The sequence below is a fragment of the Pinus tabuliformis genome, chromosome 2_2 (assembly GCF_031772625.1).
Source record: "Pinus tabuliformis cultivar Carrire ecotype Pingquan chromosome 2_2, CPIR1, whole genome shotgun sequence".
Lineage (NCBI taxonomy): Eukaryota > Viridiplantae > Streptophyta > Pinopsida > Pinales > Pinaceae > Pinus > Pinus tabuliformis.
Window position 1 is genome coordinate 1233637495 of NC_142300.1, and position 288358 is coordinate 1233925852.

Below are 288358 nucleotides of genomic sequence, written 5' to 3' on the forward strand. Positions count from 1 at the left end.
GTCCCAATGGTGACACTGACATTTTTGGAGGTGAGTTGTTTGGTAAACTGTGATATTGGATTTACATGTCTAGGCACTACAAAGGGAACCATCATAACATGAAGTTGTTGTATTGGATCCCCTCTGAAGAACCCATTCTTTTAAACTATAAGGACTAGTATTGAAAAGTTACTACACCAAGTCAACAAATATTAACTCCATCTATCACGGGCGCTGGACTCTTCAAAATAGCTTTCCACTTGCTCTTTGTGTGGAGGTGATTTATTTACAAGCTCAATGATCTTAATATAATATATTTTCCATTTTATAAAACAACAAAACACTAAACACAACAATCAATAATACGGTAAATAATCTGTATCTCTGGATCTATATAGAAAATTTAATATTACATAAGTATTAGTAAAATATGTTCCCTAATTTATGTAGTAGATTATGTTTACTTAGTATAGTAAATTTATACAATCAAAAATAATTCAACATAATTATATAATTTTTATTATTATGTAAAATATATCATAAACAATTATTTTGACGCTTATTAATATTTATGAACCATGATATCTATATACATATATATACATATACATATACATATACATATACATATACATACAGATACATATGCATATGCATATGCATATGCATATGCATATGCATATGCATATCCATATACATATACATATACATATACATATACATATATATATATATATATATATATATATATATATATATATATGTTGAGATATACATTATTTATATTCAATAATATATATTTTAGTTTATAAAACATTTAATTGTAACATCTATCAGTAAACCTCATGTAAAACGACATAGGATTAGAAATTTTTTACAGAATTTACTAACATGTAACTTTCCAAATTACTTATTCGATATTGTCTCACTAACCATTAGATAAAATCATCATCATTACATAAAGTAACTTTAGAAAATGGAATAGTAAGTTACATAACATAACAACCATTGTTGTAGTATACTAACATAAATCTCCTTCTTGTAATATTGCATTATTATCATCGTTTCATTTAATTAGGCTAGTTAATCACATGTTTGATGAGGTAAATGTTAACGTCATGTAAGAAAGAAATATCATAAGAATGACATAATAGGAAAACACATCATTGGACACCAATATACCCTGGAAACCCCGTAGGGAAAAACTAACAAATGTTTTATTTTATTAAATGTTTCGTGAGGGTGTTCACCCCTCACTCAATGGTTATAAGGGTGTCCATTCCTTGACCATTGTTAAAAATATTACAAATAAATATCATCTTAATTACAACACAACTAGCTAGAAGCTATTATATTAATCATGATATCATTTACCCACAAATCCTCAAACATTATTTTTTTGTGGGTTGATTGTTTCCATTAGTGGGTTACCCTGCAATGACATTCCTTCAATCTGCATGTACCTTTGGTTCTTTTCCTACCATAATGTTAAATATAATCTGTCCTTCACATGAGTTACAATCCTTTCCTGCAATTACTACTGTCAGCAACTCTGACATCCAAATAATAAATCTTTTACTAGTTATGCTTCAAGCATCTTTTCATGGGCATAATTAAAATACATATAAAGTATTGAGACATGCCTCTCTTATAGACACTACACATGCATTAATTAAAAGTAGAGAAATATTAAAACATATATAATTATCTTTACACATTTGTACACATGTATTTACATCCATAACTCACATGCATAAGTAAAATATTCATAGACTTCCAAGGCATGCTCACTTATCCTTGCTTCACATGTATCATGAGAAAGGGAAATAGTTACATTCTATTTATACCCACAAGAACATAATAATATTGAAAAGAACTTCTATGGTTATGTAATACCCCTTGTTAAAAATCCATGTAAATATCAAAATATAAGACCACGGTTGTGGGACACGTATTCCAATATGAATGGTGGGAAAAACATCCTAGTGGGTGTTCATTCAGTTTATTATGGCTAAGGAAATTGGCAAAGGAAATGGCAAAGGCTTTGGAAAGGCATGAGGCATTTATTGGCATTTTTATTTATGAAAATAATGGAAATTAGGAGAAAAGGAAGGTGAAAGGTCACATATTGCATGTGAGGATGAAAATGAAGGAAAATAATGGAAATTGAATAAAATAGAGGCTTCATTGATAAAATGTCTTCTGAGCATCAGGGGGTAGCCTTCGTCAATTCAAACTTTTGTCAGTTTAGTTTTGGAGCTCTCTCTCTACTCTCCCTCTCATACTCTTGGACACTTAGAATATTCTTGTAGCACCCTTCGTCAATTCAAACTTTTGTCAGTTTAGTTTTGGAGCTCTCTCTCTACTCTCCCTCTCATACTCTTGGACACTTAGAATATTCTTGTAGCACTCTTGGAGGAGTGTGACATACTTGGTTTTGGAGCAAGAAGGAAAATGAAGAGCAGGAAAGCACAAGAGGACATTGATATCAACAACTACAATGGGTTTTTCTTACAGGTACCGAGTTGCATGTATGTTTTCCTCACTAGTTTTTGCATGCATGGCATATGCATGTGGTTTAATGGTCATGATCTGTCACTAGCATAGAGGATTGCCTGGATTGATAGTGGATTTTCCTAGCCTTTCCATTTCCTTGATAGCCATGGTGTTGTGGGTTGATTTCTTTGTTTTTTTGGTTGGTTCTCATATTGTTTCCTTTAGCTTGGGTTGAGTTACTAGTTCTTATAATCCTTGGTTGGAAAAATTCTTTGGAAGCCTTATAAAAGCTTGGGTTGAGTTACTAGTACTAGAAGCGTAGGTTGGAAAAACACTATGGAAGCCCTTGGTGGGTTGAGTTACTAATTCTGGAAGCCCTGGTTGGACAAACTCTTTAGAAGCTTAGTGACAACTGTAGGTTGAGTTACTAGTCCTAGGAGCCTTGGTTGGAACAAACGCTTTGGAGCTTTGGAAGGCTTGAGTAGAGACGAATCTGATGATGGTTTTGTGATGTCTGACCATGAGGTGGAACCATTGTTTGATGGGTTGAGGTGGTTGGCCTTTGAAAGCCTTGAATGGTTTTAGATTGATGTGTTTTATGATATCCCACATTCATGCTTGGAATATGGCATGGGGGTGACTGGATGAAGAGAGATTTGGCTCAGCCATGTCTACGGTTGGGTGGAACGTGGTAGTCCCATATCGAGTTGGATTTTGCATCATTAATATGAGGTTATTCCTCCTTGTTATTTCATGAGTATTATATTGATTTAAATGTGGATTCTATGGCTAATTTATCCTTGATATTTCTGTTGTTATTATGTTGGTTATAAGCATGTATTATGATAATGATGTGGTATGGATCTCCTCATGTTTTGATTTGTAAATGAATGAACAATGTATATATGGCCTGATGGATCAAACTACAACTAATGTGTTGAGGCATCATTGCCTCATAGTGAATCTCAGATAAGTATGAGACCCCTATACTTAGATCTGTTATTTAAACCTATAGATTACATATTTGTGACTTGTTTTACGAAATTCCTGTCATGGTTGGTAGGAGTCCAGTTAAGCCTTTTTTCAAGTAATTGCATTCGTATCATCATTACTGGTAGGAGTCCAGTATTGTAGGGTCTAGTCGTAGTGTATCGCTCTAGTTAACCTAAGATTTACATTAAATTGACTTTGAAAAACAAATATAGAATATACATTATTCTTTAAGGACATCAAAGTTTGATGATCTAATTATTATTTCATGTGATGATGATTAGTGATGTACTTATTTATATTTTAGTCTACACTATGTTCATGGTTATGATATATGGATTATTGATGCTTTCGATGACGTTTTATAATGTTTATGAATTTTGGTGATTATATTTGAGATCAAATGTTACTAACATTTGTTTCAGTGTGGCAAGAGACCACCTTAGCACACATGCACATGATGAGTCACCAAATTCTGGTTTGGGTCATTTGAGTACTGAGGTTGCTAGAATTTAAATTGCAAATAATATACTGTTATGATTATTGATGATATGTTAGTGTTTAAAGACGTTGGTCAAGTTCTTAGCCCAATGACTCACACATGGGTGATGGGGTTGTATAGATTAGATTAGATAGTCAAGGGAGGTGTGGGACAACATCCTTGGTTCCACCTACTAGCACTCCCAAATGACTTGGATTAGAAAGTGTGGGTGCCTTAATTTTGACTTCCATGATGTTTTGAGAGTGGATCACGCACTTGGTCACTCATGAAACTAATGTTCTTAATTTCCACGGATTCGCAGACGATTCGTCCTTAAAAATCGCCAACGTTATATAAAGGAATAAGGCACTGTTTTAAACTTCAAGACCATCCTTAAAATTTTCCTTGGTCACTCATGAAACCTTATGGAGAGGTGTGCATCAAAGGGGAATACTTGACCATCAACACCATTAATCTCACAACAAAATTTTGAAAATAATCGTATACCACAAACATAAAACATTTTTACATTTCCTCAAAAGAAAAATATAACGAAACTTTCCAATTAAAAATATTTCAAAATAAATAAAATTACAAATTAACCTTATTTTTCTATTAATTAAAATTATATAAAACCCTCATTGTTTAATATAAATAAAATTTATATAATTAATAAGGTAAAATAGAAAAATATATTAAATCTTCAAAATAAAAACATATATATTAATTCGAAATAATGTCATAATTGAAATATTACTAATGCGTTGGACATATCATTATGCATTATCTTAGTGAATTATATGTTAACCATAATATTAGTGATTCATGCACATATGCAGTGGACAAATCGTTTAACATTGTTATTGTGAAACATATGTTCTAGGTTTTTCTTATTTTAAGGATTAATATTAGTGGTTCATGCACTTATGCAATGGAAAAATCATTATGCATTATTTTTGTGAAACATATAGTGTTCTAATCGTTTTGCATTATTATTGTGAAACCTATGTTCTAGGTTTTTTATTATTTTAAGGTTTAATATTAGGGATTTATGTACTTATGTAGTCAAAACATTATTATGCATTATTCTCGTGAAACATATAGTTTTTTAGGAAGTTCTCTATCAACATGACACTCTAAAACTTGCTTTTCCTTTGATACATCACTAGAAGCCATTTCTACTTAGCAATAGAATGCTCCAAAATTGTCTTTGGTCATTGACAAACTCACCCATGATCAGTAATATTCTATGAATTTATTGCTAACCAAGATAACTTCTACACTTATATCAAATTATTGCTCCCCTTCTCTTTGGCATGTCTAAAGAATGATTGAGGGTGACATATTAAGGGGGATTTATAACCTTGAAATACATGCCAGTGACATCAAATCTCTATAAAGGGAACCATCTTGCTTCTATCACCATCATTGCTTCCCATTACTCTTCTATTATGTCAGTAAGCATCTAGTTGGAACCCTCATGCCACATTAGCACCAAGTGTCTCCAACTCAAAAAAACTCCAATTCCAGCTAAGATATGAAGTTTTGATGTTTTCCCCTAGATATTACTTCTCAATCTTATTTTTATTTTTATTTAGTTCTCATATGAATAAAAGTCTCTCTCCTCACCACATCTCCCCTATCCCCTTGCATTCTCATAAATAGAGCTAGGCTTCTAGCCTCAAGTTCACCTTTACCCTTTCTTCCTTTCTCCTCCCATTCTTGACCATAGAGGACACCATCGAAGGGCCTCATTTAGACCCACTCTATAGTTCCATAATATCACCTTGATTAGACACATCCCCTACAACTTAGTGGATATGATATCACCGTTGCCATAGGGCCCTAGCATTTCCCTTCATCCCCACAAATTCATCCATCTACCCTATTCATCATTTGTACCATTGATCCTCCAATATTTTCCTTTCTTCATGCTCATTGTATTTATGCCCTCCCCACTGCATCCACTAGCCCTAACTCACATCATTGCAGGGGTTTTTCTCCCTTAACACTCACATGGATCCCCTGATTTCTTCCTCATCATTGAAGATGAGCCTTTCCTTGACCTAGGTATCAGTTAATTGATTTACCTCATAGGAACATGAACACTTGAGTCAAACCCAATTAAATCCCTAAACTGCCCCTTTGTGTTGTGAGAAAGTTCCTTTGTCAAGAGATAAGGCACTTCCTACAACCAATTTTTATGCTTGGTTAGTGTTTTTAGTTATTATTAATTATATTAAATTTAATTAAATCCATGTTAATTTCCATTGCTTACATTTTGTTGTGGTATGTTAACGCAATGTAGGCTACTTGTATGAATTGTTTGATTGCATAAGGATTTGTTAATTTTCAATTGTACAATTAAATTTATAAGTTATATGATCAATTGAATTTGTGATTGTCTCATGGAAAACCTTTACATGATGAGGGTTTAAAAATGTTAAGAATCATGATTGTATTGAATTAAGTTGTAATTACTTTAGATTAGACTTTTCTTTAATGTTGAATTTTAATAAATTAAATTAGAAACCTGATTCTGCATATATTGTGCATTATACTTCACAACTTTACCAACTTATATTGATAATTTAAATGTAATAAAATTCTTAAAGAATTATTTGTTAATTTTTTTTGTGATTTAACCTCTCATAATTAAATCCTACTTCCACATATGAATGTAAGAAAGGAAAAATTCTCATCACTTTATTTCACTTATAAATTTCAACATGCCCTATTTGTTAATGATCTACTGCATTTCCCATAAGACTAATAAAAGTCACCATGACTTTTACATCACACAATATAAGTGTGTTAATATCACCACTTTAGCATTACATAATATAAGTGGTGCTAACTTATAGTGTTAAAGAATGAGTTTTCTTATTGTGTTCATGTTATAAGATCTTTATTTTTCTCTTAACTAATAAATTTTATTTTATATTTAAATACAATTTTACATTATTTTTTTCTAATAAATATTATTTCACTTTTAAATATAATTTAACAAAATCCTTGATATGTGAAAGATATTTTAATAATCCAAAAATTTTGAATCTCCTCATTGCGTTCATGGATTAAAATATTACAAGAAGTTATATGAAACATGACCTTATACCAATTGAAAAGAGAAGCAAATTTGAAATATGCCCTAACATGATTTTATATATATATATATATATATATAAAATACATTTAAAGTTAAATACATAAATATAATCAAATTTTCTTACTTTGTTTTTAAAAATTATATTTATATATAACAAAACATTATTTCAAAATTCCATATTTAATAAAAAAAAATTAATCTATAAAATCTGTAAAATATATTTTTTTAAAAAATATATATATATATATAACAAAATATTATTTCAAAATTATATATATATATTATAATTACATGATATTATATATTTTATTCTCTTCATAATGAAGCAAAATATCTACTATATACCAATTATTTTATTTTTATATTTATTAATATCTTCATATTATATATATATATATATATATATATATACATCTTATTTAACCTTATAATTAAAGATTATTTTCTCAACATATCAATCTCACTCCTAATCTTCCAAACAATGAATGATGTCTCAATTGACATTTTATTTCATTCTATAATATAGTAAAGGAAGGTGATTTGACTTTTGAGGATTAACACAGGGAGAAAGGGCACTTGGCCAAAATATTATTGAACTTATCCATCATTTTCATAATTTGAGATTCAATGAGCTCCTATTTTGATGAAATACGTTCAACACAAAATCTGGCTTCAACCCGATGCCCATTCCAACAACTGTCACAATTTATAACAACATTATTCGAGAAGTCATACCTTCTCATCACATTAGTCCATGGACAATGACTTGGCAACAATCTCCTCCACAAATTATTCGACATTTTTGTCCAAGGAACTACCTTCAACCATTGCCTCATTTGCTAATCTCTTCCACCATAATGATGGAAATGGAGGAGGGAAGCACAAAAATACACAAAAAAATGTGAGTTGCTACTCAATTACTATATTAATCATAAAACATGATTCACATTGCATCCACCAAGCTTCGACTCGTCTCTCTTCTTGCCTCTTCATTACAATGACTCAACCATAGGTATATAAACACCAAACTTACTAGACATAGAATCATGCAACTCTAACTATACTTAACTTTTCTCTCGCTATCTACTTCATGTAAACTCACACTAGACTTGACTTCTAATATTAGAATCGACTTGTTTTTCTTAACTTAACTTAGCTCTTCATGATTTCCAGAGTAATTAGTATTTCTAACAATCCCCCTTAATTATGACCATATGACTCAACCTTAACTTAATCATGACTCAACATAGCTTAAACATGCTTGCTGGTCTAAGCTTCAACTAGGCTTATAGTGACTCAAAAAAGTTTTACAATCCTAGATTTTCTTTTTCATTTCTTCAAGATTCTATACCCTTGAAACTACTTCATTTTCACTTGTACTTTCTTGTTGTGAGCTCCATGTTTCATCACTTGTTGATGTTGTAAATTTTTTTACTTCTCTTGTATTTATTATGAGCCAAGAAAAAAAATTGAAAGAAAGAGCCAGAGTATTTCGAAGAGCTCATAGAGGTTCTCGCCGTAGCCAAAGCTTCTAAAAGGTAAGTAGATGAAGTAGAACAATTCAAAAATGAATTGATCACGATGGATTTGGTAACACTTCCAAAAATTTTACTAGTAAATTTTTACAAGATCCATCTCGATCCATTCATCCTTGAATTGTTCTCCTTCATTTGCTTGTCTTTTAGATGCCTTAGTTGCGGCGAGAACTTCTATGACCTCTTTGAAATACTCTTGCTCTTCTTTTTGATTTATTTTCTTGATCTACTTTAGTCTTACGACCTATGATTAATGTATTTCTTCTGTCTTCTATCTTTTTTCCTTATTATGTTAGTCTTCTTTTCATATCACCTATGAAAAAAACTATGGTTTTCCATATACACGCTAACTTACAATCTTCACCATATTCACCTATCGTTATTATACATAGAGATTTATGCAAACCCAAACAGTGTAATGCTTGAAAAAACAATTTGTTTTTATGATCAACCACCTTTTTAAAACCCTAAATTTTCATTCAAAATACAAACCTGTTTTGTAAATTCTCTTTTAACGAAAAAAAATTTACTTTAATTTTTTTGAACAACAAAAAAACACCCAAGAAAATACATTTTTAAACTCTTTATAAACCTCCCCTTTTAATAAACCCTAAAACAAAACAACTTTGCTCAAAAGGGGCTCTTACAAATTAGAAAAAACACCCTCTCGATTAAAATTTTAAAGCCTTTAAACTCAATAACTAAGGCTTTGACTTCTCAATGGCGAAGTCTCTCAATTGAACAACAGGCCTTAAACAGACAACCACGTCTTGCTATAAGGAGGGCCTGCGAGAGGTGATTGCCCATGCGCCTTTTCTGAAATGCGTGTAATCCTTGGCTTGGGTGCGTTAGTGTCGTCACTTTATGTAGATTGGAGTTGCAGGTTCTGGTAGATCTCCTCGCTCTTTGAAACTGCCGGTGAGACTTTTGTTATTTTTATATCACAAAACTCCTACGCCTCTCGGTATTCTGAAAACTTTCTCTTAAACCCTAACTAAAACCCCTCACCAAAACCAGCTTTTCAATCGACGAACACAGAAAGCCAAACACAGGAATCTGAAACATACCACTCGAATGAAATGCACGCCACGAAAACCCTAGCGACGGCTGTCCGTCATTGCAAATGCCTCGGACGCAGTCGACAATGGCCGCAAATTCAAAATACCTCTTGCCTTGCAGACGACGCTGTAAATTTAACTGTAATTCGAGCTTTTCACAGTAGAAACCCATTGATAAGTTGGAGATGTGATAAAATCCATCTCATTCGTGGTTTCTCGAGTTCCTCTGGTGTCGAAGCAGACCCAGATGATAATGGCGACGAGTATGATGACCCTCACATCTCGGTCACGAGTTCGACTCATGGCGAGTCCGACAGCGACAAACCTAGCGAGCCCCGGTGGAACATGACCTACAGGGCCAAGGTCGACGAGGCCATCTTTGGTGTCAAACACGACCTCTCAAAAATGGAGCACAAGAAAGTTTCAGAGGATTCACACTCCAAGAAGGGTAAGGGTAAAGGAGCCGTACGGGTCAAGACGGACGAGGCTATGTTCGGTGTGAAACACGACCTCCCAAAAACGGAACACGAGAAAGTTTCAGAGGATCAGCATTCCAAGAAGCGTAAGGGTAAAGGAGGTTTACCCGTAAAACAGGAGGTGTCGGAAATAGAGCGTAAGAAAGTTTTGGAGGTTCCGCATTCTAAGAAGGGCAAGGGTAAACGGGGTTTACGTGTTGAGTCCCCTAAGCCTAAGGCCAAGAAGAAAATTGCCCCCGTCGAAGTGTTGGAGGAGGAGGAGGAGGACGACGAAGAAGAAGAAGAAGAGGAAGAGGAAGAGGAAGAGGACGATGACGATATGGGTTCTGAAATGCCGCCGACTGATAGTTCTATTGATGATTGGTTTCCTGGATTGAGTACCGAAGAGAAAGAGAGGAGGGCTTCAGAACTGGCCAAGGCTTTGCTGGAAGCGTCTCTGCAACAGCCAGACGACGAACTCGATGATGAAGAAGAAGAAGAGGTCAGGGAAGAGGACCAGAAGTCGTTGGCTGTCGGCATCGTTGGAGCTCCAAACGCCGGGAAATCGACATTGACGAATTATCTGGTCAGTATCCAATTTTCGACTCATGGTTTATGGATCATGTAATCTGACACGGAAAACGCTATCCTGGCTTTTGATCTGATTTTCAGTTAATGATTTATTTTCCAAAGATATATTTATGATTACCAGGAAGTCGATTTGCATTACGATCAAGAACAGCAATGGATCATACAATCTGATACGGAGGACGCAGTCCTGGCTTTTGATCTGTTTTTCATTTTATGGTTTATCTTCCAAAAATATGTTTACTATTACTGGCAAAGTGATGACCCTGAAAACTCTGGGCGCACTCCACTTGTATCTTAAGCATACAAGTCAATCCAATCCACTTCTTCAATGCCGAATACCAAAATAGAAATTCTGTTCTTTTCCCCAATGATATCTTTGCTTACAGCTAAATGAGTTTATAAGCACCAAGCTCTCCTTCTGAAGCAATGGCCAAATACTTGAATATTTGGATGACCAACCGGAAACCCCTAGTTTTAACATTGGCTTTTAAAAGTAAAAATGAGAAACAGCATACCAATTCAGGGCCGTAAACCCCACTGAAAATCTAGGAAATGGACGCATTTCGCCCATTCGCGGTTCGGGCCTAAAGAATATGTTAAAAAAAATCAATGCCGTGGACGAGAACAAGGAAAGATCAGCGCCAATATGGATATTTATGCTCGGAAATCGACAAACTGCCTGCAAAGCTCGGCTGCTGGTTTCACCCATTATTTAAAAACATTTCCGTCTATTTAATATTTGAAAACGCAGGTCCCTATTTTACATGACTATCTGAATAAAAGAATAACTAAAAAAAAAATGCTGGTTTAACACAGCTTCAGGCCTATAAAGACTTTGGTATGTAATCATAAAAAATCACACTATCGACCTCTGAGCCAATTCCAGACTATCACATACAATTACATAATGCGCCTTCTTCCAGCTCATTAATACAGGTTCGATGATTGACTGATATTCCGGTCCAACACAGCTATATTTGCCACAATCGGCGGTCAGAACAGCTATATAACACATATATATAACAATTTACCAGATTTCATGCGATATGAATCAAGATTGCCCACGAGGAGTTGGCATTGATACGCTCCAAGGTATTAACTGTCAGAGATCTTCAGTTTACAAATAATTGCCACCAGAATCGCCCTTACTTTAGCTTCTGTTATGATAATTACCGAATATGAGTGGCGGTAAGGATTTGTTCCAATGCTGTTGTGGATTCCATGGCCAGCTCTTCTGCGCAGAATGCCCTCGCTGGTTACAATTTGTCTACATATTTTCCACTAATTACTCTAATAGATAGATAAGGTAATCTTCCATAAATTTATTCCAACAGAAACATTTTGATGCGCCTAACAAATCAAATACTAAATGGAGAGATTTTACTTATTACAATAACAAACTAATTATGAAATCGACTCTCATAGTAATACTAAAATCAACAGCAAATGAAATCCAATTTGTCAAGCCACAACATGTGGGCAATTTCCCACATTGCTGGCCAGTTCCGATGCTCCTGCATCAGACTCCCGGGGAAGAAAACTGATCTTGTAGTTGTTTGGAGTTGATCCCCATTCTCTGTAGCTCCGCTCACGTCCTCTACTGGTTCCTCTTTCCACTTGGTCAAATACTGATAATGAGTCTGACTCTTGGTTCGCTTTAGCGCTTTCTTTTTCCTTTTTCCTGCTTTGGGCTTTCGTCTGTTATGGCGTCTCTTTGTGGTTCTTCTTCTGGCTTTTAGTATAGGTACCATTCTGCAATACATGACTAAATCACCTGTTTGGAATTCCTTTTTCCGCCTCCTCATATCTGCTCGCTGCTTGTCTTTGCTACTGCATTCCTGCCATCTGCTTTTGACATCTCCCTCAAATATGCTTCTAGGAGTTAGCCAATTCACATCTACTTGGATTTTAGGAGTTAGCCAATTCACATCTACTTGGATTTTCTTCGGATCCAATTTCAACTCTTCTTTAGAGACTGCATATTCCTTCAAATCTTCATTCTTCACCCTGATGGTGATTTTATATAAGGCTCGAGAATTTGAATTCATGCGCCATTCAACTTCTTTCTTCGGATTGAGTATTGTTTGCACAACACATGGATTAAGACTTCCATTGATTTGCCCTTTATCCATCAACTCTTCCATTTTTGTTCCAGTTTCGGCATTTTCCTGCATTACCCTGTAGGCTACTTTATTCGGCAAACTGACTCCAGGTATTAGATCATTATGGTGGCTAATACTCCTGATGGGTAACAACTCATCCACAACAATATCAGCAGAACCATTCAATAAATTCTGAATTTCTTCAGGTAAATCTTCTAAATTTGTAGAAGTTAAAATTACCTTGGGTTTTCCAACATTAGCAAAATGCATCTCCTTACCCTTCTCATCTTCCTGCAACAGGATCTTCTCATCTTCCTCCAAGTGCTTCTTTATCAGCTTCAGCTTTCAATGGCAGTAGTGTATGCTTATGCCCATCTTTCTCCAAAGTATAAGTATTTCTTCTGCCATCATGTATGGCATTTCGGTCAAACTGCCAGGGCCTCCCTAGCAATATGTGGCATACATCTATCGGCATTACATCACATAAAATGACATCCTTATAAGTACCAATATGAAATTCAACTTGACATTGTTCAGTTACAAAAATTTGATGGCCTTTCTGAAGCCACGATACTTTATAAGGAGTGGGGTGTACTGTTCTCTCCAACTTCAACTTGTCCACCATCTCTGTAGAAACAAGGTTGTCAGTACTACCGCTATCAATTATCAACTTGCAACACTTACCCTTGGACTTACATACAGTTCTGAATAAAGTCTTCCTTTGAACTGGTTCTTTGGCTTCCTTAGCTCCTTCCAGTAATACCCTCTTCAGTAATAGGGACTCTCCGTCTTCTGGTGGTTCCTCTTTAGCTTCAGGTTGAGGAATCTCTTCCTTGGCTTCTGCAACATTCACGTTGCGCTGGTTTGCTGATCTCTGATGAGGACAATCCCATTGTACATGTCCCCATTCACCACATGCAAAGCACCGAACATCTCTTCCTCGGCCCCTGCCTCTGGGCACAAACCTTCCACGGCCAAAATCCCCTCTTTGTGGTGCTCTATTGCTCGCACTCCCTGCCTCATTCTGAGAGTGTTGAACTTTTGATTCAAGTATCCTTCCTTCTTTTGCTGGATTCTTACCTCTGTTTCTCTGGTTTTGTTTGCGCAACAGTTTTTCCTCTGCCTTCAAGGTTGCTTGATAGGCATCCTCAACAGTTTTCAAACTTAACAGGCTAATCTCATCTTCGATCTCATACCTTAGCCCATTAATATACCTGGCTACTTTCTCCAAATCATCTTCTACATGCCCTGTTCTGATATTTAACCTGTAAAATTCTTCAGTGTATTCTTTAACAGACATTCCTTTCTGCTTCAGATTTTGCATCTGCTTAAAAAGATTCAAATGATAGTCTTTAGGCAAAAACATGGCTTTCAGTTTGCTTACCTTTTTATCCCATTGCTTGATCTTAGATTTCCCCTTTCTCGTTCTTGATGTCTGTAACTCGTCCCACCAGATGGCTGCATGGCCCTTCAGTCTAGTGACTGCAAACTTCACCCTCTTATTCTCCTCAATCTCTTCATAATCGAAATACTGATCTATGGATCTGATCCAATCCATGAGCTCCTCGGCATTTAAACTCCCTTCATACATAGGAATTTCTATCTTGGGTTTGCTTCCAACTTTTGCCAGCATCTTGAGGACTTTGGCAGTTTCATTTTCTTCTCCTGCTTCCACCTCTTCATCAGATTCTTCTGAAGAACTCTCAGTTCTCTCATCAGGTGCTCTTCTCTGGGCTATTTCCATTGTCTCCATTCCTTCACGCAGTCTCTGCACTTCTTCTATCAGGACTGCATGTGGTTCTGGTCTTCCTCGACCAATTCCTCGCCTTGGCGGCATCTTTGCTGCAAAACCTGTCACTGGCTCTGATACCAAAAATGATGACCCTGAAAACTCTGGGCGCACTCCACTTGTATCTTAAGCATACAAGTCAATCCAATCCACTTCTTCAATGCCGAATACCAAAATAGAAATTCTGTTCTTTTCCCCAATGATATCTTTGCTTACAGCTAAATGAGTTTATAAGCACCAAGCTCTCCTTCTGAAGCAATGGCCAAATACTTGAATATTTGGATGACCAACCGGAAACCCCTAGTTTTAACATTGGCTTTTAAAAGTAAAAATGAGAAACAACATACCAATTCAGGGCCGTAAACCCCACTGAAAATCTGGGAAATGGACGCATTTCGCCCATTCGCGGTTCGGGCCTAAAGAATATGTTAAAAAAAATCAATGCCGTGGACGAGAACAAGGAAAGATCAGCGCCAATATGGATATTTATGCTCGGAAATCGACAAACTGCCTGCAAAGCTCGGCTGCTGGTTTCACCCATTATTTAAAAACATTTCCGTCTATTTAATATTTGAAAACGCAGGTCCCTATTTTACATGACTATCTGAATAAAAGAATAACTAAAAAAAACGCTGGTTTAACACAGCTTCAGGCCTATAAAGACTTTGGTATGTAATCATAAAAAATCACACTATCGACCTCTGAGCCAATTCCAGACTATCACATACAATTACATAATGCGCCTTCTTCCAGCTCATTAATACAGGTTCGATGATTGACTGATATTCCGGTCCAACACAGCTATATTTGCCACAATCGGCGGTCAGAACAGCTATATAACACATATATATAACAATTTACCAGATTTCATGCGATCTGAATCAACATTGCCCACGAGGAGTTGGCGTTGATACGCTCCAAGGTATTAACTGTCAGAGATCTTCAGTTTACAAATAATTGCCACCAGAATCGCCCTTTCTTTAGCTTCTGTTATGATAATTACCGAATATGAGTGGCGGTAAGGATTTGTTCCGATGCTGTTGTGGATTCCATGGCTAGCTCTTCTGCGCAGAATCCCCTTGCTGGTTACAATTTGTCTACATATTTTCCACTAATTACTCTAACAGATAGATAAGGTAATCTTCCATAAATTTATTCCAACAGAAACATTTTGATGCGCCTAACAAATCAAATACTAAATGGAGAGATTTTACTTATTACAATAACAAACTAATTATGAAATCGACTCTCATAGTAATACTAAAATCAACAGCAAATGAAATCCAATTTGTCAAGCCACAACATGTGGGCAATTTTCCACATTGCTAGCCAGTTCCGATGCTCCTGCATCAGACTCCCGGGGAAGAAAACTGATCTTGTAGTTGTTTGGAGTTGATCCCCATTCTCTGTAGCTCCGTTGACGTCCTCTACTGGTTCCTCTTTCCACTTGGTCAAATACTGATAATGAGTCTGACTCCTGGTTCGCTTTAGCGCTTTCTTTTTCCTTTTTCCTGCTTTGGGCTTTCGTCTGTTATGGCGTCTCTTTGTGGTTCTTCTTCTGGCTTTTAGTATAGGTACCATTCTGCAATACATGACTAAATCACCTGTTTGGAATTCCTTTTTCCGCCTCCTCATATCTGCTCGCTGCTTGTCTTTGCTACTGCATTCCTGCCATCTGCTTTTGACATCTCCTTCAAATATGCTTCTAGGAGTTAGCCAATTCACATCTACTTGGATTTTAGGAGTTAGCTAATTCACATCTACTTGGATTTTCTTCGGATCCAATTTCAGCTCTTCTTTAGAGACTGCATATTCCTTCAAATCTTCATTCTTCACCCTGATGGTGATTTTATATAAGGCTCGAGAATTTGAATTCATGCGCCATTCAACTTCTTTCTTCGGATTGAGTATTGTTTGCACAACACATGGATTAAGACTTCCATTGATTTGCCCTTTATCCATCAACTCTTCCATTTTTGTTCCAGTTTTGGCATTTTCCTGCATTATCCTGTAGGCTACTTTATTCGGCAAACTGACTCCAGGTATTAAATCATTATGGTGGCTAATACTCCTGATGGGTAACAACTCATCCACAACAATATCAGCAGAACCATTCAATAAATTTTGAATTTCTTCAGGTAAATCTTCTAAATTTGTAGAAGTTAAAATTACCTTGGGTTTTCCAACATTAGCAAAATGCATCTCCTTACCCTTCTCATCTTCCTGCAACAGGATCTTCTCATCTTCCTCCAAGTGCTTCTTTATCAGCTTCAGCTTTCAATGGCAGTAGTGTATGCTTATGCCCATCTTTCTCCAAAGTATAAGTATTTCTTCTGCCATCATGTATGGCATTTCGGTCAAACTGCCAAGGCCTCCCTAGCAATATGTGGCATACATCTATCGGCATTACATCACATAAAATGACATCCTTATAAGTACCAATCTGAAATTCAACTTGACATTGTTCAGTTACAAAAATTTGATGGCCTTTCTGAAGCCACGATACTTTATAAGGAGTGGGGTGTACTGTTCTCTCCAACTTCAACTTGTCCACCATCTCTGTAGAAACAAGGTTGTCAGTACTACCGCTATCAATTATCAACTTGCAACACTTACCCTTGGACTTACATACAGTTCTGAATAAAGTCTTCCTTTGAACTGGTTCTTTGGCTTCCTTAGCTCCTTCCAGTAATACCCTCTTCAGTAATAGGGACTCTCCGTCTTCTGGTGGTTCCTCTTTAGCTTCAGGTTGAGGAATCTCTTCCTTGGCTTCTGCAACATTCACGTTGCGCTGGTTTGCTGATCTCTGATGAGGACAATCCCATTGTACATGTCCCCATTCACCACATGCAAAGCACCGGACATCTCTTCCTCGGCCCCTGCCTCTGGGCACAAACCTTCCACGGCCAAAATCCCCTCTTTGTTGTGCTCTATTGCTCGCACTCCCTGCCTCATTCTGAGAGTGTTGAACTTTGGATTCAAGTATCCTTCCTTCTTTTGCTGGATTCTTACCTCTGTCTCTCTGGTTTTGTTTGCGCAACAGTTTTTCCTCTGCCTTCAAGGCTGCTTGATAGGCATCCTCAACAGTTTTCAAACTTAACAGGCTAATCTCATCTTGGATCTCATATCTTAGCCCATTAATATACCTGGCTACTTTCTCCAAATCATCTTCTACATGCCCTGTTCTGATATTTAACCTGTAAAATTCTTCAGTGTATTCTTTAACAGACATTCCTTTCTGCTTCAGATTTTGCATCTGCTTAAAAAGATTCAAATGATAGTCTTTAGGCAAAAACTTGGCTTTCAGTTTGCTTACCATTTTATCCCATTGCTTGATCTTAGATTTCCCCTTTCTCGTTCTTGATGTCTGTAACTCGTCCCACCAGATGGCTGCATGGCCCTTCAGTCTAGTGACTGCAAACTTCACCCTCTTATTCTCCTCAATCTCTTCATAATCGAAATACTGATCTATGGATCTAATCCAATCCATGAGCTCCTCGGCATTTAAACTCCCTTCATACATAGGAATTTCTATCTTGGGTTTGCTTCCAACTTTTGCCAGCATCTTGAGGACTTTGGCAGTTTCATTTTCTTCTCCTGCTTCCACCTCTTCATCAGATTCTTCTGAAGAACTCTCAGTTCTCTCATTAGGTGCTCTTCTCTGGGCTGTTTCCACTGTCTCCATTCCTTCACGCAGTCTCCGCACTTCTTCTATCAGGACTACATGTGGTTCTGGTCTTCCTCGACCAATTCCTCGCCTTGGCGGCATCTTTGCTGCAACACTTGTCACTGGCTCTGATACCAAAAATGATGACCCTGAAAACTCTGGGCGCATTCCACTTGTATCTTAAGCATACAAGTCAATCCAATCCACTTCTTCAATGCCGAATACCAAAATAGAAATTCTGTTCTTTTCCCCAATGATATCTTTGCTTACAGCTAAATGAGTTTATAAGCACCAAGCTCTCCTTCTGAAGCAATGGCCAAATACTTGAATATTTGGATGACCAATCGGAAACCCCTAGTTTTAACATTGGCTTTTAAAAGTAAAAATGAGAAACAGCATACCAATTCAGGGCCGTAAACCCCACTGAAAATCTAGGAAATGGACGCATTTCGTCCATTCGCGGTTCGGGCCTAAAGAATATGTTAAAAAAAATCAATGCCGTGGACGAGAACAAGGAAAGATCAGCGCCAATATGGTTATTTATGCTCGGAAATCGACAAATTGCCTGCAAAGCTTGGCTGCTGGTTTCACCCATTATTTAAAAACATTTCCGTCTATTTAATATTTGAAAACGCAGGTCCCTATTTTACATGACTATCTAAATAAAAGAATAACTAAAAAAAAAACGCTGGTTTAACACAGCTTCAGGCCTATAAAGACTTTGGTATGTAATCATAAAAAATCACACTATCGACCTCTGAGCCAATTCCAGACTATCACATACAATTACATAATGCGCCTTCTTCCAGCTCATTAATACAGGTTCGATGATTGACTGATATTCCGGTCCAACACAGCTATATTTGCCACAATCGGCGGTCAGAACAGCTATATAACACATATATATAACAATTTACCAGATTTCATGCGATCTGAATCAAGATTGCCCACGAGGAGTTGGCATTGATACGCTCCAAGGTATTAACTGTCAGAGATCTTCAGTTTACAAATAATTGCCACCAGAATCGCCCTTTCTTTAGCTTCTGTTATGATAATTACCGAATATGAGTGGCGGTAAGGATTTGTTCTGATGCTATTGTGGATTCCATGGCCAGCTCTTCTGCGCAGAATCCCCTCGCTGGTTACAAATTGTCTACATATTTTCCACTAATTACTCTAACAGATAGATAAGGTAATCTTCCATAAATTTATTCCAACAGAAACATTTTGATGCGCCTAACAAATCAAATACTAAATGGAGAGATTTTACTTATTACAATAACAAACTAATTATGAAATCGACTCTCATAGTAATACTAAAATCAACAGCAAATGAAATCCAATTTGTCAAGCCACAACATGTGGGCAATTTCCCACATTGCTGGCCAGTTCCGATGCTCCTGCATCAGACTCCCGGGGAAGAAAACTGATCTTGTAGTTGTTTGGAGTTGATCCCCATTCTCTGTAGCTCCGCTGACGTCCTCTACTGGTTCCTCTTTCCACTTGGTCAAATACTGATAATGAGTCTGACTCCTGGTTCGCTTTAGCGCTTTCTTTTTCCTTTTTCCTGCTTTGGGCTTTCGTCTGTTATGGCGTCTCTTTGTGGTTCTTCTTCTGGCTTTTAGTATAGGTACCATTCTGCAATACATGACTAAATCACCTGTTTGGAATTCCTTTTTCCGCCTCCTCATATCTGCTCGCTGCTTGTCTTTGCTACTGCATTCCTGCCATCTGCTTTTGACATCTCCCTCAAATATGCTTCTAGGAGTTAGCCAATTCACATCTACTTGGATTTTAGGAGTTAGCCAATTCACATCTACTTGGATTTTCTTCGGATCCAATTTCAACTCTTCTTTAGAGACTGCATATTCCTTCAAATCTTCATTCTTCACCCTGATGGTGATTTTATATAAGGCTCGAGAATTTGAATTCATGCGCCATTCAACTTCTTTCTTCGGATTGAGTATTGTTTGCACAACACATGGATTAAGACTTCCATTGATTTGCCCTTTATCCATCAACTCTTCCATTTTTGTTCCAGTTTCGACATTTTCCTGCATTACCCTGTAGGCTACTTTATTCGGCAAACTGACTCCAGGTATTAGATCATTATGGTGGCTAATACTCCTGATGGGTAACAACTCATCCACAACAATATCAGCAGAACCATTCAATAAATTCTGAATTTCTTCAGGTAAATCTTCTAAATTTGTAGAAGTTAAAATTACCTTGGGTTTTCCAACATTAGCAAAATGCATCTCCTTACCCTTCTCATCTTCCTGCAACAGGGTCTTCTCATTTATCAACGTGACACTATCTCCAAGTGCTTCTTTATCAGCTTCAGCTTTCAATGGCAGTAGTGTATGCTTATGCCCATCTTTCTCCAAAGTATAAGTATTTCTTCTGCCATCATGTATGGCATTTCGGTCAAACTGCCAGGGCCTCCCTAGCAATATGTGGCATACATCTATCGGCATTACATCACATAAAATGACATCCTTATAAGTACCAATCTGAAATTCAACTTGACATTGTTCAGTTACAAAAATTTGATGGCCTTTTTGAAGCCACGATACTTTATAAGGAGTGGGGTGTACTGTTCTCTCCAACTTCAACTTGTCCACCATCTCTGTAGAAACAAGGTTGTCAGTACTACCGCTATCAATTATCAACTTGCAACACTTACCCTTGGACTTACATACAGTTCTGAATAAAGTCTTCCTTTGAACTGGTTCTTTGGCTTCCTTAGCTCCTTCCAGTAATACCCTCTTCAGTAATAGGGACTCTCCGTCTTCTGGTGGTTCCTCTTTAGCTTCAGGTTGAGGAATCTCTTCCTTGGCTTCTGCAACATTCACGTTGCGCTGGTTTGCTGATCTCTGATGAGGACAATCCCATTGTACATGTCCCCATTCACCACATGCAAAGCACCGAACATCTCTTCCTCGGCCCCTGCCTCTGGGCACAAACCTTCCACGACCAAAATCCCCTCTTTGTGGTGCTCTATTGCTCGCACTCCCTGCCTCATTCTGAGAGTGTTGAACTTTTGATTCAAGTATCCTTCCTTCTTTTGCTGGATTCTTACCTCTGTTTCTCTGGTTTTGTTTGCGCAACAGTTTTTCCTCTGCCTTCAAGGTTGCTTGATAGGCATCCTCAACAGTTTTCAAACTTAACAGGCTAATCTCATCTTGGATCTCATACCTTAGCCCATTAATATACCTGGCTACTTTCTCCAAATCATCTTCTACATGCCCTGTTCTGATATTTAACCTGTAAAATTCTTCAGTGTATTCTTTAACATACATTCCTTTCTGCTTCAGATTTTGCATCTGCTTAAAAAGATTCAAATGATAGTCTTTAGGCAAAAACATGGCTTTCAGTTTGCTTACCTTTTTATCCCATTGCTTGATCTTAGATTTCCCCTTTCTCGTTCTTGATGTCTGTAACTCGTCCCACCAGATGGCTGCATGGCTCTTCAGTCTAGTGACTGCAAACTTCACCCTCTTATTCTCCTCAATCTCTTCATAATCGAAATACTGATCTATGGATCTGATCCAATCCATGAGCTCCTCGGCATTTAAACTCCCTTCATACATAGGAATTTCTATCTTGGGTTTGCTTCCAACTTTTGCCAGCATCTTGAGGACTTTGGCAGTTTCATTTTCTTCTCCTGCTTCCACCTCTTCATCAGATTCTTCTGAAGAACTCTCAGTTCTCTCATCAAGTGCTCTTCTCTGGGCTATTTCCATTGTCTCCATTCCTTCACGCAGTCTCCGCACTTCTTCTATCAGGACTGCATGTGGTTCTGGTCTTCCTCGACCAGTTCCTCGCCTTGGCGGCATCTTTGCTGCAACACCTGTCACTGGCTCTGATACCAAAAACGATGACCCTGAAAACTCTGGGCGCACTCCACTTGTATCTTAAGCATACAAGTCAATCCAATCCACTTCTTCAATGCCGAATACCAAAATAGAAATTCTGTTCTTTTCCCCAATGATATCTTTGCTTACAGCTAAATGAGTTTATAAGCACCAAGCTCTCCTTCTGAAGCAATGGCCAAATACTTGAATATTTGGATGACCAACCGGAAACCCCTAGTTTTAACATTGGCTTTTAAAAGTAAAAATGAGAAACAACATACCAATTCAGGGCCGTAAACCCCACTGAAAATCTAGGAAATGGACGCATTTCGCCCATTCGCGGTTCGGGCCTAAAGAATATGTTAAAAAAAATCAATGCCGTGGACGAGAACAAGGAAAGATCAGCGCCAATATGGATATTTATGCTCGGAAATCGACAAACTGCCTGCAAAGCTCGGCTGCTGGTTTCACCCATTATTTAAAAACATTTCCGTCTATTTAATATTTGAAAACGCAGGTCCCTATTTTACATGACTATCTGAATAAAAGAATAACTAAAAAAAAAACGCTGGTTTAACACAGCTTCAGGCCTATAAAGACTTTGGTATGTAATCATAAAAAATCACACTATCGACCTCTGAGCCAATTCCAGACTATCACATACAATTACATAATGCGCCTTATTCCAGCTCATTAATACAGGTTCGATGATTGACTGATATTCCGGTCCAACACAGCTATATTTGCCACAATCGGCGGTCAGAACAACTATATAACACATATATATAACAATTTACCAGATTTCATGCGATCTGAATCAAGATTGCCCCCGAGGAGTTGGCGTTGATACGCTCCAAGGTATTAACTGTCAGAGATCTTCAGTTTACAAATAATTGCCACCAGAATCGCCCTTTCTTTAGCTTCTGTTATGATAATTACCGAATATGAGTGGCGGTAAGGATTTGTTCCGATGCTGTTGTGGATTCCATGGCCAGCTCTTCTGCGCAGAATCCCCTCGCTGGTTACAATTTGTCTACATATTTTCCACTAATTACTCTAACAGATAGATAAGGTAATCTTCCATAAATTTATTCCAACAGAAACATTTTGATGCGCCTAACAAATCAAATACTAAATGGAGAGATTTTCCTTATTACAATAACAAACTAATTATGAAATCGACTCTCATAGTAATACTAAAATCAACAGCAAATGAAATCCAATTTGTCAAGCCACAACATGTGGGCAATTTCCCACATTGCTGGCCAGTTCCGATGCTCCTGCATCAGACTCCCGGGGAAGAAAATTGATCTTGTAGTTGTTTGGAGTTGATCCCCATTCTCTGTAGTTCCGTTACGTCCTCTATTGGTTCCTCTTTCCACTTGGTCAAATACTGGTAATGAGTCTGACTCCTGGTTCGCTTTAGCGCTTTCTTTTTCCTTTTTCCTGCTTTGGGCTTTCGTCTGTTATGGCGTCTCTTTGTGGTTCTTCTTCTGGCTTTTAGTATAGGTACCATTCTGCAATACATGACTAAATCACCTGTTTGGAATTCCTTTTTCCGCCTCCTCATATCTGCTCGCTGCTTGTCTTTGCTACTGCATTCCTGCCATCTGCTTTTGACATTCCTTCAAATCTTCATTCTTCACCCTGATGGTGATTTTATATAAGGCTCGAGAATTTGAATTCATGCGCCATTCAACTTCTTTCTTCGGATTGAGTATTGTTTGCACAACACATGGATTAAGACTTCCATTGATTTGCCCTTTATCCATCAACTCTTCCATTTTTGTTCCAGTTTCGGCATTTTCCTGCATTATCCTGTAGGCTACTTTATTCGGCAAACTGACTCCAGGTATTAGATCATTATGGTGGCTAATACTCCTGATGGGTAACAACTCATCCACAACAATATCAGCAGAACCATTCAATAAATTCTGAATTTCTTCAGGTAAATCTTCTAAATTTGTAGAAGTTAAAATTACCTTGGGTTTTCCAACATTAGCAAAATGCATCTCCTTACCCTTCTCATCTTCCTGCAACAGGATCTTCTCATCTTCCTCCAAGTGCTTCTTTATCAGCTTCAGCTTTCAATGGCAGTAGTGTATGCTTATGCCCATCTTTCTCCAAAGTATAAGTATTTCTTCTGCCATCATGTATGGCATTTCGGTCAAACTGCCAGGGCCTCCCTAGCAATATGTGGCATGCGTCTATCGGCATTACATCACATAAAATGACATCCTTATAAGTACCAATCTGAAATTCAACTTGACATTGTTCAGTTACAAAAATTTGATGGCCTTTCTGAAGCCACGATACTTTATAAGGAGTGGGGTGTACTGTTCTCTCCAACTTCAACTTGTCCACCATCTCTGTAGAAACAAGGTTGTCAGTACTACCGCTATCAATTATCAACTTGCAACACTTACCCTTGGACTTACATACAGTTCTGAATAAAGTCTTCCTTTGAACTGGTTCTTTGGCTTCCTTAGCTCCTTCCAGTAATACCCTCTTCAGTAATAGGGACTCTCCGTCTTCTGGTGGTTCCTCTTTAGCTTCAGGTTGAGGAATCTCTTCCTTGGCTTCTGCAACATTCACGTTGCGCTGGTTTGCTGATCTCTGATGAGGACAATCCCATTGTACATGTCCCCATTCACCACATGCAAAGCACCGGACATCTCTTCCTCGGCCCCTGCCTCTGGGCACAAACCTTCCACGGCCAAAATCCCCTCTTTGTGGTGCTCTATTGCTCGCACTCCCTGCCTCATTCTGAGAGTGTTGACTAACTGACAGCTCCACATCTGCATGAGATAATTAGACTAGGAGTGACTAGCGCTTAGGTGCTAGCTCTTCGAGGGCATATACGAGGCATACTCATAGGTGAGATTTGAGATTGGAGACAAATTTTGAGTGCCAAATTTTATTAGCATATTTGATGAGATGTACTGATGGATGCACTTTTTATAGATTTGTGGATGGAATCTAATTATTAATTGTTCTGCACAAAATTATCGTTTTGTTGAGTTGCTGAGATTTGCCAGTCTCATAACTTTGCTTTTTAGTTGGCCAAGGCATTGCCAGTAGGATCTTTGGAACAACTGGATGAGGACTCTGAAAAAAGGGGATTTCACTGAAGAGGAATGAAAGTCACTCATGGTGGGAATTATTGGAGCTGCCAATGCTGGGAAATTGTCTTCGACAAATTATATGGCTAATTATAATATTTTGTTTTCATTTTATTAATTAGTTTATTAGTTGAAGAATCTGAATTTAAAGGGATGCTACCAGGGCTGAGAACCTGGAATAGCATATGAAGTGAAATTTTAAAAACTTGCTATGTTTTGGCTTTTTCCATGTAACGTACAGAAGAATGAAGATTAATTCACCAATGTCAGTTTCTTTTAATATTATAGTACACCTTTTACATCACACATTTATAGAGGAATCAGCAGAAACAGGAAAATGGACATCATGATGAAAATCCAGTTCACACAATTTTCCCTGCAAAACTAATGCAGAGATCATTCCATAAAGAACTTCAGAAAATTGAACAGGCGCTTATTGGATAATATGAGTTACTTTATATATAACAAGTAGCTAGTTATCCTGTGCTAAAGATTGCTACTCTCGGTAGCTAGTTGTACCATATGTAATATTACTACCGAGGTTGGTATCTTAGCCTACACCATTGAAGAAGTAAATACATTGGCTGTCCACTTGCAAACATTTTTTATTCAATTTTGATCACTTTAAGAGTATGGCCTTTTTGTGAAACCTGTTCTTCTTTAATATGTTCCTTAAGTCAGTGTACACAAAATTACAGCACAGGTTTCTTAATATATTTAATATATTTGATAGACACCATCCTGAATGATTCTTATTATTGGTAAATTGATGTGCCTACCTATATTTTTTAGCTGCTATAATCATCTATGTTATTCATGGCTCAGGTTGGAACGAAGGTTGCTGCAGTTTCACGAAAGACAAACACAACAATTCATGAGATTCTTGGAGTGATGACAAATGGGGACACACAAATTGTATGCTTACCAGATCTCCTTGTTGTTGAAGTTGAAACTTTATCTTTTGATCTTCTGATCTAATAGTTTGATTGTATTGTTCTTTTCTATCCTTTGAACAGGAAAGAATACCTAGTAGGAGTTAAATGTTTGAAAGAATATGAAGCCTTCTGTATTTGGCATTATTTCACTCTTAGAAGAGTATGAAGTACTTGTTAATTCTTCCATAGGTTCATCTATTGATTATGTTTTGGTGTATTTATAACAATAAAGCAGTGCTTCATCTGTACATGTCCCCTTGGATGTCAGACCTGTGCCTCACATTTCCTGCCAAATATGGGTAGATGACCATCTGTTTCCCATGTCCTTTGGTGTTTCTGGTATTAAAGTATGCACAAATATGCACAAAGTTGTGGAGAGGGAGAACAAGAGAATTTATGGGTTTGTTGAAATATAAAATGAGTTACAATCAACCTATGTTTCTTGATAGAGATGGCTCATAATAGAAATCAACTTTACATAATGATATAACTCACATGAATAAAATGCTCTTAACTTCTATGTTGCCTCATCTATTGCTAACTCAAAGGTACTCCCAAGGTTATGTTACTTTACCAACTCGTGTCAATTTTATTAAATTAAATTGAAGTACAAAATTATAATACTACATTAACATACTACCATTATACTAAGCCATATTTAAATCGCGTGAATAAAACACTCTTAACTTTGTTGAGAAATCAATGCTAGTAGAGTTAGGGTTAGATTTCTCTTTCTGGATAATTACTTGTGATTTATGTTGGCTTCTTTTACTTATTTGTTATATTATCTTTCAACAGGCAATTACCAAACTATGTGTGTATGAAGATCACAAGACGCAAGATGTAGGCACTCTGCCAGGGAAAAACCCCTATCTAGGGGAAAACCCAATCAAAATCTCGTCCTTCAATATGTTTCTTGAGACTCTTCAACCTAGAAATAGACCTCCTCCAACCACCAAGTCAACCTCCTCTTCTAGCAAATTCAACCCAGAATTTCGACCTTGAAGCAATTGCACTTCGACCCAGCAAATGGCAGCAGCAATAGCTTCGAATAGACAAGAAAAAATCTGATCTCCCAGAGGAATCCAAAGGAGAGAGAGAGAGAGAGAGATAGCCCAAAACTTCGATTTTCTCTTTTCCTTCCTCTTTCTCCAACTTCGCACTTCTTTTAACCTCCTTTCTTTCTTCGCACTTTTCCAACCCTTTCTTCTGGATATCGAACTTATGAGTGAGTGAGAGTGTGCTCCAAATGAATTCGATCTCCTTGTATATATAGGCTTGAGGTGAGGTCGAATTGCCCTGTTTGAGGCCGACTTGGTGTGGAGATGTCAAATACCTAATTTGACTCAATAATAAATCTTTTTACATGATTCAAAAGCCCAAGAAGGGTCTCATAAAATGTACAATGACTCTAATGAATCAATATAAATCCTAGGAGTCCTCAATGGGGACTTTGACTAATAAAAGATGACCCAAGCATGAAACCCATGCTTTAATAAGTCATTATGATAATAATGAATTTTTTCTTTTTCATTCTTTTGACAAGTACATTACATAATGACTCAAATACATTTATGAAGATTGAACCTAGATACATTTTTCAACACTCCCTCTTAACTAGGGAGGTATTCATCAATCTTACTTGCTAACCATCAACCCAGGGATCTAGGTGCGTATCCAAGGTCAGAGCTCTATGACCAACGCCACCCTTCCTACTTTGGGATCTAGACATCTACACATAATGTCGACCAAATGTCTTCCCAGGCAATGTGTCTCACACACAAAGCCTCAACACTCCTAATTATTCCAATCGGTAGCAAATCCTCCCCGATCAAATAGATCAGTAACAAATCTCTCTTGTGTAATCAACATGCTATCAAACCTGTAGAAACACAACCCCAATCAATAACAAACTTCAAATGTACATAAGTAAACACAAACCTCCAGGGTCTTTCAGACAACTAGATGTTGCTTCTCAATTTATCACAATAGGGCTTTCAAATGAATCTTGACAAAAGATTCCTCATACATCTTCCTTTCCTACTTCAAATGCAACAACAAATTCTACAAACAAATCCCGCTTTTCTTATCCCATTAACTCCTCAAAATTCATTCTCCAATTTCTTCTTTCAAGGTGTCCATCATGACTATGACATGCCGTCCTCCTCAACTAGGGAGATTCCTTTCATCCAAGCTCCCTCTTAACTTAGGAAGCTCAACTTCTTTTCTACAATATCGAAGAATCTTTCATGGCTTCCATCCTTTTATCAGAGTTATCATGACCACCATCTTTCATATAACTTTCTTCATCATGCTTATCATATCAACTTTACTTACAAACATCTTCACCATCTTGAAGATTATGTACCTGCACAACTTAGATAGCAAGTACAACCAAATCTATAGAAGCATGAAGTTCAACCATATCAGAATCATATAATAATGGAAGCATTCGACATTAGACATCAAATACCTAAACTTAGTTATGTTAACAAGAAACACATACTTTTATACTTCAACTACATGCTAGGGTTTTGTCATAAACCCTAGATTTCATCATCAAGACTTTGAGTACCTTAATCAAGATAACGACCTTCATTATATCTAAGGCTTCAATATTTCTTCCAGAGGTATGACATACCCTGCTACAAAATATTGCAAATCCTATAAGCAAATTCAAACCAGTGTTGATAATATCGGTATCGGAAAAATATTGACGAGGGTCCAGAAAACATATTGTCGGCAATATTGGCGAAAATATCGGCAAGCATAAAAAAACATTTTTTTTTGTTAATTAGATTGTTAAACATAGATGATATTTTCAAAATATGGCGATATTTTCAAAGTATCGCGATATATTCTTGCCGATATATCGTTTTATCGAAAATATCACGATATTTTCGAATATCACCGATATTATCAACAATGATTCAAACAAATATAGTTTTACAATGCATCTAACAACTTTAGAACTCATATGTTAGACTTCCACTAGGATTTAGTGCAAGATCCTAGATTTCATACATGAGCCATTAAGCTTCAACAATCAAACATCAATCATAGCTCAATTTCAGATTTCAACAATCTTTCACAAATCTCAGATTATCACACTTGTCATCACATATTAGAGAATTGAGCTTCTACTAAGGTTTAGTTACAAAACCCTAGATTCACGAACATTATCATCCTAGCGAATCAAACTTCGACTAGGGCTAAGTTCAAACCCTAAGACTCATGACCATTAACAATTAGGTCAACACATATATCTAGGATTCCATCATCATGCACAAGCATAACATGTGTTAGTCAAACCCAATGACACAAACATCAACATATTAAAGTTAGACATATAACGAACTTGATCAAACTAGGGTTTCGATCAAACAAACACACATACTTAGGATTTCATTTCTAGGACACTATAAGGGTTTTTCTTATACACCCTACCAAACCCTAATTATCTAGGGTTTCAATACATAACATATCAAACCCTAATACTTTAAAGGTTTGGGATTTCAGACATCACCATTCAACCCTAACAAGTTAGGGTTTTCATAACCATACAAAATCACCAAACATGACATCATCAAAGCATCAAACATTTTCTTTAGACTTCATCATTAACCCTAAGTAGGCTAATTGTTAGGGTTTTCATAACCATACAAAAACACCAAACATGACATCATCAAAGGATCAAACATTTTCTTTAGACTTCATCAATAACCCTAAGTAGGCTAGGGTTTCACACATTATCATCGACATACCCTTAAGTTAAGGTTTTACAAAGAAAATTTCTAGGGTTCCACAAGAATAATCAAAGATATGAGGAGGGTAGGTTTATCTAATGATGAATCACCCAATCAAGAATCTTTATGGTTCAAGAGAGCTAGACACAATAATGTTAGTAATGTAGAATAGTTTATCAAGAATAAATATACCTTTATGAAGAGAGCAAAACTTATAGTTTGAAGGCATACTTGTTGTTTCTTAACAAACCTTGTAACTCCAATGCTTTGGCTTTGTGAGGTCTTCACAATTCTTAAGCAGATCAGTAGGCTTTATAGGATATCAATTCCAATGCTTTGTCTTGTGAGGTATTCTTTATAACCCTTGAGCATTTAACAAGCCCTTTGGAAAATGACGAGGGCTCTCTTTCAATCCAATCTCGAGGGATGCCTATAGATTTACTAAAACAATTCAAAAAGTGTTTTTCCAAAGCATGTTAAACGAAGAAATCAAAATATAAAGGAAAACAATTCAAAACTTAGAGTAGAAGGATATGCAAGGGATAGAGTCCCTAAGAGTTCCTAGCAAATAGGTCTTTGACTTTAGGTCCTTCCATCTTGTTTTTCTTTGGTGAAATTTCTTTGGCAAAGTTTGCTTGATCCCTATGCCTCTTTTATTCCTAGGATTATTAGGACAATCACTTCTATAGTGACCCATCTTGTGACAATTGTAGCATTCTATTTTGAATAGGTCTACCTTCCTTCTTGGCCCGTTAGACTTTTTGACTTCTCTATAGACTTCTTCACTTTTCCTTTTACTAGATCCAAGACTTTATTCTTTTCTAAGATGAGATTTATCCTCTTCTTCCAAAAATTGTAATTGGATGCTCCTTCTAATTTGTTCTCTCCCTTTATTGTGTTAGACGTTGTCTTTGAAGATATTAAGCTTCTTTCCTTATAAGGTCTCCTTATATGATCCTTTGATCAACTTCTTAAGGTTCCTTAGATTCCTTTCAATAGATCCTTAAACTGCCTTTTTACTCCTCCTTGACCTTAGCTCCATTCTCCGGCGTTAATGATGTTGATCCTAGGCCTCTAATAGCATAGCTTTTGTTGTCTCCCAATTCCACTGTGTGAGAAGATGGTTTCTTTGATAGAGTGTGAAGTTGTTTACTCTTCCCTGTCATATGCCTAGATGCTCCATTGTCAATAATCCATGCATTATCATCATTAAGTGAACCTGTAAGTGCAACCAAGAACCCTTGATGTTTGACTTTGTTGAATAAGTAGTAGAAGATCTCCTTGATCCAACTTCATGCAGTATTGAATCCCATTCTTATCAGAGAGGGAGTAATCATTTCCTTCAAGCCAACGAAGTGATCTTCAATCTTCTTTGACCTTAGCTTCGCCCTGTTGAGAAATCAATGCTAGGAGAATTAGGGTTAGATTTCTCTTTCTTGATAATTAATGTTGGCTTCTTTTACTTATTTGTTATATTATCTTTCATCAAGCAATTACCAAATTGTTGATTTGGGGTAGCATCGGATGTGCTCTAGGCACGAAATTTGGTGGAGAGGTTGGGGCACATGAGATCTCCAATAGCCAGAAAGGGTTTGGGTAGACTCTAAACAAATCAGGAGATATTAAAATAATTAATATTTTTAATGGAGTCCCTAAGTTTGGGGCACATAAGATCTCCAATACCCAGAAAGGGTTTGGGTAGATTCTAAACAAATCAGGAGATATTAAAATAATTAATATTTTTAATGGAGTCCCTAAGTCTAAACTTAGGGAGAATAAAATATTAATGTGTATTAATATGAATCCGTGTTAGAATGGTCCAAAAGACATGGATCAAGCTAGATCTAATCTTAGTCGTTAATTAGGGACTTAATCTTGGCCGTTGAATCATTAACAGGGGAAGTATAAGAGGAGGCTTGAGGGTCACTTGGAGGGTCACTTGGAGATCACTTGGAGCCTCCTCTTCCAGCAACTTCGAACCAGAATTTTGACCTTGAAGCAGTAGCTCTTCAACCTAGCAAATGGCAACAACGACTTTGACTAGACAATAAAAACTTCGATCTCCCAGAGGAATCCAAATGTGAGAGAGAGAGAGAAAGAGAGCCCAAAACATTGATTTTCTCTTTTCCTTCCTCTTTGTCCAACTTCACACTTCTTTTAGCCTCCTTTCTTTCTTCGCACTTTTCCAGCTCTTTCTTTTGGATATCGAACTTATGAGTGAGTGAGAGTGTGCTCCAAATGAATTTGATCTCCTTGTATATATATGCTTGAAGTGAGGCCGACTTGCTCTCTTTGAGGCCGACTTGGTCTCTTTTAGGCTGACATGGTGTGGAGGTGTCAAATACCTAATTTGACTCAATAATAAATCTTTTTACATGATTCAAAAGCCCAAGAAGGGTCTCATAAAATGTACAATGACTCTAATGACTCAATATAAAATCCTAGGAGTCCTTAATGGGGACTTTGACTAATAAAAAATGACCCAAGCATGAAACGCATGCTTTAATAAGTCATTGTGATAACAATACAATTTTTCTTTTTCATTCTTTTGACAAGTACATTACATAATGACTCAAATACATTTATGAAGACCGAACCTAGTTACTTTTTTCAACAAACTTCTATGTTGCCTCGTTTATTGCTAACTCAAAATTTGTCTCAAACTTATGTTACTTTATCAAGTCATTGTTATTAAATTAAATTGAAGTTCAAAACTTTAATACCGCATTATCATATTACCATTATACTAAACTACCTTAACACCCTTCTTTAATGTTCATTTGGAAACAAACCAAAATTAAATGAAGTAATGTGACTTGAATAATGTTAAGTGATAACTAGTGTAATTTATATTTTAGCATAGAGTTGGTCGTATAGGATGTTGAACGAAGTCGTCATTGATGTCAAAGGTTGTGCAAATGAAAGAGAAAGGTACATATTCAAATAACATATTTCGATATATTGTCTTTGGATTTTTGATGCCCCATTTGGATACCCTATATTTGAATGCATTTTTGTTCCATTTAACTAGCACAAATGGAAGCATAACATATATGGTTGGGAAGCTTATTTGGATTTCAAACCTTTCCAAAGGTAGATTTCACTCTGTCTAACTCCTCATGGTTGAAGAGAAATGATTTTTTGAATATTCACTATGCCAGTTGCACAAGTTAGTCCAGCTAGTGGACAAGTCGGCTTAGTTTAGACCTCAAATGCACTATAAATAGGCGTGAGAAGGAGCATTTAATTTCATTTGCTCAAGCAAATTCAAATTTGTTCAAATAAGTGAAGAAAAGGAGTTATGAGGTTCATAGCTCATGAACTAGAAGTGAAGAGGAGTTGATTTGGAGAGAATTTCTTAGGAAGGATTTTTTGCTTATTTTGGAAGGATTTTGGCACACTTTTGAAGGTTTTTAGCCCTAGTTAGAAGGTTGGTTGTAGACCTATTTCTAAGGGCCGAATTATGCCGCCTTAAAAGGTTGAATTTCATATCTATGTAGAGGGCCACATTTTAGGCTTGTCCTAAGAGCAGTGACCTATCCTTGTTGAGGTCGAATTTTAGGGCTAAAGTTTTGGTACAAAGGAGGTCGAACTTAGGCTTATTTTGAGGGCTAAATCTTGGTGTGTTTGAAGGCGAGTTTTAGGTCTATTTTGAAGATCTAATGTTGTCCTTTGTTGAGGAGGACGAAACCTGTGGAGGAGGCAGAGTTCTAGAGGTCGAGTTCTATTGATAAGGAGGCTGAGTTCAAGGATCATTTGTTGAGGGAAGCTCTGTTGCTAAGAAGGTTGTGTTTAGTAAGTTGAGTGCCTGTGTGAAGGACAGAGGAGCAATTGCCAGGAGGGAAAACCTTCTTTGACTAATATTGACCCTTGTACAAGCTTTGGTGTTGATAAATCAAGGTGTTGGTGCTTCCTTTCAGTTGGTGCAGATAAGTTGGGATGTTGGTGCTGATAAACCAGGGAGTTGGTGCTTTCTTTCAATTGGTGTTGATAAACCAGGGAGTTGGTGTTGATAAATTTGAATGTAGTGTTTATATATATATATATATATATATATATATCTATATATATATATATCTATATATATATATATATATCTATATAGCTATATATATTAAGAAAAATTTTCGTGGTTTTCATGTAAAAATATCTGTGTTCTATATATTTATATGCTTTGATTTATACCCGTGGATGCATTTACAAGTTTTTGAAGTTAAAAATTGTTAATATTGCTTCACCCACACGCTTCTCAGTGTTGCTGAATATTCCAACATAGGACTTGTCTCTCTCATGAGACATTATATGTATTGACATTTGTAGGTATTAATAATATCAGGTAATTTATCTGTCTTGTTGTTATAGGAGTGGTCCTTAGTACTCCCACTTTGTTCTTTATCGATATACTAAGCGGTTTGGTTGGCATATTTGTGGTCATTTCTTGGACATTAATAAGCTTATCTTATCTCTTCAAGTATGTTACTATTATGACAATTAAATTAAATACAGTTTGTCACACTTCATGGTCATATGCGAAACTATCCCAAGCCTATCTCTAAATTTCATAAACTTATCTAGATTGATATGCTTGGGTAAAATCTCTGCACTGCTATTGAGTCACACAATATTGCAACTTAATCTCTCTACTCTTTAGAATTTGGAGAAGATAATGACAATGAACCTCCCATACAAATCACTACTCCTTTGTGCCATGAAAAGGTGTTTCCTTTGAAAGAGTTATGGTTGATATGATTTTTGTACTAGTGGTAGGAGGTAACAAAGATGGATATGCTAAGCTTTGCACTCATTGTCATACTACTTATTCACGGGACCAAAATCGAGCTTTGAGGAGAAACAGGGGAAACTAGTGGTGTGAGGGTGAGAGTTAAGGGTGCTTCTCCTATTGTTGAGGATAGACAATCATAGTTGGAATAGGTTGAATCGAGGGATTAGAAATTGGTAAAGGGGGGAGTAACGTGTTAAGTTGGGCAATGTAGACCTCCTAGTACTTGTCCTTGAAGAATATGATGGTTTGGTGGGGATGGGGAGGAGGATCAACATGAAGGGATAAGCAGAGGAAGACATGGTCCATTGTAGGTATCTAGGTAATAAAGAGTTGGTAGATATAATGAAGAATATCATTGTTGGCTAGGATGTAGTCTACAACATTAGCTTCCTTTGACACAAAGGGAACATGTGAAAATACTAGATTTAGGGAAGTAGGTGATATCATTCATTATCAACAAGTCACGAGATTTCTTGAGATGAATTAAGTGTCTATTGTACATTGAGAGGGGTCCATGGAATCACTAGATAACATGTGTAACCGAACTAAGGTTGGCTTGATCTCTTGGAGGTAGAAAACATTCTTTGACTTGTCATATAGGGGGATATGTTAGGTCTTAGTATGGGCATTGAAGGCCTCCAAAAGAATGACCTCTTCAAGTACAGAGTGGTATTGGATGATGTTGACATACCGATTTTGATAGGAGTCATCTTAGTGAATGGAAAAGTTTAAAGTCATAGGTTGTAAATAAGAAACCACAAAATAATTTTTTGGTATGCTGGGGGACATGACACACGTTGCTAATCCATACTAACATCAATCTAGGGAACTCATTTGAGATGACCACTATAACTTTGCCTCAAAGGAAATCCTGATAAAGATAAGCTCTTAGCTATGCCTCTCAATCCTTCAAACCCTCTTGATCTTCAGGTCTCCTATTTGTAGGTTGTTTAGCATTGACACTTTGAATCTTTGGGGATAGTATTGACACAACTAGCGTGGGTTTTGACCATGAAGATAACTTTTGAAGGTTTGAGTGCTTTTTAGGTAGGTTAAATTCCCTATTGCAATTCGAACATTTGATTTTAACCCTTGAAACCACTTATCTTTCCTCAAGGACCCATCTTTTAGGGAACCCCATGTACACCTACTTTGGGGGAGGGGAATGCCAAGTGACGATTGCCCACTTCCTTGGTTGTCATGCTATTGGTACGTGCTCCCTAGAGTGCTTAAGCTTCACGGCTTGGGACCATGTAAGATCCTCATCCAAGAAAATCATATGGGAAGTGAGTACAACTGTCACCTTGCCTGAAGGGGTCATACATGATCACTTGATGTGTTGAACCAAATAAAAAGTGCATAATCATAACTGAATCAAACTCTCTCTGAACTAATATTGGGCAAGTACAAAGTGTCTTGAAGGAAGGAGGTTCGTATGGGTTTAAGGTGTGGTGTTGAAGATAGAGGGAATCCCCTCATCTTCAAGCTCAACTCCCAAGCTCACCTCATGTGCTTGTCAATGCTCCTTTAGCTAATGTACTTGAAGCTTTTTTGCCGCTGTGTTGAAGGACTTGTGTCTAAGATTTTGAGTGTTAGTTTCCTATTTGGAGATTTCTTGTTGGGAGGTAATTTTGTCATGCTTGCTTGTGATGTCTAGTTTTTATATATGCAAAGAATCGCTAGGTGGATGGATTTTTTTATGTGCTTTGGCATTTTGTCCCAACTATTTAAGAATAAGTTTCCAGGATCAACTTCTGAAACCCGGTTCATAAGATTGTGAACTATACCATATAGTTGGTTCTCTCTCATCTTTAACTTCAAGATTTGAACTCGTACCTATTCAAATTTTCCGGTCAATTCCTAAAGCTAATCTGCCTAACCATCTTTGGAATTTGCTTTGTATCCATCTCTTCATTCTCTACCATTTTGGGTTGTTGTTGCTCTCTTACAGAAGCCATTATGAGGAATAGGGCATGCTGGGCTAGTGTAATGTTGGCGTGAAGAGTTGATCACAAGTTTGAGGGGCTTGTAGGTAATGGAAGAAGTGGCATGACAGGCAGAGTCCTAGAATGCACCAACCAATAGGATGGTGAGACCCGAGTTTCTCCTCAACCTCTCCCTCTAGGAGTCCACTTGATCTCATCAAGACTAGTTCGTAGGTGTTGGTTTGTACATTAGGGCACAACTTCTTATAGCATCAGAGATATCAATGCCATACTACTCCAGAATATAGCACCTCATGCCTGTCAGACTACCTCCCAGTTCGAGAGGAGCAAACAAAGATCCATTCAGATTTTACTTCTTTCGACTTTAGATGCGAGGAGTATTCCTTGCTTATACATCCCCCTCAAGATCATAGTCGAGTTCTTTGAGGGTTCTAGGTTACTTCGATAGCCATTTAGTGCCCACTTCACCCCCCACACCCTCAATCATAAGACTTAGGAGACTCAATGATTTGTTTCTTCATCCATTTGTCATGATTTTATACATACGTTTTGATGCTATTCTTATATAGGATTCCTTCTTTACATTATTTTCAAGATTTTCTAGGAGATGCGGTTGCACTCCGAAAGTTCATATGACAGGTTGCACGTATATCAGGCAAGCATGTATCTTTCCAAGAAGCAAATGAAGTATGAAACAAATTTCAATTACCTCAATATTGCAATGGGAAACAATATAATGAGCTGATTCAGGTGCTTTACCTTTCCTTGGATTTGGTGTTTTATCTTTGTCCTCTTTGTGTTCTTGCTTGATTCTTTCCCAAGGTATTTTGCATGTGGATGTATCATGTCCATCTCTATTTTAGCAAACACAGTGGAGATGGGACTTGTATCCAACTGCAACAGAATGCCAAACTTCGACTCTAAGAGACATTAGGTAGTACTCCATTCTGACCTTCCAGAAGGAGAAAATTGTTCCATCAAATTGGGGGGCCTTAGCATCCATATTGGCCATTGTGATTCAGAAATCCTCTTTCCAGCTATTAGGTTGATCTTGAAGAAGTTGGCTATGATTCCAATTGTTGGAAATACTGAGAGGAGTGGGGGGGGGGGTGAATCTAGATTTGGACAGGGACTGAGAAGTTGTCTTCCTCTTCCCAAAAGCTTTCTCCCATCCCGCAAACTTCTCCGCAAGAATACCAAAAATAATGTCCTTGAGTGGGCACTAGCTTGTAAGGATTCAAGATAGTGAGAGATGTAGGATAGACAGACTTGACAAAGGATGTGAGAGGAATGCCCATTTTAACTCCAGTGGATTCTATATCATGCATCATGGCTCTAATCTTCGAGGCCAGGGCCAAGGAGCCATTGTCCTTCAACTCCAGGTTGAAGAGATTAATCATAAACTTAATTACTTCCAATTTTGAGTGCGAGTCATATAAATATTTTAACTTCCTCAACACATCATAAGAATTTGTAATTGGAATAACATGATGACACACCTCTTCACTTATAGATGCAACAATTAAGGCATAGGCCTTGTTATCCTTATTCTCCCGAATAGTTAGCTGCTTATCTGTGTTGAAGTATGTGACTAGGTTCGATCTTCATAATTATCGTTTCATTATGTATACTTTGTCAAAGAAAGAAAAAGGAAAATATGTTTATCTTGGTCTCCATTAAGTCAAAGCATGTTCTTTGTGCTTGAAGATCCATTTAAGTCAAAAGAAAAATATATTTGAGTCATTGTCATGTATTGGAGTCAAAGTTCCATTAGGACATGTAATTGGATCAAGAAATGATTTTTATTTGAGTCAAAACAATAAAATTTCTAGTCAAATAGCCCACCTGATGCCAAGGAAAACCCACCTGACAAGTTGGCCCCAAATTGGCTCTTGGAAAACTATAAATAGAAGAAGACGAGTTCATTTCGGTTATATTGCACTTTCCTTTGAAAAGTTCGCATCTACTACAGTAACCTCGCACTTTCTGGGCTACTTCACAATTTTCTAGGTAGTTTTTGGATTTTGCACAATTTTTGGGTTTTTGGGATTTCACACTTATCCTGGGCTACTAGATTTTGGATTTCACACCTCTTCTGGATCTCCTTGTAGGTGATGGAAAGACAACACATTCAAGATTGATTTGGATTGGAAAGGATCTTCGTTGTGCTTATTGCTAGGCCTCCTATTAGACAGGATAGTTGATATTGTTTAGCCTAACTAAAAAGGCTTGTTATTGAGTTTCCTACTGAAGAGACTTGTTGAGCTTGGTGAAGCTTGTTGCTAGATCCTTTGTTAGAAGGACTTGATATAGAGCTAGTTTCTGAGACTATTGCTGGACCTGTTACTTGACACATTATTAGAAGATCAACTTGAAGGTGGGTTTATCTTGGCATCTTTTAAAGTCTTGAAAAGTCTTGATCGTGTCTTGAGAAGTCTTGAACCTTGGATATATCTTTAATCTGAATATATATAAGAAGGAAGGAAGATTTCTCGGGTTTTCCCCCTTGTGGGGTTTTTCCCTGGCTTGGAGCATATATCTGGTGTACATCGTTCTTTTATGTCCTTGTTGATTTATGTTTATGGTAATTGCTTGATGAAAAGAATATAAAGAAGATAATAGTAACCATAATAAGTCCTGTTGACCCTGTTGCCTACACCTACCTACAAGTTAGTGAGAAAAGCCTTCAACCCCACAAGGTGTGGTTGGTGGTAGGGAACTCAGAGAAGGGGCTGCCATACTAATCCCGACTCTCTCCGTTTGAGCTATCTCCTAGGTTAGCTAAGGGGGGTGGTCCCTAATGAAAAGTTAAGTTAAAAAAAGATGTGAGTTTCTAGGAGAATTGTTAGAGTTAAATAGATTATTTTTTTAAGATTATAAGCAAAACTGATATGAACAATAACCATAAATACATAAGATAAGCATGAAATACATAAACAACCAATGCTTTCAAAGTATTGCTCTTTAAGAAATGAAATTGTATTTGCTTAGAATGAAGTGAAATGATTTCAAATGGAAAGCCAAAATAACCCTGAAAAGTGAAACAATAAATTGTTAGCACAAGATATTATAAATGCTTTCAAGATGAATAAGTCTATAAATCAAAGCATGGAAACTATCTTGCTCAAAAGGATACAAAAATAACTCAAATGTTAGACCAAGACGACAACAAAGTATGTTACAAAAATAAGCTACAAGAGGCTAGGCCAAAGAGTATGAGCAAGCTCTCCTCCTTGACTAGCCATGACTTAGTTCTTTGAAATAACTAGATATTGATAAATGAAGTACAATATGTAAAAAATAAATTTTTCCAAGTTTGATATTTTGATGCAAGAAATAAAAGCTTTAAGAAACTTGAAAGAATCCCTGCAAGACACAAATAAGATATAGATGAGACTTTGGAATTCAAAACATGCGGGTTCTCCTTGAATATTTTTCAAGAATGGGTTGATTCCTCCGAGAATTTCCCCTCACGCTTGAAAAGCTTGACCAAATAATGATTCATCTACAAAACTTCACCAAAAATCATTAAATCAACGTGAAATTAAATAAGTGTAGTGGAAAGAATTCCTAGAGATACATTTATTATCAACTAGAAGATTTATTTTCCTAAAGCAAATAATTAATTCTTATGCTAATATGAGATAGCTGCATACTAACATAACTTGAAACAAGCATGAAAGAAATAATGACATGAGGAAATAAATAGAAGCATAACAACAAGTCAAGAATTTACCACACATGCAAGGAGAAGAACACCATCACGCTTTACCCCAAAGACTGTTGTATTATATTGCAAATAGTGTATACAATCCTGCAGAGTCTCCTGAAGCACAATAGCTCGTATTACACGATATAATGTGAGAGCCCATGGCTCTATTATATAGAGAGTTGGGAGCAAATCCCAATGAAGAATGACAATGACAAATGACATTGGAGCCAATCCCAATGTAGAGGTGATTAAACAAGTGACATGAGGTGACAATCCCAAAGAAAAATTCGAATTTGTTGAATGGAGCTCCAATGCCAAGTGTAAAAGTTGAATTCTGGCAAGTGGACATCATTTTCTTCTTCCCTTATGTGCCAAATTCGAATTTTATGATAGAATGACAAGTGTATATGGGTGGTAACCGATATGGGGACAATTTCCCACAAAAATCTCCACCAAATATTCTCCAAAACCTCCCAAATGTGCATTAACTTCACAAATTCGAATTTCCAAGTAAGCAACTTTCTCCTTTAATGCCAAAAATTCGATTTTATTTGAGCACATGTCCTTTCTTTGATCTTAGGAGTCCACATCACCTTGGGACATCAGTTTAACTCCCCCATAATTTTCCACTTCATTTCCACAACATTTAGTGAAGAAATTTCAACCCCCACTCCGGTTATCAGTTTTCCTTATCACTCCATGGATTTAGTTTTAAATATAAGCATGATAAAAATTCTAAAAGTCTGGAAATGATAATATTTTTCTGAAAACACAAATTTAGAGATTTCACAACTGCTGAAATTGTAGAAATAAAACACAGGAAAATTATGACAACCACACACAGTAAATAACACTGATTTTTGGTCAATGTGACCCTGGAAAAACCCCCTACAACTCTTGGGGAAAACTAGTTTGAGAGCTCTTCTCTATTTCTGAAAATGCTTTACAGAGAAATTGAAATACACAGTAAAAATACCAGCGACCACAAATTACAACTTATCTCAATTTCTGTGCTTGAACTCCACATCGAAAATCGTGCCACTGCCAATTAACAAATAGGGAAAACGAATTTTTTTCCAACAATAAAACAACATTAAACGCTGTATGACCTGCCTCGAAAAACATGCCCAAAACTCGCTATACGGATTGTACAGATTTCAGTAGTACGACTGCCTTATACCTTTAAATTTAGTCCATGAACTACCTTATGTGAAGTTTGAACATGATCAAACTTGTTTGAAGTTAATAACAAAATTTATAATATGAACAATGAACATTGAACCGTGAACATCATTGATGTAGTAAATTAATAAACTAGCTAGTAAATTACTAAATAGTAAATATTGTATACTAAATACTAAATAGATATCCTCATGATTCATATCTATATGGATCAAGAACTATTTTTCAGTTTATATATATATATATATATATATATATATATATAGATAACGTGTCCTATTTCTAGGGTCGCTGTGTCTCGTGTCGCGTACTCGTATTTACGTGTCATCTGTGTCTCGTGTCCTCGTGTCATGTGACTTAGGTGGCCATGAATCGAGTTCAAGTGGATTAACTTGTTTATTGTTTATTGTGAGTAAATCATACCAATGATTTTAAGGGTTTCAACTTGATACTAGAAATTGCTGCCTAGATATGAATTCTTAGGCGAGTACCCCCTAAATCTATGGGAGAACCAACAAAGATTAGAGCAACAATGATGAAGGAAAATTTAAAAAAAGGAGTTGAACAACTCATCAAAGTCTTAATAATGAAAACATGGTTTGTGAATGGTGTTTTGTTGAGTTGGTGAAAGTGGGGTAATGTCCTAGATAGGAATTCTTAGGCAAGTACCCCCTAAATCTATGGGAGAACCAACAAAGATTAGAGCAACAATGATGAAGGAAAATTAAAAAAAGGAGTTGAACAACTCATCAAAGTCTTAATAATGAAAACATTGTTTGTGAATGGTGTTTTGTTGAGTTGGTGAAAGTGGGGTAATGTTAAGGCTTTCGCTAGGGTTCAAGTCTTACTTAGGACACACTTTTGCTTGTGCTCGTGTTTTATGTAAATGAATAATGGCAACATTGGTTGGGGTTGGGTGCAAGTCCTTGACCAATTTGGTAGAACTATACCCCCTAGTGATGGTAGCTTAGCCAAAGCTTGTTTTCACAAGTGCACATCTGTGCTTGTGTCGAGTGGAAGCATTAATCATAAAAAAATGAAATCATGGTTGGGAAACTAACGATACAACAAGTTTAGAGGGGAAATGTAATCAAAGTAGTGTTATCGTGTTTGCTAGGGAAATTTAGAGGGAAGGGTGACTAAGTGCTTTCATGTAATTGCAATAGACAAATATCTCTATAGGTGTTATCTTGGGGAAAAATAGGTAAATGGGTAACAAAACTTCTTAGGCCTTATAGTTTATGCAGTGAAATAGGAAACTGAATTTGAAAATGAAATATCCACAATATTTGAGCAATTTCATAAGAATTTCTTTTTTCTCACCATTAAAGAGCATGAAACTCATTCCACTTTACTAGTAAATTGATAAAGCCACGAAGTAAGAGTGTGTACACTTGTAATCTCTAGCCATTAATACTGTTGTTGAATCCAATCAGCAAAATCAAATGTGGAGCTCCAATTGACCTTGCCAAGAACCAAAATTACTCATGTTGGATAACACCAAAATTGATGTTTTGGGTGACTTTGCAATAACTAGTCAATAGATGGAAGAAATGAGCCAAAGTAATCCACTATGTAGTGATGCTGCAAAAATGCAATTTCAGCTATAATATAGATGAACAAAACCTTCTTAGAAGTCTCCATTAAATGGAAAAGGAGGGCTAAAGGAGAAATTCCATGGGCCAACCCCACAACAATAATGAAACAATAGAACAGTGTAGTTCTCATGTATAAATAGTTTGTTGAAGTGTTCTCTTAAAATAGAAAATGGATTTAATTTGTATTGGCAATGATTAGTTACACATCATTACATAAGAGTCACACAAGCCCGTTGACAAGAGCTTTCTATAGCTTGAAACAAGTATAGAGTTACATTCTCTTGTGGAAATAATGATGTTGTGGGGCCAATTTCGAAATGAGGGTTGGTTTGACAAGGACCACAAGTTGAAGCCACCTCTTATGAATAAAATATATACAAAAACAATATAAATAAATTAAATAATAATTAATTAACCAATAATTAGTATTGATGAGAAATGTCTCTAAGAACATGACAATTAGTGAAGGGGTACCTGCCTAGGTATGTATACAAGACCCTCAGTTGTAATCAAATCATCATATTCTCATTCATGCATTATATATACATTTCTATCCTCAATGGAGATCTTCATATTCCAAGTCTTCTGGAGTATTAAGTTATGTACGAACTCTATTCGTTACATTGGTATCAGAGCTTAGTTGAACGTTGTTCCTTACCTTGGTATCAGAGCTATTTGATCCTCTGGCTGCTTAACTGCTGCACAAAGCTAGTTTGATCCGACCTTTGGCCATCAACTTTCCATCAACCTTGTTATCGTGCAATTGAAGCGTTTAGCTACACAAAGTTTGGAGGTTCTCCAATATATTATTAGGCCTTTGGCCATTAAAAAAAACTAATTAAAAAAAAGAGAAATAAAAAAGTAAAAAAAGGATCAAAATATATATACTTGACCAACCAACGAAGAACACAATCACAAAAGCACATAATACGTGCAAAGAAGACGAAGATGAGCTAAGCACATTGGACGAGCTTGCTCTAAAGTGAGCCTGCGAAGAAGGATCGTGCGAAGCTTAAGGAAGTCAATTCTATGTGGTTGTGGATGGGGACATCGCTACGGGTCCGTTTCTGTACGCTGACACTAGTTCCGCCTCTGCTGTAGCAAGGAATTCTATCATCACCACTGTGCAACTACCATTCGACCCATCCTAAGATACAATCGTTAACAAGTAACCCAACACTACCGTCTAGACCACCCCTGTTACTGGTCTTGGTGCACCAAATATTAATCGTACATCTTCAATGTAAGAGGCAACATTCCTTGCAAGATATGGCACAAGGAGTCACATCTAAAGAGACAGGGCATGACAAATTAGAAAAATAAAAATAAAACTTAATTGCCACGCTAACTTCTAATTGACGCTATATGTTAAAATTAAAGTGTGATATTGTTGGAGGTGGATTTAGTGGGATATTAAAGACATACATATTTAAGTTAGAGTTAAAAAAGGGTATAAAATAAATTGTCCATTTAAGGAAAAATGGGTACTATATAAGCTTTATATAGTGATATAAATATGGAAAGGGTAGTTTAATATAAAGAGAACACTTAAAAGATATATAAATGAGAGGAAATTATTAAAAAAGGGTGCTAGTATTATTAAAAATAAGGAGTTTTCTTTATAATTTATGAAAAAGTATTAAAAATACTTTTTATAAAAAGAGTACTATAAGGTGGAAGTGAAAAGGATTTTTATTTTAATAGTAAGGTATTAAATTAGAAGAAGAAGAAGAAGAAGTGACCAAGTGGATAAAGTGGTCAGGAATGAATTCTAATCCGGAAATGATGGAATGCAAAATCGAGACTAAGTTGGAAATGAAGGAAGGAAGATTTCCAAGAACTTCATTTAACTATGCTTCAATACTATTTAGAATTAAGGGAACTATGGCAGGAAAAGATGTTACTATTTCTATCTCCTCCACCGAAAATAAAAGTTATATAAACCCGAAAATTGCAAACCAATTTGTGAATCCTAAGTCAAATATAATAAAAAAATTAGACTTCTTGGAGAACAAACAATATGAAATAACTGATTTACAATTAAGAATTGGGGATTATACATTTATATCACAATTTGCTGTTCAATCCCTATGGAGTGATCAAGGTGACATTATTTTGGGTTCACCTTGGATGGAAACACTACAGTCCTTTATCCTAAATACCACATTTTCCTACAAAAAGAAAACAAAAACGCTACAGGATGTTACATTAAAACCAAATTTAGTAACGCTAGAAGACCAGAAGGCAATGCAAAATATGCAAAAAGAAGTTGAAAAGATTATTGCAGACAAAAACAAAGAAGTTACTCGCCTCAAGGACCAAAGTGAGAAATTATTGACACAAATTAAGAAACTTCAAAATGACACGAAATCATTGAAAAACAAATTAGGAGAACTCATCACGAAAGAGGTATCAAAGTCTTCAGATGTAATCATTCAAGTTGAAGAAAAAGGAACGAATACCGTTCCAGTCAATATCATAACTCAAGAAGATGACATACTAGTGGAAGGGAAAACATATTCATATGTTACAGTTCAAGCGATGAAAAATCCAACAACAATAGTACTTCAAGTAAATCAGAATGTTGCCACACGCATGATGAGGGAAAATCAAACCACAAGAACTCCTTATCGACATTTGAATTACAAGAACAGACAATGCAATCAGTCCTCATATCTGTATCACTTAGAATAGAAACAACGAACTTATGTTCTAAAGACTACTAATGTCAATGTAATTCAGTCTTGTGATAAAAATTCACACAAAGTATCCAGTAATCACAAGATTGATTTAGGATGGTTAGATCCCTTCTCAATTCAACAATTTTATTTATCACTCGAAGGATCCTATCATCTTGTATCATTGGAGATGACAAATCAAAGAATTCCGAAAGTTGCAAATAGATTACAAGATGAATAAAAAAAGTTGCCTTGTCAACAATAAGCTTTGATGACAAAGCTTTTTGAAGAGGAAGGCATTGTTATGAATAATATATATATATATATAAAAATAATATAAATAAAATAAACAAGAATAATTTTAAACAATAATTAATTAACTAATAATTAGTATTGAATATGACCATTCGTGAAGGGGTACTTGCCTAGGTATATATACGAGACCTTCAATTATAATCAAATCATCATATTCTCGTTCATACATTATATATAGACATTTCTATCCTCAATGGAGATCTTCATATTCCAAGTCTTTTGGAGTATTTAACTTAAGTACAGACTCTGTTTGTTATATTGGTGTCAGAGCATAACTAAACTTTGTTTGTTACATTGTACAAGGATACTTCTAAATGACAATCACCATTACATGTATTGTCAAAAGTTAACCACACTTTGTTCTATTTGAATTTAGGTTCTTGTGATGGAGAGGAGTTATGGTTGAAAGGATTCCTTGCGATGTTTAAAGACAATGCATTCAATTGATAATGAGAGTTTCAGTCTATCTTTGAGATAGGGAAGCATTAAGAAATGAACTTGAAAAGTTGTTACGTGAAGATAACGAGGATGTGGGTGTGATATACAACATGAAATAAGAGTGAGAAAAATGTTTGTCTCTATCATTTAAGACTAACTGCTCTCGTTGAGAATACATCCAAAAGTGGCAGATGGTTTGTTAAAAAGGTGGTTTTAGGAGGGGTTGTTGGCCAAATTTAAATACAATATGAAGGGAGACCCCACTAGATTGTATGTAGAAGTGGTTGATTGTTATTGAACTTAAGAAGTGAAGATTGTAGGAGGTTGCCAAATTCAAAGATATCCAAAGGTGTAAGGATAATGCTAATGGAGTTGAATGACATAAGGTGTGTTTTGTGAAATTGTTGAAGTTCATAGGATTGTGCAATTCTCTTTAGTGTTGCTTGTTAGATTGGATACTCAAGTTATGAAAATCAAGCAAGTAATATGCAAGCATGATTCACACTTAAAGATTAGATAGAATGATGGATTTTGCTATAGCTAAATATTCTTTCACTATATATTTCCAAAGTATATTAAAAGAAAATTAGTTGGAGAAATTGCTCAATAGCTTGGCCAAGAAGGAAAGAGGTACCAAAAGACTTATACATCATAATCATTCACTAAAGATTTATGTTGGGAATCACATGCTAGACATATCATTGAAGGATGAATTCACTTTCAAGAGCATTTTTAATGAGTTCAATACGACCTACATCATCGTTTTCCATTCTTAAGGCTTAATAGTTTTAGCCAATACTTTTATGCCTAAGAAAGTGTTCACATATAATGATAATGCTTGTAATTTTAGGCTTTATGAACTTTAAAAAATGCAAATGTTATTGTTAATAACTAAGATATTAGAATTGATAGATTCTCTTATAGGTTATGTTAAGACATCGAACATGACTTAATCTGACAAATCACTTAGATAGGTATTAGAGGGCATCATTTAGAGCCCTGGCAATTTTCTTAAATGAAATGCTAGGCATACTTTGGAAGTAAGGGACCCTGAGGTTATACTCTCAAACCAACTAAACTTTTCACTAAATTGGATATGAAATCCTCTTAAATTTGTCATACAAAATCTGGGCCGTTGGTTAGATCTTGACGGTGATGCATAGCCCCTTCCAAACATTGTTGTGATTACACAGTGAAGTTTTTTTTTGTGGAATTTAAACTTGAAAGTACTCTAGAGTCTATACAACATGATTGTGCTGAGAAATCTATAGGGCAATGATTAGAGTGATTTTTCTTTCCTTGATAACTGCTTGTGATGTATTTTAACTTTTTCTTACTTATTAACTTATTATTATGTTTTTATATCATCAAACAACCACCAAAGCAAGAAGACCAAGAACATAAAATATAGGCGACAAGCCAGGGCCAAAACCTCTCTAATTGAGAGAGAAATCCGCAAATCTCTTCTCTTCCTTATAGATTCGTCAATTGACGAATTTGAAGAACTCTAGACCAAGACCAATACCCTCCAAGACCAAGTCCAACCTCTCTGGATGATGTGCTTTCCTTGAACAAGTCAAACCCAATCAAATCTCTTCCAGTAGCACAACTTCAACCCCCAGTTGTAGAATTTCGGCCTCCACTGCGGACCTGAAATTTTTGGCCCTCCTGCAGTTGATGCTGCCACACGTGCAAGCTTCGTTTTAGCCTTCCAAGGCTTCCTTAAACCTTCGCTTGGCTTTCACTGACTTTTGGAGCTTGAGGATGGCTTCTTGTGACCTTCACTTGACCTTCTTGCCTTCCCTTCTTCAAGATCGAACTTGTAGAGGTTAAGCCTAGATTTGCTGCAAAATCCCTAGCCTTCCTTCGCACATGTGAGAGAGAAATAGCCCAAAACCAAGTCTTCTTTGTCCTCTTCCTTCTTTGCTGCCTTCTTCTTCCTCTTCCTTTGCTTGAATGAGTGAGAGATGAATTTGACTCAAGGAGGTTGAGTTTCCTCCTCTATATAGGTTCCTCAAGGTGGACGTGGCTTCTCATTTTAGGCCGACTTGCTAGCTGCTAGGCTGACTTGGTCTTGAAGGGTATTTTGATGCTTTTAAGGACAAAAATAAATTTCTTTACAAGTTACAATGTGCTTGAAGGGGTCTTCAACTTATGACAACGACTCTTTTGACTGTTTAACCTAGGACAAACTCTAGAAGCACTCAATGGGTGTTTGACCTATAAAATAAGACCTTGAGCATAAAAACCATGCTCCAATAATAATAATAATAATAATAATTTTTCTTTCATTTTGCAATTTACAAGAGTCAAAAAGTACATTTCATATTTATGAAGACCAAACCTAGTTACACATTTTTCAACACTCCCTCTTAACTAGGGAGGCATTCATAAATGGTACATGGACATTCTCAATCTGAACAGATCCCATAAGAAGAGTCAGATTGGTAGACCATCTATTTAGCATCATATCAACCAACATTGTCACATAGCAATGCCTTGATTAACAATTCTATCTGTCCACAAGATCATAGCACAATGCTGACGAGACCAATGATTTGTAGACACCATCATCATTGTCTCTCAAGGTACATACCCCACCCGGGTGTTCACAGAGTATGACCTTCTTTGGACTATTCTTATCGTGGATAGCTAGTCCTCAAAGAATATCTGTCCACGACAACTCTTAGCTTGGATTCCCTACGTCATCCTGAAAGAGTATCGGCTACCAGATGCTTAGCCAATCCTCCATTCTGTCTTCTCAAGTGAAGACAAGAATGATTTGCCTATCTCTCACTCTCAACTAGGGAGGATACATCAACCTCACCAAGCTTGTCTCTCAAATATACAAGCTTCTTATTAGGAAGAGATTCGTCAATATGTCAACTACCTGCTCATCGGTGGAGATATACTGTCGCTACAACACACCATCTTGTACTAGCTTCCGAATGTAGTGATACTTGTTGTTGATATTCTTTGTCTTTCCATGAGATACCGGGTTTTCTAACAATCGTATACAACTGGTGTTATCATAATGTATTATTGTAGGGTCCATTGGTCCTTCAAATAGGTCTGATAGCAACTTCATTAACAAGACAACTTCTCTACCTACTTCACAGGTTGCAATGTACTCAAAGCAACCGTATCTTGTTTTCTGCTTACCCATGAGATCATGGAGGATCCCAAACTAAAATATCCTCATGTGGTGCTTCTTCCATCCTATTCACTGCCTCCCCAGTCGGAATCTGTATATCTAATCAATGGGTGTTTGACCTATAAAATAAGACCTTGAGCATAAAAACCATGCTCCAAAAATAATAATAATAATAATTTTTATTTCATTTTACAATTTACAAGAGTCAAAAAGTACATTTCATATTTATGAAGACCAAACCTAGTTACACATTTTTCAACACTCCCTCTTAACTAGGGAGGTATTCATAAATGGTACATGGACATTCTCAATCTAAAGAGATCCCATAAGAAGAGCCAAATTGGCAGACCATCTATTTAGCATCATATCAACCAACATTGTCACGTAGCAATGCCTTGATTAACAACTCTATCTGTCCACGAGATCAGAGCACAATGCTGGCGAGACCAATGATTTATAGACACCATCATCATTGTCTCTCAAGGTACATACCCCACTTGGGTGTTCACAGAATATGACCTTCTTTGGACTATTCTTATCGTGGATAGCTAGTCCTCAAAGAATATCGGTCCATGACAACTCTTAGCTTGGATTTCCTACGTCATCCTGAAAGAGTATCAACTGCCAGATGCTTAGCCAATCCTCCATTTTGTCTTCCCAAGTGAAGACAAGAATGATTTGCCTATCTCTCACTCTCAACTAGGGAGGATACATCAACCTCACCAAGCTTGTCTCTCAAATATATGTAGGTTTTGACCTCGTACAAAAATTACCTGCATACGAATTCTAAAACACATAAAATAAACAATGCGAGAGCATAACACATAAAACACATATACACAGAGATTTTCCCCTGGATCCCAAAACGGGGACTACCAGCTTGATTTTTCATTATTATCCTTTCAATGTTACAATACATATTTATACAAGCCGAAGCATCCAATACCATGGACCGAAAACCATCGTGTCCAAAACCATAGACCGAAAACCATCGTGTCAAAATTTTCTGGGGCGCTGCCCCGGACCCCATAGAGTGGGGTTACCTGCACCCCTCAAACCCCCTCAAACCCCCTGTGACCCCCCCATTATGCAATCAGCGCAATGAAGGGGGGGATCCACCCCCCCGGTTAACTACGTGGGCTAGTCGTGGAAAGAATATAACACAACCCAACATTCTCCCACTTGTTGTTTTCTTTCCATAGGGGGCCACAAGAGAGATTAGTCATTTATCCAACCCTGCAACGCCCATTGTTTCTCTACACCAAGAGAACTTCTCAAAGCTCACAGATTTTTTCAATGCATCTGCAGTATTCTTCAAAGTGTCCACCTTTATCAACAACACCTTTTTGTCTTCTATCATATCCCTCACAAAGTGATACTGAACATCAATGTGCTTTGTTTTTGAATGATATGCAGGGTTCTTTGCCAAGGAAATTGCACTTTGGCTGTCACAATGTATCTTTATAGCTCCCTGTACTAACCCCATACTTGAACAAAATCTCTGCAACCAAACTGCTTCCTTGCTTGCATGAGTGGCTGCCATGTATTCTGCCTCTGTAGTTGATAGTGCCACTACAGATTGTTTCTTACTCATCCAATTGACTGCACCTCCAAATAGGTTAAACACATACCCACTTGTAGATCTTCTCTGATCTAGATCTCCAGCCTAGTCTGCATCAACAAAGCCACGAATATCCAACACTCTGTCCAATCCTAGTCTTCCATGGTAGCACAAACCATAATCACTAGTGTCACGCAAATACTTGAAAACCCACTTCACTGCTGTCTAATGCCCCTTTCCTGGTTTTGACATAAACCTGCTCAATACTCCCACTGCATGTGCAATGTTTGGGCTAGTACAGACAATTGCATACATCAGGCTACCGGCTGCACTTGCATATGGAACACGGGACATGTCCTCTTCTTCTTCTTGTGTCTTGGGACACTGTTCAACAGATAACTTTACACCTATAGGAATAGGAACCTTCACCGGTTTACTATCCTGCATATTAAATCTCTGCAATATTGTCTCGACATACTTCCTATGGTTTAACCAGAGCTTCCTCTTTGCCCGATCTCTTTTAATTTCCATGCCCAAAATATAGTTTGCAACACCAAGATCTTTCATGTCAAATTTGGAGGACAATTGGGTCTTCAAATCCTGGATAATTTCTTTGTCATTTCCAACCAGCAACGTAACATCCATGTACAAGACCAAATAAATAACACGGTCACCAATTAATTTAAAATACACACAGTGATCTGCTTTGCTTCTGGCGAAGCCAAGTCCCCGTATAAATGTTTCAAATTTTTGATACCACATCCTTAGTGACTGTTTTAACCCATACAAAGACTTCTTTAACTTGCATACCAGTTTTTTCTTACCCTTCATCGCAAAGCCTTCAGGTTGCTTCATGTAGATTTCCTCTTCCAAATCCCCGTGAAGAAATGCTGTCTTCACATCCATCTGTTCTACCTCAAAATCAAAAGCAGCAGCAACAGAGAAAAGTAATCTAATAGAAGTTACCTTGGCAACAGGAGAAAAAATATCACCAAAATCAATTCCCGACACTGGGAATAACCTTTTGCTACCAACTGAACTTTGTATTTCTCCACCTTTCTTTTTGCATTTGTCTTCTTCTTGAACACCCATTTGCTGCCAATGGGTTTCCTTTCAGCCGACAACTCCACTAGATCCGAAGCCTCATTTTTGTGCAAAGATGCCATTTCATCAACCATGGCCTCTTTCTAGAGTTTTCCATCCTCTGAATCTATTGCCTCCTTCATAGTTCTCGGATCATCATCAGTAATAGATAAAGCAAAATTTGAACAGAAAGCAGATGGACTATACCTTTCTGGCTGTCTTCTTCCTCGAACTGATCTTCTCACAATCGGAATTTGTGGCTCTTCATCTTCTGATTCCTCCTCTGCTATAGAGTCCGATTCTTCTTCCTTTAGCTCAAACTCTATCTTTTCAGATTCCTTTGGTTGGACTTCATGTTTAATAACATCTTTCACCTCTCTGAACACCACATTTCGGCTGTACACAACCTTCTTTGTTACTGGGTTCCAAAGCTTATAACCCTTTAAACCATCCTTATACCCAATAAAGATGCACTTTTCAGATTTTCTATCCAACTTGGTTCGTTTTTCCTTTGGAACATGTACATATGCATCACATCCAAATACCCTCATATGTGAAAGAGAGGGTTTCTTACCAGTCCATACCTTTTGTGGAGTTTTATCCTCCAACGCTGATGAAGGTGATCTATTGACTAGGTAACATGCTGTCTCTACCGTCTCTGCTCAGAATTCCTGTCCTAACCCGACACCACTGAACATGCTTCTTGCCCTTTCCATCAATATCTTGTTCATTCTTTCTACAACTCCATTTTGCTGAGGTGTATATGGAGTAGCCTTCTGCCGTGTTATACCACACTTCTTACCGAATTTTCAAATTCCTTACTGCAAAACTCTCCACTGTTATCTGTCCTCAGCGCTTTTATCTTCTTTTTTGCCTGGTTTTCCACTGGAGCCTTAAGTTCTTTAAACCTGTCAAAGACTTCAGATTTCTTCTTAAGGAAATATATCCATGTATTCCTTGAGAAGTCACCTATAAATGATACATAGTACACAGACTTACCCAGTGATGGAACCTTCACAGGTCCAAACACATCACTGTGCATAAGCTCTAATATCTGTTTTGCCCTCTTACCACCAGAGGGGAAACTCACCCGATTCTGCTTCCCATATACACAATTTTTACAAAAATCAAAATCCAGAGAGCTATTAGTCATACCTTCCACCATACCTTTACCATGAGGTATTTGAAGACCCTTCTCTCCAATATGTCCAAGCCTTTGATGTCACATCATGGTCTTTTCTCCAGAGACCACTAGATTTTTTGCTTCACTCTCAGGAACCACAGAACTATTGCACCCATCAACAACAGTGCTACATTGCAACTTGTACACAGTTCCAATTCGAACTCTCCGCATCAATACCAGTGCTCCCCGAACCATCTTACATGTATCTTTCTCAAACACTGTTTTTACACTTACATCATACAACTTGCTTACAAAAATCAGATTTCTGGCTAATGTAGGAATATGCAGAACGCTCGGAAGTGTTCTAACCCTTCCACCTTGCAACTTCAACTTTTCTTTTCCACGACCAACGATTTTAGCCTTCCTGTCATCCCTCAAGAAGACATCACCACCATCATATTTCTCATACTCGCAAAACTACTCTCTATGGGGAGTGAAGTGAAAGGATGCACCTGAGTCAATCAACCATGCCTCATGATCTACATGTGTACTTGAAGAAGCCAAGTACACATCGCCACCTTCATCTGAGGTGGTTTTTGCCTCTGTAGAAGGAGCATCATCAAATCCCTTTCCTTTATCAGGAGCTTTAGATTTACAATCCCTTTTGTAGTGCCCTTCCTTTCCGCATTTCCAGCACACCACCTTTACAAGTTTTCCTGGAGATTTAGATCTCCCTCTAGATTTATATCTCCCACTCGATGACTCATTTTTGTTTTTGTTCTGGGATCGTCCTCGTACAGATAAGGCATCACCATTTTGGCTCTCCATATTTTTCCCTCTCATCTCCTCCGTTAGCAAGGATGAGACTATTTCATTAAACTGCAAGACAGTTGCATTGCTACTTATTGCAATAACCAGATTATCCCACGGATCTGATAGAGAACACAACAAACTAATGCACTTATCTTCATCTGAAATTTTGATATCAACAGACGATAACTGACTTACCACAGTATTAAACCCATTCAGATGCTCTGTCACCGAGTCTCCATCTTTCATCCTCAGGTTATACAGCTTTTTCCGTAGGAACAGTTTATTAACCAAAGAGTTAGATTGGTACAAAATCCCTAACTTGTCCCACAAAGCCTTCGTCGTAGCTTCCCCCGATACATTCGACAATACTGAATCTGAGACAATTGTATTGTGCTTTTGCCTTCCGATCCAACTTCTTCCATTCTTCATCAGACACTCCCGTTGGTTTAGTACCCGGATCTACTGCAATCCACTGATCTTTATCCACCAACAGATCCTCCATCTTGTGTTTCCACACTCAAAACTCTGACCATTAAATTTCTTGATCTATATCTTTCCACTGCTCGCCATCTTCTTTCACCCCAGAATCAATCCCGCAGATCTCCCACTGAACGGGGTCTACCACAGGCCTGAGCGAAACCCCTCAGCAACAAAGGCGTCCCCTTGAAGCCCAAACAACTTTGATACCAAACGTAGGTTTTAACCCCGTACAGAAATTACCTACATACGAATTCTAAAACACATAAAATAAACAATGCGAGTGCATAACACATAAAACACATATACACAGAGATTTCCCCTGGATCCCAAAATCAGGACTACTAGCTTGATTTTTCATTATTATCCTTTCAATGTTTCAATACATATTTATACATGCCGAAACATCCAATACCATGGACCGAAAACCATCGTGTCCAAAACCATGGACCGAAAACCATCGCGTCCAAAAACATGTGGGAAAATCATGCACAAAACCATTGGTGGGTCCGCTCAACCTAACATAGGTTCCAAAACCAAAATCACCCCTCAAACCCCTGTGACCCCCCCGCTATGCAATCAACGCAACGAAGGGGGGGCGGATTAACCACCCGGTTAACTACATGAGCTAGTCGTGGAAAGAATATAACACAACCCAACAATATACAAGCTTCTTATTAGGAAGATATTTCGTCAATATGTCAACTACCTGCTTGTCGGTGGAGAGATACTGTACCTACAACACACCATCTTGTACTAGCTTCCATATGTAGTGATACTTGTTGATATTCTTTGTCTTTCCATGAGACACTGGGTCTTCAAACAATTGTATACAACTGGTGTTATCACAATGTATCATTGTAGGGTCCATTGGTCTTTCAAATAGGTTCGATAGCAACTTCCTTAACAAGACAACTTCTCTACCTACTTCACAGGTTGCAATGTACTCAACCTCACCAATACTCAAAGCAACCGTATCTTGTTTTTTGCTTATCCATGAGATCATGGAGGATCCCGAACTAAAATATCCTCCTGTGGTGCTTCTTCCATCTTGTTCACTGCCTCCCCAGTCGAAATCTGTATATCCAATCAAGTGGGCACCATTCCTCCTATCATATTTTAGGTAGTGGTGGATTGTTCCTTGCAGGTATCTCAGTATGTGTTTCATTGCTATTCAATGACCATGCTTTGGCTGCACTTGGAACTGACTGAGAATATTTACTGCAAAACATATGTCTAGTCGAGTATTCACCAAGTACATCAGTGAGCCAATCAATTGCCTATACCTAGAAGGATCCATAAGGCTTGATTCAAAACTCCTTAGTCTTTTCAAGTTTGTGATCATTGGGGTTGTCATTGTTTTGCAATCCATCATGTCAAACCTCTTCAACATCTTGATCAGATACTTTCCTTGACCTAGATAGATTTCATCAAGTCCTTGCCAGACTTCCAGTCCCAAATAATAGTGCATCAACGCTAGATCCTTCATGTCAAATTCTACTGCTAGTTGCTTCTTGCATTCTTCAATTCGACTTTCTACACCTATCAAGAGAAGATCATCCACATACAAAAGAATGGTTACCGATTTTCCCTTCACAACCTTAATATAAATGTCCAGATCAACAAAACTCTTTGTGAAGCCTAATCTCTGTAGTATGCATCCATCCTAGGATACCATGCCTTTGGTGCTTGCTTGAGGCCATACAATGCCTTCTTCAATCTGCAAACATATGCCTTTTTGTCCTTAACTTCAAACCCCAAGGGTTGTTCTACATATAATTCCTCATCAATTGTGCCTTTCAGGAAATGCAGTCTTGATATCCATTTGGTTGATGTTCCACCCCATCGATGTTGCCAAAGAGACCAACGAACGTATAATAGTATAACTTGCTGTCAGAGCAAATGTCTCTTCATACTTGATGCCTTCTTGTTGAGAGAAGCCCATAGCCACAAATCTTGCCTTATATTTATCAATACTTCCATCTACTGCATGTTTGATCTTGTATATCCATTTGGAAGTTACCTCAAATTTGTCTTTAGGCTTAGGTACGATCTCCCAAACCCCATTCTTCATCATAGATTGATATTCTTCATTCATGGCATCCTTCCGTTCTTGGTGATTGACAACTTTTTCAAAAGTGGATGGCTCTGCTTCTATTAGTTTTGTCATGTAGGCTGCATACCCAGAATATTGTTTGGGCTTTTTACTTTCCTTGAATGTACCTTGAGCTGCCCCATGACCTTCTGCATCAAGTAGTGTAAACTTCAACCATTTAGGCCTTTTTATAGTTTCGGGAATAACCACAGGATGTATAGGTTCATTGGGAACTTCATCTTCATGATTTCATTCTTCTTCTTCCTTGGTAACTTCCTCTTCAAATACTTGAAGTTCATCATCGGAGTCCATTGGGAGATCCTTTGATTTTTGAATGAAGTACTTTCATTAAATATCACATTTGAACATATTCTATTCGATGTCCTTCCTTTATGTAGATCCTATAGGCCTTAGAAGAGTTACTATAGCCCACAAAGGTTCCCTTCATGCTAGATAGATCCAACTTCTTTCTTTTGTCTTTAGGTATATGTATATAGATAGGACAACCATAAATTCAGAGATGATCTACGGTTGGTTTCTTCCCAGTGAATACCTCTTCGGGAGTCTTGTTATCAAGGAACTTATTTAATGTAGTATAGATCTTCATAATGCCCTTAATCAACCTCAGCTTTGATCCCATGTTGAGAAATCTATAGGGCAATGATTAGAGTGATTTCTCTTTCCTTGATCACTGCTTGTGATATATTTTAACTTTTTCTTACTTATTAGCTTCTTTACTTATTATTATCTTTGTATATCATCAAACAACTACCAAAACAAGAAGAACAAGAACACAAAATATTGGCTGCAAGCTAGGGCCAAAACATCTCCAATTGAGAGGAAAACCTGCAAATCTCTTCCCTTCCTTGTAGATTCTTGAATTGATGAAATCCAGGACCTTTAGACCAAGACCAGGTCCACCCACTCTAGATGATGTGCTTTCCTTGAACAAGTCAAACCCAATCAAATCTCCTCCAGTAGCACAACTTCGACCCCCAGCTACAAAATTTGGCCTCCACAGTGGACCTGAAATTTTCGGTCCTCCTGCAGTTGATGCTGCCACATGTGTGAGCTTTGTTTTAGCCTTCAATGGCTTCCTCAAACTTATGTTGCACGAAACTTCTAGGAAAATGATGTTTCGGGACCTACCCGTACCCGAAACTTGGCCGAAACTTGACTAAAACTCGACCATTATGTAATCATCTATGAGAGTTAATATAGACTTGGTTTTCCTTCTAAATTGTCATCTATGGGTCTTATCCCCTTTTTTCTTGCAAGATAATGTGGTATTCTCTTATTTATAAATATATTTTTATATATATAAACATATATGGTGTTTCAGCCAACGTTTTGGCCGATGTTTCCATTTTTGGGAGCTGACGTTTCTAAACATACCCGTTTAAGAAAGTATGAAACGTTTCGTGCAACTTAGCCTCAAACCTTTGCTAGGCTTTTTTTGACTTCTGGAGCTTGAGGATGGCTCTTTGTGACCCTGGCTTAACCTTCTTGCTTTTCCTTCTTCAAGATCGAACTTGTAGAGGAAAAACCTAGATCTGCTGCAAAAATCCTAGCCTTCCTTCACACATGTGAGAGAGAAATAGCCCAAAACGAAGTCTTCTTCGTCCTCTTCCTTCTTCACTGCCTTCTTCTTCTTCTTCCTTCGCTTGAATGAGTGAGAGATGGATGCGGTTCAAGGAGGTTGAGTTTCCTCCTTTATATAGGCTCTGCAAGGTGGACGTGGCTCCTCATTTTAGGCTGACTTGCTAGCTGCCAGGCCGACTTGGTCTTGATGGGTATTTTGACACTTTTAAGGACAAATAATTTTCTTTACAGGTTACAATGTGCCCGAAGGGGTCTTCAACTTATGACAATGACTCTTTTGACTTCTTGACCTAGGACAAACCATAGAAGCACTCAATGGGTGCTTGACCTATAAAATAAAAGACTTTGAGCATGAAACCCATGGTCCAGAAAATAATAATAATAATTTTTCTTTCATTTTACACTTTACAAGAATCAAAAAGTACATTTCATATTTATGAAGACCGAACCTAGTTACAAATTTTTCAATAGATTGCAATTCTAAACATACCCGTTTAAGAAAGTATGAAACGTTTCGTGCAACTTAGCCTCAAACCTTTGCTAGGCTTTTTTTGACTTCTGGAGCTTGAGGATGGCTCTTTGTGACCCTGGCTTAACCTTCTTGCCTTTCCTTCTTCAAGATCGAACTTGTAGAGGAAAAACCTAGATCTGCTGCAAAAACCCTAGCCTTCCTTCACACATGTGAGAGAGAAATAGCCCAAAACGAAGTCTTCTTCGTCCTCTTCCTTCTTCACTGCCTTCTTCTTCCTCTTCCTTCGCTTGAATGAGTGAGAGATGGATGCGGTTCAAGGAGGTTGAGTTTCCTCCTTTATATAGGCTTTGCAAGGTGGACGTGGCTCCTCATTTCAGGCTGACTTGCGAGCTGCCAGGCCGACTTGGTCTTGATGGGTATTTTGACACTTTTAAGGACAAATAATTTTCTTTACAAGTTACAATGTGCCTGAAGGGGTCTTCAACTTATGACAATGACTCTTTTGACTTCTTGACCTAGGACAAACCATAGAAGCACTCAATGGGTGCTTGACCTATAAAATAAAAGACTTTGAGCATGAAACCCATGGTCCAAATAATAATAATAATAATTTTTCTTTCATTTTACACTTTGCAAGAATCAAAAAGTACATTTCATATTTATGAAGGCTGAACCTAGTTACAAATTTTTCAATAGATTGCAATTCAAAACAAGACATGGTTAGATCAGTGTTGATAACATTGGCATCGGAAAAAGATCAGTGAGGGTCCAGAAAACATCTTCTCAGAAACATTGGCGAAGAAACTGGCAAAAATCAGCAAACTGTGGCGAACATTAAAAAATACAATTTCTTATTTTTATTTTTTTTCAAAATCTGGAAAATCAAAAAATCAGAAAAAACCACAGTTTTTTTCAGGCCAAACAAATCGCGAATTTTCAGCATATTACCAAAAAACCAAAAAATCAGCGATGTTATCAACACTGGGTTACAGTCGGTAGCCTTTTGTAAATAATGTATTTTGAAGCAATAATATTTACAGAGTACATTGGGCAATCAAATTTAAACTTTCTTTTAAGTTTTCAGGCATTTGAAAATTCATGGTATGTAGACTTGAATTTTGTAACTGGTGTCATGGCATTTAAAGTAGTCATTTGGCATGTTACTAAATTCCATCCTTTGTTTAAATATAAAATTTGCAATTTGGACACTGATTCATCCATTATTTTCAAGGTAGGCATGTAGATACTCCTGTTATGCCATTGGTAAAGTGAGAGTTTGTTAATGATTTTCCATTACTGGTGTAGTCAAGAGGTGCTTGAAAACCTAGAAAGGCTTTCGAAAGTTTGCAAATTCAACCACAGGTTAACAAATTGAGGCAGACCTTACAGCTATTTTGTTCAGCGACTAAATGATGTCAGTTCGATAGACAGATCAAGCGTCCATTGTAGTAGTTTTGGTCACTAGTATTTACTCTTGGACAAAACCTAAGATTATGAATTTGAATGGATATGCATTTTATTAGTTTGTAAATGTTCTTGAACTCAGGCATCAAGTGCGGATTTAGAATTCTTCCATCAAAATAAATGAGCAATGTTCAAGGACCTAAATTATGGCTTATACATAGGTTCAAGGATATTACCTTTTGGTGTGCCTTTTGGATGGGTGGATCTTCTTGCTGACCGTTGCACCATAATTGTCACTTGCATGTTTAGTTTGGTATGTTACTCAAACGGGTAATTAGAGGGATCTGGTCGATAGCTTTTGATCATGCATTTGCGCAGCCAGAGTCGACATATGGAATAAAACATGCAAAGTTGCATTCAACTATCTTGCTCCAGTGGTCTTTCGGAATCTAAAGTTGTTAAATGATTAAGGCATGAAATTTTCGTATTCAAGAGATGTTTGGATTTTAATTTAAACTTAGTAAACGAGAGAAACGTAGAAGTCCAATATACAAACATATGGGTGCAACAAGAGTAACGCTATGGTTGTGATATTCATTAGACCTTGAATTTCTGTAGAGAAGTAATTTATTACATATGTAATAAAAGTGGATGTTTACTTGTTGAATACTTCTTCACCATTTAGGTTCTTGCAGTCTTCCTCAGCCATAGTCAAAATCATATGGCTAGTTGTTAAATGTATACAGCGAGAAAATGGCAAGTGGATACTGACTGATGCTAATGGTTGGATTTATTGATTGAATTGCTAATTATGTCTTTACAGCTTTTTTTTGATACGCCAGGTATCATGCGCAGTAGTTCTGGCCGCTTTTACAGTGCGGATGTCACACAACGCACTGAAAGTGCATGGAGATCATTATTTCTCTATGATGTACTACTAGTAATGATTGATGCTCATCGGCATCTTGCAAAGTATGTATTTTCTATGGAGTTATTGTTTTCTTTTTTTCTGTTCACATATTGGTCAAGGTTTTGCATGTTTTACAATCTGCTGTCTATTTCCTTTTGCTTTCAAATTACATTGTGCTAACATATCTCAGTTCTTGAATTAAAGATCCAACTTAATGTATTGCATTCTGACATTACATCTTTTATGGGAGTGTTGAGTTCTGATGCTGGAAATGCTTTTGTCTCGTACTAGGTTGCATGAAATGTGGAAATGGGTACAGTGTGGAAATGTACCTCTCAAAACTCTGGGAATGAAGAATCACAATATTTAAAAATATGAAAAATATAAATATTACAAAAAATAGTTTTTTGTTTTTTGTTTTTGTTTTTAAAACTAATTCTTGTCTTCAATATTGTAATAAAGTGATCAAGAAAATTAAAATAATAGACAAATGCAATTTTACTGGATTTAGCCATCTTAGCCCCATATCTGGATATGTTTCATCAAGGAATTGGTGTTTCATATTGGATTTGACAAATATTTTTACGGACCAGTTTCTGGTTTTAGGATACAGATCCTGTTGCTTATGAATCAGATCTTGAAATACTATTCATTTTAAAAATTAAGGGAAAGTTTCTGGTTTTAGGATACAGATCCTGTTGCTTAGGAATCAGATCTTGAAATACTATTCATTTTAAAAATTAAGGGAAATGGTTCCCACTGGAGGAACCAATTCCTAAAGATCAGGAATCAGTTCCTCCAATGTCAACAATTTCCTGTCTCCATGTTGAAAATCAGGTAAAAACCAAAAAAATTGAAAAAGAGGATGAGAAAGGATGAAGAATCATTTGAGAATCCATGATATTATAGAAGTAACTAGATCTTGGCTATAGTTGAACTGAGGATACAACATGGCATATAGGAATTGGTTGTAAATGGAGATGGAAGGTGTTGTCATGGAATGTTCGTTTCAGGAAAAAATGGTTTCTATTATTTAATCGTATTAGTATAGGAGAGAAACTCTTGTCCAAGTTGACTTAATTGGTTCCCATCTAATTAACTTCATTAGCTCAACAACAAGGAACTTATTGAGGATAGAATGGTTTCGGCAAGTTGACATTGGACAACAGTGCAAATGTTCTTTGGAAGTGCCAAGAGTAAGAAGGGTGCAAGTGATTGTGATAATATTTATTTTCAGATTAAGGCACCGACAGATCACAAGCTTCTAGGCTATAAACATCCAACCCAATGAAATATCTTTAAACATGACAATCAACTCTTTAAGACAAGCATGGAGCTTTCTAGTGGTGGTAATTTGGGGAAAGGTCCATAATGAGATGATTCTGGAATTTTGGGACATGTTTTTTTTCTTTTTGTAAAGACCTTGATTCTATGTAAAATCCAGTGTTACAAGAGTCTTCGATCACTCACGATTCCAACTTTGATCTTCAACCAAACAAGCTGATCTGAATCTTGGCGACGCAAGTTTGACTCGTGATTTTGGCAATTTGTAGAGGACTCAACGAGCCACTCAGATTCTTTGGTTAAAAGCCGACAAAGTTTTATTTTGTGGTTTCGCTTATACTTCTTCTTGCCGCTTGCCGCGCTTGGAGCTCGCTTTCATTTCTTCTTGCCATTTCGATAAAACGAAACCCTTTCTCTAATTCGTCAAGGTCGTGATGGGTTTTGCTAGTCAGATTCATGTATACAGTATTAGGCAATCGACTTCATGTATTAGGGAACGTCTTTAGCATTGGTCGGCTTACTCGTCTTACCAAACTACAATGCTTTCTGGGTTTCTTTATGCCTTAGGTCTAGCCATGTTGCCTTTCCCCCGCCTAAAGAGTCACCTAAGTGAATTACAGGTCCACTTACCAAACACAAACTTTTTGCCCCCATGCTCATGCCAATAGCTATTGACTTGGCTGCAATACATACATATTTGTGGCTACTCCCCGATGGTTGAGCAACGTTATTTTCGTTTAAAAATATCATTTTGAATAAAAGAAACTGGTTGTAGTATGTTAAAGTTCTATATTGTTTTGAATAAAAGAAAATTGTCGCTGAATGTTGGAACTTTACAAGGACCTATAATAATGAAACAATTCCTTAAATCCATTTGTTCTCACTGAATGTTGGAACTTTACAAGGACCTATAATAATGAAACAATTCCTTAAATTCATTTTTTTTTGTCGAGTGTATAAGTGATCTGCAAATAGGTATAACACACTACCAACCTAAACTTAACACAATTTAGAAATCATGCTATTGTAACCCCAAGAAAGATTTTATCAGGGATGCTACTGTAACCCCAAGTAAGGTTTTAGGAGGTCCACGGTGTTGGCTGACAAAAACTTGGAAGTTCCTCGTCTTGTTTGAATCTTTGTATGTGTTTTTTGTTATGAATTTAATTCATAAAAAAATATTTATGTATTATTTGATTAATTAAATAATAAAGTATAAATAACTAATAAGCAATTATTAAATTAGATTTACTTAAAAGAAGAGACAACAGTCCCAACGGACATGTCTATCTAAATGTGCATGGCCAATCAACTCCTATTTAAGGAGCATCGCCACAGCCTTGTAAGCATCCAATCCATCATTCAATTAATAAAAAAATATATTATATCATGTTACATTTCAAATGTATATTAAACTTAAAAGCGTGAGCATACAGTTCTTGCTACAGTGGTATTAGAGCCAGTTCGATCCTTTGGACGAATTCTCGCTGCACAGGTCACTACCCTACACTCAACCACCGTTCCTCCCATCCAGATCACTGTTCTAGTCCTTCTGTCAGGCAGCGCTCCAGCCAGTCATACTTCGTTGTTCTAACTCCCACGTGCTTTGCCATGCCTGCTCCAGGCAGCTGATCGTACCTGCTGCAGTCACTGCTCGTGCCGCAAGACCATAGTCGGCTGCCCATTATTTCCTCGATCACTCCTATCTGTCGGCGTGCCTCCCCGCTGCGTCAAATCCTGGCGTCCACCCCACACTGTCGCAATAGACCTCGAACCCCGTTGACATTTTCTGCACATTTCCTTTTTGCGGCCGGGTGCGTGGTTACGTCACGCTATTGTGTTAAGTCATGACTGTTGGGTATATATTAACATACATATCATATCAACCATAAGTTAATATATACGATACAATTATAAATTAATTAATTATTTTATATAAGCTAATTAATTTAATTAACTTGATTATATAATATATATATCTATATAAAATTGGGTCTACTAGGAAGAAAAAGAACAAAATGGGTCATGATGATAGTTCGAAAAAAATTCAAGAAGAACTCGACAGGCTGTGGAAACGCCTTGACGATGTCGAAAGGAAGCAAGACAATTTTGGTAAGACTCAAAACGACATGGCACAAAATATCCGAGCCATAAAATACATGGTGAGCCAGTCTAAAGGGAGCCAATCCACCCTCAACCACACAAAGTCCTCGAATCCCGGAAGACGAAAGTTCTCCAAACCCTGGATTTTTTGAGGCACGAGTAGCCGAGAATACCGCAACTACACTTAGAAGGAACCAATATTATACTAAGTCTTCTAAAAGGAACCATCTTAAAATTAAAAACGAATTACCTAAGTATGATTGTAAGGACCATAAATGCATCGTAGTATGGGTAAATAAAAGGGTGCCATTTTTTAGCAAACCCACCACTCGACGAGCAAGAAAGGGTCATGATTGCATCCAACTATCTAGAATCAGAAGCGTATGATTGGTTTCTGTGGTGGTCTTTTAAATGTACATGTTGCTTGTTCAATTGGCAAAACTTTAAAAACTCTCCGTTGAAAAGATTTCATGACGAGAAAGAGGATGATGTATACGAGAGATTCATTTGCCTCAAATCAGAAAGGAACAATGAGTGAATACAGTCACGAATGGGAGGTGTTGGCGGTAAGGCAAAGAGGATTTATAGATGAAGAACTATACAAAATGTATTGTTGTGGCCTTAAAGATTATATTCGGGAAGAATTAAAATTATGTAAACCCAAAACCATTGAAGATGTCAGACACACAACTATAATTATCGAACGAAAATATAAACTCCATAAGGCACCATATGCCAGTAATGAGAAATCAAACAACTATTCCAAAGGGAAATCTAGTAAACTTTCGTCAGAAAACTCTAGCAAGTACGTTCCACCACCAATGCGCAATGGAGGAAGACAACAATCTAATGTTGAAAGGAAAAAGGATGGCAAGTGCTGGACATGCAGAGACAAGTATTACACAAGACACAAATGTGCAACGCAAAAAATTTACAACTGCGAAGCAGAACAAGAAGAAGAATCTTCAGAAGACAACTTTGACGAAGAAAACAATGAAGAAAATGCAAACCCTAATCCAGAATCAAAAGAGGATATGCCACAAATTTCTCTGGCAGCCATCACAGGGATAGCTCAGCCACAAAAACTAAAGCTTCAAGGTCACATCAAGAAGTAAAACGTTATCGTTCTAATAGACTTAGGGAGTACGCACAACGTCGTAGATGTCAATGTCGAAAAAAACTGAACATTTTTGCTTACCCTGTAGCAGATTTAAAAGTTATGGTAGCAGATGGGAAATGAATAGATGGAGTAAGCAAGTGCCATAAAGTTAAATTGCAACTAAGCGAATACAAAATGGAGTCCAGTTTTTATACACTTTCCCTAGGAGGAGTAGACGTCGTTTTAGGGATACAATGGTTACAAACACTAGGCACGTATTCAACTAATCACCAAAAGCAGTTCATTAAATTCAAATGGGATGGAAGGAAGTATAAGCTGTTTGGGTTCCAAGCTCCACCCACTCAAGTCATCTCTGCTCAACAGATGAAAAAACTTATTCGCAAGGGAGCCCCAGCATTTGTTGCACAATGTCAGCAGTTGGAGTTATTATCGATAGAAGGGACTCACCAACCATCAGAAATTTCATCCTTGATCCAGAAATACAAGAAAGTTTTTCAAGATTTGCCAATGAAATTACCCCCTGAAAGGCAAATTGAACACATCATTGAAGTCAAACCAGACTCGACACCAGTAAACGTTAAACTGTATCGTTATCCCCATCATCACAAAACAGAAATAGAACGATTGATACAAGACTTGTTGAAGCATGGGATCATTACGAAAAGTAGAAGTCCATACACTGCACCCGTAGTATTGGTCAGAAAGAAAGATGGGTCCTTCTGATTATGTATAGATTACAAAGGGTTAAACAAAATCACCATCAAACATAAGTTTCCGATTCTGTTCATCGATGAAATGCTAGATGAACTACACGATGCAAAATACTTCTCAAAATTAGATCTAAGATCAGGGTATACCAAATATGGGTAAGACTAGAAGGCGTAAAAAAACAACATTCAAAACTCACGAAGGGCACTATGAATTTAAAGTTATGCCATTTGGATTAACAAATGCGCTAGCCACCTTCCAAGCAACCATGAGTGAACTTTTCCATCCATATTTGCGGACTTTTGTATTAGTTTTCTTTGATGATATTCTTGTTTACAGTAAGACATGGAAGGAACACCTCAAGCATCTGGAAGCAATACTATTTGTATTGGAGAAGAATCAATTCTACGCCAAGTTATCGAAATGTACCTTTGGGCAAAAAGAAGTTGAATACCTAGGACACGTTATATCCAGAGAGGGAGTCAAAGTGGACCCCAACAAAATTAAAGCAATCAGAGAATGGCCCAAACCCAAGAACGTATCCAAGCTAAGGGGATTTCTAGGTCTAACCGGGTATTAAAGAAGATTTATAAAAAACTATGCACATTTGACAGCGCCCATGACCAATTTGTTAGAGAAGAATGCTTTTAAGATGGAAAGACTTTGCACTACTTGACTCTAGGGTTCCAGCAGTAAAAATGACTTAGAAGAAAGCCAAAGAATCATTAATTTATTAAAAGAGAATTTGACAATGGCATGCAATAGAATGAAAGAACAAGCCAATCAACATCGCACTAAAAGAGATTTTGATGAAGGAGATTGGGTCTTTGTTAGGCTTCAACCTTATAAGCAATTATCATTAAAACAACAAGGGAAAAATAAACTATCACCTAAATATTATGGCCCATATCAAATAAAAAAAAAGAAGTAGCGTAGCCTATGGGTTGAAGATGCAAGATAAGTGTGGAATCCATAATACCTTCCATGTATCAAATCGCAAGAAAGTACTGGGGCAAAACCAGATATCTCAAACAAAGATACCGGAGACTGATGAAGAAGGAAGAATCATCCTAGAACCTGAAGGTATACTCGCTACCAAGGAGAAAGGATTACGATCCAAGACAATAAAAGAGTACCTCATCAAATGGAAGAAATTACCAGAGGAAGATTCGTCTTGGGAATCAAAACGTCTTCTTCAGCGACACTAGACATTACCCATGCTTCGAGGATAAAGTACTTTTAAGGGGAAGGCAATGTTAAGAATTTAAAATTCATAAAAATTAAATATTTAAGTATTATTTAATTAATGAAATAAAAAAGCATAAATAATTAATAAGCAATTATTAAATTAGATTTACTTAAAAGAAGAGACAGTAGTCCTAACGGACATGTCTCTCTAAATGGGCATGGCCAGTTAGCTCCTATTTAAGGAGCACCCCCACAACCTTGTAAGCATCCAATGCATCATTCAATTAATAAAAAAATATATTATATCATGTTACATTTGAAATGTATCTGAAACTTAAAAGCGTGTGCATACAGCCCTTGCTACATTTTTGAATGTTTTCCAATACTAAATATATCTTATACTCGAAGTATACCCATTGTCCTCATGATTTTTTGGACATCTATTGATATTATGCATTGTTTGGACATGGCTTTATTGAATATCAATGAAAAATGTTTTTTTAATTCAATATATGTGTATATCTTTATTTATTGTATTCACTGATTTTTTCCCTATTTTTTCCCGATCCGATTAAAACTCTTCACTCTTTTGCCTTGCCGATTTATTGCCAATTCCGAGTCCGGTAACATTGGTAAAATCTATGTAGTGTAGCAAGGATGGTGGAACTGGGTAACCTTTAATTCATAAATGTTACTGAGGCTAATGAGCCTATATTGTATTAATTTTAATTCAATGATCAAGTTTAACTTCAGCGGATCAATCAATCCCATCACAAAATATATGTGCTAAATAAATAAACTGGTGAAATGTACCAACACATAAAGGAACTTAAGAGCGACCTAAAGCATTGATTAAGCCATTGCCATCAAGCAAAGACTCGATTTAGAGATAACAAATCTCGGGCACTGGATAACAACTATTTTACGATATTATGGGATACGTCACAAAGAGCAAGAGTATTTAATGTTTCAAAATTTCATTTTATTAGTTGAATGACCATGTCAAAATACTAGACGATAGACCTAACATCACAAATCCCTAATTAGATCTCTCAACCCACCTTTAACACTCATAATTCTTTAGCTCTCTCAAATTTCCATTTGATTTAATTAAATAACCTTGTCAAAATGCCAGAGTAACATCACATCCCTAAATTAGATCTATCAAGCCACCCTTGTCCATCGTAATCCTCTATTTAAGGATAGTTCATCTTAACCCATATTTGCTTGAGATCTAAATGGTAGTTTTTTTCCAAAGGCTTTTGTAAAGTATTATACAAATTTATAAAATTGAAATTAACACCTCTCTTTCTCTAATTTTGAAATGTCTTTGGTTTCTTGCTTGATTTTGTACATGATAGCTTCCCTATCGTAATCCTTTATTTAAGGATAGATCATCTTAAATCATATTTGCTTGAGATCTCCCAAAGGATTTTGTGAAGCATTAAACAAATTAAAAAAATTGAAAATAACACCTCTTTCTATCTCTACCAGTTTTTGAATTGTCTTTGTTATCGTGCTTGATTGTGTAAATGATAGCCTATTGGGAAAAAAACCAAATTGTATATGCTAAGAGATTGAAATCACCATTGCTTTCAAAACATTTAATCGATCTTGACAATTTTAGGCACATGATTGCCTTTGGTAATATCATTCAATAAATGGATTCATTTGAGAATCCATGATATTATGAGCCATTTCAGTTTGAGATTTCGTTTTTTCGATTTCGAATTTTCATTATAAAATAAAAAATTTAAATAGATATTGATTAAAAAAATTAGAGTTAGGTTTCCTAATCCGAGAATCTTTATTTTGACTCTTGAGATGAGTCCACACCCACATCAGATTCTTTAGCCAATTTCCGTCATACCCACAATTGCTGTAAAATTGCACAAATGACAGTTTAATAGGAAACCTATGCCTATGTTAACTCCAATAGACAAGTACATTATGCAAAATCCAAAAACAATGTTTATATACAGGGCTATATATCCAAAAGTAGCCTTTATATACAAGGCTATATATCCAAAACCAACTTTTTTTATACAAGGCTATATATGCCAAAATAAAACATGAACTAATAGTTATAGTTTTCTCTTGAGATTCACACAAGAGAGTGAGGACCAATGACAATGAAACAACCAACTCAAAATCTTGCAATAAAGGAGAAAATAACAACTCTGAGAAAGATGCCCTAGCAAAGTGCACTAGAGAGAGAAACTCACAATAACAACCAAGTTAACCTTGAAAAGATAGCTCTAGAATTGGTCATAAGTGTGCCAGAGAGAGAATTAGAGTCATCAAGTGCAAGGGAGAACTTAACACATAAACAATAAAGAAAACCAAAGATATACATGTCTTTATGCACAATGCACTTTATTATAGATGTTGAGATCAGAAGAGAGAGTAGATCTACAATGATCTATTTAACAAACTTGGATCCGACAAGAAGAAAAGTGACAACAATTAACATGGATCACAATTAGATGTTCACATACCATGATTTCATCAAGATAGTTTAAACATAATCAAGAGAGAGCCATAAGTGGATTGGAATAATATAGGAGCCCTTAGGCAAAGAACGAAATGTATTCACTTGAATGAGATGATACAAATGAGAGCTTCCCAGATCAGTTTCTTGACATCTCGTCCAAACTCTACCTCATGGTTTAGGATTTTGGATGTAGCTAGATCTTATATTGTATTGTAAATGATATAGTAAGTTTATGGTAAAATTTGAGGTGTGGCTCTAAACATTTTGTTGGCTTTTGTGGAATAAATCTCCGAGTATTATGCGTGATTGTTATTGTTGAATTCTCTATTTATAAATAATTTGTGTATGCATTTCTTAGGGTAAAGGTTTAAAACTTACACCTTTGAAATGTTAGACAATTAGGAAGACAAACAGATTTTCTTATCTTGATAATTGCATTTGATTTCTTTGTAATCTTATTAACTACTTTTATATATTCTTATCATCAAGCAACTACCAAAACATAAATGCATGAAGATGAAAACAACAAGGAGACATATGTGAGCGGCGAGCCATAACAAGAGAGAGACAAACTTCTTTCCTTTGCTAGGGTTCCTCCTTTCTTTGCTAGTTTTTTCTTGCTTCTTCAAGTCTTCTACACTCCTTTGAGCCTTTCCACTTCCTTTCAATTGCAGATCAAACTTCCTTAAATTGATGTCACAATAGGTCGAATTGCACTTCTTATTTACAGTAGTTTGTGTGAGGTTGAGTCCCTTCAATGGGGCCGACTTGTTAGAAATAGGGCTGACTTGATGGAGGAGACTTGTTTTACATTTTTGACATAAAAAACAAATTTCTTCTTTGATACAATAAGCCCAAGAAGGGCCTAATACAAGATGACAAGGACAATGATTCATGACACAAACCCTAGAAGTACACAATGGGTGGTTAGACCTAACAATAATTTTCTGTTGATCTTCAAAATAATTTTCCTTTTTCTTTCTTTTGACAAATACATAAGAATTACATTATGTCATGAGCTAGACAACAATTATGAAGACTGATATTATGAAAAATAATAGATTCCAGAGAGTAATGGGTTATATTTCCCCAAAACCCTAAATGTTAATAATAATTGAAACCTATATCATCCATGAGGTGTAGATCAGTTAGTTTATGTGGGGTTTATTCCCCATCAAGTCACTAGTTCAAATCTCATGGGGAAGGGTTAAGGGTGAAAGCCACCTGTGAGTTGCAGTAGTTACATTTCTCAACACTCCCCCTTAACTATGGAGGTATTCATAATTGTTCAACTGGTACAAGGTTGACCACAATTTGATATGTTCCAAGAAGAGTACAACAACATACGCAATGCTAGATACCATCACGGTCAAAAATTGCCAAGGTATCAATGCAATAGGGACTAAGGTGTCATCAAGGCAACTTGCTACTATAGGTACCATCAGGCTACAACCTTGGTATCAATCCAACTGGATATACTTACCATCTAGGCCTCCATGCCAAGACGCCAACCCTCACAGGGATCTAGGTATCATCAAGGTCAAATCACTAAAACTGAGTTCCATACCAAGATACCCTCCCACACTAGGATCTAGGCATCATCAAGGCCAAAGAACAATTGAGATCTGAATATCATCTAGGCCAAGATTTCCGCTCAACCAAATCAATCCAAGCATGCTTGTGAAATATTCAAACTTCTCAGAGAGAGATCAACACATCAACTACTTGTTCATCCATCATAACATACTGTAGCTTCACAACCCCAACTAGTATCGAACTTCCAATATATTGGTTCTTACTATTATTATGCTAGCATAAAATCTGGGGTCTACAATTTGATGTTGCTTAGGTTATCACAATATCCAAACAAGTCTTGACGAAAGCTTCCTTTTCCAACCTTTTCAAGCAACACCAAAGTCAACCTCATCACTTCTCAAACAACCTCATCACTTCTCAAACAACCGAGTCTTTGTTCACCACTCGTCAAACAAGAACAATCATTAGTAGTGCTTTAGCCATTCTTGGATCTCATTCTCTTGTCATGGCTTGTACGGTTGTTAGTCATGTCCTCCTTCTCAAGCTATGGAGGATATACACTTACCTTCATCCAAGCTCCTTCTCAACTAAGGAGATAAGTCCATCATCAACAACTTCTTTCTTCTTTCTTTTCATGTTTATGTCACCGGAGAATTTTCAACCTTCCAAAATTTCATTCTTTTTATCTTCATATGGCAACAAGGTTCTTTTTATCTTCATTAGAGAATTTCCAACCTTCCAAAACTTCAATGTCATTAGGGTTCTTACAACTCCCTCTTTGCATCATGTTAAACATCATCATAAGATTATCATCAACCTCTTGAAAACTATGTACCTTTAAATCTTATCAACATGTATGACCAAGAACAAATATACAAGAGCATGAAGTTAACCTTATCAATGAGAGCATCTAGGGCTATCAAAAACTCTGAATAAGAAATTAAACCATAGATAATATCATCAAACCATAAAAGGCTAGGGTTATATTGTATACCCTTATATACCAACAACAAGCCCTAAAAATCAAAAGGCTAGGGTTTCACCAAGGTGAACAAATAGGAAACGATAGTTATTACTAGGGTTGATTTAATCTAAGCACCCTAAAAAAGAATCTTTACAATTCTATAACAAAACCCTAGATATGAGAGAGTTATCAATATAAAGCAATTTTAAAGACAAAATGATCTCACCTTCTTATATGATGAAGAATTGCTACAAATTTTATACATACCTTGAGTTGCTTCTTTCACAAACCTTGTAAGGCTTCCTCTTGAAGGGCTCCCTTTGCAACAAAGCTTCTTACAAATTTCCCTTTGAAGGCTTCCTTTGAATCTAGCCACAATCCTTTCCTTTTAGAATATTCCAACAATTCTTTCTTGAAGGAAAATACAAGAGAAAGGATTATAATAAAGCAATAAGAATAAGGCTAGATAAGTAGAGGAAATTAACAAAGTAATGAAAGAAATAATGAATACTTGTCTTTTGTGAAAATATGAAAGCTCTCTCTTGATCTTGTATTAATCCAAACATTGTGAGGGATTCCTTCAACTTATCAAAACAACTTAAGAACTTTTTAACAAAGTAGATTAGAGTTACAAACCCTAAGAATTAAAAGAAAGATAAATTCTAGAGATAATCATAAAATAAATTTTACAAGAGCTAAAACAATGACCTATACTATAAACAAAGGATATACAGGGGATAACATCCCTAAAGACTTAATAGAATAAGTCTTTGACGTCAAAGTCCTCAGTTTTGGTGTTCTTTGATGGAGCTTCATCAGTGGCAATTGTGTCTTGATCTCTTTCTATTTTCTTGTTTTTAGGATTCTGAGGACATTGATTCTTATAGTGTCCCATCTTGTGACAATGATAACATTCTATTTTAGAAAGGTCAATCTTCCCATGTTGATTCTTCTTTGACCCTTTAAATTTCTTATTTCCTTCCTTCTTGAAATGAGAAGAACAAGCTTTTGAGGTGGTGTTCTCTTCTTCATCTTGCTTTCCACCTACTAATGCAAGATGAGCTTCTTCTTGAGTACAGGCAGTCCATATTTCCTCAAAGGGGGGAGTATCTTTCCAATTAGTAATTCGAGCTGCAAAGGCATTCCAAGACTTTGGTAGTCCTAGTAGGGTGATAATCATAAGTTTCTTATCAGGAATTATTTCATCAACTTCTTGTAATTCATCTCTTATATGGGCAATCCTTAGAAAGTAAGATGACATTGTATCATCTTTGGTCGTTTTGATAGTTTGAAGTTCATTCTTTAGACTTACCACTTGTCCAATATTCTTGATTTTATATAACTTGGAGAGAACATCGTACATTTTCAGTGAAGTATCTAGTGTGGATATGTAGGGAATCAAGTTGTCTTTAACTCCATCCACAATTAGGCTCATGGCTATAATGTCATTTTCCTATTACTTCTCTTTTCTAGTATCATTAGTTGGTTCTTTGACTTTTCCTTGTACTAGGTCCAATACTTTATTTCTTGCAAGGATGAGGTCCATCCTTGTCTTCCATGCTCTAAAGTTAGAGCCCCCTTGGAGTTTATTCTCAGATTTAATTGATGATGCCATAGATATATTTGATAATGTCACTTATGATGAGGTCTTCTATAGAACTCCCAAAAGGTTGCTTACTATTCCAATGCTTCTTCTAAAACAGAACTTCAAGAGTCTATAACTTCTCTTCTTTCTCCTTGAATCCTTTCTCGTGTTAAAATATGTAACTAGGTTCGGTCTTCATAAATATGAGATGTACTCTTGATTTTTGTTTATTGTAGAAAGAAAGAAAAATTATTTTTGTTATTTTTTGTAGCATGGGTTTCATGCTCAAGGTCATTTTATTTAGAGGTTAGGCACCCATTGAGTGCTTCTATTGTTTGTCATAGAGTCAAGAAGTCAATAGAGTCATTGGCATATGAAGAAGACCCCATTGGGCATATTGTAACATGTCAAAATAATTATTTTTGTATTTGAAGTGTCAAAATACCCCTCTAAGCCTAAGTCGCCCTGACAGCTAAGATGTCAGCCTCATTAGGGCATGTTGTCCTCCTTGGAAACCTATATATATAGGAGAGAACTCAACCTCCTATGGACACTCACTCACTCATCATCCAAGCGAAGTAAAGCAACAAAACTTATAGCTTGTTGACTTTAAATGTAAAATACATAAAGGTATTGTAAATAATAATTTATTATATAAAAATGCACAAGTGATTTGAATGTTACAATGAGGACCCGCATATATACCTAGGTAGGTGTCCTTTTGTGATTGGGCATGTCTTTTAGACATGCCTTTTCACTTAACTTAATGATTATTTAACATAATCATCATTTCATTATTTATTATTTATATTTATTTATGTTTATCTTATTTTATACAATTTATGTTCGTAACATTTCCCCTTCCTTCAAAAGCTTTGTCCTCAAAGCTATATTGCTGGCAATTGTCTTTGTGGTTGTCATCTCGGCATATGGAAACTCGCCGTCATTGGTAGCTCAACTTCTATAATTCGCTGGTAACTCTATTTGAGTCCAGGGTTATGTCTACTCTTGAACCCATGGTTATGTCTATTTTTTTTATATAATAGTATTTTATTATTATTATTATGTTTTTTGTAATAATATATATATATATATATTTTATTTATTATTATAAAATATATAATAATAATATAATAATAATAATAATATTATTATTATTATTATTATTATTAATATATATATATATATATATATATATATCTTTTAAATTATGTATATAATACAATCTAGTTATATTATAACTATGTTAGTTATATTGTAACTATTTTAACTATTATAATTCAACCCTCACGAGATCCCTTAGGAAGCGTTGTGGAGACTTGTCGTTTGGCCCACGTTATCAATATTTGACTACAATCAAAATGGAGAAGGCATGGGTGTGAGGACAACAAGCATGGGTTGGCAAGACGGATGCCGGAATTACTGACAGGAAGCAGGGCTCTGCCATGGTTGGTCTGTCCACGGTTCGTCTACTGGTGGTGGTCTGTCCATGGTTCGTCTGCCGGTGGTGGTCTTTCCATGGTAGTCTGGCGGAGGTCGTCTCCCGTAACACATGTAATGTATTTCTGAGAAGTTCCACTGTAATAATTAAACCGAATTGAACGTGAGATGGTTTGAATTCGACTCCCTCGAGAACAAGTTCCACCATTCCAACAATATCTTTGACTATGTCCAATTGTTCCAGCTTCTTCAAAAAGTTTAAAGCTCCATAATCTTTAGCCTTAACTATGGCTTCAATTAATTCGAACGCGCTGTCAAGTGCTTTACCAATACAAATCGCCCCTCCGTGTGGGGAAGAAACTAGATGTTCTTGATAACGGGAAATGCAGAGTATTACAACTTTCACAAGAACGTCCACGTAATTGTAAAATCGAAGAAAAGTGAGGTTCCTCCACATCCACGCCGCTTTCAGGATTGCCATCCCGTTGTGGAGATCCTCATCTATGATTTTATCCCTCGAATTGTTTTTTTTTTCTCAATTAGTCTACTCCTATATTAATACATAATGATATTACAGAGAGGCCGAGGCCACAAAAGTTCTAGCCATGAAGTTGGCATTCTTGCAGAAGACTCTTAACTTGCTAGACCGAGAACCTACAAAATGATTTACATCAGGAGTAACTGTCTCGGAGAGCATGAAATTCCAAGACTTGACAATGACATTATCAAAATTGATTTGGACTACAACTAAAAACTGGCCCATACTGCATCCAGGATAGACTTGCTCGCATCTAATATTTGGACATATGCCATCATAAGCATAAACATTAACAGACTTTAACATTTGAGTAAAAAACTGCTTCCTAGGAGCGACCATCAAGTAAAAAGACTGAGACCAGAATCATCGAGATAACATGCAACTTTCTTTGTTAACTGACCAAACATAACACTGAAGGCGCCGGCAGGATCAATCAGCTTCCGAGGTAGGGGAGCCGCAGCCTTGCTTAATCTGAGGGCGCGCAGAGGAAGAGCCTGGTGGGTTAATGATCCAGTCGCCATTGCATATAGCGTCAACTCCAGGATGCTTCCATAACAACTGGTGCTTGCGGAAGGCCACGCGCCCCTCCTCCACGCCAGATTCGAGCCGATGAGCCATCTATTCACCCGCTTCCTGGGGAGAATAGTCCTGTAGTGCCAAAGAAGAACATTCATGGCGGAGTTGTGCATCATCTGAGTCACTTAGAGGGCCTGAGAAAAAAGGTCGTTGCTGGTCGACTCCCTGATTTGCTAGTCTATCTGCTACTTTGTTGGCAGTGTGCCTTATGTGCTTAAAGGTGATGCTCCAGGGGATTTTGAGCCATTCCTCGATTTGTTCCATTCTACTGAGCAACCTCCAGCTCGAGGCGATCTTAGCTGCCGAGGTACCTGTTTGAATCTTTGTGACTGCAGATATAAGGATGAGAGAATCCCCTTCTACCTCCAGAGGGAAGAAGTTGTTTTGTTCGGCTATACAGATCCCTGTCCATAATCCTTCCAGCTCTGCAGCGTTATTGGTGTCATAGCCAATTGTACCATGATAAATGTGTAAAACTGTTCCCATTTCGTTCCTAATGACACCGCCAAAGCCAGCCGGCCCAGGGTTGCCTTTGGCTGCCCCGTCAAAATTCAATCTATAAGAGTTGGAGGCTGGAGGGGACCAGATGATGGGAGAGGCGGAATTCGACCTGGGTTTAGATTTGGCCAGAGCCATAAAAGTGAGGTCCAAGTTCCATGCATTCAAAATGAGGCGTTCCTGAGGGGAGTCTAGCAAGTCTGAGTCTGACCATTGTCTTGATGCCAGAGTTTCTTGGATGTTATGCTTGAGAAGAAGCCATAGAGCGTCTGCTGTCCTGCTGATGCTGTTGAAAACTTTGTTGTTCCTCTCCTTCCAAAGAATCCAGTAGATGAAGCCCGGCGTGAGATTCCACAGAGCGTTGAGGAGGGGACTTTGGAAAGGTTGCTTTGGCCAATTTCTAATGGTATCTGTGGTGTCTCCCGGTCGATTGCCTGATCTTCTATTGCATTGATTGGTTCTTTCCCACAATTGAGTAGCTAAAGGACAGGTTTCCATGAGATGCACGATGGATTCAGAGCTGCAGTTGCAGTTGGGGCATCTCGAGGGTCTAATGAATCCTCGCTTTTGCAGGTTGTCCCAGGTCAGGATTCGCCGTTTGCTCAAGAGCCATAAAAAGGTGGATACCTTGGGCCAGTTTCCTGGTTGCCATACCTTGTCCCAACCAATGTTGCACGAAGCGGGAGCGAAGCGGAAGCGCGGAGCGCGGAAGCGTCATTTTCCAAAAATCTAGGAAGCGAAGCGTCCGCGGAAGCGTCTGCTATATATATATATTTTTTTGCATTTATACTCAAAACAAACATCCCAAATACCAAATTAATTGTAGAAGACATGAAAACATGCATATTTTTGCATAAATCAAGATAGATATGGCATCCATGATTCCATTGTAGTTACTTACTAGTACAACAATCATCTATATTCTAGCTATTACAAACATACATCAAATTTTTAAGCATATTATAAAACATAAAACATTTAAGCATATTATAAAACATAAAACATAGAGCATATTATGATTTATCTAGCAAGTGAGCAACTGTCAACATTTGTCATGTCCAAAATTCAAATAATAATGTTTACAAAATATGTCACTTGGTCACCGCCAAGCCAAAAAGGTTCAAAATTCAAATTCACAAGTCTACAAGTCTAATGAGTAATCTATGACAAAAAGTAGTAGATTGTGAATATATCTACTAATCTCTCCTCCTTCCACCACGAATAGAACGTGATGGCGGGCCTCCACGTGGTGGCAATGAAGAAGATGGTCCCTGTGTAAGTCGTGGCACTGAAACTGATGAAGAAGAACCCCCTGCTGTTGGTGTTGAACCATGGAACCTAGGAACCAAGGGACCAGATGGGGGTGGGGGTGGTGGCATATCAATACGGTCATCATCATCCTAGAATCGCTCAAAAAATTCATGCAAAAAAAAAAAAACACTAGTTAACAAAAAAATTAAAAACATGAATTAGAGAAATGCTTTATAAGGGAAAATTGGAAAATTCATACCACAATGGACATACCTGGATAAGAGCATCCTCTAATTGCTCTAGTCGCAACACTCCATCCTCCAAATTGGGCTCCTCTGGATTCTTGTCCCAAATCAACAAGTCTTTATTAGACTTTGCATCTTCACAGTAATGGGACAACAATCGCAAGTTGTAATGAACATAAACCAAGCTCTCTGCCCGGTCTAAATTCAACCTGTTCCTTTTAACACTGTGGATGAAAGAATAAGAGCTCCAACACCTCTCTGCAGAAGAAGTGTTTACCACCTGTGATAGCACCCGCAATGCCAAACTCTGTAGAAGTGGAGTAGCCCCTCCATGCATGTTCCACCACTCAAGAGCAGAAAAATGCTCTCGATCTTGAATTGCATGCATGCTCCCAAATGGACCAGTGTTGAGCGTATAGTTGCTCACCTGTCTCCGTACCAATGCAGCCTCCTCATTATCAGGGATTAATCTACTCAATGCAGCCATATATTTTTCGTGAACCTCTCTATCTTGGTGTGGTTTTTTCCTGCTTCCCCCCCCAGGTGCTGGTGTTGAAAGCCATGATGGATGATAGTATTTAGGTGTCAAAACATATGCTAATGCATGCAATGGAATATTTAGCATTTCCCATCGGTTTTGCACCTCTACATGAATATAATTGTACAAGGTGGTATCTCTAGGCTCAACAATGTCTTTAATCTGCCCCAACATGCTATCCATTTGCTCATACACCTCCCCAATTACTGGTCGATCTGAATCTGCAAACTTGATCATGTAATAAATTGGTTTGGTGAATTGCAAAACATATTTAACCTGTGACCAAAAGTAACTGTCAAGAACAGTGTCCTTGACTACATTAGCACCATCTGTGTCAGTGTTAATTTCATCCCATGTTTCAGCACACACCAGATTAGTTAAAGCTTGTCTCACCCTCACTAGCCGCCTAAAGGTGAGGTAATAACTAGCAAATCTTGTCTTTGCAATTTTAAGCAATTGCAACTTGGAGTAAGTGCCATAGAAGTAGTTTACCCTTGTATGCCCTGTGATGAATTTAATGAGCTGCTTCCCTTTCCTGTAAACTCAGCAATCCACCCACAATCTTTGTGTTTCACAATATCATGCATCAAAAGGTTCAATGTGTGAGCCAGGCACCCAGACCAAAAGATGTGTGGATGAGTACGCTCAATAATTTTTCCTGCTGCCTTACAATTTGCTGCATTATCTGTGATCACTTGAACCACATTATTCGGACCAACATCTTTGATTGATTTCAATAGGAGATCTGCAATGTTTTGTGCAGTTGCACTGATGGAGGAGGAGTCATGACATGCAATAAATACTGCACCACTAGAAGAAACACCAAGAACATTTATCAAATGTTGGTTTCTAATATTTGTCCACCCATCTGATACAATGGATACCCCAGAATCCACCCACTCATGTGTAAAACGTGTCAAAGCTCTTTGAACCTTAGCTTTTTCTCTTTCTAATAACACTGTTCTAGCTTTCTCATAGTTGGGGGCCTTGTATCCTTTTGGGGCTTCATTGATGGCCTTTACCATGTCATGCCAATAGGGAGAGCGAAGCACATTGAATGGTACACCGCAAGCACAAAGAAAACGGACTATCTTTCCATCCACATCATCCCTCCCAGCAACATTAAGGAAATCCCCTATTGTTTTTCTACCTCCAGAGGTTGCAGAAGTACCATGAGGAGATGGGCAACTACCAAATTTAGAGGTTGCACTTGATTCAGAATTAGTTTTTTGTTTCTTGTTTTTTCGTTGTGCAGCCATCTCTATTTGGATGTATTTTCTTCTTTCTTCAGTTGAAATGTTTGGGCAAATTTGTACCCCCACAGAACCCTTTTTTTCATCACTGTCCAGCACCCCACAAAGATGCCTCCTCAGACGGGTATATGAACCCGTATATGGTTTTCCTCCATGACAACCATGAGGGCACACAAATTTGTAAGATCCACCACCCTTTCCCCCATCAAGTTTGGTCACATAGTTCCACAAGGGTGTTGATGTACCTTTCCCATCTTGTGCTTCAGTGTCCCCTTCAAGTTCATCCCCTTCCTCTTCAAACCCTTCCTCCTCATCATACATTGGGTCACTACTATTAGGACCAAGTTCATCCCCTTCCTCTTCCCCTCTATTCCTCACCCTTGCCATCATTAAAACCAAGAGTGGAATGATACATAGAAGCCAAAAGAACACCATCTTGGAATATGGATATAGGTGGTGGACAACCTGTAAATAAAGGAGCAAGTAGAAACAATGGGAAAGAGTAGGAGAGGGAGGAGAAAAATACAATTTTTTTTCAAAAAAACAAGGGAGTTTGGGGTTTGAACTTACCTCTTTAGCTCTTGTAGATGAAGTCCTCCAAGCTCTTGCTCCAAGCTCCTCCTCCTTCTCCTAGCTCCTCCTTCTTCACTCCTCCAAGCTCTCCTCTCTTCTCCTCTCCTTTCCTCTCTTCTCTTCTCCTCTCCTCTCTTCTCTTCTCCAACTCTCATAAACTCAAAGTGAGAAAATGAGAAGAGAATGGGGGCTTTATTCTTTTCTAAACTCACCCTAAACTCACCCTAACCTCACCCTAACCCACCCCCTCAATGCAAACTCAAGTTAACTTTTAAAAAAAATTAAAAAAAATTCAAGTTACATTGCTGCCCGCGCGGAAATTTCCGGAAGCGCAGATCCGGAGCTCGTGAAGCGTGCGCTTCCGGGCCCGAAGCGTGGCGCTTCCGGAGGCCCGAAGCGTGGCGCTTCCGGAGGCCCGAAGCGCCCTCCGAAGCGCGGATCCGGGGCAACGCAACCCATATTCCAGGAATCGTTTCAAAAAACCGGAATCGCGCTTCATGAATTTTGGAATCGCGCTTCGCCTGGAGGTTCCGAAACGCTTCCGTACGGGACGCGATTCCGGCCTAGGATCCGGGGGGGGGGGGGGGGGCGATTCCTGCAACGTTGGTCCCAACGCTGATCCTGTTCTGCTTGCGTGGGCGGATAGCATAGCTGATACGCTTCCTTAGTGGTAAACATTCCTTTCGGCGTGTGACCCCATCGAAGTTTGTCCTTTTGAGCCGAGTGTTTGATTCTTCTATGATTTAGCTCCTGATCGATCTCTATGTAGGTTTCCCCTTGCCAGTTTGCCTGCCAGGTTCTAGCTGATTTCCACTGTCGAAAGCCTTGTGTTGTTTGCTGCTGCCAGTATTGATGGACATGGATGAGGGCCTGCTGCTGCAAAGAGGTTTGCCAAATGGGTTTGTGAAAGAGTGAGGCCAGTTTTGGGAGCTGTTGCCAGGAGTCCTCCCAGAATCTGGCTGAGGTTCCTGAGTGAATTTCCCAGAAACAGTGCTCTTGGATGAAGGAGCTATGTAATTTGGCGACATTCCATATCAGAGAGCCTGGAGTGGTGGTGCTGATTCTGATGAGCTCGTCCCATTGACTGCCTGGCGCATATTTAGCTTGCCATAACTGAGCCCAAGGTATATGAGGTTTGGAGATCCAATTCCACCAGATACGGGCTCCCATTGTATTGTTGCTTTGAAGGGGATCGCTTAGTCCTAATCCACCTGCAGATTTTGGCTGACAGATCTCTTTCCAGTTAACAAGAGCCCATTTCCTATTGAGACCAGAGGATCCCCAGAGAAAATTTCTCTGAAGATTGCGAATGGTCTTGAGAACCCATTTGGGCGCAGCCAGAATAGAAAAGAGATAAAGAGGCATCGCTTGAAGAACTGATTTGATCAGGATGAGTCTGCTAGCTATATTGAGCGAGCGGTAAGTCCAAGAGGAGAGTCTGGTTTCCAGCTTGTCTAGAAGATTTCTCCAGGAAGCATGCTTTAAAGCAGAGTCAAATAGAGGAGCTCCCAGGTATTTCGAAGGGAGCACAGCTATAGTGAATCCGAGAATCCTGGCAATGTTCCTTTGAGTGAAAGCGGGGGTGTTAAAGAAGAAGAGCTGGGATTTGGACGCATTGATGGAGGTCCCGGAGGCTTCAGAGAAGAGAGAGAGCAGGGACTTAAAGGCTGTGGCTTCTTGAGTGGATGGGTGGCCAAATAGCATAGTGTCGTCTACAAACTGCTGGTGGGAGATGGGCTGGAGACCATGGAGAGGTATGCCCTTGAGGGAGTGAGAAGAGATAGCCGAGTGTAGCAGGCGACTAAGACCCTCTGCTGTGAGAACAAAGAGGAAGGGGGAGAGGGGGTCCCCTTGTCGGATACCTCGAGAAGGACAGAAGGGCGCAGAGGGTGAACTGTTGAGCAGGATCAAAAAACAAGGAGAGGAGATGAGATTCATGATCCACCTAGTCCAGGTTGCATTGAAACCACAAGCCAATAACTTTTGATGTATATAGGTCCAACTTAGTTTATCAAAAGCTTTGGACAGATCAAGCTTAAGTATCATACCTGGATTTTTGAGAAGCTTTAGTGAATGGATTACCTCATTTGAAAGATGATTCCGTCCATAATCTGGCGCCCTTCTACGTATCCAGTTTGCTCTGGCGATATAAGAAGAGGGAGAAGAGGTTTGAGCCTGTTCGCCAGTATTTTTGATATGAGTTTGTAGATGACATTACACAATGCAATTGGCCTGTATTTGTTTGGCGTATTTGGCTCATCCCCTTTCGGAATAAGCGCTAAAAACGTGGTGTTGAGGGATGGTAGAATCCAGTGCATTGCTCTGGATTCCTCCACTAATTCCTAGACCTCTGTGTTTATAAGCTCCCAGAACTCGTGAAAGAAGTTGGCAGTGAAGCCGTCTGGACCAGGTGCCTTGCCATCCTTGAGTTGGGCCATGGCCTCTTCCACCTCCTGCTTAGAGATGGGTTGAAGCGGCTTGTTGTTGTGGTCCTCCGTAATTATCTTTGGGATGTGCTGCGTGATTGAGCGAATGGCTTGTTCTCTACTCCCCGACGGTTCCTTGAGAATTTCCTGAAAGTGCTCTTTGAATTCCTTTTCCATGTCTTCATGCTCTTCTAATCTTTCCCCTTGTCGATTATTGATGAAGGCTATATTATTATACATTCTTCTTTGGATGGCCGATCTGTGGAAAAATTTAGTGTTTTTCTCCCCTTCCTTAAGCCACCGGATTCTGGACTTTTGTCTCCACAAGATCTCTTCTTGCCGCCTGCGTTCTTCAATGGCTGTCAAGAGGGTCTGCTCCTGTTGCGCATGCTCATCTGTCCTTCCCTCCAGGATTATGTGCTGTTGGAGTGAACACATTTGCTGTTCCAGCTGTTTTCGATGCTCAAGGATATTGCCAAACTGAGTCCGATTCCAGACTTTTAGAACATGTTTGAGGTTCTTTAATTTTTGTTGAAACTGGAACATTCTTGCTCCCTCCGGTGGAATATATGATTTCCAAGCTTCATTGACCACTGTTTTAAAGTTTGGATTTGAGAGCCAAAAAGCTTCAAATCGAAATGGTCTGTTGCTCTTAGTGCCTGGGTGCGTCCAATGTAACATGATGGGCCAGTGGTCGGATCCTGCTTGAGGCACTATTGATGCTTGAAAGTCCTCGCCCAGGTATATGGCGTTATCCGAGATGAGGAAGCGATCCAGCCTAGATGCAATATGCTAAGATCCTCTCCGTTTGTTTGTCCAGGTGTATGTACCATTTGAGGTCTGCATATCCATTAATTGATTACTTTGTATGAAGTCTTTGAAACCATTACTGTCGTTGTCTAGCTTCGATCTACCTCCTGTTTTCTCCTCCAGGGCTGTGATAATGTTGAAGTCGTTGCCGCCAATCCATAGGGGAAACTGCCTGTTGGAATTGAGGGCTGTGAGTGTGTCCAGAAGATCCAATTTTTGTTGTATGTTTTGCGGAAAATAAACGTTGGAGAGATGACCGTGAATGTTTGTTCCTATGAGATGGAAGGTCGCCTGAATGAGGAAATGAGAAGCATGGAAGTCCTGTAGGTTGAGTACTTGCGGGTTCCATAAAATTGCCAGCCCACCTGAAGCACCTGATGCATCTACTGAGACTGAACAGCTTCCGAACCAAACTTTATTGAGGATCCTTTCTATAACAGTGCTATTACTTTTTGTTTCTTGTAGAAAAACTAGAGTGGGTTTTTCTTGCTGGATCAAGTTTTTTAGCATTCTATGTTTTGAGGGGCTATTTAGCCCTCTCACGTTCCATGAAATAAGCTTCATGAGGAACTGTGGGGTTTGGTTTTGTAGAACTTTGTCAGCTTGGGGAATCTCCCTGATTCCATAAGCATTTCTCCTAGAATAATGGTTCTTTGCAGATCCGTTTTGCGCCCCCTTTTCTTTGTTTCCTTCAAGATCTTCTTTCCATCCCATGGACTTCCGACTTGGATACCTAAGCACTTATTATGCTGAGCCCTGGTTAGAACTCCTTCCAGTCTTTCAATTTCCCAGGGGGGGATTGTATTGTATTCTTTTTGTTTGCATGCGGCTTCCAGTTTGAGGATGTCCAGGCCTTCTAAGCTTATGCTTTCTGGATCCTCGTCCATCTTTGTCGAAGTGTTCTGATTTTCTTCTGTGGTATTATCTTGCAGACTGAGGGCTAAAGCTGCATCCAGCTCCATTGCAGAAGAATGTTGGGCGTTCTTTGGACTAGTTGGCCCCGATGAAGACGGGTTGGGAGATCTGGAGGGGTCCTTAGAGGAGGAAGGCAGAGAGGCCTTTGGATTCAGGGAGGAAACGGGTGGAGAAGGGAATTCTGGAGGAGCAGCATGGTTATCCTCTGTATTTTCTTGGGAAGAAAGAAGGATGAATCTGTTCTTGGTCTCAGGAGTATTAGAGCTTTCTGGGCCAGCTGGATTTTTCTTAGCATGCCTACGACGGGTGGGAACTTTGGTGAATCCCTCAGAGTCTTTGCTGGGATCGGCGGCTGGGGTTTTGGATTGAAGGTTTAAGGGACAATCCCTGAACAGATGGCCATGTTCATGGCATTTTCGGCAGCGGAAAGGAATGTGCTCATAATCGATAGTTTGGATCCATTCATAGTCGTCATGAAAAAGACTTACCGAGTCTGCAAGAGCTTTAGTCAGGTGCATTTGAACACAGATTCTGGCGTATGAGGTGTATTTTCGGATTTTGGTTTCCTCAGCAACTTTGATGAAGGCGCCCAGACTGTTGCCTATGTCCATTAGCGTTTCCTCGTTCTAGTATTCCAGAGGCAGGGAGTACAAGCGTATCCATACCGGAGCCCAGCTGAAATCTTCTTTATCAGGGTTGAATCTTTCTTTCCATTCTCGAAGGTACAGACCTGAGGAGTTAAAGAAATACGGGCCTCCCTCAAATACGCGAGTTTTGTCCTCCAGGCAGTTAAAAGTTGCAGTGAAGAAGCCTTTGGGGCCTAGCTGCAAAGTGACTTGTCCTTTAGGCTTCCATTTAGAGGCGATCCAGCCATGCAGGGCCTTTTCCGTTGGCCAAAATCCAAGGAACTTGCCTATTAAGGCGTGATCCTTCATGAATTGGATTTTGCTGTTGATTCTTTGACTGGGGAGGTCGATTTTGATTCTTTCTGCAGTTTTTGGAATGCAGGTTGCCGAAGACACCTTTGGCTGTGACGCTGGGGACTTTTGATCTGCGTTTTTGTCATTGGCAGTCGCATCGCGTGCCTCTGTGTTCTCATTTTCCCCGATGTCAGGTCCTGAGCCCTGATCTTTCCCTGGAAGATCCTCTGCTGTAGACAAAGAATATGCGGATTGAGGATTGTCAGAAAGTGTGCCTGAATGAGGAGGGGGGGCTGATCCCGCCCCTCCCAGGGGCGTGTCCATGGCTGGGAGCTCAAGGCGAGTCCAGTAGCGACGCAGTAGGAGATCAAAGGGAGGCAGGGTTTAGGGTTAATGCATGCAGAGCAACGCAGGTCTCATCGCAAAGCGTTCAATCCAAAAAAGTGTTTATCCCTCGAATTGTGGCGTCCTAACAATTTGAGAGTAATTTGGATGACACAAGGAAGTATTGTTATTCCCTTGTTCAGAAGTGGAAAATCGATATTGATATCATGATTAAACATCTGATAGTAAATTTTCAAGACCATACTCTGGATTTTCAAATACTTGGATTTTCCAAGATAAGACAGAATATGTACAAACGCCACTATTGAGTTTTCAGGAATTGTCTCCAAATCCCTCAGTCTGAAGCCGACGATATCGACTATCTTGGCCACTTCTCTGCAAACTTCCCTCCTTTCTTCACTTAAAGAGTAGGAACACTGTAGCTGTGTATCGACCACCATGAACAAGTATTGGTATCCCTGGATTAACGAAAACAGATCCCTGTTCGATTCCCCGTACTCGCAATAAAGACGGATCAGGTTGAGCTTCTGCCACAACACCTTCCAATCCACCTCTTCCTTCTTTTCGTGTTTCACCAAAGGCCTGTCAATCTGCTCTCCCTTGCGCTCTCGCTTTGTCAAATCTAACACGCCATTCTTCACATCCATCCGTACACGCTCACGGAAGCAGAGCAACGCAACTTCTTTGAGACTTGGTAGCATAACAACGAGTTGAACGTCGGACATGGCAGGGGGTTGAACATCAGATAGGGCAATAGAGACACAAGCGACGGTGTGATTGGGACGCTATTAGTCGACGATGAAATATGCAACAGACTGTAGTGCCAGCGGATAACCCACGCAGATGTGGGTCGGTGTGGCAGAGGAGCGATAAATGTGTGGAGAATGGCGAGCTGACCATTTGAAAATGGGTCTCATAGTGACATGAGCTGTCAGACATGCTTTTGCTGTTGTGGCGTTTGCTGCTGTAGTTTCCAACCCTGGTTAACGAATTGTCAATTCTTTTCTTTATGCATTTAATTTCTGGCTTGAATATCTTCTGAAGTTGCTCAACACATTCGCTTATTAGTTGTTGCTGAGATAAGACTTTTCTGGCTTTCATGATGCGCACAATGACATAGTCTATAACGTAGCCCCTTTCTTGGTTGACAACTTCAGTGAATTTGTTCTTCACATCCACTAGTTGCGGAAGTGAAATCTTAATTTTTGTCAATTTGTGTGTGAGTTTGGTTGTCCTCACTTTTGACAGACTAATATGTACTCTGCATGTTTGATACTTGGTTACGTTTTTGCATGTTGTGCTTCCTTAATGGCATTCGAGATCTTGTCAACTGCAGTATTTTTACAAATTTCCACCAGATCACAAAGAGATGTGCCATTCTCTAAAAAAGTGAAGTCACTCGGCCTCTTTGCTCCACTGCCAGCGTGCTTCTCAAAACTAGAAATGTTGAAAAACTTTTCTCCTTTGCAACGGTCACATTGACATTGGATTTCTTGCCTTGTAATCTTGCCATTGAGTTGCATGGTCCCTTCCTGGGTCAAATAGTGAACATCGCATCCTTCCAACAAACCTGTCGAAAGTAACACTTTGGTGCATGTAGGTGCCTGTGTCAATATTATCTCTTTAACTGGTGTTCTAGCGAGTCCTATATCTGCAATACTTTTGAGCTCTAATATTAAAGCTGGTTTTGTACTAGGTTGAACCCGATCGTGCTCACATCTTTGTAAATCCTTCTGGCTTTTCCCATCAAATTTGATATCTATATCTTCTAGGTCATCAATTGAATAATGTTCATCACTAAGTTTAGTTCTATGGATCCTCGGATCCCTTGCCATGGCAATATTTCCTCGTCCTCCATCTCCTTCATAATCAACGAGTAGGTGTTGGCCTGGTTCTACGAATTTCGCTACTAAGTACTCAATCATCTCTGCTTCAGATTCCTCATTATTACGATATTGTTCCTTTTTCTTACTTTCCTGGTATCCAGTGTTCATTTTGACTAGCTTATTCAAAATTGCTCGGCTCAAAAGTCACTAAAAGGGCAAGATGGGCTTGCTGTGATGAATGGAGCTGTCGACTTCTTATAGTTCCAATTCCTTCATTTATGTTTCCGATGATCTGATTTGACAGATGATTCTTTTGAACCTTTTGGAGAAACCTCTTGTACATCCTGCTAATCATTTCTTATTTCTTCTTGGTTGATTGGTGTTTCCTTTCATTGGTCTTGTTCTGGAGCTTCTTCTTCATCCTTCACAGATTCTACCTCAAGCCCCTCATATTTGCTTGAAGAGACAATCTCATTGTTATCCTTTAGAACACGGTCTTCGTCAAAAGTAACATTTATACTTTTAACTATTTGTTTTTGCCTCAGATTGTAGCATCTAGAAGCCTTTCTTATGCGCAAATAACCAATGAAAATACCTTCATCAACACGGGAATCGAACTTGCCCAATTTTTGGTCTTCTCTTTTGATGTAGCATTTACTTTCAGATATTTTATAGTATTTGACGTTAGCTGGTCTTCCTTTCCATAGTTCGTACGGAGTCATGTTACAATTGTTCTTGAGCAGGCCTCTGTTTATAATGAATACGACAGTATCAATTACTTGAACCCAGAATTTATCATCTAAGTTTGAGTCTTTTAACATGGTTCTAGCCATTTCCTGTATGGTTTTGTTTTTTCTTTCAGCTACTCCATTCTGTGGTGGTGTTTTGGTTGTTAAGAACTGCCTTTTTATTCCATGTTCATCACAGTATTGCTGAAATGCTTTGGACGTGAATTCTTCGCCATTATCCAATTTTAGACATTTGATCTTCAAATCGATTTCATTTTCGACCAATTCCTTGTAGATTTTGAAACATTCGAATGCCTTAGAGTTTTTTTTGAGGAAACTGATGGCTGCCATTCTGGTGTAATCATCTATCATTAACATAAAGTATAATTCACCGTCTAAACCTTTTGTTCTCATAGGACCACATAGATCAGTATGTATTAATTCCAATGGACGTGATGCAAAGTGTTCCTTTGTTTTGAACTCTACTTTTGTCTGTTTGCCGTACCGACAGGTTTCACATATTGTATTGGTAGGTTTTGAGATTTTTGGCATTTCTCTAACTGCTTCCTTCTTGCTGGTCTTGACCAAATTGTCAAAATTTATATGTCCCATTAGTTTGTGCCTCTCATCTTCTTTTGCCAAGGAGCACCCTCTAGGTGTCTCATCCAAAATATATATGTCATTTGGAGCTCTGCTTGCTGTAGCCACAATTTTACCAAACTTGCCTTTCCTGATTTCACATTTCTTCAAGTTGAATAACATCGTGTGTCGTTAATCGCACATTTGTCCAACACTGAGCAGATTGTGATTCATATTTTCAACCAACAACACATCCTTGATTCCAAGAGTGACCATACCTGCTCCTATACGTTTGAAGACCCATCATTTCCAAAAGACATTGTTCCATCCTAATTTTCTTTCAAGGATATGAACTTATTTCTATCTCCAGTCATATGCATTGAGCAACCACTGTCAACATACCATACGTTTCTGTTGGTTTGAGCCTTGAGAGTAAGAGCACACCTTTCAGTGTTTCTTTTCCATACTTATAAGTTATACATTCTGATTTTTGCGAGAATTCCTTTGAAGAACTTCAAGTCTGCAATCTTTGACCCAGTGTCCAAAATTGTTACATTTGTAACATTCGACATCATCTCTCAAATGATCAAATCTGTTGATATTTTGCTGAGTTCTGGAATATCCATTTCTAAGAGATCTCCTATATTCATTCCAAACATACATGCGACATTTTGCAGCTCTATGTCCAAACCTTCCACATGAATAACAATCACCATAAAAGATAGGTTGATACCTAGGAGGAAGTCTTCTTGGAGGAATTGCCTTCCAAGGTTATTCCTGCGAGTCTTGATCTCTTGATCTAGCTGGGAGATCTACCTGCTTTGTAGATTTTGCATATCCATCTTCTTTAGTTGTCATAGAAGGACTTGACTTCGTCTTGATCTCTTGATCTAGCTGGGAGATCTACCTGCTTTGTAGATTTTGCATATCCATCTTCTTTAGTTGTCATAGAAGGACTTGACTCCTTTTTGAATTTTTCTTTGTAACCAAGACTAGTCTTGTCGCTGCATGATCGCTGGTTGCTGATGAGTTCGTCCAAAGTCTTTGCGCTGTTGGCGTAGTTTTGAAGAGGTTTTCCATTGTTTACTTCCTTTCATAAAGAAACAATTTAAGCTTCCAATGCTTCTCTTTCCTTGTTGCCTTCCTTTAATTCTTTCCTGGGCGATTCTTCAATTCGTTTGTATTCTTCAACCTTGATTTTAAGATTTAGGACCTGTTCCCTTTCTGTCTTTAATTTGTCTTTAAGAGTGTTGACTTGCTTTTTCTCGACCTTGAGCACTTTGATAACCCTGATCACTTCGTTTTGAAATTCAACCTTATTCATTACTTCTTCTTCGTTTCCTTCTTCGTCAGGTGCCTCTTGCTTATTGTGCTCGACCATAAACAATACTCTTCTGTTGAATTCTTCTTCATTATCACTGTCTTCTTCGGATGAGGAGCTATCTTCTTTGGAGAAGAAACTTTTCTTAAACCATTTCTTCTTGCCTTTCTTGTTGAACTTCCTAGGAATTTTCTTTTGTTTCGTAACAACCTCATTTTTGTGAGGACATTTGGCTGCAAAATGCCCAATGTAACCACAATCAAAACATATTAATGGAAGTTTACCTTTGAATTTTCTTGTACTTGTTCTCATTTTCCGCGTGAAGTAGACAAACTCTTTATCTGAGAATTCTTCTTCATCTTCTTCCTTTTCCTCATCCATACAATTGCAAGTTTTTGCTTTCAGAGTCTGCTTGTCCTTACTATTCTTCTTGGATGCGGCGAATGCTGTTTCTAAGTGAGATGTGCCATCCTCTTCTTCAATCCTCATTTCATATGTCGTAAGAATTCCATGCAAATCATCCATGCTGAGGTTGGTCAGATTCGATCTAACTTCCAAGACAGATACCCTAGGGTTAAATCTTGCTAGCAAGGTTATGAGGATGTTTCAGACAACAATTTTTGTTTCAACAAGTTCTCCCAAACCTTCCAATGTATTTTTTGTTTCATCAAAACGCTGAAAATATGCAGCAATATCTTCATCTTCCCTCATTTTGAGTTGCTCAAATTTTGCCTTGAAAATTTGAAGCTTTGCTTCTTTCACCTTTGAGTCACCTGCATATATATTTTCAAGCTTACCCCATACCTCTTTAGCAGTTTTGCAACTCAATACCTTAAGATAAACAGATTCAATAAGCCTACTGATAATAAGATCTTTAGCCTTTGCATCATATACCATATTTTTCTTACCTTGTTCATCTTGGGTTGGTATGAAGCCTTTGTCAACGATTTCCCATACTTCGTATCTTTGCACCAGCAAATGAACTTGCATTCTTCCACTCCGAAGTGCATAGTTATTTCCATTGAACAAAGGAACTCTATTCTTAGTATACTCCATGATCTCTTCCAGTTGTTACACTGCTATTGAAGGAACCAAGCTCTGAAACCAATTGTTGGAAACACTAAGAGCAGGGGTGAATCAATATTCCTTAGCAATTAGCACTTTTTAAATATTTCAGAGCATTAGTTAATATTCAATTATTATTAATGTTTATGCAGTAAAAACAGTAAACAATAGAACACAATAGGCACAAGAATTTTAGGTGGAAAACCCCCTCCGGGTCAAAAACCACCGAATGCTTTTCTAATAAATTCTTTAATCTCCAGCCCCGACTGAAATGAAAGTTACAACTTCCTAGAATTCTAGAAAAACATTCTTCCTCCAGTTCCCACTAGAAGGATGCCCCAACGCCTTGGTTTCTTCAGTAGTCAACCGAATGGATGCCCCAACATCCTAGACCAACCCACCACCCTGAAGTGTTCACACGGTCCAACTTGTAGCTGACTTCATTCACCTGCTTAGCACCTCCTTGCCACCCCTATAATGACTGAAATGAGACAAGAGTGGATTCCCATACTAGGGACAACGATTCACGATACAATGATTTACAATAAATGATAGACAATACTAGGACCTACCCTTATCCGGACAAACTTAGACTCTTGACTCAAACAAATTGCCCTCTTCAACTCTAGGCAATGACACAAACTCTTTATAAATGCAGGCTCCCTTAGAAGGGATAATGGCCCATTTACAATAATATATAATATTTGACAAATGACACTGACTCTTGGACAGACTTTTTACAAGATGATAGATATAGATGTGTATACTGTTGAATTGCTTCTGCTCTTAGTCACTTGCTTGCTTGTCCTTTCACTCCTTGATCTCTTTTTCAGTTTTCACAATTTTGTTGCTTGTGGCTATCATCCTTATTTGCTATCACTGTTCTTGCATTAGTGTTTGAACTACGTTGAAACTCTGCCTGCTTTAGGTGAATTGCTGTTGCTTCAGACCTTCACTGCTCTAGTGCATACTGTATGAAGATGTTACTGAATGATACTACTGTTGCTTGCCATGACTTGCAGTTCCTTTTAACCTTGCTGCCACAAATTGTTCAAGTCTTCCACCTGCAAAAGTCAAATGTGCCCGTACCAATCCCAAAAGTGTATCCAGGAAACCCTGGACTTGACCGAGTATGATTTGATCCAATAGACCTATACCTGCAATATATATATTTAACGAAATCTAATCCCACCCAAGAGAAAATATTAAATTGACAATCTTGAATAGTTCATTTAAATAAATACACAAAATTACAAGACTGACCTGAAATATTCACTCTTCCACCTAATAATCAAAGACATACAGCCAGTTTAAAAGAAAGAACAAATAAAAATCTTCAGATTTGATCTCCTTTACCTCCACCACAGATCTGAAGTAGAATACTTGCTACAGGTCTATATGACAGGGCTGAAAGGTACAACAAAGCTTGATTTTTTTGTGTGTATGCCAATACTCTATATATATACTTACATAGAACCTTCGGTTTTCTTTAATAGGCAGACCTTGTCCAAACTATTATCAAACGAAAATTCTGACCAAAACCTAGCCCTCTGATTTCTGCATTGACTTCCACAGGCTGGCCAAAACAATTCAGAGAGTATATTGGTCAAAGATAATCCTTGGCTTGCAATACTTGTGAGGGATATTAGGTCTATATTTATAGAAACTTCAATGAGTTGAACGTTGGAGGTTAGGCGGGCTTTATGTGGTAGAGGTTAGTTAGGAATTAAGGAGTTATAGTGTTAAAAAATTAAATTTGTTTGTTGCAATTATGCTAAGGGAGGACGTGAGCTAGATAGGGAGAGATATTGGTCTTTAAGATACGAGGGATACTTCTTATTTAATATTTTTCCTAAAATGATGCTTTTTTAATTTAATATTTGTGTTGAGGATTTTGCCTAGAAATATTTTTAATTTCACTAGAATTTGAAGTCAGTTATTGGCTTAGTGCATATGGTGCTACCCGAGTGTGAAGTCAATGATTGGTTTACTATCTTTGGATTTTCAAGTTATTCAATTTATACGTGGTGAGGTTATGGTGATCAACAATGTCACATATTGATAAACATTGGGGAATAAGGTGATGTCTCAACCCCTGGGGTTTTAGCCCACTAATGGGGGTTTCCGAATTCAAACACAAATAACTCTCAAACTGTGAAGAATTGGAAGGCGTACCATATATCGACGGAAACATCTCGACGAGTAGAATCCCATCGAGAAGACCTTTGTCGCAAAATAATATGAGTTGTCAAGTCAAAATGCCCATGCAAGATTGAGGTAGCCCTTGGTGCTACTTGGGTTGACATCAATGACAACCACTGATCAACAAAAATTTCTCACTATATTTTTCTTGCCAGTTTTTCTTTGTAGGATTGCTAGTTTCAACATCCAGTTGTACTCAGATTATTTCACTGCTGCATAATAATAAAACCCTCAGCTGCTGCACCGGTTTTGCCAATTTGGGTTTTTTCGGGGACATTGGTAGAAAAATAACTGTGTCATTTTATGTGTGTGTGCTAGTATTTCTTCCAACATTTATTTATTCCGCTGTTTATTTGTGTATGTTGCAGTGTGATTGATTCAATATTTGTTGTAGGAAATAGTAAATAAATTGTTAAATTAATTTAACAATTAGGACAATTATTTCCAGTTGTTGCAATAGGATTCGGGTTTCTGAAATGTATTTAACGACCCTGCATTCTATGTGCATTGGGGAAAGAGAGAGGCTGAATTCCTCATGTAGGAATAGCCCATGCACATTGATTAGTTAACTGGCCATTCGATTGAAGCTGCTTCTATTCCATGTCAAGGTGAACTCTGTTGACTTAGAGGAAAGCAAAGTGTTAAGCGCTCTGAGTTAAACTTGAGAGTAGTTGTGTCATCACAACTTGAAGTATCGTAGAGTATCAATGCACATTAGCTCAATAGATAATCTATCCTTGTTAAGCAATAAGGAACGAGAGAAGTAATCCATGCACCCTGGTGATGTTGTGGAGTGAAGTGAGGATGGAGTAAATGTAAGAGAGACTAATGTGCACGGCCAGGTAGAGATGCACATTAATCAACTAAAGAGAGAGATGAGTGAAGTGGAAGTGAAGTGGAAATACTTTAAAGTGGAAAAGATTGGTGAGATGGAGTGAACTAAGGCGAAGTGGAGAAAAAGGAAAGGCCATGTGCATGGGTGAAGAGGAGGTGAGTTTAGTTCAATTGAGAGAGAGAGAGAGAGTTAGACTAAAGAAATGGAGAAAAGAAAATGCATGCATTTAGTTAACTTGAGAGAAGACCTCATAGACTCCACAATGCATGCATGTGGGTTAGTTAACTCTGGAATATGCAAAGTCACTCCTAGATTCATGCATGCATCCCAGTAACCTACACTTGATTCCCTCAAGCAATCCAGTTAACTCACTGACACAGCCAATCCAACTTCGATGACTTGCCGCCTCACTCTATCTCATGCATGTGTTCATATCTTGCAACGTGTCACCCTTACATGCTACCCCATGTCATCACCAGAGGCTGCTACATGTCACCCATGCATAATCACTTGTGAAAATTTAAAAGTTGTTCACATGCCCACAAGATGATACTCATTGGACTCAGTTTTCAGTAAGGAGTTTGAATATGCCATCAGAATCGACATGCAACACATACTAATAGAATCATAAATGTCTTGCATGTCTATGAAGCTACCCCATTGGACTTGATTTTACTGAGGAGTCTGGATATGTGATCAACTCTGACATGTAACCCCTACTAAAAATATCCCTATATCGCATGTTTCTTCAAAGTAGCTCAATGAAATCATGAACTTACAAGGATCTCAAATATAACAACATCAGTGATATGTGAGTCTCCAAACCATCTCTCCTAAAGAATTGTATAGCTTCTAAAAATAGCCACCGTCTTTGATCTGATGAAAATATTTGCAAAATCTGTATTTGAACAACCACAACATCAGTGAATCAATCTTGTAGTTGAACACCATGGGAACTAACCCTTGGCCCATATTTCTTTGAATCTCTGGCATAATGAAATGTGCTGGTCAGTAACCCTCCAGATTTGCAAGGGGGGAAATCTAGGGATTAACACAACCACATGTTGGGAATCCCATGGCTAGTATGCATCCAATAGCACTGATTTGCCTTAAAGTTAGGTGCCATCAAAATATGTGCTAAAATCCCAATGCAACATAAAAAGCGAATCATGTCAAAATGCAAATGCCATTAGGTAGAGAAACATTAAAAATCGACTTCTAACTTCATTACAACTCTAAAATTTATACCTTTCACCAAGGGAAGATATGATGGGAGCATGGTCAAGCCCTATTACATGTGTCAACACCTAAGAAGAGAAGTAGTTCTTAGGAAAACCGATCAAGGAGCATGTGTAGTGATAAATGTCATGGTTTGGAGGATAAATGAGTTGCAGTGCATAGTCATGTGAGGTTGTTTAAGATATTCATCCACATGAGTGCGTTTGAAATATGAGGGAACACTTATGCATTGAGTTACTGGCATTGTTTCTTACTACCCCTTTACTTGCCTTTTTTCTCTTTTACTTTGTTTCTTTATTTCATTTAGTCGTTTTTAAAGATAGATTTTTATGTACAGGACTTAGGGCGATGGCCTGACAATATGGAGGCATTGCTCAAACTTTATTCTGACTTTTGAATTTTCTTTATTTTTCTATCTACCTTGAGCTTATAGCTCTTTTAAGGTGAAGCTTTTATTATGGTACTATGAAGCACAAACCATTTGGTAACATATGACAACCAACCCATGAGTGGGACAAAGGTAATTGGGAAGGATGAAGAGTGTTAAGTATGGATTGCGATGGACACACTACACCTTTCAAAGCCCCTTAGTAGACTGTAGTACAACTCATACCAAGATTGACAACACTTATATAATGGATGACTGTGACCCACCATTGCAAAACAAGAAAAATAATATAAATGTAGAGTGTTATGATTCATTATCCGACTGAACCAATGGTCACCGCTTTCATGTTAGTACATGAGACATTAACACCCAATATGAAGCAATGAAATAATGCACATAATGTATATATCAAGCCTCATAAGAAAAATCATCAAATGTGGGTGAGCTGAGCTTGTGTAAGAAGCATCTCTGGCCAAGTGTCCATGGAGGGAGCATAGATCTCATCTGTGTAACTGCTGCTTGTGACGTAAATCATAAGTGGATAATCTCCTCTAGTTACCCTTAGATGTCAGTAGGTAACAGTTTCTATTGAGATTTCCATAACATTTATAATATTGGGGCGGGAATTGCTATTAGTATGTGGAACCCTAATGAAATTATATGTAGACAGAGTTCCTTCCTTCCTTTGCACAATGGTCTGTCACCAGTGAGATGGCAAAGGGCTTGGCAAATAATACATATCTGAGAAATGCAATTACACGAAATATATATTATGTATGAAATTTACTATTCATGTTTGTCAGCAGCTCAGGTCTGCATTTTTGAAGCTCCATGCTTGGTTTCTAGTTGTGGATGTTGGTGTTCGTATAGGTATATTCTTATGTCTATATGGCCTTGAGACACCCACAGTATTTCGACTCTGAAGGCTAGAAGGGAGATTCCATGTGCTAGATATTTGTTATGTATTGTTTGTTTATTGGGAATATGATATCTGACTCTTTTTCCCATATTTAGAAGATATTATTGTAACATTGAATGACGTGTATTTAAAATTTATCGGTTTTGCAATGCATAGAACCGAATGTCTGATGGATAACATTGATAAGGGATAGTATCTGTCTGATTCTGCATATTGCAGGCCTGATCCGAGGGTAATATCTCTTGTGAAAAAGTTGGGAGAAACTGTGCAACCCAAACAAAAGCGAATCTTATGCATGAATAAGGTTGACTTAATTGAAGACAAAAGAGACTTATTAAAAGTTGCTTCCGAATTTGGACACCTTCCTGGATATGATGAGTAATATTCTCTTGTTCTCTGGACACGTTGTCATAGCTATGCATGCTATAACTATCTGCTATATATTCATTTAAAATTTATCATCGGTTGTTTTGTTACTTCCTATTTTCTCCCTTTCTTCCTGGTTACTTTTATTTTTTGTTCCTATTTGTTCTCACAGAAATCTTCCTGCAGATTTTACATGATATCTGGAATGAGAGGCTCTGGTGTTAAGAATCTTGTAAAATATTTAATGGATCAGGTAATGATGTTTTACTTGTACCTTCTCTCCATAATTCTGGCAGTAAGATTTTTTTTGGATTGTAAATTTAATTTTATATTTGTTATTATTATTTCTTTTCCCTTTTTTAATTAATAATATTACTTTTATTATTGTTTTAATTATAATTGGAAAAAATCTGTATATTTGGTGTTTCATTTGAAGTCAAAATATACATACAGTCAATCCTATTTACCCAGGGCCTGAACTTCAAATTCTTTCATCACACTTTTGATAGGACCCGCTAAAAAGTTATCCCTGACAGGACCATCCTATAAACCAGCATATATAAATACGTTTGATAATAGCCCCACAGAGCCGAAAGACAGTATGCAAGATAGACATCACCTCATTACTGTAACCAAGAAAAAACATATTTCACATATATGCTATTATGCCTTTGAAGCTCAGGCACAGCCACCCCTTGATGTTCTTCGCATACCATGAGCCCTTCATCTAAAACATAAGCTTCTTTTGATAGAAGATCTGCTTGTTGATTGAAACTTCTATAAATATGATCGACTGAAACTGAGAAAAATACTCCCGAATCTCCCAATTCCTAATCCATTCTTCTGGCAGTAAGGTTGTTATTGAAAGTCTGCATTTTTCAGATTATTTATCCTTATCTGGTGTGTGCATGCCAATGATCAAACATGGTTCTTGAGGAAGAAAACGTGAGAAGATGGCTGACCTTGAAAAAGGAGACTTATTTTTAGATATAAAAAATTGTTCAAATTTTTGAACTTAAGATAGTACCTTTATGGGTGATTATGGTAACACTATGTAAAAGTTAGTATAAAATTATTGTAATAAAAGTATGAGGGGAATTTGTCTTTAAATTTGAAGTGTTAATGCATCAAAGATAATGCTACACTAATGCTGCAAAGGTGTTGTAACTTGTGATACGTAATGCTGCAAAGGTTGGAGATATAATACTGGAGCATGGAAAATATCTGATGAAATTTGTAGCTGTTCATAGAAACAGGAAAATGACAAGGTCAACTTTCCAAAAAAAAACAGTAAAATATCAGCAATCTAAATCCATGTTTGCTATCTTTTCTTTCTAACCTTGTTTATCTAATTTTTCTTGGACTCCTTGTCGCTCTGCTATTGATGACCTGGTATGGGAGATGAGCAAGGTGATGGTGATGCCATTTCTCGCATCTTGGCCTATGTTGCACGAAACTTCTAGGAACCCGGCATCTCGAGACGTACCCTTACCCGAAACTCGGCCGGAACTCGATCGAAACTTGACCATGATGTAATCATCTATGAGAGTTAACATAGACTTGGTTTTCCTTCTAAATTGTCATATGTGGGTCTTATTCCCTTTTTGCTTGCAAAATAATGTATTATTCACTTATTTATAAATTTGTTTTTATGTATATATAAACATATATGACGTTTCATTCGATGTTTCGGCTGATGTTTCCATTTTTGGTAGGTGACGTTTCTAAACGTACCTGTTTTGGAAACTCCAAAACATTTCAGCGCTTCGTGCAACTTAGATCTTGGCATTTTGAGTATCACTAAATCCATGTTAGCTATCCTTCTTTTAGTTATCTTTTCTATCTAGTTTTTGGACTGCCTACAACTTTCCTAATGCTGACCTGGTATGGGGGATGAGTAAGGTGATAAAGACAGTTTTTTGGATCTTGACATTTTGAGCATGAGGAGACTGCATTTGACTCTTCTGCTCTATTATGCTTTTATAGGCTATGTTATCACTCAGAATGAACATTCCAAAGGTTCATCTTGATTGATTCGTGTTAGGGTTTCAAGAATGAGCCTATGATGGTAACCAAGTGGAACGGTGGTGTTTAGCAACACCCTTCAACAATGAAGCACATCTTTAAAAGATATCCTAAAAGACACAATGCATTGTGTGCAATGTGCATGGTAGAATGACACTAGAGTCTCACCAATATATAGTCCTAGGGTTTACCTCTAGAGCCCCAAAGTGTGAGACTGCAATATAACCACAATAGCCAATAAAGTGGTCATCCATAAATTTAGTGGTCCCTGTTGAGAAATCTAGGGCATTAGTTTTAGTTGATTTCTCTTCTATTAGTGATTGCTTGTGTGAAGCAACAAAACCTGTAGCTTGTTGACTTTAAATGTTAAAATACACCAAGGTATTTGTAATAATAATTTATTATATATAAAAATGTATAAGTGATGGTCGAATGTTACAATGAGGACTCACATATATACTAGGCAGGTGTCCTTTCGCGATTGGACATGTTTTTGTAGACATGCCTTTTCACTTAACTTAATGACTATGTAACATAATCAATATTTGATTATTATATTATTTATATTCACTTTGTTTTATGTAATTTATATTCGTAACATTGCTCCTTCCTTCAGAAGCTTTGTCCTCAAAGCTTGTCGCTGACAATCAAAGCTTGTAGTTGACGATTTTCTTCACATCGGTGTAGGTTGTCTTCGACGTGTATAATTCATCACTGGTACCTTAGCATGTAGAATTCTCTGGTAATGTTGTCTTGAACTAGTTTTTTTTTTTTTAATAATAATAATGTTGTTGTTGTTTTTTTTTTCATTTTTTTAATAATGTTTTTGTTTTTGTTTTTTTGTTTATCTATATATATATATATATATTTTTTTTAATAATATATATATATATATATATATTTTATTTTTTATTGACCCCTTCTTTTTTTCCTTCTTTTCTTTTTATTTATTTATTTATTTTAATTAATTTTTTTTGTTAATTCCGTTTTTTTAAATTTTTTGTTTTGTTTTGTTTTTTTAATTAATTAATATATTTTTTTAAATAATTAAATTAATTAATTTAATTATATGACTTGCAACTATAACTTGGAAACTATATAATAAATTAATACAATGTGTATAATCCGAAAGGTCGGATTACTGACAAAGCGTCACACCGATTAAGGCGGCGTTGGTGTTGACCGTAATAGGTGCAACGTATATGCTCGGAACATGGTCGACGCAGATGGTTGAGTCGTGGCAACCACAACAATTAACAACAGTCCTTGACGACGAATGTTGTTAACGGTATGGGCTTGCTGGAAGACGGGTTGCCGACGGAAGAGGGGCCGAGTAGAACAACAACGGGAAGATCTCGGTTGCGGACAGAACAGGAAAGGGTTGTCGGTTGCCTGAATAAAAAGCCAATCTTTTTGTTTTCTTGCAGTGGTTTAATCCGGTGGTTTGGATTGGAGTGAACAATGAACAAGACGATGGGCATGTGTAGAAAGAAAGAAAAATTGGTTGCAGTACTCCATCCCACTTCATCACTGCGATATTTGTATGGATAGTCTTTTGAAGGCAAAAGACCATCCAACAATGCAGTATGGATGAACCCTGGATTATGCCAGCCAAAATCGACTGCTAGATTGACCAATAAACCAGACAAATCATTTGGAGTAAACGTTGCTACAAATGACAATGCCAACTTTCCATCACCATAGTGTACATATTGAGGCTTGCCATCATCACTGATCCAAGCCAATCTCATCACATTAATTGAAGAATCTACGCTTGAAAGATGACCATATAGTGGCGCCCTTGGATTTGCAAACTTCAGTAATTTTGAATTTGCAAGGATGCAGGGAAGGTCTAAACCACCACCAAAAAACATGATCCTGATATCGATTAAAAATGTGGAAGTGGAAACAACGACTCTAGTTGTTGCCACATGGTGGAATGAATTGTCTCCACTGAAGCAGATCTTCGATCTGATCTCACAATAAATGTTTCTATCTTGATTTGCAAGAACCCCTGCAAGTGAATGAAATTTAGCAGGAAGTTTATCACATAATTTCTGGTCGTCAAAAACCGCCAAGCTAGGCCAACCTAATAAATCCACCAATCTTGATGATTCATCATATACATAATCAAAATTCGTTGCTCCACCTCCAAATGTATCACTACCCGAACTATTCGTTGATTGCTCAATACATCTCTGGACACCTTCTAACAGTTCTTGGTTGTTTTCATCATGTTTGAGACTTTCCTGATAGGTTTCCAAGGCTTTGTCATATTATTTCATGAAGAACTGAAAAGCAGCTTTCCTTGAAAAGCCTTTTGTAAATGATGGATCCAACTCAATACACTTATTTCCTTCCTTGGGACCTTTTGGCAAGGTTGCAAGCTTCATATAGCAAGCTGCTATGTTACTGTATACCCTTGCATCATTGGGATTTCTTCTAAGAGCTTCAGTATAATGCTTTATAGCTTCTGGGTATTGTTGCTGCTTAAAGAATTCATTTCCTTTCTCTCGCTCTTCATCTGCCAACTTTGGATCAAAATCTTGCTGTTGTTCCAAATCTTTCTTTACCTTCTCATCTTCATTAAGATTCTTCAATGTATCTAGATTACGATGTTCTATAAGTACTTTTTGGAAAGTTTCAATTGTTGGCTCATAGTCTTTAGAACATTTAGCCATCTTAACATATGCAATTCCTTTTCTAGTCAAAACCCGTGCAATCATTTTAAAACTTGAATGAAGCTCCCTCCCTCTTTCAACAGCCTTGTGTTGAAGCCTCGAAATTCGCTACAACAACATTGGGGGATGACCACCTAGTCCATACATTACAAAAACTCCTTTTTCGTTTGGAATGGTGGTTTCGACTGGTTCAACTAGGTCCAACTACCTTCTCTCAATATCCAAAATGGCTTTCAATATGACTTTCATCCACCAATGGAGAAGAGACATCAGATCAACCCTCTTGCTGATCAAGCAAGAAAGCGATCCTTAAGCTGATCTGGGGCTCAACCAAGCCACAACTAAAGTTTTCCTCTTTGGGAGAGAACTTATAAGAATGATAAATTAAATCTAAATGCAAACTTATTCTATAGTGCAAGCGAAAGGAACTAAATCCTAATCCTATCTCAATTAAGTAGATATAGATCTAACCCCACCGAGAGCAAGATATTTAAATGATTGGGATTTAAATATGTCTGGCTTATAATGAATATCAAGCTAACGAAGTAGTTCAATTAACTGACACTAAATATACCAAAACATATTCTATTTAAAGACCTCTTAACTAAAATAATAAATCAACGACATTTAGGAAGAAATTCACAAAATGATATTGATTGTTTAATCAATAATTCGAATAATTAAACAATAATATGAGGAAGTAGTTCACACCATATCATTATTTGTTAAACCAGTATTAAAAGATGGATTTCTGAGTAAATAGTTACTTAGAAATCAGAATTCAACCCATAAGAGAAGAGATAAATAATAACATATGATTGAGACAAATTACTCATACTGACAATAGTGCACAAATATGAATAAAATGACACATTCCTGCCATAAAATGAAACTAGCAATAGTATTAGAAATACCAATTTATTGAATCCATTTCTCTGGCTCTGGTCTCCAATAGTCCTTTACATTGCTTGAACTTTTGTTGTTACAACTTACAACAAGAGCTTCAGAAGTGCAAACTCTGCGCACCGCTGACGTTCATGGCTGCTGAAGAATGCAGTAAACCCCAAAGCCCATGTATGGTGGAAATTACCTAGCTCCATCAATGACAATGTCAAGAAAAACTTTACACCTTATCGTAATGATCGTGTGAGGAAGCTGGCTAATAACATGTGGGCGAGGTCAGCATAAAAAATGGCAGTGAGAAAGCAAACTGCCTTGTCTCCCTTTGGCAACAGAGAACCTATAATCGTTTGAAGCTTCACTTGCTGAAATAGTTTTGCAAGCCAATTGAGTCCGTGACAGTGCATCAAACTGTTATGTGTGCAAATAGAACCTTGGATATCATTTGCTCTCTTAGACACTGTAATTCTTGGAAGTTGATTCACATGAGAACTTGAATCTGTTGATTAAGTTTGTTCAAAGATGCCACAAGAGAGACTCTAGATATGGCACTCCAGGTATGGGATTACTTTACAAAAATAAAATACAAAAATAAAATCAAAATGTTAAATCTGGAATTAAAAGAAATCCAATCAATTTCAATTAAATAAATAATTGAAAAGGAAATCTGAGTTTTCTATTGATGCCTGCGATGATTTAATTAGCCAAGGAGATTATTGACGAATGAGTCTGCACTCAAAAGAAGTCGTGGGCAAATAAGAATGCATAAAATAAACTCACGAAATTGATTTTGTTAAAAATTCGGAGCCTGATCTTCTGTTGGATTTTAGACTCAATAAATGATCAAATCTGGAAATGAAACCACTTCAGAAATGTGCTCCATGATTTTATCTTTCCAATGAGCTGTCTTGGGCCTCATTTGGCTTAGTAGAACTCCATTTATGAGCTCCTAAAGTTGGTGTATTAAATTTGCCAGAATTCTGGAATTTTTGTTGGCTCGGCTAAAAATCAGATATTTTAGTTAGAATTTAATCCTAAATTTAATTGTAATTATATTGTAATTAATGTTAATTAATTATAATTAGAACCTTTAATTAATTAACAGTAAATTATTAAAAACAAAATTTAATTAAATAAAAAAATGATTTAAAAGTTAATTACAATATCATATAATTATATTAATATTATAATTAATTTATATTAAATTTATAATATTAATATTAATATTATAATAATAATAATAATATAATTTTTATATATTACAACTAACCATATTTAATTCACAACTTAAAATTAAAAAAAACAAACCATAATCTTGAAACGAAGTCACGTGAAGAGTTATGGAGGAGGGAGGATTAATGGAAGGAGGGATAAGGTATGAGGGGAGGGATAAGGGTGACGTGAGGGTGAGGTAGGCGGATGAGTCGGGAGGCATAAGGATTTAAAAACTATATAATAAACGAAAATAATCTATCACATGTTTTTCAAATCAGAGATCACAATTTAGTAATTTGTTAGATGAGTGGCTTTTGTTTTTTGCGATGTGCGATATATCACAATCGCAATTTTAAAATCGCATTTCTTTCTTGGATCGATATTTTGCAAGGAAGGAAGTGATATGAAGTGGGGCCCATGTGGAATTAATAATCGTACAAATTGGACTATAGCCACTTTGCAATTTTGAGAATCCGGTCTTGGCAACTTGTTTTAAAATAATAAATTGGAGTAAATTACCAAGATTCCAAAACATGTTTTCATCCATTGTATGATTTAGCTGGGTCATTTTGTAGGACTGTTAGTGAAAAATGAAAGAATATTAGTAAAAACTAAATAAGAGTTAATATTTACAATGAATGACCATTGAACTTAATTAGCTATGAAAAATCGAAATATTATACATTTATTTACATTTTTAGTCCATGCGAGAAAACGATCAAACTTCAAAGGAGTGCCATTTGATAACTGGTTGATCAAATGAGTCGAAACATGTATCGATGCAAAGCTTGTGAAAGTCGGATTCAATGAAACAATTAAAACAGAAATCCGAAGAAAACTAAAAAATGAAAAAATGTAAGACAATTAACTTAAATGAAAATCATAAAAGATGCTTAGCCAAAAATTAATGGAAAGGGTCCCCATTACTTCAAGTAAGGGGGCGTGTTGGGTTCTCCCTACAACACTTTGTCACAGTCTTCAATGCAATCTTTATACTTCCCCATTCCCAAATAGACAATTGCTTTGTTTGTTAAGAAGGTGATATCTTCATCGTCTAGATCCATTGCTTTTGAATAATGCTTAATAGCAACGTCAAAATCCTCCTTCTTATAAGCTGCATTTCCAAGTTTCTTTTCCTTCTGTGCCTCTACTTTCCGAGCCTCCCCTTTCTCCTCATCTGGAATATCCATTGGTTTTGGCTAACCTAGAGGTGGGCGTAATGGAAACTCCATCTCTAAGGCAGGGCCTACTGGTTTTTCCTTTTTCCTTTGCTCATATTGTTGCTCTTCTTCTAATTCATACCCATCCACTTCATCATGTATTATATCTTCCGAATGTAATCCCCTTTGTTCACTTCCTCCCCTCTGAAGCAACCCTACCCGCGCTTCACTCTGGTCTATGCTGAGAGGCATATTTGGGTTGTTCTTTCTCGCCAAAATAACCAAAAACGTCATGCATATCTATTGTTGAACGAGTTACATGGTGACCATCACCTTGATCACTTAGTTCTCTAACTGGCTCGATATCTGCTCCTTCTCCTTTACTTTCAACATCAACTTCATTTGGATCATCATCTTGATCTTTTTTTGTTTCTTCACCATCGCTATCGTCTTCCTTTGCATAACTATTCTTTAGACATGCTGTAATTTCTGCAAATGATTTTTCTAATCACTGTAATGCTTCTTGAATTTTACTAAACTGCGCAACGTATTCAGGACGTAAACGTGATGGCATATTGTGCGGCGAACAACGTTCAAAGACTCACATGATTATATTGTGCGCCATGGCTCTGATACCACTAAAGCAACAAAACTTGTAGTTTGTTGGCTTGAATGTAAAAATACACAAGAGGTGATTTGTAATAATAATTTATTATATATAAAAATGTATAAGTGATGGTCGAATGTTACAATGAGGAATCGCATATATACTAGGCAGGTGTCCTTTCACGATTAGACATGTCTTTGTAGACATGCCTTTTCACTTAACTTAATGACTATTTAACATAATCAATATTTGATTATTATATTATTTACATTATTTATATTCACTTTATTTTATGTAATTTATATTTGTAACATTGTGAATACTTTTTACTTGTTTAGATTAGTGTTCTTTTTCATCAAACAAAAACCAATGCATGAATATAAATAGACGAGAGACACAACATGTAGGCTATGAGCCAGGGCCAAAACCTCTCACTCTTTAAGAGGAAAACCCACACAAATTCTTCTTATAGAGATTCCAATTGATGAATACCAAGACCAACACTCCTGACCTAGTAGCCTCTCCAAGACCAAGACATGTCCTTTTTCCATCTTCTCTTCTTCTCTTCCTCTCTTCCAGTTTAATCTTCTTCATAGCATAAATTGAGATCATGTCTTCTCATGACAACGAACTGTGATGCCATCAAAGATACCGTATTGCACTTGAGGTAACATCGAGACAAAGGTACTGCAAGGTAGTATCTACACTGTGATTATATCCACTTCATAGATTCGAACTTCTTAATTGAGATTACTGCCACTGTGATCCGAGCTTTAGTGTTGCTGCCTCTGTGATCCAAACTTTAGAGGGATCCAATTTCCCTTCAACACCTTACCATTCCAAACTGTTATCTCATGTGTCACTGCCCATCCGAAGTATATAGAGAGAGATCCGAGTTCGCTTTACTGTGATCATATTCATACTTCAAGAAGGTCCGAGCTATCACTTTTTATTAAAACTGTATGAGTGTGTTTAGGGCACCAAAACAGTCACACTAATCTCCAAGTTAATCCAAAATTCTTGCAGCTACTGTATACTTGAAATCATAGGGACCCATTCGAACATTACTCTACCATCGTCGAACTTCTCTATGACTTTATCTATCGAAAAACTCAAAGATGTATTGAACTAATTCATTGTGCTAGTGCACAGATGCTTCACTCTATTTATAGTGGTTGGTCTGTATATTAAGTTGACATGACATCTTGAATATATGTGTCTCCATATAGCTGAGCCGACATGAGTTATTATTTAATCTTGTAGTTCGACATAGGAAGAGGAGGACTGTGCTTGTCTTTGGTGGGCTATTTGCTAGAATACATTTGACAAATCTTTATACATGCCATTGACCTTTTGACAAATCCTAAGGCTCTCAATGGGAGCTATCTAAAAACAAACTTCTTGCTCATGAAACCTATGCAGCAAGGCATTACAAAAATAATTTTATTTTCTTCTTTACATCATTTACAAAATCACAATTACAATGTCATTATGAACATTGAACCTAGTTACATTTTACAACAATACCAAATATCCAACAAATCCCTCACTTTGGGCTTACTTTAAATATTGCCACATTGTCTGTTAGACACACCTTGGAGGATAAGATGGCATTAACTCAACACCACCGTTAATGACAACTTCTTGGAAAAAAGCTCAATATCACAACCTATCTTCTAAAAATATTTGTAGATGCACTGTTGACATCGTCCCATCTTGAAAACAATTGGGATAGAAACATTGACAACCAAAATACTTGACCATGATGAGGTGCAACAAAACAATTACCTCCACAACACTTGCGCCCAATCCTCATTGAAATGTAGTTTGGCAAGGCTTACAACAATGCATTCTTAAGAACTTGAACCTTCTAAACATCTCCATAAACAAAGTAGGAGCAACTACAACCTATGCACGAACAACCAGAATATGTTTCCCAAATAACATGGTCAAGAATTGTATAAATTTGAAAACAAAAATAAACTTATCTTTCTTTTGTTGAAATCTATTTCTTTTTCTTGGGGTCTAGATTGAAAAGAAGTTCATTGGTATGTCATAGAATTGAGTAGTCCCTGTTGAAAATAGTAGTGAAGAAGGATTCCTTGATTTTTGCCTTGATAAAAAGGACCACAACAAGTTCTCGTTGAAGAATCTAGGGAAATTAGGTTAATAAGATTCTTTTGACGATGATAACTATTTGGGAGGTACTTTTTACCTTTTCTTATTAGCACAATCTTCTCTTGTTATTAATAAAATGTGTTTTCTTACTTCATCAAATAGTGTTAAGTTATGGTATGTTCTATGGTTATAACAGTTTACTTCTTTTTCTTATTATACTCCACAGATTAGCAATCACATGTACATAAAGTAAAGTGCAGATATAACATTAAACGATTGACAGAAAACAAGCCAAGACAAGAGACATAAGATGTGGCGGCTAGCCAGGGACAAACCCCACAATGTGTGGGGAAACCCTTTGATCAAATCTTCTTTTATCTTCAATAATTAAGCAGAGAGAAATAGTACAATAAATCTGATTTATATCACCAGTAGCAAACCCTAGATTAGCAGCATTAGCATTAGCGACTTCATCATCAAACTAGGGCAGACGATATCTCACAAACTGACCGTCGGATCGGCTTGATTCCACCACCAAAAGTTGCGGCTTTCAGAGGAGGTTCAGATGAACCTACAACACAGTTCAGATGAGATCTTCTAGTCCAAGCAGGTCAAACTTCACTTTTGCAGTTGCAGCTTCAGTTTTAGCAACTTCTTTCAAACTAGCGCTGTTGATAACTTGCAAACCGTTCGTCGGATTGACTTGATTCCACCACCAAAAGTTACGGCTTTCAGAGGAGGTTTAGATGAACCTACAACGCAGTTCATATGAGGAGATCTTCTGGTCCACGCAGGTCAAACTTCACTTCTGTAGTTGCAGCTTCAGTTTCAATAGCTTCCTTCAAACTAGGGCAGTCGATATCTTGCAAACCGTCCGTCGGATTGACTTGATTCCACCACCAAAAGTTGCGGCTTTTAGAGGAGGTTCAAATGAACCTACAACGCAGTTCATATGAGGATATCTTCTGGTCCACGCAGGTCAAACTTTACTTATGCAATTGCAGCTTCAGTTTCAGCAGCTTCCGGCTTCACATGTGTGAGGGAGAGACCCTTTTCTGTGCAGTAAAGAAGAGACTCTTTTCTGCGCAGTAGAGAGAGAGAGATGTGATGAGATGAGTGAGTCCAAATGAGGAAAAGTCCTCATGTATTTATACACAACGTTGGTGTTTGAATAGATGAGACTGTTGGGCTTTTGAGCCTACATGAGTTGTAGGTTGGCTTGATAATAATTCTATAATCAAAATAAATTCATATCTCCATGAATACTTATCGGAATCGGATGATCTTTATATCAATCCTACACCTCTCGACGAGAGGAATCTAATAAAAATATTATCAGCCATGAATAAGATGACCCACATGAAGTTTTGCCTTGGTTGCCAATTTTAACACTCCCTCTTAACTAGGGAGAACTTCATCTGCAATCTGTCTATTGGTCGTTACTATTCATCCATCAAATGCACTGCCTTGTACAGCCTGACCCTTGCCTTGCTCTGCTCTATTCTGCCTGTTCTACTTTGTCTTGTTCTGCCCTGTACTGTTCTGCTCTATTCTGCTCTGCACTTGCATTGTTCTGTTCTGCTCTGCTTTTGTCCGAATTATGAAGAAGAAGAAATGATCGAGGATGTATCATACTGACTCAAAGTCAGTCTCAGAGTATGTACCACTGGTCCCAGACCAGTCTCAACCAACCCGAAGTCAGTGTCATAGTGAGTACAACTCCACTGGTCCCAGACCAGTATCATCCTCCACTGACTCAAAGTGGTCTCAGAGTGCGTACCACTGGTCCCAGGCCAGTCTCAACCGGCCCGAAGTCAGTTTTATAGTAAGTACCACTCCTACCACTGGTCCCAGACCAATATCGCAGTCTTAGAGAGTGTACCACTGGTCCCAGACCAGTCTCAACCAACCCGAAGTCAGCGTCATAGTATGTACCACTCTCACTGGACCGAGACCAGTACTGCACTGACCTGAAGTCAGTCTCAGAGTATGTCCCACTGGTCCTAGACCAGTCTCAACCAACTCGAAGTCAGTGTCATAGTATGGTACAACTCCGACCACTGGTCCTAGACCAGTATCATTGATCCCAGATCAATGGAGGTCATCCTAGCGTAGGGAGTACGGTAGATACAACGATGCGTCCATCGATACTACTATGGTCCCTAACTTCATTTTCCTGCTCATTGATCAGATGAGAGGTAATTCCCATGAATCCCAGACTGCAACGGTAGGATGCCTCGACAGGAGAACTAATCAATCCTGTCCTCACAGGAGAACACATCAATCCTACTACAATCACCATGGCGAACACATCAATCCAGGCCGCCATGGAGAACATATCAATTCAGGCCTCACAGGAGAACACATCAATCCTGCTACAATCGCCATGGAGAACACATCAATCCAGGCCTCACAGGAGAACAAATCAATCCTGCTACAATCGCCATGGAGAACACATCAATCCAGGCCTCATAGGAGAACACATCATCCTGCTACTCGGGAGAGTGAATCATCCTGTTCCACAAGAGAGCGAATCATCTTGTTCCAGTGCGCACCACCAGGAGAGGGTGAGTCACCTTGTGGTTGTATGTTGCTCTAGTAAGAACCGCAAGCCCTTAGAGCTCCCAGAGCTCAATGTATGCAACTTGCAGGACCCTTGTACAAGGGTTTCTTGATGACTCCAAGTCGTTTGGGAAAATCACAGATTAGATCTTTCCTCGGGGCTTTGACAAGGTGTATCGGCTTGTACATCATCTTATTGCGATGGAGCCTCTTTGCTCATCGACTTACCATATCCCAGATGATGTCTATCTGTTGGAGCAATCTACGAATACGAGATTCCTCAATAATCGAATCCCACCTCTGGTTGTTACAGAGAATCACAGTGGTATGTGTTCAAACAGCTCATTGAAGAGCTTCCCCAACCAGGCAGCTTCATACGAGTTCATACTCGTAGATATGTATCCAGTCTCGGCGGTGCTTATGGCAACCGACTTCTGCTTCCTGCTCATCCATTATATCGAAGCAGAATCCAAAGATAAACAACACTAAAAGTGCTCCAGTGATCCTCCACACTACCTGCCTAATCAACATTCGAATAATCATGCAGTTTCATATTTCCGGCAGTGTATCTCAATCCATGAGAGATTATGTCCTGAAGACATCTCAGAAGATTCTTGGCACCAATCTAGTGAGGCTCAACCAAATATGAGCTCACAATGCTAACTGCAAAACATATGTTCGGACGGAGGTTCACCAAGAACATCAATGCGAATGAGTTTATTAAACTCAAAGGCATTTCCCAAATCTGGTCTGACATCACTACCATATAACTTCTAAAAGCTAAGATCCTCGAGGTAGTCACAGGCTTGCAGTCCATCATACCAAACCTTTTCAGAACCTTCACCACATATTTTCCTTGAGATAGGAAAGTTTCTCTTGGCTTCTGCCACACTTCAAGTCCTTGGTTCTTCATTTCAAATTTAGAAGCCAACTCCATCTTACATTTGTGAATGAGAGGGTATGCACCTGTTAGAAAGAGGTCATCCACATACAACACCAGTTTGAGAGGTTTGTCACCTTCAACCTTAAAGTAAAGGTTAGGATCGGCTTCACTCCTAGAGAATCCCAACTTCATCAAGTAACTATCGATCCTCTCATACCATGCTTGGGGTGCTTGCTTCAGCCCATAGAGAGCCTTCTTCAACCTACATACATGAGATTTTCAATCATAAATCTCAAATCCTTCGGGTTTCTCCACATAGACCTCTTTTTTTTAATCGAACCATGCAAGAACGTGGTTTCGACATCCTTCTGATGTAGGTTCCATCCTTGTGAAGCCACAAGGGCTATGATCAAGCGGATGGTCATATATCTGGCAACAGGTGCAAATATCGTAGTTTATACCTTCCTTCTGGGAGAAACCACGAGCAACAAAACGAGCCTTATACTTTTCCGTACTTCCATATGCTGCATGCTTTATCTTGTAAAGCCATTTGGAAGTAACAACTGTCTTGTCTTGGGGTCTGGGAACTACTTCCTAGACATCATTCTTCATAGTAGACTCATTCTTTGGTCATAGCATCCTTCCATACTTGATGCTTGACGGCATCTGAGAACGATGAAGGCTCATTTTGTATGATCGTGCTCATGATGGTCAGGTATCCCTGATACATATTAGGTTTCTTACTTTCACGAAAGGTTCCTGGGGGTGCAACATGTTCTTCAGCATCATCAAGTAGCCCCCTAAGCCATGAAGGCCTCTTCCTAGAAGAGGAAGGTTCATGTGGAGGAGGATCAATCGGATCCATGGGTTGTTCTACATCATGCATTGATTCATCATCCTTTTCTTTCAGTTCCCTGGTGTCGGCTTCTTGAGAGCTCCTCAAAGTCGAAAGATTGTCCACCTCGCTGAGAGCCATATCTTCGTCAAAGGTGACATCATGACTAATCACGAGTTCCCTTTGATCGGCTACATAGATTCTATAGCCTTTAGTATTTTCACCATAGCCCACGAAAATTCCCTTCTTTCCAGATGCACCCAATTTATTTCTCTCTCTTTTGGCACATGAAAATATACAAGGCTTCCAAAAATTCTAAAATGAGAAACATCAGGTTTCTTACCGGTGAACTTTTCTTCAGGAGTCTTGGAACCCAATGCTTGATGAGGGCATCAATTTTGTACATATACGACGGTGTTTGCAACGTCAACCCATAGAAATTTCAGAAGTCTTTGATCATGTAGCATGGCCCGGACAGCTTCCATAATCGTGCGGTTCTTCCTTTCCGCCACACCGTTCTGTTCAGAGTATATGGTGTAGTAGTCTCCCTCTTGATGCCAACCTCTTTACAAAAATCACGGAACTTATTAGATTCATATTCAGTCCCATTATCAGTTCTTAAGATCTTGATCTTCTTTTCGGTTTGATTCTCGATCAGGGCTTTGAAGTGTCGAAACCAAGAGAACACTTCATCCTTCCTTTTCAAGAAGTATATCCAGGTCTTTTGAGAATAGTCATCTGTAAAAGTAAGATAATATGAATATCCTCCCAAGGAGTTCACAGGCATCATACCAGATATGTCTGAGTGAACTAGTTGTAATATATCGGAGGTCTTGCTTTGACTTGAGGGGAATGGTCCCCTTTTGAGCTTTCCTTCGGCACATCCCGGACATACACCTTCTTTCTCTACTCAGAATTTGGGCATCCCTGTCACCATTTGTCTTACACCGAGTATAGCTTTGTAATGAAGGGGGGCAAACCTCCGATGCCAAAGTTCGGACTGAAGAGATGTGTCATAAGACATGACACTTAGTGGACTTCCATCGACCTGATATAATGAATCAACACTAAATGCAAGAGTAAATGCATCTTTAACATTATTTTTCCATATACGTACCTTGCCATCGTTGAAGGTTACCTTGTAGCCTTTGTCTTCCATTGCCGAGATGGACACTAGGTTCTTTTTTTTTTTTTGAGGTCAGGTGCATTTAATACATCCTGGAATTTCTAGCCTTCTTGAATGGTTGTCCTCTTCCTCGATTCCTAGCTCTTCTCTTACCTTTGCTATTGAATTTGTCATTCCTTAGGTTGCCATCAGAGGGATTTTGATCATCGTCTGGGTGTGTCCTTTCTATTAGGGCACTCCCTTGCATAGTGACCTGCTTTATTGCAAATGAAACATCGTCCTTTTCTTCCACCCTTAGGTCCAGCCTTTCTTTTCGATTTAGACCCAGAATTATTTCTTTTCTTAGCATGAGAAGAAAAAGCAGCAGGAGGACCTTTAGGCAAGGGCATTTCTTGCTCTTCTACCCTTGTTTCTTCTTGAATGCATCTAGCCATTAATTCATCGAAACCAGGAATTACATTATTGTTCAGAAGAGTAGTCCTAAACGCGTACCATTCGGGTTCTAATCCTCCAAGAGTTGTGAGTGCCATTTCCTTATCAGTAATAGTCTCCCCAGTAGATAGGAGATCGTTCTTGATCTCGGTGATTCTTAAAAAGTATGCTTTGCATACTCTCATCTTTATCCTTCTTGATTTCCCTCAGCTTATTTCTAAGAAACAAAACTTGATTTGCATCATTAACTTTAAATAAACTCACCAGTCTATCGTAGATTTCCTTGGAGGTGTTCAGGTCAGAGATGTAGGCCACCAAGTGCTTGTCAATAGAGTCCCGGATGATCTTCTTTGTTTTGAATTCTCCGGTTTTCCATTTGTACCTGGCAGCAGCGGATGCGTTTGATGGAAGCTCAACAATATTGCCTCTTACATGGTCCAACACTCCTTGATCTTCAAGGGTTAGATCGATAGACATCTTCCATCTGTGATAGTCAGCGTTCTCACGGAGGTTGTCTTCGGGAGGAAAGAGTGTTGACGACACCATCGTTCTTTAAGATAGCCTTGCCAATCTTCTCTTCGATGATTGCTCTTGCTCTTGCTCGGGCTTTGTCTTCACCTCAGCTTTGATACCATGTTAAGTTATGGTATGTTCTATGCTTATAACAATTTACTTCTTTTTCTTATCATATTCCATAGATTAGCAATCACATGTACATAAAGTAAAGTGCAGATAGAACATTAAACAATCGACAGAAAACAAGCCAAGACAAGAGACACAAGATGTGGCGGCTAGCCAGGGACAAACCCCGCAATGTGTGGGGAAACCCTTTGATCAAATATTATTTTATCTTCAATAATTCAGCAGAGAGAAATGGTACAATAAATCTGATTTATATCAGCAGTAGCAAACCCTAGAGCAGCAACATCAGCATTAGCGGCTTCATCATCAAACTAGTGCAGACGATATCTCACAAACCGACCGTCAGATCAGCTTGATTCCACCACCAAAAGTTGCGGCTTTCGGAGGAGGTTCAGATGAACCTACAACGCAATTCAAATGAGGAGATCTTCTAGTCCACGCAAGTCAAACTTCACTTCTGCAGTTGCAGCTTCAGTTTCAGTAGCTTCCTTCAAACTAGGGCAGTCGATATCTTGCAAACCGTCCGTCGGATTGACTTGATTCCACCACCAAAAGTTGCGGCTTTCAGAGGAGGTTTAGATGAACCTATAGCGCAGTTCATATGAGGAGATCTTCTGGTCCACGCAGGTCAAACTTCACTTCTGCAGTTGTAGCTTCAGTTTCAGCAACTTTCTTCAAACTAGGGCAGTCGATATCTTGCAAACCGTCTGTCGGATTGACTTGATTCCACCACCAAAAGTTGCGGCTTTCAGAGGAGGTTCAGATGAACCTACAAACCAATCCATACGAGGAGATCTTTTGGTCCACGCAGGGCAAACTTTACTTCTGCAGTTGTAGCTTTAGTTTCAGCAGCTTCCGGCTTCACATGTGTGAGAGAGAGACCCTTTTCTGTGCAATAGAGAAGAGACTCTTTTCTGCGCAGTAGAGAGAGAGAGATGTGATGAGATGAGTGAGTCCAAATGATGAAAAGTCCTCCTGTATTTATACACAACGTTGGTGTTTGAATAGATGCGACTGTTGGGCTTCTAAGCCTACATGAGTTGTAGGTCGGCTTGATAATAATTCCATAATCAAAATAAATTCATATCTCCATGAATACTTATCCGAATCGAATGATCTTTATATCAATCCTACACCTCTCGACGAGAGGAATCTAATAAAAATATTCTCAGCCATGAATAAGATGACCCACATGAAGTTTTGCCCTCGTTGCCAATTTTAACAAATAGTTACCAAAATAAAAGAGACAAGAACACAAGACGCTGGCTCACTGCTAGAGCCAAAACCTCTTACTCTTTGAGAGGAAAACCCGCACAAATTCTTCTTATAGAGATTCCAATTGACAAATACCAAGACCGAGACCCTTGACATATTTAACTTCTTCTAAGATCAAGACACTAGCTCTCGTGATTGTCTTCTCCTTCCTCCTTTCGGTTAATCTGAGATCACTTCCTTTCTGAGCATAACACACTTGAGATTGCATTGTATTAAATCACTGTTTTGTCACCGAACTTTCTCGACTACAACTCTAGCAAGATGCTGTAATACTTCTCTTGATGAAAACATTTTCACATCACCAATCGTGGCTTTTATACATCATTTAAATGTGGAATAGATACCTTCATTCATACTCCTTTCTGCTGAAGTAATGAGACCTTCTACCTAGAGATATGACCTTCATATAGTCTAAGAATATATAGAGAGATATTCGAACTTCCTATGGAGGTAAATCAACATATTCGATTTTCTTGTGGAGATGAACCTTCGCTGTCTCATCTCTCTTGCCTAGACTGCATGTTATAATATGACACTGAAGAAGTTCCTTAGCACAAAGATTCGAACTCTGTATTCTCTAACAAAAATTATCGAACTTGGTGACTGTAACTACCATTGAATATTTTAGAGGTATCCAAGTTCTGCAACTGTGTTATGCGAAGTTCCTTGACCTAGTATATATATAGTGGTTGGTTGTTATAAATGAGCCGACATGAGTTGTGAATTGTCGTGACTCCATAAGGTAAGACCGACATGAAATTTGTTTAACTTGAAGCCGACATGAGGAAGATAGCTATTGCATGTCGTTGGAGAGTTGCTGGACAATCCTATTGACTCAAATACATTTGTTACATGCCCAATAAGGGCTCTTCATAGATGACATTAATCCTTTGACCTCAATAACAAAATCTAAGGCTCTCAATGGGAGCCATCTAGAAATAGAAACTCTTGCTCAAGAAACCCATGAAGCAAGGCATTACTGTTAAAATTGGCAACTAGGGCCGAACTCTACGTGGGTCATCTTATTAATGGAAACTGATATTTTTCTTGGATCCCTCTCATCGAGAGGTGTAGGATTGATCTAAAGATCATCTGATTCCGATAAGTATTCATGGAGATATGAATTTATTTGTGTTATGGGACAATTCGTCAAGGTTTGCCAGCAACCAAATAGACCCCACTTGTGCTCAACGTTTTAGTATAAATAGAGGTGGCCTTCAAGTCATTTTATACACTCACTCTTGTGATCTCTCTTTATCCTATTTTCGGTTTGATGAAGATGAGATCTAGAGGGAGTGCCCTAGGATATACGGTGGCCTAATGATGCCCTAATCAGTAGTAAAAAGAAGAAGCCTCATGTTGCCCTAATTAGCAGTAAAAGGAAGAAGCCTCATGATGCCTTAATCAACATTAAAAGGAAGAAGCCTCATGATGCCCTAATGCCCTAAGGAAGATCAAATCATAGCCATGGAAGGAAATAGCCTATAACGTTGTCAAGAAGGTGAAGGATGATTCCATTACGCTTCAAGGAGAGGCCTATATGCTAAGCAACCTAACGTTGTCTTGAAGGGATCATATTCGCAAAGAAAGAAGACTCTTAGGCCGCAGTCAATGAGGGTTTCATAGGCACCAAAAGGAGGCATGTATTCGTTGTAAAGAGAAAGGCTTGACAAGCTCTAACCGCAGTCCAATCAAGTGTCACAAATTGGTGCCCTAGACGCAGTCAAGGAAGAAAGCTATATGCTGTCCAAGGAAGGGATTTAATCCGCAGGCACTAATATGCAACCCAATCTAGGAGCCCTAATCCGCAGTTTGATGAGGCTCCTATCTGCCCTAACTATAGTCCAAGAAGGAGGTTCAAGCCACTGCTAACAAGGTTCCTAGAAGTTGTCAAATTGTCCATTAAACTGCTGTCCAAACAGGAGTTTAAGACGCGTTCTGGTATGCCCTCATCCGCTGTCAAATGTGGGCTAGTGTTGCCCTTGTCACAGTCCTATAGGAGGACATCCTGGCTGCAACAAATATAGGAGGAAAACTTTAATTGAAGGAGCCCTTATCTATGTATGAAAGGAGCCTTAGACACAACAAGAAAGGTGGATTTATAACTGCAGCAAGGGTAATTGTATTACAACAAGATGCTGTAGGTGGCAACATATATGTTTGGACATGATTTGTTCCTAGGATTGTTTACTTGGTTGGTGAATCAAAGTGCTGATAGCAAATTCAAGCATAACAAATAGCGTTGTAACAAGATTATGTCTGGGTATGTATAAAGGGTTCATGAGATTTGTTGGATGAATCTCTTGCTACAGCTAGCTGCTTTGCTAGGCTGCAAGCCATAGCAAGCAACTAAGGTTGTTCCATGATAGAGTTACAGTATTGCAGTATGCAACATGTAGGTGACAGCATGACAGTGGTGCAACATAGTGATGAATGGTGCAACATAGTGCAACATGACAGTGGTGCAGCACAGTGATGATTGTATGCAGTATGATGGGTGCAACTCAGTGATGGGTGCAACACTGTGATGGGTAGCATGGTGATGGAATCAATTGAAGCAGTATGCCTTCACTTGAGTTCAGATCAGCTACCTCATGTGTTGTCTTCTTGGTGAAGATCTCTGCTCTTATTTTGTCAAGTCAAAATGTTGACTTCTGATGTATATGTACTATCTCTCTATTGTGAACTATCGAAGAACATAAGAAGAATTGATCAAGGGTTTCCCCACATTGGGGTTTGTCCCTGGCTAGCACCACATCTTGTGTCCTCTTATCTTTCCAGTGATATGAACTTTCTTTTTTTGTAATGTTCATAATTCTTCTTCCAACTTCTTTGTTGTCTCCAATATTGTTTATGTGAGAGGACCTTAAGAGTTCCTTCCCATGAACTCAAAGGAGACCTTTTTCATTGATATGTTTCATGACTTCACTTATCAACGAGGACTACGACAATCCTCCTTATTTCATGTAAGGACCTTTGGTCACCTAACCAACATAACGATTTCCTTGCAAAATGAGGCCATTTAACCAAAAATGACTAAAGAATGAAAAATACTTACTTGTCATGTGAAGACGAAATCTTCACCTTGATCATGTTGAAGGTGGTTGAAGCAAATGCATTGATTCTTTCTCCGGATGAGATCCTTGTTGCAATAATAGGAAGCTTGCCTTCTTGCCTTAAAGATACTTTGATTCATACATCTGATCCTTATGATTAACAGATTGTTGACATACTTGAGATGGTACTGTATTGCTATCACACAAGTGGACTATGGAACCTTGTAGTATGCAGCATCATGTAGAATCATAGAGCATCGAGGTCACTTGCTACAATCATCACCTTATAGTACCTAGACCTACTTCTGAGCACTATGCTGTAGATGATCTGCTTCTATATGCCATCGAGTATGCATCATCAAGCTTTGGGAGTTTGAGTTGTCTAGACTATATTCTTTGTAGAAAAGGATTCAATCCGAGGTTGTGACTATCATTGGTATGTTGAGATCATGTTATTTGAGATAACTGTATGACATAGACCAAGACTGTGAGAGGCACCGAAACTGTTGCCATGTACCCGAGTTTTGAACACTGTGATCTAATATCGAGACTTCATCTTTTGACTGAGATTACTTAATCATATTGTGGCACTGAGATCCCAACAACATAGCACTGAGATTGTGGGTAGCATGAGACTATGAAATTATCCAAGAACTTCAGATAAGGATCCAAATCAGTCTCACTGTAGTACTTATCCTAAATTGTCTCTTTTATGCCCTTCCTTTGACTTCAACACCTTAGCTTTGATACCATGTTGAAGAATCTAGGGCAATTAGGTTAATAAGATTCTTTTGATGATGATAACTATTTTTGAGGTACTTTTTACCTTTTCTTATTAGCACAATCTTCTCTTGTTATTATTAGAGTGTGTTTTCTTACTTAATCAAATAGTTACCAAAATAAAAGAGATAAGAACACAAGATGTTGGCTCACTGCCAGGGCCAAAACCTCTCACTGTTTGAGAGGAAAACCCGCACCTATTTAACTGCTTCCAAGATCAAGACACTAGCTCTTGTGACTGGCTTCTCCTTCCTCCTTTCGGTTAATCTGAGATCACTTCCTTTCTGAGCATAACACACTTGAGATTGCATTGTATTACATCACTGTTTTGTCACTGCACATTCTCTACTACAACTCTAGCAAGATTTTGTAATACTTATCTTGATGACAACGTTTTCACACCACCAATTGTGGCTTTTATACATCATTTAAGTGTGGAATAGATACCTTCATTCAGACTCCTCCTTTCTGCTGTAGTACTGAGACCTTCTACCTAGAGATCTGACCTTCATATAGTCCGAGACTATATAGAGACATATTCGAACTTCCTGTGGAGATAAATCAACATATTCGAGCTTCCTGTGGAGATGAACCTTCACTGTCTCATCTCCCTTACCCAGATTGTAAGCTATAATATGACACCGAAGAAGCTCCTTAGCACAAAGATCCGAACTCTGTATTCTCTAACAAAAAATATTGAACTTGGTGACTATAACTACCACGGAAGATTTTAGAGGTATTCGAGTTCTGCAACCGTGTTATGTAAAGTTCCTTGACCTGGTATATAATGGTTGGTTGTTATAAATGAGATGACATGAGTCATGTGAATTGCCGTGACTCCATAAGGTAAGGCCAACATGCACTTTGTTTAACTTGAAGCCGACATGAGGAAGAGAGCTAGTGCTTGTGATTGGAGAGTTGCTGGATAGTCCTATTGACTTAGATACATTTGTTACATGCCTAAGAAGGGCTCTCCATATATGACATTAATCCTTTGACCTCAATAACAAAACCTAAGGCTCTCAATGGGAGCCATCTAGAAATAAAAACTCTTGCTCATGAAACCCATGAAGCAAGGCATTACAAAAATAAATTTATTCCTTTTATTTCATTATTTACAAAGATCATAATTACATGTCATTATGAAGATCGAACCTAGTTACATTTTACAACAATTCCTTCTTAGCACGCTCAAGTTCTCTATAAGTTAGGAAAAATTCCTGTGATTTAGGATGAGTCCCTACAAATTAGGACTAGTGATGAAGTAGTTAACTAATGTGCAGAAGTGGAAGGCCAAGTTTATTGTCTTCTAGTGCGAGTTAATTTGAGAAAAGGACAAGTGAGTGAGTCTCAAGTTCTAGAATTGAGATAAGACGAGTTGCATGAGTTAGTTCAATTCAGTTAACTCATCAATCACAAAATCAATTCCTAAAATATAATTTGACAGATTTGGCCATTCGAATTGCTTATAAGGAGGAGCGAAGGCACCATTGTATTCATTATTGAGCATGAGTTTTGTGTGAGCTTGTGCAAGAAGGAGCTTGTGTGCGAGTTGGTAGGGGGGCAATTTTCCTTGGGAATTGTGCTAAGAAATAGGAGGAAATTCCTATTTAATAGGAGCAACCTATGCACTAGGATTTAGGAGGATTTGTGCCAGGAAATAGGCCTCTAGGAGTATGCAAAAGAGAAGGAAAGGATATCAACGTCTTGTAGGGGTATCAATTTAGTACAAGTAGAGAAAATCAGATTGGTTTCTATTGAAACAAAGTTGTGTTGAGAAATCTAGGGCACCAATGGTTAGGTGATTTCTCTACTTATGATAATTGCTTGTGATAGACTTTTTACTTCTGGATTATGATCTTCTCTGCTCGAGTTATTATTTTGTTCTTTTCATCAAGACAATTACCAAATCATGAACAATAAAGAGACAAGAGACACAGTATATAGGCTTGTCAGCCAGGGCCAAAACCTCTCACTCTTTGAGAGGAAAACCCAAACAATTTTTTTTCTTATGGAACTTTCAATTGATGACTACTAAGACCATGACAAAGACCCTTGACACTAGAGTCCTCCCAAGACCAAGTCACTAGCCAACTCTTGATCGGTACTCTTCCTCTTCGTCTTCTCGGCTAGCTTAAGAATTTCGGCCTCTCCTTGTAGTTCTGCAACTCCTTTCTTGATAGTTGAAACCGTAGATGTTTTTCGCTCCTTGTATAGTCTCCTCAAGAGGGAGACTCCTTTCACCTCCTTACTCGACCTCCTTGAGCGAAGTCCTTTCCCAAACTTGATCACCTTTTTATGACTGCCAATTTCGGTCTATCCTTGCCAACTTCGGACCTGCAATTTCTCGCACGTGTGAGGGTAATCTGGCCCAAAACAGTCCTCCAATGTTGACCCTCTCCTTCGCTATCTTCTCGTCCTCCTTCGCTGATCTAGAAGCTCTTTCTTAGTATGTTTCTCACACCTTTTCTTAGACTTGCTTCACCGATTTGCCTGCTTCCAAATGAGGTCGAGCATGGGTATATATAGTCGTTGTTCCATGTCCATTAGGTCGACATGATCTCTAGAGTAGGCAGACTTCATCTTCTAGAATTATTCATTCGTTGTAGGCCGACTTGAGTGAGGGATAGTGACAAGGTCTTGGAGGGTTACTCATGTGTAACATGCCTTCATTACATGACAATGACTCTTTAGACTTTTTATGACTAGATGATAATATCCCTAAGGGCTCTTAATGGGAGCCTCAATAAGATCTCTTGCTCATGAAATCCATGATGCAAGTATTACAATAAATTTATTTTTCTTCTTTACATCTGTTATATAAAATCACAATTACATGTCGACGTGAAGACCAAACCTAGTTACACTTTGCAACAAATTGTATTGTAAGTGTTGGAAAATCCATAGAGGTGGCAGTTAAATGATTTCCCTTATTAATGACATTATCTTGTAATGTTTTCGTTATTATTATTAGTTTTTTCGATTTATCTTTTCTTATCATCAAGACTAATGCCAAGCAACAAATAAAAGAGTACACAGGATGTAGGCACGCTGCCAGGGCAAAACCCTACCCTAGGGGAAAACCTAGTCAAAATTATTCCCTCAGTAGATTCAATATGAGACGATGAAGACCCTCACAACTTCGATTCGAGACAACCTCCATCCATCAAGTCAACCTTGTCATGCTTTAATTCCATTGCTCCTGTAGCAGTCAGTCTTCTTCATACTTGTCTTTGAAGAGATCACCTCTGCAACCAATCCGAGCTCCTTCATGCACCAAACTGAAGTCTCTGTAATAGCACCGATATGAGGTCACTATAATAGCACTGAGATGATGTCACTATGGTTATGTGAGAGCACCGAGTTAAGGTTACTGTGATAGCACCAAATCTTGTAGTCACTGTAATGTGAGTTCATTTCTGTGATAACAACGAACCTCTCCTTCTGAGATAGCACCAAATTGTGCAGAGTGTGATATCCGAACTTTTCGCTGTAAAGAGCCCGAACTATATGTCTTCAAAATCATATCCAGACTTCTCTGTGTTCACCGAAAAAGGCTCATTGAAATCCTATCCAAACTTCTCTGTGTTCACCGAAAAAGGCTCTCTGAAGTCCTATCCGAACTTCTCTGTGTTCATGAATAAAGGCTCTCTAAAATCTATTCGAACTTCTTTGTGTTCACTGAAAAAGGCTCTTTGAAATTCGAGCTTTGAATTGTCCTCTTGACCGAATACCCTACGCACATATATATAGTTGTTTGTCCATCTTTAATGAGCCGACATGAATATATGAAGAGTTGTGTCATTGAATTAAGCTGACATGTGATCTTTTGAGGGAGGCCGACTTCATGAGGGTTCTTTCAGGAACAATGAGACTTTGATGGATGGAGGAGTCTTCATAATTTGACTCTGACAATAACCTAAAGCCTACAATGGAGGGTTGACCTATACATTTGACCCAAGCATGAAGTCCATGATTTAATAAATCAAATAAAATAATAACAAAATTCTTTTTGTTTTTCTTTTGACAAATATATTACATTTGACTCAAGTACAATAATGAAGGCTGAACCTAGTTACATTTTCCAACAGTAAGAGATCTATTCCTCATTCTTATATCAATAAAATTCTCAAGCAAGCGGAGGGTTTTCCCAATTAGGTTCCCTAGAAAAATTGTGTTGTTGAATTGTGTGTTTGTGTATATATTTATGTTCCTATTCCAATGCAAAATAAGTAGATACTTTCTGTGTCTATATGAAAAGAAACTAGTTTTCAGATTGTTCATATTAACAGTTGTAGAATTTCATGGATTTTCTACATGGTATCATAGTAGTGAACATGATCGACCACCACATAGACCTTAGATTTGGGAGAAAGCCAAATTGGAGAAGAAGATTTCTAGTTTTTAGCTCTCACTGAGATGGCCACAACAAGTCTCAGAGATCAGGATAGACTTGACGAAGCTTCTAACTTTGGTGTCTCAAAGGCCAAGATGCTCTTTCTATTAGATGAGCTTGGTCTGAAGGAGTTTGTGACAAATGTTATAGCTGTATTGACAAATCCTATCCATTTCCATGAGTATAAGAAGGATATGTCCAAGGCAAAGAGGATGATCGTCGATGGAGTTTGAGATCATATAGTTCCACATGTTGTAGATAAAAATACGACAAAGGACATGTGGGATGCTGTTGTGAGGCTATATTAGGATCCATCTGAGAATCGTAAAATGATTCTCAAGGTGAAACTGAGGATCACCAAGTTGCAAAAGGGTGGAAACATAACTTCCTATCTCACCAGGATTCGGGGAGTCTGAGATGAGCTTGCAGTTGTAGGAGAGAAACCAGAAGATAATGAGCTGGGGCGAACAACTTTACTTGGGTTTACCAAGGAATGGAGAACTTTTGTTCACAGAGTAATTGGACGAAACAAGCAACCATATTGGGAATGCTTGTGGGGTGATTTCACTAAGGAGAAGCTCAGGATCAATCTTGTCAAGGATTCTACCAATAGTACTGGCAAGGGGTCGAAGGATGAGAATGAAGAGGATAATTTTTCTCTTGCAGGTAAAGCCAAGGGAAAGAAAGACAAAGGGAAGGGCGAGACTAGTTAGAAGAGTGACAAGAATAAGAAGGGTCTAAGTAATTTAAAGTGCTTCCATTGCCATGATTTTGGGCACTATGCTACTAAGTGTCCAACTCGGAAGAAGAAGGGGTCGAATAAGGAGCATGTGGCTGCATCAACTGAGGTAGATGGGTTTGCTTCTTAGTTTGAGAAAGATTTCTCATAGATAGCTTGTATGGCAAGCTTAATAAGCAACAACACATGGTATATTGACTCGAGTGCCTCTTTCCACATCACTGGGAATAGAGAGTATTTCGGCTTGCTGGAGTTGAAGGTTGGCAGGTTCATATAGAGTTTGGAGATAATGGCAAGTATGCAACCTGTGAGTTGGTATTGTTAGCTTTGAGAGGGAGTCTGGGAGCTCTCTCCATCTCAGAGATGTTCTCTATGTTCCGGCGTTGCAGAAGAACCTGGTTTCAATGGCTGCTCTTGATGATAAGGGATATGATACCATCTTCAGCAGAGGCAAGGTATACCTCAAGCATTTAGCTTCTTGGATAGTGAAGTCGATAGGTGTGAAGATGAGGAACCTTTACAGGTTGTAAATAGAGACCTAAGCAGCAAGGCATGATGTGAGCAAAGTAGGGATGTTGGAGAGCTTGGCACAAATGCATGGGGCACTGAATTTTTTTTAGCAGATTGCCACAGGATTACCAACATGTAGTTTTGACAAGAGCGGGGTGTGCAAGGGGTGCACACTTGGCAAGTATGCCAAGTCTTCCTTCCAGGGTTAAGACAACAGAGCTAAAGGGATTCTGGAGCGGGTGCATTTAGATGTGTGCGAGTCCTTCTCTTCTCCATCACTCATGCGACACAGGTATTATGTTAGTTACATTGATGATTATTCTTGTAAAACTTGGATATTCTTTATGAAAAAGAAAGATGAGGTCTTAACCAAGTTCTTGGAGTTTAAGGCCCTAGTTGAAAATTAGACAGGAAAGAAGATCAAGGCAGTGAGAAGTGACAATGGTGGAGAATATGTCTCCAATGCCTTCAAGGAGTTGTGTGTGAAGGAAGGCATTAGGATAGAGTTGATAACACCTCATAACCCTCAGCAAAATGGGGTGGCTGAGAGGAAGAATTGCAATATTATTGGAGCGGCCAAGGCTATGATACATGATGAGGGACTGCCTATGTTCTTGTGGGTAGAGTCATGCAACACTGCAATATTTTTGTAGTTAAGGAGTCCACACAAGATTGTTGGATGAATTACACCAGAGGAGGCTTTCTTAGGCAAAAAGCCTAATGTTTCACACTCTTGGATCTTTGGCACAAGAGTTTATTTCCATGTGTCCAAAGATAGCAGGAAGAAGCTGTAACCCACACAAAAAAGGGTATTTTCATGGGATATAGTGGGACAACTCAGGCATGCATGGTGTATCTTCGAGGACTTATGAAGATAGTTCTTAGGCAGGATGTGAGATTCCAGGAGGATCAAGCTTTGAGATATTCCTTGAAGCGTGAGCAGATTGCAGTATCTGAAGAGGAGCAACTCACTCCCATGTAGGAGCCTTTGGCAAAACCACAGAACGAGCCTTAGCTAGGTGACAAGAGGGCTGCACAACAAGATATACAACAGGATGAGGAGGAGAAACTAGGTCGAGAGCAGGTAACTATTCAACCAAAGACTTCCACCATAGGGAGGAAGAAGGCCAAGTGGGCCAAGAGGTTGATTCAGGAGGACAAGGAGTAGGTTGAAGCTCCTAGCACCATGTTTAGGCAGAGCAGGCAACCACAAAGGTACACAGGATATATGGTAGTGATGACTTGGTGGACACTGAGTCTTCTTCAGACAAGGAAGTAGTTTGTTAGCAGGTTTGGCAAGATGCCATGGTGGAGGGATATTCCTCCATTGTGAATAACGATGTTTGGGAGATTGTGCCACGACCCAAGGGAAAATCAATAGTGGGATTGAGATGGGTGTACAAGGTGAAGCATGGCGCAGATGGGAGTGTGGAGAAGTACAAGGTCAGGTTTGTCACCAACGACAGCAGATTGAGGGCATAGATTATGATGAGACCTTTGCCCTATTTTGGCACTTGCAGGACAAATGTAGTGGAAGATCCACCAGATGGATGTGAAGACATCATTGCTCAATGGAGTGGTTGAGGAGGAGATTTATATGGAGCAACCAGAGGAGTTTGAGCAGTTCAGTAGAGACACGTGTGCAGGCTGAAGAGAGCTCTTTATGGGCTCAAGCAAGCTTCGAGAGCATGGTACACTCGTATTGACATCTTACCTTCGAGGATTGGGCTTCACTAAGAGTGAGGCAAATGGCAACCGATACTACATCGTAGTTGGAGGGCTTTTACTCATTCTAGTGCTCTATGTTGACGACCTTATATTGACTAGAGCAGATAACTTGATCCAGGATTGCAAAGACGACCTTGCAAAGGAGTTTGAGATGAAGGATATGGTGCTTATGCACTATTCCCTTGGCTTGGAGGTTTTGTAGGGGATAGTGAGATCTTTGTGGGATAGGGGAAGCACACTACAAAGATTCTTCGAAGATTTCATATGCAAGATTGCAAGCCCATGGCCACGCCTCTAGTCACAAACTTGAAGCGAACAAAGTTCGTTCTTTAGATTAAATACTCTAGAAAACTTGGAATATCTAGATCTCCATTGAGATACAAGAATATATTAAAATGTATGAGTAAGAATGATAATACAATGAGAGTGAGATGCTTGCTTATATACCAAGCAGGTGTCTCTTCATGGAGAGTCATGTCTCATTTAGACATGACTCTTCAACCTAATTACTAATTAACTAATCATTATTTATGATTATTATCACTTACATTATTTTACATTATTTCCTATATATTTATTCATAACATTGCCTTGCTTCTCAAAAAGCTTTGTCCTCAAAGCTTGTTGATGAAAAAGGCTTGATCTCTTTTTCGGTTTCGAATGTCTTTTCGTCTCAGAAGAATCATTTTCGTTGATACTAGTTGATATGACTTTCTAAGTGACAAACAAAACTGTTGCATTGAGAAGGGATCAGACCACCCTAGATTAATCTTCTGTGGAATATTCTGATCATTGGAATTTTGTAACGACTTGTCATCATAGGACTGGATTGAGGCTACATTACTATTCTCTGGAACATCAGTTTGTTGTCTCTGTTCTTAATGGTCCTGATACGTAGCTTGGTTGAGTTGTCTACTCTCATGATCTAGATGTCGATAGGGAACCTTTTTGGTTTGACTTTCCCTTATTAGGTGTGTGGAAATTTTTTGATTTCCTTCTGGTACTACAATTTTTGAGTTAGGTAGGTACATAATATTCGTTTGGAATTTTCAACATTTGGATTGTAACATGTGAATGTGTTTTTTCTTCCACTAATTGATCCTCTTCTTGAGTTCTACTATGAATTGGTTCGGTATTAACTTCCTTATCTTCAACCTGGACTGTTATGTTTGGAGACTTCGATACTTCTTGAGTAGTTTGCTATAACTTGTCTTTAATTGACGTCTTATCGCATTTAAGCTTCTTTATTTGTGTAAGGAGCTTTTGGTTATGATTCCTTAGACGTAAAACCTCTTTGATTTCTGATTCATCAACCTTATTTTCACTATTTTGACTTTTAAGTTTTTTATCTTTTAGATCTATGGTTTGTTCTAATAAATTTTTATTAAGGTTCTTTAAATGTAAAGTTTCCTCTTCTTGTTTTGATAAGTGCTTCTTGAGTTCTTTCATTGTGACCTTACTCTCGTTCACTTGTGCAAGTAGTTTTTCGACGTGGTCCTTGAGGCGAGAGATTTCTTCATCCTTTTCCATGATTTCTTTGTAATGCTTATCCACAAGATTTTTATGTTTGTGTTGTAATGCTTTCTTGTTTTGTTGAAGTTTGGCTATTTTTCCATTCTCTTGATCTTCTAGCTTCAATTTCTTGGTACACTGGATTACATCGTTTGGTAGGAGTGATGATGGGCTTTCAACTTGCAATGTGGATTCTGTTTTCTTCATTTCCTTATATCTTGCCATTAATTGTCTCATTTTTCTTGCTAATGATTATTTTTCTGTATCACTTAGAAGGACGACTAAGGTAAAAGTTTTGTAACATTTTGTGCAAACAATGTTTTGATTTTTGAATGATTCTTGACAATTAGGGTATCCTTTTGAACAAAAAGGACATATTGCAAAGAAACTGCTATTCTTTGTGGAAATCATCTTTTTTTTTTGCCTTCAGTGATTGACTTTATTTTTCGTCAAATGATACTTTGATCAAAGGGTTTAAAATGACCTTTTAAATCTTGTAATAATACTTTTTTTTTCAACAATATATATATATATATATATATATATATATATATATATATATATATATCACTTTTCCTCTATTTGTTTTAATACTCTTTTAAGCGTTGAAATGTTTTATCCACTTAATTACTTTTTATGTGATAAGGTAACTAAGTTCTAGAGAATTGAATATTCCCTCAAACAACAATTTCCTTCGATCCTTCAAGAGTCGTGTCGTATCACTTCATCGATTCAATGGGCTATGATGTACCACCTATAGGTTCGATGGAAATTGATTATTATTATTAATTTTTATGGTGATATAATCCCTACGGTCAAATAGAATTAAATTTATTATTTTCTTTAGTGATTATTCTTTCAACCAACATGATTTAAGGCAATAGGGACTTCTGGAAATGGAGGTTGAATGGTGACTCTCAGTTCAAGTGATGGTGGCGGACGAATAAATATTCTGGTAGATGGTGACAATGGATCGCTGAAGTTGCAGGTTGCGGTGAAGGACTACGGCCTAGGCAACGATTGGAATGCTTGCAATAATGAAATGAACAGTGGCGGAGGAATAAATATTCAGGGCGGATGTCGAAGGCTGTGGGCACGATGACAGAAGACAGGGCAGAGATGGAGGCGCAATGGAGAGGACAATACTTTCATTGAATTATTTTCATAAGAAGAGTCAGATTGGCCAACCATCTTAAGCATCACCATTATGATCAATATTCAACCAACATTGTCATCATAACAAGGCCTTGATAACAAGCTCTATCTCTTAATAGATCAAAGCACAATGCTGGGAGGCTTTACATGGGACACCACACTACTTGCTAAGGCACATACCCCATCCGGATGTTCACAAGGTATATCCTTCTAGGACTATTCTTATCTTGGATTCCCAATCCTCAAAGAATGTTGGTCCTCTTCAACCACTCTTGTCTTGGATACCCTGTCAGATTCTCAAAAAGTGTCGGTCGTCAGACTACTTCCTATATTGGATTCCAAATCCTCAAGGAGTATATGTCTCAAATGCTTACCCAATCCTCTTGATGCCATTCTCTCCTCATGGCCTTCACTAAGACTTCCCACTGTTAGTCATGGTCCAATGCATGACACATGAAGTAGAGAACCATATCCGTCACTCCCTCTCTACCAGGGAGGAGCTCCTTCTCAACTAGGGAGAAGTTCCCATCATCAACTACTATGATAGTAGCTCTCGGGGCTCTATTATCATCATCACACGTGTGAGCTTTCTTTGAACATCACAGAGCCCTATATATGTAGTATCGTAATCAAAACATGGTACACCATCACTTTCCACATCATTTGTTTGCATCTGTCGTGTCTTAAACCAACCATCATCGAGTTGGAACATAGCATCCTTTGAACATCTGAAAGGTTATTGACTGGGAAATGATCATCCAACCATCTGCAACCTGCTATCACATAGGTCATCATGGTATACAACAGCTCCTTTGGACCAAGTGCCAAGGCAGTGTTGAAGAATCTAGGGCAATTTGAGTTAATGTGATTCTTCTTAGCATGATAACTATTTGTGAGGTATTTTAACTTTTGCTTATTAGCACAATCTTCTCTTGATATCATTAGTGTGTGTATTTCTTACTTCATCAAGCAGTTACCAAAGTACAAGAGACAAGAACACAAGATGTTGGCTTTCTGCCAGGGCCAAAACCTCTCCCTCTTGGAGAGGAAAACCCGCTCAAAATTCTTTTTATAGAGATTCCAATTGACGAATACCAAGACCATGACCCTTGACCTATCAAGCTAGACACCAATCCTCTTCTTACTGTTGAGATCATCATCAAGAAGATCCTCTCATCTCCAAGGCATTTCAAGGTCAAGGATTACATCATCATCTTGAAGGAAGTCAATAGAAGAAGACCTACAAACCCTAGTTCGTTCAAAGAAGGATTCTACACTTAAAGTACTTATTAGTAACTTCGCTCGATCATCTGAAAAAGAGGGGAGACCGAAAAGATCAAGATTAGTTTTCTAGGATATAATTCCTCGCTCTCGTGGAGAATCTAGGGCATCCACCTTAGAAGTAGCACCGAATTACAATCAAGCTCTAGAGACAAAATTTTGAATTAGAATAAATTAAGTTGCTGGATGAGATCTTAAAGAAAAGATCTCTGGATTATTTGGAGCATTACATAAAGTCAAACCTATAAACCCGAGATTCTGAGGCAAATATAATTATTTTTAGGTTCTTTATTCAAAAATTGAGATTTTTGTAAAAGGGTTGGTAAAGGAAAGTTCAAAAGGAAGCATCAATCCAAACTCATACATAAACATGATACTCATCTCAAAAAATTCGGATTTGCAGATCATATCTCCCTTCAATCATACATAAGGTTGATCTCTGTCAAGAATTCAAACTTGCTGAAAGCTTGAAGCACAAATCTCTTTATGTCTGTGATAGCATAGATCTCATCTTCAAAGATGTGTCCTTGTGACACTGCTACTCTACTCTACTTACAAAAGTTCAAATCCTGTGGTGATCGAGTTCATGTGGCACAAAAGATACAATCAATAATCTCATGGATATTTTCATTGAGAAGAAGCTTGAAAGAACTAAGGAAGCAGTCTAAGTCATCAAGCAAATGTTGGAACTATACCATCACTAGAAACACTGCTACGTTCGTAAGCTATTAGTTTTGTGAAGCTGTAAGGACATCAATTCAAGGTCAGTGAACAAGGGATCTGTGGCAATCATATACTTGAATGCAAGAACAAATCTCTCACACCCGAAAAAAGAAAATGGCATCCAAATAGCAAGTCATCACGTCAAAGGTAAGTAACCATAAGGTATGTATGGTACATTTTATGCTTTAGAGTTAAAATATGATTCTCATGTTTATTAGAAATTCAGGGAAAGGATGAATCCTGTCATGGTATTAAGAGGGAATACAATTTGATCTAGGGTTTGAACTTTAGAAGCAATAGGATGACCTCATGATTGCATGAAAAACCCTAGAAAGAAATCTTGGCATCATGTTTTGGTATCGTATACTTTGCCTGGGGTGCTTGTCAATCAATGTTGCATGTACAAGAAGTAAAGAAGTGTGGGCTGAGCCTTTCTTCTAAGAAACATGATGGAAGAAGGAATTTTTAAAACCATGGATGGCTGGATCTTAGAAAGATGGAGACAAGGGTGAAAAAGGCCTCCACCATGATAATAAAAAAGAAGAACATTATGACAAAATGCATCATTTAAGAGATGGCATCATTATTACATACCATTGAAGCTAGAGCTCATAAAATTTGCATAAGAAGTTTGGAAGCTAGCTGAAGTAGAAGTCTATTATAGTCATCATTAGAAGGAAGTAGCTCTTGCAAGCCTCATTGAAATCATAAGTAGTACTTATGGGTAGAAGAGAGTCATCTAGTATGGAGCTTATCATACTTCATTGGGAAGGAGCATTTGCAAGATGAGGACAACCATGATCCTTTGTTGGAATCTTCATTATAAGATTCATCTCTTGGAAGAAGCAAATTGTTGGAAATAATATTGAGAGGGGGGGGGGGGTGAATCAGTATTAGAAATTTAACAATTTTTCATTTCCATAAACATATTGATATACGCTACTTCTGTTAATTCAACCTGTGTATATATGCAACTGTGTTTAGAGAAAACCGCGTATATCTTACAGACTTATAATTTAGTTAGCTGATCTTAATCTGTGTATCAGAACCATAAAACAGTAATCAAGTGCAGTAAACAGTACAGGCAATCACACATGAACACAAGATATAAGGTGGAAACCCAATGTGGGTGAAAACCACCTGCTACAATTCGTCTCTATCTTCTTTTAATTAGAAAATTCTTTTTACAATATTTCTATACTGGTGCAGTCTTATACCAGTATGCAGGCTTCTACCTGCAGAAGGCTACAACCTTCTCTCGTTCTCTAGCTTCTCCTGGAAGGGAGCTACAACCCCCTTAGCTCTTGTACTAGCTGATGTACTAGTACGTAGGTTCTGACCTACTACAACCTTCTCTTTTCTTACAGGGACCACGTTTCATAAATTTTCAGACTGGATCCATCAATAACATCAATCAAACATCAAATATATCTGCATCAACCAATCTCTTTTGCACCAACCAAAACTGAATCAAACAATCACTTCTCTGAACTCTGTAACTAGAATACAGTAACAGTAACCAGAAACCAATCCTGAACCCATAACACTGCAGCAATAAACAAAAGTAGCTAAAACATATTTTATGAGATGTACGCTACTTCAATATGTAGAGACTGCGTGCATACACTATTATATTAAGGCAAACCTGCGTATACGCAGTTTTGAATTACCGAACCAGCGTGTATATGCGCTTTTGATATGTTGAACCTGCGTACATATCTATAAAAGATAATTTAACCTTTTCAACTATTCAGACATCAATTATACCCAAATCATCAGATTTATAGATCAAGTCATGCGCCAAATATAATAGATCAAAATCACACAAAGATACTTCTCTTCAAGCCTTAAGATCTTGACCCAACAATAGAACTTATCCTTCTAGCACTCAGGTTCCTCCTTGATTCAGATCTAGCTAAGCACCATAACCTAATGACTAGTATTCTAGATCTTGCTCTTCATAAGATATTCAATCCTTGAGTGCCTTTGCCTAATGATCTCCTTCCCCTTTTATAGTCTTAGGCCTTACTCAATACCATGGTCCAAAACCACTTAGAACCAATACTTGGGTCCAAATACCTGGGTTCAACACTTCGGACGAGATACCATGGTCCAAAACCATAGGTCCAAATACCAAGGACCAAAAACCATGGACCAAAAACAAGTTTTCCCACATGTACGCGCTTTTCCTTGCGTGAAAGTGCGTGCATACGCATACGCGCCTTTGGATCGGCGATCTTGCGTGTACACGCGGCTTGGTTAAGTGGAACCTGCGTATATCTCTTTTTCCTTCATTCTGAGAGCCTGAACTGTGATCTGTCATCTGAGTGAGTTTCCATCAAGGACAACACATAGTGCCAAGCCTGTGTCATAATGCCCACACAAATGTCTCGTTGAAAAATTTGATGGGATTCATTGTTTGGAAGAATGAAGGTATGATGACAAAGGAATGTAGCATGTCGAGATGGTTCAAATACTTCCAATCAAGGAAAGAAAGCTGCTGAAGGAAGTCTAGATGAACAAAAAGAAGAAAAGAGGTGTGCAAGCATATGTTTGATAAGTTGGGTCATGTCATCATATAGTTGTAGATAACTGGGATCGATACTCGATCTCTTCCATTAGAAGAATGCATGAAGGCATGGTTCACATATTAACTAGTTGAAATCAACATAGTATGTTCTCATATGGAATATGAGGTGGTTGTCAAAGATGAAGGAACTATAATTATGAATTCTTGGGAAGTAATATGTGAATAAAGAGAAAATAAGAGACAATGAAAGATGCAAGTACGGAAAAGGCAATCAACATCCAATGACTAGAAGAATTCACTATGATATCTCCATGGGAAAGATATCAAGACTTTGGGAAAGCATGAAAAGAAAGAAGACCCTTGACAATTGAATATCTTGGAGATGTGTCAATATGAATGCAGGATGTTGATGTTGCAACAAGCAGATGTCATGATGAAGGGCCATCACTAAAGGTAATTTTTGATTTGATGTCATTTTATGATTTTTGAATAATATCTGGATGGGCTAATACAGGGCCTACCTAATGAGAAGTGTGGATGTTGTCCACAATTGATACTCATGTGGAAGGATGGAAAATCCTGAAGGATACATGATGTGGGAAAGGTAGCTGTATGAGGAAAAGTCAGATATGGTCCACAATGAATCACTCTCTGATGAAAGGATGACATGACTGCCCTGATTCAAGAAGGAAAGTGATGGATGGTCGATGCCCTACGAAGAAGTCCCAAAGATGAAAGCTCCATAATATTAAAAATGAAATTCATGACATCAAATGGAGGAGCGATACAAGCACTTGAAGGTCCCATGATCTCCACCAATGAAGAAAGAGATGTTGCTGGAAACAGGTCCCTAGTTAGGAGGGAGCCTGGAAGCAAGTTTCTAATTAAGAAGAAACTTGGAGGCAAGTCCCTAAGCTAAGAGCGAGCTTGGACTAGTTCCTGGTTAAGAGGGAGCTTGGGTGCATTCCTTTTATAGTAATGGGCACATCGCTTCATAGGAATGTGTATATCCTCCCTAGTTGAGAGGGAGAGAGACACATCATTCTTGTTTTCACTTGGGAAGAAAGAATGGAGGATTGGGTAAGTATTTGGGTATATACTTTCTAGTTGAGAGGGAGAGATCGACACATCATTCTTGTCTTCATTTGGGAAGAAAGAATGGAGGATTGGGTAAACATCTGGCATCCGATACTCTTTGAGGATGTGGTAGAGCATTCAAGATAAGAGTAATCATAGAGGACCGATATTCTTTGAGGACTGGGAATCCAGGATAAGAATAGTCCTAGAAGGACATATCTTGTGAACACCCGGGTGGGGTATGTTCCTTGAAGGTGTTTATAAATCATTGGTCTTGCCAGCATTGTGCTCTGATCTTGTGGAGAGATAGAGTTTTTAGTTAAGGCCTTGCTATGTGACAACGCTAGATAATATGATGCTAAACAGATGGGTTACCAATTCGATTCTTCTTATGAGAATTCTTCAGATTGAGAATGTCCAAGTACCTTGTATGGATTATGAATACCTCCCTAGTTAAGAGGAAGTGTTGAAATATGTAACTAGGTTCGGTCTTCATAATGATATATGTAATCATGATTTTATGTAATTAATGTAAAGAAGAAAAATAAAATTATTTTGTTATGCTTGAGGCATGGATTTCATGCTTAAGGAATTTTATTTGATAGGTTAAGCTCCCATTGAGAGCTTCTAGGTCATTGTCATATATAAAAGACCCATTTGGGGCATGTTACATATTGTAAAGAAATTTATTTTGAGTCAATAATAGAGTCAAAGGCCCTCCAAGACCATGTCCAAGTGTTACTAGCAAGTCGGTCTTCAAAAGGAGCTGTTAGCCTACACAAGAGGACATGTCAACCTAATTACATGGGTAAGAAGCATATAAAAGGGAGGACTTAGCCTCACTTAGAGAGGTTTCGATCAAGAAATGAAGATCAAGTAAAAGGAGCGAAAAAGGAAGATAAAAAGGATATTGAACAATGAATAAGGATGTGAAGGGAAATCAAGAAGTTTAGGACTGTTTTGGGCCTCCTACACTCACACATGTGAAGAAAATTAGGGTTCTCATCCATTGCAGGAAATCGAGTTGCAATGTTATCAAAGGAGTCAAGTTCTAGTGCCAAGAAGGATTGTTCGAGGATCAAATTCAATAAGAAGAAGAAAGAAACCCAACGAAGAGAAAAGAAGAAAATTTTCTTCGTCACGTGTGGTCTAGGGTTTCTAAAGTTAGGGCTCAAAAGTTACAGAAGTTGCAAGTGAGGTGAAGTTGTAGCAAAGGAAGGTCGAAGGTATAGTCCAAGTGTTAAAAGGACGAAATTCAAAACAAGGAAGAAGTAGCCATCTTTGATTTTACAAAAGTGGCAAAGTTGACTTGGTCTTGGAGGAGCTCTTGGTCAAGGGTCTAGGTCTTGGAATTGGTCAATTGAAGATTCTATAAGAGGAAGAATTCTATGGGTTTTCCTCTCAAGCTTGGAGAGGTTTTGGCCATGGCTGATCGCCTATACCTTGTATCCTTTATCTCTTTTTTCTTTATGATTTGGTCGCTGTTTGATGAAGAAAACGCTAATAATAATCAAGTGAAAAGAATAAGCTAATCTAAAGAAGTAAAATCACATCACAAGCAATTATCATTATAAGAGAAATCACCTATAGTGGCTTCCCCTAGATTTCTCAACAGGAGCAATCGTGGTACATGAGTTACCCCAACCTTTGTTTTTCCACCCTTCTTCATATGCCTTTTGCCTTTTTATTGATTTTTCTTTTATAACTGCTCGGGGTTCTAGGGGATGAGAGCATGATGTGAATGATATAGTAGTGAATACCCCCCTTAAGGTTGGGCAGTTCATTGCCCACCGGGGGTTGGGACAATCATGGGTTCCTTAATGATGCAGGGGGCGAGCATAAAGGCCCTAGGAACCAGGGTGATGGTCATGATGATAGGGATGTAGAGCTCATGATGACTTTTGCCTACATGCTAAATTTGTATGTCCAGATGATCTTTTGCATTTTATGGTACATTTCCTGTTGTAAGTGACCAAATTATGTTTTTAAATTTCCCTTTAGCTGCATCAACCTCCATGGTGCTGTTCAAGGCCTAACCCAAAGTGCAGGCAAGGGGAGGGGGAGGATAAGTCCTGGTGGACCCAATGGACAAATGTGGACTCAGATGGGAAATATGTGAAAAGGGGCTATAATGAGTGGAGGGGTGTGATGTATGTGATGTCGGGAAGTGGGACAACGCAACCAAAATCAGAGTTTACCATGTGGTGCCATTCCTAAAGCTAGTATCCAGTAAAGGGGATTCCATGGGACTAGGATACAAGACTAAACCCCAATTTGGACAAAGGGACAAGAGTATAGACCAATCCCATTCTTTTCGATACAATCCCTCACCAATCCATGCCCAAAAGTGTCCATGATAAGTAAGCAAAAATACCCAACATACGATCATGACATAGGGGCGAGGGTGCATAATGGCTGGCTCAGGTGGTGGAGATGATGGCACATCAAGCTATCTGGTTGCTACAAGGGGCTGCTGACTGCCAGCTAAAGACAATCTAGGAGAAAATTTTCTCCTATGGGTATCACCCACAGGTGGTGGGTAACAAGACCAAGAATCTAGTGAGAATTTTAGTGAGGCCACTATGATTGGAACTATGGAAAAGGGTATTGGTTAAGGATATAACTCAATTATTCTATGGAGAAAAAGGATGAGATAACAATTGTTTCTTGTACATGAGAATCCCATGAAGGCATTGAAGAGATTTTAGCCAAGGATTTGGCTATTGTGATGTGCTATAATTATTGATTCGAATATCCTTTTGCAATATTGATGATGGTTTAATCGGGTGAAATGATAAGTACCAACATTTCTCTTAAGACATGAATTAATCTATCTTAAGGTTATGAAAATTGACTATGTTAAATGTTGCTCCTGCTTCAAGTTTCATGCATTTGTACTTGTGGTGGAATATATAGTGGCTACTATTCTTATTATGCAGTATCTTTCAATTGAACATTATTTTTGTTATGTTAGTTAGAATAGCACACACCATTCTTATTATGCAGTATCTTTCAATTGAACATTATTTTTGTTATGTTAGTTAGAATAGCACACACCATTCTTTTTAAACACATTTGTGGAGGAAAGGTTGTATAAAACACACATTTGGGTGAAGCAGCAAATAGTTTTTTGGCTTTTAGAATGCACCATATAATTATAGAGTTATGCATTAGAGTTAATAGCTTTTGATATTTGTGTTTATTTGTAGAATGAGGGAGTGTTTGGACAGACTATTTTTGATGCATTAAATTTATTTAGCCATATGTCATATTAGACTATTTTTAAATAAAAAATATCTAGAACTTTCCATAACTTTGGCTTGTCATGTGTGTTGTATGTTTCGTAGGCTGTTAAGAGACCTTGGGATGAAGATCCCATGTTGTTGGACGAGGAGTACTTGAAAAGTTTATCTCTTGAAGTTGTACGAGAAAAGATGTTGGATTGTATTCATCAGGTGAAGATTGATTCTAATAGAATCTCCTCCATTATGCTCTTTGGATTTTAGAGTACATGTTCAGTTTATTTGACTATTATAATGCTAAACATAACTAATTGTTTACCTGTGCAGGAAATACCATATACAGTGGATCAGCGCTTGATTGATTGGGCACCAATGCGAGATGGGTCTTTGCGAATAGAGCAACATTTGATTGTGATTAAGCTCGGCCATCGAAAAATTCTTGTTGGAAAGAATGGATCTAAAATAAGGTGAGGGATAACATATTGTTAAATGATTGTAAATTGTAAAAGGATTGCATCAATGTGGGCCTTGGAAACTCATGTGGTTTGTTGTGTGGTTTGATTTACCCATACAGTGAGTCAAATTTTTGTCAAGTCTTAACTTTCTCTACTAGTATAAGAAAAGTTGAGATAAATTTATTAATATCCAATAAATGACCAGAACAGGGTCAATGGAACCATGTAATACAAAGGTACTGATACAAAGGAGTAGTAAAGCCAAACCTCTGAAAGCAAAATCCGAAGCAAAGGTAATATGTAACATCTAACTCTAATGGTTCCAAACCAGAGAGGGAAGCATATATCTATGAGAGTACGAAATAAAAGAGCATCAGGGCTGTAACTTTATGTCCACTGAAGGAGAAGGGAGGGTCTCCTGATTTGAAGCTTTGAACTGGTGTGAGAACTATTTCTCTATCCAAGGATGGCTTATTGCTGAGATCTAGTGGAAACGGACTATCAGTTCTGGTATAAAATTATAAATTGTCCCATAAGTATAATCATATCCATAGGATGTCTATAACAGGACTGTTTTTTTCTGTATGTATGGTTCTTAGGGAAAATTTGATACGGATTTTTTTATTACAAAGGATATTATTAAGTGCAAGAGCATTGATGCCTATCAAGGCTTTAAGAATGTTGACATGGCTTGCGATCTTACAATCATGATATAATGAAAAGATTTGTTGCAGCATTGGATACAGCAGAGAAGAGATCTGGCAGTGAAGGGAAGAAGTTAGAAGTTAGAACAAACAAATCTAAAAATAAAGAATGGAAATTGTAGATCTAATTCTTAATTGCATTGTACTCAACATAACATCTCTGTCAGTCAAGGGATAGTGATACCAATCAATGAAGGGTTATTGCTAAACAAAATCAACACACCTTTCAATAAGGCTTACTCAAACGGAATTTTGATGTTTGCTAACCAACATCTTTGACATTGCTTACTTGTCATGGACACTTTTGGGCATGGATTGGTGGGGGTATTCGGCGGAAAGAGTGGGCTAGGTCTGTACTCTTGTCTCCTCTGCCCGATTTGGTTGTTAGCCTTGTATCCTAGTCCCATGGGATCTCCTTTATTGGCCACTAGCTTTAGGGCCGACACTACATGGGAAATCCCGGTTTTGGTAGCATGGTCCTGTTTCCCGACGCCATATACATCACTCCCCTCTGCTCATTTTAACCAATTTCATCACTTTTCCTATCCGAGTCCACATGTATCCACTGGGTCCACATAGGGTTACCCTCCCCCTGCACTTGTCCACACTCTGGGTCGGGCTTGGAACAATGTGCCGGATGTTGATGCAACTCAAAAGAAAGGGAAAAGCATAATTTGGCAACTCTGAACAGGAAACGCACCACAAAATGCAAAAAATGGTCGGGACATACAAATTTAGCACGTGGGCAAATGCCAAACACAAGCTCTCCCCTTATTTATGGCCATTACCTTGGTTGTGATGGGCCCTAGATGATTTGCCTCCACATTAAGTAACCCATAAGGAACCCATGATTTTCCCAACCCTTGGTGGGAAATGAAATGCCCCACCTCAAAAGGGGGTACCTACTGCTACATCCTACACATCATGTTCTCATTCCCTAGAGCCCCGAGCAGTTATAAAGAAAAATCAATTAAAGGCAAAAGACATATGAAGAAGGGTGGAAACCAAAAAACAAAGGTCGGGGTAACTCATGTATCACAATTTGCTCCCTCCTACACTCATGTACCCAAGTGTGGGCTTCCCTAATTATAGCTACCCTTGTACCATGACATGTGGTTTGGATCCTTCCTCTGATCCCCACTCCGTTCCATCACTATACCACATGCCACCTACCCATTGATGGATGTACCATGGACATGTCACTCCCTTTAAAGACTGAAACCACCTAATTGGGTCCTTGGTTAACCCCCTTATTGAGCTTGGAGACACCTGTACATGCCAAAGGCCACTATGCAAGGGCATGCTACCATGAATTTCCCACTTGATTCCATGATTTGTAATCTTTTTCACTTGATTACTCTAATGTTTTTTTGTATTGGATGGCAAGAGGACGCACTAGATATTATGCAGATCACAGGTGGGTTTATATTTGGGGTTTGGTTTCCCTATACAGCGTCCAAGCCCTCTAGAGGGCCACATTGGCACTTGTAGGGTGAGCGTTGACTCTTGAGAGCCATGGGCCTCTGTTGATTTGGGGTAGTATCAGATGTGCTCTAGCCATGAAAAGTGGTGGAGAGGCTAAAGCACATGAAATCTCCAAGACCCAGAAATGGTTTGGACAGATTGTACCCGATTTGGTAGATATTAAAATAATTAATATTTCTAATGGAGTTCATAAGTCTAAACTTAGGAAAAATAAAATATTAATAGGTATTAACATAAAACTGGGTTAGAAGGTTCCAAAAGTCATGGATCAAGCCAAATCTAATTTTAGCCGTTGATTAGAGATTTAATCTCAGCCGTTGAAGGACCAACGAGAAAAGTATAAGAAGAGGCTTGAGGGTCAGCTGGAGAACACACCAGAGTGATCAGTCATTCATTTTGCTAGAGCGGGGTTGCTAAGCAAAAGTGAATCAATGATCAACAACGAGGGGTAGTGAGTACTGGACAGAGAGGCAGAGACAGTACTGAGAGACTAACAAAGAAGTAGGGAGAGTGAGAGCAACAGCTAGTTCAGGGCACGCAGAGCCCAACAGAGACAACACAAAGGCCAGAGGGACTGCGTCATCCACGCAGAGGCTGCTGGAGTGATGCAGAGGGTCCCAGAGGTTGCGTAGTGCCTTAGAGGGCTAATGTAGAGGGTCCTGGGGTTGACGCAGAGGCCAGAAGGGCCAACGCTGAGTCGCAGAGTCACCGAAGAGGGTTTCATGGGACAGGTTTTCTGAATACCTGTTTCCGAATATAGAGGTATTCTTGTAATGTATTTTTCTCTGTTGGGTGAGCTGGTTAGGCACCCAGTTGTACTCAAGGAAATACTTCATAATAGTAAACCTTCAGAATAGCTGCACCGGTTTTCCTGCATTGGGTTTTTCCGGGGACATTTGTCCAAAAATAAAGGTGTCACTTGTGTGTTTGTTTTCTTTTTGCTGATGGTCTGTAGATGTTGTGACTGTATTGTGTTTATTTCGATATTTAAATATTTTAAATAACTTGTTCAAAATTTACAAGTAGAAGAAATAATCAAGCAGAATACAGATTAATTTTCTAACGGATAGACTTAGAAAATTCAACATGGTATCAAAGCGTGGTTACAGATCACAGGAAAGCTGAAGGCATCAGCTGAGCAGAGCATTTGCAGCAGATTCAGTTGTCTCGAGTGATAGAGCTGATCCTTGCGGAAAGCAACAGAGGAAGGGTTGACGCAAAGGGATTGGGTCATCAGTCTGGGCCTGAGAAAGGCCAATGCAAACGCTAAGGATGGCAGAAACAGGCTCACTCAGAGCCACGCAAAGGCCAGGAGAGTTGACGTAGTTGGCTGAGGGAGCTGTTTTGCCAGTGTCGGGATTGCATAGAGCCAAAAGGCTCAATCCCTCAGTTGGTGGGGCGAAGGAAGTTGTGGGCAGTTTGCGGGAGCGAAGCTGGTGGGGTATTGTGGTCAGAACAATACCTAACAGGGCAAAACCAAGGTAGAGGGAGTTGCTGCTGAGGTGGATTTCTAGCCAAGCAATCCGGATCAGTGTTGCAGTTGCACAGACGATCGGAGAGGGGCAACTTGACAGTTGGCAGAGGGATTTCCAGGAGGGAAATTAGGACTCAAAGGGAGTCTAGAAGAAGACTTCCGGACAGGAAGTAGAGAGACTCAGATGAGGTGAACTGAGAACTTCCAGATGGGAAGTAGAGAGACTCAGAGGAGTCGAACTGAGAACTTCCAGACATGAAGTAGAGAGACTCAGCAGGAGTCGAACCGAGAACTTCCAAGCGGGAAGTAGAGAGACTCGGAGGAGTCGACAGAGAAGAGCAGAGAAATGGTTATGAATGGGATGAGGGGTCAGGATAGGTTGGACGAAGCGTCCAAATTTGTGGTCTAGAAGGCCAGGATCCTGTCCATTCTAGACAAACATCGCATCAAGGGCTTCGCCTTGAGAGTAATGGCTCTCCGAGTTGACCCGGTAGCTAATGAAAGGTACGAGGAGGCAGTGGCCAAGGCTAAGTGCATCATCCTTGATGGGGTCAAGGATCATGTGGTCCAACATATTTCCGAGAAGGAAACGACAAAGGAGATGTGGGATACCTTGAAGACATTGTAGCAACATACGTTCGTGCAGACGAAGATGCTCCCGGAGAATCGACTAAGGTCATACCAGATGTAGAAGGGAGAGCAAATAGATGTCTTCCTCGGTCGATGAAGGAGATCCATGACCAACTAACTTCCATAGAGGCCACGCGGGATCAAGAGTTGATGGTGAGGATCACACTTAATGCAGTCTCCGAGGAGTGGGAGACATTTGTCCAGAGCATACTGGGCAGGGCGAGTCTTCCAGATTGGGAAGAACTATGGGCGACTCTTTGTCAAGAAGAGATCAGATGGTTGACCGAGACAGGAAGTAGCAGCAAAGGAGTCCGGATAAAGAAGGAAGAGGAAGAGGATGCGGCTCTGGCATCTGCAGGAATCTAGGAGAAGAGGAAGAAGAAGGACCTCTCCAAGGTCAAGTGCTTCCACTGTGGGGAACTGGGTCACTATGCGAGCCAGTGTTCGAGGGAGAAGAACAAGGGAGAGGCTTTTGTGTCTAAGGAAGCGTCAGTGAAGGTGGAGAAAGAAGTCGAGGAGGATGACGATGGTGCCATGAGTGCTCATGTGCCACTTAAGATGAAGTGGGGAGACATCGAGCTGTAGTTGGGAGGACTATAGGCGATGAGGGGTAGGATCCTTGAGGTACCCAACCTCTTGGATTATACCTTGCTACGGGAGCCTCGAGGAAAGAGTAGCAGGACTGGCAGATGTGGGTAGAGACAGATGAAGCGACAAAGAGTGCTACAGTGCAGGAGTCCCCGAGCAATGCGAGGCTAGCAGGGTGCAACAGTGCGAGAGGCATGAGACTGTTGCAACAGTGCAGGATGGCACAAAGAGGTGTGCAACGGTGCGAGATGCAGGGATCTGTTGTAACAGTGTAGAGGTCAGTAGAGGGAGCACTTGTTAGCAACAGAGAGAGCTTCAGCATCGGGAGTGTTTCTAGCCTGACAGGGATGTCAAAAGTTGGGTGGATCAATTACTTACTTCTCAGTAACTGAGTTGTAGTGGAGTAACAGTTAACAGTAGCACAATACATCATGATGAGAGGGGGTTGCAGTGTTGGGAGAAAGGACCAACAATAGCACAGATGCAGAGGGAGCTGCTGTACGGATATAGCAGTGGTAGTGGTAGAGCCATGGGTAGCAATACAGGATGTTACAGTGCAGAGGATGTTGGGCGGGGAGGCCTAGCATCAGCACAGGTCCTAGTGCCGGATAATTAGTGTGATGCTCAGTGAGGAGTATTACTAGAGCACAGTGCTCGCTAAGAGGGAGTGTTGATTTGGGGTAGCATCAGATGTGCTCTAGCCATGAAAATTGATGGAGAGGCTAAAGCACGTGAGATCTCCAACACCCAGAAATGGTTTGGACAGATTGTACCCAGTGTGGGAGATATTAAAATAATAAATATTTTTAATAGAGTTCCTAAGTCTAAACTTAGGAAAAATAAAATATTAATCGGTATTAGTATAAAACTGGGTTAGAAGGTTCCAAAAGTCATGGATCAAGCCAAATCTAATCTTAGCCGTTGATTAGAGATTTAATCTCGACCATTGAAGGACCAACGAGAAAAGCATAAGAAGAGGCTTAAGGGTTAGTTGGAGAACACACCAGAGTGATCAGTCATTCATTTTGCTATAGCAGGGTTGCTAAGCAAAAGTGAATCAGTGATTGGCAGCGAGGGGCAGTGAGTATTGGACAGAGAGGCAGAGACAGTACTGAGAGACTAGAGCAGAAGCAGGGAGAGCGAGAGCAACAACCAGTTCAGGCGACGCAGAGTCCAACAGAGACAACGCAGAAGCCAGAGGGATTGCGTCATCCACGCAGAGTCTGCTGGAGTGACACAGAGGGTCCCAGAGGCTGCGTAGTGCCTCAGATGGTTGATGCAGAGGGTCTTGGGGCTGACACAGGTCAGCAGGAGGCTAACCGAGAGGCCAGAAGGGCCAGTGTTGAGCCTCAGAGTCTTCAGAGATGGTTTTGTGGGACAAGTTTTGTGAATACCTGTTTCTGAATATAGAGGTATTGCTGTCTTGTATTTTCCTGTGTCGGGTGAGTCGGTTAGGCACCTAGTTGTACTCAACGAAATATTGCATAATAATAAACCCTTAGAATAGCTGCACCAGTTTTCCCGCATTGGGTTTCTCTGGTGACATTTGTCCAAAAATAACGGTGTCACTTGTGTGTTTGTTTTCTTTCAGCTGATGATCTATAGATGTTGTGACTATATTGTGTTTATTTTGTTATTTAAATATTTTAAATACCAAAATAAACACAATATAGTCACAACATCGGATCACTTGTTTAGAATAACCAACAGAATATAGATTAATTTTCTAACGGATAGACTTAGAAAATTCAACAACCTCCACCATAGTAGAGAGTACTTCTTGGATCCTCAACACCATTCAGTGATTGCTTATAATCCAACTTTTGGATAAGGATAATGCACTTGGACCAACATGCCCAGCCAGCTCCATACTAGTACCACACACTTGGCAGAGGTTGCACGGTCCAAATGATGATGCGTCTCACTGCAGAAGACAAAGGGAGGCTTATGTCATCATCCTAGCCATTATAGACGGTTTACAGGCATTATCGATCCACTTGGAGACCCATGAGGGTGTCATAGTCCCCCCACACCCACTTGAGGCCAACACATATGACTTGCCTGGATATCAAGGGGCCAACCCCTTGTCCATTATGTTTGAAGTCCATTTTCTTACCATGGCACACTTTGGACTTCATTAAGCCTTCTCTATGGCCCCACAACTCATTATGTTGATTATTCTGCCCTCTTGAGAGGCTTATTTTTATGTTATTAAGCTATCTTGGTGGGCTTGTCATCAAGGGGTGTTATTTGTTAGGGTCCAACCCTAACCCCCTTATTTATGTAATAGGGTCGAGTCATAGTTATCGTTAGTAAAGAGTCAATAAAGCCCATATTAGTAATTGTAACTGGTTGACCCGCATTTAAAGAAAGGGACCACAATTAGTTGCAAACGGGCCATGGTATTAGATAGATGGTATTAAGAGAACCATGGTACTGACCCATGGTATTGCATGTATGAATCCTATATAAAGGATAGAGACTCCCATTGAGGAGCATCGTCTCTTATTTTGTAATCGAGCCTTGTGCTATTGGAGGTTGCCCCCTCGAAGAGGCAAGTGAACATTGCTTTCATCTCTGAATAATAAAATACATGCTGTTATTTCTCATTTTGTTCTGTGTTCTAGGTTGTGTTTCTTCGTATATTTGGTATTCTGGCATCTTCTCGCAGGTCAAGAGCGTAACAAGTGGTATCAGAGCGCTTTTCAGGGCTGGTGGTATCTCCATTTTTAGCATAATTTTTTTTGGCTAGAGATGTGTTCTGACGTCTTTAAACCACGAGATCTGTCGTTGAGTGTATAAACCTGCGGATATGGGGAGGCATGCACATAGGAAATACAAGAGGTGGTCACACTTGTTGGACTCCCTTGTAACCCTGTGGGTACCCCTTCGAGTAGTAGCGCATTAGACAGAACCGCACATGGACTATCTTCCACGTACCCTCTGGGTATGTTGGAAGCCCCTTAGGCTCACCTGAAACCTCACTGCAGATAAATTGTTGACCGTCTTGCTGCTATAGTACATTGAGAATAGCACTCGGGGAGATTACTCGCGCGAATGATAAGGTAGCCGGGTAGTACGGCTAAGGGTACGGTTGGTCCTCCTTAGTGCCGTAAAAGATTGGGCCGAGTAGTATTGTTGGACCCTTATGTATATTGCGATTTGTAGCACCTGACACTCCTTGAGACCATAGTTCCCTTGTCTCTCTAAAGATCGCCCATCTTCTTTGCTAGATTAGATCTAGGAGTTGGGGTTCTGTCGCCACCGAAACAATCAGATCCACCAGTTCAGGGTCTACCACCACAATACCATTCAGATCTAGCAACTGGGGTTTGGTCGCTGCCGCAGTCCAACTCACATTCAGCAGTTGAGGGTTTCGCAGACATATCTGACCATTTGTGCAGGGAGGCTTGTGGCTCCTATACCCTGGGGCAATTCTCGTAGGACATTGGGCAGGATTAGCTTTTCTGAAAATTGGCTACTGTAGTATTGATAAGCGGGGAGTAAAACTTCGTTCGGAGTCGAAGGCCTGCTCGGGACGCTTATAAGAGACTTAGCCCATAAGAATCAGGATGACGAGCTGAGCGCGGTGGTACCATTCACTTGTCAGCTTCAATTTTCAGGTGGTCCCAAATTTTTTCAAAGTGAAGACAAGTGACCTGGATCTGTGTATGGTAGAAACCAGAGCTCAAGCCATGGCCAATGAGAAGATCGAGACCATTGAAAAAAAATTGGGTTGGATAATGGATCAGCTGAAGACATTAACAAACATAGTCACAAAGGGCAAGTCGGTGTTACAATCGGAGGCAAATGGTTTTAATGAAGACCTTGAAGGAGAATCTAGCCATCATCTTCACTTCCATGGAAATCACCAACATTCCCACCCTCGACCTCCCAAGCTGGACATGTACAAATTTGATGGCTCTAATATGGCAATATGGGTAGCACAAATGGAACAATATTTCACTCTGAATCACATCGTAGATGATGAAACTAAACTATGTGTGGGAGGCCTTTACTTGGACCAAGAAAGATGGCAATGGTGGCAGTGGCATCATAAATGCTATCCAAGGAAAATTACTTGGCAGGTGTTTGCAAAATCCATTTGTGATTGCTTTGACCGTGAATCTAATTTTTTGGGTAGTCTTACTAAGCTTAGACAGACAGGCACAATAATCGACTATGTTAAAGCCTTTGAGAAATTGGCCTTCAGCACAGTAGGTCTGGGAGATGAATTCTGCTTGGAATGTTGTATAAGTGGTCTCAAAGAAGCCATCTAAGCCCACCTCTGGATGCACCACCCAGCCGCATGGATGGAAGCTTGCACAAAGGCTATCGAAGTGGAACGTGCTTTAGCAGCCCAGTTGCCTCGTCCAAATTTCATAGCCAAGGGATGCCCCACCTAGGCTTAGGGCACTACCCAAACACTTAAGGTTCAAATGGTGTCCCTTGCAGATATGGCTGAAAGAAGGAAGCAAGGATTGTGTTACTATTGTGATGACAAATACTCCCCGGGGCATAAATGTAAGGAACCCAAATTCTTTCAAATTGATGCTACTGATCACAGTTCGTCTGAGGAAGCCCCACCCCTTGAGGGACTAGAGGAGGAAGATGAGGACAACCAGTAGGACATTGAGCTCCCAGCTACACCAGAAGAACCAGTTATCTTGCTCCATGTTTTGGCAGGCATTTCTTCTCCCCAAACTCTCAAAATCAGAGGTTTTATTAAACATTGCTCGGTAGTAGTATTGATTGATAGTGGCAACACTCATAACTTTATCCATCATAGAGTCGCAAAAGTTGTTCATTGTTTTGTCAGCACAGTCTCTAATTTCCAGGTCCAGATTGTTTTTGGGGGGACAATGAAATGTGAAGGCCGCTGTGAAAATATCAAACTTCAGATGGGAGATTACCACCTAAAGACCCACATGTTTGCCATCAACATGGGTGGTTGTGACATTGTCTTGGGTGCTGAATGGCTCCGCACACTAGGCCCCATCACAATGGATTTCTAGGAGTTATATATGAGCTTTAAGCAGAATGACCACACACATACCCTCCGCGGACTCCAGGTAGGTACTCCTTCTATCATCAGCTCGCATCGAATGGAAAAGTTGTTAAAAAAGGGCCATCATGGAGTTATCGCCCAATTTAATGCCATCTAGGCCATCGAGCCCACTACTCTTCATATTCATCCTGAGATGCAACAGGTCTTAAACAGCCACCCGACAGGTCTTTGACAAACCTCACGAAATTCCACCCTCTAGAGGGGAACATGATCATGGCATCACTTTGGTCCCAAGGGCACAACCACCAAATATGTGCCCATATAGATTCCCTTTTGCCCAAAAGAATGAAATTGAAAAAATCATCATGGAACTCCTGGAAGCTGGTGTCATTCGTCCTAGCATCAGTCCTTATTCATCACCTATGGTCATGGTGCTCAAGAAAGATGGGGAATGGCGCATGTGTCCAGGCTTCAGGGCCCTCAACAAGCTTACGATCAAAGATAAGTTCCCTATCCCGATTGTTGATGATTTGCTAGATGAACTAAATGGTTCTCAATTCTTTACTAAGCTAGATCTTTGCTTGGGCTATCACCAAATACGCATGAAAGAAATAGACATTCCCAAGACGGCTTTCCGAACTCATGAAGGTCATTATGAATTCTTGGTCATGCCATTTGGTTTCTGTAATGCCCCATCCACTTTTCAGAGCTTCATGAATCACCTGCTCAAACCATATCTTGGAAAATTTGTCCTTGTTTTCTTTGATGACATTCTCATCTATAGCCTCACCTGGGAAAAACGTCTTCAGCATGTAGACCTGCTCTTGCAACTGCTCTGGAAGCATAAATTATTTGTCAAATTGCCCAAGTGCTCTTTTGGCATGGAAGAAGTCGAGTACTTGGGCCACATTGTGGGGCGTGACAGTGTCAGGGTGGATCCCAAAAAGATCTAGGCAATGCAGGATTGGCCCCAACCGAAGGCCTTGAAGAGATTGAGAGGATTCTTGGGTCTCACCAGCTACTATCGCAAATTTGTCTGCAATTATGGTCGCATTGCTAGACCCCTCACTCACCTTCTCAAGAAAAATTCATTCCTCTGGACGAATGTTTCTTTGGATTTCATTATTGGTCTTCTGAAGTCATGCAACTAGTCAGTCATCGTGGTGGTTGTGGACAAACTTTCTAAGTATGCTCATTTTTTGCGCCCTACCCCACCGCAATTACCCCTACTTTGGTGGCTCAATCTTTCATGGACCAGATCTTCAAACTGCATGGCATGCCCACTTCTATTGTGTCTGATCGTGACCCTCTCTTCACCAGTAACTTTTGGCACGAAGTTTTCAAGCTACAAGGCACCCAACTCCAACTAAGTACTTCCTATCATCCCTAAACTGATGGACAAATTGAAGCAATCAAAAATGTTTGGAGACCTACCTCAGGTGGTTCACTTCAGAAAAGCAACATCAATGGGTACAGTGGTCATCTCTAGTTGAATGGTGGTATAATACTAACTATCATACCGCCACCAAGATGACTCTATATGAAGTAGTTTATCGTCAACTCCCCCCTTCACCTACTTCTTATATCCCTGGATGCTCTAAGGTGCAAGCAATGGATCATCTCCTATAGAGCCGTGCAACCATGGTAGCCCGTCTCAAAGATAATCTCCATCAAGCTCAAAATCGAATGAAGCAATAGGCAGACCAACATCGTTCAGAGCACACATTTCAAGAAGGGGATTAGGTATTCTTGAGGCTGCAACCATACAAGCAAACATCACTCAAAGACAAGGGCTGTAAGAAATTATCTCCAAAATTCTACGGACCTTATCAAATACTTCAGCGCATTGTAGAAGTAGCCTACAAGCTAGCCTTGCCACCCAATGCAAAAATCCACCCCGTCTTCCATGTATCGTGCCTCAAGAAAGTGGTGGGGAACAATTGCAGAATTCAAACCAGTCCACCTGAATTGGATGAAGAAGGTTCAATCTGGCTTCAACCTGAACAGATCCTTGACACGCAAGAATGACATCTGCGAGGCCACACGATCAAGGAAGCCCTCGTCAAGTGGAAAGACACCTCTCTAGAAGATGCGACCTAGGAACCAACCACAACAGTTTCCGCAACTTCAACCTTGAGGAAAAGGCTGTTTTTATGGGGGAGGGCATGTTAGGGTCCAACCCTAACCCCCTTATTTATGTAATAGGGTCGAGTAATAGTTATAGTTAGTAAAGAGTCAATAAAGCCCATATTAATAATTGTAAGTGTTTGACCCGCATTTAAAGAAAGGGACCACAGTTAGTTGCAAACGCGCCATGGTATTAGATAGATGGTATTAAGAAAACCATGGTATTGACCGATGGTATTGCATGTATTAATCCTATCTAAAGGATAGAGATTCCCATTGAAGAGCGTCGCGTCTTATTTGTAATCGAGCCCTGCTCTATTGGAGGTTGCCCCCTCGAAGAGGCAAGTGAACATTGCTTTCATCTTTGAATAATAAAAGACATGTTGTTATTTCTCATTTTGTTCTGTGTTCTGGGTTGTGTTTCTTCGTATATTTGGTATTCTAGTGTCTTCTCGTAGGTCAAGAGCATAACATTATTTTTGCACATTATTTTATTATTTGGGGCTTAATTAGGCGTAGTTAGGCAAATCAAACTCTTTAGAGAGGATATAAATTGATGAGAGGCTCATTCATTCCTCTCATCATCACTTGGATGAGCTTTCTGGAGTTTCTAGATGCACCATGATGTTCAAATTTTCGCTATTGTCTTTGGAGCTTCTTTCTAATGCAAATTTGATGAATGGATATACTCTCTCTCTCTCTCATGTAAGTGAACTTTTAATGGTATTCTTGTTATCTTTCTTGTCAAATGCATGTATATTGCTATCATTATTCTTGTATGGATTAATGTAATGTGTAATTCTTCTGGGGCCTTTGAATAGGTGATTTAATGAATGCATTGCTCTTGCGGGATTGGGTGAATGTTACTAGAGGCACCTCTTAGGTTGAAAGAACACAAAACTTCATCTCTTTGGCAAATTTGAAATATAAATCTCTAATAACCAAGTTGTTGCCCTTGAGTAGGCTAGCGAAGGTGAATTAGGGATCCTTAGCTCTCGAAATTCCTTGATCTAGGTGTATCTTGATTCCATTAAGCCCCCTAAGCAAGGCACTGATCATCACATCCACTTGGTCGTCAAATTTATCTTCATTTTCTTCACTCTTCCCAATTCTAGGACTAACCTTAGAGGGTCACCTAGGGCATCAGTGAAATTTCCTTGTAGCCATCTGAACACCTCGATATTTGTTCCACTACTGCACTGGGGTTCTTCTAGAGGTCCTCCAAGTTTGAGGCAAATCCGACAGTGGAATCTTGAGATATAGCAAGCCCCAACCATAAGACCAATTCTTGCCTTAGGTTGATTTGGGCTAGTGTCCTCACTAGGATCATTGTGTTAAAATCTCAAAAGAAGATTAGTCCTTTAATCCTATTCTCTTCCCTAATTAGGTCAAGCCCCTCTTTGATTGATCAACTCCATACCTTTGACCTAATCTGGGTCCGCTTGGGTTCTTTATGGTCCCACAACTCTACAACTCAAATTCATCAAGGATTACATAGAATCCATTTCTTCACAAGGATCCTTAAGCTTAGGAAGCCCCTTGACAAGGCATATCCTCTAGCCCTAGGTCTATGCACCCTTAATACTTATAACCCTTCTTAGAGAGCCAGTCACTTTGTTTTGAAAGCAAGCAAGCCATCTAGCTGAGCCTCTCTTATGAATAGGCTTTAGAAATCACCTCATATCTTATCATTGACCCATTCATTCTTGTGATTCCTCTCATACCAGAACTCCTCCCATCAGTGAAAGTCCGTAAAGAGTAGGGAGCCTTAGCTGTGGTGACAATGGGCTATTGCCCCATTGTTGCCCCTTGACCTAATAGTTGCTCTATAGGATCCCCTCCTAAGACCCTTGCTAGTTTGAGCGGTAACAATACCTATACATTCATGCAACGTTTTTTGTACCATTGTAAGCCCAAGGTCACAAGTCAAATGACATGTAACAACCATGTGAACCCCTGTAGGCATCCTAGATTTTGTGTCATGTTGTGTTAGTTTGTTTTGGTCAGATGATGGCCTGTCCCTTTGAGTTCATTTTAGGTTCCTTTCATTGTGGATAGGATTGGAGAACCTTAGATGGCCTTATATGAGGAATCATGGTTTTAGAGAAGCCTTGCTCTTTTGTAGGGGTGATTACTAGTGTAGGGGCTAGTCCAACCCATGTTAGGTGCACCTATGTCTTTCCACATGGTTATAAGTCTAGTGAATTTGTAGGTAGCCTTGGATTTTGTGTAGTATGTCTCAGATGCTTCTCAGAAATGGCAGTTTCACAATTAATGGCATATCATTCTTTCCAAGGTAGTTCATGTTTCCCAATGCAAAGTGGTCCCTGTTACCCACCACCTGTGGGTAGTGTATATAGGAGATTTTTTCTGCTACATGGTCCTCAGCCAGTAGCCAACAACCCCTTGCAGCCACTAGATAACTCAATTTGTCATTTTATTCGCCACTTGAGCCAGCCATGTGATCCCTCATCCACTTGTCATGATTGTATGTTTGAAGGTTGGCCTTTCGACCTCAAAGGGAGGACTTTTCATTAGTTTGGTTGAGTAATTTTGTTTACTTTTCATGAGCACTTTTGGGCATGGACTAGTGGTGGGATTCAACGGAACGAGGTTACATCTATATTCTTGTCTTCGCTCCCTGACCCTGTGGCTACCCTTGTATCCTACTCCCGTGGGATCTCCTTTACTGGCCATTGGCTTCGGGGATGGCACTACATGGGAAATCCCGATTTTGGTTGGGTGGTCTTGCTTCCCAATACCACCTACATCACTCCCCTTCCACTCATTTTTGCCTTGTTCATTTATTTTCCTATCCGGGTCCACATGTCTCCAGTGGGTCCACATAGGGTTAGCCTCCCCTTCCCCTTGTCTACACCTTGGGTCAGGCCTAAAATGATGCCCCGAAGCTTGATGCATCTAAAAAGAAAAGAAAGAGCATAGTTTGGCCACTCTCAACAGGAAATGTACAACAAAATGCAAAGGATAGGCAGGACATGCAAGTTTAGCACGTGGGCAAAAGCCAGACATGAGCTCTACCCCTTACCCATGGCCATCACCCTGGTTCCTGTGGGGCCCCAAATGAGCCCCCTCCATCATTAAGGAACCCATGATTGTCCCAATCCCTGGTGGGCAATAAACGCCCCACCTTACGGGGGTATCCACTACTACATATTACACATCATGCTCTCATCCCCTGGAGCCTTGAGCAATTATGAAAAAAAATCAGTCAAAGGCAAAAGGCATATGAAAAAGGGTGGAAAAACAAAGGGCGGGGTAACTCATGTACCACGATTTTCTTCCTCCTACACTCATATACCTAGGTGTGGGCTTCCCTTATTACAACTACCCTTGTATGATGACATGTGGTCTGGATGATTCCCTCGATCCCCACTCTGCTTCATTATTACATCATCTACCACCTGCCATTTGAGGGATGTACCATGGACATGTCACCCCCTTTAGAGGTTGCAACCACCTAATAGGGTCCTTGGTTAACCCCCTATTGAGCTTGGAGACACTTGTACATGCCAAAGCCCACTATGGAAGGACATACCACCATGAAGTGCCCCATTGATCTCGTGACTTGTAAACTCTTTTACTTGTTTACTCTAATGATTTGTTGTATTGGAGGGCAAGGGGACGCATTGGATCTTATGCAGGATTGCAGGTGGGTCTCTATTTGGGGCTTGGTCTCCCTATACAGGGTCTTAGCATTCTAGAGGGCCACATGGGCACTTGTAGGATGAGCGTTGAAAGCCATGGGCCTCCACCATCGCAGTGTGTACTTCATGGATCCCAACACCACTCGTTGATTGCTCGTGTTCCACCTTTTGGATGAGGATGATGCACCTAGTTCACCATGCCCAACGGATCCACACATGCACCATTCACTTGGCAGATGTTCCAGAGTCCAAAGGATGTCTCCCGCTGTAGAGGGAGGGCTTATATCATTATCCTAGCCCTTACTTGGAGACCCATGAGGATGTCCTTGTGGCCCCCTACACCCAGTTGGGAGCACCACATGTTCTTTCTTGGAAAACAAGCGACCAACCCCTTGTCCATTATGTTGGAGTCCAGTTCTTCATCATGGCACCCCTTGGACATCATTGGGCCTCCGCAAAGGCCCAACGACTCACATTGTTCATCATTCGACCCTTTGGAGAGGCTTCTTATTATGTTCTTGAGCTATTTGGTGGGTTTGTCACCAAAAGTATTGTTATTATGCACATTATTTTATTTTAGGGGCTCAATTAGGCCAATTTAGCTTAATCAAATTCATTAGAGAGTGTATAAAGAGAAGTGAGATGATTCATTTCATCATCATCACTTGGATTGGGTTCTTATCTCTTGTGAAATTTTCGCTATCCCTTCGGAGGAGGATTTTGGATGTAATGGATGAATTTTGATGTTTGGATATCTCTCTCTTGTCTTGGAGCTTCATTATTGGCATAATTTTGGTGATTGGATATACTCTTTGCACATGTAAGTAATCTTTTCATGTCTATTCTTGCTATTTGCTTTAATACATTGATGTTTCTTGGTTTTTTTCAATACTAGATCTGAAATTTATTGCTTTTCTTATGCCAAATTGTGGAAATTTAGTATTTTGTAGCGTTGCATCATCTCATGTATCATGTGTGAAAGGGTAAATGTTCCTAGAGATTGTTTCTATTAAACATATCTTGATAAGTAATCAATTATTGCGAATTGAAGTATAAATTCTTCTAGCAGTTTCTCTCATGCCCTAATTGCCATGCAAAGTTGTCTAGGAGGCTCCTTGATTGGGTGTAGTTCCTCTAAATAACAAATTTCATCTTGACTCCATCTTGCCTAAAGGATTAGGCATCGATCCTTCCATAGGTGATCCATTTCAAAGAGAATTCCTCTCACCTTCCCTTCTTTTTCTAAGTCTAACCTCCATAGGTCAGCTAGGGCATCACTTTTCTCACGGTTTATCCATGAAAATAATTCGACCTCTTGCCCACAATTGCGCTGGTGTGTCCTCAAGAAGCTCCTCCAAATTTCATGAGATTCCAACAGTGGGATCTTGAGATATATCAAGCCCTAGCTCGAAGATGAAATCTTGCCCTTGGTTTCCCGTTGGCTAGTAACCTCATTGGGATCATAGCACTAAATCATCAAAGCAAAATTCTTTCTTTGATCCTCTTCCTTGACTTAATTTTTGGTCCACTTGGCCTTTGGTGGTCCTGCAACTTGTTGACTCCAATTCCACAAAGATCACTTAGAAGCCAAGCATTCATAAGGCCTTTTTGAGATTACGAGCTTCTTTAACAAAGCATACTCCTAAACCCCATCCTCAAAAGCCCTCTTAGCCCATCTTAGAGAGCCCATTACCTTGCTTCTAAAGCAAGCAACCCATTTAATTGAGTCTCTCTTGTGAATAGGCTAAGGAATCACTTCCTTATCTTGTCATTGACTATATCTATTCTAGTGATTCCTCACATACCGAAACTTCTCCCATCGGTGAAAGTCCATAAAGAGTAGGGAGCCTTAGCTGAGGTGATAGTGGGCTATCGCTCCATTGTTGCCCTCGACCTAGTGGTTGCTCTATAGCATCCCCTCCTAGGACCCTTGTTAGTTTGAGCGATTAACATTTTTGGCGTTGTTGCCGGGGAGGACGCAGGTCTACATCCCTAGCGAATCATTACGAAATTGATTCATTGATGACATTCTAATTATTCCTCTGGTGACTTCACAACATCCTTCTTAAATGGAGAGCTCTGAAATCATGACAAACCATCGATGAAAGGATGGAAAACCCTACACTCCATTTTTTGATAGAAGGATGAACAATAGGAAGAAAAAACATGAATTTTTCATTCCTTTAAACCTTTCCAACATGATTGGAGGCCTTTTTAGTTCCCCTCCTGAATATCCTGATAGGCCCAAATTCATTGGGAAGGAGGATCCCCAAGAGTATCTCTTAAATTTTGAATATCAAACATGTGGTGCATCCTATAATGAATTCACCCGCATGACTTCCTTCGCCTTCTCCTTAGAAGGGGATGCTCGAGTATGGTATCTGTCATTGCCCCCATCCTCCATTTCTTCCTGGGGAGATCTTGTTGGTGTATTAAAAAAGAGGTGGGTCCATGAAAAGGATGTAGTTGAATTATACAAAGGTCTCTTGTCTAGCAAAAAGGCTGATAATGAATCCATAGTCGAGTTCAACCAAAGATTTAACATGATTATTCATTATATTCCCCAAGAGCTAGCCCCCCCAAAAGAGGTGACTCTAGTCGCGTACTTCAATGCTTTCATAGGGAAATTGGCCTTTGATGTTAGAAACAAGAACCCTACTAATCTCCTTCAAGCCCAAGATATCATATTTGATCTCGATCAAGCCATGAAGCAAACTTCCATCAACATGGTGCAAGTTGACAATCATAGCACCCCCTCAAATGACAAAGAACCACCCCTCCACGAAAGCAATATGTTGCCTGAAACTAGCAAGAAAACAAGAAAGGGTTACAAGAAGAAACCTCCTGACCTTGCTGCCATGAAACTTCCCCTGAGATTAGCTTTGAACATGAATGACCCCTTCTATATTGCCCTTGGGATAAATGGTCACACCTTAAGAAATTGTATTTTGAATTCTGGTAGTCCAATTCACATCATGTCCTTAAGTATAATGGAGAAACTTGGGCTCAAGCTTTCAAGAGAATTCCCCAATAGAATAATCCTGAATTGTGATGAGTTTAGGGTATGTGGAATAGTGGAAGTAGAAAAGACATTCTTTCATACATACCCTGAAAAAAAATTCACCATAAACATAGTCATAGTAGAGATGAACCCTACGTGGGGGATGATTGTGTCTAAGCAACTAGTTGAGGATCTAAACTTGTCCATTAGTGAAGATAAATCCACTATATACCTCCCTTGGAAAGAAAACTCCTATGCATCCATTCCTAGGCATGAATTTTCTGCCCCCATGATCGCTTCCTCCCAAAATCTCGACAAAGACTTAGAAGAAGAAAACATTGAGCTTGGGGAATGGAGGATTTTCAAGAATGAACACATTAAAGCTCCACCTCCTCTCAGGATTTGGATAATTTATTTTGATGGAGCTCACTCTAAATCGAGATTCGGGGCGGGTATTGTCCTCATCTCTCCCTCTGAGGAGTATTTGATGTTTGCCTTGAGACTCTAATTCACTTGTACCAATAATGTAGCTAAATATGAAGCCCTATTATTGGGACTTGAAGCCGCCCAATCATGCAAAATTCAAAAATTGCTGATAATATGGGACAATGACTTGGTTGTTTTGAAAATAAGAGGAACTTTCGACACAAAGCATGAGGTGAAACCCTATAGAGAAAGGATCATCCACATGATCAAGGGCTTTAAGGAGGTGTGCTTTCGAGCTCTCGACCGATCCCTCAACTACATGGCCAATGCCTTAGCCGTAGTCACATCTACTGTTGAAAAGTGTAACTAGATTTGGTCTTCATAATGACCTGTAATTATGATTTTATGTAAAGAGATGTAAATTAAAAAAATGTAATTATTATGTTGACTTACTTCATGGGTTTCATGAGCAAGGGATTTTGTTTTTGAGTGAAGACTCCCATTGAAAGTCTTTAGTGTTTATTCATCTAGACATAAAAGAGTCATTGTCATGTAAATGAAGTCATGTTACACTTTGTAATAGGTCAATATTGTCTATGTAAAGTATCCTCCAAGAACTTGTCACCAAACCCCTTCAAGTCAGCCTACAAACCATGAAGAAACTGCAAGATGAAGTCGGCCTAAACTCCAGTTGTCAAGTTGGCCTAAAGGGTAGCGAAGAAGGGTATATATAGCCCTACTCAACCTCATTTGGAGACACACAATTCAGACAAGCATTCACTGGAAAAGTGCAAAGAGAAGGCAGAAGAAAGAGGGCTAAAAGGAGAGTGAAGAAGGAACAACAAAAGAGAAGTGCGAAGATTCTTTTGGGACATCATCTTTTGGGTATAGCGAAGATTCTTCTGGGAAGTGCGAAGTTTGGGCAGCAGATTCTTCTGGGAAGTGCGAAGTTAAGGTAGTGAAATTCTTCTGGGGCAACAAGAGAGAGACTCTACTAAGTGATCAAAGTAGAGACCGAGGTTCTCTCTAGAAGACCTAGAGACCAATGTTGCACAAAATCCCCTCCCAAACGGTTCCAAGCCTCGAAGCGCATCCTGTACGAAAGCGCCTAGGAAGCTTGGCCAGAAGCATGCTTCCGAATTTTTTGCCGCTCCCTGGAAATTCAGAAGCGTGGTACGGAAGCGCCGAAGGGCGCTTTGTACGGCGCTTCGGGCGTCGGAAGTGTACGCTTCCGAAAAAGCGTTTAGAAAATCATTTTTTTTTCAATTTTTTTTTTTTTTTTTTAAATTTTAGGTGAGTTTGCTTGTTGGGGGTGGGTCCACCTTGGGTTAGGGTGACGAATGAAGGTAAAAAAAATATAAATATAGCAGATGCTCCCTCATGGTAATGTTAAATTCTTAAAGTAAAAGTGACATTCTCTTTTATTTTTCATTTTCATCCTTTTACTTAAATTTTTAACATTACCATGAAATGACTCAGGATGTTTGAGAGTGGTTCCAACCTCATTGGACTTCATATGGAGAAAATAGAATTTCATATCCTATTCAAAATTCAGCAGACTTAACAGTTTTCAGGAATTCAAGACCAATGGGATTGTGGCATTTCATTAGATTATATCAAGTATGAAGGTATGCGATTAGCATTTAATCAAGAGCACCAAGCCCTATATGTACCCTAGTGTTGGTGGTGTTAATTATTGAACTCCTTTGTCACGCGGCACGCCCTTAGCAAAAAATTACCTTTCAATCAAGTCAAAATCATCGATCAAGCATGTTAAGCTTTTTCTACCATATTTTAAGTCTTGAATTAGGTAGTTTTATCAAAATTGGGCAATGTTGACTAATATCCCTAGACAATCGAGGTAGAGGCAAAGACTAGACAAGAGGAGAGGAATCTAGATTCTAGATGGTTGATGCTCGAATAATTAATCATTAATGTACAATGGATGTTATATCTATCTTGATTTATGCAAAAATATGCATGTTTTCATGTCTTCTACAATTAATTTGGTATTTGGGATGTTTGTTTTGAGTATAAATGCAATATATATATATATATATATATACATAGCAGACTTTTCTGCGGACGCTTCGCTTCCTAGATTTTTGGAAAGTGACGCTTCCGCGTCCCCGCTTCCAAAAAACGCTTCTGCTTTGCCTCCGCTTCGTGCAACATTGCTAGAGACTGAGATTCTCTAGGGAAGTTGTGAAGGTGCAGTATAAGAGAGAGACCTAGAGACCTATTCGGCTTCTTTCTTTCACGAAATGTCCCTCTCGGTGCAATATGTTTCTGAACATCTTCAAGAGTATCTTTGAGCCATAAAGGCCTTTTTCTTGAAGTAGTGGGCTCACTAGGAGGTGGATCAATGGAATCCATCTGACCTTCAACATCGGGCATCGATTCATCGGACGAAGGTTCATCCTGCTTTTCTGCATCAACATCATCATTGCCCTTCCTTGGAATAAGAAGATCTCGAATCTTTCTAAGAGCAAAATCTTCATCGAAAGTGACATCATGACTTAATTCCACTTCCCTTTTTGCCAGGCACATAGGATTTATATGCCTTCGAAGTTTCATTGTAGCCCACAAACTTTCCTTTCTTCCCAGATGTATTTAGTTTGTTTCTTTTCTCTTTCGACACATGATATTATATGGGACAACAAAAAATTCTAAAATGAGAAACATCAGGTTTCTTACTGGTGAATACTTCTTCGGGTGTTTTGAAGTCCAAAGCTTGATGTGGGCATCAGTTTTGGACATACACAACAGTGTTGGTAGCTTCTCCCCATAAGAACTTCGAAAGACCTTGATCATGAAGCATAAGAACTTTGAAAGACCTTGATCATGATTCGCCCAAATTTTACAATATAAAATTATTTTACCTTAAGAATCGCCAACATTATATAGAGAGTATATATAAAATCATTATAAATTTGAATAATTTTACAAATGCATCACTAAACATTTTATATTTTTCATATTAGGGACTAGTGAAGTTCGCCAATGTTTTGAAACTTCAAGATAATTTTCCATCCTTAAAATTTTCCCAGGGCAACATACCTGATAGATCAGAATGAACCAATTGAAGAATATCATCTGTTTGAGTCTCACTTGAGGGGATGGTCCCCTTGTATGTTTTCCAGCTTCACATCCCTGACAAACACCTTCATGATTTAAGTTGAATTCGGGCATCCCTTTGACCATCTTTCTTACATCGGGTAAGGCTTTGAAACGAAGGTGAGCAAATCTCCGGTGCCATAATTTGGATTGAAGAGAGGTATCACAAATCATTGCTCCCAACTAACTTCCTCTAACTTGATAGAGACCTTCAACCTTGAATCCAAGAGTGAATGCATCTCTTGGGTTCCTTTGCCAAAGACAAACCTTCCCATCAATGAATGTCACGTTGAAACTGCTATCTTACATCGTAGAAATCGAAACCAAGTTCTTTTCCAGATTAGGTACATATAGCCCAAAAGAGTTTGACCTTGATTTAAGTGAAGAGTAACAGTCCCAATTCCTTTCAAGGGATAAGTGGCATTATCCCTAAGTATAATCATAAATATTTGTCTTCTTTTCAACCAAGTTAGAGAGGGCTTCCTTGTACCTAGTGAAGTGCCTTGAGGCACCACTATAAATCAACCAATGGTCCAATGTATCTGGAGGAGAGGTGGTGGAGAGGGCAGGAATAAGAATAAATTCTTTTTGCTTTGCAATATTAACAACAATGTAAACTTTGAAACGAGAACTATAAACTCAAAATGGGAACTCTGGCCAAAAAACCCCGAAAAAACATCAAAAACAGTGCTAAAAACGAAAAGTGTGTATACTGGAATGATGAATTTTTTTTTTTAGGGTCAATTTTGAACATGTTTTAAAAATGGCAGTGAAAACGAATTTTCCGTGCAAAAACAGCTTGAAAACGAAAAAGTGATGATACTAGAACGATGATTTTTTTTTAGTGTCAATCTTCAACATTTTTAAAAATTGCTAGTAAAACTGAATTTTTATGTGCCAAACAAAGTTGTTTATGAGGAAAAAACACACTAATGTTTTTGGTAGAATAACATTTTTTTTCCTAAGTATAAATTCAACATGTTCTCAACCATAAAATGCTAGATACAAAAGAAATTGAAATTTTTTCAACTATAAAATTAAAAAACCATGACATTATGAACAAATTACATCACTAAATGAATTCAAAAGTCATTATTTGTAAATTGAATGAAACATTCTCGGAATCGCCCAGCCACCCCCGAGGGGCTGGCGGGTCGTCGGGGTGGGCATGGGGTGGTGCTGCGGTGCCCACCCGGCAGCCCGCCTGCCTCCTTGGGGTGGTTGGGTGATTCTCGGAATCGCCCGACCACCCCTGGGGGGCGGGCGGGCCTCCGTGGTGGCGCTGGGTGGGGCTGCGGCGCCCACCCCCCTGAGGGTGGCGGGCGGGCAACCCCCGGGGGTCGGGCGGGCAGCTAGGGTGGTGCGAGGTGGGTGTCTCAGCCCCACCCCGTGCCACCCCGGCAGCCCGCCTGCCCCCCGGGGTGGTGCGGGGTGGGGCTGCCACGCCCACCTCGCGCCACCCTGGCAGCTTGCCCGCCCCCCAGGTGTGGCTCGGCGATTTCAGGCCGCCGGGGTGGTGCCGGGTGGGTGCCGTAGCCCCAGCCCGGTGGCCTGCCTGCCCCTCGGGGTGGCGCGGGGTGGGACTGCGACGCCCACCCCGTGCCACCCCGGCGGCTCGCTCGCCCCCTGGGGGTGGCTGGACGATTCTGGGAATCACACAACAGCCACCCTGGGGGTGGGTGGGTGGGTCACCGCGGTGGCGCGTGGTAGGCACCATAGCCCCACCGGGAATCGCCCAACCACCCAAGGGGGGTGGGCGGGTTGCCGAGGTGGCGCAAGGTGGACGCCGCGGCACCACCTCGCACCACTTCTGCAGCCCACTCGCCCCATGAGGGTGGCTTGGCGATTTCGAGAATCGCCCAGCCACCCCTGTGGGGCGGACGAGGTGGTGCTGCAGCGCCCACCCCGCGCCACCACGGTGGCCCCCCCCCCCCACGGTGGCGGCGGTGGTTGGGCGATTCTCGTTGGGGTGGCGCGTGGTGGTGAATCGTCTAGCCACCCCTGTGGGGCGGGCGGGGTGGTGCTGCGGCGCCCACCCCGCGCCACCATGGTGGCCCCCCCCCACGGCGGTGGTTGGGCGATTCTCGTTGGGGTGGCGCGTGGTGGTGAATCGCCCAGCCACCCCCGTGGGGTGGGCGGGCCACCGTGGTGGCGCGGGGTGGGCGCCACAGCACCACCCCACGCCACCACGGTGGCTCGCCCGCCCCACGGGGGTGGCTGGGCGATTCCGAGAATCGCCCAGCCACCCTGTGGTGCGGGCGGGCCACTGTGATGATGCGAGTAGGTCCCCGTGGTGGTGCGGGGTGGGCGTCGCAGCGCCACCCCACACCACCCCGATGGCTCGCCCGCCCCACGTGGGTGGTTGGCGATTTCGAGAATCGCTCAGCCACCCCCAAGGGGCGGGCCGTCTGCCAAGGTGGCGCGGCGTAGGCGCCGTAGCACCCCCCCGTGCCACCCCGGTGGCCCGCTTGCCCCCCAGCAATGGGCGACGCCCACCCCGGTGGCCTGCCTGCCCCTCGAGGGTGGCTGGGCGATTCTGAGAATCGCCCGGCCACCCCTGGGGGGTGGGCAGGCCGCCGTGGTGGCGCGGGGTGGGCGCCGCAGCACCACATTGGGAGATTCGCAGACATCAAAGATCTGAGAATCGCCCAACCACCCCTGGGGGGTGGGCAGGTCGTCGTGGTGGCGCGGGGTGGGCGTCGTAGCACCACATTGGGATATTCGCAGACATCAAAGATCCATTAGAAGATGAAAATGAGCAAAAAGAAGTAGAAAATATTGTAGAAGAAGACAATGATGAAACTCTAGAGGACGAAGAGTTTGGATTACGTGACATTGTTGATTAAATTTAAGTTATGCTTGGAAATCAAGCTCATTTTTTGCAACTATTAATTAGTTATTCTTGTAATGTTTTGACTTTGACATTTTATGAGAAGAATAAGCACTAAATTAAGGTTGTTATGTGTTCAATATTTGTATTATGTGATTTTCGCATTAATTTTTATGTTAATCATTATTTTTTGAAAAAACTGTGATTATTATTATTTTTTTGACATGAAATTCATAAAAAAAACTATTATTAATCATTTTTAGTTAAATTTTTTCTATAAAAATTGTGATTTTGACATGTTATCTTTAGCAAAAAATTACAAAAAATTATCAAAACGTGTAGTTTTTTAGTTATATTTATGTTAAAAATGGTTATTTTTATTTCAATTGTTAAAAAATATTGTTTTTTATAAACAATTATTTCATGTGGATTGAAAAATTAATTAACACTGTATAAATATGTAGAATATCGAAAATTCAAAATATCGACCTTTTTCTTTAAATATGCAAAACAATAAAAACCTCACTACAAAAAAATTAAGATTAAAATAAAAGCAAGAAAATATGAAAAAAAAGACCACTTCAAAAATTATTAAATTTACAAAATAATTTTTTTTTTTTTTCCCTTGGAAAAAGCCATAATTTCTATTAGTAAAGAGAAATTACATTCTGTAGATGCCATAGCATATGCAAATTGAGGCTGGTTGCCTCACCAGACTGTTTGTCGAAACAACTACCACAAAAAAAATTGTATTCTCCACTCAGGGAGATCATGAAAGTCTCAAAATTACCGTTACTTAACAGATTTTAACTGACAAATAAACAACCACAAAAAAACAGTAAACTGCATTCTCCACGCAGGGAGATCATGTAGGTCTCAAAATTGAAATATCACTGATAGTAGTCTTGATTGAGCGTCTGTCAAAATAGTCTCTGGATGAGAGTTCTATAGAACCCTTTGTACAAAAATATAAACAACATGCGAAATACTAAGAAAAACAGAAGAAATGTAAAAGACAGTGTGTTATATCCCCTGGTGCAAGTGCAGGTCTATGAACGATCTGTGGTAAAACTGATGGAAGGTTCCATCAATTTCCTCCTGTATCAACCAATCCTCTTCTTGCCGACGCGCTACCTCCTTTGATAGGTAGTCTGCCCCTGAGTTGTGCTCCTTGTAAATGTGATGACATACAAAGTTATCAAAGGATGCAATAAGTTTGTGAGCCTCATCCAAAATGTGCTTCAATGAGTATGCAGAGCAATGAGATGTTCTATTAAGCTAGTTGCAGACAAGTTTTGAATCCCCAAAGAGTTGGAGATGAGTGCAGTGTTTTTCAAGTGCAAAGTGGAGGAGATGTTTTTCAGTGGCAAGCTCAGCATAGTTGTTTGTGCCTCTTCCCAGGTTCATTTGGATTTTGAAGCAATGAGATTCCCTCAGGGAGAGGATAGCCCCCCATAGCCCTCTTCTTGGGTTGACCCGTCAAAATAGGCCCAAGGAGTTGTCTTATCAATGTGTTCCGGTTGAATGTCCCTAGGGGGAGGCTGAGAGACATCCTCAGGTAGAGAGTCGAAGTCGGCTATGATTCTGGATTTGATGGAGAGCCAGTGGGGGTCCTTTTGGTCGAAGATGGCCTGGTTCCTTGCTGTCCAAATAGCCCAACACATCAAGAGGGGCAGATTCCTGTCTTTCCCCCTGTGTCCACCGAGCCAACTGAGCCAAGCCTCACGTATATTCCCCCCGCGCCATTCCTGAAGGGAGGGGTAATGTGCTAGGATGTTGTTCCATTGCTTGGAGACTATATAACAGTCTAGGAAAAGGTGCTCAGTACTTTCCTCATTGCTTCTGCATAGGTGACACCAAAAGGGTCCATGGAAAGATCGCTTCATTAAGTTTAGGCTCGTTGGGATTTTGTTGAAAAGGATGGACCACATAAGTAGTCGTGTTTTGGGGGCCGCTTTTAGCTTCCAAAGGGCTCTCCACCATGGCTCTAAATGCTCCGGATTCCAGGCTTCCATAAGCTTCAGATACCCATCCTTTGGCGAATACCTGCCATTTTTTGCATGTGCCCATACAATTTCGTCCTCTCCTTTTGATATCCGAATGTGAGCTTGTGTAAGGGCCTCAGTAAAACCTTCCCAGTCTCGATGCCAATGGCCTAGAAGATGGAGGTCCAGGGCCGATTTCCAGGCTTGCTGAAAAAGAGTGGTGTTTGTAGTGTCAACAATGTGACAGAGATTTGTGTAGCCTTGATTCGCTAGAAGTTCAGTCATCTCTGCTGGGAGCTTGTGAGCATTCCCGCATCCAATCTAGGGGTTGACCCCGATTTGTACTGCATTCCCCTCATGGATCCTCCATGTTAAACTTCTCGAATGAGGGGGAGAGAGTTTAGCACTGCCTTCCATATGATGGATATATTGCTGCTAGCTCGATGGTCCATCTTGATCCAATCCATAGTGTTAGTAGGGGAGATATACTTAGCATAGGAAACCTTCATCCAGAGACTTTGTGTTGTTATTAGCTGCCAACCCAATTTTGCTGCCAACGCTTTGGCGAAGATGTCCAATTTTTTTATGCCCCATCCCCCCATCTCTTGGGTTTAGCAATAGTATCCCATTTGACCCAGGGAAAGTGACTTCCCTGTTTGTTGCCTTTCCATAGAAATATGTTGCATATCCTTTGTAGCCTGGCCAGAATCCCCATGGGAATCCAGGCCAAGGCCATCCAGTATACCAGGGTCGCTTCCAGAACAACTTTAATGAGGATTAGCCTGCCAGCTCGAGAGGGATATCTATTGAACCAAATGTTCAGTCGCTTTTCCACCTTAGAGATGAGCCAAGTCCAATTCGCAATTTTGTAGCCCAAGGGCTTCAACCGGAATCCTAGGTACTTCAGCCGCTCCTCCATAGAGTGTAATGTAAAAGGGAACCGATGGAGTGCAAATTGTATTTCGAGCTGTGAGCATCCTGCTGTAGTCAGAGAAGATTTGAGAACATTGATGGCCATACTAGTTGCCTTCTGAAAGAGATCAAAAACGTTTTGAAGGACCGTGGTGTCTCCAATACTGCCGTTCAAGAAGATGAGGACATCGTCCACAAACAGTAAGTGGGTTAAAGAACAGTTGTCCGTAATCCTTATGCCCACAATTCTGCCCCTTCTGTGCTCAGCCCCTATAGATTTGCTAAGGCCTTCCATGATGAGAAGAAATAACAGGGGAGAGAGAGGGCACCCCTGCCTTAGGCCTCTCTCGGCCGAGAAAAAAGGAGTAGGAGCACCATTAAGAAGAACGTTGTATGAGACATTGGTAATACAACTCATGATCCAGTTGATGTATAAGTAAGGGAAGCCCAGGTGAGTAAGAAGCAGTTGGATATAGAGCCAGTTTGCTCTATCGAAGGCCTTTGATAGATCCACCTTTAGAATCATACCTTTCAGGTTCCTTATGTGCATTGAGTGAAGAAGTTCTTGTGCAGTTCCCACTGCCTCATGGATTTGTCGGTGCTGAAGGAAAGCAAATTGCTCAGGGGAAATATGAGCCGAGAGGATGGGCTTGAGCCTATTTGCAATGATTTTGGCCATTATTTTGTATAGGCAATTGCATAGCGAGATGGGGCGAAAGTCATTGAAGGAGGAGGGCTTGTCAGATTTGGGAATGAGTGCAATGAAAGTGGACTTAATAGCCGGCGACATCCTACCAGAGAGGTGACAGTCCTCCACCACCTTGAGTAGATCATGGCCCAGGATGTCGAAAAAGGCAAGGTAGAATTCTATGGTCCAGCCATCAGGCCCAGGGCTCTTGTCCCTTTGAAATCCTTTGATGGTGGCTTCTAATTCCCCCAAGGTTACCTCCTTTGAAAGTTCCTCAATTTCCCATCTCAACAAAACGAGGGAAGAGTTCTGCTATGCGCATCATCTCCAGGATGTTGGCCTCTCCCGGGGCCGAGTATGTGCTGTTGAAATGTGAGCTGGCTAAGGTAGCCAGTTCTCTGGAGGTATTAACTTTCTGTTCCTGGTCGTTCTGGAGTTCCCATATGGTATTAATAGTCTTTCGCCCATTTGCAAAACGATGATAGAACTTTGTATTATCATCTCTTTCCTTAAGCCAAGTCGCTCTGCTCTTGAGGCACCAACTTTCTTCTCTGTCCTTTAGAATTTGGGTTTTCTGCTTTATAAGGAAGGCACACCGCTCTTTTTGCTCCGGAGAGGTAAAGGTACCCTTCGATTGTTCTTCAATTTCTGAAATGGCCTGTTCAGCTTGTTTTAAGTTAAAGTCCTCCCGTTCCCTCTTCTTGTGCACCCATTCTCTGGATAAGCCTTTTAGTTCCTTGAGGTTACTGACAAAACCTTTTGCAGGATCCGCCTCCTCTGAGATCGGATGGGTTTGCCAGAACTCAGTGACCAACTTGATATAGGTGGGGTCCCTTAGCCAGTTTGAATTGAATTTATATGGAGCTGTGATCTTGTGGGCACTGTCATCTAATTCTAGAAATATAGGCCGATGGTCAGAGATTCCCTCATTGCGTACCCATTGCCTAGATCGGGAGTGTCTGGCATGGAAGGCTTCCTTAATAAGAAAATGGTCCAATCTTCGAGCCAGACTTTGGCTGCCAGTGCGATTGTTTTTCGAAGTATGCTGGATTTTAGCCGATGGGATGTCGATCCAGTGAAAGTCCTCCAGCATATGCATAAATACTTCAGATAATGGGTCTATCTGAGCCATGTGGCCCCATGATTCCATGAATCCCAAAGAGAAGTTCAGATCCCTGCCTAGGATCACATTGTCTGCTTGTAAGAGTGAGGTGCCGAAAAGCCTTCTCCAGAAGGTGTCTCTATTTTGACAGGGGCCATAGACATTGATAACTCTTATCTCGTCCTCCAAGTCCTTGGAGAAGATATCAGCTCCGATAAAACCCCCACCACCCCAGATGTTCCTTAATTCAATTGTTCTATTCCTGAACCCTATCGCAATCCCCCCAGATCGTCCAGAGGCATCTAGCGCATGGAAGGTCTAGTCCAACAGCCAGGATTTCAAGAGGGGAATGATCGAATCTGCCATACTGAGGGTTTCTTGTAAAAAAATCACATCGACCTCCTCAGACATAAAAGGTCGCTTCAGGGCTAATTTTTTCTCGGGGCTAGCCAACACTCTACAGTTGAAAGATAAAAGCTTCATGGAGGGGGAGGGGGGAGGGTATCCTTTGCTCTAAGAACCCTTTCAATGGTTTTCTGCTTGCCTTGAACAACCTCATCACTAGCTTGTGCAATCGCTTTTTGCATGGAGGAAGGTCTACCCTTCCCTAGCCTGGGCGAAACCAGGGTAGAGTCCACATCAAGGCCAACTGCATCCGGCTCTCTCTCCTTGGTTTTGGAGCGGGTAGTGTACCTCGGGGCAGAGTTAACTGAGGGGGAGGGAGGCGGGAGGAAAGGGATCGGGGAAGAGGAGAGGGAGCATGAGGTGTAAGTAGGAAGAGGCACCGGGAGGGAGCAGGACATATAGGATTGTCTTGCTCGATGGAGGATGGGAGGAAACTGGGGGCCCAGAGCAAGGCCAGAGGGAAGAAGGGGGGGAACCAAAATTGGGGGAGGCAGCTGGGAAGAGAGCAATAATAAAGAAGCAGAATGTTGAGATGCAGTGACATTAGAAAATAAAGACATACCCGAAGAGAAGACGTCGCCTTTTGCAGCTCTGGAACACGTCAGTGGTGGGGAAGGAGGCCTCACAGGATTCTTGCCTCGCTTCTTCAGTGCTAGTGCTGGTGGCGCTTCCACTGTGTCTGATGTCTTGTTCTGCTCTGCTGGCTGGGTCTCCGCTGCCTGAGGAGGACGCTGTTCAACTGGCAGTTCCTGTTCCTTTTCTTGTGAGGCTTGCTTCTGCTTCTTTAGGAGGGGGCAAGCCTTGTAGAGGTGCCCCACCTGATGACACCTTCTGCAGTGATAGGGGATACCTTCATAGTCCAGTGGCTGTTTCCGCGGGAATGACCTCCATTGTATGGTGATGAATTCTTGAAGGCCTCCTTTGGTATCTAAGTGTACAAGGATCCTTGCATATGCCATCATTCTCGTGGCTTGATATGACTTGTCAAACTCCATGAAGGTGCCTAGTGAATTCCCAATTTTCCGAAAAATGTCCTCTGACCAATACTGAAGCGGCAGTCCAGGGAGCCTAATCCAAACCAGGCCGACCCCAATTTGCTCTGTCTCTAGGTCAAATAGAGGCGTCCAACGCTTGAGGAGCACAGGTGCGTTCTCGAAGTGCCAGAAGGAGGAGAGAACCCAACTGGTGTGGTCAGCCCTTGCAAACCGTAACGCAAACCAACTGCGGACGAAAGTCTGGACAAACGGGATTTCAGCCAAGTGCTGTCCCCATATTTCCAAGGCCCATGCTTTTAGTTTGGCCGCCGAATAGTTCCTCCCTGTAATTCGACCAACCAGAACTCTGTTCGCATAGTCCATCGCGGCCCCCCATTGAATGTCCTCTTCAAGCCGGAGAATAACATCTGTAAGTCGGGATTTGAAGCACCGTTGTTTCTTCAAGGGGCAGGTGGCTAGGGTTTACAAAAACCCTTGCCTCTTCCAGAGCTTCGAGTGGGGGGGAGGGTTAGGGTTTGTGGGGATGACAGGGATGGCTTCAGAATGGAGGGGAACCGTGGAGAAACTGCCTGAGGGGATGGAATGTGCAGAGGATGGGGGGGGGCAGCTGGCAGGGGGATATCAGACGAGGTTCTAGGCAGAGGTGCCGACGAGGGACTCGATGGCATGGACGGACTCGCAATGTCCGAGGAAGGGTGGAGACAGTCTGAGAGAAAACCCAGGGTAGCTAGGGATGGCACTGAAAATGACGGCCAGGATGAGGGTTCTTCCGACAAGACAGAGGCAGAGTGAACAGGTTCAGAGGACAGCAGGAAATCAACAAAATTACCAGAGAGGTCTTCGCTGTACATACCTTCATTAACTGCAAACGTGGACTACCAGATGGAGCCCTCCTCCAGAGGATCCTCCGAATAATCCACTTCGTCAATGTCCATAGTGACAATTGCACTATAAAATGGCTAACCATCTCGAAACCAGCGGGCCGACGGAGTACCGGCACCGACAGTAATGGGAACAGAACCAAGCGTATGCTAAAACCTCGGGGGGTATAGACCGATATGGGAGCTAGGGTAAGGCGCAGTCGCCTAACCGGTGGGAGATGAGGAGGGTGAAAACGGCCTGTGCAAGCCCTCCTCAAAGAAACAATAACCTAAACAGTGAAAATGACCCGGTCGGGAGAAGAGTTTTAGGTTCAAGGCGTAAACCGGCCCGTGCACGGGTATCGAGAGCTGTCAGGGGTAGCTGCAGGCTAGGTGCCAGCGTCTGCAGTACCCCGTACCCAGAGCCACCATCCAGTTCAGGCCATCGCCGAGCCGTCTCAGAGGGTCGCCATCACCTGTTCTCCCTCGCCCGTCGCGCTATTCGAATACAAAATAATTATTTACATCTCATACATTAGAAAAAAATAAAAAAAAAGCCTTTTAAAAAAAGGGCTTGGTGTAGAATTACCACTTTTTAAAATCAACATCAAAAACACTACCATTCTAAAACGCAATGTACATAAAAAAATTTATAGTGCCAAAAACTATGCTATAAAAAAACATGTGTGTTCTGCATCACCCGTTTTCCAAATTGGGTCACTTTTTTGCTATCTCTACAAAACAAGTAACAATATGAGTTCCCGTTTCAAAGTTTACATTGTTTAATTTCATCATACCTGGAGTTGTTGAAGAATGAAGGGCACTGGTGTTTGTTAGGATTCTTCACTGCTTGATAACAATTTGTGAAGAACTTTTACAATTATCTTAGCTTGATCTTCTTCTTATTATTAGTGTGTGTGTTTCATCAAACCGCTACCAAAAACATAAAGACGAGAACAAAGATGTTGGCTCTCTGCCAGGGCCAAAACCTCTCTCTTAGAGAGGAAAACCCTTTGGTAAGTTTTTCTTATTGAAGCTTCTTATTGATCAATGCCAAACCCCAAATTGATTAGGATGTCCTCCAAGCATAGGTCAAGTCCTTCCTCTATTCTGCGCTTTGTTCCTGGCACATAGACTTCCTCCTTCCGACACTTTTCTCCCCAACACTTTGTCCTCCTTCTCTGCTGCTTGTCTAGAGATAGACCTTCCTTGAGTGAGCCTTCTAGAAGAGATGTTCTTCTTCTATCCTTTACTCGATTAGAGTTCTTTTGTTGACCAAACAAGATCTTTCTTGAGGTATGACTGTAATATTGTTCTACTGCCCTAGTTTTTCCCACGTGTGATACGTACCCTAGAGAATTAGGGTCCTTTCACCTTCGCTAGAGGGATATACTTCTTTGCTTGACTTGGGAGGTCTTTTAGGCCTGATTTCTTGCCCAAACAATAGCATAAAATCATATGCAGAAGACAAGCCAGGACAAGAGGACACAAGATGTGGCGGATGCCAAGGACAAACCCCAATGTGGGGAAACCTTTTGATCAAATCTTCTTATTATTCTTCAATAGTTCAGCAGAGAGAGAGAGAGAGTGTACAAATATCATAAATACAAGCCCAAAATTATATGACAAATCAGTAGTCAATGCAGCCGTAAGCGGAAATTCAACGGTGGTCAAAGATGCCCCAAATCAACCTCTAATCAGCTTGGTCAACTGCAGAATAGTACGACCTCTAGAGAGGGTCAATGTCAAACCAAAACAGCTCGGTCAACCCCAAACAATCCTTGCTGTAATTTCTGCAGTCAAACAGAAAGTCAACACTGTAGTCAACATGCTCAAACTGTCCCCAATTGCCTCAATTTGCATGCCAAAGAATGTGACCTAAAATGATTGAAGTTCTGGCCCAAAAACAAAAGTCAACACTTTGTCAAAGTACCCAAGTCAATACTGGTCAACGCTGCCCTAATCACAGAAAATTTCGGCCTCCTGAAATCTACCTTCCTTCCACACGTGCGAAGAAGAGAGAGCCTCCAAGTGTACGAACCAATCAAGAGAGGAGAGAGAAGATGATATGATGAGATGAGTGAGTGTCCAAATGAGAGAAGGGTCACTCCTATTTAGACAATTTGTTGAGGGTGAGGAGACACATCCATTGGGCTTCATGAGCCTACATTTGACTGAGGCTGACCTTGACAATTTGTCCATGAGAAGAATAAATTCAAAATTCCATTTTTGCTTGTCAAAATGAGATGATCTTTATATCAAAATTGTACTTCTCCGAAAGAGAAATCCAATGCAATAAACATCTCCATCATATGAGCTGTCCTAAGGTGGAAGTTGGCCCTAGTTGCCAATTTTTAACATACAAGGCATGTTCTTTATGACCTTTTTCAAAAGCAAGAAATTGGATTTTTAAATTTGGATTTAGACACCACAAGATATCAAGTTGACCTCCCTACTGATGACGTCAGCTCAGCCCCTTTATATCCAATTGTTTTATATATATATATATATATACACACACACAAAAAGAAAGAAAAGAAGTCGAATTTTTTGATTTTTGTTATTAATGCTTTTTAAAATCCCATATGTTGATTTGATATTAAGTGTTGAAGGAATTTCATGCCTCCAATATATTGGGATGTATAATGCACGTATCAGCAAATTAAGATTTTTTTTTTTCACTTTCAATTATTTTATCTTCTTATTAAAAAATTGTTAATATAAAATTATTTTAAATATGTCAGCTCCATGTTGAACAATGAAAAATTACAAATTTCTCTCCCAAACTGGTTTGTAGAAAACATTTTTTGAGGCAACGATGAACTGTGTCTTTGTAGTAAAAACGACTTTGAATGGAAAAACAGAACTAAATATTATAACATTGACTTTCTTTAACAATTGCATTCAGGAAAATTTGAGTTAGGATATATACTTAGGGGGACACAATTTAATGTGCATAAAACATAATTTATAGGCGTTGCCCTATTTGATTGCATGCTTTGTTGTTTGTGATGATTAATAATTGTAAAGAGTCTTTTACATACAAGAAGTCAAAAAGCTGATTTTTGTCAATGAATAAAATAGAGAATTTCTTGGTTAATGTTCGTGTGGCTGGTAGTTTTTAAAAATAGGGCCAAGTGTCACCTCACTCGAATCTTCTCTGTTCAGGTTGGTGCTTTTCCAACCCGAGGATTGTTGTGAATGTGTAGAATTGGATTTCTTGGTTGATGTTATTAGTTGGCTGCAAAATTTGAAAGAGTTTGCATAGCGTTTAAAAATAAAGCAAATTGTCACCTTACTCTATTCTTCTCTTGTTGGGTTAGTTCCTTTACAATTGCAGGGGACTTCTAATCTTCTCTTGTTGGGTTAGTTCCTTTACAATCGCAGGGGACTTCTTTAAAATGTGTAGGGGAAATTCTATGGTATATACTCATAATTCTCAATGAGAACAGTTTAAAATAATGAAATATAAAAGGTTTATGATAGACATAATTCCAAGGCATATAGATGTTGGATTCATCTGACGTAGTAATGCTTACCTTTTTTAAAAGAACATGCGAAAGGGGAACTATAGATCACTACCAGTGAGTTTTTTTATTTTACTTTATTTAAGTAGTTCTGATCTTTGTGGAGGGATTATTTTGAATAGATGGAGTGTGTAACTTATTTGGTGTGTGATTAAGATTCTATTTATATACATTCCACTAACATAAGTATCCTATGCTAGTTCCTATTGATTTATATTTCACTAGGAGAACCGTGCAATTTTTCCAAATTTAAAAGAGGATGTCCATCTGATTTCTAGTGCTAAGTGGGGGACAAAATTTGGAGCAACATTTATTTAGAAGTATTTATATGCCGCTGCAAATTCATTTTGGGGGTGTTTTATTTCACTTTTATTTGTTTGAACTGTCATGCTAAAGGCAATCCTTTCGGAAGTTCAGTGTATGTTTCCAACTATTGCATTAATTTTCCTTTTATGACCTGATTTTGTGAGTAGAAGTTTGAAGTCATTTGTTTGTTATGGAACCAGACAGATTGGAATGGCAGCAAATGAAGAATTAAGAAAACTGTTAAAGAGGACTGTACACCTTATAATCCAAGTGAGGGTGAAGAAGTGAGAATATTAATGGAGAGGGAATGGTACAATTAATACCCAAGCAAATGTGCTGGAAATGCGTTTACAAATATTTTGTTTCCTTGGCAATGGAGGAGACCTCAGCAATGTATAGGGTGGTACAGATGATCCTTGTTAAGGTGGCTGGCACATGTTTATATGCTTTCAATTTCTTTAACAAGAGCAATTTGTTTCTCTGGCATCACAGAACACAGAACGTCATGTTTTGTGTTAGCCTTTTGTAAAATATAGAGATTGACATTATTGATTATTTATCATCATCTGAATTTTGTTCAGTTTTTTATGAACATTTGGTTAGGAGTCATATTAATATGGAAAGAAATGCTGATAGGCCACCATGGCTTGCTGATATGTATACTGTAGCATATGCAAAATTTTGACCAATAATTCAGTACCCAGCGTACACATAGCAGGAAAAGGATATGTATAAGGCTCAGACTGTTATGTAATAATTTCCAGATTTAGATTTTTCTGCAAAATTCAGAAACAGTGTTGGCAAGTATTTATACATAAAGCCAAAAGTTTTTTTTTTTTTTGTAAGCTCTTGCAAATGATTTCTATTAATAAGAGAAAATATTACTTTTGTAACAGTTCTTCTCCACTTAATCATAGGACTCAATGACGAGGCGAATGCCTCAACCAGGCGTTTACAAAGTCCTATAAAATACAACTTACACTGTACTATTGCTAAAATATGACATGATCAGAGACATGACTATATTATCTATCAGCTATATTCACCATAACTTGAAGCAGTGCATGGCTATTGACAATGAATAGAAAACTAGCAGAGTCGACCTCAAAACAAATAGCCATTCCCTGAATTTGTAACAAAAAGTGGCCATGAGTACTCAGAAGAAGGACCTTTGAAGGTCTGAAGTGGGAACCAATGAAACACCAGAAAGTCCATACCATCATAACTGCATCCATGTAGGAGTAGCAACTTCCGAACCCAGTGAAAACTCTAATCTGAGATGATAACCGGAGAGAGGGGCGGTGAGTTGTTGGCTTGGGAAGAGGCTGCTGATGGTGGTGCAACAGTCAGTGGCGGGACATTGATGACGACATGGGAATCATTCTCCTCTGCTGACTCAAGTCTCGAAATCTGAGACTACAAATTTCTCCGCCTTTGCTAGCCTGGCCCCAATGTCGTCAAGGCTAAATCGGATGTTGCGAAGAATCCTTTTGATGTCGTCCTTACCTACAAACAATTTGTAGTTGTCAACTTGCATGTCCCAAAAACCATGTGGAGCAGGGTCTCCACTTACTGATGCAATGTTATAGAATGTAAGAAATCAAGATGACGCTTCCTGAATCTCCCTGGATCCAGAGTCCAGTTTAGCTGATCTGCAACAACCTTTGAATCAGAAAAGTAGGACCTTTCACCGAACTCTTTAGACTCCAGGAAGAGAATCTCCTTCCTTACTTCCCAGGGATTGAATCGAAATAATTCACCACATAGCCCCATTCAAAGAGTCTTGTTCGTGAGGAGGACAAGCCTGTCATGCCGCCTCTGCAACTAGGCATTCTCTGCCATGGAGCCATTAGGGTAGAGGTGCAATAATAATATAGATTAGAGAAAAGACCAAAGGACATGTACAAACCAAGCCAGGGATTAATGTGGGTAGGATAGACAGGGAACCCAACTTTGGTGATATCTTCTAGAAAGATGTAGAGGGCAGTGGGGATAACGAAGCATGCAAATATCTGCTTCGACCGAAGTAAGAAAGGACCCCAATAATTTGACACCTCCACATACTCCTTAACAAGAAAGGACTCCAGTAACTCGACACCTTCATAAACTCTATGAGTAAAGAGTAATATTTTTGAGAGAAACACTCAAAGGGTGAAATGAAATAAAGCCAAAAGTTCAAATCTAGTAAATAATAAATAAAATAAAAGTAAGATAAAAATAGTAATAATAATATGTAATGAAAACTCGTATTTTGATTGACATGACTTTTAATGGAAAGGTGCAGTCTTAGGAATAGCTATATGTGGTCTTCATATCGTAAACTCTTAATCTTCTTCATTCATCTTTTATGTTCTAAATTTATTATTTTGTAGACCTCATTGAGCAAGGTGAGTTTAAATACTCGATTGGTAAACACAAAGCTTTGGTCTTTTCTACAACCGCCTTGTCCATACAAATGTTAGCCTCGCTGCCATACAACCATCACTAGTTGGAATTTCTGCCATACAATTAGAGTGTATTGCAAGAAGTACCATGCAACCATCACTAGTTGGAATTTCTGCCATACAATTACAGTGTATTGCAATAAGTACAACTTAATTAGAAAGCTATACACTTAAATTAGTGTATAATTAAATAACAATAGGACAGAAGGAGTGGAGTTTAAGGACATGCACACATTCCAAACATGGATGCCGAAGAAGCCAAGAACCTCAAGGCATTTTTAATGGCCAATTTTTCAAATTTTTCAAGAAACCATTGCTAGCTCTTAGAGAGGGAAACAACATTTTCTATCTCATTTCCATTCAAGGGCCATTTTGGAATGGGAACAAACCTCCCACTCCATGCAAACTATCAGTGACATTTTGTTCAGAGGCAGAGCATATTTATAATAGTTCAACAGGTCATACAATTAAAATCTATTTGAGAATTGTGCAATTAAATTATCAGTGCCGTAAAGAACTCTACTGCAATCCATATAAGAAATTGACACATAAATTTATGTACAACTTCATGTAGTTGAGTTGATTAACCATTTAATTTAGATTTTTTTTAAAAGGTGGGGTATCAGTAAATTGTCCAAGTCAAAATTGACCAAAGGAGCACTCTTTTAATAAAAATTATCATAGATATGAACTCCAAGATGGAGAAAGTAGACACCACAAACAAAATCAGAAGAACCTTGAAGAAAAAATGGATAAAGACCAAGCAACTTCTTGTATCTGTTCTTGGTTGTGAAACTGCGCCGAGAAACCAACTCGACCAAAGTTTTGGTTTCAGCCGGCCCTCGAACCTGAGGGGGCTCCACCAAGTGTTACAAGGCCTTTTTTAATATTGTTCAATGTCACTGGACAACAACCTATGAAGCAAAACGACCAAATCTATGATTTGTTGTAGGTGGTTGTTGATGAGTACCTAATCTCTGCTCAGAAATAAAACCATCTCTTGCTGAACTTGATCAAAGGGCCAGCGTCCAGCTTTGACAGAATGACGTAACCTAAAAGAGTTTGGTAGATGAATAGAAGAGAAATCAGATATTTAAGTATTCATACTGAATGCTTAATCAACCAAATATAGTAGATACGTGTAGAAGAATTCTATAGCCAAACAAATATATATTCAAGAGATGGCAGAAGACAACATTTAAATGATGCAGAGGAGCTGATTTAAATAGATTGTTCAATTAAATAATCTCAGTGTAGGTGATAGCTTTGTAGTGGGATGTCAGGGGGGTTGATACTCAAACCTAACCTTGCCCTAACTCTTATGTTACCTTGAATATATGCAGAAACAAATTTTGAAATGACAGGGAAAGACATACATGAGAAACAATTTCTTTCATAAAACTAAAGCCATAATACTTCAATTAAAATTCCACAATAGAAGTCTTCACAAAAATGAAAGGGTTTTGACATCAAAAGCCAACCCTTGCTTATTACAAATGAAGCAATATATAAAAAGTTAGAATCTGCTATATATTGCTAGTCCTTAGGATACAAAATCAATAAAACTTAATAGAATAAATCTAAAGTTAACCTATCTGTTACAATTTTTATGGAAATAAAATCAAATAGTAATATAAAATAATGATAATCTTGAATAGTTTGCAAGAAGATGGGAACTACTGGAGTTTTGATTCTGAAATCAGTTTAACTATGCATTAATTCCTGCCTCGAAATATGGGAATTGTCTTTTATCTAGTGGGTGTCTTTGATTGATAATTCATCCCTTGGAATTGGGGATTTGACAAATGCCCAACTGTTGATTTTATGCCTTCATTATTGGGATTGGTTACCTGAATCTTGCCTCAAAATCTTCCTTTATCTACAAATGGGGCACGCCTATTAAATGGACTGTTAATTTCCTTGTTAACTCCTCCCAATGCTTATCCAAGTCATCTTCCTCAATCAAATATTTTTGCATTTGAAGTCTTGGAATTATGTGATATCTCCTCCAAAAGAAATCTTGTGCTAGTTGAAAAGTCCTCAAGCATTTGTTTTAGGCCCATCATAACATGTAATTTATACTGACACAACTTTCTTAGCCATTTCATGATATAATAATCTGGTTGAAGTTGAATGTATGGTTCCTTAGTTGAAAAAATAATTTCTCTTTCTCCATATTTTAAATTAAGGCTGCCCAATGTGGATTTTTCTACTGTTCTGGCATTGTTGTTTATCCATAAATAAAATGTGTCCCATGCCAGAGCTACATTCTTCTGTCTAACATTTTTGGTGTCAGAGCTTGAATGTAAAAGGGTTGAAAACCTTGGTGTAAACCTTACACTATATCCTTTCTCCCCCAAAAAGGATTGATGCTTTTTGTGCAAACCTCCATTATCTATGTTCAATATACTATGTACATCATCATCCGAGTTATTTAGCTTATTTATAGCAGAAATAGATGCACCATACATCTCAACTATGGCCTCTAAACAATCACCTTATGCGAACCTATGCTTTTTGCCTTTGAGGAGAACTAGATCTGCTAGAAAAATATCTTGCACAATGTAATAGTCTCTGGCCATGTGGCAATTAAGGTAGCTGGTTTGGTAAACAAGGAACCTCCCATATCTGGTTGATATCTTGTTGGAGACATGCACATAATTGTAGAGTACAGAGGGAATTGATCTTTCAGGAATGTCAACAAAAATAAACTTTTCATCCTCCCATTCACAATATGAAGAACTACTGTTGAAGCTAAATGACCTGCATTAATAAAGGACTGCAGTGATTTTCCATTATAAACCGTTGAAAGACTCGGATCCTTTCTATTGGAATTCAACAACCCAAATGAAGAATTGGATCTTGAATAAATAAGAAAAAGTGGTCCTAAATCAGTACCACCTTCAAAATCTTGTGTAAATAAATAGGAAATGCTTGAAACCTGCATAGCGGTCATGAAATTCTTCCCAAACTATCGTTCCTCAGCAGTAACATCTAGATGGCTGAATATATTTGCAACATTTGCTCGCTTGTTAGTAGGAATAGATTTTCGAGCTGGGGTGTATGCATCACAAAACACCGAGATGTTTTTTTCCTTTGAGCACATTTGCAAGTTGAAATTGTTGAACCTTTGCCTTTGATATCTAACCAGTCATTGCTTGCTATGAAAATCTAACTTCTTTGTTTTCGGCCATTGTTGAGATTTTTTTTTATTCTTCTACAGGCCGAGGAAAATTAAAATAGTAAAATGATTGTGACTTAGGCCCCAAGTAGTCTATTGATGCTATTTGAAGTGGTTATGGCGGTAAAAATCGACCCTCTTTTTATTTCTTCCAATAACGTCGACTCCAACAGCGTTAGTTTCATTTGTAGCATCTCCATTTGCAAATAATTTATTTGTATGTGCCAAGCATACGACAGATGGCAATAGCAACACATTTTTTCTTGTTTTTATATTTTTGTGACTTCTTTACACCAGTTGTATTTTCCCTTGCAGTACTTTGAAGGTTTTGTTCATTATGTTTCCCCTTTTCTTGGCATAGAATCAATGTCGATGCCTACATCAACTAAATGAGTTTCTTCTTCTAATGATGCATCGGTAGATATCTGAAAATTCAGATTTTCTTTGTTCAACATTAAGCATAATAGATGACCACAATGATTTCAACAAAATCAAAATTTGTTGGGATTTTAGAACTCTATACTCTGCCTCTGCAACAATTAACTCAGAAAAGAAGTATTCGAGTAATATAATATGAGCCTTAACTTCAACCTGTTCTTCAATTTTTTTGGATTAGGATCATATATGACCACTATGTTTGCTGATTGAAGATTCAAACCTCTTCCAGCAATCTTCCAATATATCCTGCAGCCTTGTCATTGCACTGAATAGGACATGTCATGCCTTATGGAGTTTGATGAGAATTTTATCCAGAACCCAAAGTTATTCACTCTTCATAGGAATGGACCTTCTCAGAAAACATGAACATTTTCCTCACTTCTCCACTGTACGAATTGCTGAAAATATTTCAACCACACAATCAGAAAGTCGTGCTTGAGCCTGCCTACGTGCTTTGAAAATAGGTACACTGTGGTGTGTTTGTATATAGTTGTTTTATTGGATCTTCTAATGTAATTGCGATTGCCATGTGTGATCTTTCTGAAAACATTGAAAATTGCTATAAACTTTGATGAAAGAGATTCAGCGCTTTTGCTCTTTTGGTTAGACAGATCCAAGATTTATAATCCAATGAGTAAAAAAGTATGACCATTTATTTGCACAACTAGCAAGAGATTCTATGAATTTGTGTTACTGTGGATCTGATATTTCTTGACTCGAGTTGTTGCATTTGTTGGATGTTTTGCCAACAACCGTTCACGAAATATGAATGATTCCCTTTCAGAGAATCCCATAAATCTGATGCAAGGGCATGAGGTTTGGAGGCAAAACGCTTCGAACTTATTCCAAAAATACAAAAAAATGTTACAAGCAAAGGAGTGGAATCCTTTGGCTGTCAATTTACCAGTTTTTAATATTTGAGCTAGGATTTAGGGATTAATGGTTTTGTAATAAGTTCATATAGTTTTTATTCCGTTGAGATAATTAGGGAGAATGTCGACTAGATTAGAAATTGTTCAAGATTAGAATTTCGATCCAGTGTTTAAGGATCTGATGGTTAGGGTGAAAGAGTATTTATTTAAGTTACGTGTGATTGTAAAGAGGATTTGCACTGATTGGAATTGATTTGGCTTGTCTGGCCATATATGAACAAAAATTGCAGAAACTCAAGCTCTTTGTGTATCTCCATTGTAAATTGGTCAATCCCGGAGGTGTGCATTCCTTCGTAATCCTCTGTTTATCATCAATTCTTGGTTCGGCTAAATTTATAAAGGTAATTTGAATTTATATTTGGTTGATAGAATTAGTCTCAGTGTGATTGTTTTAAAATCCTTTGTCGTTATATTTACAACCACGGGGGTTGGAAGAGTTAGCTCCTAAAGCAAGAGCGACGTACCACAGTCATCCTACACCGTTGATTTCATTGACTACGTTGCGCGCTAGTGAAATCCCGCAAGCCATAGAACACTCGGGCCTTATCATCCGACGGATTTCGGGTTGAAAAAGTGAACGGTGTTAAGCTAGAGGTCGGACCTGAACTTTTTTACCCATTTATAATTTCCATTGGGTCAGGAATTTGATTAAAGGTCATGCAGTTTGTGCGCTCGAAATCGCTATCGGTCGTCGGATCAACTAGAAGTTTGATCTATGATGGAAGAACATCGAGCAACTTTATTGATCGGGCAAGGCGCTGACCGTTGGATTGGGGACTTGATCGGACGGTGGAGATTGCGTCGCGTCGTTTAAAGGTTTGACATTGGCGGGTGGTTGCGATATGCCATGATATAGAGAATAGTGGAACGGCTATGGTTGGGGGGATATTTGGCGACCCTGTTAAATCAACAGAATACTCAGAAAGAGGTAGATGACTAAGACTCCGCCTGGGGTTGAACAGCAAATCCCGCCTGAGTTAGAAGAAATCGTATTGGGTTTTGAACGCTTGTCAATATCGCCTGCACCCAGGCCACCAAAATCTCTCAAACCGCTCAAAATTTTGTACAAATTTACTCAGGAATTTTTTTTTTTTCAGAAGGAAAAAAAACCATATATATTATATTACGGGAAATATAATGTCCATGAATACAGCCTAACCGAATTGCCTGGAGACCCACGGCAAAAACCCAGGAGATTTAATTGATGCCGTTTTGCAAAAAACCCAGGTCTCAAATTATTCATCTTCATTGTTCAAGAACTGTACCTGAAAATAGCTTCCTGAAAACCCTGCGAAAATCTTTGTAGTAGTTTGACCCAAGTGGTTTTCAAAAACAGTTTGCGGGGCCGTTTTAGTTAGTTTTTGGTTTTGGAGTAGGGGGGACCGCAATTCACCAGATTGTAATTAAACTATTCATCGCGGACCCCCCTCTTTCATTAAACGTCGAATGGGCAGGGGGTCGCGCAATTTAATTTTAACCATTTTTCTTTTAAGCATTGATCTTCATCGTTGAAAACTGCACAAACTTTACTCCTGTGCATCCGCAATTGATTCAATCAAAACTCTGCAACTGAGCTTAGCTTTTGGCACTTGACTGATGTCCACTACTACTAATTTCCCCCTGTATTCGGATTTGTATTCGATCACCATTTATATTATGAAATCTGGAAATAATCCACATATGCTAATCCTTAGATATTACTTGAAGATCTTATTTGAATCCTTAGAAATCTGGGAACCTTCAATTGGCAACCATGACACTTAGCAATCCTGCTGATCGATGTTGTAGAACTTGCAAACATTTCAATGTTTATATGTGTCACTAATTTCATTTTTTACCTAGTAATAGTGCAATATACACTGCTTTGTACCCTTGGAATGGCATCATGCATGATACGTGGAGTGGTAACTTGACTTGTGAGTTGCCGTTGTTGGTTGAATATATAACATGGATTCATAAATTGAGTTCTTTTAAATAAAATGTTTTAATAAATTAAATAAATAATTTTGTAATATATATATATATATATATATATATATTACAAAATTATTTATTTAATTTACTAAAACATTTTTTTTAAATAATAAAAAAATGTTTTAATAAGTTAAATAAATATTTTTGTAATATATATATAAATTTATAAAATTAAATTTATTTAATTTCAGAACTAAAAATGGCTCAAAAAAATGTATACAAACCATGTCAAATTTATATATGCCAGATGATTTGGCTTGGGAATAAATTGGCAATTTTTGAAATTATTTTGTAACTTTTAAAGGTGTCAGAAAAAATTACAACATCAACTCTAATTGGAGACTGCTCCCCCTGTGGGATGCAGAGAACCTGTACACACGTGCCTTGTAATTTTGTTCGACATAGAATCTTGCTAAAATTTCAACCAATATTTGACTTTATCTGAACCTATTCTGCCCAAATAATTCTCATGAAGGAATTCTATCATGTCAATAGAAGTCTGAAAACTGAACGCTCACCTTTCAACTGAAACTAACTTTTGCAAAGTGTTTCAAAACTGGACCATTGTCATATTTTTTATAGTTGAGGAATGTCTTTGTATTTCAATATGCTATAGTCTTGCTGATTAGCCAACATGGTCTTTTTATCTCGGAAACAATGTTGAAAGTACAATCTCTTCATTTGTTTCAGGTTTCATTTACGCTTCATTTACGCTGGAAAGAAAATTGTAATTGCACCAACTCATATGCAATATGCTTTGCTCAAAATGAAACAATCAATGTTGCAAATTGAAACTGCTGCACTAAATTCATTATTGATATATTTGAAAAGAAAAAGAATTTGGCCATAATACTTTATCCATTGGACTATGGAATCATTGGTTCACAAATATGAATTTTTTTTCCTTTCAATATGTTGCCAAGCCAGTGGATATTGCGAACTTGCAACTTGCAACTTTGAACTAAATACCGTAATTTGTTTCTAATATTTCAAAATACTCACTACTCAAACATATTTTCACAATATCATCATAATTTCTTTGAAAATAACGAAGAATCTTCCCATTACAATTACACTTTGCTTTGCTTTTCATTACACCATGCAGTTGTGTAACAACTTTATGGAATAAAACATTCTTTCTCAAATACGTAGGCCCTGTCATTTGTTCGGTATTTGCATGTACCAATGGGACTCAAAGAGGAACTTCAAAGTCTTGATTCAATTGATTTCCACCTTTTCGTTGAACGAAATTATATGATTGATTCAAAATTCCACTCATCTTTAAATTTGGAAGTTTTTGGCTACACTTGAAGAGAGCCGCAATTTTGAATCGTAATTGGTCAAGAGACTTGTGCAAGAATGTAAATGTCCAAACAGGGAGCAAGAACTTTTGAGCAACTTAAGAATAAATTATAGCAGTACCTAAGCTCTTGGGCTATGGAGTCATACCATAAAACCATCAATCACCTGCAAATCTGAAACCCTGCTGCCCGCACTAATCCCTGCTTAAGTGAAACAACTAACATTGTTGAATTCACTCCATTCATATACTGCACACTGGAACCAACTGATCTATTTGCACACACGCCTACTTTAGTGAGCTGAAATTGTACATTGTTAGGTGTAATCATACTTTCAGTGCAACCATGTGAGGATTGGATTGACTAACATACCACTTTGCATGCAATTGAAAACTTGAGAATATTTACAATATTAAACACAAACTCCATAGGCAATTGATACTTACAAGTGAACTTGAAAAGCTGCATCCTCTGTATACATCTAAGATTTATGATCACAACCATGAGGAAGAAAAACATGCTTCTCAATGCAACTGGCATTTCGAACTAGTGGAATCGTTATATAGACAAAGTGGCGCTGTTAGGTGAAAGAAATGTAACCAATTTCAGATGTCTAATCCTTTTTCATGAGCAAGGAATAGATCTAGTCTTTGATCGTTCTCCGAGGAAAGATTTGCTCATTACCTCGTTCCCTGACAACGACGCCAAATATTGTCTTTGTTTCTCGAAGGCAATTCTTGGTTGTGAAAATGCGCCGAGAAACCAACTCGACCAAAATATAGGTTCAAGCTAGCCCTCGAACCAAAGGGGGCTCCCTCAAGTGTTACGAGGCTTTTTTTAACCCTGTTCATTGTCATTGGACAACAACCTATGAATAAAAACGACTAGATCTATGATTTGTTGTAGGTGGTTGCTGATGAGTACCTAATCTTTGCTTAGAAATAAAGCCCTCTCTCGCTGAAATTTGATCAAAGGGCCAACGTCAAGCTTTGACATAATGACATAACTTAAAAGCGTTTGGTAGATGAATAGAAGACAAATAAGATAATTAATTATTCATACTGAATACTTAATCAACTAGATATAGTAGATGCGTGTAGAAGAATTCTATAGCCAAGCAAATATACATTCATGAAATGACAAAAAGCAACAATTAAATGATGCAGAGGAGTTGATTTAAACAAACTGTTCAATTAACTAATCTCATTGTAGATGATAACTTTGCAACGGGTTGTCATGGAGGTTGATACTCAAACCTAGCCTTGCCCTAACTCCTATGTTACCTTGAACATATGCATAAACATATTATGAAATGACAGGGAAAGACATACATGAGAAACAATTTTTGTCATGAAGCTAAAGCCATAATATTGTTAAGAGTTGTCATTGGTGTCAATTTATCTTTAACCCTAACCCTAACCCTAATCCTTTCTTGGTCCTAACCTTTTGTCATAATCATTTCATGAAACCCTAACCCTAAGTCCATACCTCAAACCCTAACTCTAATCCATGTCCTAATTCCTTATATATATTAAAAACTCTAGCTATATCAAAATTCTTAATCCTTGTTTCCTAACTTATTCTTCATTTATTAAAAACCTTCTTAACCCTTATTTCCTAACTTATTCATATAATAAAAACCTTCTTAACCCTTATTTCCTAACTTATTCATATATTAAAAACCCAAGCTATATCTAAATTTCCTAATACTTACATCCTAACTTATTACTCATTAAAATTACCATATATTAAAAATACCCTAATCATCATCATAAGAAATCATATATATTATTTACCTTCCTTACTTTTCCTCATACTTTTCATTAATCTTACTGCCCGCCGCACTTCTTCATGTCGACTACTCCATGGGTTGATTATACTTTTGTTAAAATGAATATAAATATGGCTGGATGCTTTGATTCTGGAGGCGGTTTTGATCAAGCAGGACAACGAAGTGGTTCACAACTCGTGAAATTGAAGATAAGGTTGAGGTAGTGGCAATGCAGAGTTTTGGAGCAGTGTTTTCTAATTTCTTCATGTTGCACAGTCTCGTTGATCTGAAAATCACTCTTGAGTGATCTCAGTTAAAGAATTATTGAATGAAGGTATTATAGACTCATGTGCTGGTGTGTGTCTATGTTATTTTAGGCAATAGATCGATCAGATTGCAAAATACACAGACATTGGAAAATGGAAAACAGTAAGAGAAACATAGTAAGCAAATACAAGAACACAACAAATTAATAAGGAGTTCACCCTATCCTCCAGGGCTACGTCTCTGGTCTAGCTTGCAGTGGTGGCGTTCTTTTATTGTGTCTTTAAAGTAGAGATTTACAATGAGGAGCTCGACTTGAGTCTCCTGAAATAGAAATGATGCTTGGCAGTGTGGTTCTTGGATTTCCCAAACCACTAGAGTGCACAGACTCTTTTCCTCTCCAAGTCTTAACCTCTCTGGTCTTTAATGGGAGGAGCCCAATGTGGTGCTCAATTCCCGACAGATCCTCTTAGGGATTGCTTGAACCTCTCAAGCTTTCTATCTGCTCGATGTTGCCTTAGGCTCCAGGTCAGCTTGGCCCTCTGTCTTTCTGCTTCTTGCTTCACTGTCTCTTCTTTTCTCTGTCTTCCCTCTCTTCTCCTCTCGGTGTCTTTTGTTTTTTTGTTCATGGCTTAAAGCCAATTTGTCTCACGATTATTCGATTCCTCTTCCGCCCCCGTTGGATCGCTTGTTGCTGCTCGTTTGGAGTTCCCTGTCTCTGCATCATTGTCAATGGCTCACAAGGAGTGACCACTTGTCCTCTTGCGAACTACGCCAACTCTTCCTCAACGGTTCGGTTTTTTTGGTTATGTTATGCAATGACTCACCCGCCAACTCAGCAGTCAAATTAGACCTCAAACTCTTATATGTCGCGGCTTAATTCCCTGTCAAATCCGGTTTCTCCATCGGGTGCGATCTCCGCCGTCAGATCTGGAGCCTCTAGATCCTACGCCATTTGCTCATTTCGCGCAGTTGACTTGCTCGACCGTTAGCACACGATGAGTGGTGGTTTTCTCTCTCATCTTCCTGCCACGTGTCGGGCGCTGAATGGAATCGCTCGTTTTTCTCCAAATCTGCTTACCGCCCAAGGGTGCCCTCGATATACTGTCGGTTTTGGAGCGCGGGTCCCGCCTTTCGCCTTAGCGCTTTCCCCATAGTTTCTCGGCTTCCATGCGACTGAGTGCTTTGGGGTTCTTTCCTTCTTGAGGGGTTTTGCCCAGCGATGCGTGATTCGCTAATCACGCATCAGAAATGCCCTCTGTTTCTCGATCCATGCTTCCCAAGTGCCAGTTTTGCCTCCTGCACGGTCTCCATGGGCCTCGGGCAGCACGCTTTGACCTAGGTCCTCGTTGTTCCTTGCTGGCTGCAAACTGCCACTGTTAGAGGTCTTCCTGATCACTCTTTGTTCACAAGTTCGAAGTCTGTCCTATTTTAATACAATCATGGCATCTTGATTATTTATCATGGATTCAATTTGGATCACGACCTTCCCACTGAAAAGGATTTTGGACTTCCAAAAGTTGGTTTTCAAGCATCGACTAAGTGAGGGTACAATTGTCCAATCTCTATCCACTTTGCACTACTCGGATTTGAACCCTTGAGCCCAATTCTGAGGTACTCAACATCTCCTCTGTGCGTTGTCCTCACCTTCCTGTCCAGAATTGTGTCCTCCTACAATTCATTAAGGTATTAAGGTAGCAGGTCATCAATAGAAGGCAATTGACTCTGCTCTTCGGGATCCTCAATTAGTGAGGGTTCAAACAATCTCAAGCAGTCTGCATTCACGACTGAGTAGATGTGCATGTAAGCTGGTAGATCAAGGCGAAAAGAATTTTCACCAATCTTCTCAAGTATTTTGAAAGGTCCATACCTGATAGGCTTTAGCTTTTTACCTTCACCTTGCATCTTGTCCTTGCTAATGTACAACCAGACTTGGTCACCAACTTGGAAACTATGCTCCATTCGATGCTTTTCATGCCTTGCTTTGTATTTCGCTTGGCTCTTTTCTAGTTTTTCCTGTACTACCTGGTGGATCTCTTGGATTTGTTCAATGAACCTAGTTGCCCTATCCACATCACCATGTCCGTTAACTATGGTATCTTTACCAAAGACAAAATCCAAAGGAGACCTTGGTGTGAAACCATAACAGGTCTCGAAAGGAGATCTTTGTGTAGAAGAATGTTTTTCTCTGTTGTAAGCATGCTGCACATAACACAAATGTTCATCTCAAAGCTTAGGATGTTTACTGTAATATCCTCTGAGTAACTGGATCACTGTCCTGTTAACTACCTCTGTCTGGGCATCAATTTGTGGATAAAAAGCTGTGCTTTTCTTTAGTTTGGTGTCCATCAGTTCCCACAGAGTCGACCAAAACTTCCCCACAAATCGGGTGTCTCGATTAGATACAATGGAAGTGGGTAGTCCAAAATGAACCCATAAATGTTCAAAGAACAATTTTGCAGTTTGTTCAGCTGTAATCTGTTTATTACAAGGTATCAAAATACACATTTTGCTGAACCTATCCACAACAACATATAGATAATCATGACCTTTCCTAGATTTAGGCAGTCCTCCAACAAAATCCATGGAAACACTTTCCCAAGGGTGAGAAGGAACTGGTAATGGAGTGTACAAGCCTAGTTTTCTATTGCTGGGCTTGCTTTTAGCACACATAGTACACCCTCTTACATATCTAGAAACTGTTTCATTCATTGTTGGCCAATAACAAAACCTTTGCAGCTGTGCAACTGTTTTACTTACCCCAAAGTGACCTGATATCAGAGAAGTGTGTGCTTCTTTAATAATCTTTACTCTCTCAGTTTGTGGAATGCATAACTTCCCACAATGGTATAAGAGTCGGCCCTTTACGTGATAATCCAATTTTTCTACTCGTTTGCCTTGACTTAAAGTTGCATATACATATTTAAAGTCTATATCTTGAGCATATTGTTCAATGTAGCTTTCATGTGGCACAAAATTATGCTTAAGTATAGCAGATGCATTTATAATGGGTCTAGATAACATATCTGCAACTTTATTGTGTGTGCCCTTTTTATATCTGATGACTAAATGAAACTGTTGTAGAAAACCCATCCATCTATAGTGTCTTGATTGCTGCAACTTAGTTTGGAAGTGTAGATATTGAAGTGGCTGATGATCAGTATGCATTACTATCTCTTTGCCCATTAAGTAATGTTTCCACTTTTTCACACTCTGTACTAATGCATACAATTCTTTATCATATGTAGGGTAGTTAACTACTGCAGGATTAAAAGTCTTAGAATGATAACATATGGGTTTACCGTGCTGTGTCAACACTGCTCTCATGGCATAGTCACTGGCATTTGTTTGGATCTCAAATGATTTTTGAAGATCACGCAGTGCTAGTACAGGTGTTGTACTAATCTTTTCTTTCAAGGTTTCGAAGGCTTTCTGTTGTTTGCCTCCTCACTAAAACACCTTGTTCAATCTGGTTAAAGCATGTAAGTGAGCTGCAATTGAGGAAAAGTTAGAAATGAACTTCCTCCAATATTGCGTTGCTCCTAAGAAGCTTCTAACTTCTGTAGCAGATTTGGGTTTAGGCCAGTTTACAATGACTGCCACCTTAGAGGGATCTATCTTCAATTCAACACCCCCTACTATATGACTCAAATAATTTAGAGATGTTTTTCCAAATTCACATTTTGAGAGTTTAACATGAAGTTTTTCTTTTTTGAAAACATCTAATGTCTGCATAACATGCTTTAAGTGTTCTTCCCACGTTTTGCTAAAAATCAGAATGTCATTCAGATACACAATAAAAAAATCATCAAGAAAAGCTCTGAGTACATCATTCATTAATCTCATGAAAGTAGCAGGAGCATTAGTTAAGCCAAAAGGCATAACCAGCCACTCATACAATCCCTGCTTTGTTTTGAAAGCAATCTTCCATGCATCTTGTTCTGCAACTCTGACCTGATGGTATCCACTGTGAAAGTCTAGCTTGGAGAAATAAACATCTTCCTTCAATTGATCTAAAAGATCATCTATGCGAGGAAGGGGATAATTTTTTTTTATTGTTATCTTATTCAGTGCTCGGTAATCAATGCACATTCTCCACGAGCCATCTTTCTTTCTCACCAAAACGATTGGTGACCCACATGGCGATGTGCTAGGCCTGATGAACCCTTTCTCGAGCAACTCCCGCACTTGCTTCTTGATTTCAACATTCTCTAAAGCAGACAACCTTTTATACCTGTAGCTGCAATGGCTGTTTCATCTCCCGAGTCTGACCCCAAATCTTTCTGAATAGATGCAACAGTCTTCTTCTTCTTGCCCTCAAACTTCTTAGGTCTTAGTGCTAGATGCAGAATCCAACAATGCTCATCATCATGCCCATCCTTTTTACAGTGAGTGCATGAAGCTTTGCTCTTCTGTGCAGTGTTAGCCGTCCTTGCTTTCCATTTCTGCTTCCTTTTCTCCTTGCTCTTTCTTGCAGTGGGTTGGGATGATCCCCCAACTTCTAGATTTCCATTCTTTCCTCTAGCTTTTAGATAAGTAGCTTGTACATATACTTCATCTATACTAGTGGGATTAAACATGAGGATGGTATGCCTCATGTAGCTGTGTAGACCACCAATTTACTTCAACAGAGTCTTTGGTGAGTCTAATGAGATTCCTAAGATCAATGCTCTCTTTCTAAATTCTTGAGTGTACCCTTGCACACTTTTCCCTTTCAACTGTTGAAGAGTTTGCCAACTCATCATGGCTTGTTGCATGTAGGCCAATGGATAGAACTTCTTTTTGATTGCAGAAACAAATTCACTCCAGACAGATATAGTCTTACCATGTCTTTTCATGTCAGCTCGGGTTCTGCCTTCCCACCAAACCAAGGCAGTGCTGCCAGGGCGTAGGCTTGCCAACTGAATCTTGCTCTTGTCTGAGTCGATATTCTGCACTCTGCAATACACATCAATTTTTCTAATCCAATTGTCCAACTTTTCTGCATTCATCTCTCCATCATATATAGGTAAATCAAATTTGACATCTAGTTTGATCAAAGATTTTATTTTTATTTTTTATTTTATTTATTTATTTATTTTATTTATTTATTTTATTTATTTTTATTTTATTTATTTTTATTTTTATTTAATTAATTATTTATTTATTTTTCAGGGCTATTAGGAGGTGTGAGAAAGCTTTTCTCTTTCACTTTTCCTTTGGAGTGGTCATGGAAGTGAGACTCATCTTCTCCTTTGTCTTGCTTAGAGCCTGATGAATCTTCATCCTTATGTTTTCTAAAGTCCCTATACATTTCTTCTACCATGGACTTTATGGCTAGGAAACTTTCTATGAATTGAGGGTCTGGCCCCATAGAACCTTCCTCTGACATTGTCTTCCGAGGATAGACTCTCCCAATTTCAGGATTATTTTCGACCAACTCCCCTTCTCCTAATTTGAGCTTTGATCTAGTGAGCATTCAACAAGTAAACCAACACAAGCTTGTCTAACCTTGACAACCTAAAGCGCTGATACCACTTGATCTGAAAATCATTCTTGAGTGATCTCAGTTAAAGAATTATTGAATGAAGGTATTATAGACTCATGTGCTGGTGTGTGTCTATGTTATTTTAGGCAACAGATCGACCAGATTGCAAAATAGACAGACACTAGAAAATGGAAAACAGTAAGAGAAACATAGTAAGAAAATACAAGAACACAACAAATTAATAAGGAGTTCACCCTATCCTCCAGGGCTACGTCTCCGGTCCAGCTTGCAGTGGTAGCCTTATTTTATTGTGTCTTTAAAGCAGAAATTTACAATGAGGAGCTTGACTTGAGTCTCTTGAAATGGAAATGATGCTTGACAGGGTGGTTCTTGGGTTCCCCAAGCCACTAGAGTGCACAGACTCTTTTCCTCTCCAAGTCTTGACCTCTCTGGTCTTTAATGGGAGGATCCCAATGTGGTGCTCAATTCTTGATAGATCCTCTCAAGGATTGCTTGAACCTCTCAAGCTTTCTGTCTGCTCGATGTTGCCTTAGGCTGCAAGTCAGCTTGGCCCTCTGTCTTTCTACTTCTTGCTTCACTGTCTCTTCTTTTCTCTGTCTTCCCTCTCTTCTCCTCTTGGTGTCTTCTGTTCTGTCTGTTCATGGCTTAAAGCCAATTTGTCTCACGACTGTTCGATTCCTCTTTCGCCCCCGTCGGATCGTTCTGCTGCTACTCACTTGGAGTTCCCTATCTTTGCGTCATCATCAATGGCTCACAGGGAGTGGCCACTTGTCCTCTTGCGAACTACGCCAACTCTTCCTCAACGGTTTGGTTTTTTTGGTTACATTATGCAACGACTCACCCGCCAAATCAGCAGTCAAATCGGACCTCAAACTCTTATGTGTTGCTGCTTAATCCCTTGTTAAATCCGGTTTCTCCATCGGGCACGATCTTCGCCGTCAGATCTGGAGCCTCCAGATCCTACGCCATTCGCTCATTTCGCGCGGTTGACCTGCTCGACCATTAGCGTGCAATGAGCGGTGGTTTTCTCTCTCATCTGCGTGCCACGCGTTGGGCACTGAATGGAATTGCTCATTTTTCTCCAAATCCGCTTACTGCCCAAGGGTGCCCCCGATATACCGCCAGTTTTGGAGTGCGGGTCCCGTCTTTCGCCTTAGTGCTTTCCCCACGGTTTCCTGGCTTCCATGCAATTGAGCGCTTCGGGGCTCTTTCCTTCTCGAGGGGTTTTGCCCAGCAATGCGCGATTCGCTAATCGTGCATTAGAAATGCCCTTTATTTCCCGATCCGGGCTTCCCAAGTGCCAGTGTTGCCTCCTGCACGGTCTCCACGGGCCTCGGTCAGCACGCTTTGACCGAGGTCCTCGTCGTTCCTTGCTGGCTGCAAACTGCCACTGTCAAAGTTCTTCCTGATCGCTCTTTTTTCACAAGTTCGAAGTCTGTCCTATTTGATACAATCATGGCATCTTGATTATTTTTCATGGATCCAATTCAGATCACTCGTACCACAGGAACAACAGTCTAAGACCACAATGATGCTCTCTAATACTCTTGAATCAGTGATACTCTCCCTCTACGCAAACTTGTAATCCTCCACACAAACCTGTGAAAGTTTCAGACTTATAATTCTTTTTGTCTACTCGAACTAGTGATGCTATGATGCTCTCTACTCGTGATGCTGTGATGATCTTGGACTTGTAATAATAATTTAGTGGATTTGTATGGGTTAAATATAACGTAACATTTGATTTGTGGAACACAAACACTCGATTTGTGTGGGACGCTTTTCTTTTGTGGGTTACATACAATGACACTTGATTTGTGTGGAACATAGACACTTATTTTGTACATACAACGCAATCATATTACATCAATCGTTGTTCAAAGATTTGGAAATACGTAGAGTTGTAGTTCGAAACCTTTTTTTTGGAGCATCTCCGTGGCATTGAAGATTGGACGTTGACTCTCCTGTAAAGAACCTAAGATATTGAAGATCAGACACTTGTTGAAGCAACCTCAAGTATCACAAACATTGCAAGCTGATGAGGAATGTCCTATGAAGATGAAGTGAAGCATTCAAACCTAATGGTAACATTGTAATCCTTTGTAACATTTTATTCTAGGGTTGAAGCCCTCGAGTTATCTCTTTGTTGAATATGATTGGAGTCCTTAAGGTTGGAGCCGTAAAAGAATTTCAAAAACTAGGATTGGTATCCTTAGGGTTGGAGCCCTAAAAATTTATTTTACAAGTTGGAGCTTGTGACCATTGTAAAGAGGATTAGTGTCCTCATCTATTTTTTAGTAAAGTTCTTTTTATTACTTTTTGGTTCTCATTGTGAAAATTTTTAATTGACATTAATAATGACAATTGAATGAAACACTGATTCACCCACTTCTTAGTATTTCAATAATTGGTATCACAGACAACTTATTCATAATCAACCTAACCCTGGAAGAAGGATTCTTAGTCAAAACAACTAATGAAGATACAGGAAAAATCCCTTAATTTGATGGAACAAATTTTTCTTTTTGGAAAGTTAGGATAAAATTTTATTTGATGTCTCTTGGACCAAAAGTATGGCAATCAATCCTAGATGGTTATAAAGTTTTGCCTTCCCTAATAGCTGGAAGAAGGATTCCTAGTCATAATGACCAATGAAGAAGCAGGAAAAATCCCTTAATTTGATGGAACAAATTTTTCTTTTTGGAAAGTTAGGATGGAATTTTATTTGATGTCTCTTGGACCAAAAGTATGGAAATCGGTCCTAGATGGTCATAAAGTTCCACCTTCCCCACCAATAGATCGAGATGGAAGAAAAGTTTATATAGTGAATGACAAAGCCCTAAATTCCATAACAAGTGGAATTTCTGATTCAAAATTTAGAAAAGTTATGAACTGTGAATAAGCCAAAAAATGTGGGACAAGCTGGTTGGCATCTATGATGGTGACACCAAGGTCAAGAAGGCAAAACTCAAAATTCATAGAATAAAAATTGAGAGGCTTAAAATGAATGACGAGGAAGACATTACAACCTATTTTCTCTGAGTGGATGAAGTTTTCAACTCACTCAAGTGTCCAGGTGAAAACATTGAAGAAAATGTAACTATGTTCGGTCTTCAATAGTGTACTTGAGTCATCATGTAATGTACTTGTCAAAAGAATAAAGAAAATAAATTTAATTATAATTATTGTGACTTATTAAAGCATGGGTTTCATGCTTGGGCCACCTTGTTTTAGGTCAAAGTCCCCATTCAGAACTTCTAGGATTTATTCTGGGCCAATAGAGTCATTGTATGTTTAAAGAGACCCTTTTTGGGCTTTTGAATAATGTAAAAAGGTTAAGTACTGAGTCAAATATGATTTATGTATCCTCCACACCATGTTGGCCTAGAATAAGATCAAGTCGGCCTAAGGACCCTATTTTACCTCACATGGACCCTATAAATACAAGCTCGTCGAATTCATTTGAAGCATCATTCTAACACACAAGTTCAATATCTCTTGTAGTTAGGAAAAAGTGCAAAGTTCTCTTGTAGCTGGGAAAAAGTGTGAAGTCTGTTTCTAGGAAGCTGAAGTGAATGCGAGTTTTGGGGAAGTCTAAGGAGAAAGGAAAAATAAAATTTTTGGTGCCTCTCTTTCTCTATTTTGTTCTCTGTATTGGGAGACAAAGTCTTCCAAGTTTCACTGTTGCCGGAAGCTGCCAGTTACTGAAAGATGCTGCTTAGTTGAAGTCACTGGAAAGGGGTCAAATTTCTGGGAGGCTGGCTTGGTGTGGAGGGAAGGTCTGGTCTTGGTTTAGGGTGAAGATTCTCAAAAGAATACTATTGAAAGGAATAATTTCTTGGCGAGGTTTTCCCCTCGACGGGGGTTTTTCCCAGGCATAGTGCCTACATCTGGTGTTTATTGTTTTATGTGTTGTTGCTTTGGTAATTGCCTAATGAAATAAAAGAAGAAGATACAAGAAATCGTAATAATAAGAAACATTATAAGTAATTATCAAGAATAATAAAATCTTTCTTCCTTTCTAATTATCTAACATGGTATCAGAGCTTTGGTGAAGAAGGAAGTAAAATACAATCTCAAGCACTTGATCAAGAAACCATTCAAAAAGAATATCTCAGGGAAGGAGTCTAATATACTCAAGGAAGATGTCTAACACAATCAAGGGAGACAGAAAACTTGAAGGGGCCTCTAACTACAGGTCTTGGAAGAAGAGGATTGACCTAATCCATGAAAAGAACAAGGTACTAGAATTGGTCAAAGGAAAAGTAAAGAAGCCAACAGATGAGTCTAGTGATGCTGACAAAGTGAAATACAAGGAATTAGAATTGGTAGCCATGACTCTGATGGTAGAAGGAATAATGGACAACCTTGTCCCATTCATATCTAATATCGACCATGCTCAGGAAATGTAGGAAGCTCTGTCAAAGTTATTTACTATTAAGAACATTGGTCAAGTAGCATGTTTGAAGAAGGAGCTAAGGACCACAAAGATGACTAAAGAAGACATTGTGGCATCCTTCTTTGTGAATATAGCTAAAATTAGGGATGATCTCTTGGCCATTGATGAAATTGTTCTAGACAAAGAACTCGTGATCACTGCTCTATTAGGATTTCCATCCTCCTGGGGTGCATTTGTTGCATGTCTTAAAAGTTGGAAGGAAGCTCCCACTTTTGAAGCACTATGGATTGCCTACAATCAGGAAGAATTAAAGATCTCATTAGTTGCCAATCTTGAAGGAGTATCAAATGCCTACATTTCTCAACATAAAGGAAAGAAATCGAAAGGACCAAGGAAGAAAGTTGACATGTCCAAGATAAAATGGTATCAATTCCATAAGAAGGGTCACTACAAGAGTGACTACTCCGACAAGCCAAAGAATAAGAAAAGAGATAGAGATCATGCTAGTTTTGTTGAGGAAGGAGACTTAAAGAAAGCCAAGCCCAGATAATCTAACATTAGGGACTTACACTACTAAGTGCTTTGATTGTATCTTTATATATCTTGTTTTATATGTTTTATAATTTATATTTTTTTAACATATTTTGGAAAAGACATTTTTATTATTTTTATAGGTTTGTAGGTATCCCTCAAGCTTTAAAGGGAGCCCCCAATAATTACCTAAGATAAGTATCTCATTTCCTTTCAGTTTTTGGTTTCATGTATTCATTTAATTTTGGTTATATTAAATACTAATCACCATTCTCCCTCTACTGTCTTGATTAGGAAAAACATATGCAAGAAGTATGAAGGAGAACCTCTCAGGACAAGGTGGGTTAAGGAACATAGGTATGCTGTAAATACATTGATTTCTTTATATTGAAAGGATTATTCATTTGATAGTTTATTACTAACATTGTTATGTCTAGCTATATTGAATCACAATGATTTTTGTTCTAGGTGATTGATCACTTGATAAATCTACCCACCCCACTCATATTCTTAACTGATTTCTTAAGAACCCTAGACAGGTTCTGGAAAACCCTAACCGAAGGGTATGCTAATGTGAATGTCTAAAACCCTAAACTGCTTATGGATATTGTGAAATGTTGTTTGAAGTTTTAGTGATAATGTCATGTTTGGGCTTTTGGTATGATCAGGAAAACCTAACTTGTTAGGGTTGAATGATAAGGTCTAAAATCTCAAACCTTTGAAATTTTGGTGATATTGGGTTTGCTATGGTTCTACATTGAAACCCTAACTCATTAGGGTTTGGTGGAATGTGTGAGAAAGACCCTTTTAATGACTTAGAAATGATTCGCTTGGTATGAGTGTGTTTGTCTGATCAAACCCTAGTTTAATCAAGTTTGTCTGTCTAACTCTTACTTGATATTTTTGTGAAGTTGGGTTTGACATGATATGAAATGTATTTGCATGATGATGAAATCTAGGCATATATAGATATGTCCTTTTGGTTGAAACCCTTGCTTGGTCTAGGTCTGATGTATTACTTTTTTTAGACATATGATATGCTTATGAATGATTATGAATTACTAGATATGTGTGTTGACTTGGTTATTGTTGGTCATAAGTTTTAGGATTTAATGGAAGTCCTTGCCTGAGATTCCAGGATGATGATATTTGGAAATCTAGGGTTTTGCAGCTAAACCCTAATAGTAGTTAAAATGTCTAATATATGTGATATAACAATCTGAGATTTATTTATTTAATGATTGTTGAGATTGTGAAAATGGAATTCTAGGGTTTTGGAGTTGAACCTTAGTAGAAGCAAAAATATTTGATGTATGATGATAATATGATAATTTGAGATTTGTGTAAGATTGTCGAAATCTGAGTGTTGGTTGGATTTGATGGTTGATCGGAAATCTACGGTTTGCAACTAACCTTAGTGGAAGCTAGTCATGTTAATGACTAAGTTGTGATTGACTTTGATTGATTCTTCTGTATGAAATTTGGGATTTGTATGAAACCCTAGTGAGAAGTCTAACATATGAATTTTGAAATATTGTTGGATGCTTTATATTTGTTGCATTGTTTCTAGGGTTTTCTCTATGTTGAAGTGAGTCATGTCATACCTTTGGAAGAAACATTGAAACCTTAGATGGAATGGAAATTGTTATGATGTAGTCTAGGGTTTATGACAAAGTACCTAGCAAGATATTGAAGAGTATATGTCTTTTGTTTGTAATTAAGTCTGGGTATCTGATATGTATAAATTTGAAATGCTTCTTTGATTTTGATATGGCTAAGTTCATGTTTCTATAGACTTGGTTGTACTTGCTATCTAAGTTGTGCAGGTACACAATCTTTGATATGGTGAAGATGCTCGTTGATGTGATAAGCATGATGTGGATAGCTATGATGAAATGGTTGGAAGCCATGAAAGATTCTCCGATGACGAAAAGAAGAAGCTGATCTCCCAGAGGAAGCCTGCATAGAAGAGATCTCCCTAAGATTAATAGGGAATCCAGATGAAGAGATGCTTCCTGGTTGAGATGGGAGTGTATAAATTGGTTTTGATTAATGAATTTCGGAGCATATGTTGTTGCATGAGAAGTAGGAAAGGAAAGTATATAACTGAGGAATCTTCTGTCAAAGATTTGATTGATAGTCCTACTAGGTTGAGGAAAAAGAATGAAGACTATTATTATTATTGTGACTTATTAAAACACGGGTTTCATGCTTGGGTCACCTTGTTTTAGGTCAAAATCCTCACCGAGGACTTCTACGATTTATTCTTGGTCAATAGAGTCATTATACTTTTAAAAAGACCTTTTTTGGGCTTTTGAATCATTTTAAAAGGTTAAGTATAGAATAAAATATGATTTATGTATCCTCCACACAATATCGACCTAGAAGAATATCAAGTCATCCTAAGGACCGTATTTGACCTCAAATGGAGCCTATAAATACAATCTCATCTAATTCACTTGAAGCATCATTCTCACACACAAGTTCGATATCTCTTGTAGCTACAAAAAAGTGTGAAATTCTCTTGTATCTGGGAAAAAGTGCGAAGTATGTTTTCGGGAAGCCAAAGTAAATGCGAGTTTGGGGAAGTCTAAGGAGAAAGGAAAAAGTGAAATGTTGGTGCCTCTCTCTCTGTTTCATGCTCTGGATTGAGAGATCAAAGTATTCCAAGTTTCACTGTTACCGAAAGCTTCCAGTTGCCAGAAGTTGCTGGAAAGGGATCAAAATTCTGGGAGGTTGACTTTGTGTGGAGGGAAGGTCTGGTCTTGGTCTAGGGTGAAGAGTCTAAAAAATAATACTATTGAAAGGAATAATTTCTTGACTGGGTTTTCCCCTCTGTTGTACCTCTGAGATAGTAGTAGGTCATCTACCAATGCCAGAGCATCTAAAATAATTGTTTTGGGGTTTTTGGTTTTAGTTTTGGAAGACCAATGAATGAAGATAGATTTAGAATTGAAATACTTAATCCTTTGGATAATATTAATATCTTAGCAAAGGGCTGCTATAAAGCTTTACACATTGATATAGATCAAATAGTGGTGAGAAGAAGACATAAAATAATATCATTATCGTAGTTTCCAAACTGTAAAACAGAACAATCATAAGTATGAAAACCTTCTAAACTATGTTCCAAAGATTCAAGGCAATATACTTAACCCATTCTTTTAATAGATGATCACTTCAGGAGCTTATAGGAATAAATTGAGACACAATTATTCCTACCTAGATATCTCTATAAGTCATAATCATATGAAGAAAAACATAATGATTGATGACTGGAAAAACTTACAGGATAATACAAACTGTGTAAAACTAAATTCAGAATCCTCTGCTTTATATTAAGGTTCCGGAAAAATTGAGTACATCAAATGTCTAGAAAAGCTTCCTTCAAAGGTGCAACTAGGTTCAAAGTAGAATGAACAGTCACGACTTAACAAGTAATGAACCCCGAGCCTTGAACATTGAACATTGAACCGATAACAACTCGAGAAGAGAGTTATTTATACAATAATGAAACTAACAAAATATCCTAAAACTGATTAAGATTTATTCTAGGAAAGGAAAGATCTTCATACAAGAAGATAGGAGCAGCTATTGAACTGCTTCTTGCTGTCCATTTTATTCAGGTTGTGCTGGCTTTGTTGTTTGATATTTTGCCCTTTAAGCTGCTTGATTGTTTGTATCATCTACGCTGGTTGATTCCTTCGTTTGATCTTTCATCTAATACTCTTTAAACTCTGTGAATATCCTTTGACCCTGCTGAGTAATCTTTACTTTGTTCCTTTTTACCTTTACTGTGCATTTCAAGTTTTTACTAAGTTTTTCAACAGTAAGGTCTTCATATTTATCTTCAAACTGTATGCAAGATTTTTCTTTGTTAAGCATGAAACAAGGGTTTTTACCTGCAAAACACAGAAATTGTTAAGAAAACATAGGTGATAGAGAAGGACATCAATGGATTTATTGAGCTCGAAAGCATATTGGAAGGAGTCCAGAGCGTATTGGAAGGTAAAACAATGGCTTTATTGGTCACAAAGGCTTATGGGGGTTTCACTGTGTAAATAGGTGAAACAAAGCCAAAATGGTGATTTTTGCGTTTAAATGGAAAAACAACTTTCTTTTTGAAATATGGTGCAAAGTTAAGAGTGGTCATTTTGTCGTTATACGGGAGGTGGTTTTGGTTTTCATCGCATTGCTTATGAGGCGCAGGCGGTTTTGGGAGGGGTCACCTGATACAATCTGAGCTTGGCACATAGCAAGGGAAGGTCAGTGGAATACCGCTTTTTCGGGCAGGTAATGCTCGGACAGAGAGCCAACCCGAAATTGCTGAGGGACGTTGGATTTGAATGTACTGGATTGGATGGTGGTGGAGTGAAAGAGCAGCGTGGAGGGGCCTAATGATAAATTATGGCGGTATGGCTTTATTTATGGGTTAAAATTGAGATTAGTGGTTAAATGGAGGTTTAGGTTAATTCTTCGTTTAAATCATAAAAACCTTTTAACGAAGAAATTCTTTGCAAAACACGGTATGGCGGACTTAAAAAAGTATGAATTTGGGCGGATAAATGATATCGGGTCTAGGTTCATTGCATATCGCAATCGCAATTTAGCAAAGGAAAGGCCCATCACAAAGGAATGCGATAAGGGCCGGACGCGACGTGGAAATAAATCATGGATAATACTGCGTCGGGTCCAGGTTCCCATCGCATATCGCCATCGCAGTTTAGCGAAGGAAAGGCCCATCGTAAAGGAATGTGATAAGGGCCGAACGTGACGTGGAAAATATATCATGGTTAATACTGCGTCGGGTTCGAGTTCCCATCGCATATAGGAGATCGCAATGGCGGAGGGTAATGCTTTAGTCGGGACTTGCAATGGAGGTAGATACGAAATCACATTGAATTATGATATATATTGTGTCAGGTCCGTGTCCATTGCAATCACATATCGCAATGCGGGGAAGTGGATGCACGTTGAAAAGTTTGCGATCCGCGAATATGCGATATGTTATGAAATACATAGTCTTATTATAAAACTTATGGTTTCGGGGTATTTTAATAAAGGGAATTAATATATACGGAAAAGAGAGATTTTAGGGGTTTAATACTATAAGTGAGAGTTAATATGAAATATGAGTGAAAAAGGAAAATACGCTAAGTATAAAGCTTTTTCATAAGTTATTTTATTTTTACATATATGCATCAATACTTAGGCTAAACAACTTTTTGTGGGCTTTTGGGTAAAAGAGGATTTAGCATGGTGCTTTCACTTTTCCTGGGCAAAAGGGATTTTAACCTTAGGAAAATGTTTTTTTTTTTTTTTTTTTTATTTTTATTTTTTTTTATGGAAAATGAATGAATATGAACTGTATGAAGGTGGGAAGGGAAATTAATAAATATATGGATGAATGGGGATGAGGGAAGTTAATTAATTGATTTTGTACACCTTCATTTTCCTTGTGTAATTGCCTCATGGACATAGAAACATATGGTAAAACATGATAAATGTACATTTTGTCCAATCAATCAACATACTTCTGCAAACCTTTCTTCTACTTACCTTTGGCTTATCCTATCATTTTTTCTTCACTTAATGGGTGCATTTAAGCTAAAAAACCCTTTTACTTTCTGTTTATTTTCAAAAAGCAAACTATCTAATTCTAACCTTATAACATCCAAGGGCTCATATTAAATTTATGAGCACCTTATTATTCTCTACCTAACTACTGATCAGCCAAGATTAAACAGTTTGGCCAGATCTTTATTCTCTAACTATAACATCAAATTTAAAGCATGAAACGATCAAGATTAAACTATTTGACTGTCATGGGTTGTGGAATTTATAACAAGCTGCACACAACCATTATTTTGCAGAAACAATAGTAGTGACATTTAGACTTGCTCACTTTCAGAGTTTATTTGTTTTCTTTTCTTTCTAGCCGAACATTTTCTTTTTGTCTTGATTTTTTAGGACATCTAACCTAACATTTTCTTTGATATGGACATCATCATCAAGATATTTTCAAAAACATTTTATTCAATATTGTTATGTCCATATCCTAACTTAACATTTTTTCAAATATTCTATCTTATCAAAAACCAAAAAATGCTACAACATTGGTTCCATCCGGGGACTGCTTTCTCCTGTAGAATGCAGAGAACTGGAAAATCCATGTGCCTTCTCCTCGGGCTATGGAGTCCTTGCTGTAAAAAGATCACACTGACATCTTGAAACGTAAAAGAAAACCAGAGTATTTACAATGAAAACTATTTCAACTTCTTAGTACTAAATGTAATGTTTAAGAAACCTTCCATTTACAGGATAAGTGGAATATATCCCCTCAAGATTCTGCAGCACAAAAGTGTTGTTACCCTTCACTTCAACAATTGCTAAAGGTCCAAATCATCGATTTTCAAATTTGCCATGCTTTCCTTTCTCCTCTCTTGGCATACCATCTTAGAACTAGATCACCTTCCTTAAAGTGCCTTTCACTGGCTCTTCTGTCAAACAGGGCCTTCATTTTATTCTGATATTTCTTCAATTTGAGTTGAACTTCATCTCTGTTTTCATTAAGTTCAATAATCTGATTTATTCTTCTTGAAAAATCATCAGGTTCATATGTTGAATCCTGTAGGAATTTTAAAACACAGAAGGCAAAATTAGTAGGGAAGATTGCATCTTTCCCATAGACTAATTGAAATGGATATTTTCCAGTTGATCTCTTTGGAGTAATTCTGTTTGCCCATACTACATAAATCAAATGTGAATCCCAGCTCTTCTTATGATTAGCTAGAGTCTTTTTGATTACCTTTACCATACTTTTGTTTGATGACTCTGTAAGGCCATTATCTTGAGGGTAGTATGGAGTTGAATGATGTAAAAAAAAATCTGATATTTCTGGCAAAAGTCAATCATTTTAACACTAGAAAAAGCTGCTGCATTGTTAGTGACAATTTGAGTTGGGCAACCAAATCTAGATAAGATATTCTCCTCAATAAACTTGATTACTACTGTATCAGTAGCATTTCTGATTGGAATTCATTCCACCGATTTAGTAAAGTATTCTGTTGCAGTGAGGATCCATCTATGCTAATTACTTGAAGTGGGGTGAATCTCTCCAACAAAATCTAATCCCCATTGAGAAAAAGGGTGCTGAAACTATTGATGGAACGAGTGGAAGAGCTGTTAATTTTTGTTTACCAGCAAACATTTGACAAGGAACACAACCTCTGACCTTTGCCCCTATTTGTAAGAATAGTGTGGGCCAATAAAATCCTCCCCTCAGAAACTTGCATGCTGTTGCTCTCCAAGCATAATGTCCCCCACAAAATCCTGTAGGAAACTGATCAATGATTCCTTCAGTTTCTGATTCTGTTAAACATAATAACAAAATATTCAGTGGATCTTTCCAGTATAAATTTGCATTTATAATGTAGTACTTGAATGATTTTAACTTAAGGGTTTTACACTAGGTTTTGGAGAATGATGCTAGACACATGAAATGGATCAAGAAATTTACAATATCTTGATACTAGTTTGATAACAAGATTTTTTCATCAATATGTGTAGGACCGATCTGCTTTGAAGGTAGAGGTTCTTGTGGATTCTCCCATTTAGGATGAAGGGAAGGTTCTTGTGGATTCTCCCCTTGTGCAAGGATAGAATGTTCTGGTGTATTCTTCCCTTGTACAAGGACAAAATGTTCTTGTGTATTCTTCCCTTGTATTTCTAAAACAGAATTGATTCCAAGTACTTTGTAGTTGGATTTAGCTAGAAGCTTAGCTAATCCTTGACCTTTTACTAGCTTGGTAGTCTTGATAGTTAGATCAAACTCCATAATTTGAGTGATCCATCTACCTCTTTTGCCATCATCGTCTGGTTGGGTTAGGACAATTTTCACAGCACTATTAGGGACATAAGTAGTAATAGGTGAATGCAAGACATACATCCTGAATGATTTCATGGCTTGAATGAGGGCATAGGCTTGCTTCTCAATGATTTCATACTTAAACTTAGCATCTCTCATAACCTTGCTGAAAAACGCTATGGGTTGGTCATGGGAATCTTCATTTTTATGTAATAGAATGGCAAGAAGGGTTGTTTCAGAGGAAAAAGAGAAAATAATAAATGGCTTAGTATAATCAGGGCTGTCTAAGGTGGGAGCTTCAGAGATATCCCTTTTTATTTGTTCAAATGCTTGCCTAGAAGAGGCAGTCCATTTGACTTCATGGTCCTTTCAGAGCATGTCAGTTATATCTTTTACAATCTTTGTAGAATTTGGAGTAAACCTCCTTAGAAAATTAGTCTTGCCTAGAAAAGCTTGAATCTCCTTCTTGTTTCTAGGTAGGGTCAATGTTTCAATGGAAAATACTCGTTTGGGGTCAATTACTACTCCCTCCTTTGAAATTATATGGCCCAACAATTTTCCTTCTTTGAAAACAAACAAGGAATTCTTAGGGTTCAATGATATTCCAAATTTTCTACAACTGTCAAAAACCTTCATCAAGTGCTTTAGATGTTTCTGATCAGATTTAGAGAAAATAGTTATGTCATCAAGATAAGTAACCACAAATTTATTTACCTTACCCATAAAAGCTATGTCCATAGCTCTCTGAAATGTTGCTCCAACATTGGTTAAGCCAAATGGCATCCTGGCATACATGAATGTACCCCATGGTGTAGTAAAGGTTGTGTTCTCTTTGTCTGTTGTATCAACATTCACCTGATTGTAACTTGAAAAACCATCAAGCATAGAAAGTATTTGTGCTCCTGAAACCATTTGAAGTAACTGATCCATTTTGGGCAAAGGATAATTATCTTTTAATGATGCATTGTTCAAATTTCTAAAATCCATACAGAGTCTTATTTCTCCATTTTTTTTTCTAACAAGAACTAGATTTGCAACCCAATTAGAATATCTAAGAGGGAAAATGACATGAGCATCTAGCATTTTCTTAATCTCCCTTTCTACAGTTGGTAGAAGGGTTGGATTTATTGTTATGAAACCAACTTAATGTTATGAAACCAACTCACAAAAAGATAGAAAAGATAGATCAATGCCTTGTAATTCAGCTTCTTCGAGGGGGCAACCTCCTTTGCATTACACGAATGAACAATTCTTGGATGATTCAAATGAAAATACCTCCTTTCTATATATAGGAGTCCAAGGGGTCACAATATAACCAAGCCAACCTAACAGTATTAATATAAAGACACAAAAATAACAATGGAGGATTCTATGGGGCACAATAATAACAATATGGGGACAATAGAGGCAAAAAAATATTAATAAGGGATACAACAACAATAGTAATGGGGGAATCACTAGTGTTATAGGGACCTAACATGCCCCTCTCCTTCAAAAAAGTGTTGTCCTCAACACTTGAGTAGTTCTGGAAGCTTTTGTATAAAATTCCCATCCTTCCATGTGGAATCTTCAACAGATAAGTTCTTCCACTTGATGAGATACTCTGAAATTGATCGATTTCGTAGCTGTCGAGTTCTTGCTTCTGTGACTGTTTCCAGTTCCAATATAATTTTTCCTTCCTCGTCAAGTTGTGGCAATATTGTTTGAACTGGGAGCTTGTCACCTATAACCTTCTTTAAACATGAAACATGGAAAAATGGGTGCACTCGAGAAGCTGCAGGAAGCTCCAATTTGTATGCCATAGTACCAATTTTTTGCAACATCTTGTACGAACCATAATACTTTGGTGATAATTTATTATCCTTCTTAGCTTGCTTGAGGGACATTTGTTTATATGGTTGTAACCGTAGGAATACCCAGTCACCTACATCAAAAATTCTTTCGCTGTGATGTTGATCTGCCTGTTGTTTCATTCTATTCTACGCCAACGTGAGGTTATCCTTTAAGAGTTGGAGAACTTCTTGTTGATGCTCAAACAAAAGCCCTTAAAGCACGCTACATGCATACACATGGCAGATTACATTTAGATCAAGTCTTTGAGAGACTTATCACTTCCATCTTTAAATTTGTTTTAAAACAGATTTTTCCCTGTTTTGCTCCCTTGGTCCACGTCCTCCTCTTCGCTTCGCTTTGGATTCATCCCTTTGACTAAGGGTGCTGGATGCTCCTGCATCAAAGTGTTAAATCACCATTCAGCCAGAGGAAACCATTTGACCCATTGGGTCTATTTATCAAATACAAAGCAACGAAGATATCCTTCCAAACATTTGTTTACTATCTCAGTTTTCCCATCAGAGTGAGGATGATAATATGAGCTATGAGTTAACTGAGTACCAAGACAAGAAAATAATTTTGTCCAAAAATTTCAAGTGGAAAAGGGATCTCTGTCACTTACAATAATCTTTGGGTTTCCATGTAGGTTTTGAATTGTATCCATAAATGCAGTAGAAACTGTACTGGCTTTAAATGGATGTGATAATCCACAAAAGTGTGCATAGTTGGTAAGTTTGTCAACTACCACCATGATGACACTCTTTCCTTCAGACTTCGGTAAACCTGTGATAAAATCCATTGAAACCTCCTCCCAACATTGGCTTGGAATGGATAAAGGTTGTAATAGACCTGGGGTCTTAATTGTTTCAACTTTATTTTGTTGGCAAACCAAACATTCTACCGCAAAATTTTGAATATCCGATTTAAGGCCATCCCAAAAAAATTCCTTCTTAACCCTGTGGTAAGTTTTTAAAAATCCCGAGTGCCCTCCTAAGGGAGAAATTGCAATTCCATAAGAATCTTTTGTTTGAATTGGGAATTTTTATAGAGGTATAAGCAATCTTTGTACCATAACGAATCATTTTTCCAGCTAAATGTATCAGATGTACTTGAATATTGTTGTAACTTTCAAATAAGTGCCCACACTTCTTTGTCATTCTTCCATTCCTCCTTTGCTTCATTTATCCAATCTGGTTGGATAATAGAAATGGTGCACAATAATGCTTCCACATCCTCATCCTTTCTTGAGAGTGCATCTACCACAACATTTTGCTTCCATTTTTTGTAGATGATTTCAAAGTCATAACCCAACATCTTTGTGACCCATTTTTGTTTCTCTTTAGAGGATAATCTTTGTTTTAAAAAGTGTTTAAGACTATCATGATTCGTTTTTACCTTGAAGTGTCTTCCCATTAGGTAGGGTCACCATTTCTTAAGTGCATGTAGTATTGCCAACATTTCCTTCTCATAAATAGATTTGTGTAAATACTTTCCCTTGATTGGACGACTTTCGAAAGCAATGGGTCTTTCATCTTGCATTAAAACAACACCAATTCCATTTCCTGAAGCATCACATTCCACAATAAAGGTTTTTGTGAAGTCTGGTGTAGATAAGACTGGTGCTTGGCACATTATCTCTTTAAGATGTTCGAAGGCCTTTGTTGCTTATGGAGTCCATGAAAATGCATCTTTCTTCAATAATGTTGTTAGAGGTGCTGCTATTCTCCCATAATTATAAACAAACTTGCGGTAATACCCTGTCAACCCGAGAAATCCTCGCAGGTGCTTTATGGATGTGGGGATTTTCCATTCCTTAATGGCTTTAATTTTGCTAGGGTCTATCTTGACACCTTCATGAGATACAATATGACCTAGATATTCCACCTCTTGTATTTCAAAGAAACGTTTGGAGCTTTTTTCATATAATTGTTTCTCCTTCAATAGTTTGAGCATCCTGTCAACATGTTCAACATGATCCTTCCAAGACTTGCTATAGATTAGTTTATCATAAAAAAATACTAACACAAATTTTCTAAGGAAGGGTTTGAAAATGGAATTCATCAAACCTTGAAATGTAGAAGGTGCATTGGTAAGGCCAAAAGGCACGACCAAAAATTCATAATGACCCTCATGAGTTCTAAATGCTGTTTTCAGAATGTCTTCAGTCTTCATTCTGATTTGATGATATCTTGAACGAAGATCCAACTTGGTGAAGTAAATTGATCCATGCAATTCATCCAATAATTCATCAATGACAGGAATGGGAAATTTATCTTTAATAGTGAGCTAGTTTTCTCCTTATAATCTAGACACATGCACCAGGATCCATCCTTCTTGTGCACCAATACTATTGGAGCAGAGAAAGAACTTTGACTAGGTCGAATTATACCAGCTTCTAGCATTTCTGCAACCATACATTCAATTTCACTCTTTTGGGCATAAGGATATTTGTACAGCTTGATGTTTGGAGGAACAATTCTTGGAATCAAATGAATAGCGTGATCATGATCACGAATAGGTGGGAGACCTTTGGGAGTCTCAAATACCTTGGAATGATATCTAAGACTTTTTGGAGATCTGGAGATATAAATGATTTTGCTGTGGAAACATCTAGTGAACATAATTGTGCAATTACACCTCGCTGTTCCTTCTTTAGAAGCTTTGTCATACCGTTAGAGATGATTATCTTTCCTGGTTTCCCTGCAATACCCCTTAATTCAACTTCCTTTCCTTCCGTAGAAAATTTCATGTAAGTTATTGAAAATCAAAAGCTATTGTACCCAAGGATTGTAGCCATTAGACTCCTAGTACAACATCAGCACCACCCATTGTAATGGAAAGCATTGGGCTATTCAATACATATTCTCCCATGGATAACTTGATACTATGGCACTTTCCAGAGAAATTTGTGGTTCCTCCACTTGCAACCATCCCTTGACACTCTGGTGTTGGATATAAGAAACAATTCAATTCTTTGGCTATCTTACAATGAATAAAATTGCGCGTACTTCCCGAATCAATCAAAACTATTACCTTTTTCTTCTTGATATGTCCTTCTATCTTGATAGTTTGAGGAGTGGTAATTCCATCCAATGCATTACAAGATATGGCCGGATTGATTTATTCTTTATCTAGGGTTTGTTCATGGAGTATATCCTCTTCTTTTGAAATTTCTTGTTCTTTTTCTTCCTCCTCTTCACAATCTATTTAGAATAATTTCTTCTCAGCACACTTATGACCTTTAATGTATTGCTATCAAAATTGTAACAAAGCCCTTGTGCTCTTTTTTCTTCCAATTGTTGTGGTGTCAACCTTGTAGCTTGTGGAAGGATAGGGGCAACAACACTTCGATCCTTATAGTTGTGAGTGGTAGGCTTCCTGGTTGCCATAATTTTTCTTTCCATTTTTCTTGCTAACCTGAATGCCTTCTCCAATGAATCAGGTTCCCAAAGGTGAACCTCATGTTGGATATTATCCTTTAAAGTCCCTATGAACACATCAATCCTATGCTCCTCTAGAATATATGCTCCTCTGGAATATCTTTTACCCTTATGTTCAATTTTTGGAAGTCCTCAATGTGCTCCATCATTGAACCTTTTTATTTGAGATTTATCAATTGGCTAAAAAAAATGTTTCTTTTTGTATCCTCATAATGTGCTGTCATTTCTTCCTTAAAAATTTCCCAAGTGACAATTTGTTTACGAGAGCAAAGCCATCAATACCATATAAACTGATTTGGTTCCAAATATAAAGTTGCAATACGTACTTTTTGTGTGTTTTGCACATTATGGAGATCGAAAAATTGCTCCATTTGTAGTATCCATGTTACGGGATCCTTGCCATCAAATTTCCTCATATCGATTTTTGGAACATGGTGGGTCTTCAATCCAACATTAGATTCTATGAAATCATGATTAACATTTCTTTTGTTCTCATCATGAGTTTCCTTTACTACTCTTTCACCATTAGTGACCATTTCTTATAGCAACTTATTCAAATTTATCTTCAATTGTTCCATCTTATCGTCCATGCCATTCATCTTAATTTCCATGCCATCCATCTTAGCTTCCATATTAACTTGCATTCTATTCATATTAGCTTCCACTCCATTCATCTTAGCTTCATTTACCTTTAGTGAGAATGAAATTTGTTGTACTTGGTCTTGTAAGTTTGATATATCATGTTGCATTTCTTCCTCTTCTTCACGAGTCATGCTAGAGCTTTCAGGTTGCTTACTAGGTATTTCCATTTTCTTTCTTCGGGGCATCAATTACCGATAATAATTCTTCACTATGCCCTTTGAATTCCTTCAAACTAATTTTTCAAACCAAGCTTATGCAAAAATTTTAAAAAATCTACACACATTTTTTCACTTTGTAGGAGCTCAATATTGCATATGATGTATCTCTGTAATTTCGGATCTTCCAGTTCTGAAATTGCGACCTGTAGTAGCCCTTTGCATCCTCTTCCCATGCCACCAGTAATATTGAATTTAGATTTTCCAAGAAAGAGTTATGCACAATATCCCAATATGACCTGATTATATACCTTTTCAGAAGAGAGAACTTGTATGAAGTGCCACGTGTCAGTGTTTTGACCTTAGGATCTGAAAAATATATATAGGAAACTACAATCCATCCTCTTTTTGTAACTTCTTACGAAATTTCAATCTGATGCTCAAAACAAAAGTTATGACTATTTTCCCTAGGTCACCTGTTTGTAATGTAATTCGGGAGTCTGCAAAAAGGCCAACTTCCTCAGATCATATCTTTGCAAATATAGTGCAAAAAGCTTTGAAATTCAGACTCGAGGTTTAGAACGATTTCAACCCAATTTTTTTTTAGCATCTGAAACATCGCAAAAAAAAAGTTATAGCGAAAATGCCACAATGACCTGTTTGGAGCAGCGAAACCCTAGAATCCAAAGCTATGATACCAAATGTTATTAAACCAGCTCACAAAAAGATAGAAAAGATAGATCAACGCTTTATAATTCAGCCTCTTTGAGGGGGAAACCTCCTTTACATTACACAAATGAACAATTCGTGGATGATTCAAATGACAAAACCTCCTTTCTATATATGTGAGTCTAAGGGGTCACAATATAACCAATTCGACCTAACAATAATAATATAAAGGCACAAAAATAAAAATAGAGGGATTCTATGGCACATAATAATAACAATATGGGGACAATAGGGGCACAACAATATTAATAAGGGATATAACGACAATAGTAATGCATGAATCACTAGTATTATAGGGACCTAACATTTATCCTTCTAAGTTTCTGTTGATAAGGTTTTGCTTCTGGCTTCAAAGGAATCTTATGCTATATTAATGAAGTATCATAGGTATTTAGATCAATATAAGTCCAAGAAAAAACATCCTTATAATTTTCAGTGACTAAAGATATTGAGCTTTGATCTCAGGGTCTAGAGATGCACATATTTTGATGTTTTTGATATCTTCATCAATTCCAATGTTAATCTCTTCTATGTCATCTTTTGAAGAAATGGACTGAGGGTTTCAGAAGCCATCATTTTGATCAGACAATTTTTCTAAAGGAATGAGTCCTTTTGGAATAAAATTATTATATAATTGAATAATGTCATGATTAGCAATTTGGGTTTTAAAATCTGAAGTATCATTTCCATCTGTATTTTCATTTATTTCAGTTCTATCTTCATCAATTTGTAGAAATGAAAAATCATCTATTACTTGCAGAAATGATTTCAAATTTTCATCATCTTCGAATATTTTTCAGATTATCTGGGATAGATGGCCTATATTTGACTTTTATTTGATAGAGTACATTAGTATGATTAGGAATTTTAAAAGAGGTAGCAGAGACAGCTAAGGCATCTTCATGAATATTCTGATCCCTGGGAATATGAGTCAAATTAAAAACATCAAAGAAGTTTTCAACTGAATCCCATACTTCATTTCAGTAGGACCTAAGTCTAGTGTGCTTGGTTTGGCAGACATTTCTTACTTGCTTAAAAATAAGTTTTGAATCTGTAAAAACACTTAAGTTTTGAACTTTTAAGATTTTGGCTAATTGCAATCCTAAAAGGAATGCTTCATATTCAACCACATTATTTGTAACTTCAAAGTCTAATTTACATGATTGGGTTATATTTTCTTTTTCAGGTGAAATTAAAACTACTCCAACTTGTGCCCCATCTTTTGTGCAAGAGCCATCAAAGAACAATTTCCAAATATCAGTTTGATTTGGTTCAAGACTTTCAACTGATTCTTCAATTTTGACTTGAGTTTTATGTTGTTTTGAAATGAGTTGAAAACAACCAAAGTCTTTATCTATTGCATAAATTGGATGGTTCCTTGGCTGGTCAGTCTTACAAACAATATGTATAAATATTACCTATCTATATAATCTTAATTTCTCTCCTCCATAAACATGAATAGTAGCATATGACATATCCATTTGTAGAGTTCCCCCCTAATTTTTCATAGCAAGACTTATAAAGGAGCATTCCAAACTTGGGAGGGATGTCTGTGACAAGAATATTAAGTACTACACTTTTCACTGGAATTTGGGCAAGGGTAACCACTAGATCCTTGATCAATCCTAAATAGGGCACCCTTTTAGAATCAAAGGTGTACAGGTCATGGTAGGATCTAGTGATGTTGAGCTTCAAATGGTCCATGATATATTTTGGCATAAGGTTGTGTGATGCTCTTGAATCAAGCATATAAGTATACAACATGGAATCATTTGTTTTAAGAGTTACATAGAAAGGAGGCACTATCTCATCTATCATGTCTAAACTAGGGCCAAAAACTACTGCTGGTTTTTCATCTTGCAGACTTATGACATCACCTTCAGCATCAACCGAGGTATTTTGTATCCATTTTGTGACTTGGCTTTTGTAACCAGGGTTTTTAGAAAGTTCTGACAGTGGAATTGGGATCTTAACCCTCTCTAATTCTTTTTCAACACTAAATGTAGTCAAAATGTTTTTACCAGTTTGGGTAGTATCAATTGACTGATCTAAGGGTTGAATAAGAGTTGTTTGAGCTTCAACAATTTTGGTACATGGTTCAATTATTGGAGTTTCATTTGGAGGTCTCCCAGGACTAGGCCTAGGCCTAAGATCATACCTCTTGTGAAAGCGTGATATTTAGAGACCTGTGAAGATTCCTGATATTCTTGAACCTGATTTTGTTGTGAGAGAGGAATGATGGTTGTTTGATTGAAAGAAGAATCCATACTATTAATATCTTCAGTAATTGTCATAGTATTATCATCAGGTCGCTGGTCATCTATCAATAGTGGAGTAGGAACCTGTTGATCATTGCTAGGTCTCTGAAGAATTTGTAGTGGTGGATTTCTTTTATACTGACCTTGATTTTGGTTTTGGGGTCTAGTAACTGTTTGTTGTATTGTCCTAGGTTGGGTCTCAATCTTTGAAATCCTATTTGATAGGTTTCTAAGAAGAGATGTTATTTCATCTATTTTTGAGTCTTCTGATTTAGTCTTAGAGGAATTAGAGGCTTCTTGAACATATTTGATTTTTCTTTGGGCCTTTTCTTACTTAAGTTTTAAAGAAGTTGAGGCTGCCCTATTTTCTTCTACTTCTATAGCGTTTTTGCATATCTTCAAGATTTCTTGAAATTCTCTCTCGTAGAATAACAACAAAGTCATCATCAAAAGCTTTAGAAAATCTAGACTTAGCTGCTGCTACAGGGGACTTACAATCAGCAGCCATTTTGTGATAGAGTTTATTGAATCTTTTGATAAAATTTGATACTGGTTCACCGAAGTTCATTTTAAGCTCTTCAAATTCTGTGAGTAAGTAAAGATGATCCTTTTTCACACCCCATTGATTTTTAAATATGGTTATAAGCTCTTCCCAATTTATAATGGAAGCTGCTGGTAACCGCCGAAACCAAACCCTCACATTTCCTTCAAGTGACTATACAAACAATCTCATATAAACATTTTCTTGTTCAATATTCATGTTGTTTGCAAAGTCTAGGAAAGCTTGAATATGGTCCTCAGCTGAGGGACTAGTTTCTCCATTGTACTTGGGAAGGTATTTTAAGTATCCAATTGGGAATGCATCAAGGTTATGAGGTAAGACTAAGGCAACATATCTAGCCTGTACAATAGGTCGGAAAGCCATGACAACAGGTGGTGTATGAGGTGTATGAGGTTGTTTAGGTGGAGTATGAGGTGTTTGTGTGGATGTAGAGGATGAAGAAGAAGTAGAGGAAGAAGATGGTGATTCAGGGGTTGATGAACTAGTTGGAGGTGATCTCCTAAAAGACTTCAAAGGAGTCCTAAGAGATAACTTTGGGACCTATAAAGGAATACCTTATTTTGTTTCAAAGAGAGGATTGGAATATATAGAGAAGGTCTCCTAGGGTTGTTCAAAAGAAGAAGCTTCCGGTCGGTCAAAAATGGAAGGAAAATGGTAGGTGGTAGGGGATATGAAATATGTGGGTTAAAATTATGGTAGATTATACCCAAATCAGATTCAGTTTTAGGTGATCCTGGTGGTAGTGTGGGTATCGGATGAGATTCTAATGAATGAATAAAGTAGGCTGACTTAAAATAAACTCCTTTATCTAGAAGTTCAACAACCCTAGGTGATAAATGAGAGTAATCAGGATTAGATGGGATATTACTATAGGGGTCAAATGATTCTAATTCTTCAGATTGTAGGACTGAAGAGGAAGAAGAAGATGGCTGGTGTCCCCTTTTAGAACTGGCTTTTATCAGAAGCCTTTCATGATCTAACAGAGGACTAACTATGTTAGCTTTTGAACGAGATCTAGTATGTTTAAAAGGTGCTAGCTTGGGAGTGCGGAGTCACCTAGGTGAATGATTTTAACCTTTCTAAACCCTTTAATCACCTTAAAGGGAAAGAAAGAATGAATATCATTGTCCCAAGGGAAACTTAAAATAAATTCGAATCCCTAGCAATGATGCCATCCTGATGTTGTACCTTTGAGATAATGTTGGCATTTTGACACAGGTTTGGCACTATGGCACAGGTGTTGTCCTTGATGGCAACTCACTCAGATGATAGATCACAGTTCATGTTCTCAAAATGAAGGAAAAAGAGATATACACAGGTTCTTCTTAACCATGCCGTGTATACACGCGGGATCGCCTATCAAAAGGTGCATATGCATATGCACGTACTTTCATGCAAGGAAAAGTGCATACATGTGGGAAATTTATTTTTGGTCCATGGTGATTGGTCCTTGGTATTTGGACCTATGGTTTTGGACCATGGTATCTCGTCCGAAGTGTTGAACCCAGGTATTTGGACCTAGGTATTTGGACCCAGGTATTGGTTCTAAGTGGTTTTGGACCATGGTATTGAGCATGACCTAAGACTATAAAAGGGGAAGGAGATCATTAGGCAAAGGCACTCAAGCATTGAATATATGATGAAGAGAAAGATCTAGAATACTGGTCATTGGGTTATGGTGCATAGCTGGATCTGAATCAAGGAGGAACCTGAGCGCTAGAAGAAGGATAAGTTCTATTGATGGGTCAAAATCTTAAGGCTTGAATAGAAGTAACTTTGTGTGATTTTGATCTGTTTTATTTGGCGCATGACTTGATCTATAAATCTGATAATCTGGGTATAACTGATGTGTGGATAATTGAAAAGGGTAAATTATCCTTTATAGATATGTACGTAGGTTCAACATAGCAAGGGCATGTATACACGCTGGTTCGGTAATTCAAAACAACGTATACGTAGGTTTGCCTTAATACAAAAGCATATGCACGAAGGTTCTTAATCTTGAGATAGCATACGTCTCATAAAATATGTTTAAGCTACTTCTGTTTATTGCTGTAGTAATCTGGGTTCAGGATTGGTGTCTGGTTATTGTTACTGTATTCTGGTTATAGCATTCAGAGAAGTGATTGATTGATTCAATTTTGTTTGGTGCAAAGGGGATTGGTTGATGCATATACATTTGATGTTTGATTGATGTTATTTATGGATCTAGTCTAGAAATTTATGAAACGTGATCCCTGGAAGAAAAGAGAAGGTTGTAGCCTTCTGTAGGTCAGCACCTATGTACTAGTACATCAGATAGTGCAAGAGCTAAGGGGGTTGTAGCTCCCTTCCAGGAGAAGCTGGAAAATGAGAGAATGTTGTAGCCTTCTGCAGGTAGAAGCCTGCATACTGGTTTAAGACTGAACCAGTACAGAAATATTGTAAAAATAAGTTTCTTATAACAAGAAGATAGAGACGCATTGCAGCAGGTGGTTTTCACCCACATTGGGTTTCAACCTTATTTCTTGTGTTCATTTGTGTGATGATCTGTTCTGTTTACTGCACCTGTTTACTGTTCTTATGATTAATGAAGTTCTGATGCATTGATTAAAGATCAAATGGATTAACTAAATCTTAAGTTTACTGGATATACGCTAGTTGCTTAAGACACAGTTGCATGTATACGCGGGTTCCCATATCTGAAGTAGCGTATGTATATATGTCTAAGTTTGAAAATGGAAATTGTTTGACTTGATAATACTGATTCACCCCCCCCCCCCCTCAGTATTATTTCCAACAATTGGTATCAGAGCAGGTCCTTCAGAAGAAGCTTGATCGCTTGAAGGAAGATCTATCATCATGAGCAACTACGAAAGGGAGGCATCCATCAAGCCACCGATCTTTGATGGGAGCAACTTCGTCTATTGGAAGGTAAGAACCACAACCTATCTTCAATCTCTTGGTGCAGAAGTTTTGGATATCGTGGAAGGAGGATACACATTTCCATCAGCATCTCCTACAGATACAGTTGATAAAAAGCAGTATGAAACAAATGCAAAGGCTGTCAATACTCTATTGGGAAGCCTATCTCAATCAGAATTCGTCAAGGTTATGTAGCTCAAAACCGCCAAAGAAATATGGGACAAGATCATTCTAAGCTATGAAGGAGATGATTAGGGAAAACGTGCAAAACTACAATCTCTCAGAATTCAATATGAAACTCTCAGAATGCACAATGATGAAAGTGTGGCTAATTATTTCTTACGTATAGATGAGATTGTTAATCGCATGAAAAACTTGGGTGAAGAGATAAAAGAAGTTACTTTAGTTGAAAAAGTTTTAATATCTTTGTCTTCTAAGTTTGAATCAAAAGTTTCTGCCATAGAAGAAAAGTAGAATCTTCAGAGTATTACCATGTCACAGCTGCACGAAATCCTAACTGCTTTCGAAATGAGAAAAGGGGGTCCATTAGACAGGAGAGAAGCCGCATTCAAAGCTTTAGGAAAAGGAGAATACAATGAGTCAGGGCATACGTCAGAAGGAGAGGAAGAATCAAACTTTGTCAAGAACCTTCAATGGGGTTTAGGAAGATTCAGAGGTAAGCTACCTTTCAAATGCTTTGCTTGTGGAAGAGTCAGTCATTATGCAGCCAAATGTCCTCATAAATATAAGCTTGATAAAGGTAAGGAACTAGTTAAATGGAACAGAAAATAGAACGTAAGTAAGAAGAGTTATTATACACATGAAGACAACGATGGACTTTCAAATAGTGATGAAGATGAACATGGTAATGATTATAGACTTTTGATGGCTTTTGAAGATGATGATTTCTTGGATGCTATAGATGAAGATGACCTCTATGAAGAAATTTCTAAACTTAAAATTTGTTTAGAAGAAAAGAGTATGATCATAGATACTGTTGTGGAGGTAAATCCCCTTTGCGGACAGAGGCAATCCCTACTAGCTCAAATGGGGTCTAGCAACAATCAAACAACGCTAACACGTAGGTTCCTAATTGCAAATCAAAGACCGATGATGAGGGCCTACCTGGATTCCAATGCTAATATTTGTAGAAGATTCGTCGCTCCCGTTCCTTTGCTCCGGCTGGTCACAATCCCCATAATCTTCGTGAACGGACACCTACACATGCAAAGAACGATACAAACACAAGCATAAAATCCAATAGATGCAACTATATATCAATCAAAAAGGATATAACTCAATCATCATTACAAAGACAATAAGAGTGGAACCATAATGATGGTCGTCTATTATTGATAAACAACAAATAAGAATACAACCATAGTTCTGACGTCAAATCCTCCTTTGGCTAGGTGATCAGCAGCACATGCCTTGCAAAGCTTGTTGGGAATGGGGAACAAGCCTCTCTCTCCTTGGTCACTTGGATAAGAATCTCCTCACTTAAGATTTAGCCTCATGGGAATGAAGAAGGCTTCTTGTAGCATAAGCTTAGCAATTCTCAGACTTTGGGACTTAGAATTTGGAACTTGGAGACTCTAACTTGTCAAAGGCAAAAGGACAAGCTTTTATAGATAGAGGAGAAGGAGTTAGGGTCATCCACAAGATTCATGGGATTGGCTTTATCACTAAGAAGCTTCCATGAGAGGTGGAGAACTACTTCCCTTCTATGGAGATTCGAAGCCCAACTGAACTAAATCAAGTTGGAATCAGTTCATGAATAGGTTAGGAAGAACCATCGTAAGTTGGTTTGTTAAAAACTTTACCCAACTGGGCTGACGCGAGTGCGACTCTGAGACAGAGCGCTAGTTGGCGTGCCCTCTTTGGAGGATTTCTCCGATTGGCGCGAGTGATACACAATGGAACCACGCCAATGGAAAAAGGGCTATTTTTATGGGTATTTTTCAAAAGGCGTCTTTAGGGCATATGAAGTACATACTCAAGGGGATACAATGCAAGTGTTTTTAGGTTATGTCACTTCTCACAGGTCCCGGAATAGGTCCTCGAATGTGCGGGGGAAGGGGTAACAGGGACAGTGACAAATTACTGTGCAACAGATACTCTAACATTCCAACTTGCTAAAAGGGAAAAACACAATGAAAAGTTAGAATGTGAATTTGTGGGACTTAGAAAAGATATTGAGAGAAAAAAAGCTCTTAATCTTAGATTTGCTAAAGGATTTGAAACTTTAGATGAATTATCAAAGTGCAGCGTTCTCCTCTAATCAAGACAGGTCTTGGATATACTGAAGAAGCATCTCAAGCACAGAAGCCGTCCACCTCCAAAAGCTATCTTGATGCAGCAAGGAGAAGTGAACAGGTTGAAAATAGTCAACAAAGGCATAACACAGATCACTAAGTAAATCAGGGTCAATCTACTGCAAGGATTAATAGAAGCTACAACCAACTGCAGGTAAATCATTCTCAATTTGCCTCAAGAATGAATGTCAATGGAAACTACAATCACCTGGATGGTAGATTTGATAATCGCAGGAATTTCTTTAATGGCCAATGTTTTTCATGTCATAACTTTGGAAACAAAGCTGCTCAATGTGTTGCCTACAAGACTATCATGACTCGAGAAGCACGAAATCAAACAAGCGTGACTGGGATCATGAAGAGGACCTACAATAACTTTTCTGCTCTTGAAAATGAAATAGAATGCTCTATTTGTAACAACTTCAGTCATGAAGATTCTGAATGCAAGAGTAACTTTTGGCAAACATCTCAGAAGGAGCAAGCTCCATTGGGTCCCAAAACATGGAGAAAGAAACACAACCAGAAAGATGTGGTATAGCCTTATATGCGGAAGGATAGGAAAATCAGTGGTACATCGACAGTGGATGCTTGAAACATATGACAGGTGATAAAGAAAAAATTCAGTCATATAGTGCCTTAGAAAAGGAAAGGAAGGTCTCATTTGGAAATGACACCCCTGCACTCATAAAAGGTAAATGTTTTGTTCTTTTGAAGGAAAAAGTAAAAGCTAGAAATGTTATGTATGTTGATGGCTTAAACCATAATCTATTGAGTGTTAGCCAAATGTGTGATCAAGGAAATGAGGTAATATTTCGATCAAATGGATGTATTGTTCGTGTGCTTGATACAGGAGAAACAATGATCAAAGGCATAAGAACTCCAAATAATCTATACATACTCAAGGGAGGACAACAACAATGCTATCTAAGCAAGAATGATGAACACTGGCTATGGCACAAAAGATTGGGGCATCTAAGCTTCCCTAAGATAAGGAAAACATGCAAATATCAAGCGGTTCATGATCTCCCTGACATCAGAATTCCAGACAATACAATATGAAAATCATGTTAGTTTGGTAAGCAAACCAGAACTAATTTCCCTGAGAAGGAACGATCAGCTAGTAAGCCACTTGAACTTGTCCATACTGATTTATGTGGTCCATTAAGGAAAAAGTCACCTCTAGGAGAAGAATACTTTATATTGTTCATTGATGACTTTTCTAGGATGTGTTGGATAGGGCTTCTGAAGCATAAAGATGAAGCTTTCGAAAAGTTCAAAGCTTTCAAAGCCTTGGTTGAAAATGAATCAGATCATAGAATCAAATGCCTCAGGTCTGATCGAGGAGGGGAATTTACCTCGGATGGATTTTTCAATTTTTGTGAAGAACATGGAATAAGAAGGGAATTCTCTATTGCAAGGACTCCTTAGCAAAATGGAGTGGTGCAAAGGATGAACAAAATGGTTCAACAAATGGCTCGTGCTATGCTTGATGAGTTTGGAACTCCTGCAACCTTCTGGGGTGAACCTGCATTTTCTCCCGTTACTATTCTCAACAAAACAAACGTCTGGGTAAGCAACACTCAAACTCCTCATGAACATTGGTATGGTAAGACTCCTACGGTAAAATACTTCAAAGTTTTTGGAAGAAAATGTTACATCAAAAGGACTGATGCAAATCTTGGCAAGTTTGAACCTATAGCAGATGAAGGCATTCTCCTTGGTTACTCTTCCCAAAGTAAAGGATATAAGTGTTACAATAAAAGACTTGGAAAAATTGTTGAAAGTATTGATGTGGTGGTTGATGAAGCAGGTGACAATCCAAAGCAAATAAAAACCGAAGATTTTGAAGATGAATAGGACTATCCTTCAACTTCAAATCAGACTAATGATGAAGAAAGAACCTATGAGGCACCAGAGGAACAGATAAGGGTAGAAGAAAAGACTCCATCCAGGTACGTGCAAAAGAATCTTCTAGAGACTCAAATTTTGGGGCAGAAAGAGGCAGGTGTTCAAACAAGAAGAACTATAACAGAAGCTTCAAGCTATCTAGCATTGCTCTCCTCCGTCGAACCATGAAATGTAAGTGAAGCATGCAAAGATGAATGCTGGGTCAAGGTCATGAATGAAGAACTTGAGCAAATTGAAAAGAATAACACTTGGGAATTGGTTCCTAGACCTAATGATAAGAATGTCATAGGGACCAAATGGATATTCAAAAACAAGCTGAATGAAAATGGATATATTATTAGAAACAAGGCCAGACTTGTTTGTAAAGGGTATGCTGAACGAGAAGGTATAAACTTTCAAGAAAATTTTGCACCGGTTGCTAGGCTTGAAGCCATAAGAATGTTCCTAGCTCTTTCTAGCTTTCAGAAGTTCAAAGTATATCAAATGGATGTGAAATCTGCCTTTCTAAATGGAGACTTAGAAGAAGAAGTGTATATTGAGCAAACATATGGAGTCATCCTTGGAAATGATCCAAAACTTGTATGCAGACTCAAAAAGGCTCTCTATGGTCTTAAACAGGCTCCAAGAGCTTGGCATTATCATCTAGACAAATACCTCCATCAATAGGGTTTTTCAAAAGGATCAACATATAACAATCTATATATAAAAATTGACAATGATAAATTGCTAATACTTGTTGTGTATGTTGATGATATTATATTTGGTAGCAATGAAGAAGCCATGAGTCAAAACTTTTCCTTGGTGATGCAGAAAGAATTTTAAATGTCCCTCCTTGGTGAGCTCACATATTTTCTTGGTCTACAAGTCCAACAAAACAAAGACGATATCTTTCTTTCACAAACCAAGTACCTCAAGCAGATCTTGAAGAAATATGGCATGGAAGATTCGAAACCAGTATGTACCCCTATGGTAACAGGATGCAGCCTCAGCACAAATTATGAATCAGCAGCAGTACATCAACCAACCTATAGATCCATGATTGGTAGTCTGCTTTATCTGACAGGTACCCGACCAGACATCATGCATGTAGTGGGAATAGTTGGAAGATTCCATGCAAATTCAAAAGAAGCACACCTTCAGGCAGTTAAAAGGATTTTCAAATATCTTCAAGGAACACAAAACTATGGCTTATGGTATCCTAGAGATACATATCTCACACTTCTTGCATATACAAATGCAGATTGGGCAGGAAGCGTGGCTGACAGAAAAAGCACTAGTGGTGGTGCATTATTTATGGGTTCTAGATTAGTATCTTGGTTCAACAAGAAACAAAGTTCAATTGCATTATCTACAACTGAATCAGAATATGTGGCTACTACATCTTGCTACACACAACTCCTTTGGATGATGCAATTATTGCAAGACATTCAAATCACTTGTACTCCACCTATCTCCATTTTATGTGATAATACAAGTGCAATCAATATTTCAAAGAATCCAGTCATGCATTCAAAGACCAAGCACATACCTATAAAATATCATTTTCTCTGGGAACAAGTGCTTGAACAAAAGGTCAAATTAGAGTATGTTCCCTCCAAGGAACATGTTGCTGATATATTCACCAAACCACTGCCCAAGGAGACATTTGAATACCTTAGACAGAAGCTGGGAGTAGTTGATGCATCATCTTGCTGTTGAAACTTATCTGGTTCAAGAGAAAAGTGGGTGTACGCGAGTTTCATGAAGAGCATCTGTGTACATACGCCTATTTCTGTGGATACAGTCGCATATATGTTGGGTTGCATAAAAACAATGGGCCAGACTCAGGATGAAAAGAGTTTGATATGGGTCTGACAGAGACCATCTGGCACAGGTTCAGGGGGAGCATATACTTCTAATAATGCATTGTTGGCATTATCTTAGAATATCTTGGTACTACTTCACAATTGTTTTTGATTCAGGTGGAACAGGTGCAGAGGGAGATCATGGTTGCTGGTCCGGATGGTGATTGATAGATGTTGCTGATGATAGTTGCTGATGACTATCATAGTCTTGTCTTAGATATTTGGGCTCTATGTCATGAATTTCTCTTATTATCAAGGTCATGTAACGACCTAAATTGTTTCCACACTATGCCTGGGATGGATAATATAATGTCCTTGTTTTATCATGTATAAACTTTTGGTGTATCCCCACTTGGTTGGGTGGATGATTCAATCTTGGTATATCCCCACTTGGTTGGGAGATGGATGTATGTATGAGTCTTTGGTGATAAGAAGGTCATTTATGATGTATAGAGTCATGTTCTTTCTTGTAGAACATCTTTTTGCAGACCTTGCCTACAATCAGGGGGAGCATGGATAGCACAACAGAGTAGAGATTTAAGCATGTACTCAGGGGGAGCATAACCCTTTTCACTTGATGACAAAGGGGGAGAATGAATTTGAGTGACTTGGGGTTGCCATCAAGTCCAAAGGGGAATATTGTTGGCATTTTGACACAGGTTTGGCACTATGGCACAGGTGTTGTCCTTGATGGCAACTCACTCAGATGACAGATCACAGTTCAGGCTCTCAGAATGAAGGAAAAAGAGATATACGTAGGTTCCTTTTAACCAAGCCATGTATACACGCGGGATCGCCTATCAAAAGGCAGATATGCGTATGCACGCACTTTCATGCAAGGAAAAGCGTGTACATGTGGGAAACTTGTTTTTGGTCCATGGTGTTTGGCCCTTGGTATTTGGACCTATGGTTTTGGACCATGGTATCTCGTCCGAAGTGTTGAACCCAGGTATTTGGACCCAGGTATTGGTTCTAAGTGGTTTTGGACCATGGTATTGAGCAAGGCCTAAGACTATAAAAGGGGAAGGAGATCATTAGGCAAAGGCACTCAAGCATTGAATATATGATGAAGAGCAAGATCTAGAATACTTGTCATTGGGTTATGGTGCATAGATGGATCTGAATCAAGGAGGAACCTGAGCACTAGAAGAAGGATAAGTTCTATTGATGGGTGAAGATCTTAAGGCTTGAAGAGAATGTGATTTTGATCTGTTATATTTGGCGCATGGCTTGATCTATAAATATGATAATCTGGGTATAACTGATGTCTGAATAATTGAAAAGGGTAAATTATCCTTTATAGATCTGTACATAGGTTCGACATAGCAAAGGCGCGTATACACGCTGGTTCGGTAATTCAAAACAACGTATACACAGGTTTGCCTTAATACAAAAGTGTATGCACGAAGGTTCTTAATCTTGAGATAGCATACGTTTCATAAAATATGTTTAAGCTACTTCTGTTTATTGCTGCAGTAATCTGGGTTTAGGATTGGTGTCTGGTTATTGTTACTGTATTTTGGTTACAACATTCAGAGAAGTGATTGATTGATTCAATTTTGTTTGGTGTAAAGGGGATTGGTTGATGCATATACATTTGATGTTTGATTGATGTTATTTATGGATCCAGTCTGAAAATTTATGAAACGTGGTCCCTAGAAGAAAAGAGAAGGTTGTAGCCTTCTGTAGGTCAGCACCTACGTACTAGTACATCAGCTAGTACAAGAGCTAAGGGGGTTGTATCTCGCTTCCAGGAGAAGCTAGAAAACGAGAGAAGGTTGTAGCCTTCTAGAGGTAGAAGCTTGCATACTGGTTTAAGACTGCACCAGTACAAAAATATTGTAAAAAGAAGTTTCTTATTAACAAGAAGATAGAGACGCATTGCAGCAAGTGGTTTTCACTCACATTGTGTTTCGACCTTATATCTTGTGTTCATTTGTGTGATGATCTGTTTTGTTTACTGAAACTGTTTAATGTTCTTATGATTAATGAAGTTTTGATGCACTGATTAAAGATCAAATGGATTAACTAAATCTTAAATTTACTGGATATACGCTAGTTGCTTAAGACACAGTTGCGTGTATATGCGGGTTCCCATATCTAAGCGTATGTATATATATCTAAGTTTGAAAATGGAAATTGGTTGACTTGATAATACTGATTCACCCTGCCCACCCCCCCACCCCCCCCCCCCCCCCCCTCAGTATTATTTCCAACATATAATAGTAGGTCAGCTACCAATGCTAGAGCATCTAAAATAATTGCTTTTGGGTTTTTGGTTTTAGTTTTGGAAGACCAATGAATGAAGGCAAATTTAGAATTGAAATACTTGATCCTTTGGATAATATTAATATCTCAGCAAAAGGGCTGCTATAAAGCTTTACACAGTGATATAGATCAAATAGTGGTGAGAAGAAGGTAGAAAATAATATGATTATCACAGTTTCCAGACTGTAAAACAGAATAATCATAAGTATGAAAACCTTCTAAACTACGTTCCAAAGATTCAAGGAAATATACTTAAGCTTACAAAAGATGCTGATGATTTATTGATTAAAGGGGATTATCTAATCGGACAGTTCATTAATCCATTCTCTTAATAGAAGATCACTTCAGGAGCTTATAGGAATAAATTGAGACACAATTATTCCTACCTAGATATCTCTATAAGTCATAAGCATATGAATAAAAACATAATGATTAATAATTGGAAAAACTTACAGGATAACACACACTGTGTAAAACCAAATTCAGAATCCTCTGCTTTGTATTAAGGTTCCAGAAAAACTGAGTACATCAAATGTATAGAAAAGCTTCCTTCAAAGTAGAATGAACAGTCACGACTTAACAAGTAATGAACCCTGAGCCTTGAACATTGAACATTGAACATTGAACCCATAACAACTCGAGAAGAGAGTTATTTATATAGTAATGAAACTAAGAAAATATCCTAAAACTGATTAAGATCTATTCTAGGAAAGGAAAGATCTTCATACAAGAAGATAGGGGTAGCTATTGAATTGCTTCTTATTGTCCCTTTTATTCAGGTTGTGCTAGCTTTGTTGTTTTATATTTTTCCCTTTAAGCTGCTTGATTGTTTGTATCCTTTATGCTGGTTGATTCCTTCATTTTGATCTTTCATCTGATACTCTTTAAACTCTGTGAATATCCTTTGACCTTGTTGAGTAATCTTTACTTTGTACCTTTTTACCTTTACTGTGCATTTTAGGTTTATACTGTGTTTTTCAACAGTGAGGTCTTCGTATTTATCTTTAAATTATATGCAGGATTTTTCTTTGTTAAGCCTGGAACAGGGGTTTTTACCTGCAAAAAACAGAAATTGTTAAGAAAACATAGGTGACAGAGAAGGATATCAATGGCTTTATTGAGCTCGAAAGGATATTGGAAGGAGTCTAGAGCATATGGGAAGGTAAAACAATGGCTTTATTGGTCGTAGAGGCTTATGGGGGTTTCACTATGTAAACGGGTGAAACAAAGCCAAAATGGTGATTTTTACTTTTTAACGGAAAAAAAACTTTCTTTTTGAAATATGGCGCAAATTGAATAGTGATCATTTTGTCGTTATGTGGGAGGTGGTTTTGGTTTTCATCGCACCGCTTATGAGGTGCGGGCGGTTTTGGGAGGGGTCACTCGATACAATTTGAGCCTGACACGTAGCAAGGGGAGGTCAATGGAATACCACTTTTTTGGGCGGGTAATGCTCAGATAGAGAGCCAACCCGAAATAGCTGAGGAACGTTGGATTTGAATGTATTGGATCAGACGATGGTGGAGTGAAAGAGCAACGCAGAGGGGCCCAATGATTAATATGGCGGTATGGCTTTATTTATGGGTTAAAACTGAGATTAGTGGTTAAATGGAGGTTTAGGTTAATTCTTCGTTTAAATCATAAAAACCTTTTAACGAAGAAATTATTTGCAAAACACAGTATGGCGGACTTGAAAAAGTATGAATTTGGGTGGATAAACGATATCGGGTTCGGGTTCATTGCATATCACAATTGCAGTTTAGCAAAGGAAAGGCCCATCGCAAATGAATGCAATAAGGGCCGGACGCGACGTGGAAATAAATCATGGATAATACTGCGTCGAGTCCGAGTTCCCATCACAGATCACAATCACAGTTTAAAAAAGGAAAGGCCCATCACAAAGGAATGCGATAAGGGCTGGACATGACGTGGAAAATATATCATGGTTAATACTACATCGGGTCCGAGTTCCCATCGCATATCGGAGATCGCAATGGCAGAGGGTAATGCTTTAGCTGGCACTTGCGATGGAGGCAAATGCGAAATGGCATTGAATTATGATATATATTGCGTCGAGTCCGGGTCCATTGCAATTGCATATCGCAATGCAGGGAGAATGGATGCACATTGAAAAGTTTACAATCCATGAATATGCGATATGTTATGAAATACATAGTTTTATTATAAAACTTATGGTTTCGGGGTACTTTAATAAAGGGAGTTAATATATACGGGAAATGGAACTTTTATGGGTTTAATACTATAAGTTAGAGTTAATATGAAATATGAGCGAAAAGGGGAAATACGCTAAGTATAAATCTTTTTCATAAGTTATTTTCTTTTTACATATATGCATCAATACTTAAGCTAAACAACCTTTTGTCGGTTTTTGGGTAAAAAGGGATTTAGCATGGGGCTTTCACTTTTCCTAGGCAAAAGGGATTTTAACCTTAGGAAAAGGGGTTTTTTATGGAAAATGAATGAATATGAACTGTATGAAGGTGGGAAGGGAAATTAGTAAATATAGGGATGAATGGGGATGAGAGTTTTGTAGACCTTCAATTGCCTTGTGTAATTGCCTCATGGACATAGAAACATAGTTTGCTTACCTTATCATTTTTTCTTCACTTAATGGGTGCATTTAAGCTAGCAAACCCTTTTCCTTTTTGTTTATTTTCAAAAAGAAAATTATCTAATTCTAACCTTATAACATCCAAGGGCTCATATTAAACTGATGAGCACCTTATATTCTCTACCTAACTACTGATCAGCCAAGATTAAACTATTTGGCAAGATCTTTATTCTCTAACTATAACATCAAATTTAAAGCATGAAACAATCAAGATTAAACTATTTGAATGTCATGGGTTGTGGCATTTATAACAAGATGTACACAACCATTATTTTGTAGAAACAATAGTAGTGGCATTTATACTTGCTCACTTTCAGAGTTTATTTGTTTTCTTTTCTTTCTAACCTACCATTTTATTTTTGTCTTGATTTTTTAGGACATCTAACCTAACATTTTCTTTGATATGGACATCATCATCAAGATATTTTCAAAAACATTTTATTCAATATTGTTATGTCCATATCCTAACTTAACATTTGTTCAAAGATTCTATCTTATCAAAACCAAAAAAATGCTACAACGCCCTTGAGGGGGATTTTTCCTTGGCATAGTGCCTACATCTCATGTCTATTCTTTTATATGTTGTTGCTTTGGTAATTGCTTGATGAACTAAAAAAAGAACATATAAGGAATCATAATAATAAGAAACGTCACAAGTAATTATCAACAAGAAGAAAATATTTTTTCCTTTCTGATTTGCTAACAAAAATAACAGTTGTCCAAAATGTTTTGAGATCACTTCCAGAACATTTTGATTCCAAAGTCGGTGGCATAGAATAAATAAAGGACTTGGATACCCTAAAAATGGATGAACTTCATGGGATTCTCATTTCATATGAAATGAGAAAAGAAATCTCAAACCCTAAGGAAGCTGCATTCAAGGCTTCAAAAACATCGAGAAGAAGGAAACGTTGTAATTGTAGCAGTGATGAATCCGACATTGAAACAAAATTAGCACAATTTGTGAAGAAACTAAGGGTCCAAACTCAAAGGTAAGTATCCTCTCATTTGTTTTAAGTGTGATAAATTAGGACATTATTCTGCAACATGTCATTTCAAGCATGATAGCGATGATGAAGACAAATACAAAAACATGATATTCAAGAAGAAAGAGTCAAATAAAAATAATTTCTTATGCATAAAAGATGATCCAGATGAAGATGAATTCAAGATGACAAAGAAAAGTTCAACTAAAAAGACATTCCTTCTCAAAAGGGATAGTGATGAGTCTGATGAAGAAGATGACTATGCTGGAAGCAGTGAAGCATTATTCATGGCATTTACAAATGATGATGAATCCAAAGGAGAAGAAGAAGGAAATATGGATGAATTACTAATTAGTGTTGTTGAAGAAAATGAAAAATTAAAGAGAAGGCCATTTCTCTCAAAACTGAAAAGGAAGAAGCAAAAGGGAAGGAAGAGATTTTGAACAACAAACTAAAAGAATGAGAAGAAATGTGTGAGAAAATTGAAGCTGAAATTGTCTCTCTAAAGAAATAATTGAATCAGGTTAATAAGAGTTTGCAAAGTTCTCAAACTCTTGATATCATTATTGGCCGTCAATTTTGGTCATCTTTTCCTATCCTAAATCCATTTATTTACCACCATACTCCATCATATTTCACCTATATATGCGTCATTTTAGTCCTATTTTGCATATTCAGGTAACTAAACTAAGTTTTTCAATTTTTGTAAAATTGGGTTTTAAGAGTAAATTTGAATTGCATTAAAAATTCCCATAATGGCTTAATGGAAGTCATATGTGCAAGACACCTGGGAGAGATCTAAGAACATATTTGGAAAGATTGGGAACCACAGATGAAGAAACACCTATTAGTTTAGTCAAATTGAGCAAAAGCAGGCCCGATCAACGCTGATCAAACTTGACCTATCATTCAGGAATTCCTAGTAAAAATGAGTAGATTTATTATTTTGTGCGATTTTTCCTGATTTTGTGAACCAAATTTGATGAGTTTGACCTGTATGGATGGATTAGGATTGATACGGCTGTTAGGGCCATTATAGAAAATTTTGTTTATGATTTTCTTATTTAAACATAGTTTATGGACCATTCAAAAAAGTGTAATTTTGTATTAAGATTATTGGAGGCTTTTGAGATAATTTGAAGAATCATTTTTACTGTTCTATTTGTTGTTCATGCTATGGATGATTTATTAAGTTATCTGTAGTTGAAGATTTCTTTAGGCGTACAAGGCAAGGTTGGAGGGCCCTCATACCAAGCTAAGTACGCTTTGGTTAAATTTTGTATAAATTGGCATAGTTTTGATTCTGTTAGTGTCAGTCTTTCCAGCCTTCCTCCAATGATCAAATATGCTCTTACAAAGTGGTCTCAGAGTGTCAAGGTCAAATTTTGTCATTTCAAAGAGTCTTCAAGCAAAATTTGGTCACTAGGCATTAGGTCTAGGGTTTGCTTTCACTCCTTTTAAAGTTGTCCAAATGTCGGTCCATGTCATCATTCAGCTGAGTCTATCATCATTCATAGGGTTTTCCTCATCATGTCAGGTTCCATTGGGTCATTTTACACCTTGTTCATGCTTCAGTTGCGCCTAGGCAAGGTTCATTTCCCTCTCCTAGGGTTTTGGAGGTAAATTCTATTGGAGGGTCAAATCATCAGAAAAATTTGTATCCTGATGTTCATACACCTTCCCCTATCATTAATGTACCTTATTAAACACTTCCCATCACTAAGATTCCCCAAATTCCTCATTTTTCCACAAACCCTAGTTTCTTGCCACAACTTGGCAATTTTCTAGGCTAGGCCTGTGTTTTGCCCTTTTGGACCCCTTCTCCTCACTCCATCTCTAAGATTCCACTTTCCCCTACTTCCTAACATCCCTCCCTACTTCCCAAAATTTCCCCAAGAATTTACAAGCCCCTCATCCCCTTCATTTCGCTTCATTTCCACAAAATTCCTTGTTTCACACATCGGGATAAGTTTCACTCAAAAGATGTTTCAAAGAAATCAAAGATGAATTTTGGAAACCACAACATGCCAAAGAAGAAAAACCTCCCTCACTTTTTACACAGGTGTCATGGTTTTAGAGAAATGTCAAAAATAAAATCGCCTTGGGAGAATTGATGCACCTCTGAAGCGACCTTGGGAAAATCAGGTTTTCTCCTAGCTTGGTTGGCCAAATAACTATCTTGATGAGTCAAAGGATAACTAGACAAAAATATATTTTCAATGAGCTATCATGAGCTCAATTTGGAGTTGAGTAAGGCATTCAAAAGTTGACTGCAACAGCACTTTGCCTTGAGGCAGCCTCATTTGGCACATTTTGACCAGTCTTGGGAGATTTGATTTTTGACAAGGAAAATGAACTAAAAATTGAAAAATTCTAGTTGGGTTGGAAAGTAGACTAAAATACCTTTCCAACAAGCTATCCTGCGCCCGATTTCGACACCGGGAAGGCCTCCGAAATCCTCCTGAAAAATGCACTATGTGGCTCGCGACGCGCGGCGCATTGAGCAAGTTTTCACAGTGTAAAAATACACTGGAGCGGCGCATCAGAGGTGCGCGACGCATTGGGTAAGGAGCGCGGCGCACTGGGGTTTTAAGCCCAAAATTTGGTTAGAAGTGCATGAACTCGCCTCCTCTCCGCATAAAATTGCAGGTAGGCTCACATCCACCACTTGTGCTTGGTTTTTAAAAGATAAATGTGGTAGGTTCATAATATGTTTGCCTTAGAAATCCAAGTGGAAAGCCCTCCTCGTCAATGACATTGCTGTAGGGTTTTAATGCAAAAAATTGCTGTAAGGGTTTCAAAAACAGAGTGTAACCAAGGTTGTCACTATTTCTCCCTTTCCCTTTGTTTCCCATTCCCAAATTCACTCTTATTCTCCCCATTAATTCCCTCCTTCATCCTACACTATAATCCCTCAAAATCCTAGTCCCTCACCTCTATTACAAAACACATTATCCTTATCATTTCCCTTCCCTTTTCTAAGTCCCTTGTTTTTATTTCCAAATTCCTAATTCCCTAATGCTTCCCCTATCCTAATATTCCCTTGTGCATTTGTGTCCCCTTGGTCACAACATTTTTAGAGCAAAGAACAGTTTACAGGCAATTGTGCACGTAGTTTATACATCAGCATATATATTCCAGCTATCTTGTTTTCAAAGACATGTCAGAGACCGAGTCAGCCTATGAGCAGGATTATGATAGTGATTCTACACCGGAGGTAAATGTGCCAAGGAGGTATCGCAAAGGTGGCAAAAGTGGTCAGCATGTCAGGGAGGAGCCTACTTCTTTGGCTCAATTGCAAGCTTGTCCACTTGCAATGGATTGTTTTCGGTATCAATCATGTTTTGAATACTGTGAGCTGATCTCACAAATCCAGCATCATCGGGAACTAGTCCGTTTATTTTTTTTACATTTACAAGATGGTCATGTAAACCTTGCCGGAGTGAATTTCACCTTGTCACCCGAGATTATTACTCAGGCCACTAGGATACCAAATGTAGGGGAGGAATGGAGTAAATTCCAGCAGTTAGATAGATTCTACTATGAGCCATATATCAAGCCCGGGTATATGAGACACTTGAGTGCAGTTTTTCCTTTCAGATTCCTGAGGGATGAGTATGCACCATTGATGAAACTCATCATCCGATATTTCAGTTGCGAGGGCAGATTCTCACGTCTATATGCGTACCATGTTCGTTTGTTGATGCATTTTACAAGGGTACGTATGATGAACATTTCGTTTTTCATGTGTCGCAACATAGAGAGGATGGTGCCTTTAGTGCAAAGGAAGAGCCCAGTACATCAACATAAGAGAATCTATCATTATGCGTTGATCAAAATCATAGTGATGCATCAGTTGGCACAATAGGGCATTACTTGGGAAGATTTCATCTCCCGTGATTACTTTGCAGCATTATAGCCACCTCCCGAGATAGTTCATGATGAGGGGGCACCTTCACATCAGCCAGGCATTCCCGAGACTGAGCATATAAGTGCTCCTCCATATGTGACATATCAGCGAGGTCACAGGGCCTTATTTGCATCTACACGACGAGTACTATCTCCACCCGGGGTGGGAGGGGTCTCGTTGACTTCATCAGCACAGCGAGTGTTATCTCCACCTCGTGTGGAAGGGGCCTCGCTTTCAATAGCAGCACCGCAGGTACAGGATAAGGGCAAGAAGCTCAAGCATGAGGAGAGGCCTTCAGGTGAGCCATCAGGTTTTGTTACTATTCATGATGATGAGACAGCTTCAGAATCAGAGAAGACCCAATATATCAGGTATCTAGAGCAGCAGAATAAACAACTTGAGGACCAGCATGTGATCATAGAGCTACAGAACATCTGTGAGAATCGCCAAGCTGCCCAACATAGAGAAATTGAGTTCACCTCTCTAGAGCAACAGGTAAATGAGGATCGAGAGGCTAATCTAGAGAGGGTCAACATCTACTTGGAGGAGCGGCTGAAAAAGGCCAATAGAGACAATGCATTATTAAAACACATGGCTATGCATTACAAGGCCCGAAACCTAGTTTGCAAGGCGCGAATTAGGAGTCTTAAGGCAAAATTGAAGAAAGCGGTCAAGAAGCAAAAAAGACAAAAGGAGCTTGATTGTCTTCAGATTTTGGCCGAAGCCTCTTTGCCTGAACATAGTACTTGATGAGGCGCCTCCAGCCAAAATTTCAACAAGTTTGGAGAAAATTTTGTCAATTTTGAAATTTTTGGTTAAAAAACAGGTTTTTTGGCTCAACGCGTAGCGCGCCGCGCGCGACCCATAAGATTGGGAGGTCCAAATCACAAACGGCTTGCATTTTTGGATTTGTCATGATGAAATATACATTCTCAGATATTGCCAAGGCATTTCATCAAGGTTTGGGTCCCCAAAAGGTCAAAAAACATGCAAAAAATGACCTCACTGCCCCTTTTTGGACACACAGGAAGTAGTCTTGGGAGAATGCACTTTTGGAGGGGCAAATGGACACCAAATTGGAAAATTCCACTTGGGTTGGAAAGTAGACAACCAGGGCTTTCCAACAAGCCAACCTAAGCTCAATTGGGATGCCTGGAAGTGCCCCAAAAGCAGGTGGAAATGCGTGCGATGCATAGGGCTCAGGCGCGCGACGCATCAGGGTTTTTTGGCACAATTTTCATCTTCAGCTCAGGAAACGAAGCCACTTTGACTAGTTTTGACTTGTGATGTTATTTTTCACTCCTCTTGATGTAATTAATGAAACATGATGTAATTTTGACACTTTATTACTTTTTCTAGAAGATTCATTCACTAAAAAGTGAAAATTGAATGAATGAATCAGTTTCCTACCTTATAGAGGCAAGTTGTTTTGACTGCGTAGATTGTAGTGCTTTGTTTAGAATTGGTTGAAACAACTCCTAGGATGATGAGGTCGACCCCTAAAGGTAAGGGAATGAGTTAGCTTGCCTATATTATGTATTTTCTTAGTCATTTTCAGGGTTGGACTCTTGGGGAAGAGGCTTTGAGACTTTATTGTACATTTTACTTCAGCATTTTGGCAAAGGAAAGACCAGGGTTTTGCAGCACTGTTTGGAATTCTTGTGGCTTTATGTCTTGATGGTGTGCTTCTTTCAGTACTTGTAAGTTTGTTATGTGTATCATTTTCCTTCTCTCATCTTCTACAATTGAACAAATGAAGTGTTAAGGTAGAATTCATAATCTGTAATGCTCTGCCTTTAAGTTTGTTTGATATCCTATGTTTTCATCTGTTTAAGGAGAACTCTTGAGGTTTTCTTGCTCTCCTTAGCTCCTCACCTGTCTGATCTATTCACCTCATTGCTTTTAAAGCATCAAAACAATTGCCTACCTTGCTCCAATCAGACCTCTGCAGAAACTGTGTCTCATTCCCACACCCAAAATTGCTTTTCCCTTTGATTCAACAAAAACCCCAAAAACTCACCTTTAAACTTCTGCACTTAATACCTAGCCTAAGATTAGTTACATTTTCAGTCATCTCGAGCCTCATTGATTATATTTTTCCGAGATTGACCCGGAGAGAGCCCTCTCCTCTCCTCGTAGGGCTAGCTATGAGGCTGAGCATGGTTTGATGTTGCCTCGAGTTTTGTCTTCCTCAGCCTGAGGCAGATTCGAGCGTTAACAGATTCAATATTTCTTGTTTCAGTTTTATGATTCAGTTACTTAGATGTGTTATGATTTCTGTATGATTTTCTGGATGATTTTGGTTTAAAATCTAATTTGCGTATGAAATGACAACCAATGATTTAAGTTAAATTCTCTTTCTATCAAATTATGAATCACAATTAAAAATCATCCTTTTTCATTTCTTGAATACCAGTTTATGATTTGATGCAATGGTAATGTTGTTGGAGTAGAACTATGAGGAAGCATAACCAGGACCTCCTAAGTTAGGAGCCTCTTCTCTTGCTTTCTACACATCACAAACTGCGGCTCTTTAGTTTCTGTTCTTGATGACAATATTTGTTGGTCCCAGATGCACAACTAAATCAAATAAACACACAGCAGAATATCAAGCACATATGACACAATATTTAACGTGGTTCACCCAACCAATCTGGGCTACGTCCACCAAACATAGGAATCAAGAATTTATTAATCAAAACAGGAGATTACATCATGAAATCCTCACAAAACTCTCACCCTCATAGCAAACATCCGAATGGTTGCCTGTTATATAGCATAGAGAATCTAACAACCTCATTAACTCCCTCACATCAAATATAGGAGGCATTAACTCCCTCCCAACAACCTGGAGCTAATCTAGGAACTGAATTCCTATTGTTGTCACCTACAGAGATTTCTGCCTATTTCACTTCAAACAGAAAATCTCAACAATCTCCACCTTGACAACAATTCGCCTGATGCCCTGTTATTATTATTTTATCTTTTCTGCAAGCCAAGAGAAGCCAAACACCAGCGTAGCTTCTCTAACAAAACTGGTTTCGTGAACATGTCTGCACAGTTTTCCTTTGTATGCACCTTTTCAAGAGAGACTCCCCTTTCAGTGATAACCTGTCTTACAAAATGGTACTTAATTGGAATATGCTTTGATTTACTATGATAGGCTGGATTCTTAGCCAAATGTATTGCACTTTGACTATCAAAAAGTAACCTGATGTTGTCCTGTAACCTACCAAACTCACCAAGCAAACCTTTCAACCAAACCGCCTCTTTGCAAGCATGCGAAGCAGCAATGTATTCTGCTTCAGTAGTGGATAAAGCAACAATATTCTGTAGCTTTGACATCCAGCTTATAGCTCCACCTGCAAGAGTAAAGACGTACCCTGAAGTTGATCTTCTCTTATCCAAATCACCTGCAAAATCGGAATCAACATATCCGCAAACAAATTCACTACTCTTATTGTAAGAAATACAATAACTACTTGTGCCTCTCAAATACCGAAGCACCCATTTCACTGCTGACCAGTGTTCTTTACCCGGATTTGCCATGTACCTGCTGACAACCCCAACTGCATGTGAAATATCTGGTCGAGTACAAACCATCGCATACATTAAACACCCTACTACATTGGCATACAGAATTCGAGACATATAATCCTTTTCTTCATCTGTATTAGGACATAAACTCGAAGAAAGCTTAAAATGGGAAGCTAAAGGGACTGAAACAGGCTTCACATTATTCATACCAAACCTCAAAAGTATTTTCTCAATATACTTTTGTTGTGATAGCCATAGCTTACCATTGCTCCTGTCTCTGAAAATCTCCATGCCCAAAATATGTCTTGCAGCTCCTAGATCTTTCATATCAAATGTCCTTGCCATCTGAGCCTTTAACCTGTTGATTTCTTCTATGCTTTTGCTTGCTAAAAGCATATCATCAACATACAATACCAAGATAATGAATATGCCATTATTCAACTGTTTAAAATAAACACAATGATCATATTCACTTCTAACATAGTTCTGACTCAACATGAAAGAATCAAACTTCTTATACCACTGCCGAGGCGACTGCTTCAGGCCATATAATGACTTCTTGAGCCTGCAGACAAATTTCTCATTGCGATGGTGAACAAACCCTTCCGGTTGTTCCATATATATTTCCTCATCTAAGTCACCATGTAGAAATGCAGTCTTAACATCTAACTGCTGCAACTCTAAATCAAGCAAAGCCACTAATGCTAACACAATTCTAATTGAAACAATTTTAACCACTGGTGAAAAAATCTCATGAAAATCAATACCGGCTTTCTGAGAAAACCCTTTTGCAACCAGCCGCACTTTGTACCTATCTTCCGTATCATTCACACCCCGTTTCAGCTTGAAAACCCATTTACACCCTACAGTTTTCCTGCCTTTCGGAAGCTCAACCAGATCCCATGTGCCGTTCTTACTTAAGGCCATCATTTCGTCCTTCATGGCTGCTTTCCACTTGTCACTTTTCGAACCTTCTATTGCTTCTTGATAGCACAGAGGTTCATCGTCATTAGCAGTAAATGCAACAGAAGTGACATAATCATCATACCTTCTCGGTGGCCGTTTGATTCTTGTCGACCTCCTTAAGGATGTTACTGGTGCTTCCTCGATTGGCTGACTACCCTCTGTAGGAACTTCTTGCCGATCAGTATCTGAGACCTGTTCATGATCTAAACCTGAACCCTGTTCATGTTCTGATTCTGAAACCTGTTCATGACTAGTATCTGAACTATGGTCATCATGACTATCGTTAGAAATGCTATCAAACTGAATGTGCTGAAAGTCAGATACATCATCCTGTTTCAATCTACTATCTACATCTAACTGTACAAGAGAGGATTCATTAAACTTTACATCTCTGTTGATGATGATTTTGCGGGTAGTAGGATCCTACAATCTATATCCCTTTGTTCCAACACCATACCCAACAAAGATATACCTTTTAGACTTTGGATCTAACTTAGTTCGCTGATCTTTAGGCACTAGAGCATATGCATCACAACCAAACACTCTGAGTTTAGAATAGTCACAAGGGTGTCCTTTCCATACCTCTTGCGGAATCTTGCAGTCTATGGCCATCGATGGAGATCGGTTTATCACATAACAAGCTGTTGCCACCGCTTCCGTCCACAACTCCTTCGGCAACCCGACGTTACTCAGCATACTCCTTGCTCTCTCTAGAAGAGTTCTGTTCATGCGTTCAGCAACTCCATTTTGCTGAGGAGTATAAACCGTGGTCTTATGCCTCTCGATCCCTGCATCCTTGCAATAGCTGTCAAACTCCTTGGAAGTAAACTCACCACCATTGTCAGTTCTTAAACACTTTATTGTTCTACCAGTGCTGTTTTCTACCAATGCTCTAAACTGCTTGAAAACTGAAAAAACATCAGACTTTCTTTTCAACATGTAGACCCAAACCTTCCTAGAAAAGTCATCAATGAATGATACAAAATAAGACGAACCACCATATGAAGTTGTAGGAGCTGGACCCAACACATCTGAATGGATATAATCAAGTATGCCTTTACTAGTATGTTTGCCTGTTTTAAACTTTTGTACTTTGTTTTCCAAACAGACAATGCTTACAGAAATCTAACTTTCCAGACTTTAGATTTGGAAGTAACTTGCGATCAGCCAAAATTTTTAATTCTCTTTCACTCATATGCCCCAATATTTGATGCCATAAGTGAATGGAACTACTGTCATGTTCAGACATAGTAGACAAAAAATCTGACCTTATACCTCCTTCTAACTGAAATAGATTTCCTACTTTCTTAGCTTTCATAACTAGTAAAATGCCTTTGTAAATTTTCATTACTCCACCTTGAATTACAATTTTATATCCATTTGAATCAAGTGCTCCTAATGAAATCAAATTTTTTCTTAAATCTGGTACATGCCTTACATCAGTTAATATTTTTGTTGTCCCATCAAACATTTGCAGTTGTATGCTCCCAATTCCCACAATATTACATGTCACATCATTACCCATGTACACAACACCATCATCAATTGATTTATATGTTTTAAACCATTCTTTATGGATACACATGTGGTTTGATGCACCAGAATCTAACAACCAATGTTGACCATGATTTGACACATTAACTGATAATACTTCATCACTCATACCTGAACCAGATGTCGAACCTGTATCTGTCGTATTTGCCTCCTTCTCTGTTGAAGATTCTGCTTTTGAAGTTTGCTGTTGTCGCTTCCAACAATCCTTCTTTAAATGCCCTGATTTGCCACAAAACCAACACTTTAGCTTACTCTTCTTCCCTTTCAACTTTGAACGTGAGTCGCTCGGCCTCCTGGAGTGTCTTTCTTTCGAACGACCTCTAACCATCATAGCTTCTGATGTAGAGGTTTCAGAATGCGACCTTCTCCTTGTTTCTTCCGATAATAAGGATGCAACTAAGACTTATAGAAGTAACAAAATGATCCCATGATTCGGGCAATGAGCACAATAAAGTAATAGCTTTATCCTCGGATTGAATTTTTACTTCTATACTTTGTAATTGCACAAGAAGAGTATTAAAAGCATTTAAATGATCAGCAATCGATGTACCTTCCTTCATTCGCAAACTGTACAACTGTCGCTTAAGGAGAATCCTATTGGTTAAGGATTTGGTCATGTACAGTTTCTCCAGTTTCATCCACAAACCAGCCGCTGTTGTCTCCGACACGATATTAAACAGGACATCATCAGCTAGACACAGTCGAATAGCACTTATCGCTCTTTCATCCATCTCGGCCCACTCATTATCTGTGATGTTGTAAGGCTGTTTGGATTTTCCCAACAACGCCTTTGCCACACCATGTTGGACAAGCAAATCATACATTTTCACCTTCCAGATCTCGAAATTATTTTTGCCATTAAATTTCTCAATTTCAAACCGGGCACTCTGAGTTTTCGCCATTTGTATCAATCAAAAAACCAATAATCTCCAAAATCCAACTTTAAATACTAGCAATAAAAAAAAACTGCCTATGCCTTTCTGCCTTTGCTTTCAAATATCATGGCTTATTACCAAAAAAAAAAAATTGTTTTGCAGCCTTGAAAAAAAATTTAACAGTTTAACAATGGTTGAAAAAATTGCGTCCTGCATTCCTCAAACCCATACGTCCATCCTTTCTCATGTTGTGCTTTCAAAACAGCACGAGAACCAGTCAAGAAACTTGTAATGTATTAGATGTAAGCGACATTACAGTTCATCTACTTAGAGAGAAATGTTGAAAGAATTTGTTGGAGATGCAACCCTGAACTTTGAATAAAATTGACAACCGGCTCTATGTGTATCAGTTGTCATTACCATCAATTGAATAGCGTTAAGCACTCACTGTCATATAAGCATTACAATTCTGAAACGATATCACTCAGTTATATATGCAATCCTTGTGATTTTATTGGTTCCTTGAATACAATGTCAATTCCAGTCCGACCATGACAAAGCGTGCATTTTTAAACGGGTTTTTAAACTAAAAAACCTTAGCTTCACTCAAATAAGAGTTACAATCCCAAATTCTCGTAAGGAATAAAATAGAGAAAATGGATTAAGGAACTTGGATGAATTAAAGAACTTAAATGCACGAGAAACTAATGAACACACCGTTTAGCATACATTCTTCACATAAAGGGCATCTCTTATCTTGCATAAAATCTACGAATGGGTTTATTTATGAGCATACAATCAAAACAATGATACTTGCCGACAGAGGATCGCACACTGAAGACTGTACGCACAACAAAACGCACACAGCAAAGGATCACGTAGCAGCAGTATGTAAATGTGTCACACGCTCCACGCAGCAGGTGAAGAAGACTGCCGTCACCACTCGGCCCCGTCCACAATGACTACCCCAGCCCGTAGACTGTACAAACGCCAACACTCCACGCAGCTGGCTCCACGCATGAGCACGCAGGTCTGGTATCTTCCGCGCAACAGTGATATTCACCCTCGTACAGCGCAGCACAGGACTGGTCTCTTCCGCGCATTCACACGCAGGCTCAGCCACGATCACGCCGTAGCGCTCCACCTCCAGCAGTCAGACACAGCTCCCTCAGTGCTCCAGCACAGCCAGCGCTCCACCAGAGCTCTGATACCAATTGTTGGTCCCAGATGCACAGCTAAATCAAATAAACACACAACAGAATATCAAGCACATATGACACAGTATTTAACGTGGTTCACCCAACCAATCTGGGCTACGTCCACCAAACATAGGCATCAGGAATTTATTAATCAAAACAGGAGATTACATCATGAAATCCTCACAAAACTCTCACCCTCATAGCAAACATCCGAATGGTTGCCTGTTATATAGCATAGAGAATCTAACAACCTCATTAACTCCCTCACATCAAATATAGGAGGCATTAACTCCCTCCCAACAACCTGGAGCTAATCTAGGAACTGAATTCCTATTGTTGTCACCTACAGAGATTTCTGCCTATTTCACTTCAAACAGAAAATCTCAACAATATTGTGGGGAAGGACAACTAGGACCTCCTAAGATAGGAGCCTCTTCCTTCGCTCACTGCATCTTGAATCAGAGATTTTTTTAGTTTATTTAAACTTAGAAATTATTAGTAATATGAATTTCCCTTAACCTTCGAGCGTTGCCTTCCAAATTGACTTTACCTGAAATCCATATACTTTGGAAGTGCTTCCAAGTCTACAAACCCGGATTGACAAGTAAAACACCTACGTTAGTTTACTTAGTAAATTGACCTCACAATCATCCTTAATACTAAAAGATCCCAACATGGTAAGATTGTAATTGGTTTCAAAGATGAGTCATCAAGTTAAAAGAAGAATGCCAATGAAGTAATTCAAAAAAGCTGTGCTAACATCCTTTGCAATTATCGAAAAGAAGAGAAATTGTTCCACCTAGAACAAAGATCCACCTACAACAACCCAAGGTATGAAAGCAAGCTATCTCTAGGAAGGAATACTACATCAAGTCAAGGCTATCCAAACATGTATCAAACTATATTTCTTGGTTATTGTTTCTACTATAAAAAATTTGGTCATCAAGCAAAGCATTGCAAGGCTTATAAGGATAATAGCTCAAGGAGATATTAGACCAATTATCAAAATAAGCTACTTGGTTCAAAAGAACAAGGTCAAATCAAGACCTATAATTCATTTGATCCTTTGTTTAAGTGTTGTATAGAATGTTTCAAATGCAATAATTTAGGTCATCATGCACAAAATTGTCCACTTATATAAAAATGAAAGAGTTCGAAAAATGGGAACCCACTACAGATAAATGTGGTCTAGATTTATGTGCCCAAAGTGATGAAAATCAATGGTTTGTAGATAGTGGATGTTCAAGTCACATGACAAGTGACCAAAATAAGTTTATCTCATTAAATAAAAATAATGGAAATGTATCCTTTGGAAGGGGATCTGCTAATATTGCTGGAAAAGGGACAATGGCTATTGTTAATGGAAAATATAAAAGAAAAAGCACACTACTAGTAGAAGGGCTCAAGCACATTCTTTTGAGCATTAACCAAATTTGTGACCAAGGACATATGTTATTTTCAGTACAAAAGATTGTGAGATAAGAAAATCCTCTTTAAGAGAACTTGTGAGAAAGGAGTAAGAACACCATATAATGTATATATTTTGAGTAAAATTCAAGAATAAAATTGTTAAATGAGTCAAACAGATGAAAGATGGTTATTGCACAAGTGATTTGGACATCTAAATTTTGACAATTTGGTAAAAATCAACAAAACAAATGCAGTAAGACACATTCCAAAAATTTTAAAACCGGAACACGCTGCCTGTGGCCCATGTCAACATGGAAAGAAAACTAGGACCTGCTTCAAGACCGAGGAATTCTCAAAATCAAAGCCTCTGGAGATCATACATGCATATTTATGTGGACCAACCAGAAATCCATCTCTACAAGGTGAAAGGTACTTTGCTCTATTTTTAGATGACTATACTAGAATGATGTGGGTATTTTTTGTAAAATTTAAATCAAAATCACTTGAATGTTTTAAAAATTTCAAAGCTCTTGTGAAAAATGAAAATGAATAAAAAATCAAGTGTCTTAGAACAAATAGATGTGGAGAATTTACATCAAAAGAATTCAATGAATTCTGTGAAACACATGGAATCAAAAGAGAACTTTCTGTTGCTAGAACTCCTCAATAAAATAGAGTAGTTTAAAGAAGGAACAAAATTGTACAAGAGATGGCAAGAACAATATTTCTTGCAGCTGATTTGCAGGCCAAATTTTGGAAAGAAGAAATTGGAGCAACAGTATATACCTTGAATAGAGCTCAACTTTGAACAAATAATGATAAGACTCCATATGAATTATGGAAAGGAAGACCTGCTTCAGTAAAATATTTTAGAATTTTTGGAAGTAAATTCTTTATGAAGATCAATGATAACTCACTAGGCAAGTTTGATTCTCGAGTTGATGAAGGAATATTTCTTGGGTACTCTACAAGGAGCAAGGCATACAAATGATACAATAAACGATTACGGAAGGTGGTAAAAAGTATTGATGTAGAGATTGACGAGGAACTTCTAGAAAAAGAAATTGAAATCCGTGAAGAAGATCCTATTCTTTTAGAATCTGAAGAAGATACTACAAGGAAGAAAAGGACCAAGAAAGTTAAAAAGAACCGTCTCACATTCCATCAAAAGTAAAATTTGTACAAAAACATCATCTGAAAGAACAAATTATTGGTGATGTAGATGATGGAATACAAACCTGAAGATGGATGACAAATACACCAAGAAAGAGTGATGTTTCCCTATTATCTGTAATATAACCAAAAAACTTTGCCCAAGCTAGTAAGGATCCTCATTAGATAAAAGATATGGAAGAAGAAATGTATCAAATCGAAAAGAATGAAACATAGGAACTAGTACCTTGTCCAAAGAATAAAAATATTATGGGAACCAAGTGGGTGTTCAAAAACAAAATGAATGAAGATGGACAAATTGTTAAAAATGAGGAAAGGCTGGTATGCAAAGGATACTCACAAGTTGAAGGAATTGACTTTGAAGAAATTTTTTCCCTTGTAGCTCGATTTGAAGCTATAAGAATGTTTTTGGAATTTGCTTGTTCAAAAGGTTTCAAAGTTTATCAAATGGATGTAAAATCAACATCTCTAAATGGTGGCCTAAAGGAAGAAGTTTACATGGAGCAACCATAAGGTTTCAATCTAGCAGAAGGAAAATATTTTGTTTGCAAATTAAAAAAGGCGTTATATGGATTAAAACAAGCTCCTAGAGCTTGGTACGCAAGATTATATCATTATCTACAACAACAAGGTTTCAAAAAGGGAGTGGCTAGAAGCAATCTCTACATGAATATAAACAAGGATAGACTTCTAACACACTTGTATATGTTGATGATCTAATTTTTTCCAATGATAATGATGAAATGAGTCATGAATTTTCTCAAAATATGTCTAAGGAATTTGAAATGTCTATGATTGGAGAATTATCTTACTTCCTTGGACTTCAAGTATCTCAAACTAAAGCTAACATGTTCATATCCCAAGACAAATATCTTAGAGACATGACCAAAAGATATGGAATGGAAGAATGTGCTTTGTGAGCACACTAATGACTACAGAGTGCAAACTAAGCAAATATTATGAATCCCCTTCGCTAGACGTAACTCTTTACGAATCAATAATTGGATCTCTTATTTATTTAAATGCTTCACAACTAGATATTATGCAGGTGATAGGAATGGTGGCAAGATTTTAGTCAGCTCCTAAGGAATCCCAATTGATGGCTGTAAAAAGAATCCTTAGATATTTGAAAGGTACTCTTAATTTTGGCATATGGTATCCCAAGAGCACAACTCTTATCTTGATAACATACACTGATGCCGATTGGGTTGGAAGCATAGACGACTGGAAAAGTACTAGCAGAAATGCATTCTTCATGGGAAATTGTCTTGTATCATGGCTTAGCAAAAAACAATAATCTCTATCTCTTTCTACAACCGAAGCCGAATACATAGTTGTTGCAGATTGTTGTACAAAAATATTGTGGATGAAGGAAGCTCTGAAAGATGTCAACATAGAAACTAATTAACCAGTCACTATTTATTGTGAAAACACCAGTACCATCAGTCTTTCAAAGAATCCAGTAATGTATTCAAAGCAAAAACATATCCCAATCAAATACCATTTCCTCTGAGAACAAGTTGCAAAAAAAAATGTCAGATTGGAATATGTCAATACAAAGGAACAAATTGCAGATATTTTCAAAAAACCCCTACCACGAGAAGCATTTGAATATCTTCGCCAAAAGATGGGGGTCATTTCTCTTGCATCACGTTAAGACAACACATTGAGAGGGGGAGGAGAACCATGACAGGGGAGAAGCATGATATGAAGAAGTTTCCGTTGATGTCAAAGGGGGAGAGAACATAGATAGGGGAAGAGTATTGCCATCAATGACAAAGGGGGAGATTGTTAAGAGTTGTCATTTATTTCAATCTATTTCTAACCCTAACCCTAACCATAATCCTTTCTTAGTCCTAACCTTCCATCTTAATCATTTCATGAAACCGTAACCCTAATTCCATACCTTAAACCCTAACTCTAATATTTGTACCCTAACCCTAAGTCCATACCTCAAAACCTAACTCTAATCCTTGTCCTAATTCCCTATATATATTAAAAACCCTAGCTATATCAAAATTCTTAATCCTTATTTCCTAACTTATTCGTATATTAAAAAGCTTCTTAACCCTTATTTCAACTTATTCATATATTAAAAACCCTAGCTATATATAAAATTCCTAATCCTTACTTCCTAACTTATTCCTCATCAAAATTACCCTATATTAAAAATACCCTAATCATCATCATAAGAAATCATATATATTATTTACCTTTCTTACTTTTCCTCATACTTTTCATTAGTCTTATTGTCGATTGCACTTCTTCACGTTGGCTCCTTCATGGTTCGATTATACTTTTGTTAAAACACATATAAATATGGATTGACTCTCTGATTATGGAGGGGATTTTGATCAAGAAGGACATCGAAGTGGTTCGAAACTCGTGAAATTGAAGATAAGGTCAAGGTGGTGGCAGTTCGGACTTTTGGAGCAATGTTTTTTGGTTTCTTCACGTTGCACAGTCTCAAACCACATGAACAATAATCTCAGACCATAGTGATGCTCTCTAATACTCTCGGATCAGTGATACTCTCCCTTTATGCAAACCTGTAATCCTCCACGAAAATTTGTGACAGTTTGAAACTTATAATTCTTTATGTCTACTTGAACAAGTGATGTTGTGATGCTCTCTACTCGTGATGCTGTTATGATCTTGGACCTGTAATAACAATTTAGTGGATTTGTATGGGTTAAATACAACAACAAATATTTTATTTTTGGAACACAAACACTCAATTTGTGTGGAACACAGTCACCTTTTTTGTGGGTTACATTCAATGAAACTTGATTTGTGGAGAACATAGACACTTGTTTTGTACATACAATGCAGTCATATGACATCAATCATTGTTCAAAGATTTGGAAATACGTGGAGCTATAGTTTGAAACCTTTTTTTTGGAGCATCTCTGTGACATTGAAGATTGGACATTGAATCTCTTGTAAAGAATCTAAGACATTGAAGATCAAACACCTATTGAAACAACCTCAAGTATCACAAGCATTGTAAGATCATGAGGAATGTCCAGTGAAGATGAAGTGAAGCATTCAGACCTAATGGTGAAATTTTATTCTAGGGTTGAATCCCTCCAAGTTCTCTCTCTGTTGAATAAGATTGGAGCCCTTAGGGTTGGAGTCGTAAAACCATTTCAAAAACTAGGATTGATATCATTAGGGTTGGAGCCATAAAAAAATATTTTAAAAGTTGGAGCTTGTGACCATTGTAAAGAGGATTGGTGTCCTCATCTATTTTTCAATAAAGTTCTTTTTATTTAATTTTTGGTTATAATTGTGAAAAGTATTAGCTGGCTTTAATAATAACAATTGAATGAAATATTGATTCACCCCCTTCTTAGTATTTCAACAAACACTTCAATTAAATATTTGCAATAGAATTCTTTACAAAAATGGTAGGGTTTTGGCATCAAAATCCAACCCTTTCTTATTACAAATGAAGCAATATTTAGAAAGATACAATCCACTAACTATTGTTTGTCCTTAGGATACAAAATCAATAAAAATAATAAAATAAAACTAAACTTAACCCATCCGGTACAATTTTTATGGAAATAAATTCAAATAGTAATATAAAATAATTGTAATCTCGAATAGTTTGAAATATGGGATCTGTTGGAGTTTTGATTCTATAATCAGTTTAAGTATGCATTAATTCTTGCCTCGAAATATGGGAATTGTATTATGTCTTCTGGGTGTCTTTGATTGATAACTCATCCCTTGGAATCAAGGATTTGACAAATCCCCAAATGTTGATTTTATGCCTTCATTCCTAGGATTGGTTACTTGAATCTTGCCTCAAAATATTCATTTAATTGCAAATGTAGCACAACTATCAAATGGACGGTTAATTTCCTTGTTAACGTCTCCCTATGATCATCCAAGTCATCTTCCTCTATCAAATATTTTTTCATTTGAAGTCTTAGAATTATGTGGTATCTCCTTCAAAAGAAATCTTGTGCTAGTTGCAAATGTGAAAATTTCTAATCCGAAATTTGACAGCAGTAACTAATTTATTTCGCCTACTTATTTCTCACAATAAGTTATTTACGATCCCCTCAAAAAACATTAAAATAAATTCTACTGCAGTTATCACATAATTACATAGAGAAAATAATAGTGATATATAAGCATAAGAATCAATCACATCAACATAGTTTTTTTTGGACAATTGTCCCTGAAAAAACCCAATGTTGGAAAACCAGTGCAGCAGATGAGGGTTCTATTAATATTCAACAACAATTTATTTCTAAGGAATGATTTTACAAAGAAATTGAGACACTTCTGAGAGAAAACACCTAAGACAAAGTTCCATGGAGAACGTCTAACACCCTAGAGATCAGATATCATTTTTGGGATTCAACTGCGTTAAGTAAGTCATTCACGTATGACCATTTCCATGAGAGGTAGTCGTAACTGACTAATTTCTCATGATTTTTGAATAGTTCACTTAGCACTCATTGCATTGGGTGATGCTCACAGGGGTGAAGAAGTGGGATTGAAACTAGTGAAATGAATCACATAGCATCAATCATCACTTCCGGGTTACCGGGTGCAAGTCCCGGAAGTGATGATTGATGCTATGTGATTCATTTCACTAGTTTCAATCCCACTTCTTCACCCCTGTGAGCATCACCCGATGCAATGAGTGCTAAGTGAACTATTCGAAAATCATGAGAAATTAGTCAGTTACGACTACCTGTCATGGAAATGGTCATACGTGAATGACTTACTTAACGTAGTTGAATCCCAAAAATGATATCTAATATAGTGCACTGCGTAAACCCCCATACTTAAACCCTAGAGATCCTTCGCCCACCTCTGCGTCACTTCTGTGTCACTTTGCATTAGCCTGTGTGAGGACTGCATCTCCAGTGGTGCTATCTACCTGATCTTCACTCTGCATTGTCTCTCGATAGCCTTGTGTCACCTCCTCCTCAGTCACTAACTACTGCTGATGCCCTCCTCTTCCTCCACCCTGCGACTCTCCCTCTGAAATTGTTGGGCATGGAATCCCCCCAATGCATGTTTTAGGGCTTAAAGCCCAAGTTTTGATCAAATCTTGTTGTAAAACCTCCACGAATTGCGAGTGCGGGGCACGAAAGTATAATAGAGTCATAGGGTTGTCCACCTTAGTTTTTGTAATGTAAATTCGGCTGGATAGACCTACCCATGGTCTGTGGACCATGGGATTGTATAAATAGAGCAAGGCTCTAAGTATAGAAGAACTAACTAATAGAAGGAGGAGAAGTCTAAGTGATTGAGTCGAAGTGTAAAGTGTGTCTGTGGGTCATAGAGTAGGAGAAGGCTCTGCAACTGAGTGTGCAGAGGCATAGTAGTCCGCAGCTGAGTGCACAGACCCCTGTAGCTAAGTGCGCAGGGCAGGTCGAGCCTGTAATTGTTGGAAGAGTCAATAAAGAGAAGTTTTGCTATAATTCTGTGTATCTTTTCCTGGTTTAATTCATGATTGGATATAATTTGCAAATACACCGTTTATTTACTGTGCAATCATGTATGAATGCTTTGTATTGCTAATTATAAGACATTCAAGTAGGAAAAGGTAGTTAATTGACACTAGAAGATAAGTAAGATCTTGGGTAGTAGCGCAGAGCGTGGCATAACCCTTAGTTAGGGCTGCGCGAAGGCAGTGTATCAGGCCATGAGGAACGGGAAGTGCGCGAAGCAACCTATGCGCAAGAGTAAACAAAGGACCAGTTGAACCTCTCAGACATCTCAAGGGTGTAGAAACCTGGTTCTAGCACCCTCCCATACTACTTCTGGTGAGACCTCAGTCCACGCTCCACGGACTATTGCCGAAAGGGTCAGTAGTACAGGGATTTGTTTGGCTAATTAACTCCGAACTTGGGTCAGGCCCCAACAAGCCAACGTAAATCAATCTCCTTCTCTTTGAGAATCGATTTCCCTCGAGATACTGAATATCTACCCGATGTGTTTCCAAATGACTCTCAATTCTTCTCTTATACTTTTCCTGTTAATGAATCAACAACCGAGATTAAGTCTCTAATAAATGGCTAAGATTAAAATAGACTTGATCCTCATCTCTTAGAAGATTTTCACCCATATCTTTATTAATACCCATTAATATTTTTATTTTCCAAAGTTTAGACTTAGGAACCTGTTGAAGCCTCGATAATCGCTGCAACAACATCGGGGATAACCACCCGGTCCGGACCTTAGTACAACTCCTTTTCCGTTTGGAATAGTGGCTCCGACTGGGGATAATGGGACCAGTTTCCCAAAAGTGGATAAACGGGATGAATGGATGATTTATAAAATAGACTAACGGTGAGCGAATAACTAAATCTATTGACAAGAATACAAAAAACTATGAACTATCCCGGGAATCTATTGAGCTTTAAAGTGTAGCGTTTGATGGTCTGTGTCTAGAGACAGGCATATAGATGACTCCATCTAACAGACATAGATATTAATTCATTCGAGATTACTGTGCCTAAATAGTTAAGCAAAGCGATTAAAGCGATATTACCGCACTCATCATTTATATTATCGACATATACATGATTAAAAGGAAAGCATATCATAAAACATCCATTAGTGGAAAGAATGTAGAATTGCTGTTAAAGCGCATGCATATAATCAACAATAGCAAGGATAATCAAATAACAATTCACATAACAGGAATGAATTCAGACATAGATAGAAATACCATATGAGCTGCTTTGACACTCCCGATATCAATCGCTACTTGTAATTCTTCCTTCAACGCAGAAACATTCTCAACAAAGACAATAGTGCACAATTGCATAAAAAGCCTCGTTATTGAATTAAGAACAACTGGTCCAGTTTCATAAAAGAATATTGACTGAAGCACAATAGTGCAAACTTCAGTCTTTAAGTCTGGTACAAAACTTTTCGACCCTCTCCAAAACAATGAAAGGGTCTATAAATACTAAATTAATCTAAATATCTACTAAACTGAAATCCTACTAAATTGGTATCAATAAATCTTGATCCTATTTTCCTCAGCGATCTGGCAATCGGCGGCATGATGCATCAAGTAGGCTGCTTGCCTTTAAATCTGAGCTGACTTATCGCAAGCATTGGCTCTACTTCAGGAGGTTTGTTGAGGCGCGAACTGAGATGGGCGGCATAGGTGGCATCCTGAATATCGGGAATTATATACCCGATCGCATCTGTTAGGCACTTAAGGGCGGCTCTCTGTGTATGCGGCTTAATCAGGAAGAGCCAATATGCTTCCATGGTTAAACTGTTAATCCCAGCGATTAATCTCCCCTTTTCCTCTAAATCAGGATAACATGATTGCTCCAATGTGTTTGTTGTTGTCAACCTTCCTGGTGTACATTGGGAAATCATATTTGATAAGTAGAGAGTGTTGTTAACTAGTTCAACCAGGTTGCTGGAAGTTGATTTACATCTCAAAGCTGCCCTCTCTGCTTTCATCATCTGAGATTGCCATTCTGTGAAGAGTATATATTTATGTGTTTCTAAGATTCTGGGCAAATTTGCTGCTCTCCCTTGTTCAGAATCTTGCCAGTCAAGAAATGCAGCTATGATTTCTTCGGCTTGATCCAATTCATTCCTGGCCTTCTCTACCTGCTGATTTATGGATGTCGTTAATTCACAGAGTGGCTCTGCCTGAGCGATTTGTTGACACAGAAGCCTAATTTGAGATATTAATGCAGTGTTTATTTGTAATGCTTCTGCTCTGAATTCAGCCACTTGTGGAGCGCCCTTTATTATTTCGAGTTGCGATGAAAATTGAGCGATTTGCTCATCCTTTGTTTTCATCATTTGCTCGTTTGCTGCCTTCAGTTGTGCCAATGCCTCTGATAATTCCTTCTGTTTCTGGATCGCGCTTTGGTCGATCCTTTGCTTTTCTGCTTGCAATTGCTGAGTTAGTTGACTGTTCATTTGCTGTTGTGTCAATAATTGCTGCTCTGCCTTCTGCTTTGTCTCAGCCAATTCTGCCTGTAATGCGAAAATTTCTTGATCCTTGGTTTTCAGTAGAAGACTTACCTCCGATGCCTTATCGATTGTCGCTGCCGAATAGGCTCCCGCATACTGTGACAGTTTTGTCAGGTCATCGGAGGGGTCGAAATCCTCCTTCCAAACCACGCTGCCCGTAACAGTTTGTTCTGGGAAAAGGGAAGGTTGATCAATCCTTCTTCTTTTCCTTTGTCGTTTTACCACTGCTTTATGCCTCGGGCTGTAGAAAACATCCAGGGGAGGAATATCTTCTACCTGGAGAATGATTTGGTCGGAGGGGTCTTTTGGTATTACCTCAACATCCTTAGAAATGGGTGGGCCGTTGGTTCCACTTAGAACCTGAGGTGAAGTGATGTCCTGTGTATCGTTTGTCTTGGAAGTGTCTGTATCCTTGGAACATTCCAACCCACTGATGATAGAGTCAAATTGCTTCCATTCCTAGAGCAATTTGGGGTCAATACGAGTATCTATATTGACATCAATGGTGGTTTGTTTTTGCATTTCAGCTTGGGACTCCTTCCGCACTTCTTCCTGCTTTTTCTTCTGTTGCTCCTCTTGTTCCTTCTTTTGTCTTTCCTCCTGCTCTTTCATTTGCTGTTCCTCTTTCTCTTTCCTATGTTTCTCCTCCTGTGCTCTCTTCTGCCTTTCTTCTTTTTCTTTTCTCTGCCTTTCCTCCTGTTCCTTCTTATGATCCTTTGTTATAACCGGAGGTTCCTTTGACTGTTGCCGACCAGGCTCGCTTGATGATGTCGCCGGGGTTGTTGCTAGTAAGTCTAGAGGCAGAGTTTACAACCTCTGTTCTCTAAGTTTATTAAACTCAGTCAACCCTTCATCATTATATTTCATTCTAGCGAATTCTCTAGCCTGACCTATTGATTCGGCTGAAACGAACAGGTCGTCAAACATATCTTCTTTATGCTCAAATTTTGTCAATTTGGCCTGTTCTAGTGCATTATAGGCAACTTTATTTGGATCAAAGTGCCTATTTGGAAGAGTCGCCAGAGTTAAGGATTGAATCTTTGTGGCTTCCTTTTCTGCATGTTTGAGATCATGTAGAGTATAGACACCACACCTTAGGGGAAAAGTGTTGGGTCCCTATAATACTAGTGATTACCCCATTACTATTGTAGTTATACCCCTATTTATGTTGTTGTGCCCCTATTACCCCCATATTGTTACTATTATGCCACATAGAAGCCCATCATTGTTACTGTTGTGCCCTACAATATTATTGTTATGTAGGCTTTGATTGTATTGGGACCACTTAGACTCCTATATATAGAAAGGAGGTATTTTCATTTGTATCATCCAAGAATTGTTCATTTATGTAATGCAAAGGAGGTTGCCCCCTCGAAGAGGCTGAATTCTAAGGCGTGGATTTATCTTTTCTATCTTTTCTTGAGCTGGTTTCATAACATTTGGTATCGGAGCTTTGGATTCTAGGGTTTCGCTGCTCCAAACAGGTCATCGTGGCATTTTCGCCATAACTTTTTCTCTGTGACGTTTCAGAAGTCGCAAAAAAAAACCCATTTGAGAAGAATTGACGCTGAACCTTGGGTCCGAATTTCAGAGCTTTTCGCGCGATATTTTCGGAGATATGATCTGAGGAAGTTGGCCTTTTTGCAGACTCCTGAATTACATTCAAAACAGGTGACCTGGGGAAAATCGTCATAACTCTCTCTCTGAGGATTGGATTGAAATTTCGTAAAAAGGTACAGAAAGAGGACGGACTGTAGTTTCTTGTGTGTGTGTTTCAGATTCAAAGGTTGAAACAGTGACTCGTGGCACGTCGTACAAGTTCGCTCTACTGAACCAGTCTAAAAGCAAGTCACTGTGGGAGATTTCACATAACTCTTCCTTGGAGAATCCAATTTGGCTCAGACTTGTGGCATTGGAAAGAGGACACAGAAGGCTACTGCAGGTAGCATTTTCAGAATTGGATGATTCGAAATTACAGAGATACATCAGATTCAATATCAGGCTTCTATAAAGTGAAAAAAGGTGTGTAGTTTTTTTTTTAATTTTTGTGTAAGCTTGGTTTAACGGAATTCAAAGGGCATAGTAAAACATTATTATCGGTAACTGATGCCCCGAGGAAAGAAAATGCAAACACCTAGTAAGGAACCTGAAAGCTCTAGCATGACTCATGAAGAAGAGGAAGAAATGCTACATGATATATCAAAATTACAAGAACAAGTGCAACAAATGTCACGCTCACAAAAGCTAACAGAAGCTAAGGTAAATGGCGTGGAATCTAAGATAAAGGGCATGGAAGCTAAGATGGATGGCATGGACGCTAAAATTGATGGCATGGATGATAAGATGAATGAATTGAAGAAATTGCTACAAGAAAGGGTCACTAATGGTGAAAAGGCAGTAAAGGAAACTCATGATGAGAATAAAAGAAATGTTAATCATGATTCCATAGACTCTAATGTTGGATCGAAGACTCACCATGTTCCAAAAATCGATATGAGGAAGTTTGATGGCAAGGATCCCGCCACATGGATATTACAGATGGAGCAATTCTTCGATCTCAATAATGTGCAAAACACACAAAAGGTACGTATGGCAACTTTATATTTGGAACCAAATCAGTTTGTATGGTATCAATGGCTTTGTTCTCGTAAACAATTTATCACTTGGGCAATTTTTACGGAAGAATTGATAGCACATTATGAGGATACAAAAAGCAACACTTTTTTTAGCCAATTGATAAGTCTCAAACAAAAGGGTTCAATAATGGAGCACATTGAGGAGTTCCAAAAATTGAACATAAGGGTAAAAGATATTCCAGAGGAGCATAGGATTGATGTGTTCATAGGGTCTTTAAAGGATAATATCCAACATGATGTGCGCCTTTGGGAACCTGATTCATTAGAGAAGGCATTCAGGTTAGCAAGAAAAATGGAAAGCAAAATTATGGCAACTAGGAAGCATACCGTTCACAACTATAAAGACGGAAGTGTTGTTGCCCATAGTCTTCCACAACCTACAAGGTTGACACCACAACAATTGGAAGAAAAAAGAGCAAAAGGGCTTTGTTACAATTGTGATAGCAAATACACAAAAGGTCATAAGTGTGCTGAGAAGAAATTATTCTACATAGATTGTGAAGAGGAAGAAGAAAAGGAGCAAGAAAGGTCAAAAGAAGAGGATATATTCCAGGAACAAAGCCTAGATGAAGAACAAATAAATCCGACCATATCTTGTAATGCATTGGCGGGAATTACCACTCCTCAAACCATCAAGATAGAAGGACAAATCAAGAAGAAAAAGGTAATAGTGTTGATTGATTCAGGAAGCACCCACAATTTTATTCATTGTAGGGTAGCAAAAGAATTGAATTGCTTCCTATATCCAGCACCAGAGTGTCAAGTGATGATTGCAAATGGAGGAACAATAAATTGTTCTGGAAAGTGCCATAATATCAAGCTATCCATGGGAGAATATGTATTGACTAGCCCAATGCTTTCCATTCCAATGGGAGGTGCTGATGTTGTACTAGGAGTCCAATGGCTACAATCCTTGGGTACAATAGCTTTTAATTTTCAAGAACTTTTCATGAAATTTTCTGTGGAAGGAAAGGAAGTTGAATTAAGGGGTATTGCAGGGAAACCAGGAAAGATAATCAGCTCTAATGGCATGACAAAGCTTCTAAAAAAGGAGCAAAGAGGTGTAATTGCACAATTATGTTCGCTAGATGTTTCCACATTGGAATCATCTATTTCTCCAGATCTCCAAAAAGTCCTGGACAATCATTCCAAGGTATTTGAGACTCCCAAAGGTCTCCCACCTATGCGTGATCATGATCATGCTATTCATCTGATTCCAGGAAGTGTTCCTCCAAACATCAGGCCGTACAGATATCCATATGTCCAAAAAAGTGAAATTGAACGTATGGTTGCAGAAATGCTAGAGGCTGGTATAATTCAACCGAGTCAAAGTTCTTTCTCAGCTCCAGTAGTATTGGTGCACAAGAAGGATGGATCATGGCGCATGTGTCCAGATTATAGGGAGCTCAACAAGCTCACTATTAAAGATAAGTTCCCCATTCCTGTTATTGATGAATTACTGGATGAATTGCATGGATCAATTTACTTCACCAAGTTGGATCTTCGTTCGGGATATCATCAAATCAGAATGAAGATTGAAGACATTCCAAAAACAGCATTTAGAACTCATGAGGGTCATTATGAATTTTTGGTCATGCCTTTTGGCCTTACCAATGCACCTTCAACATTTCAAGGTTTGATGAATTCAATTTTCAAACCATTCCTTAGAAAATTTGTGTTAGTATTTTTTGATGATATACTAATCTACAGCAAGTCTTGGAAGGATCATGTTGAACATGTTGACAGGGTGCTACAACTATTGGAGGAGAAACAATTATATGCAAAAAGATCCAAATGTTTCTTTGGAGTCCAGGAGGTGGAATATTTGGGTCATATTGTATCTCATGAAGGAGTTAAGGTAGACCCTAGCAAAATTAAAGCCATTAAGGAATGGAAAATCCCCACATCCATAAAGCATCTGCGAGGATTTCTTGGGTTGACAGGGTATTATCGCAAGTTTGTTAAGAATTATGGGAGAATAGCAGCACCTCTAACAACATTATTGAAGAAAGATTCATTTTCATGGACTTCGGAAGCAACAAAGGCCTTTGAACATCTTAAAGAGGCAATGTGCCAAGCACCGGTCTTAGCTACACCGGACTTCACAAAAACCTTTATTGTGGAATGTGATGCTTCAGGAAATGGAATTGGTGCTGTTCTAATGCAAGATGAAAGACCCATTGCTTTTGAAAGTCGTCCAATCAAGGGAAAGTTTTTAAGCAAAGCTATTTATGAGAAGGAAATGTTGGCAATACTCCATGCACTTAAGAAATGGCGACCCTACCTAATGGGAAGACACTTCAAGGTAAAAACGGATCATGATAGCCTTAAATACTTTTTAGAACAAAGATTATCCTCTGAAGAGCAACAAAAGTGGGTCACAAAGATGTTGGGTTATGACTTTGAAATCATCTACAAAAAAGGGAAGCAAAATGTGGTGGCAGATGCACTCTCAAGAAAGGATGAGGATGTGGAAGCATTGTTGTGTGCCATTTCTATTATCCAACCAGATTGGATAAACGAAGCAAGGGAGGAATGGAAGAATGACGAAGAAGTGTGGGCACTTATTCGAAAGCTACAACAAGATTCCAGTACTTCTGATACATTTAGCTGGCAAAATGATTCGTTATGGTACAAAGATCGCTTATACCTCTGTAAGAATTCCCAGCTAAAACAAAAGATTCTTATGGAATTGCACACTTCTCCCTTAGGAGGGCACTCAGGATTTTTAAAAACTTACCACAGGGTTAAGAAGGAATTTTTTTGGGATGGCCTTAAATCAGATATTCAAAAGTTTGTGGCGGAATGTTTGGTTTGCCAGCAAAATAAAGTTGAAACAATTAAGACACCAGGTCTATTACAACCTTTATCCATTCCAAGCCAACGTTGGGAGGAGGTTTCAATGGATTTTATCACAGGTTTACCCAAGTCTGAGGGAAAGAGTGTCATCATGGTGGTAGTTGACAGACTTACCAAGTATGCACACTTTTGTGCATTATCACATCCATTTAAAGCCAGTACAGTTTCTACTGCATTTATGGAAACAGTTCAAAAGCTACATGGAAACCCAAAGATTATTGTAAGTGACAGAGATCCCATTTTCACTGGAAATTTTTGGACAGAATTATTTTCTTGTCTTGGTACTCAGTTAGCTCATAGCTCATCTTATCATCCTCAATCTGATGGGCAAACTGAGATAGTAAACAAATGTTTGGAAGGATATCTTCGTTGCTTTGTATCTGATAAACAGACACAATGGGTCAAATGGTTGCCTCTGGCTGAATGGTGGTATAACACTTCCTTCCATACAACAACAAAAATGACCCCATTTATGGCACTTTATGGGTATCAACCACCATCCATCACATCATATTTAAGAGAAAATTCTAAGGTTCAGGCAGTGGAACATCACATCGAACATCAACAACAAGTCCTCCAACTCTTAAAGGATAACCTCGTGTTGGCACAAAATAGAATGAAACAACAGGCAGATCAACATCGCAGTGAAAGAAGTTTTGATGTAGGTGATTGGGTATTCCTACGGCTACAACCATATAAGCAAATGTCCCTAAAGCAAGCTAAGAAGGATAATAAATTATCACCAAAGTATTATGGTCCGTACAAGGTGTTGGAAAAGATTGGTACTATGGCATACAAATTGGAGCTTCCTGCAGCTTCTCGATTGCACCCAGTTTTCCATGTTTCATGTTTAAAGAAGGTTATAGGTGACAAGCTCCCAATTCAAACAATATTGCCAGAACTTGACGAGGAAGGAAAAATTATATTGGAACCGGAAGCAATCACAGAAACAAGAACTCGACAGCTACGAAATCGATCAATTTCAGAGTATCTTATCAAGTGGAAGAACTTATCCGCTGAAGATTCCACATGGGAGGATGAGAATTTTATGCAGAAGTATCCAGAACTACTCAAGCGTTGAGGACAACACTTTTTTGAAGGAGAGGGGCATGTTGGGTCCCTATAATACTAGTGATTACCCCATTACTATTGTAGTTATACCCCTATTTATGTTGTTGTGCCCCTATTACCCCCATATTGTTACTATTATGCCACATAGAAGCCCATCATTGTTACTGTTGTGCCCTACAATATTATTGTTATGTAGGCTTTGATTGTATTGGGACCACTTAGACTCCTATATATAGAAAGGAGGTATTTTCATTTGTATCATCCAAGAATTGTTCATTTATGTAATGTAAAGGAGGTTGCCCCCTCGAAGAGGCTGAATTCTAAGGCGTGGATTTATCTTTTCTATCTTTTCTTGAGCTGGTTTCATAACAAAAAGAGGGCCAACCCTTCTTCTTTTCTTTCTTGAGAGTCTGTGTAACACTCTCAGCCGTAATCTGATAAGCGGTTTCTCTTGCTAGCAGTTTATCTGGTATGTACAAAGGGAGAACATGTGGTTTGGCTTGGCTACCGAAAACTCTAACATAAGTGAATTTTTCCTCTCCAAACCAACTCCCTACCGCTGTTAAATCAAATGAAGCTTGATAGGAAATCTTGGGAATGGGTTTATCAAAAATAGAATAATAAATAGGCACCATAAAGCCATTGCAGATTTGATACAGATGGTGCTTGTAAGAGGACTTCCATAATTTCTGATGGTATATGTGGATAGCCGTGGGATCTTGTGGCGTCCACCTCCAGCCGAGCACGGGAAATTCAGAATTGAAACATAATGTATCTAAAATATATGCACTGTAATAGAATGGGGGAATTTTCCTTTTAGAGACGACAGTCTGATTTCTAAAATCAAGAACAACTATGGCTAGTTTATCTGAGAGAATAGTGGCCCAATCCATTATTTGACTGTTCACTGCAGCTTCCATTAAAGGAACCATCTCTATGGTGAAATTAGAGGAGTCATGCAATCCCCACAATCTACACATCATTATTCCAGCGTAGCAATAAGGAGAAGCCAGGGAATCAACTGAGTACTTACCGGAAGATTCGCGTTTGTGCTTGGCCGGATTTTGTCTCCAATCCCGGATGGGTTCGGATTCAACTTCATTTTCACTTGCGAATTTGTCCAGGAACGCCTTATTGTATATCTTCTATGGCTTAGGAAAATGGTACATTTGCCTCAAGTCCTCAGCTTTGAACGACCCGAAAATTCTTCCGTTTCTGGTGCTGAAGGTTCTATCCAAGATTGGGATTTCTTCAATCGCCCACCGCACTACGTCTGTGTATGGGAGAATTTGCTCCCTGGCTGCTATCCTGTGAAGGAAGGAGTCAGCTAAATCCTTAAGAGTGCACTCAGATTTCCGAGTGGAATCAGCAGTGGCTTCTACTATTGTCACCGAAGGTTCTTCAATCTCGATTAAGTTGTAGGTACCCTGCCAAGTAGTTTTGCCGAGACCTGAACATGTTGTATCCGAAATTAATCCTTTTTTCTTGTCAGTGAGAACCTGTCCTGCAGCTGGTGTAGTGGAAGTACCACTGGTCTTCTTGGATTTCTTCCCCATTTTGCTTGAGCTTTCTCCTTTGGATGAATTCTGCACAGAGGCGCAAATATACGTAATACAGAGAAATAGCTATGAAAACTTGCAAGTGATGAGAAATATTGACAGATGCGTAATAATGGATTAGCTTTTAAAATGGGCGCAGACACAATCCATGGGAGGATTTTAGGACTTACGATCACATTAAATGGCCGTTTAAAACCTGCCAATCTTAAATGCCCATTATATCGTTAATCGGCCGAATGATTCATTTAAGCGTGTTGTGGGCGTTTTGGCGGTTGTGCGCAGGCGAATCATTGTTGGACGGATCAAGCCTTTAATATGAAACAAATCATGATATCCCTTCATTTAATGGCTTTTTCGAAAACTGTGCTTTATCGCAATCGGTCATCGGGACAACCTTAAACCTTTTGTATTGACACTATTCAAAACCTCCGATCGCCGATAGCGATATCGCATCGCGTTGGGAGAATGAGGATTATATATAATATTGACAGCCTGCCGCCGATTTGCCGATTGCGATATCGCATCGCATCAGGGTATTGGCATCACATAAGAGATGTATTTATATATCGCCGATCACCGATCGCCGATTGCGCATCGCATCGGGGTATTGGCATGGGGGCGCTTTAAAATGTGCATGAAGTATTGCCGATAGCCGATAGCCGATAGCGATATCGCATCGGCGGAGACCAATGAGCCACTTACTTATGCTCCCTTATGTCATTGCGATATGCGATCTTGCGATCACTTTATCGCAATGAAAAAGGATTGTTTTATTTGATCACATGGGTTTTTCAAAAGGTTTTTTTTATATAATGTATTCATTTGGTTTTCGGACCATTTTGAAAGATACAATGTTGATACCAATTAAACTCTAAGGGACCCATTTCATATGATAATTTTGGGAATAAAAATGTTATGAAATGGGGGATTGTTGTGGAGCACAACAATTGGCGATTCGCTGGAAGAAACAATTATCTCTGAAAAGTATAGAAATACTTATAGAATTCTAATTAAAGGGGAAAATTATAATATAACTAGGTATATATGTATTCCAAATAAAATGAAACTATTTTTTTAATTTCCTCTCTTTTTTAAGAAAATAAATACATTCTAAGTTTTAAATAGGCCTTTATTGGTTTATATTGATAAAACGGAAAACTTTTCCAAATCAGCTTTTATAGTAAACTCATCTGTCATAGGTAGAGCCTCTGTTGCCAGCAAACGTTTATAGTTTCGACAGGGATACCTTTTAACCATGCTATTGTCCATTGTCCCATCCAATTAAGAGTGTGATTAACAGAATGAATTCAAAACATGTTTTCATATTTTGTATTCCATTTTCTTTTCTGTTATTAATAAGATAAAAAGCCATTGTCCTGGTTTGGTGGCCAGCTATTGACAATGCCATTCACTGGTAGTATCTAACCGAACAAGCCGGCTTGTGATGAGACCCCTTGTCTTATAATTCTAAGCCATTACCCTGTTATGGTATGCAGTATTGGTAATTTCGGTTAAACTATTTCCCTATGAACATGGTAAGCAGGCTTGTAATAAGACCTCTTATCTTTTCTATCAAATATTTTAGAATTACACTCTGAGTAATCGTAAACTTTAGTGAATGGGATGAACAATTTTCTCCTTAAGAGTAAATGGATGACAGGGTAAGAGTTGAAGATGCTGAAATTGGATTAGCTTCTATCTTAATATTGATAACCTTTTGAGACCAATTTGAAAATAGAAAATGATTTACAATACTTCTATACTTTGAGAGGAGTTCACAAAACTTGAAGTATGTTTTCAGAATACAATGATACCTAATTTCCTAGAAATTATCCCTTTTGGTTAAGAGTTCTATTATTTAAAAGCAAATATCCATACTACTTATGTGGGACAACTTTTCAAACATAGCAAAAGGTCAATGGAAGTTACCTTACAACTTTATTTCCTAAAAATTCTACAAACTACAAAATCCTATTAAAACAAAAGGAGAAAGGGTTACCTCCTCAATTGAAGAATTTTTTCAAGATCAGGCCATTAACAGGGAGAGAATATCTCGAACCTGATAAATCTTGCAATATAAAGGTCGAATGGCCTATCTTTTCACAGATCTGAAACGGTCCAAGCCACATCTTCTGGAACTTGGTGTGTTTACCCTTGTCTTCATGGGCTTTGTCCCATTTCAGAACTAAATCACCGACTTGGAATTGTTTTGAACTGGATGAGACTGAATCAAAAGCTGCCTTAATGACTTGCTGATGTTTGGCATGAATAACCCTGTCTTTTTCTCTTTCCTCTTCTAATTTTAGAATTTGGTCATGTCTAAGCTGAATAGAAGAGGAAGGACATTCCTCAATGAATTGAACTAAGGCTAGTGAAGGAAGAACAAGATTCGTGGGCAGCACTGCTTCTTTTCCATACACAAGATTGAACGGAGAAGATCCTATAGAAGCTTTCTATGTTATCCTATCAGCCCATAATGCAAACATTAAGGATTTGTGCCAGTTTTTATGATTCTGTTCGATAGTTTGCTTAATGATCTTGATCAGATTTTTATTAGTAGACTCTGCTAAACCATTACCCTGGGGATAGTAATTAGCAGAATATTTTAATTTAAATCCTCTTTTAATAGCGAAATCAAACATAGCATTGCCTGAAAAGTAAGATGCATTATCAAAAACAAGAGCATTTGGGACACCAAACCTGGTAATGATGAATTGATCTATGAATTCAATGATTGCTTCAGAATTTGCTGTCTTTAAAGGGATTGCCTCAACCCACTTAGTAAAATAATCGGTAGCGGTAAGGATATACTTATGCTGTTTGGAAGACAGTGGAGTAATTTCCCCAATGATATCCAATCCCCATTGCTCAAATGGTTGTTCAATGTTGACTGGTTGCAGAGGGAAAGCTGGTTTACGTTGTCTTCCACTCGAAGTTTGACAATTGAGGCATTTCCTTACATACTCGTGGGTATCTTTAAACAAAGTGGGCCAATAGTAACCATCATGAATAATTTTGTGAGTTGTTGTATCAGCTCCAAAATGTCCTCCCGCTGGTCCATCATGTAACTCCTGCAAAACCTTTTGTGCTTCAGGCTTCTCAAGGCATCTTAATAAGATAGAATCATAATTCTGCTTAAAAAGCACATCATCAATAATTGTAAAATTATTTGCTTTCAACCTAATGGCCCTTTTGTTCTTGTAAGATAGGTTTGGAGGTGCATAACCATTCTTTAAATAAAAGATTAAATCTGCATATTGAGATTCAGAATCAGTGACACTTATCTGATTGATTTCTTCAGTTTGATCTGTATCGCTTGATTCTGGAATGTTGGATGCTCCTGCCAATATCCTGCAAAAACCTTGACCTCTAACAATCTTTGCTGGTTTAATTTCTAAGTCATATTCTTGAAGCTCTGTGACCCAATTTGCCCTTTTTTCACCCAGTTCTTTTTGGATTAATAGTTTCCTAACTGCAGGGAAAGGAACTATAACTTTTGTGTGGGTTTTCAAAAGGAAGGGTCTATAATGCTTGACTGCTTTAAATACAGCAAAGGCTTGTTTTTCTACATCGGAGTAATTCAATTCAGCACCCTGAAGATTTGAGCTAAAAAATGATATGGGTGCTTCCAAATTGTGATCATTTAGTTGCGTGAGTACTGCAGCATACGACGAGTTGGATGCGATGGTATACAATGTAAAATGATTAGAAAAATTTGGAGTATTTAAGGCTGGGGTATTGATTATTGATTGCTTGATTAGATCAAAAGCTTCCTTTTCTGCTAATCCCCACTTAAAGACTGAATTTTTCTTAACCATTGTTTGAAGTGGCAAAATAATTTGAGAAAAATCTGGAACAAATCTTTTAACAAAATTGATCTAGCCTAAAAATGACTGCATCGATTTTTTATTGTGTGGGAAAGGGATTTCAGAGATTTCTTTGATCCGATCAGGATCAATATAAATGCCATTTTTGGACACAATAAAACCCAAGAGCTTCCCTTGATCAAGAGCAAAGAAAGACTTTTTAGGGTTAAGAGAAATACCATATCTTTTGCAACGTTGAAAGATTTGATTTAGATCATGCAAATGATTATACCTCTCCTTAGAGAATACAGTAATATCGTCTAGATAGACGACTACTGTTCTATTAATCAACCCTCTAAAAGCTATATCCATCGCTCTTTGAAATGTTGCCCCTGCATTTATAAGTCCGAAAGGCATTTTCTGATATGCATATGTTCCCCATTTTGTTCTGAATGTGGTTTTAAGCTGGTCATCAGGATGAACCAGAACTTGGTTATATCCTAAGAAACCATCAAGAAAGGACATCAATTCAGAGCCTGCTACTGATTGGAGTATTTGCTCCATAGTAGGTAATGGGAAATTGTCTTTCAAGCTCGCTTTGTTCAAATTTCTGAAATCAATACAAATTCGAATGTCGCCATTTTTCTTTCTGACTGGCACCATATTAGAGACCCAGTTTGAATGTCGGACAGGAAAAATAATTTTGGCTTTCAAGAGTTTGTTAAGTTCCGATTTTATCTGGCTCTCTAAATTTGGATGTATTTTTCTTAACTTTTGCTGAATCGGTTTTTGATCGGGAAGCATAGGAATGGTATGCTGGATAATGGATGTATCATAAGTCTTCAAATCATCGTATTTCCAAGCAAAGACCTGTTTATTTTTTCTTAACAGTATTATGAATGCCTCCTTCTCTTCCAAGGAAAGTCCTAATCCTAAATTTATATTTTGAGGAGCATGCTCAGTACCTAGATTTATCAATTCAAACCTAAGGGTAGAACTTTGGAGCTTTGCATTAGTTACAGGTTTAAACCTGTCTTTGATATCATAAAGATCTTCGAGCTTTACCACAGGCTTAGGAATTGCATTTTCTTGAGGTGTTTCTCTCGTTTGGGAGTCATGCTCATCTTCCTCAATGATTTGATTATCATAGGACTTTTCAGAAGTTAAGAATTGTAAAATATCCTCATCATGGTTGAATACTCTCCAATTAGTGACATTGTCAGGAATTGAAGGCCTAAAAAGCAATTCTATGGAAAATCTATCTGGGCAGTAGTCTTCAGAAGGTAGGAGCTTGGAAGCTACATTAGCTAGGAGATCGGCTGCTGAGTTTTGAGACCTGGGGATGGAGGAAATATTGAATGCGGAAAAGTGCGAAGTAAGTTCTTGTACTAGCGATTGATAATGCTTGAGGTGACTTGAAAGACAATGGATTGCATTCCTCACCTATTTAACAATAATTTCAGAATCGCCGAATACTTTCAAATATTGCACTTTAAGACCGATCGCTTTATACAGTCCCTGGACTAAGGCTTCATATTCGGCTGTATTGTTAGTGCATTCAAATTCCAGCCTACAGGACAGCATTGTCTTTTCTCCTTGTGGACTAACCAAAATACAACCTGCTCCTGAGCCCTCGCTAGACTTGGACCCATCGAAATATAATGACCAAAATAAAGAAGTATTAACAAATGTATTTACAGTTTTCTCAGCATCATTGAAACATCTAGACCTATCAGTTTGTGAAAAATTCTCAATCTGAGATGTAAAATGATTGACTGAAAAAGGAGATGGTTGGGCAACAAAGTTGCCAAAGAATGACTCTGATGAATAATTCCCCAAAATGTTGTTGTTGAACGCTACGGGTTGGTTTTCTTGCTCAAATTCAGTAACTGTGTGGGTCATATGTTTCTCTCGATCGATCCTTATTTGATTTGGCTTACCCTTATAGGGAAGCCACATATGTGACCAATCAGTAGAAATATATCCATGCAATTTTTCGGACCAATCCCTACTCAAAATTAGACCGTAAAATTCAGGTATATCGGCTATTAGGATGTCAATCCTTTGTACTACTCTGGGATCAGCAGACAACCTGATAGTTACGGAATTAATTTCTCCCACAACCTGCACTTTGGTCCTGTCCAACTGTACAATATGGATAGCAGACTTCTGGGGTTCAATGTTTAGTTTAGAACAAACTGAAGCTGGCATTATGTTAGATGATGCCCCTGAGTCAATTAAACAGTTGTGCAGGTTTCTGTTGTAAATCTCATAGGTTAGCAGGAAGGGTGGAGTATGAGAATTTGATCTATCTCCAATCAGAACTGAATCGGTGGCTTCAACCATACCTGGAGGAGGTTGGCCTGAATCATTAGCAGCTTTTGCACTGGGAAGTGGTGTAGAGGGAACAACATTCAATTCTTTAAGAAGTAATTTTTGCTGATGCTTTAATTTACTAAGTTCAAACATGGTAATGTTTTCTTTAGTTTTCTTCATGTCATCAACAATGTTATACTCCATTGAATCGGATACCACTAATGTTTTGGATGTTGAAGGAGTATTAGAAGTTGAAGGCTGGTTTTGGGGAACTGCTACTGGTGATTTCTTTGCAGGTGTTTTTTCTTTGGTTGTAGCAGCACCAGCACTCCTTTTCTTTGATGTTACTTGAACAGGTTCAGAAGTACCTTTGCTCCTAGTAGTGACCGGGAACGCTTCTTCTTCATTATCAATATCAGAGTTGGGGAGTATAAAATCCCACATTCCATGACATTCTACTACTTCTTCTTCATCATCAGTCGGTGCGATTGTTTCCTCTTCCTCTTCTTCTTCTTGCTCTGAGTCTGCATTAGATATGACATTTGGGGGCTTTGACTCATTTCTCTTATAAGTCCTAAAGGGTCTTTTGGTTGAGGTTTCGGCCACCTGTTTCTTTATTTCAACCATTTCATTTGATAAAGTTTTTAGGACCTTTTGCAAACCTTCCATGTCGTATGGGTCTTTTGGGGTTTTCTTTTTCGAGTCATCTTTAAAAGAGACTTTTTTGGCTTTTCTGTATTCCAGAGCAGCGTTCTTCTCTAGAGCATTGATGCGCTTTTCAACAGCAAGTGCTTCTCTCATGTTTTCGGCTAAGGTAGGTTTCCCAGCCCTGTCTACAAAAATGGCTATATTGGCAGGTAGGGCGGTGATATACCATTCGCTTCGAATTTGTTCACTTGGTTTGGAAGCTGTAGGGATTTTATTGAGGAGTTTATTGAAGCGAGCATTAAATTCCTTGATTGGTTCCCTATGCTCTATTCTCAGATTGGAGAGATCGTTTATTAAAGTAGCCAAAGACCTATCATCTCCATATTTGGTAAGAAACTGCTCTTGGCAAGTGTTCCAACTAGTAATGGAACCAGAGGGTAAAGAGAAATACCAGGATCCTGCTGATCCTTGCAAGGTGTAAGGGAAAAGTCTAACAACAACATCTTGTTCTGTTACTCCTTTCAAGTTGATTGCTAACATGAAATTATTAATGTGTTCCTCAGCCTGGGTTCCATCATCTGGATTAAACTTGGGTAGCCATTTTTCAGGATAATCTGGTAATGGATGCAATGGCGCAGGCATATTGACTGCACCAGGTCTGGTCCATGGATATGCCATTATAATAGCAGTAGTGGATGATACTACCGTTGGAACTCCAGATATCTGGGAAGGAAGTAATATTGAGGAGTGAGCAGGTTGGGATGCTGAAGCTTCTAATCCATGGTGAACAACGATATGTAATGGGAGAGTGGATGGTTGACTTTGCAGATGGGAAGTTGAAATGGAGGATGTGGATGAAAGCTCTTCACTGTCAGGTCCTTCAGTATTTTTCTTCGCCTTTTTTCTTTTGGGTAAAGGGAACTCAGTGGGTTCAATACCGAGCTTTTCGCTCTGAAGTCTGGTGAGAGGATGAGATAAATTGAACTGCGAAGTCGCACTGCTTTGTGATACCTCAGATTTCTGTGGTGAAATCGAGAAGCTCTGAAGTTTGTGGATAAGAGACTGGACTTCAGGTGATTCAAGACTTAATTGTTTTGGAGTATGATGGGTTTGAGAAGTGGTAGTTGATTCCTCTTCTTCTCGTTTGGATACTGGAGAACCAGCATGCGAATGAGAAGTTCGAGGGGATTCGGAGCGAGAATTACTCTTAGAATGGCTTGCAGATTTGGGTTTGTTTGCCATTCACAGTCACGACCTCCTTCTAGCGCCAAAAATGTTGAAGCCTCGATAATCGCTGCAACAACATCGGGGATAACCACCCGGTCCGGACCTTAGTACAACTCCTTTTCCGTTTGGAATAGTGGCTACGACTGGGGATAATGGGACCAGTTTCCCAAAAGTGGATAAACGGGATGAATGGATGATTTATAAAATAGACTAACGGTGAGCGAATAACTAAATCTATTGACAAGAATACAAAAAACTATGAACTATCCCGGGAATCTATTGAGCTTTAAAGTGTAGCGTTTGATGGTCTGTGTCTAGAGACAGGCATATAGATGACTCCATCTAACAGACATAGATATTAATTCATTCGAGATTACTGTGCCTAAATAGTTAAGCAAAGCGATTAAAGCGATATTACCACACTCATCATTTATATTATCGACATATACATGATTAAAAGGAAAGCATATCATAAAACATCCAATAGTGGAAAGAATGTAGAATTGTTGTTAAAGCGCATGCATATAATCAACAATAGCAAGGATAATCAAATAACAATTCACATAACAGGAATGAATTCAGACATAGATAGAAATACCATATGAGCTGCTTTGACACTCCCGATATCAATCGCTACTTGTAATTCTTCCTTCAACGCAGAAACATTCTCAACAAAGACAATAGTGCACAATTGCATAAAAAGCCTCGTTGTTGAATTAAGAACAACTGGTCCAGTTTCATAAAAGAATATTGACTGAAGCACAATAGTGCAAACTTCAGTCTTTAAGTCTGGTACAAAACTTTTCGACCCTCTCCAAAACAATGAAAGGGTCTATAAATACTAAATTAATCTAAATATCTACTAAACTGAAATCCTACTAAATTGGTATCAATAAATCTTGATCCTATTTTCCTCAGCGATCTGGCAATCGGCGGCATGATTCATCAAGTAGGCTGCTTGCCTTTAAATCTGAGCTGACTTATCGCAAGCATTGGCTCTACTTCAGGAGGTTTGTTGAGGCGCGAACTGAGCTGGGCGGCATAGGTGGCATCCTGAATATCGGGAATTATATACCCGATCGCATCTGTTAGGCACTTAAGGGCGGCTCTCTGTGTATGCGGCTTAATCAGGAAGAGCCAATATGCTTCCATGGTTAAACTGTTAATCCCAACGATTAATCTCCCCTTTTCCTCTAAATCAGGATAACATGATTGCTCCAATGTGTTTGTTGTTGTCAACCTTCCTGGTGTACATTGGGAAATCATATTTGATAAGTAGAGAGTGTTGTTAACTAGTTCAACCAGGTTGCTGGAAGTTGATTTACATCTCGAAGCTGCCCTCTCTGCTTTCATCATCTGAGATTGCCATTCTGTGAAGAGTATATATTTATGTGTTTCTAAGATTCTGGGCAAATTTGCTGCTCTCCCTTGTTCAGAATCTTGCCAGTCAAGAAATGCAGCTATGATTTCTTCGGCTTGATCCAATTCATTCCTGGCCTTCTCTACCTGCTGATTTATGGATGTCGTTAATTCACAGAGTGGCTCTGCCTGAGCGATTTGTTGACACAGAAGCCTAATTTGAGATATTAATGTAGTGTTTATTTGTAATGCTTCTGCTCTGAATTCAGCCACTTGTGGAGCGCCCTTTATTATTTTGAGCTGCGATGACAATTGAGCGATTTGCTCATCCTTTGTTTTCATCATTTGCTCGTTTGCTGCCTTCAGTTGTGCCAATGCCTCTGATAATTCCTTCTGTTTCTGGATCGCGCTTTGGTCGATCCTTTGCTTTTCTGCCTGCAATTGCTGAGTTAGTTGACTGTTCATTTGCTGTTGTGTCAACAATTGCTGCTCTGCCTTCTGCTTTGTCTCAGCCAATTCTGCCTGTAATGCGAAAATTTCTTGATCCTTGGTTTTCAGTAGAAGACTTACCTCTGATGCCTTATCGATTGTCGCTGCCGAATAGGCTCCCGCATACTGTGACAGTTTTGTCAGGTCATCGGAGGGGTCGAATTCCTCCTTCCAAACCACGCTGCCCGTAACAGTTTGTTCTGGGAAAAGGGAAGGTTGATCAATCCTTCTTCTTTTCCTTTGTCGTTTTACCACTGCTTTATGCCTCGGGCTGTAGAAAACATCCAGGGGAGGAATATCTTCTACCTGGAGAATGATTTGGTCGGAGGGGTCTTTTGGCATTACCTCAACATCCTTAGAAATGGGTGGGCCGCTGGTTCCATTTAGAACTTGAGGTGAAGTGATGTCCTGTGTATCGTTTGTCTTGGAAGTGTCTGTATCCTTGGAACATTCCAACCCACTGATGATAGAGTCAAATTGCTTCCATTCCTGAAGCAATTTGGGGTCAATACGAGTATCTATATTGACATCAATGGTGGTTTGTTTTTGCTTTTCAGCTTGGGACTCCTTCCCCACTTCTTCCTGCTTTTTCTTCTGTTGCTCCTCTTGTTCCTTCTTTTGTCTTTCCTCCTGCTCTTTCATTTGCTGTTCCTCTTTCTCTTTCCTCTGTTTCTCCTCCTGTGCTCTCTTCTGCCTTTCTTCTTTTTCTTTTCTCTGCCTTTCCTCCTGTTCCTTCTTATGATCCTTTGTTATAACCGGAGGTTCCTTTGACTGTTGCCGACCAGGCTCGCTTGATGATGTCGCCGGGGTTGTTGCTAGTAAGTCTAGAGGCAGAGTTTGCAACCTCTGTTCTGTAAGTTTATTAAATTCAGTTAACCATTCATCATTATATTTCATTCTAGCGAATTCTCTAGCCTGACCTATTGATTCGGCTGAAACGAACAGGTCGTCAAACATATCTTCTTTATGCTCAAATTTTGTCAGTTTGGCCTGTTCTAGTGCATTATAGGCAACTTTCTTTGGATCAAAGTGCCTATTTGGAAGAGTCGCCAAAGTTAAGGATTGAATCTTTGTGGCTTCCTTTTCTGCATGTTTGAGATCATGCAGAGTATAGACACCACACCTCAGGGGAAAAGAGGGCCAGCCCTTCTTCTTTTCTTTCTTGAGAGTCTGTGTAACACTCTCAGCCGTAATCTGATAAGCGATTTCTCTTGCTATCAGTTTATCTGGTATGTACAAAGGGAGAACATGTGGTTTGGCTTGGCTACCGAAAACTCTAACATAAGTGAATTTTTCCTCTCCAAACCAACTCCCTACCGCTGTTAAATCAAACGAAGCTTGATAGGAAATCTTGGGAATGGGTTTATCAAAAATAGAATAATTAATAGGCACCATAAAGCCATTGCAGATTTGATACAGATGGTGCTTGTAAGAGGACTTCCATAATTTCTGATGGTATATGTGGATAGCCGTGGGATCTTGTGGCGTCCACCTCCAGCCGAGCACGGGAAATTCAGAATTGAAACATAATGTACCTAAAATATATGCACTGTAATAGAATGGGGGAATTTTCCTTTCAGAGACGACAGTTTGATTTCTAAAATCAAGAACAGCTATGGCTAGTTTATCTGAGAGAATAGTGGCCCAATCCATTATTTGACTGTTCACTGCAGCTTCCATTAAAGGAACCATCTCTATGGTGAAATTAGAGGAGTCATGCAATCCCCACAATCTACACATCATTATTCCAGCGTAGCAATAAGGATAAGCCAGGGAATCAACTGAGTACTTACCGGAAGATTCGTGTTTGTGCTTGGCCAGATTTTGTCTCCAATCTCGGATGGGTTCGGATTCAACTTCATTTTCACTTGCGAATTTCTCCAGGAACGCCTTATTGTATATCTTCTCTGGCTTAGGCAAATGGTACATTTGCCTCAAGTCCTCAGATTTGAACTACCCGAAAATTCTTCCGTTTCTGGTGCTGAAGGTTCTATCCAAGATTGGGATTTCTTCAATTGCCCACCGCACTACATCTGTGTATGGGAGAATTTGCTCCCTGGCTGCTATCCTGTGAAGGAAGGAGTCAGCTAAATCCTTAAGAGTGCACTCAGATTTCCGAGTGGAATCAGCAGTGGCTTCTACTATTGTCACCGAAGGTTCTTCAATCTCGATTATGTTGTAGGTACCCTGCCAAGTAGTTTTGCCGAGACCTGAACATGTTGTATCCGAAATTAATCCTTTATTCTTGTCAGTGAGAACCTGTCCTGCAGCTGGCGTAGTGGAAGCGCCAGTGGTCTTCTTGGATTTCTTCCCCATTTTGCTTGAGCTTTCTCCTTTGGATGAATTCTGCACAGAGGCGCAAATATAAGTAATACAGAGAAATAGCTATGAAAACTTGCAAGTGATGAGAAATATTGACAGATGCGTAATAAGGGATTAGATTTTAAAATGGGCGCAGACACAATCCATGGGAGGATTTTAGGACTTACGATCACATTAAATGGCCGTTTAAAACCTGCCAATCTTAAATGCCCATTATATCGTTAATCGGCCGAATGATTCATTTAAGCGTGTTGTGGGCGTTTTGGCGGTTGTGCGCAGGCGAATCATTGTTGGATGGATCAAGCCTTTAATATGAAACAAATCATGATATCCCTTCATTTAACGGCTTTTTCGAAAACTATGCTTTATCGCAATCGGTCATCGGGACAACCTTAAACATTTTGTATTGACACTATTCAAAACCTCCGATCGCCGATAGCGATATCGCATCGCGTCGGGAGAATGAGGATTATATATAATATTGACATCCTGCCGCCGATTTACCGATTGCGATATCGCATCGCATCGGGGTATTGGCATCACATAAGATATGTATTTATATATCGTCGATCACCAATCGCCGATTGCGCATCGCATCGGGGTATTGGCATGGGGGCGCTTTAAAATGTGCATGAAGTATTGCCGATAGCCGATAGCGATATCGCATTGGCGGAGACCAATGAGCCACTTACTTATGCTCCCTTATGTCATTGCGATATGCGATCTTGCGATCGCTTTATCGCAATGAAAAAGGATTGTTTTATTTGATCACATGGGTTTTTCAAAAGGTTTTTTTTATATAATGTATTCATTTGGTTTTCGGACCATTTTGAAAGATATAATGTTGATACCAATTAAACTATAAGGGACCCATTTCATATGATAATTTTGGGAATACAAATGTTATGAAATGGGGGATTGTTGTGTAGCACAACAGAACCCATTAAAAATATTAATTATTTTACTAACTCCTCATCCAAGTGTAATTTCTCCAAACAATTTCTGGGTCTTGGAGATCTCATATGTTCTAGCTCCTCTACAACATTTTTAAGCTAGAGCACATCCGATGCTACCCAAAATCAACACTCCCTATTAGTGAGGAATTTGCTCTAGTAGTACTTTCCAATAGAAGCACCACATTGATCCACGTCATTGGTCCTTCGTGTTGTTTGATGCTCGGTCTACTGCCCCTCAACTATTGCGCTGCTGCAACTTGTACTGCTACCCATGACACTACAACTGTCACTGCTACTTCTCTACCGCAACTCCCTCTGAATATGCTGCATCATGTTGCCCATAGCACTGCCACTACTAACTGCTACATTGCATCTATACTATCTACCTCTACTACTGAAACGGATTATTCACCATCCCAATCTTCTCCCTAAAATAAATAATATTTGTTCTTCCTAGAGCCTTGGTGAGAATGTTTGCCACCTATTCTCCAGTTGGAGTGTACCTCAATTGTACCACCCCTTGTTGGACACAGTCTTTGACGAAGTGACACCTGATATCAATGTGCTTCGATCGATAATGAAATACGATATTCTCAAAGAGCTTGATGCAACTCTGATTATCACACAAAATAATGGTCGCTTCCATATTCCTCCTGAATAGATTCACAAGAAATTTCCTAAGCCATATGGCCTCGCATGAAACTATGCTAGCTGCCATATATTCTACTTCAGCTGAGCTTAGAGCCACAAATTTCTGTTTCCTACTACATTAGGAGGTCATTCTTGATCCAATGTTGAAACAATACCCAATGGTACTTTTCTGATCCACTGAACTTCTAGCCTAATCTGTGTCAGTGAACCCACTTAGCCCGATGTCATTGCCTTGGGTGTACATTATCCCATGCTCGACTGTTCCTCGTATATATATGAGAAGATGCTTGGTTGCTGCCTAATGCACCCTCTTTGGTTCCACCATGAACTAACTGAGGGGATTGACCACGTAACAAATGTTTGGCTTGGTATTGACCAAATACATCAGGGACCCTATAAGTTTCCTGTACAAGGTGGGATTGACTTCTTCATCTTCGGATGTACCAATCTTCTTCCAGTTGGTGATCATTGGAGTAGCCATAGGTCTACAATCCTACATGTTGAACCTGTTAGGGTCCTATAATTTATAGGATCTCAAGGTGATTGATTATTTTATCTTAGAAATCTCATATTGTAAATAATATTCCATGTTGCAAATTATTTCCAAAAAAGGTCAAAACCTTGAGAAAATAAAAAATTATGCTTGCAAGTCAAAATGTAGTGTTAGAGAATAATTAAGTGTGTTTAGATTAAATTAATCACATCATTTAAATGTGATTACATAAATTGTAATAAGGCCTTGGTACTATAGCTTTGATTTTATTGTAAAATTGATAACGACAAAAGGAGATTTGTCGTATATGGTTAAACTATGCACATCTTCCGTGCCCAATTTTCAGTGCACATCCGATCCTATGACACCCGATCTAATTCAGACCCCCTCGCCTTATCTCCCTTTATCAGTGGGCGGGGGTGGGGGGGGGGGGTGGTTCCAAAATTAGTGGTTTTACCCCCGGGCCCTACTGCTACGTGTCCGCTCCTCAACATTTATGACCCCCTTCACTAATACCACAATCCACCTCTACCCCCTCTGAAAGCAGTATTCACTCCTTGCTACAAGCTGCCTTCTTGGTTGCATCACCCCCCACTTCCACTCAACCGCCACTTCACTACTGCCACGTATCCTCCGCCTATTACTCCGCACCAAAGTCCACCCACCATGTCCCTCCTCATCTTCCACTCCTATTCTGCCACCTAATCATATTTCTGCCAACCATGTGACTCCACATTATCTCCCACCTCCATGTCACCTCCCGCCTCCACGTCATATGTCTGTTTCATGGTCAAGTAAAACTATGTTTTTCTCCTATACAGGAAAGTAATTTCAAACATGGTTTACAAACAACTGAGAATGAATTTTCAAAATAAAAAAAAAAGTGTTTTTTTCTAACATCCTCATGCACAAAAAACTCTCTCATTTTTGTAACAACTTTTATGGTTTGGGAAATTGGGATGAATATCTGCAAGTATATTTTCCTGAATTTCCTATTTTCAGCTAGTGTTTTCAAATGCGTTTTTTGAACAGATGGAAATGAATTTTCAAAAAATGAAAGAGGTTTTTGTTTCCAACATCATCATTTACAAAAAAATATCTTAGTTTTCTAACAAATATTATGGTTTAGGATATAAAAAGGTATTATAGGACCCTATTCTTCAGAATTTCGGGAGGAAAAAATTCAAAGACAGTTAGTGACTTGGAAGCCACCTCATCAAATAAGAGTTGCTATCAAATTCAAATTGCTCTTCTTTGTCACCAAAAATCCAAAAATATAGTTCCAAGTAGATTCATTAGTTTTGAATGTCCTATATTTTAGTTCTATTTGTGTAAGACAATTTGAGATATTTGTAAACAAATCTTGATATTTTTTCAAGATATTTTAGTTTGGAATTTGTACAAATACTTCATAATTTGAAGTAATAAATGTTGATTGTTGAATATAATTTTTCTCTGTGAATTGTAATTTTCAAGTTGCTGGAAGCATCAATAATACAAGAACATTATTCACAGGATTCATGTGGTGTATGAATTGGTGATGTTTTTCTTTTGTTCATGAGTTTAATCATTTTCTCTTTTCTTTGTCATTTATGAAAAGATTAATTACATAACAGAAACTGTGATGAATATGATATGTTATACAGAACACCCTATTATGCTTGTTAGTAATTTATAAGTTTTTTGCTGAAGTCAAATTAAGGAATCCTTCATTGCTCCTTAGTTTCTACTAAATCCTACATTTCTTCTATTTCATAATCCACTTGAAATTCTTGAAATATCCAACTAGTGCAACCTAGATTTCCCTGTGAAACTCATTCAAAGTTTGATGTAGATCCAGTTAATCTTTAGAATCCATAGCCCAATGGAATTATAACAATTTAATCAACCAAAAAATCCAATAAAAAACAATCAGTTAATAATAACTAGCCTAAAATTCACATAAAACATAGCTAAATGTTATAGAGAGATCCTTTCTGAAGCTGGCAGGGCTAGATCCTAGCTTCCAAAGTGGTTTTGATGCTTTCCTATGTGTTTACTCCCTCAACCTCAAAAATATAGAATGGCAACATAGTGGCGGCCATACTGGGGAAGAACATTTCAGATTCTCCAGAAAAGTGTATCAAGTTCTAGATCTGATTATTGATGGTGGACAATGACCAGACACAAGAATGTTGTATCATTCACCTGGTGAATCCATGTTCAAAGTGTCTAGAGCTTCAAAGTTTTAGGGTGACTCCACTATCAAAGAATCCAGATTTTAGAGCACTCATGGCGACTCCACTACAATTTGATCAGATTTTTTGCTAAACGAGATGACATGGTAATTGGAAAATCCTCTATCTTGTGAAGTTTTAAAAGAAGTCAGGGATAAATTAGTCGATTTTCAAATTGATGAATATTTTTCAATGACCGTGTTTCGTCGTTTGAAATCGAGCAAATTTTCTCCTAAAAGTAAAGTTTGTTTCTTGAGTTAGTTGTTGAAAGATTCGAAGGATATTGAACTTTTGGATTTTCATATTTAGTCCTTTAATTTTTGAGATCCTAAACAATTCTTGGAAAATATTCCTTCTCCAAAATAAGAGGACATTGTATTGCCTTTTGATTTGCAGAGGGATGAGAGTTTTGTTTTTGAACACAAGGCTGAAATTGAATAGTTGGAATCAGGGTTTAACCTTGATAATACAACTGATGAAATATTCCATGCTCAATCGGTTAATGAAGGCTTGCAAGGTAAACTAATTAATCATGCCTTTACTGATCCTATAGAAAACTACACGGAGATTCATTTTTAGCTCAAGTGTTCAATCATGTTTTCATGACTAGATCCAACAACAACTGCCATTGCACTATACAACTTCGATTTTATGGATAAAAAGTCAAGTTGTCCTTTTGATTGTGCTAACAAACAGTCAAGCGGCCTACTTGTTTCAACAACTACTTGACTGACTTCATTGGCATTTTTGTATTATTTGATTCAGCATAATTTTTAGCAGTGCAGAGTAGGTAGTAGTGTGCAAATAATCTCAGCACTCTGAGCATCTTTTTAAAGCATTCTTTCCAGTTTCAGTTTCAGATTGTAGTACAAATTTCAGTTCAGTGTATATTTTAGATTTTAGTCTGCATAATGGTTTTGATTTTAGTTTGAAAATATTTAGTCACGAAGATTTTTATGACAGAATATGTTATAGACTTGGGAACAACCCAATGGATTAGGCTACTAGTATATGGTGTTCTTGGCACCTCACATGGAGAGTGCCATCCCTAGTTGGAGCCACTGTTAGGGTCCTATAATTTATAGGATCTCAAGGTGATTGATTATTCTATCTTGGAAATATCATATTGTAAATAATATTCCATGTTGCACATTATTTCCAAAAAAGTTCAAAACCTTGAGAAAATAAAAGAATATGTTTGGAAGTTGAAACACAACATTAGAGAATAATTAAGTGTGTTTAGATTAAATTAATCACATAAATTAAATGTGATTATATAAATTGTAATAAGGCCTTGGTACTATAGCTTTGATTTTATTGTAAAATTGATAACGACAAAAGGATATTTGTCGTATATGGTTAAATTGCGCACATCTTCCACGCCCGATTTTCAGCACACATCCTATTCAACGACACTTGATCTAATCTAGACCCCCTTGTCTTATCTCCCTTTATCAGTGGGGGGGCCCAAAATTAGTGGTTTTACCCCCGGGCCTTGTTGCTATGTGTCCACTCCTCAACATTTCAGACTCCCCTTTACTAATACCATAATCCACCTCTACCCCCCTCCGAAAGTGGTATCTTCTCCTTACTGTAAACCGCCTTCCCGGTTGCATCACCCCCCATTTCCACTCAATCACCACTTCATTACTACCACGTATCTTCCGCTTATTACTCCCGCACCAACGTCCACTTTCCATGTCCCTCCTCATCTTCCAATCCTATTCTGAAACCTAATCATATTTATGCCAACCATGTGCCTCCAAATTATCCCCAACCTCTATGTTACCTCTCGCCTCCACGTCATATGTCCGTTTCATGGCCAGGTAAAACTATGTTTTTTCCCTATATAGGAAAATACTTTAAGATATGGTTTAAAAAGAATTGAGAATGAATTCTTTTAAATTGTAAAGGGGTTGTGTTGCTAACATCCTCATGCACAAAACCTCTTTCAGTTTTGTAACAGCTATTATGGTTTGGGAGATTCAGATGAATCTTTGCAGGTATATTTTCCCGAATTTTCCTGTTTTTAGTTAGTGTATTCAAATGCGTTTTTCGAATAGGTGGAAATGATTTTTCAAAATCTGAAAGAGGTTGTTGTTTCCAACATTATCATTTATAAATATATCTCTTAGTTTTATAAAAACTATTACGTTTTTCGATATAAAAAGGTATTATAGGACCCTATTTGTCAGAATTTTGGGAGGAAAAATCTCAAAGACAGTTGGTGACTTGGAGGCCACCTCATCAAATAAGAGTTGCTATAAAATTCAATTGCTCTTCTTTGTCACCATCAATCCAAAAATATAGTGCCAAGTAGATAAATTAGTTTTGAATGTCATTCCTACTTCCGTCACCCCCCATTTCCACTCAACCACCACTTCACTACCGCCATGTATCCTCTGTCTATTACTCTCGTGCCAACGTCCACCCACCATGCCCCTCCTCATATTCCACTCCTATTATACAACCTAATAATATTTCCACCAACCATGTGCCTCCACATTATTCCCCACCTCCATGTCACCTCCCGCCTCCACGTCATATGTACTTTTCATGGCCAGTAAAACTATGTTTTTTCCCTATACAAGATAGTACTTTCAAAATGGTTTACAAACAACTGAGAATGAATTTTCAAGATCAGAAACCGGTTTTTGTTTCTAACAAGATTATGCACAAAAACCTCTTTCTGTTTTGTAACAAATGTTATGGTTTGGGAGATTCAGATGAATCGTTGCAGGTATATTTTCCCAAATTTTCTTGTTTTCAGTCAATGTTTTCAAATGCAGTTTCCGAACAAATGGAAATGAATTTTCAAAAATTGAAAGATATTTTTTGTTTCCAAAATTATCATTTACAAAAAACTCTCTCAGTTTTCTAACAGATATTATGGTTTGGGATATACAAAGGTATTACAGGACCCTATTTTTTAGCATTTCGGGAGGAAAAAGCTCAAATTTAGTTAGTGACTTGGAGGCGACCTCATTAAATAGAGTTGCTATAAAATTTGAATTGCTCTTATTTGTCACTAGAAATCCACAAATATAATGCCAAGTAGATTCATTAGTTTTGAATGTCCTATATTTTAGTTCTATTTATGTAAGACAGTTTGAGATATTTGTAAACAAATCTTGATATTTTTTCAAGATATTTTAGTTTGGAATTTGTATAAATACTTCATAGTTTGAAGTAATAGATGTTGATTGTTGAATATAATTTTTCTCTGCGAATTATGATTTTGAAGTTGCTGGAAGCATTAATAATACAAGGATGTTCTTCACAGGATTCATGTGGTGTACGAATTAGTGATGTTTTTCTTCTGTTCATGTGTTTAATCATTGTCTCTTTTCTGTGTCATTTCCGAAAAGATTAATTACATAACAAAAACTTTGATGAATATGATATGTTATACAAAACACCCTATTTTGGATGTTAGTAATTTATATGTTTTCTGCTGAAGTCAAATTAAGGAATCCTACATTGCTCCTTAGTTTCCACTGAATCCTACATTTCTTCTATTTCATAATCCATTTGAAATTCCTGAAAGATCCAACTAGTGCAACCTATCTTTCCCTGTGAAACTCCTTCCAAATTTGATGCAGATCCATTTAATCTTTAGACTCCATATCCAAATGGAATTATAACAATTTAATCAACCAATCAATCCAATAAAAAACAAGTACATTAATAACTAGCCTAAAATTCACATAAAACATAGCTAAATTTTATAGAGAGTTCCCTCTCTGAAGCTGGTAGGGATAGATCCCAACTTCCAAAGTGGTTTTGATGTTGTCCTATGTGTTTACTCCATCAACCTAAAAAATACATAATGACAACATAATGATGACCATATCGGGGAAGAACATTTTAGATTCCCGTAAAAGTGTATCAAGTTCCAGATCTGATTACTAATGGTGGATGGTGATGAGACACAAGAAGGTTGTATCATTCACGTGACGACTCCATGTTCAAAGTATCCAGAGCTTCAAAGTTTTAGGGTGACCCCACTATCAGAGAATCCATATTTTAGAGCATTCATGGTGACTCCACTACAAGTTGATCAGATTTGTTGCTAAACGAGATGACGAGTAATTGGCATATTCTCTATCTTGTGAAGCTTTAAAAGAAGTCATGGATAAATTAGCCGATTTTCAAATTGATGAATATTTTTCAACGACCATGTTTCATCGTTTGAAATCGAGCAAACTCTCTCCTGAAAGTAAAGTTATTTTTCATAAGTTAGTTGCTGAAAGATTCGAGAAGGATAGTGAACTTTTGGATTTTCAGATTCAGTCCTTTAATTTCCGAGATCCTAAACAATTCTTGAAAAATCTTCCTTCTCCAAAACAAGAGGACATTGTATTGCCTTTTGATTTTCAGAGGGATGAGAGTTTTGTTTTTGAACATAAGGTTGAAACTGAACAATTGGAATCAGGGTTTAACCTTGAGAATACCACTGATGAAATCTTCCATGCTCAATCGGTTAATGAGGGCCTGAAAGGTAAACTAATTAATCATGCATTTACTGATCCTATAGCAAACTACATGGAGATTTATTTCAGCTCAAGTGTTCAATCATGTTTTCATGACCAGATCTAACAACAGTTTCCATTGCACTATATAGATTTTATTTTATGGACAAAAAGTCAAGTTGTCCTTTTGATTGTGCTAACAAACAGTCAAGCGGCCCACTTGTTTTAGCAACTGATTGAATGTCTTCATTGGAATTTTTATATTATTTGGTTCAGCATAATTTTTAGCAGTATAGAGTAGGTAGCAATGTGCAAATAAGATCAACACTCTGAGCATCTTTTTAAAGCATTCTTTCTCGTTTCAGTTTCAAATTGTAGTACAACTTTCAGTTCAGTTTATATTTCAGATTTCAGTGTGTAGAATGGTTTTGATTTCAGTTTGAAGATTTTCAGTCACAAATATTTTGATGACAGAACAGGTTACAGACTTGGGAACAACTGAATGGATCAGACTACTAGTCTACAATGTTCTTGTCACCTCACATGGAGAGTGCCATCCCCAGCTGGAACCACTATTAGGGTCTTATAATTTATAGGATCTCAAGGTGATTGATTATTTTATCTCAGAAATCATATTGTAAATAATATTCCATGTTGCAAATTATTTCCAAAAAAGGTCAAAACCTTGAGAAAAAAAAAAATATGCTTGCAAGTCGAAATGAAACATTAGAGAAAAATTAAGTGTGTTTAGATTAAATTAATCACATTATTTAAATGTGATTAAATAAATTGTAATAAGATCTTTGTACTATAGCTTTGATTTTATTGTAAAATTGATAATGAAAAAATGAGATTTGTTGTATATGGTTAAACTGCACACATCTTCCGCACTCAATTTTCAGTGCACATCTGATTTGATGGCACCCAATCTAATTCGGACCCCCTCGCCTTATCTCCCTTTATTGGTGGGGTGGGGATTCAAAGTTAGTGGTTTTACCCCCAAGCCCTGTTGCTATGTGTTTGCTCCTCAAAATTTCAGACCCCCCTTCACTAATACTAAAATCCGCCTCTACCCTACTCTGAAAGAGGTATCCGCTCCTTGCCGCAAACTGCCTTCCCGATTGCGTCACCCCCCACTTCCACTCAACCACCACTTCACTACCGCCACGTATCCTCTACCTATTACTCTCGTGCCAACGTCCACCCACTGTGTCCCTCCTCATCTTCCACTCTTATTCTACCACCTAATCATATTTCCACAAACCACGTGCCTCCATATTATCCCGCACCTCCATGTCATATGTACATTCATAGCCAAGTAAAACTATGTTTTTTCCCTAACAAGATAGTACTTTCAAAAATGGTTTACAAACAACTGAGAAGGAATTTTCAAAATCAAAAAGAGGTTTTTTTTGGTAACATGCTTATGCACAAAAACCTCTTTTAGTTTTGTAACAGATGTTATGGTTTGGGAGATTCAGATGAATCTTTGCAGGTATATTTTCCCAAATTTTCTTGTTTTCAGTCAGTGTTTTCAAATGCAGTTTCCCAACAGATGGAAATGAATTTTCAAAAAATGAAAGAGGTTTTTGTTTCCAAAATTATCATTTACAAAATCTCTCTCAGTTTTCTAACAGCTATTATGGTTTGGGATATACAAAGGTATTACAAGACCCTATTTTTCAGAATTTCGGGAGGAAAAAGCTCAAAGACAGTTAGTGACTTGGAGGTGACCTCATCAAATAAGAGTTGCTATAAAATTTGAATTTATCTTCTTTAAAGAGTTGAGACTTCTACGATCGGTAACATGTTTGTGAAAATAATTTTGGCAAAATCACATAAAAAGTCATTTGTCAACGTGTTTCGAAACGCGTCGACAAATGATGTTTTATGTGATTTTGCTGAAATTATTTTCACAAATATTGCTCTTCTTGGTCACCAGAAATCCACAAATATAGTGCCAAGTAGATTATTTTGTTTTGAATGTCGTATATTTTAGTTCTATATGTGTAAGATAGTTTGAGATATTTGTAAACAAATCTTGATATTTTTTCAAGATATTTTAGTTTGGAATTGGTATAAATACTTCATAGTTTGAAGTAATAGATGTTGATTGTTGAATATAATTTTTCTCTGCAAATTGTAATTTTCAAGTTGTTGGAAGCATCAATAATACAAGGACATTCTTCATAAGATTCATGTGGTGTACGAATTGGTGATGTTTTTCTTCTGTTCATGTGTTTAATCATTGTCTCTTTTCTGTGTCATTTTTGAAAAGCTTAATTACATAACAGAAACTGTGATTAATATGATATGTTATACAGAAGACCCTATCCTGGCTATTAGTAATTTATATGCTTTTTGCTCAAGTCAAATTAAGGAATCCTTCATTGCTTCGTAGTTTCTATTGAATCCTACATTTCTTCTGTTTCATAATCTATTTGAAATTCCTGAAAGATCCAACTAGTGAAACCTAGCTTTCCCTATGAAACTCCTTCAAAGTTTGATACAGATCCAATTAATCGTTAGAATCCATAGACCAATGGAATTATAACAATTTAATCAACCAAACAATAAGTACAGTAATAACTAGCCTAAAATTCACATAAAACATTATAGCTAAATTTTATAGAGAGATCCCTCTCTGAAGCTGGTAGGGTTAGATCCCAACTTCCAAAGTGGTTTTGATGTTGTTCTATGTGCTTACTCCCTCAACCTCAAAAATATAGAATGACAATAGAACCTTTTCAAATTCTCTGTAGTGTATCTCCTTTGTCCAAGGAGGATTTCACCCTTCTGTTGCCAAACTTCCAACCCTAAGAAATAATGCATCTGTCCTAAATCCTTCATGTCAAATTCTCTGGCTAGGTTCTCCTTGCAATCTTTGATGGGCCTGGATGAGCTTGTAAGGAAAATATCATTCACATATAACACTAGGATTAGATGCTCATTCTCTACAACAAGATAATAGAGATTAGGATCTGCATCACTCTTGACGAATCCCAACTTCTGCAAGTATCCATCAATTCGATCATACCATGCTCTAGGTGCTTGTTTAAGCCCATACACATCTTTCTTCGACTTGCATACATGAGATTTATTCTCATGTGTCTCATGTTAGACACATACATGGCAACAACAAAATATTAAAGATAAGAATGAGAGTATATCTATTATTAACAAATGATATGCATTTATAGTACATTCACATGACCTTTGGTTTCATATTCCAAGGTCTCTTGGACTTCCTTAGACTATTCGGTTTCCACACAAACCCTTAGAGGATTAGGTGTCCAAAATTCGCCCCAATAATCCGAAGGGGTATGTATGAGTCCAAGAAGAGAGCTATAATACAAAATGTGCAAAAAATGCATGGTAGCACTAGGTTGAATGTGCTCTCTCAAATGTTGGTATAAGGGAGGTGGTTTAAGGATGACCACCAACACTGGAACGCTTAGTGCATTTCCCAGAACTCTTCCAAGTCTGGCATGAAGCTCAGGTCTTCTGCTAGAGGAAGTGCTCCTGATGTTTGATGAGGGAAACCCTTCAACCATGAAAGGGAGGTCTCACCTTGCATAAAAGGGAGAACCTCAACCTAAAAAGGGAGGTCTCAACCTGTGATGGTTTAAGGATGACCAACAACTCTGGAATGCTTAATGAAATTCCTGGAACTCTTCCAAAAATGGCAAGAAGTTGAAGTATTCTACTAGAGGAAGTGTCCCAAATTCTTTGAAGAGGTATCATCGACTGAAGGCATGCTCAGGGGCATATTTGTCTCAGGCTACAACTCTGAATCTCGTATGGCAAGTTTTGGCTCAGGTTCGCTTGATGTGGCTTTGAAGCTTGTAGATGACCATTACTTCCCCCCCATCAAATGCAAGGTGAGAAGACGAAGTGATCTCAACTGCGAGATTTTTCAATATTCGAGAACAAATCTTGTTGTATGAGCGAAATATCTTCTTGGCTATTGAAGCCCAATGCCAAGAAGCGATCCATCCAAGATGAATCTTTGTTCTTGCAGGAGGTTTTTTTCTGAAGCATATGTTTGGAGAATGACTGGTTTTATGACAATGCTTACATGGGTGAAGATCAAAACAATGATCTTTCACATGGCCAACTCGGTCACAGTGTTGGAATTTCACAATCTGTTGTTGTTGCTATGGAAGAGGAGCATAATCTAGAACAACTGAAGGTGAACTGTCATGAAGGAATCCATCACTCTGAAACTGAATAGGCTTTGAGTAATCTGGAATATGAAAGGAAACCTCCTTATCATATCCAAGACCTGTTCTGTGCTTGTTGCTGACAAGATCTTCCCAAGGTCTGATGGTGGGCTTGGGAAGTGCAAACTGAACTTCTGCATCTGCATGTGACTCTGCTGCTTTATTGGGCACTGGATCTGAATCAACTGTAACATTATTGTCTTGTTGTTTATGGGAGTATGTTTTAACCTTTTGAACAGAAACAGGTTTAAAATGGTGACTACACTGTTGTAATTCTTCTTGCTGTAGTTGAGATTCAAGCTGTAAAAAGGCAATGTTTTCTTGTGCATGTTGTAGACAAGTCCGAATTTTGGAGAGAGAGTCTTTACTGATTCTAAATGTGTTGTTAGTCGCTGAGTGTATCATAGTATTGAGGAGCTCTAATAATTCACCAATTAGAACCATTTCTCAACAAATGTACCAATATTACAGCCAATACAAATGTCTTCTTTCCTCCACAAAATACTTATTTTATATAAAGTGAAGAGAATACACTAACAATGGTTCTATTTATTTATAGAGACAACTCTATAAACAACGTTGGTGCAATCATATAGCTTTTCCAATACATAGTAGAGGCATATTTGACCCACAACACTAGTACACCAGCACTCAGTAGCAATAAATATGACTCCAAAATTAGTGTTTAATGCACATACCACGGTTTGCAACCATACAATGCAAAGAATGGCACCTACACAATGCAAAAAGATGCACATATATTCCTAAACACTTGCACTGTATATAAACACATTTACTCTGCAACCCATCTCACAAATATATTGTAGCTCCAATGAACATATAACACCAACCTTCAATCTACTTGACAATATGTGTTCAAAATCTAGTGTTTTATCCAACAGAAGAGTGTACAAAATTCAATGCTTTAATAGAGAATTAATGCACAGTTGAGTAGATATTCTACGTTCCAGTTTAGAGGTAATGTTGAAGACAACAGAGCTACTGCTTTCCACCCTTTGCCTTCAGAAATTGATAAGCCTTTCCCAAAGTCTCTTGATTCCAACAAAACAAAGATCCTTTCCGGGACAAAGTATATCAACACCCGCTTCATATGAGTTGGATTGGTGATATTTATGTGCTAACAAGATAGGTAGTGTGATTGGGAAAGGCGACGATATTATAAAATCCTTGAGGCAAGAAACTCATGCCAAGATCAAAATTGCAGATTCTATCCCTAATGTGGAAGAGAGGGTTATTATTATCTTCAGCTCTCGAAAGGATCAACGAAAGGAGAGAGAATTTGTCAGGGTTTCCTCGTTCCGCCAAGACTTAGCACTTCTGCCAAGTTTAGTCTGTCTCTAAATTATATTGTGTGATTTCCTAATGGTGGGTTGGTTGCAGGTGTTAAGGATAATCGTTCAAAATGAGAAACTATTCCTTCAAGTTTGGGTGGAACTTCTTCTCGGGTTTCCTTTGGAGTATCTGTCATCAACCTCCAACTTTAGTTATTATGCTAAAACAACAAAACTATTTAATTTACCCGGTATATGGAAAACCTTCAGATTTTCCATGGAACCAAAAGGAATTAAAACCCCATTTCATAACCTTACCACGTCCGAAATTTAAATTAACTCACATGCATCTTCTGACGCGATCACCGTCAGATCTGACTCGTCTAATCAAATGGCTATCGCGTCACCCACTCGCCAACTAGCTTGGCCGATCTTCACCGTCGATCAATCCCACTTGATCCAACGGCTATCGCGTAATCTCGCATGAAATTTTGCACGATGCATAGCAAGTTGAGAGTGCGCGAGAAAAGTGGTTTTCCCATGCTACATGTCAACCCCTTAGGTTAATCGCATG

The 288358-nt window shown here is 38.5% G+C and overlaps 1 protein-coding gene across 1 annotated transcript; it reads left to right on the plus strand.

Annotated features, from left to right (window-relative positions):
* The first annotated feature begins 9280 nt into the window (after nucleotides 1–9280).
* On the plus strand, nucleotides 9281–175908 carry LOC149197939 (GTP-binding protein ERG-like). Its single transcript, XM_089406034.1, has 8 exons — nucleotides 9281–10689; nucleotides 26057–26146; nucleotides 61172–61320; nucleotides 97890–98048; nucleotides 98223–98289; nucleotides 139332–139439; nucleotides 139554–139693; nucleotides 175717–175908. Exons 1-8 carry the CDS (start codon nucleotides 9670–9672, stop codon nucleotides 175802–175804), a joined length of 1821 nt encoding a protein of 606 aa, XP_089262160.1. The 5' UTR covers nucleotides 9281–9669; the 3' UTR covers nucleotides 175805–175908.
* The last annotated feature ends 112450 nt before the right edge of the window (nucleotides 175909–288358 follow it).

Bases quoted from the DNA above. Each gene is read 5' to 3' on its own strand.
- LOC149197939 (XM_089406034.1), top strand. From the start codon at position 9,670: ATGCACGCCACGAAAACCCTAGCGACGGCTGTCCGTCATTGCAAATGC. The intron at 10,690-26,056 runs GTCAGTATCCAA...TTCATGGCTCAG, and splicing joins CGACATTGACGAATTATCTG to GTTGGAACGAAGGTTGCTGC. The intron at 98,049-98,222 runs GTAATATTCTCT...ATCTTCCTGCAG, and splicing joins CACCTTCCTGGATATGATGA to ATTTTACATGATATCTGGAA.